At 43.6% G+C, this 211,080-nt stretch overlaps 5 protein-coding genes across 7 annotated transcripts; 2 read left to right on the forward strand and 3 right to left on the reverse strand.

Moving 5' to 3' along the window:
* Positions 1-95,493: 95,493 nt before the first annotated feature.
* CRYGS (crystallin gamma S) lies at positions 95,494-101,614 on the reverse strand. The gene is made up of 3 exons (XM_063131531.1): positions 101,594-101,614; positions 98,301-98,543; positions 95,494-95,825 (listed from the first exon to the last, which is right to left on the reverse strand). The coding sequence occupies exons 1-3, from the start codon at positions 101,612-101,614 to the stop codon at positions 95,553-95,555; spliced, it is 537 nt and encodes a 178-aa protein (XP_062987601.1). The 3' UTR covers positions 95,494-95,552.
* Positions 101,615-107,431: 5,817 nt separating this feature from the next.
* On the reverse strand, positions 107,432-120,144 carry TBCCD1 (TBCC domain containing 1). Its single transcript, XM_063131532.1, has 8 exons — positions 120,100-120,144; positions 117,404-117,754; positions 116,921-117,070; positions 114,766-115,132; positions 112,046-112,232; positions 111,435-111,932; positions 110,333-110,475; positions 107,432-107,893 (listed from the first exon to the last, which is right to left on the reverse strand). Exons 2-7 carry the CDS (start codon positions 117,737-117,739, stop codon positions 110,346-110,348), a joined length of 1,668 nt encoding a protein of 555 aa, XP_062987602.1. The 5' UTR covers positions 117,740-117,754; positions 120,100-120,144; the 3' UTR covers positions 107,432-107,893; positions 110,333-110,345.
* A 910-nt stretch (positions 120,145-121,054) lies between these two features.
* DNAJB11 (DnaJ heat shock protein family (Hsp40) member B11) lies at positions 121,055-135,485 on the forward strand. Its single transcript, XM_063132318.1, has 10 exons — positions 121,055-121,256; positions 124,022-124,178; positions 125,150-125,247; positions 127,281-127,413; positions 128,595-128,737; positions 129,614-129,696; positions 131,280-131,337; positions 133,079-133,190; positions 133,371-133,530; positions 134,604-135,485. The coding sequence occupies exons 1-10, from the start codon at positions 121,189-121,191 to the stop codon at positions 134,666-134,668; spliced, it is 1,077 nt and encodes a 358-aa protein (XP_062988388.1). The 5' UTR covers positions 121,055-121,188; the 3' UTR covers positions 134,669-135,485.
* Positions 135,486-136,520: 1,035 nt separating this feature from the next.
* Positions 136,521-147,290, reverse strand: LOC134402684 (endothelial protein C receptor-like). Its single transcript, XM_063132319.1, has 4 exons — positions 147,199-147,290; positions 142,303-142,554; positions 140,481-140,750; positions 136,521-139,312 (listed from the first exon to the last, which is right to left on the reverse strand). Exons 1-4 carry the CDS (start codon positions 147,257-147,259, stop codon positions 139,200-139,202), a joined length of 696 nt encoding a protein of 231 aa, XP_062988389.1. The 5' UTR covers positions 147,260-147,290; the 3' UTR covers positions 136,521-139,199.
* Positions 147,291-156,072: 8,782 nt separating this feature from the next.
* PFKL (phosphofructokinase, liver type) lies at positions 156,073-207,710 on the forward strand. Of its 3 annotated transcripts, XM_063132320.1 has the most exons (22): positions 156,073-156,255; positions 167,712-167,785; positions 170,914-170,991; positions 175,870-176,059; positions 178,222-178,387; positions 179,593-179,637; positions 179,855-179,963; positions 181,092-181,187; positions 181,768-181,860; positions 185,139-185,264; positions 188,002-188,066; positions 190,444-190,507; positions 191,690-191,836; positions 192,575-192,645; positions 194,715-194,802; positions 195,503-195,655; positions 195,883-196,047; positions 201,404-201,465; positions 203,543-203,654; positions 204,347-204,446; positions 205,909-206,014; positions 206,636-207,710. In XM_063132320.1, exons 1-22 carry the CDS (start codon positions 156,150-156,152, stop codon positions 206,781-206,783), a joined length of 2,364 nt encoding a protein of 787 aa, XP_062988390.1. In that variant the 5' UTR covers positions 156,073-156,149; the 3' UTR covers positions 206,784-207,710. The 3 variants fall into 3 exon arrangements, with proteins under 3 accessions (XP_062988390.1, XP_062988391.1, XP_062988392.1); XM_063132321.1 differs by lacking the exon at positions 167,712-167,785 and having other exon boundaries at positions 156,168-156,255; XM_063132322.1 differs by lacking the exons at positions 156,073-156,255; positions 167,712-167,785; positions 170,914-170,991 and adding an exon at positions 174,472-174,490.
* Positions 207,711-211,080: the final 3,370 nt, after the last annotated feature.

Consider the following 211,080-nt stretch of genomic DNA (forward strand, 5'->3'; position numbering starts at 1 on the left):
ACGCTCCATGGGAGGGGACACATAAAGTATGGAAACTTCTTTGTCATGGACAGTCACCCAATGATGTAGTGATTGCCGGTGCTAGCAGCAGCTTTCCATGGGAAGATGCGTCACCAGAATACAGACTCTCTGGCAGCCTAGAGCTTACTCCCAGTGAAGTATGTGTAGGATTGCAGCCTCAATGATGGTTTCTCCTTCCTGTTCGTAACCAAAGCTGACCTTTCACAGCACAGTCTTGTACATGTCGACACAGAAGTCTCATTGAATTCAATGGGGCTTACTCCCAAGCAAGTAGATATAGGATTGCAGACTCGGGAAAACTTTGCATCCAATATCCACAAACAACTGAAACAAAACTGTCTGTTGAAATCAATATCAAATTCAATATATCTTTTACATGTAGGTCTCACAAAAGACTGTTGGACTTTCAATTTGGTGTCATTTATAATGGAGAATATTTCATATGTCCAAAGCTGCTGAAGAAAGTGAATAGGCCTCTCTCATAATACTAGAACACAGGTCATCCAATGATGCTAAATAGTGGGAGATTCAGGGCACATAAAAGGAGATACTTCTTTACACAACACATAGTTAAACTATGGAATTCTCATCCACAAGATGTTGTGATGGTTGATGACAACCAGTGGTGTAATGCAGGAGTGGACAGAAGATGGATCTCCACATGTTTTGGACTTCAACTCCCAGAAGCCCCTGCCAGCATGGCCAATGGTCAAGAATGCTGGGAGTTGAAGTCCAAAACATGTGGAGACCAACTTTCTGCTCACTGGTGGTGTACCAGAGGGAGACGCACAGTACTGAAACACCAGGATCTCTTTTGAAACAGGGATAGTGAAATATATAACCTGTAGAAACTTATACCTTTTGGTTTATTGGTCTGATTGAATGAAGAACTTACCTTTAATATCAGATGATATAAAAGGGTTTTAGAGCTATTTCAACATTTTAAGGAGAGGACTAGCAAAGCAATGAAGAAAGTTTTTTTCAGTATAATATAAAATGCTTGTTTCATGTGTATAGATTATTTCTACCTCCAGTATCAGAGGCAGTATACCTCTGAAGACCAGTTGCTGATGGTGCTATATAAATAAATAATAATAATAATAAGGAAGGTGCTATCTTGTACATTACATGCTCATCTGGCTGGCCACTGTTGGAACAGAATGCTGGACTAGATAGGTCACTGGTCTTCTTATGTTCTGAAAAATTCTTACCTTCTATTAATGCAGTAGCCTTTTATTTATTAAACATAATTTATATTACATTTTACAGAAAAAGTACCCTTTCTCTCACAATGTTCAGCAAATAGGTTAGGGATTTTATTCTATTAAGTGGTATATAAATATCACAAATAAATAAATAAATAACTAAATAAAGTACCTTCAATAAAATTTTGCAACATGTACATTTCAGTTATTTTTAATTAATGCATTAATTTATTAATTGGTATCTTAAAATTTACAGCAACCAAGAGAGGTGTTTTGATTAATTTTAAATATCTCTTTTTTCTCTCTGTCTTCTATTCCTGGCTCACTGATATTCTAATGCAAGGCTGCAGGACCTGAGGCTTAGGGGGCAAATTTGGGCCACTTGGGATCCCAACCTGGTCATCCAGGGTTCCCCAGATGACCACACTCCTTTCCCCTGGCCCCGCCCCCTTGGCTCCGCCCACCAATCTTTTAGTGGTTTCCTGGCTTATGTGCAGTTCTCCTGAAATGACTCTCCTAAGCCTTAGTAATTGTCAGTAAGAGCTTTAAGCCAAAATTGAGTCATATTCTCCCCCCCCCCCCGCCACCGCCATTTTGTCTTTGGCCCTTTTTGCCTTCAGCACCATCATCCACTGGAATGTGGTCCCTGAGAACTCCAAAATAGAATTTGGCCCTCAGGCTGAAAGAGTTCAACACATATTTTCTCCTGACACCATTTTCCCTTGTCCATCCAGCCTGCCTGCCTGCCTTGCTTCCTTCCTTCCCTCCTTCCCATCCTTAATGTTAGATAAGACAATGCTTTAATGTGCTTTCTTGATGTCATGGTCTTGATCAATCATTGTCACCATCACCATAACGTTGTTTGATGCAGGTAGAGGTACCCTGTCGGATGGATTCTTCTCATTTGCTACACCAGGCAACTAACAAACACAGCGCAAGACAACGTGAAATACAGATTGAGACTTCCCTCTTACTCTCCAACTCCAATCTTTTGCATGCAGTGTTCACAAGTGGAATACACAAGGGGAGGGTTGTAAGTTGTAACCCAAGCACTTAATTATCTCTAGCAAGAAATCAGCTTCCACGGGTGCCGGTGTAATCATCACAGCAATAATAAGACCATCCTCCATACGGTAAAGCCAGGGCAACTTTTTAAGCAGCTGTGTTAATCTCTCTGAAGTTTACAGAACTGCTGTTAAAGCAGCAGCGATGCTGAACTGTCAACATTGATGCCATCCTTGAGCTGTTTACACTGTAATTTGTTCAGGCTCAATTATCTGTGTAGTAGATGTTTCCCTAGCAAAGGCTGGAGCAAACTTGATTGAGATTTATAATGGAGGTTGAATATTTTTTTATTATTCTTTTTAAAAAAATGCATTTTAGGATGTATTCAATTTGAAGGGACTTTATGATTTGTGTTATAGCTAAAGAGTACAAATCACCGAGAGAAAGAAACATTTGCAAGTTGCTTAATGTATGGATGATCCCAGTCATATGGAAAGTCCCCATGTCTCAACATCACATATTCCTGATGGTTTCTGGCATCACTATGCAGACTCACCACTATGGATGGATGGATGGATCTATTGGTTTCAATTTCTCTCTGTTTCTCATTTTTCCAGTCTTAAATTTGGTTCATCTCGAACACTGAGAATTGTTTTCTTAACATTCACATGAAAATCTGTATGCATTTTTCTGCACATTTCTGCTAATACATGCATTTGACAAATACACCCATTTTGCAAGCTTTTTTCCAAAAATAATTCATTTTAACATTATTTTCATAAACACATGCCTTTTTAGTTGCACCTCTCCCTAATATATGCATTATTTGCCTGGAGAACTCCACTGCAAAATTCAAAGAAGTGCGAATTTTGAAAGACACCTGAGTTTCAACTCAAGTTTTGCTGTAGAAGTAAGAGATTAGATAAATTCACATTGAAATGCAAACCAAACCCATTTCTCCCCCATCCCTATTCACAATGCAACCATCCAATTGAGTAGTAAGCTTACAAACATGATGCACCCGTGTTCAGCCAACACAAAATAGAAGCATTTGTCAGTAGCCTCCTTATAGGATTGTAAGGTCTGAAGCAGCCTTTACTTACATGTAAATGGGTTATGAATTGGAGTGATAAACCTATTGGTTTTTGCTTGCTGCATTCAAAGAGAGGGACCTCTGGGCCAGAGCATGGTGAATACAATTAAGGGCACAGACTTCAAAGTCTTGTCTTTTGACTTTTATATCATGGGAAGAGTCTATACCTAACTATAGATTTTTTTAATATTGGCAATATACAAGGTTTTTGTATATTTAAATATGGATACCAAAAGGCAGATCAAAGTTACAAGTGGACTTTGTGGTTTCCAGGAAAGGAGGTCAACTATTGCTGCTTCTCTCTCCCAAAATGCATTGCTAGATGTGATATCTGATACCTGCAACAGCTACCCCTGACTAATTCATTCAGACTGCAAATCTCCATTTTGAGACTGGGGCAGGATAAACACTACTGTTTTATAGAGCTATCAAAGTGCACTGACAACTGTTGGGCCCACGATCCCCATTTTATACTGCTTTCATATACCACTTTCATACTGGTTTCATACATGGTTTCATAGTGTAGATGTGTCATGGGTCTATCTAAACTTCAGACCTCTTGGCCAACACATCCGGCCAAATTTTTGGATTTTTGCTTCCCCTCCCCTATCCTCTGCTTTTTGCAGCATCTAACTTGATGAGGAGTTCCAGAGAACTCAAAAGCATTTTTGTGAAATTTTAAGTGGACTTAATAAGAATACATGCAATCACTGAGTCAATAGTAAACTATCTGAAATATAGAGTGAATGGGTTGGATCATTTATTTCAATGGGTCTACTCCAGGCATGACTAAGTCTAGATCCAACCCAATAATATCTGATTTGATTTGACATTTTGTGTTTTGCATGCTATATGTAAAGGACTGTGTATGCTTTTAAAAGCAAATATAGACATCAACAACTAAGTGAAATTCAACGTTACCACAAACCAATGCTACTGTTAATAGATTCAAAGTTGAATTGGAGAGGGAAAATGGAGGAATGCAGTTCCAGGACTTTTTCCAGGGCAGCAGTGGTAACATCATCTTCTGAAATGCCAGGATAACTGACACACCCTCCTTGCTTTGGCAAGTGAATGAGGTGAAGCCTTTCAAGTTTTACTATTATTTGTGGCAGATTAACATATATGAATGAGGAGAATAATTAAGCAGAAGCTGGATACTCCTTTTCTTTTCTTTGATGGAGTTCCTACTTCACTCTAGCAGTTTAAATAGTAGTACTTCTTTACAAGATCATTTAAATTTCTAATTAAAAGCTAAAGCTTGCATTTCAAATGGCTGAAGATCTTTTGTTGAAGCTCAATGTGTACTACAAGTCAGAAGTAAGTACCACTGAGTTCAATGGAGTTTACTATGCATAGGATTGCAATCATGCTGATGCTAATCAGTTAGACATGGTGCAATGTACTGCTGGTGGGGGGGGGGTCTACACATTGTCATGATGAGCACTTGCACTGCAAAATTTACCACACTAGCACTGTATGGGTTCCATAGATGTAAGAGTGTTTCAAATGCCTTAAGGAGCTGTTGTGGGTTTTAGATATAAGATTTATAAGAAAAATCTGTATGCACTTCAAGAGTACCATATCTACTGGGCAAAGTGGTTATGGTCTGGTCTGAAAGGCAGCAGTATGGACTTGTAACTGTGTCCCAACTTGGAAAAAGTGAGGGGAAAGATTTACCTCTTTTCTAAGTTGTTTTTGAAAGGCGATGAAATTATCATCATTGTCATCATCCCTCCAAGAAAAAAAGGATGCTTCCCTAAGATTTTTCTTGTTATAATCCAATTAAGATATAATATTTGTCACCTCTAGTCTACTCTGCATAATTGTTTTGTTTTTGTTTTTTCACTTATCTAATAACATACTAGCTAGCTGTTCAGAATTATATTTACTGGGAGCAGATAATGATGATTCTTGTTTATTTTTGTTTGATTGCTTTTTGTTTTGCTATTTTGTATGAACGTTATAGCGCTTATAGTATGCATCATATTCCCTTAAATATTATGATTATTTTTTTAAGAAAAAGACAAAATGGGACCCTAACAGACTGCATGAAAAGCTGCTGCATTTAATGTTGCTGGATTTTGGATGGGGATGGGTGTTTAAAAAATCTGGAACACTACTGAGGAAGGTGAGGGACATGTATCCCTCTGCATGTTGCAGCTCCTATCAGCCCTAGCAAGCCTAGCCAATGAGGGATGATGGGAACTGTAGTCAAACAACATACAGAAGGCCACACACTCCACATCAGTACTATAGAGATTGGGCATGTATTTCATTGACTTCCACAGGGCTATGATGTCCCAGGAAAATGGGCACCTATTATGTTCCATGGGGCTTTGGTAATCTAGCACGTGGATAATTCTTGAAAATAAGAGGCAGCCATGGAAATAAGGGGACATCTGGAAATCCTAATTGTATCCCGGGTTGGTGGGATGCTCTGTGATATGTAAATCAAACCAAAGATGACCCCCAGTTTCCAGGCACAGTTAAATTTAGTGTCCCAGAAGCATTTCATTTAGGCTTAATAAAAGTTATGATGTGTTGATTAAATACCAGCTGATGGCTGAAAGAGTGTTCAGTAAAGTTTATAGAGCTGCTGGCTGTAAATTTTGTTGCCACCTAATTATTTGGTCTGACTTTAGTATCCAATAACACAACACAACACATGCATAAGGGGGGAAAGAAGAGTTGTGGAGGAGGGGGGATGGCCGGTAACATTTTAACCTGTATCGCAGTTGTGTTTAATCAGCAAGTCAGTGATGGCAAACCCTTCATGCTGACCAGGAGAACACCAAAGCTTTATTTCTTTTTGATCTATTTACTGTTTTTCTGAAACTTCCTCAACAGTAGTTTAACAAGACAATCCTATGCATGTCTACTCAGAAGTAAGTCTCATTATGTTTCTATCCTGGCAGTAAGCCCCATTGACCGCAATGAGACTTATTCTTGAGTAAGTACGTATTAGCATACTACATGTTTATGACCCATCAAGGGAAACTTGATATTTAGAATCTAAAGGCCCAGTCACATGACAATTCCCATAGGCAATGAGCATGGGAACTGTGTTTGTTTGTTTAATACCACACCCTCCAGGGTGTGTACTCTTGTCACATAGCATACAATAACCAATACCAATTAAAACACCAAAACAATCAAATATAAAATCTGTAGTCATATAAAATATAGCACAAACACCAGCAGGAAAAATAGTTGTAAAGAGAACCCTAGAATTGGCACAATGACTGTCACTTAAACTGAACATGCAGCTATTCCCCAAAATATCTATTTGGAGCAGCTTTAAGCAGCAGGCTTTGTTGCTTATTGCAAGAGGCAGGTAAATGGCTTCCAGGATTGGAAGTACCCTATGTCTCTTCTTGGCCATAAATCCAAACCCCAAAACAATGTTGGTGCATCACTGGAATATTGTCTTTGTTGTTATCCATCTGGGGATATGCCAATGCAAAACAAAGGGTCCTATGTGCCTAAAGCACAGTTTACTAGGGAAAGATGCAGGGAAGCAAAATGGTTGCAAAAACTAAGGTTTTCCCCTTTGATGAGCCAAGATGGACCAATGCCAGAAGGGGTTGGATCCTTACTTAGTCATACTTAGAGTAGACCCACTGAACTCAATGGAAGTTTAGTCATGACTAACTTGTCCCATGGGCTTCAGCGGGACTACTCTTATGACTAAGTCTGGATCCATCCCAAGGAGAGGGGCACACCGTTTTTTATATTACATTGACTGGCAACACAGGCTGCATTGCACTCTGTCTTCTGGCCTAAATAAGGTCCTGAAAGGGTACAGAGAAAAGAGTGCACCTCCGCAGGCTGGAATTCATGCCTCCCTATGGATGACCATCTCACTATTTGGAAATCCTCAGTAGACAAATGCCATTTACAATCAATAGGCCTGTCTGGACTTCAGAACTGCAAAGTATCTTGAAAGATATAAAATGCCTTCCTTCCATCCTGTTGCCAAAGGCTGCCCCACTGATGGTGAATGAGATCAGTAATTTTGCATGTTTGGGGACCCAAATAGCGAACGCTTTACATTAATAGGATTTCCCACTTGGCACATCCCTCAGACAAAAGGAGACATTTTTCTCCCTCTCCCACAATGCTGCTGCTGCTATTATTATTATTATTATTATTATTATTATTATTATTATTCCTGCCTTTTCCCCAATACTTGGCCTCAAGGCAGCTCCTAGAACCTGGGGTCCTCCCATGAAGCTGATTGGTGAGAGATAAAGGACAGATAAAAAGAAGTAATTCTTCACAAAGCACATAGTTAAACTATGGAATTTGCTACTACAAGATGTTATGATGGCCACGAATTTCAATGGCTTTAAAAGGGGGTTGGATAAATTCCTGGAGGAGAAGTCTATCAATGGCTACTAGTCCTGATAGCTATGTGCTACCTCCAGTTTCAGAGGCAGTAAGCCTGTGTGCAACAGTTGCTAGAGAACATGGGTGGGAGGGTGTTGTTGCTCCATGTCCTGCTTGTGGGTCAACAGCTGGTTGGCCGCTGTGTGAACAGAGTGCTGGACTAGAGGGATCCTTGGTCTGATCCAGCAGGGCTCTTCTTCTGTTTTTATCTTCTTAAGTAGCACATTCTAGTACACCCTTTTCTAAAGTCTCCATTGTCAGTTCTCTGCTAATTAGTTCAACTTCTATAACACCCAATTAATGCAAGCCTGCTGAACCTCATGGAAGTAATACCAAAGATTACTTCCCTGGGTTTCCTGAGTGAAAAGTATAATGCGATCCAGTATGCTGTGTCAAGCGCTTCTTCGACAGAACTCAAAATAATTGTGCTGTTGTTGGACAGGTTGTAAAATTCATGGTGGACCATTAAATCAATGGTAGTATAATGTGGAACACTGCAGATTAAAAAAAGAAGGGAAAAAAGAGCCAGCTAGTTCACAAAGAGAAGCCATTGGCAAGGATCCCTCTAGAGTGCCTAATGGTTTGATTTGTAACAAGGAAGGCTGATGTGTGCAAGAAAGAACAGATATCAGGAAGACAAGAATGAAAGAGGGAAAGATCAGGAAAGGAGAATTAGTGAGAGAGGAGAAGGAGTAGAAATGATAGGAAGCAAGGCACTGCCAGCAGCCAGAAGAGTCTGCAGCCCACATACCCAAGCACCAGCTCTTTTAGTTGCTATTCCAGTACTGTTTATCACTACCCTGATGAAGTGCCTCTAAATCAGGGAGAGGCATGGTCATTTCTATCCATTTAGAACCCCACACATCGATTATTGCATTTAAAAGGTGAAATCTTGACCTTTCTATCTTCCATTTTTCCACGATGCAAGGAAGGGCCGACCATGGATGCTTTCCATTTTTAACCTTGCATTGTGTCTGAGGCAGACATGGACATATCCATATGAACCCCCACATGCTGATTCATTAGCTGGGACCAAGGCAGGAAGTGGAAGAACCAGGGCTTGGCAGAGTCTGGTGCTGAGGATCCCACCTCCGTGCAGACAGAAAGCAAAAGGTCTGTGCGTCAGACGTCCGCCCTGCCTTGACAATTTAAGAGGGCCTTAAATGGTATAGACCTTGGGCCATCCCTCAGGTGATGGATAGAATTCATTCTGCCCATGTTGACTCTGGACTAGGAGATTGATCACCTTGAGTGTATTTATGCTCACAGGAAATCTCCAAGGGGTTTTAGCCACCTCCTCTTTCCCAGGTCATTGACAGGTCAATGCATGCTTACTATTGTGAGTTGCGAATACTACCCAACTCTCAGCCTACCAGAGGTCCTGACCATAATATTGATGACCAAGTTAAGGCCAAAGTAGACGGGACGTTAAATGCATCCTTGCATTTAACATTCAGGTTTTTAAAAACAGAAATGCCATCAGCTGGGATGGCTGAGAATTATCAGGATCATGGCAGGCAAGGAGGGGGGATTTAACTCTTCCATTCCCTGTCCTGGGGGAAATCCTTCATCTGAAACTGGTATTTGCTTGGGGGGAGGGGGATCCTTCCCCTCCCCTCCCCCTACATGTTCACATCTCTTTTCCTCCCAACAGGTGGTATTTGCATTATTTAAAACAACACTAAATGCACATTAAATGCAAAGATACATTTGACATCACATCTAGCTTGGCCTCGAATGTTACTTGTCATAAAAAAGTGAAATGGAGGCAGGAAGAACAGGTGTCTGATTGTAAACGAGCCCCTTTAAAACCAAGGTTTTAGTTCATTTTGGCTTCCAATTATCCCTTGAACACATAAACCCAGGCTGAATTTCAGGAGTGCGAAAGCAAGGAAAACCCCATAGGGGAGTAAAAAACAGCCAAAGCCAAGGGTGGAACCAAGTAGTATTCAACAATAATATTAGTAAAAGTTTTATTAAAGGCACCTGGCACTTTAATAAAACTTTTACTAATATTATTGTTGAAGATTACTTGGTTCCACCCTTGCCTTTGGCTATTTTTTACTCTCCTGAATTTCAGGAGGCCTTATACTACAAACAACATAAAGTACATCACCCCACTGATCTGAAGAATCCAATGGTTGCAGTTCATGCAATCAATCTTTCCCTTCCTCTCCTTCTCCTTGCACCTCCGGGGGTGGGGGGAGAACCCTTCTCCAGAAGATTGGTGGACTCTCCTGGACAGCACCACTTGTGTTGCATGGAACTTTAGTGGGAGGGAGAAATCGGTCACCACCAGATGGAGGCATCTGGCACCAGCAGAGCTCCCTTCATGCAAGGTTCCTCCATCCACTTTGAGGTGAAAGCCTCCTCCCAATGCAGGTCTGTGTGTGGCAGCTGTCACTGTTCAGGACCATACCCCTGGCCCTCTACAGAGCATCTTGAAGGCTGCAGAGGGAAGGGAAAGACTGACTCCACAAGCTGCCCTCCAGCTAGGCAACCATTGGATATAATCCATAATGTTTCTCCCATTGGCTCCATCAGAAGAGTGAGTGTGTGTGTGTGTGTGTGTGTGTGTGTGTGTGTGTGTGTGTGTGTGTGTGAGAGAGAGAGAGAGAGAGAGAGAGAGAGAGAGAGAGAGAGAGAGAGAGAGAGAGAGAATAGAACATAAGCTTTTGTGGACTACAGTTGACTTCATCAGATGCATGAAGCCATATCCTCAGTTGGCAGGGAACGGGTGGATTAGTCTTTTTCTAGTCTATGTCACTTTGGCATGTGTTCGCCTCTGAGTCCATCCCATCCCATTTCCACATTAATCTAATTTTAAAAAATCTGTGATTTTTCCAAAATTTCATCTGCAAGAAAATGCACACTTAAATGTTCATTTAAATATGTACCTTAAACCATTTTCTCACATAATCCCTGTATTTCCCCTCAAAATAAGTATCTCTAAACACATGCTATTTTAAAACACATTTTTGTGTTTCGAGCTGAAAACTGCATTGCAAAATTCAGAAAACTAAAAAACCTGAAGCATAGCCAGGTTTTGATCCACACATTAGTCCATGCAGACCAGGACAGATGGTGTGGAATTCACAAAGATCACTTTCCTCAAGCATCCCTATCTGTTGGCAGGTGCATGCACACATGAACACATTTGCACATAGGGGTAGAGGGAGATAATGTAAACAGTGAAGCCAAATAAAGATGAGAAAACCACATGGAAAAGTAACCTTTCTGACAACTTTCCCCAAACTGGCATCCTCAGATGTGTTGGACTACAACTTACATCATCCCCAGCCAGCATGCCCTTAAGGTGGCATGAATGGACTTGAAAGTATTCAGTCCACAGGGCTCCAGTGACATGAATAGCTCTTTACCCTTCCCCATGACTAGTGAAAGGAAGATAAATGGTGCAACATCAGCATAATCTATATAGGTCAGATCATTCAGCTTTTCTTAGCCCAGATTTGTGTGTTGGGGGCGGTGGTTATCCCAGAGAATATACAGCCCTGCTCTACCAAATAAATAAAACTGAAGCAAGGACATTTGCACAAAGCCATGTAATAGACAGTTTAAAAATCCTTGGGGGAGGGTGCTGTGTTCCCTATCAGTGCTGGCTCCAGGTTTTGAATGCCTTCGGAAAGAGACCCTCCATGCATCTACCCCCCACCCCACATTGCATCTACCTTCTCACTGTCGTTATCACCAGCTGCTGTTGCTCCTCTTCCTCTTTCTCATGATTGCAACAAATTGCTTGATAGGCATTGGCATGGCTAGACCTCCCGGCTTTCCAGGAAGGAAGGGGGAGGATCTCGCGGTATTATGCTCGCGAGATCCACCCGCTCAGTCTACACGTGGTGCACGACTTCCCGGGAGGATGGAGGACATCGCGCCCGCAATTTTGTTTATTTATTTTTTAATCAAGAAAGTGTGCAGGAGCGCTCCATCGAAATCCCACTCCCCACCCCACCCCTGATGGGTACAGAGCTCCTGAAGACCTCTGTGCCCCGTGCCCAGGTCCTGGCTCCTCGCGGTTACTCATGAGGAGCCAGGACAAAAACGCAAGAGTGGGCCACATGTCCAGCAGTCTCAGGGTCATCCTGAGACCATGGGGGAAAAACACGACTAAAGGGTAGGGCGATATCCCAAGGCAAGGGAGGGATCATCCCACCCTGCTCCCAGGATCCCTGTGCATCATGTGGACGCACAGGGACAATCCCTGGGATATCGCCCCATCTAGCCATGCCCAGAGAGCCCGTGTGCAAGCAGACAGTGGCACCTACTGCTCTTTCTTCTCACCATTGCCGGGGCTACAGCAAGAGGCAGGTGCACAAAGCAGGTGAAGAGGAGGAGCAACTCCAGGTGGCTCTTGAATGAGGATCCAACCATGCCTGCCCTTGATGCCAGCCCTGATCTCTATAAAAGTCAACTTCCAAGTTCAGCACTGAGGACAGGGACTTTTTAAAGTCTTTGTTACATGTCAGTGAGCACATCAAAGCCAAAGTGGAAATCGGCAGGAACTGTGGCAAGATGGTAGGAAGCGCGTTGCCCCCAGCTAGTGCTTCCCAACATCTGCATACAGGACCAAGGTCATAAAACCAGCCAAGGACAAATATGAGAAAAGCAGAAGGCAAAGAAAAATGTACTGACCCACTCTTGCCACATCCCAGCGCTTTTAAACAACTGGCTCGTTATGTGAAACTGGTAAAATCATCTTATGGCAACTGGAAATGGATTGAGAAAAAAACCTAAGGTGTGTTTATCTCTCATTCACATTCCATTTCTTTTGAATGGCCAGCCCACTAGGATGGTTGGTTGCTCATTTGTTTGTTTTCAGGTGTTTTTGCTTTCAGGCCAGCAGCCAGAAAAGAAAAGAGACTGCTATACATACACATACATACACACGCACACACACACACTCTTAGGGGCTGGTTTGGGGGGGGGGGGTTCTAGCTCTACACCATTGGAAAATGCACAACTTTGGGACTGGACTCCACCTAGATTGACCGCAGCTGCTGGGCTCTGCCCCAGGCCCCAATCTGAACTCTGTTCCTGCGCCCAAAGGACTCTGTTCTACTGCAGACTCCACCCAGCTAGAAGAGTGTTTTATTTCAAGGGTTGGAAATTTTACTTTAACCAGAGACTTAAAGCCAATGTGGTTCAATAGCCAGAGGTGGATTTGTTTGTGGTTCAATAGCCAGAGGTGGGGGTCATATTCCACCCCTGCCACACATATCCTGCTCCTGGGCAAATCCGTCTCTTGTCCTCAGTGACACAACTGTAAAATGGGAACAGTAGCGACCTACATAATTGTAAGAGGAATGTGATGGGAAATGTGATTAACATTGTAAAGGACTCTACAAAAATCAAACAACAAAATAAATGATTAATGATTAAATGCCATCCATCTCAGTCCTTTACAAACACTCTTTTCAGGGGGCAGAATCACAGAATTGTAAAATTGAAGGGATTCAGTGGATCAACTCATAATCAAATAGGAAATATAGGCATCTGAAGCTGAACTTTAAAACTCATCAGTGTGAAATTATTTAATATTTTTCCATCTTGGTGGTTAAAATTCATTGAAGTACCTGATCTGAATAATGGAAATGTTCAACACTATCTAATCTGAGTTTAGAGGAGCCTATGAGAACACAGATGAATGGGAGGAGTCAAAACCTCCTGTTAAGATTTTCAGAAGAAATGTACTCAGGTGGCTACCCAACTGTGCAAGATTTGAGAAACTACAGGCTTACTAAACAAACAAACCCAGAAACTGAGCCCAGTATAATGATGAGGAATTGCTATGGTAACTGTCCTCTTCTGTGAATATTTGAAACTCTCAGGGGAAGCCGGTAGCATCTGATGGCAGTCAGATCAAGCAGATATAGTCCAGTCAAAGTAGACAGATATAAACACACAACAGCCAACATCAAGGCAGGAGAATGGAGGACCTTGGATTGCTCCAAGTGGGTCCTGCTGGCTAGTACTGCCCAGGTTCGCACGATCACTGCAGCCCACCCATGGGCTGTTTTGGGTTATGCAAGGGTTGTTTATCCCTTGCATAAGCCACCATCGCAGAGTTCACATGATAAGCCACAGTGACCAGTCACCATGGCTTGAATATTCAAAAGGATGCCTGGCATGCACAACCCCATGACAAAAGCTAGGGTGAAACACCCTCCAACCACAAACCTCCTCTTATTTATGCACCACAACCCACCATGGCTTGAATAAGCCATGGTGGGCTGTAGCAATTGAGCGAACCATCCTACTCTCTCCTATAGACAATAAGAGTATGTTGTCTTAGCAGGGAGCTAGAGCCAACTGAAGCCTTGTGTAGGCTGACAAGACCTATAGTGTGGTTACCTCTGGTCTTCCTGGATGAACTGACTCCTGTTAAAGGGCCCTCACCTGATTTTGTAGCTTAAGACTTCTGTGAGGCTGGGGAAATGGAGGTCCTGCTGTGGACTCATCCTCTGAATCAGAGGACAATGACAGAGCTGTGTCCCCTAGCTAGAAGGACAACCCTGACTATCCTACCCCAAGGAAGTAGCCTGTACCTAGTTCTCATCTGCACGCTGGAAGGAATGAAGGCCAGGGGTCATCACAGTTATTGGTATTATCTAAGGCCTCAGCTAGACCTACCTGGTCTAGTATGATGGAGGGGTGAAGATCCCGCGATAAAAATATCGCGAGATCTCCCCCTCCGTTTACATGGACGTGCAATGACCTCGGAGGGCGAGGACACCACGCCTGCCATTTTCTTTTTTAAAAAAACACAGAAGAAGCACACGAGCGCTTGTGCACTCAAAGGTAGGTTGTTGTTTTTTAAAAAAAATCCCCGCTCCCCCCAACCCACCCCCAATGGGCGCAGAGCTCCTGAGGAGCTCTGCGGCCCATGCACGGTTCCTGGCTCCTCACGTGTAACCATGAGGAGCCAGGACAAACCGCGATGCCCAGCCACACGTTCCGCAGTCTCAGGATCAGCCCGGGACCATGGAAAAACTGGGCTGCAAGGGTAGGGCAAAATCCCGGGGAAATGGAGGGATCATCCCTCCCTGCTCCCGGTGTTTCAAAGATAGGTTTGTTGCAAATGAGGAATGCAGTATTATATAAAAATAAAACTTTTATTGCTTCAAACAAACATAGCTTCTAACTAACTTCTCTCCAGCCCTGACCGACTCCTGAGAGTGCTGAGTCACTGACTGCTGTGTCACCTCCTGATTGGGCGAGTATTCCTTCAATCAAAGTCTGTGTCCCTGACTTCCTCTTCCATCTAACTTCCTGTGTGTCTCACTTAGTTCTACCTATTGATACATCTTTCCTTTTTTTATTTTAACCAACAATACATTACAACTCCCATTTACCCCCCCAAAAAGTTAAACATAGTCTTGTAGATGGTGTGGCTTCTGTACCAGGCGACCTGCTCGAGTTCTTACTTGTTTTGCTATAGGAGATGTAGTTTCTCTGGGGTGATAAGCGGTATCACGGGTATCCCTAGGATGTGAGGACATTTCAACTATCTCCCCAGTCTCTCTGGCAGGGGATTCCGAATGACCTCTTGCCTGGAGGCCAGACTGTGAAGTGGGTGCTCTCTCCTCCTGGAATTGATGTTCTTGGTTGTGGTTCTGCACACCTGCATTTGATACTAGTTGGCTGCTCCTCCGCAGATGTCTACGGTTTCTTCTGAAGACTTGACCCTCTGGTGTCACCACCTCAAATGACCATGTGTTCACTTGCCTTTGTACTTCTGCCTTTCGCCATTCCTTGTTCTCTTGCCCTGCTGGCTGAATCCAGACTTGCTCACCACTGTGTAGATCAGGTAGATCTTTGGCCGACTTATTATAATAATGGGCCTGTCTAGATTTTTGTTCTGCTATAGAGTCAGCTCGTCTGTTATGGATTTCTGGCTGCAGCAAATTTCCTCGCATTGGAAGTAAGGTCTTAGTTCTTCGATCCATGAGACTCTGAGCTGGACTCGCATCCAAGCCTTGTGATGGGGTGTTCCTGTGGTCTAAGACAGCTAGATATGGATCTGTCCCAGCTTTCTTGGCTTTGACCAAAATACGCTTTGCTGTCTTGACAGCTGACTCAGCTTTCCCATTGCTCTGGGGATAGGCCAGTGACGATGTCTGATGATCAAATTCCCACTGTGCTCTGAAGGCCCTAAATTCTTCAGACACAAACTGAGGGCCATTGTCTGAAAATAAAACATTGGGTATTCCATAACGGGCAAAGTGTCCTTTAAGCTTTCTGATAATTGTTCGAGATCGGGTATCTAGCAAGGAGTATCTCCCAGAAATTGGAATAGTAGTCCACCATTATGAGGTAGTCTTTGTCTTGCAACTTGAATAAGTCTACTCCTACCTTTTCCCAAGGCCTCCTTGGAATCTCATGTGGGTGGAGTGTTTCTTTTTGCTGTCTGTCACCTAGAGAATTGCAGATCTCACATTGTGCCATGTAAGTTTTCAGCTGATCATTCATGCCAGGCCAATATACGCATTCTCTCGCTCTCCTCAGACAGCTCTCAATTCCCATATGTGAGGAGTGTATCCTTTTCATTATGTCCAAGCGCATTGCCTCTGGGATGATAGCTCTGTTTGCCCTAAAGAGAATTCCATCTTGCACACTGAGCTCCTCTCTCATTGAGAAATAGGGTGTAGCTTCCACTGGTAGCTGATGTTTGGTCTCTGGCCAACCATCCAGGACAATGCGTTTAACTATCTGTAAGTTGGTATCCTGCTCTGTGCCTTCCTGTATTGCTTGAAGCCGTGGCCGTGAAATGGGTAGATATTGCAGCATATTTATTGACTCTATGTCCTTTTCAACTGAACCATCTTCACTGGGCTCTGAGAGATATGCTCTGCTTAATGTGTCTGCCATTACCAGGTGCTTGCCTGGATGATATTGGATCTGTACATCATACTTTTGCAATCTCATCAACATCCTTTGAAGCCTCTTTGGGGCACTCAATAATGGTTTCCGCACAATGGTTTCCAGTGGCTTGTGGTCAGATTGGACATGTACTGTCTGTCCAAAAGTGAGCTGGTGGAAGCATTCCATCCCAAAAAGGACAGCTAACAGTTCTTTTTCAATTTGTGCATAACCTCTCTCTGTTTCTGACAGTGCTCTACTGGCAAAAGCAATTGGTTGTTGTTTTTGTAAAAGGGCCGCTCCAAGCCCCTTTTGCGAGGCATCACATTGTAGGACTAGCTGTTCTCCTGGGCTGTAGTACTTCAGTACAGGGGTCTTGGATATAGTATCCTTAATTTTATGAAATGCTTGCTGATGACTCTCTGACCATTCCCATTCTACTTCTTTGTGTGTCAACTGTCTGAGTGGCTCACAGTCAGCTGCTAACCCTTTACAAAACTTCGCCAGGTAGTTTACCATGCCTAAGAATCGTTGCACACCTTTCACATCCTCGGGTCGTGGCATCTCTCGGATTGCCTTAACTTTTCCAGGGTCCACCTTCAACCCATCTGCAGTCAGCAGGTGGCCAATGTAAGGTACTTCTTTCAGTCTTAATCTGGCCTTATCCTGATTCAATTTGATGTTCCTCTCTCTGCACCTCTCCAGAAAATGGCACAACTTTTTGTCATGATCCCTTGTTGCTTCTATTATCATATCTCCTTCTCCCACAATTAGGATAGCATCTGCAATTATCTTCAGGCCTGGGATGTTCTCTAGCTCTTGATTCAACCTGCGTTGAAACACTTCTGGGGCAGGGCTGATGCCCATTGGCATTCGTAACCAGCGGTATCTGCCAAAAGGGGTTGCAAATGTGGTCAGGTAGCTAGATTCCTTATCCAGTTCTATGTGCCAAAATCCATTTTTCACATCAAACACTGAAAAAACCTTGGCTCGTGATAGGTCACATAGAACATCGTCAATGGTTGGCAGGGGATAATGACTGCATTTTAATGCCTTATTTAAAGGTTTAGGGTCAATACAAATACAGAGTTTTCCAGAGGGTTTCCGTACAATGACCAAGCTGCTGATCCATTCTGTGCTAGTCTCTACTGGAGCAATTATGCCTTTGCTTTGAAGGCTTGCTAGTTCCTTCTTCAGTGGTTCTGCCAGTGCCATAGGAACTCTCCTTTTAAAGATCTTTACTGGTTCTACTGAAGGATCTACCTCAAGTTTCAATTTCCCTGCCAAATGTCCTTCCCCTTCAAAAACATCCCCAAAATCTTTCAGTATTTTCTCCATAGTCCAAATCCTGGACTGGTTCTGCTCACTGGCTTGTACAGCATTCAGGATATTCTTATGTTGCACGTGAATCAATTGCATAGCTTGGACTGCTTTGCTTCCTAGCAGTGGTCTGTGGGCATTCCCTTCCACGATGATGAACTCTAAGCGATAGAGTCTATTATTCTTTGGATTGCGAATCTTTAGCCTGCACTTCCCCACCGGTTTCAGGGTACTGCTATTGTACATAATGAGCAATTGGCCACATGGTTCCAGATCTATTTTCTTGTCTATTAGAGCTAATGGCAGCACATTGCAGGTGGCTCCACAATCCAGTTGGAAACGAACTGGGTGTTTGTTCAACAACATAGTGGCAAACAATGCGGTGGGGTAGGTTACCTTCTTCCCTGTATTCCCCACTATGTGGACATCATGATTCACTGGACCCAAAGTGAGGCTTAAAACATCCTCACAGTTTTCAGACTCATCGCTTTCATTCTGTATTGTTCTCACAGCCAGCCTATTAGTAGGGATGTGCTCCGCTTCTAATCGGACCGGAGAAGCAGGAGCGGAGTGGGGGGCTTTGCCTGCCCTTAAGGCGGAGGCGAAGAGGATTGGGGGGCCGGCGGAGCGTGGCGAAGAGGATCGAGGTGAAGGCGGATCCTTCGCCTCGATCCAGAGCTCCGCCGGAAAGGTAAGTGGGGTTTACCGGGCCCTGCCGCTGTCGCTGTCGCCCATGCGGCGACGGCGGCAGGGCCCGGTAACCCCCTCCCCGCCCTCCTCTCCCTTACCTGCCTCCGTCCGCGGTCCGTCAGCATCTTCAATTGAGCCCGCGGTTCCACCAGGAAGCCTGGGCCGCTTGCGGCCCAGACTTCCTGGTGGAACCGCGGGCTCAATTGAAGACGGCGACGGACCACGGACGGAGGCAGGTAAGGTCCCCCTCTCCCTTGGTCCTTTACCGGGCTCTGCCGCTGGGACTGCCTTGAGTCTTGGCGTGCGTATGTATCCCTGGACAAGCTATCATGGTGGCGAGTTTGAGGTTTCTAAAGTGCAAATTGACAGAGCTATGGAAAGGGGTGTGAATGGGGTGCCCGGTTTTCATAAATTCCCCAAAAATCAGGGGATGATGGGACTGCCTTGAGTCTCGGCGTGCGTGTACATCCCTGGATAAGCTTTCATGGTGGCGAGTTTGAGATTTTTAACGTGCAAATTGACGGAGCTATGGAAAGGGGTGTGAATGGGGTGCCCGGTTTTCATAAATTCCCCAAAAATCAGGGGATGATGGGACTGCCTTGAGTCTTGGCATGCGTGTGAACCCCTGGATAAGCTTTCATGGTGGTGAGTTTGAGATTTTTAACGTGCAAATTGACAGAGCTATGGAAAGGGGTGTGAATGGGGTGCCCGGTTTTCATAAATTCCCCAAAAATCAGGGGATGATGGGATTGCCTTGAGTCTTGGCATGCGTGTGTATACCTCCATGAGGTGTCATGGTGCCAAACTTGAGGTTTCTAACTTTCACAGAAAAAAAGTTGTATACTTTTTTAGCTTAATGCAAGCCTATGGGGGGGGGAAACGGAGCTCCGATCCGGATCCGGAGCTCCGAGCAGAGCGGAGTGGACATAGGTGGGGCGGAGCGGCCCGATCCGCAAATCGCGGATCTGGAAGTGAAGCGGAGCGGGGGGTCCGTGCACACCCCTACCTATTAGGTTTCTTCTCACTCTTGCACTGACTTTGGAAATGGTTGGGTTTGCCACAACCTTTACACTTCTGTCCATATGCTGGGCACCTTTCTTTTCTCTTTTCGTGTTGTTTCCCACAGAACATACACTGTATTTTAGGCAGTCGTCTCTGAGGCTGCCGGCCCTGCTCATTATACTGACTTGACTGGTGTTGTAGTGCATGCACATGCACCTCATGGGTGCCTTCTAAGGTCCTAAGCCTCTCTTTAGTAGCTTCAGCTGCCCTAGCAATCTCCAAACAACGAGTCAGTGTTAAATCTGGCTCCCGCAACAGCCTCTCATGGAGATGTTGGTCTGTGGTCCCACAGACAATTCTGTCTCTGATGAGGGAGTCTGTGATAGCCCCAAAATTACAGGTTGTTGCCAAAGTCCTTAGTGCAGTAACATAAGCATCCAGTCTCTCTTCAGACCCCTGCTGCCTCATAAAGAATTGATATCGTTCCATTGTTTCATCTTGTTTAGGTATGCAGTAATCATCCAGCCCTTTTACTAGCTGTTGCAGAGTAGTTGTACTAAACCCAAGAGTTTTGCATATCTCTCGCCCCTTTTCTCCAATCAGATAATATAATAACTTTACCTTTTGCTTTTCTTCCTCTTTTGTGAAGGCAAGATCCAGGTACAATTCAAACTCCTCTTTCCAGTTCTGCCAAGTTTGAGCCAGATTAGGCCCAGTGAAATCCAGTGATGGGGGCGCTTTCAAACCTCGCTCCATAATCCAAAATCTCAAGCTGTTTTTTTTTGTTGTTGTTGTAAATGGGTCCTGTTAGACTTCTGACACCATGTTTCAAAGATAGGTTTGTTGCAAATGAGGAATGCAGTATTATATAAAAATAAAACTTTTATTGCCTCAAACAAACATAGCTTCTAACTAACTTCTCTCCAGCCCTGACCGACTCCTGAGAGTGCTGAGTCACTGACTGCTGTGTCACCTCCTGATTGGGCGAGTATTCCTTCAATCAAAGTCTGTGTCCCTGACTTCCTCTTCCATCTAACTTCCTGTGTGTCTCACTTAGTTCTACCTATTGATACACCCGGGATCCCCTGTGCGTCATGTGGACACAGAGGGATGATCCTGGGCGATCCCCAGGATAAGCCCTTGTCTAGCTATGGCCTAAGTTGGAGATACCTTCATCTGACTTACCAGCATTCAGCATATGACATGGGTTTGTGACTGCCATTGACTATTTACATTGTTTACAATCTCTAGTTGATGCTAAACATGATCTATCGATTCTACAGTGATGGATCTGTAGAATCAAAGGAATCTGGAAACTTTTCAGTAGAGTAACATATGTGTTTGTAAAGCTGGCCAGCCGGACAAATAGAATCTTACTTTTAGCCCAACCTTCCTCAACTTGGTGTTCTACAGTTCCCATCAATCCTGGCCACCATGGCCAGTGGCTGGAGTTAGGGACCTAATCTACACCAAGCAGGATATTGCACTATGAAAATGGTATGAAAGCAGTATATAAAAGGCAGGAGCCACACTACTGCTTTATAATGGTATTGAAGTGCACTGACAACTGTTGGGGCCCATTGACACATGCCATATACCACTTTCATACTGCTATATCCTGCTTAGTGTGGCTCCTGTCTTTTATATACCCCTTTCATACTGCTTGCATAGTGCAATATCATGCTTGGTATAGATTAGGCCATAGGAAGTCAGTTTGGAGACAGCTGTTTTAGCCGATCACTAGTTGCCACTTGTTTAATGTCTTCACCATGCTGACAAACAAGCAAATGTCAGGATATGGCTGTTCCCCTACCAATGCTATCCGGACACCAGGAGATTTATGAAAAAGACCTTCTAAATGTTATCTAACTACAACCATGAACAAGAACTACGGAATCATTTGTTTACGAGAGCAATCAGTCATATTCAGTGTTTGCTACCTCCTGCCTGTGCTGTTGGATTGAAACAAGGCCTGGAGGGTTTGCTCTGATTATAACAGTCTAGAGAGTGGGATTTAAATTTAACCATAAAAAACACCGAGAAGAAAAATGGTAGACTGATTCACAGCCAAATTCTTTTTGGTAGGAAAAGAACTCATTAAGCCAATGCCATTTTATAGAGCTTGCTGCATCCCAGTGCAACATTTACAAGTGACAATCACCTATGTGCATTTCAGTTAACTGTGAAAACACAAATTAATATCTAAACATGGAGTATCCACCCACCTCTCTTCCCAGATGCCTCATTCTTTGTCAGGCACTTCTGCGATTTTAATAGCTGTGTGAAAGGCAAATTCAAAAGGTGCTGATTTCCCAGCATGGACATATATCTGAAGCTGTCTTATGCTATAATGAGTCAGACCATTGGTCTATCTCACCCAGAATTGTCTCTGATGACCTGACAATGACTCTCCAAGGTCTCAGATTGAGATCTTTTCTAATTCCCCCATACCCAACATCACACGCCAGGAAATAGGTGCTGGGACCTTCTACGTGCACAACATGTGCCCTAAGCTATAGGAACTCCCACAAGGAGATGTAAATCCAGTGAAGGTTGCTGTTTCCAATGACAGTGGGGCAGGGAATCCATTCCGGGTTTCAGTCAGAACTCTAAAGTAGCTATCCATTGTACCTGGGATAGCTCTTTTTATTCTCTCAGTATTTTAACACTTAATTTTAACTTAAATTTAAATTTTACTGTTCTAACTCTGTATTTTAATCTTATATCAATTTTGCTGCGTGGTTTTATCCCAGTTGTGCTTTTTATACTGTATTTTGTATTTGTGCTTTTAACATGTTGGTTGTTTTATTACGGTTTTAATTTTTGTGAACCTCCCAGAGAGCTTCGGCTATTGGGCGGTATAAAAATGTAATAAGTAAATAAATAAATATTTTGAATGGTTCTGACTCTTTTCACACAATCTATCTAGACAGACTGAACATGTGCAGGGAGGAGCAGACCAACCTACACAAATTCAGTCTAATGTTCGGCCCAGTTTGGATGACACCTGGATGAGCTGATCCTGCCCAACACATGAAGCAAGCATGCTGTCCTCACCCATCCAACCACCTACTGTACATGCTTAAGTCCTATGCATGATGGCTCAATTGCATGACTGAGGCCTACATTCATGCGAGTGTACGTGTACAAACTGTATTTGTATGGGCAGTCCCTACATGGTTGGCTTGGACTAGTGGAGGCAGGTTTGGCACCCAAGCTCCATGTAATGGGCCGGATTGGCGCTTTCAATTATCATCATCCTAACCAGCAGGGGTGGCCCTGCCATTAAGCAGAGAGAAGCAGCCGCCTCAGGCAGAAGATTTCAGGCATAATGAAAGGCAGCAAACAGTTATCTATTCAATTTGTTTTCACTGTATTTTTACTGAGAGGGATGGGGAGAGATGCTTCTGCCAAACTCACTTGACTGGCTTTGGGTACTATGCATCTTGACTTGTCAGTGGGGGTGGGGGAACCATTTGCTGCTGTGCCTCAGGAAGCAGGATATCTTGGTCCAACCCTTGGGCAAAAAGCAGGATAGAAATAAAGATAAAGATGATGATGATGATCATCATCATCATCATCCTGCTAACCAGTCCTCAGAGTAGTTGCTACACATGTACAAAATGTAGGTTTTATCAGCTTATTCACATTAGGTGAGTCTAATTTTGGCCTACCCATGTACACTTAGAGCCTGTTCCGAAACCGCTTTCAGATATGTTACGAATTTGTGTGCATGTGCGGACAAGACAGCATGCAGTCTACATAACTTATAATTATAACAGGATCGGAAAAGAGCTCCCTCATATACAATAGTATACACCTAGAGAACTTCTCCATGTGATTGGTGTAAGCCTATTTATGCCAGTTGTTGGGAAACATGGGCAGGAGGGTGCTGTTGCACTAGTGTCCTGTATGAACAGAATGCTGGACTAAGTGGACCTTTGGTCTGATCCAACATGGCTTCTCTTATATTCTTATTTCTGTTTATTTGTGTGTCCGTCCGTCCCCCGACACTCAGTAATTCTATGGAGCTTGCTCAGGCCTCATTCAGCTATGTTTGCCCCCTTTGGTTAATGAAGTAGCTTGGCTTTAGAGTAAACCAAACAAGTAGAGTAAGCTTGGTGACTGTCACCCTCAATCTTGGCAAAGTAGAAAGACACAAACAATGGGATATGCCTGGGCAGCTCTTACCTGCACGCTAGGCTAGATCGGACACCACCAGATTCTAATCAAATGTTCCTGTACCCCAGAGGAAAAGGAGGGGGTAGAATTGAGCAAGGTATGCATGTCTCGCACACAGAGTGATTTCTCTCCAGAGTACGGGAAACTGTAATGGATAGTTTTCCACCATGTGCACAGTTGGGACAACAATATGCAACAACTATTCCTTTTGTATCAGGAATAGTTGTTGTTGTTTTCCCCCAGGAAGAGCAATCAAGTCCATTGTCTGAAGTCAAGTACTGCCATTTCCAACATTTAAAACCAGTTTTACAAGGGTTGCCATACCAAGTGCGATGCCCAGCCTATTGGGTAAAATGTATGAAATGTGAAGGTTTTCAGTAGCAAGCTGCCACTGCTTTGGCTGGTGCCAAGCCATGGTGTGAAGAGCAAATGCCATCTGCTCTCACCACAGGCAAGCTTGGGTGATCAGTTTACCTACTCTGGTCACTCTTCTCCAGGAAGGCAAACTCCAGCATCCTACCTTTGCAGGGGGCCAGGACTCTCATGGAAAGCACAAGTACTAAGGTTCTGCCTCTAACTTAGGTACTTCCTGACAAGCAGCCGTTTGGCCAGGCAGATCTATCTCTCCCACCAGGGAAGACAAAGCATCTTTTTAAAGGGGACACAGCTTTCCAGTGATGTCTTAGCTGGAGCTGCAATACTGCCTAGCATTCAGACTACAAGAATGGGCGTCAGCCCAGGAAGAAGTATACAGCTCTCAGAGGTCCTGTTGCAAATATATCCTCCACCCCCTCTATCCCCACTTGTGTATATGCTTACATGTGTTCGGGTAATTCAGTTCTAATCTTTAACTGGTGTTTGGCTGGAGCATCTGCCACTGCTGTGCAAGTCTGGTGTTCCAGTGGTCAGGATTGAGGCAAAGGGTTTAATTGGTGCACCCCTGGTGTCCCCTTCCTGGACCCCCTGTGCACAAGACAAGCTCTCTGGTGAGGTTAGCTTGAAGCAAAGGGTGATATTGCATTCAGGACCTTTCTGGTTTGGAGGTCTCCATAGGAAAGAGGCCACCAGAGATGCATATAAATTGAAGCTCCATGTAGACCTCTACCTGCAGCCTTGTAAAATGCAGTCAGTGAATGCTGGGTTTAGCTGGAATGCGCTGTCCTACATATCCTCTTTCTTTACCTGCTTCCATGAGTGCATTACCCAATCCCCTGCTCTTTGTGCTATAACCCCAATCCATTCCTCCCCCTGTAAACCGTCCAGAGAGCTTCGGCTATTGGGGGGGTATAAAAATGCAATAAATTTAAAAAAACAAAAACAAATTGTTCACACATGTCCACAGCCTTGTTTTGGGTTTCTGCTACCAGCCTTGCCAAGAATGTAGTTAATTTCCACATGCAGAGTACAGTTCTCAGAGAAGGCTTGCAGGTTCATTGTCATTATTATGCTTGTGTTTAAAGTGATGTTGCTCTATCAAGTTAATTTTCCCAAAACCAGTTTGCGCAGTTTAAATTCTACCCTGAGCTAAATAAACATTCTAAGTGGCATTATCCAGATATCTTGGGAGGGGGTATATGGATTCTTGCATGGGGAGGTCTCCTCTTAGCCATAGATGCTCAAGGACCAAAGTCTAAGGCCATAGCTAGACGGGGCTTTATCCCAGGGTGATCCCTGGGATCGTCCCTGTGTGTTCACATGTCGCACAGGGGATCCCAGGATCAGGGAGGGATGATCCCTCCCTTGCCCTGGGATCTCGCCCTCCCCTTTAGGCCCAGTTTTTCCACAGTCTCAGGATGATCCCGAGACCGCGGAAAGTGTGGCCCACCTGCATGGTTTGTTCTGGCTCTGCGCCCATCAGGGGTGGGGTGAGCAGGAAAATGTAAAAAAAAAAATTAAAAACACTCACCTTTTGTGCACGAGCACTCTTTCCTCTTTAAAAAAACAAAATGGCGGGCACGACATCCTCTCCCTCTGAGGTCATCATGCACCACATGTACATAGAGGGGGAGATCTCACGATAAAAATATCATGAGATCTTCACCCCACCGTCGCACTAAACCAGTAGGTCTGGCTGGGGCCTAAAAGTCCTCATTGGTTTTAACATGAAAAGGGGTTCACCTGTGTCTGCACAAAAGGGAGCACATTTTTTTTAAAAAAAAAATACACTTCTACAAACTTTGGGTTTCCTGTGAGCATGCTCATATCTCCTTCCATTTTCTCATTAGCTTGATACTGGTTACAATCCTATTGGTGCTCACCACCTCAGTTAGCTATTAGGAGTGATAATGATCCCTCCACTTGCTAAATTCCCAGCTTTATTAGTTACTAGATACTGGAAGAAACTTTGCTTCTTGTCCTCTTTTGAAGAGGAGACATGAAATGTTAAGTAGAAGAGGAGCATCGTCTAGTGGAGCATCTCTTTCAAACCAATCTGAAATATTGGCAATAAAATGTTAAACAAGTATTGGCCTATATGTAATGAATATCTCTCCAAGGTTCCCTCCTGCCAATCCTCTTGACTCATCTAGCATCAGATTCATGCTGGTGCTGCTGTCTCCTAGACAGACGAGTTGCTAAGCCAGGAAGCAACAGTGTCTAGTATGGAGCACCACAGAGCCAGGAGTAATGGGGTCAGGTATCAGCTCCTTCTTCACATCACCACCAGCTCAGCTGTTGGAAAGAAGTCTGCAGAGTACGGAGCGGGAAGAAATCCATTTAGTTCACATTTTTATACAAACTTACCTAATTTCGCACTTTTCGAACCAATATATGAACCAAAGCCCAGTTATCTTTTAAAATTCATGCTTCTCCCCATTTTGCAGTGGATGTCTCCGGTCAAAAAAAGGTGTACAAAACTGTGTATGTTGGGGAAATGCAAACAAAAATGGATATATTATGGAAAGTAATGCTAAACATGCATTCAATCAGGAAATTTGCTTGCAAAAGATATTAGTCAACATTGCATGCAAAAATGCATGTATTAGGAGAAATGCACACAAACACACTTGCATATCAACCTGTTTTTTTAAAAAAAAAATCTCAGTTTTTGCTATTAACCAAATGTAAGGTTGGAAAATATGAGAGACTGAGAAAAACTGAAATTGATAGATTCATCCATCGCTGCTGGAAAGCTTTCAAGCCAAGAGGTGGAAAGCTGTAGAGGGGAATTCCTTTGATTGTCCTACTCAGTCCTGCTATGCCAGATCCTACAATGACCACAATACTGAGTACCTGACAACCAAAACAGATTTGGTGGAATGAATATTTGCACAGTTGTCAGTGGGGAGGTTAAGGATAGGGTCAGCAAGGAATTTTCATGCATTAGGTGTACAACTTCTGGAGTACCATCTAAAAAGTACATGCATTGGAGCCACCTTCTAAAAAGAAAATTTGGTACCCCACTGGATCATAGTTCTTGAGATTACATTTTGCAATAATATTTAGAGAACTGGGGCTCAATCCTATGCATGTCTCGACAGGAAAAAAAAAAGTCCTACAATTCCCAGTATTCCCCAGCCAGGCCTACAACTCCCAGCATGGAGGGTTTTCTGTTTGAATGGCCCTTACTCTTCTTCATATTTCTCTTCTATCTTCACAATTCAGAAAAAGAAGATATACTTTTATAAGGCCCAACTTTTTAATTTTGTGTGAAGAATCATTTATTTAGCAGGATTATGTATGCTTGTTGCTGGGCTGCTACGTACAATACATCAGAGGCCCAATCTGGCCCTATGCATGGAGCCAACCTGCCAGCTCCGCCATAGGGACCGGCCCACCCATATGGGTCCTACTCTCATAGGCTAAAGTTATGCGATCAGTTCTCCAGATCAAATCGAGGTATCTACCATGCAATTTTGGCCTGTAGACGTAGGATAGTACATGCACAGGCCCCTTTTCAACTGGCTGTTCCTGCATGAACAATGGAAGCAGGGCCAGTGCACAACCAATGTGAATAGGGATATGGTCTCTGAAGTATTGTCCAAAGTGGCCCAGCAAGGCTGGCTGAGTCATGTTGGGAACTGTAGGCAGGCTGGGAATTCTGGAGTTGTAGGACTTTTTTTTCTGTCTAAACATGCATAGGATTGAGCCCTAAATTAGTGAATGCTTATTGTGTCCTTGGCTTCCTACAGCTCTGAATTATCTTGCTTTAAACATTACTGTTGTCAACAGAGAATTTGTCATCTACCCTTAGTGTCCTTTAACTACCTGTAAAATATGACTCATATAATGTACCCAGGTATTTCAATGGTAATTAAAATCCAAAAGCAATTAGCCTTTTGTTTCTGTCACTAGGGAACCTGACTCAAAGCTAAATGACTACCAAGAAACAAAATCGAAGCCTAGGCATAGGTCCAGATGTCTGAATCATGTCCTGATTAAGTATCACAACAGTGTAGCTCAACAGCAATCTTTATAGGTGTACATTATTATGAGTTCTGCCATACTGCCAGTCCTTGTAATTAGTTTCCAAAATCAGAATGTGGCCTTTAAGGATGAAAAATATTTCAGGAAAAGGGAGGGGGGAATTGGCCCAAAAACTTTTTGGTGCTTCCAAATGGACAGCTCCTAGCGCTACTAATCAAAAGACATTGTGGAGCTAGTCCAGCTTTCCCTCTTTGACATTTTTTTGTGTTAAGGAAAAAAGACAGAAGAAATGGTGAGAAAACTTGCGGGGGTTACAAATGAAAGATGACATCATTTGGACCAGCCCATAAAATTCCAAGTTTGAGGGAATATGATTTCACAATAAAAGCCAAAGTTTAGATAAAATGCAATGATAAAATAGAATAAATAACAGCATTTTTTAATTATTTTTTTAAAAAACCTGCAACATTAAAATATATTTAAAAGCCTGGGAGAATAAAAAAAATCTTTGCCTGACACTGAAATGATAACAATATTGGCTCTAAGCAGGCCTCCACCTCTGGAGGTGCCATCACTGAGAAGTCTGTGTGTGTGTGTTTGCCACCAACTTCACCACAGATGGAGGGCACAGCAAAGGAATGCCTCCAAAGATGACTTCAGAACACATGCAGGTTGGTATAGAAGCAAGTTTCCCTTCAGGTACATGGGTCCTAAGCCATATAGGGCTTTAAAGGTAAGCAGCAGCACTTTGAACTGCGCTTGGAAATAGTCTGGACGCCAGCAAAGTTCTTTGAATACCAGCAAGTTACGCTCTTACTGTTTGGTCCCAGTTGTATTTTGAACTGCAGTTTCTGTAGAACTAGTGAATGCAACTCCGTCAAGAACAGGCTGAACAGCATCTCCCTAAAGAGACAAAATACCTATCCACACACAGAACTGCCATCTTGTTGGGATTGTGTTTCAGTTTTGCTGTCTATTGGCTCCCTTCTTCTCGCTATTTCCCCAGTCCAGGCACAAAGGTTCCACTGAAGGCTCTGGACTCTGGTGCACTACTTTTGCTAGAATTTTTATCCTGTCATGCCCTGTCCTTTTCTATTTGCTCCAGCTTTGGGCACCCCTGAAACACTCATTTTACACTTCTCTTTGATGAAACAACTAGTTTATCCTGTGAAAGGGATAAAGAGGGGGGGATAAAGAAAATATAAATAAATCCATAAGTCAGCCTCAAATCTCCACCCTCTAGAAAGTATTTTAAAAAATGATTTCAGTTTACTTGTGTTTCAGTCTCTTCCCCCGCCCTTCTCTGCCTAGGTGTACAGACAAATCTGTATAGTTATATACAGAAGGGTTATTTTTATTATTTAGTTAATATGAATTACAGGCCTCAAGCTCCCTCCTCTCTAAATCCAAAATGAGGAAGCTTTCTCTTTTCTCTCTTTTTCCCCCCCTCTTCTTTCCCCCTTCACCAACACGATTTACATTCTCAATGTAATGTATTAAAAAGTTGACAGGGCCGAAAGGATTCACATGATGTCGGCTAAGAAACCCAATTTCCATGATGAATTGCCCGGAGCCCCTGAATCACAAACCATTTTTTCCGCTGCTCAGAAGTTGATTTTTTTTTTAAATCTTCTTAAAGCCTCTCTCCTAATCTTCGGCTAGAAGAGATGGGTGAAAGGATTTTTTTTTCTAAACTAAGGAAAGTATTAGCATCTTGGTTGTTGTGCATCAAATTTGAAAATGCAAGGTTAGTAATATTTCAAATCGGCTACGGTCCAAGCCACTTGATAAGTATTTTTTTCTCTCTCTCTCCCTCTCTCTCTTAAGTTTCAGTTGGCAAGAGTGCAGAGCCATTGCAGTGGTTGTGTGTGTATATGTGTGTGTATCAGGGGCAGCTGGGGGAGGGAAGAGAGCAGTTCAGATATCCAATCATGTTCCCTCATTCTTTCATGGACAGATGGATTTAAGTATGTATGTGTGTGTATTACTGGATGGATATGAACAGGTATGTGTGTATATGTTTATGTATGTATATTTGTGCATACATATGTTTGTGCATACACTCCTCACTTGAATAATTAGATGAATTAAAACTGGCCAAACAGACAAGGTACCTGACCTAACCACCAGTTTACATGACAACAACAATTTTGGAATAAATGCCCTATATTCTTTTACCTGGCCTAACTTTGAATTTTGATGCTGGCAATGATGCTGAACTACACAGTTAAAATGTAAGTCCCACTCAATGTGTTTTTAAAATCTTTTTAAAAAAATTGGCAAAAACCACAAAATGAGGATAATTATTTATATGGCTTGGCCCTACAGTAACACTTCCTTTTAAATGAGAGCCAGGGTTGTTTGGTTACTCCTTTGGTGTATCAGATACATGTGTGGGTTCAACTATGGCATCACATGTGCATTTAACATTAAGGTTTTCTTCCTCATTTCTGGGGCTATTGACCCAACACATTGATTTTGTGGTTCATCCTAGCCAATCCATGAACATTAAAGGGGAAACTGACCTCAACGAAGTGGTCATTTTATTCATCATAAGCTACTGGTCATGAGTTGGACAAAAAAAATGCATACTGTAGTCGAGCAAGGAGTAAATCTACACAGAAATATTGGATGGTTATGTGTTTTAAAATTCTGTCCTCCCACTCCGCAACAAGGTTGCTAACGTAATTGATTAAAACCAATCCATATAGCAAAACCATTTTAAAAATACAATCAAAACAAAGAAATATAAGCAGATCAACACAAAAATATTTGCCCTTGGGAACCAAGATATTCAGACAAAAGTCAGGTCAAAAGCCTAGTGCAACATAAATGTTCTCAGATAGTGATGGAGGAACAATAAAGAGCAGGTAGATGGATCTCCCAGAGCAGGGAATTCCATATCCTGAGCACTGCAACTGGGGCCTTAGCTAGATGGGGCTTTATCCCGGGGATCGCCCCAGGATTGTCCTTGTGCATCCACATGACGCACAGGGGATCCCGGGATCAGGGAGGGATGATCCCTCCCTTGCCCAGGGATAGAGCCCTACACTTTGGGCCCAGTTTTTCCACGGTCTCAGGCTGAGCCCAAGACCATGGAACGTGTGGCCTGATGCTGCAGCTTGACCTGGCTCTGCGCGATTCCTCGTGTAGAGCCAGGAGCCGCTGTGCCCATTGGGGGTAGGGTGGGGGGATTGGAGAAATTAAATTATTTTTAAAAACACTTACCTTTCGGCGCTCGTGTACTCCTGCTGCTTTAAAAAAAATGTCAGGCACGACGCCTCTCCTCCTGAGGTCGTCACACCTCATGTGTAAACGGAGGAGGGATCTTGCATTAAACACAATGCGAGATCTTCCCTCCTCCGTCGCGTGATAAAAGGTAGCTCTAGCTAAGGCCTGAGAAGGCTGCTTCCTGAATTTCCACAAACCATTCTTTAATCAGTGGTGGGACATGAAGAACGGCCTCTCCCACTGGCCTCAGTGGCCAGATGGGATTGTTTGGGAAGAGATAATCCTTTAAGTATCAAGGATTTGCATTCAGCTAAAATCTTGCATTCTTAAATTTAGATGACGCTGCTTCCAACCACCCAGAAGCATTGTTAGAATTGAATAAATTACCAGCAAAATGTTGGCTTTCAATAAAATGCCATGAGGGAGCTGCTCTGCTACATACGAAACCCTGACCAGGAACAGAATAAACCCTTGATGAATCTCAAGGAGATAAATATTATGTTTTTTATATAGAAGCATCAAATTACAATGATTTTTGCTAGTAACTAGTTCAAGCAGAAGCCAACATAGTGGCTAGCAGGTGAAACCCAATCCATCTAAAATGCATAAACTATGTGCCAAACTTAGTCCAGATTTTCAAAATGGACTGTTTGAAGTAATAATCACTGGATTCACTGATTTGCATTGCCTTTATACTGCTTAATATAATAAAATATTTAAGCAGTTCACATATAAATATTAAAAATTACATGTAAATATACTGTTAAAAACAATTTCAACTGCAGTAACAATCCAAATCACATTTAAAATACACCATTAAAATGATTCCAACTACAAAACAATACAAAACAATACAAGGCACTGTAAATTGGAGCAGTATATGATTAATTGCAATTAATTACAAGCCAGAGAAAGCCTGGGAGAATGTGTCTGTTTTTAAGAGGCATTTGAAATATACCACATTTCCTGCTTCCCACGCTGCACAAGAGGAAGGGGGTATTTCAGAAGGTGGGCACCACCACCGAGAAGGCCAAACTTAAAGCTATTTACATGACGACATTCTTGATGTTGTTAGCGATAAGCTCCTCAAAATGCTTCTTTGCATCTCTTATTGTAAGCTTACAGCTCCTTTGCGCAAGCTTGTGCTCCCTTTTGTTGGTTGTGGAACGACCAGCAAAGTGTCCTCTGAAGATCTTAAAGTTCGGCTGGGTATATATAGGGGAAGACGGTCTGCTAGATGTCCTGGTCCCAAGTTGCATTCTCTCTTCTGAAAGCTATGTTATCATCCATCATTTAGAGCCTCTATTTACTTTTGCAACGTTATTTATTTAGTTGTGTGAACTTACTGTAATCCGTACATCAGTAAGGGATGGAATGCTTGCATTTAAGATGGCAAGAGGACAAATACCCTGATTGTAAATCTATTTCCTTGGGAGATTTCTTCAGGGTAGACAGACACATTGGCTAAAATGGTGTCTGCACTGCCTTGTTAATGTCTCTCAGCTTTAAGGCATTTATTTTTTAAACAGACAATAAAATAAGGCTTCTAAAATGTGTGCAACATATGAGACATTGGAGGGAAGATGTGTCATGCAGGGCCAGCCCTACCATTAGGTAGAGTGAGGCAGTCACCTCAGGTGGCAGATACTGGGAGATGGCAGCAAGGTGTTGGAGAAGAGAAGTGTGGGCCATGCAGCCTGCCCTGCGACCCCTATGCTAACCTGCTGCCTTCAGGTGCTGTGGAGAATGTTGTCCCATTGTCAGTGTTGAAGAAACAGTCAGTGGGCTTTCATACATGTAACGAGAGAGGGTGCCATCTTGTTCTTTGCCTCAGGCAGACAAATATCTTGGGCCAGTCCTGGTGTCATGGCTGCTATCCAATAGGTGCCCACAAGACTCAGCCAGCCACATTCTGCATGGCACTAATTACTGCCACTAAAGCAATAGCTGTGGAAAGTGGGGGGGGGGGATGTTGTTTCTAAAAGAGAGAAAATACTGCTGTTTGAGTACTAGGAAAGTACACTTTGCCCACCTGCCAGAAGCGCTAGCTTGAGGAATGGCATTTGGATCCCACGCCAATAACAACTGCACAATGATTATGTGCAAAAGAATAAATGGTAGAAGCCCGTTTTGTTTTTAGGCATTATTGCCATATATATTTTCTTGGTTTCGTCTAAGCTCCCCTTATCACTGATTTATACTCACTGCCATTAACTTCCCCCTTTTCCAAGTTTTATCTATTGATTTTTTTTATTTTTTATTGCTGCTTTCACATCTTCTTTAAACCAGGGTGGCTTTTTCACCAATGCAACTTAAGTATGCATTGATCTCTTAAATGAAGTTTATAAATCCCTGATCAGTTACAAATAGTCTTCAATTCTTGCCGGTTAGCACATCCTATCCAAGCACACTTTATTTATCTTGCTCTTCGCAAATGCACTTCCAAGGCTCAGTACAAGTCAGCAGAACTTTGCTATTGACTGAGCAGCTGTTCTTAGCAGGCTGGAGCTGCAAATATCAATCCACTTGCTCCAGAGTAGTACCACAGAAGATTTTGCACTGCAAGTTACATCTGATCATTTTGCAACATAACTGTGGTTAACAAAAACCTGCTGCTCAATTGTATGAGGGCCAAATTATACCCTAAATATGTCAGAGTGTTTTAGTCTCTCTGAAACCCTGTAAACCACATACATGGGCCATATGCACTTAAAGCACTTGAGCAGAAGTTTAGACTTAACACATTGGCTTCTTTGGAATTCACCATATCTTCTTCTGCATTCCTTAATACAAGAGGGTGGAATCAAGACTTAGTCATGCTTAGAGCAGACCCATTGCTTTCAATAGGTCTACTCTACGCAGGACTAAGTCTGGATCAAACTCAATGAATTTGCATCTTCTTCTCTTACATTACATACAGTTTGATTGCACCAATGCATACAGCTATTCCATACAAACACACCCACACATACAAGAGAGAGGGAACGCGCCATGTATTCATACATTTTTAATTTATTATTATTATTAAAAATACTGCCCTTCAATAGTAGTACTCAAGATGGGTAGACGATTACAGTTAAAGCAGCCAATAAAAAGTCATTAAAGCTGCAATCCTAAACCGACATTCCTGGGATTAAGACCCACTGAACTCAATGAGACTTAGAGTACACATGCATAGGATTGCACTGTTAGTCAAATAAAAATATTGTTAAGATCAGCTACAACAACAGCAACAACAGCAACCCACACCAGCCAAGAAAATCTGAAACCTAGACATTACAAAGCTACCACTTTTGTTTAAATGTTTGGCACACCAGAGCTGCACCACCAACAAAAAGGCCCTAGAAAAGGGCTTTTTCTGCAGATCTTAACACTTGGGGGTGATGGCGTTGTTTCGTAGCTTGTTGTCCAATTCATATTTATTTATTACATTTCTACCCCATGATTCCTCCATTGAGCTGAGGACAGTGTTACCACCACCACTGCCCCCTTTTTTCCTTACAGTGACCCTGTGGTGTCGGTTTGGCTGAGACACTGTGACTCATCCAGCGAGCTTCATGGCTCTGTGAGGATTTGAACCTGGGTCTCCCAATCTCAGTCTAATATTCTAATGCAGCCTTCCCCAATGTGGTATCCTCTAGATGCGTGGCTGTGAAAGATGAGAATTACAGCCAACACATCTGGAAGGCCCTAGATTGGGAGAAACTGCTTTAATCACTGCATCAAACTGCACTTCTATGGACTTGTGTCTAGTACCAGTGGAAGTTGCCAGCTCCGATGCCAGTGGAGTGGTGAATCGACTCCAGGTTTCAGTCACAACCCTAAAGGAGCTATCCAAGGTACTTCTGCAGCTTGATAGCTCCTTTAGAGTTCTGACTAAACCCTGGAGCAGATTCACCATCCCACCGACATTGGAGCCACCAACCTCCACCATGTAATAAGAACATAAAAAGACCTATTCTGGATCAGAGCAAGGGTCCATCTTGTCCAGCTGATACAAATACGTGCCCCATCACATTCTCCTCCTCTCTCTCACTCACTCTCTCTCTCTCTCTCTCACACACACACACTATAACCAGTTGCTTTTCTTTTTCTCCATCCCCACAAAAAAGTTTTCCCTTTCCTTCCACTCCTTTCTCTTCTTCCTTCTGACTTTGGCCATATGACTTCTATCAGACCTCCAGTCAGGGTCATTGCTAGGCACTTAAAAGTTTCTGACATAAATCCTCATATGCTAATTTATATCTATATATCCAAATTTAGGAATAATGACTAGGAGGGCTTTAAATTTCAGAGGAGACCAAGCCAGCCAATTTATATCTCATCCAAATTATCTCAAATAACATTCATTCTCCAATTAATTTGCACCCTATCTCAGTGGTTTCCTAAACCAATGGAAAAAGTTTTTTTCCTAAGCTTAATTACAATGCAGGAGGAGATTTATTTTTATTTTTATTTTGGGAGGGGGTTATAGCATGTGGGAATTTCTAGAACTCCCAGTATGCCCTACCATGCCTTGCTGGGATTTGTAGGACTTTTGTTGTCTAAACATACAGAGGATTGCACCCTAACTGGACTCTCTCAGCCTCCTCCCTCCTCCCATCTACAAAGCATGGATAATAATACTGGCTTACTCAAACAAAGGGATTATGTTGTGCACCATACTTCCTCCCAGCAAAAGTTGCTACAAGCACCAGCAGAGTGCACAACACATAGTATGCCACTCCCCCAGGGGAGTCCCCTCATTATCTCTGATCACAGACTGGAGATAACAAGGGGATTCCTCTCACCGCCTCCAATCTCCAAGCCAGGGGGTGGGGCTTGGGGAGACAGAGAGAAGTGGGAGGGGCCCACAGAAAGAGCCCAAGCCTCAGTGAGCCAGATGGGGGAACCTGCACAGACCAGCTTAGTCCTGCAGGTAAAAAGTTCTCCATCCCAGCCCTAAAGGGGTGTTGAAAGGATTGCTGGGATGATATATGGTTATTATCATAAGGATAAAACTGATCCCAATGATATAAGGCAGAATACAAACATTTTAATAAATAAATAAAATAAAAAGGGGAAATAGTGTGTGTGTGTGTGTGTGTGTGTGTTTTAAAAATGTGTGTACACTTTGAATGTGCAAACATCTAAGGACCAACCAGATGTTATATGGTAGATCTGATCCTAAATATCCTAATAAGTTTTTCTTTAGTGAAAAGCATCTACAAGAGAGGGGTGAACAATTTGAATTGTGGCTGTGTTGCTGGAACCCTTTCTACCATGCCATTTGATTTAAACCATGCAACACCTCTCCCCCATCCCCAAAAATTTTATTATTAGCTGCAGAAGAAGAAAAGGACAGGGAACTGCCCATGTTGTGCCCGCCTTCTCCATCACCTCCTTAAATTAGGCAAGCAGCATAGGAGGAAACAGTTTGACCCTCAACATCATGCACTTGTTCCAAATTGCCCCTTGGCTGGTTTTAAGCAAAGAAAAGAGTGGGAAAATCTGATCACAGCATCTCTTACCTCACATCTACTTTGGCCCTAAGGCTACCAGTGCTTTCCCTCTCTTATAACACCAGCTTACTCTAGGGCAGGATCTACACTACTGCTTTAAAGCACTTTATAACAGTTTTGACAACAGTTGGGGCCCAGGACACACTCCATATTCAGTTGTCAAAACTATTATAAAGCACTTTAAAGCAGTAGTGTACATCTGGTCCTATACACCAATTCTACTAAGTCACTTTTCTTTCCATGTTCAGTTCTTCATCTGTAATAGCCACACATCTGTTCCCACATAACACCCTGTCTTTCTTCCTGGAATCTTGTGCTTTGCCTCTGGATTGTGACAAGCCCATGGGAGCAGCAAGTTGTTCAACCCAGCTGTCCCTCCTTGAACTCTGATGGAAAGGGGGGAGGGGGAGAACAGGCCTCAGGCTAAGCTCCGACTTCCTCTGTTACCTGTGCAGGACAAGCCTCCTTGAAATGCACCTGAAAGGAACAGGAGCAGCTGGGCATTTACAAATGCAGCAGCAGCCCCTAGTGGCGAGTGGAGAAACTACAGCAGCTTCGATCCGGCTCACGCTTTCGCTTCGGTGCTGCATGGCTCTAAGTTTTGGTAAGTTTTGGGATGCTTCTAGACGGACGGCTCCCCATCAAAAGGCACAGTGCAGCTATTCCACCTTTTCCTCCTTGGTGGGTTTATTTCTGGTAAGAAAAAGGATTTTCCAGTATGGCTAATTCTCTCGCATTCCTTTCAGCTGATGATGGCACCAATGTCAATGGACCAGCGAATCTGCTCAGGACCAGAACCAGTCAGAACCAGAACCAGTGGGAACTCTGAAAGAGCTATCCAAGGTGCAAAAGAGTTCTGACTGAAACCAGGAACAGATTCACTGCCCCACTGACGTCAGAGCCACCAGCCTCCATTGTGCCCTTAGTGGGAGAGCATGTGCTTTGCATGTAAACGGTCCCAAGTTCAGTTCCTGACATTTATAGGCAGGGCTGGGAAAGACACCTGCCTGCACCCCTGGAGAGCCACCACCAGTCAGTGTCAACAATACTGCACTAGGCTGAATTGGGGGCTGTCTATACGACTCCGTGTTGGCGTCTCATTCCCTCAAAACATCGCAGCTGTGAGACAGAAGCAATAACCTTAGACACCAGGAGGGAGCTCAGTTATAAGCCATAGCGCTGGTGTCCATTCGGCCTATTAAGCCTTGCCCCTGCCCCCTGCCCTGGTGAGGAATGCTTACCGATCTGCCCACTTGGATAACCTGAACTGAGGCCACTACTGACAGTCACACAAAAAGTGGTGACCTTGGGAAAAGACCGCAGCAAATCAACACTTTTAAAAAGCACAATTTCAAGGGGGGAAGCCCATCGTGGCTGCGAGTTGGCAGCTGCGTCTTATAAAAAAACGCAGCAGTACTGCACAGCCATGAGGAGTAAATAGGGTGTGTGGTCAGCGCCCAATGTTTCAATTGATTGAATAGCAATTCTCAGCCTCTTTGTGTCTTCAGGAAGGTATATACTATATATTATTACCATTTTAGAGACATAAACTAAATTTGAATTTTCCATTTAGTCTGCAGTGTTAATTCCCTGTGTAATTTGCAAGTAGCATTTGGAAAAGAAAAGGTGGGGGCAGTGATAATCTCAAATTGGCTCTCTCTCTTTTTTTCAACCTGCCAACAGAATGAATCTTTCACAAGTAGGGCCCTACTAGAAGATCTGGGGCTTTGTGTATATGGGTGGAGTTCTGTACAGCATAAGTTTGGGTGGTGCTGTGTTAACACTCTGGCTAACATTTCAATGACGTCTATAACGCACAAGTCATATTTGCTGGCTTAGCTTGCTCTTCCTTGTGTTTGTGGGTTTGAGTTTTGAAAACTAATCTATGTGGCAACTTTAATTCTTCACAAAATGGAGATTTGTGTCAGTTAATATGGGATAGTAATGATGTGTCCTCAGTGGGATCCACTTAGGGCATTAGCCACTCATCAAATAGTTCTTTTTTACATTAAATCCCTACTTTGCCTTCTTTTATTACTTTTTAAAAATTTCTATCCAGCCCATCCCGTCAGCGCAAAGCTGGTGACAACCATTCTAAAATACAAAACAAAAATACTGAACTAGAATGAACTAATGGCTGAACAAATTCAAAAATTAATTTCACTGCGTCTGTAAAAAAGAAAAACCTAGAATACTTAGTTGGATTTTGTGTTGGACAAGAGTTTCAGCATGATCCATTATTATTATTATTATTAAAAACACCTGGCACTTGTTTTCCCAAAATGTGCATTGAAGCTTGCTTATAACAGGCATGTGCATATGTACAAAGTGAGACTTTTGCTTACTAATTTCAGCTGCCCAAATATGCTAATAATATGTATATGTATTTTAAATATTTGCTATTGAAGTAGTGTTTACTGACACCCCATTGTCCCCTCATGCATGGTTCTATAGAAGCTTTCCAGAAGTTAAAATTCCGCTCTTGGCCTACAAATGTGCTGTAGAACCACCACTGCTACTTTCACTTTTAGCTGCTGAACAGTGTAAAATGGTTCCAAAATGGAACCATATGGGTTTCCAATTGGAGATGTCTCTGCTCCCAACCTTGAACTGCCCTGAGTGTTATGAATGAAACATGCTTCTAGAGAGGCTGTGAGAGACCAATGGATCCCATTAAATGGCAAGGTGTTGATTCTCCCCTGACCCTCCCCTGACTGTTGCAGGGCAACAGTCTTGACAAAAAAAAAGGAACAGGTGTTTCATTTGCTCACCATATCATCAAAAGCATAAGTGGGGAATATGGAGAATGATTTGGGTTTTGTCCATAATACACAGGTATCCACTGCATCTGTGGTTTCTTTATCGTATGTTATTCATTCTCTCTCTCTCTCTCTCTCTCTCTCTCTCTCTCTCTCTCTCTCTCTCACACACACACACACACCCACACACACACACACCCCTTTAATTTTAGTTAAGGGTTGTTATGTATTTCATAGTTTTGTCATCTTAACCTTATGTGTAGCTTTCAATATTGTTCAATAGTATTTTAAAATTCTGTCTGTATGTGTTGCAATGATCTTTGGATTGAGCAATAAATGTATTATTCCTTATTCCATTGTGGATTGTAGAAGTTGCCTTAACTATGAACCCTAGAATCACAGGTCCTGTTCAGAAGACACCTTTAACCCTGCTGGTTAAGGCTTTTGGTTAAGCAGCAGGGTTTAAGGTGTCTTGTGTGATCCATTTTGCTAAACCCTGCTTGCTCACTAACCACAGTTGGACCGTCTGCAGCAGGTTTCGCTGCTCTAACTGTGGCTTAAAGTGTTGTGTGCGACAGCACAGTTTGTGATTAGGACTAATTCCAGAGAACCATAGTTTGCTAACCACAGAGCCTGAAGTATCATCTGAACAGGCCCAGAGAGTTGGAAAGGGCCATTTAGATCATCGAGTCCAACCTCCTGTTCAGTGCAAAAATCCAGTTTAAAGCATCCCTCGTATCTCTGCTCGTATACCTTTAGCGATGGAAAGCCCACTTCCTCCCTAGACAATTAGTTCCATTGTAACACTGCTCTGACAGTTAGGAAATTTTTCCAGATGTTCAACTGGAATCTGCCTTCGTGTAACTTAAACCTGCTGTTTTGTATCCTACAATCGGATGATAGCGAACAGGTTGCTGCCTTCTTCTGTGTAACAACTCTGGTACTTAAAAAAAAATGCTATGGTATCATATTCCTTTGCATAGATTAATCCCAAATTCACTGAGCTATTTTCCCAGCGATATTTGCAAGCTATTATAGCAGAGGAATTTCTCTCTAATAGGTAGAAGGGAAATAAATTGTGTGTCTTCAATGTAAAGAGATCCTCAACACAATATGCTTTTGGAATGACAACCCTGAGTCTCAAAAGCAAGCCCAACTTTCACTAACTTCAATTGATAGAGAACAGTTTGTGTCACCAGGCTCAAATATAAAACACATCTTGACCAAAAAGACAGGCAACATTCTCTAAGGCTGGTGTATTTTTTAGCTGCTGTCTATACCGTTGATGATTTAATTGTTCCCTGCACTTGCATGGCTTTATATTTTATTTGTATTGTGATATTAATAAGCCATAAACATTTCTTCAACAAACTAAAGAGGGGTTTGGCTGGATTATAAACATAATTAGTGTCCTGAAGCACTTGTTATATTGCTGACAAGCTACAAATACCCTAAGGAGGAATGACTACAAGGTGGAAACATTCCCATGAGTGCTTAGGAAAACTGACAAAATAATTGTCAGTTGACATTAGTGGTTTTTAATGAATTAAGACGCTTCTTCACGGCTCCACAAATCTGTCTATAATAAGCACCTTATGCTATTCTACAGAAGACTCACTTGTCGAGGCTGACTTCGTACATGCATTTTAGGTGCAAATGTGAGAAGTTTCTGTTTACCTTAAAATGTAATGTGTGAATGCAACAAACACGTCTGTAAACATGTGTGTCATATAGATACATTTCTTAACCAGGACTGGGGTGATGCTTTCTGGAGAGGTGTGTACTTGGTGGTAAACCTGGGCTTGCTGCTTCATTTTGTGTGATTTGTCTGAATTACGTGAGAAACTGACCTGGATACATTTCTTTCAGTGACTTGTATGCCAAGTGGCAGTCATGTTTGTTTTTATGTGCCAGTCCTATTCATTTATAAAGCAAGGGGGTGTTAATTTTAACATCAAAAAGAGTGTGCAGCTGAAGGGAAATAAAAGTTTCATCAGTCTGTCTTTCTAGGCACTTCACTGGGCTAGGGAAAATGCTCCCAGATTCACTCTCCATGGGGAAGTAAGGTATAGGAGGAGGAGGAAGGTTCAGCTCCCATCAGTTATTTGTTAAAATTAGACCTGTCCACACACCTTGCTCTGTTTGTGAATGGAGCACACATGTGAACAATGAACATGGCTGCCATTGTCACATCTAATTTGGTCGATAGATTTTAAATCCTGCCACAGGTCAGGTGTGGGGGAGCATGTGAAACTTCTCTCTCTCTCCCCCCCCCCTTCATCTTTCCTTGTTTCTTTTCTTTGTTCACATTTCTGCTGATTTGATTATCTTCTCATTTGGATATGGAGGTATGAATGGTGCAACAGATCCATTTTTAAAAACCCATCGTTTTTTTAATTGGGATAAACTTTTCTAAGGATTTAAAATTTCAAGAGCTGAGTTGAAGGAAAGTTGGAAGGAGAAGGTTAGGGAATTAAATAGAGATAAAAATATACATACGATAAGTAGTTTAAGACTAATTTATGAGTTGGCAATTATGTCATAAATTAATAAAATGCAAATTACAACAAACTAACTTGGTGCTGAAATCACTGCAATCTTCTGTGGCTACATTTACATCCTCTGGAAAGCATCTTTCATTATTTAGGCCAGATATTCCATGCACAGTACAGCAGCAACGCTGCCTTTTTCTGTTCTACAGCTTCCTGCCAACACATTGTCCGGACCACACAGCAGGAGCAAAGCACTCCATGAGAGCATTTACCACTGGGGGCTTATATGCTTGCTGTCCCTAATGCACCAATTGCAGCTGGGTCTGCTTCTTCATTGGCTACATCTGGGTCTTCCTTCTCACGAGTACTCCCTTGCTCCCAAGTAGACCCTTCCTCTGAGTAAACCCTCAGTGAAAGGGTCATCTTGCATTCAGGTGGGTGCTTCAACAACATCTCACTTGATCTGTCACCATCAGTACTCTGGAAAGCTGTGGGATGAGAGTCAAGACTCACAGCAGGGCTCAAGGAGGATTTAGGGGACTTCAGGTAAAGCACCACTGAAACGGGGCTGCTCAAGTTGCCCCATGTCTTCTGTGGGAGTGGGGTTTGCTAAGAACTCCTCCTCCTCCTCCTCCTTATCCAAAGACCTGGGCTTGGGTCAGCTGGGAACCTGACAAAACCTGGGTTTGCCACGGAGTGCACATGACACAGGAAAAAAACCTCAGCCATACCTCTCTGACAAAGGAACTTCTATGATACAAGCATGTGCTTTCTACATTCACAAGTTATTTTTAAGGGATACACTTAAAACATCATGAGAGCTAACTTCACATTATGCATATTTTAAATCCATCAGTGGGAGAAAGCTGCTGGAGTGGTTTGGGGTAGGGAAACAATGGGGAGGAGAGAAAGAATGATCAAATGCCCAGAATTTTCCGTGCCCCGTCTTTTATCCACTACCACCTCCCACCCACTCTGAAACTCCTTCCCTAAAACAAAATAATAGCCCTACAGGATATAACATGCAACAAGCGCCTTGGGTTTGTTTAAAGATACACTTATCTTTAAAAACAATAATATGTAGGATACCCCCTATTTGCAATCTATTTTGAAGGCTCTGCTTAGACCTTACTGCTAAAGAGACTATTTTTTTTCCGGGCACCATCAGCCTGTATTTTCTCTTGTTCTGCACCTTAGCCTGATGAACAACACACAGATTTTTTTAAACACTCACTTCAGTATGTTTATACACCAGTTTATCTAACAAAGGGCATTATCTCATCTGCTCTAGTTATGAGTTAGAATTATTAGTTTGCTTTCATTCTTTTGCCTTTTTCTTTAAGCACAAACCTGCCTACTTTGCCAACATTGTGGATTGCCATAGTACCTGCCATGACATGGCTACCTTAGACTGTTCACAAATATTATATTAGTACAACTTAATAAAATATATAGCTATATATCCTCAGATAAGCGACCCTAGTACAGTGAACGGTAACTGTCTGCTTCCCCGTACAGCTTCCCATGAATATCCCTGCCGGTTTTTTTAATGCTGATGAAGTCTTTAACAGAACTGCTGATGGTACACTTTCTTAAACACACACATTACACAAAAGGAGATTATATTTTAGCCTCTTTTACAGACTATAAAAATCTGATTCATCCTAATGAAACAGCAAATATAAAGGCTTTCTCTTTTTCTCTTTCAATCTTTTGGCAGTTTTCCTCTTGTGGTTTTATGATTTTTTCCCCGCCCTGCCACACACACTTGCTCATATTATCAGTCTTTCTCACTCATTTCAACTTGGTGACATGTGGCTGGGACAACTAAGTCTGTTAACCTTCTTAACTCTGCCATTGTTATTGCCTGGAGTATTCTTGGGAGGAGTGTTTTAATTTCTTACCGAATACAGTGTGTGTGCCAACCCCCAGGAAAAGATATTAGAAATGGAGAGAAGGGAGGGGGAAATATTCTTGTAGCCTGTTCTAATCATCTATTTTTTTCCCTACATCCTTTAAATCCGTCATTTGAATGCTGTAGGTTACCATTTTAAAGCTAGTTTTCCCACTGGTGAAACGAATGCTCTGTAAAATGATGTCATCGATATTCACACTGCTTTCCCACCCGATTCTCATATTCACACAGAAAGCCATATGTGACCTGGATTTCCTGAAAATACACACACACACACACAGTGTGTGTGTGTGTGTGTGTGTGTGTGTGTCCACATGCACTTGTGTCAGTATGTACCTTTATTTTCCAAGATACTTACATTTCAAAATTACTCCAGCTATAATAACTGTGTCACTACTGCACTGTAAGTACTCCACTCTCTCATTAAATCACCCTGTTATCCCTTTGATAGCAATGGATTAATGGCTATCCCACAAATCCTTGTCATGGATGAGAAAAGGAAAGAAGGGGGAAATATACTCTGGTACAGACTTCCCCAACCTAGAGCCCTCCAGATGTTTTGGATGACAACTACACAACATTAGGATTTTTTTCAGATTAGAATTTATTGAGGAATCTCCCTGGCTCATTAATTTACATTTCATGGGTGTTCCAGATGATGTCATCATCCTTTTGTAACTTGCCTGTGTTTTCCCAGCCATTCTCCTGATTTTTGCTTAACGCAGATAATCTGTTAAAGAAGAAAAGAGCAGAACAGCTGCACATTTTCTTTGATGGTGTGGACAGGAAAATGCAGAATGGAAGCAGGGTGGGAGTTGTTGTCCCTGGGGAAGGTGAGTGACATGTTGGAGATGTCCCTCATTTCCTGATTGCTAGCTATGTATTTTCTGCACAGAAGTAAAAGATTGGGGAAACACTGTATTGGCACCAATTGAGGTGTGTGTGTGCGTGTGTCCCCCTCAATTTAGCCCCTGCACAAGGGTGGGAGCAGATTTAGGGAAGGACCTGGCTGGGTAGGAAGATTTAAACCTCCACTACTATTTGTATGCTGATTCAAACTGGGGCCCATGTATTTACTTGAAGGTTAAAAAAAAAAAAGTTGGGATCTGCATGCTACATCTTTAACACATAATGTAGTTTAGCCCTTAGAAGCTTCAAATGATGTAGAATGCTGTTTGGTTTGGTTTTAACTGTATTTTATGTTATATGTGAGGTTGTACTGTATTTATTTTAACTGGAATTGTTTTTAATGTTGCGATTTCAATATTGTATTTTAAATGTGATTTTAATATTTACATGTGGATTAAAGGTGGATTCCTGCATTGAGCAGGGGTTTGCACTCGATGGCCACGTAGGCCCCTTCCAACTCTGCTATTCTATGATTCTTAGGGATTTTATTATATTTAGCAGTATATAAATATCACAAGTAAATAAATTACTTTTAGGGAAATATTTTAATTAATAAATCAGCTTTGGTAATTTAAGCTTCTCTATACATTGGTATAACTCACAAGATAATGCTGAGTTATAATAGCAAATGACCTTGTGCATATGCATCAGTTAACTACCATGTCACTTGTGTGTATGCACAGACATACACAAACACACACACACACTGTGGTTTTATCTAAAGTCATTCTAAGACTGCATCCTTCTTTGATATTGACCTCCCTTGACTTGATTCTAGAAATGCAGTGGGCCTATGTAATAAGAAACTTCAGCCCTCCCCCAAAACATGGGTGAAACACCATACATTCAAGTATATTCCAGTTTGATTACACTAGTAATTTAATTGTACAAGTGTTGTGCTTGCAATTTCCAGTTATTTCAATGTCAACATGATGTCTCCCTGACATGCTTATTGTACCTGGATCAATGCTCTTTTTAACAACTAATTGATCTTTTATTAACATATAATAATTCACTTATTAAATGTAAATTAAAGACTTAATTGAGATGCTTAATCTGGAGTGTCTCCGTATATCATCCTTATAAGCATAATGTATAATTTAATTAATTGAAACAGCTGATAACAGCATGTCATCTGTCACTATATTCACTGACCTGGGAGCCAATTCTCAGTCTGAAGAGTTTGTCATAAATACAAGCGAGAATCCTGTCAAGCCATTTACCCATTAATAAAATGCTCTCTATTCCAATGGAATGCAATAACAACATGATCCACATTCCAGTTAAGGCGAAGTGCATGGATTGCAATGAGCATAGCCCAATTTATTTCAATGGAACAAAACCAATTTAAGAGTGCTTCCAGACAAAGAGTTGTATCCAATGTTAGTCTAACTGAAGTCCCATTCATTTCATTAGGTCCACACTAAATAGGACTAGGAGCTTTTCTAGATTAGGTTTATATTGTGCACTCTTCGTTCCTCACTTATGGTTGTTTATGGGCGCTTTGGACGACATCATTACTGTTCAGTTTTAGTTTTAAAAGCAATTTCACAGGGTTGTAGGGGGTCATGGGAGAAAATAAAATCCAGTATTATTTGTGAAAGTGAAACAAAGTGCTAATCCCCAATAGTGTAGCTGCATTATTCCACTATACCACATTGCCACCTATAGTTTATGTAGTGGAAAGTACAGAAAAGTAGGAAGGAAAATAACCCATGTAGAGCTCTGATCTTAATTCTACAATGAAACCAGAAATAAAAACAGCAGATTAAACAGCCTCTTCTAGAAAAGCTCTAGCACTGGATACAGCCCAAGGCTTTTATGTGCAATTGCTCTGCCTTGTTCATGGAATTTTACAAGGGGTCCAGATGACACTTCCTTCCATTTGTAACCCTCCCGTGTTTTCTCGCTGCTTCTTCAATAATTTTTCTTATAAGAACAATATATTAAGGAGGGGGAAATGGAATAGCAGCGCAATACCTTTGTTTAAGGACCAAAGTAAACATGTCATGGATATCAGGAGATCATGGGTGATTCATGATCTCCTGATATCTTTTTTTTTTTGGGGGGGGGTAGTCAATAGTGGGTTGATCAACAGAATAGTCAGTGGGTTGATAATCAACTCCATGGTTAATTATCAAGGGGGTACTCCCCACATGACATGATTATAATCAACTGTGGTGCTGATTGGGCCGGCGTCGAGTTGACACTTAGTCAACGGGGTGTTTGATTGACATATCCCCCACCTTAGTCCTCCCGCCGGTATCCCAATCGCCATTTCGAGTTCTGCCAGCTGGACTAGAGCAGCAGCCCCCACTTTGATCGATCTTGCCAGGGGATTCTGTAGTTGCCGAAAATAACCAACTGTGTGCAACAAAATAGTCAACAACACACAACACAATAACCAATGTTTGTTCAAATAATTAACTCTTCACAGCATTGGTTGTGTTAGTTATTTCAGCTGAATAACCAACCGTCATGTGAAAAAGTCCCGATAGACAACACAATAACCAAAAGTTGACTATTTACCCCACCGTTGGTTATCGTGTCATCTGAACCCAGTCTCCCTTTCCTTGCATCATGGTCTTGATGTGATGTCTGAAAGAGGCATCGATCCATGCAGATGTCTTGCCTGTGAGTAGCCTCTCATTTAAATCAGACCTTAGAGTTTCTGCTCCACTTGATGTTTCAAATGAAAGATGCTCACAAAGACCCATGGGCTGTTGCCTACAAGCCACACTGGCCAAGTTCACACAACAGAACAAGCCATGCTGCCGGGGATAATTACACTAATCCCCAACACGCAACCAGCACATGCAGGGTGGTTAACAAGCCAATGTAACTTATTATGCACCCTGTGATCATTTGAAACAGGCCTAAGGTTTCTCCATGTTTGGCATTCAAGCATCCTGTACCGTTGAATTTTCCAAATACCTTCAAGGACCACAAAACTGAAGTTCAGTACAAAGATTAATGTAATGAAAAGCAGGAAAGAACACTATGAAAGCAGAATGTGGATTGTGCCCCAACAGTTATCAGTGCACTTCAATACCGCTATAAAGCAGTAGTGTAGATCCAGCCATGGTAATAATAATACTGACCAACCTTAACAGTGCTGTTTGTAAAGATTACAAGATACCATACATGAGTGCTTTGCACATTTGAAAGCAGACCTGGCCATCCTGCCTGGGAATGACGGGAGCTGCAGTCCTATACGTATGGAGGGCACCATATGTGGGGAAGAGTGTGCTAAGTATTATTTTTCCTAATAAAGCAAGATCCAAGAACTTGCTTGGCATTAGCCACTTTTTCTGTTTATGCCCTGGTCTTCCTCCAAAGAACTCAAAATAACATATATGGGCTTTCTTTTCTAATTGATCCCCAAAACCATCCCATATAGTTAGGTTAGTCTGAGAGTGACTGTCCCAAAGTGAGCTTAATGGCCGAGCAGGGATTTGAACACATCACTTCCAGATTATTATTTGTTCATTCATTTCATTTCTATACTGCCTAATAACCGAAGATGGCTGGGCAGATCACAGCAATTCAAGTCAGAGACAAAAAAAATACAAACTATAACATCAAAACAGTCTACAACATTATGACATTATAACAAAACATAGTCTGATCATGATTGGATGGGCAAAATTTCAAAACAGTTTTAAAATCATTAAAAACAATTTCAGTCAACAATTGGAATAACAGACCTGTTCAAGGCAGCTGATGTAAGCGCCCCATCAAATGTGTTGGACTCCGTCCACAACACCAAACTGACTCACGTCACCTGTGTGTCATTCAATGACTTTGCTTGTCATTGAAACAGGGCTCAAGTCTAGTTCCATATCAGCTGTGGGCAGGAGGCTGCAACCTGCATGGGCCTGGATTTCATGTCATTCATACACTACATGGGATAGTTGAGTCAGCCATATTTCTGTTCCTAAATCTGGGATGATTCACAGAGAAGTAGTGACTTGTATCTGTGCACTTGTTTGATATTTTTAGTGGCTTACTACACACTTGGGAAACCATTAGGCAGTGACATATGAGGTTGTGCTTGCAAATGTTTTTGTGAACCACCCAGAGAGCAACGGCTATTGGGCAGTATAGAAATGTAATAAATAAATAAATAAGGGACCTCTGATGCACTAACTGGTGTGACAGAATTCCCAGGAAAACCCGTTGCACCATCTAATGCTTTGGCATTGTGCTAGGGGTCCGTTATGCTAGCACAGTGAATTTACAGTGGCACTAGTGTCTGATTGGATACTGCCTGCTGATTCTAATACACAAAAAGAAAGTAACATCCAATGTGTGCTTGTATGGTATACCTGTGGCATCACTCCTTCTGCAAAGCATCACTATCTCTCACCAATGAAGTTGTCACATCTTGCAAAGAGAACGTTTTTCTTCTTATTCCACTGTGGCACAGAAAACATTTCAATAATTTCTCTGCACCACACCTCATTCAGATGATTGATTTAAAGGATCCCACAATGAGTTAACCACTTTGACTGTGATTTTGGCCCTTACTAAAAATGAGGCTCTTGTCCCTAACTACTCTGTAATTGTAAAAATGGTTATCAAAACCATACAGTGGTTGTAGGGCTCACACATATATGCATGGGTTGATGCATTGTAATTTGACTTGGGTTAACTTGGCTGTAAGACCAGATAGAAAGCATACGTTCTGGGAAGAAATCAATACTTGACCCAGAAGGGTTTTTGGAAGACGGACATGGGGGTCTATTTTGTATGTGAACTGAGAAATGGCATGATGTAGTGGCTAGAGTGTGAACTATGTGAGCCAGGTGGTTCATGGTATATCTTCCCTCAACCCTACACAAGACAGCATTGCTCAGCTTCACGCTCCCCCAATCTGTAAAATGAGTATAGTACCAGTCTTCCTTATATAGTATTGTAAGGATTATTAAGATGATGTATGCAAATCACTTCAAGAAATCACTTTCAGAAAAAGCACTGTGTTAATTATATATGTTTCTTCTGATATCACCATTGGCACATCAATAGCCCAGGTGCCCTCTTTAATTAATGGACATTGATTGGAGACTGTGGCATTGTCCCAGTCGTTATTTATGCCTGGTCGAGGCACATCACCCAGGCAGCTGAGGTGGCGGTAAGCTTATCTCATGCCTCCATTAAGGATATCAACCATGATTTTAAAAGGCTCCATCTCTAACAGCCATTTCAAAACATCGTTAATTGCACTTATCTTAAGATAAACAGTTGAATGAATCAGACTTCAGACCTACAAGAAACCCGCAATGGAGCTTCCAACAGGTTGCCTCAAGTATGCCTGGATTTCACAGTTCATACACTCAGATGTAGTTTGCATGATCAAACAGCCCACCATGGGTCGTTTAAGCCACAGTCAGCTGTGACATGTGCCCGGCTGTAGCTTGTCATGTTGCTTAATTCCTGGCCGCAGCCTGTAATGTTATTTAATCCTTTGGTCCCAAGGTTCGCATGACATGACAAGCCACGGTGGGGCGTTGAATATTCAAAATAGCTGCATGCACGCATGCACCACAGCCCACCATGGCTTAAATAGGTCATGGTAGGCTGTTCGATTGTGCGAACCAACCCTCTGTGAGGTGTTCCATGACCTTTCAAGAGGACACAATGAGGCTGCTGTAAAGAAAGTAATTTAAACAATGCCACTCATACAATTTTCAATTAACATTAAAATACAACATGGGTAAAATAGAGGGAAAGAGCATTTGTCTTCAAATGTGGAAAGCCAGAAACATGAAGCATAGTGATGGTCTCAGACAATGAAGACCCTAACAGAGACCACCACTGGGAGTTCTCTCTGTAGTTTTGAGGTGTGCATGGCTCACTTTTGGAGTGTGGTGCTGGTCAGCTTGTAGCAAAGAGCAAGGAGAAATTGGTTAATAATCCAGCATGATGAGAAGACACTGCAAATTCCTTATTATTTTATATTGGATAAAGTCATGCCCCTTGAGATTGTGCCCAGGTGTGAGAATTTCCCCTCACACCATCCATTCCTTGGCAATAAAGAATTTCATTTTAAGAACTGAAAGATTTAATTTTCAAATATAAAATAGGAAAGGGAGTGTGTTTTTAATAAAAAAAATATAATAGTCAAGAGATGATGTTTGGAACAAAATGTTCTTGAGGAAAGCTGTTCCCTCAGGGGCACTTTTTCTTTAAGCTTTGCATATTACAATCTGAATATTTTTTAAAAAAAAAAAAGAAAGAAAAAAAAGGAAAAGATTCCCATTTTATATTCACACCAGTTGCCTGAATTTAAATATCTCCCTCACCTGAGATTAATACAGGCTTCACCCTGAATTACTTCCCAGCTCTGAAGTACAGTTCTGGAGAGGAGAGCTCTCCACAAATTCACTTCTCTTTTAGAGGCATAAAAGCTTATAAAATATATGCAATATTAAAAGTGTGTGTGTGTGTGTGTGTGTGTGTGTGTATCAAGGAGGAAAAAGCAGAAGAAAGTAAAAGTGCTAGGATGGTTATTTGCCTTTGATATGAAAACATACTTTCACTTCAGAACAATCACAGATCAGGATCACATGACATTAAATTAGATTTGTCTCTTTTTATAATACAGTGAGCAGGGCTTGATCCTGCACAAACGTACTTAGAAGTATGTCCCCACTGACTTCAGTGGGACGTATTGCCATGTTTGTGTGCATAGTGTGGTGACCATATGGAAAAGAGGACAGGGCTCCTGTATAGGAAAGGGAATTTCAACAGGTGTTATTTGTATGCATAAAGCATCTGGTGAAATTCCCACTTTATCACAACAGTTAAAGCTGCAGGAGTCCTGCCCTCTTGACCAGATACAAAAGAGGGCAGGGCTCCTGCAGCTTTCACTGTTGTGATGAAGAGGGAATTTCACCAGGTGCTGCATGCATACAAATGACACCTGTTGAAATTCCCTTTTCTGTACAACTGTTAAAGATACAGGAGCCCTGTCCTCCTTTAGGATCTCAGCCTAATGTTTAATTGCAAGAAGAATCGGGACAGGGTTATACACATATTATTCCTATAGTGAAGGTGTCTTTCTTTTTATATAATGTAGTGAAAAAATAAAAATCCAGGAGCCAAATAAGGTGTTCATAATGCATTTGGTTATAAACAAAAAACGAAAATGCTATCTCCCTATTTGTCTATGTCTGTATTAACAAAACCAACCTAGTGGGAGGAAAATATCAAGTGTGTGTGTTTTTATGGTTAGCAGCCATTAGTTAATTGCTATTTATGCAGCCTGACATTCTTATGTAAGTGTTTAACTCTTTTTAAAGCCGGCGTTTTGTTTTTGTTTTTGTTTCATAAAAGCAAACAGTTAATCCACAGTAACCCTCTTCTCCATACCCCTGAAGAGAGTTGAAAGGGGGCTGATTGTGTTTCCTGGCATTTACTGCTTAGAAACTAGAACAGCCTGACCTCCCATGGGATTAAAGGCCACTTTTTATTTATTATTTTAGTGTCTAGATTTTAACAGGAATTGAGCAGAATCATGGAAACTGAGTTTTGCCCTTGCTCTGTGATCTGTCTTCTTCCAGCTTAGCTCACCATGAAAAGTAAAGCTCAAGTTTAATAAAAGTCTGGACAGTGAAAGAACCTTTTTTATAAGGGGTCAGAATGAAGAGATTTCCACCATTTTAGCTCCCAGGTTTGTGACACTCAGTGGACTTCATAGGGAGAGTGATTATCTGTTTAAACAGGATGGATGGATGGATGGGGAATGCTGGAAGTTATAGGAGTTTGTTTTTGTCTAAACCTAAGGATCAGTCTATGTTAGGTTGTCTGGGTTTTTGATGGCAAATCCGGGAGTGGGAAGGGAAATCCGGATTTTTTTTTTTCCAAAGAGCAGCTCTAATGGGAATTAACAAAAATGCTTATAACTCCATCATTTTTTAAGATAAAGACATGAAACTTGGCACAATAGTAGCTCTTAGAAAGGGCTTTAGTCATACCAAATTTGAAACAGATCCATTCATCCATTGATTTTTTAGGAATTTTTTAAAAATTGAGGTTTTAAAATTATTATTTTTAAAATCGTCATTTTTAAAGATAAAGAGATGAAACTTTGCACCATGAAAGGATTTAGGTAGAGCTTTAGCCACACCAAATTTGAAACAGATGTGTTCATCCATTGATTTTTTAGGAATTTTTTAAAAATTGAGTTTTTAAAATTATTTTTAAAATTGTCATTTTTAAAGATAAGGAGATGAAACTTTGTACCCTGATAGGATTTAGGTAGAGATTTAGCCAAACCAAATTTGAAACAGATCCGTTCATCCATTGATTTTTTAGGATTTTTTTTAAAAATGAGGTTTTAAAATTATTATTTTTTAAACTGTCATTTTTAAAGATAAAGAGCTGAAATTTGGCACCATGATAGCTTTTAGGTAGAGCTTTAGCCATACCAAATTTGAAACAGATCTGGGGCCAGTAGCAAACCCTGTTAACAACAACATCAGCTTGCAATTAGTGAAGATACAGTCAGAAAAGATATTTGAGGGAAGGGGAGAATGTAACACACAGAGTATAGAAAAAGCTTCAAAGTACAGCAAAACCTACAAAAGTAGGAGTGAGTGAAGTTAATTTCAGATACATTGAATCTCTCACTTGTTCTTTATTTCAGTGATTTTAACATTAAGATGTTATGTAGAACAGATTTGTCTTAAATGTGTGCTGTAAAATCAGACATGTGACCAAGGCTATGTTCGGGTGGGCACGCCCCCTTGGTACTGGACACGCCCCTTGGGGCGACCATGTTGTCCTCCTTTTTGGTTTCCAAAATATGGTCACCCTAGTCTATGTATTACACTCCCCATGAGGAGGCTGCAGCAAACAAGAAATCAGCCTTCCCCAACCTGTGTGCACTCCAACTCCCAGAATCCCCATAGCCAGCCATGCAGTATTTACAGTTTTCTCCACCTCCCCACCAGAGGTCGACAGGATCCCCTTTACAAGCTGAGAGATAGTGAATCATGCATAAGCTGTGTTGAAGCCACCTGGAATCACGTCCATGTACAATGCTTGCTGCATTGTTCATGGCAGCTTGAAGGACAGCCTTTCTTGATACTGTACCAACCATCCCAAGATTTAAGAGCAGCCAGGGAGGCTTTGTGCTGCCCTTGACAAATGTTGCCCGTGATGGGGCAACCACACGTAGCTGGGCTTTTTCAGTGATGGCACCCCAGTTATGGAACTCCCTTCTGGTAGAATTTGGGATGTCCCTCATGCTGTTGTTACTTTGGCCCCAGTTGTAGATGTATTTATTTATGCAGGCTTTGGGGGATGGTATAGGTAAGTGCTCTGTTTGCATTTTGATTGATTGTGTTGATGGTTTTATTGTATTTTATTACATATTTCTGATTTAGTGTCATTATTTTTATGCTGATTGTGTGTTGTACTATGTTTTATATAGGCTGTTAGCCATCCTGGGCACTTTGTGAGGAAGGACAAGATATAAATCAAATCAAATCAATACATAAAGTAACGTGGCATGCTCTTAGGTACAGTGGGGAGAGCCAGTCTCAGCCACTGCTCCAAGTTTGTGGGCAGTATTTATTAGTAGGGATGTGCTCCGCTTCTCCTCGGACCGGAGAAGCAGGAGAGGATCGGGGGGCTTCGCCTCTGCTAAAGGTGGAGGTGAAGAGGATCAGGGGAGCCGCGGAGCGTTGCGGATCGGATCAAGGTGAAGGCGGATCCTTCGCCTCGATCTGGAGCTCCGCAAAAAAGGTAAGGGGGGTTTACTTAGCCCTGCCGCTGTCACTGCCGCCCATGCGGTGAAGGTAGTAGAGCCAGGTAAGGGGGAGGGGGATCTTATCTCCATCCGTCCACGGTCCCGCGGCTGCTTCAACGGAGCCCAAGGACTCAAACAGGAAGACTAGGCTGCAACTGCGGCCTGGTCTTCCTGGTTGAGGCCTTGGGCTCCGTTGAAGCAGCCGCGGGTCTGCGGATGGACGGAGGTAAGGGAGAGGAGGGAGGGGGGTTACCTGGCCCTGCCACCGCCGCCCGTGCGGCGACAGTGGCAGAGCCAGGTAAGGGGGAGGGGGGTCTTATCTGCATCCGTCGTGGCCTGTCGCCACCTTCACTAGAGCCCGCGGTTCAACCAGGAAGTTCCTGGTTGAACCGCAGGCTCTAGTGAAGCTGGGATGGGCCGGGACAGACACAGGTAAAGGGGAGGAGGGATGGGGGCCTTACCTGGTGCCACTGCAGAGCTCCGATTCGGAGCTGGAGCTCCGTAGTGGAGTGGAGCGGCCCCTAGGCGGATCGAGGCGGGGCGGAGTGGGCCCGATCCACAATTTGCAGCTCGGGCGCAAAGAGGAGCGGGGGGTCCATGCACATCCCTATTTATTAGAGCTGTGCACAAAGAGCCCCTCAAAATTTTCCACCCTATTCGTGGGCAGAGAATTTGGGGGGAAATTTCACCAAATTTCTCTAAGGGGAAGATAAATTCTCAATGGCCCACCAACTGTGGAACAATCTCCCTGACGAGGCCCGCCTGGCACCAACATTGTTGTCCTTTCGGTGCCACTTTTCTCTTCTTCCAGGCATTTAGCAATATGTAATGAGCCTGGATCTGTTTTTTAGCTCATCGTTTGTAAAATTGTTACAGTGGTTTTAAAAGTATTTGCATTTTGCATGTTTTTAAATTTTTGTATATTGTTTTTAAGTGTTTTTATCTTATGTGAACCGCCCAGAGAGCTTTCGCTATGGGGCAGTATACAAATGCAATAAATAAAATCATAAACAGTTTCTCACAGGTAGGGCAGGGTTGGTAGAACAGGCTTCCCTGCTGCCGCCACCACAATCCTCACCACACCCCTGTTCCCTCTGAGCTTAGCTACAATCCTCACATTGTAGCTGTGCAGAGTGGGGTGGGGTATTTTCCAAGCAACTATATATTATTGTTATTGCTATATATGCCCATCTAGACATATATAACACCAAAAACCCATAGATGGATATGAATCAACAGAGCTAGCTGCTTCTGTACACTGTCATTGGGAGTGTGACTATGGAGACTGTTGTGATAGCACATGTGAATTAAAATTTTATCACTATATCACCATTGTGCACCATTACGACACTTCTCAACATTTGCTCCCTTGTCCCTCCAAGTGTTACTTGGGACACAGCATGGGCTGGTGAAGCACAGGACTACATTGCATATACCACACATTGCTGCTACTGGCATTAATAGGGCTGTGGCTGGAGTAGCTGTTAATCCAGCCTTCTTTGGCCGTAGGAGAGGGTGGAATCCCAACAGGTGTCTGTACATTAATGTGGTCCCTACATTGGCACAACCCTTCACAGTTCCCAAGCAGTGTGTTCTAAATTTATCTGTGGTGCAATAGAAAAACAATCCCCCTTGAAGGATGACACTATGTGCTAGCAAATGTGGCGCGCCATCTTCCACCAGACAGGGTGTAGCAGGATGCTTTCCCTGCACATGTGGTGGAATGAGGGGTGTTGCCAGACTACAGGGGCCACTTATACCTCTCCCCCCTCCAGCAAAAGAGAAAATGTATCACAAGAAAGCAAGAGGGCACCAATGTGCATAAAATTCACGTCTGTATAATGTCTAGATGCACATGTAGAAAGAATGAAATACTTCTCACTATAGCGAGTCTGCAGTCCAGGTGCTGTTGATGGGCAACTTCAAGGCCCCGTTTTTATGGCTCTTTATCCTTAAGATGGTCTAGGCAGCCCTCCAAACAGATGACTGCCCTTTTGAAAATAGGACATGCATTTATCAAGCACATGCTTACCAGCTGCAAAGCAGGCTGGGTTGTAACACTACCACGAATGTGCAGGAAATGGGAGGTAAACCCACAACCTCTCTTGCCTTATCTCCACTTTCTCTTCTGCTTTAAGATGTTTGTTCCCATCCCAGCTCTGAGACTAGAAGTCAGTTGGGCTGGAGAAAGCATCTTAAAGTAGTGGAACATGGCGAGGTAAGGTGGGGAGGAGGAGGGCCTCCCCATAGGCTGAGTACTGTTAAGAATTAACACCCCACTCACTCTTTATAACCAAATCTGCAAGCCGTATTTAATAAGAACATAAGAAGAGCTCTGTTCGGATCAGACCAAGGGTCCATCTAGTCCAGCACCCTGTTCACACAGTGGCCAACCAGCTGTTGACCAGGAACAATCAGGGCACGACTGCAAAAGCACCCTCCCACTCATGTTCCACAGCAACTGGTGTATACAGGTTTACTGCCTCTGCTACTGGAGGTGGCACATAACTATCAGGTTTAGTAGCCATTGATGGCCTTCTCCTCCAGGAATTTATCCAACCCCCTTTTAAAGCCATCCAGACTGGTGGCCAACACTACATCTTGTGGTAGTGAATTCCATAATTTAACTATGTGCTGTGTGAAGAAGTACTTCCTTTTATTTGTCCTGAATCTCCCAGCAATCAGCTTCATGGGATGACCCTGGGTTCTAGTATTTTGAGAAAGGGAGAAAAATGTCTCCCTATCCACATTCTCAACACCATAAATATGTATGTATCTCATATTGCCCTAAGTAAAGTGCATCTCAAATTTTGATTTTTGAAGTTCATTTCAACACTTTATTGTAAGTTCAAAGGTATTGATTATTCTTGCATTGCTTGTAGTATTTCTGAGGAAATATGTTCCATCATATATGCGGATATATTTTGTTGGTATGTATGGCCTACAACTAAAGCAACTTACAAAAAAGCCTGCACATTAATTCTGCTAAACAAATATATTATATTAAATAAGTACTTAATAAAGATATTGAACCGAAACATTCCCTATCACTACTTTTTGATGGTGCACTTACAGTACCCAGAAGTTAGGATGCATGTTTTGGGCTACTGTCGCTTGCATGGGATGACGATGAAAGCAGCATGAATAGCCTAAGAGAAGAAAGAGGGAAAACATGAATATGTGGGTTAATCATCTTGATGGAATTGCTGTTGGAGATACAAAACAATATTGAGAATGGCAGAAGAGAGATTTAGTATGACCAGAATCACAGGTAATATAACACGCTTGCAAAAAGCAATTAAACACATGAGAATCAACCCCATTAACAATGAGAAGGCAGAAAAAGAAATAGAATGATCAGTCATGAGCAATGTAACATGTATGCAAATACACACACACACACACACACACACACACACAAATCTACCCTTTTAGTACAGTGTTATGGTAGAGAGAGCCTTTTAAGATATTACACCACGTATACATATACACACCTGCACAGAAGAGTGGCTTTTATTTTAGGATCAGCCACAGAACACTCATGCAAAAACCAATTAAACACATAAGCATTCAGTCCTATATCACAGTGCTATGGTGAGAAGCTACATAGAAATTTCTCTCCTCCCAACTTGAGGAAGAGATGGCAGGTTCAGGGACGAGCGCATAACACACTTGCAGAACACACACAAACAATTAAACATACGAGAATCAGCCCCTATTAGAGAAGATAGTCACCAAAAATAGTTATTTGGTCAGGTCAAGATGCTTAGAAAAGGACAGGGAGGGATCATTGGCTGTTCATACACTAGTTCTAATCTACATTACATCTGACTGCAAAATAGTGCAGTACAAGTAAAACTGGGTAAGACGCTCAAGAGTGTGATGGTGTCTTAGCTGCAGGCACTCTTGGATGAAACTGATCATCAGGATCCATTCAGTCTGGGTTCAGGCCCAGTTTGGGATAGAAATGGTCTTTGTGACTTTGATAGATGACCTTTCTCAGGAGAGGACAAGAGAAGTGTGATCCTGTTGCTTCTTCTTGATCACTCAGCAGCTTTTGATACCATTGATCACAGTATCCTCCTGGACTATCTCTGCATTGACATACAAAACCCTAAACAACTTGGGATCCGGATATTTAGCAGACTACCTTCCCCTATGTATACCCAGTCAACCGTTAAGATCTTCGGAGGAGGTCTTGCTGGTCATTCCGTGACCAGCACAATGTTGCCATGTAATATTTTGAAGGTGATCCTTCTCCATTTTTAATAGTGTGTTTTACATGTATTTCTTTTGTCTGCACTTGAAATGGTTTTAAAAGAGTAGTATTTTATGATGTCATTCCACAAATTCAAATCACACTTGCAGAATTCCACCAAATCTTTCTGTTGTGCAAGCAGCTGTGCATTATCCTTGCGCAAAAGATTGCACAACAGATTGTGCAATGGGCCCGCACTTGTGCAAATGTAACTTTAGTCGGATTCTCCTCTTGCACATAGTTCAGAACCTAGTTTTCTCTAGCACAATGTCATTTGCATTAGTGGAATTATTATTATTATTATTATTATTATTATTATTATTATTATATTTATTTGTATCCCGCCTTTTGCCCAATGCTGGGCCTCAAGGTGGCCTTACAAAGTTTAAAATATACATGGGGGAGGGGAGGGAAACAAAACCATAAACAATTAAAAAATACACAACAAAATTATAAAACATTAACATAGATGGAGGGCTGGATTATTCTCCAAAGGCCTGCTTGAACAAAAACGTTTTAGCCTGCTTCCGAAAGCCCATCAAGGAGGGAGCCAGCCTAGCTTCCCCAGGAAGAGAGTTCCAGAGCACCGGAGCAGCCAACGAGAAGGCCCTCTCCCATGTTCCCACCAAGCGTGCCTGTGAAGAAGGTGGGACTAAAAGAAGGGCCTCTCCAGAAGATCTCAAAGCACGGGCAGGCTCATAAGGGAGAATACGTTCTTTCAAATAACCTGGACCCGAACCATATAGAGCTTTATAGGTCATAACCAGCACTTTGAATTGTGCCCGGAAACAGACTGGAAGCCAGTGGAGCTGTTTTAACAGGGGAGTTGTCTGCTCCCTGTAACCAGCCCCGGTCAACAATCTGGCTGCAGCTCTTTGAACCAGCTGGAGTTTCCGAACACTCTTCAAAGGCAGCCCCACGTAGAGCGCGTTACAGTAATCCAATCGGGATGTAACTAAGGCATGTGTCACCGTGGCCAGGTCCGACATCTCTAGGAACGGGCGCAGCTGGCGCACTAGCTTTAACTGTGCAAATGAACTCCTGGCCACCGCCAAAACCTGGGCATCCAGGCTCAGGGCTGAATCCAGAAGTACACCCAAGTTGCGGACCTGTGTCTTCAGGGGGAGTGTAACCCCATCCAACACAAGCTGGAATGACACAGCTGGATACTGCCCATCGGGTTTCAATATTGAATTTAACTGTGATTTTTAATATTTATATGTGAACTGCCTGGAGAGTTTTTTTAATATTAATTGATATATATGTATTGCCAATAAATGAATAAACAGGGTCTTGATGTTATGGGGTTTTAAGCTCACCAAATGTGAAAGATTCTTACTTGCAATTTCTTGCAAAATCACATTTTCTGTAAATCAAAATGTCTGTTTTAGAGTGCATGATTTTTGAACTGGGAATGGTGCACAGATGTGATTAGTGTATTTATTCATGCAGTGCAGTGTGGTTTTGTAAACTTGCAGCCATTGAGTTTGAGAGAGAGTAAAGGGTTAATGATAAACAACTTCCTTGTATGCACTTGCACAGCAGCTGTCTTTAGATGCCTGGTCTGTTGAACACAGAACATGCAAATACAAAACCATGTTTACCATTTTGACCTTGAGAAGAACTTGAGTGGGGGGGGGGGATGGTGTTCGGTTCAGGTATCAGCCATTGCAAGCAGGCCAAATTTGTATGAAGAACCAGGAAAATATGAACCAGTGCTATCACTAATCTGTGTCCTTGATCTTGTGGTTCTGGATTCCATCTGTCTGCCCTAATCAGCTAATACCAGCCTGGCTTAACCTGACAGTTTAATGAGCCTGCCCTATATTAAAAGCATGTTTGATGTGTTCACATTTCACATTTAGAGGTGTACATTTAATGCTTGAACTACACTTAAGCAACCAAAGAGTGTTGAGGTTACATGAAAGGGAGGGCAGAGGAAGATTTATACACAGGAATTGGCAGGCAGGCAGGAGAGATGCATGAGCCTGTCTGCATCCCCTGATTTGGCCCCAAAGCCATCAAGACTCTTTTCTCATATAGTTGGGTTTATTCCCAGTCTCAGGATAGTATCCAATGGGGGTCTCCCAAATGTGGCCAGCGCTTGCTGGTCCTGGTGCATGTGCAGCCATCCCTGCTGGCGGCAGGGTGCGTGCGGCCCCTTATCACGTGCAGGCACAATTAACACTTCCAGGGGCAAGTGCCATGTAGGTTCAGCACCTTGGAGAACTCTTTCAGAGTTCTGGCTGGTTCTGACTGAAACCCGCAAAGGACATACAACCCCACTGAAACTGGAGTCACCGGCTCCACTGCTGCCTTCTCCAGACGTGATGCTGCCTACATCAAGATGCTGCCGAATTTCATAATTAGTCATCTATTGGTCGAAACTCATCCATTTGTAATGCTCATCTTGGTACATGGAACGGTGGTAAATACCCATGGCAGTAAAAATTGATGTACCAGTAGAAATTAGCTAAAGGTAAAGTCAAAATATCCATCTCATCCAGAAATCCCTGGAGCTTGCTCCACACACCTATGCTCCACACACCTATTGGAAACCATCCAGAAATTATCCAGTCCATTGGGGTTCAGGGAGGAGTTGTTGTCTTTAACAAAGTTTTTACCACCACCTCTTTTAGCAAGATGGAATCATGCCTTTCATCAAGAGGCATTCATCCTGATGCCAGTCCCCCCACCCCTGTCCCCCAGATGCTTTTATAAACCAGGAAGGGGAATGGTCCAGCACACAAGTGGTAGACTTCACCTACCCAAGGATTCTGTCCACTTCCTTGGGCTGTACAAATTGAAAAGTATCTATTGTAACTGGACAAGTAGGGGACAAAGTTACATCCACCCAAGCGGTATCAAGCACGGTTACACATCCAAGCACGGTTACACAAAGTGTCGCAGAAATTGGTCACACTGGACTATTCAAGTGGTCCATCTTTTCTTCTTGTGGGTCAGAGTGTAACTTTTATACAATATACGACAATTTTATTCCATACACAAATCAGGGACATATGAAGCAATATCTGCCAAGGCCTTTCTTAAGATTATGGAAAAGATACATTGGGTGCAATCCTATGCATGTTTAGACATGCACAGGATTACACCCTAAATATAAGTTGCTTCTGTGAAGAGCCATGAAGAAAATCTCTCAGCAGCCAGTGGACTCCACCTGTATTTTTACCTGCAAAAAGCGGGAAAATATGTTGAATGTTCTACCTACTCTCAATAACTAGATTTAAATTTGATGTAGGGTTGTTGTTGTTGTTTTGTGTTTTTTGTATTTGTATTTGAAACATTAAAAAGAAAAATAGAAAAGAGTTGCCATATTTGGGGGGGCTATTGTCCTCATAGTGGTCAGGGACAGAATTTTTCTCTCTTTTTTTTTTGAGAAAAGTAAGGATAGCTTTCATGACAGGCTCATGAAATAGATGTGCGTTAATTCTCTGTGCTCAAAGTGCTCCCCAAATGAGGCTCTCTCTTCTAGAATTGAGGCCTGTTTCAGCCTTCTTGGCCTGGATCTTCAATTTCCTTTTACAAAGAAGCAAACGCTCCTCCTGACCCACCAGTTTGGCTGACAGAAATCCTCGTTCAGTTGTTCTCCTCTCCCCACCCCTTCTTCAAATGCTCTGTGATTCTTAAGCAAGCAGCCGAATTAACTGGATAGCTGTGTCTTGTAATAATTTGCTTATGATCAATGCAGGACTTTGTCATGGTCTTTTCACTTCTGCAATTGTGCTTTATATGTAAAATATGTATATGTGTATATATTTGCTAAAAAGGTATCTGCTGTTGGGGAAGAAGGCCATCCTGCATCTGCTCAATTCTTCTAGCTGCAATAAATTTCCTTGCTAGCACTGCTCATCTGAATCAAATATAGTTTATTTCATTTTAAAGAAGTAGGGTTTTTTTCCCATTTCAGGAAAATGAATGTTAGAGCCAGATAAGAAACTATAGTCTGCTTTCAAGAAGGTTACAAGAAAACTGCATCTTGCATTACTAATCCTTTATCTTTCATGTTAACAAAAAGATTACTGACATATTTTTGAATCAAAGAAAAATAAAATAGCAAATGCATCTAAAGGACTGTGTAACTTTCATGCAACACACAAATCAGTTGTTAAACGTGGTTAAAAAAGAGAAGGGAATGAAGGAAGATTCATAATACATTTCCCTTTGTAAAGTGAGCAAACCAACTTTGTGCAATAGCAGAAACTACTAGAGGGAGGGAGGGAGGGAGGAGGATCCTTTCATGTCATAAACTAAGGATGAATTTATTTCTAACATAGAGGTTGAGTCTGATTGCAAGAAAGCTATTGTATAAAGGCATGATAGGACCTGAAAGGACTGCATGTCTTCCCAAGAGCAAGGCTCTATGTCTAATTCACCAAGACCAGGATTCCTATAGAGAGAGGCAGGCATCCCTAAGGAAACGGGCTGCCCCCAAGTAGCATTTTTGTCAATTTGGGGATGAATTGGGGTCCATCCAAGTTTCTCCACTGGTTGTAATATTGATCAAAAAGCACAGGGAGACACTTAGGCCCAATCTACACCTCTTTTCATATTGATACAATCCCATCATGGTGATGCTATATCCCTTTTGTGCATTTATACCTCACAGCACATACAGTGACATCGTTTGTGGGTTTTGGATATTACGGAATAAAACGTGGGAAGTAACGCTAGAAAAGCAGTATACGGAACTTGTAATGTGTCACAACAATTATCAGTGCACTTCAATACCAGCAAAAAGCTCTAGTGTAGATCTAGCCATAGACATCCCTCCCCCATTTTCATGGGGGGAGGGGCAGTGTTGCTTCATTTGGTCCCTTCTCCACATATCTTAAACTACATGGGAGGCCCATGTACATCCTCTCCCATCCTCTTCTTCTGTGTGTTTGTCTGTCACCTTTAGAGTACCCACTCTAACATCGCCCCCGAAAAAAGGAAATGCATCACCAAAAAAAGAGGACACTAATTTGCATGGTATTTACATATGCAAATGTATATGTACATGTGCACATTTAGAAATAATAAGTATAACTTAAATATAAATGCAAGATGTCTCTCCATAGTGGAGAAGAGTGAAAATGTGATTTCTGTGCCTGCTCAGTATCCTGCCCAAGTGCTAACTGTTGATGGGCTCCTGCCCTCCCTTTTTATGGTTCTTTGACTTCAAACCAGCCTTAGACTGGATTGCCAATCAAAGAGAGGACCATCAAATAGAGGACTGTCGTCTACCAGCTCTCCAAAATGGTGGACTGCCCTCTGTAAAGTATGACACTTGGCTACTCTACACCTCATTTTGATTCAAATTGAATGTTCCAGGTGAGCTGCCCATAGCTAAAACTATCCCAGTTCTCAGGTTTTCCCTTGGATGGGAGTTCCTCCTCTGCCTGCGTGGGATTCTACTGAAGGTAAGAGGGTTCCCACCCATCAGCAGTCAGATCAACTGGTAAGGAAGGAGAAGCTTCAGAGAGTGGCCAGAACTTGTAATACTATTGTTTACAGGGTGCCCTATTAAACTTGTCTTTGTCTGACGACCATATAATTCTTAGTGATAAACATGCTGCTGCCCTGAAACCTGTGTGTAGAGTTCCTCTTGGTAACATTGAGTACAACTTGCAGAATGTTGTGATGCCAAGACACACGTAAGCTGACCTACATTACTGTCATTTGTTTCAGCAGCTGCTGTGTGTTTATCATAACATCCAGTGTGGCCCTTAAACATGAGATAAAGAGCCCTGTATAAGGGGGGGGAGTGGAAAGAGACAGAGAAACAAAGCCTATTTAGACATAGGACTGGATATATCTTCACTGCCTGGCTTCCACAGACAACAGAACACACAGGTTACAGTAAGTGTACAGCTCACTCAGCAATCATACATTCAGCCTTGGTGCCAAGGGGGCTTTTGTACAGTTGTTTCATTTGGATTGTGTTTACATTCTAGGCAGACAAACTCGTTTTGCTACCCATGCCGAAAGGGCAACCCAGCTCTCCACCTGATTATCTCTACTTCGGCCACTGTGATACTCCTGAAATTCTGGATGTCACATGGCTATGGCTGGAAGGGCCGGCATCACGGGGCAGCAAAGCTGAGCACCAGCTGAGGCTCTGCGCCCTCAGGGGGCCCACTGATAAAAGCCCCTGCTACTGGCTTGTTTACTGGCTCACGCTCTGAACTAGACACTAGTGGAGAGGAGGAGGAGGTTCCACTGCCTGTAGCTTATCACCTCTGTGCCTAGCAATAAATGAGGAAGAAGAGGAAGAGGAGGAGCTGAGGACAACGCTGGTGAGCAGGTAGAAGGTGAGGGGCCCATTGAGGGTATCTTGCCCAACGGGCCTCCAAAAACCTGAAGCCAGAACTGATGGCTGGCATTCCCAAGCCCATTTGGCAATGCTACTGATTTGGAAGCAGAACATTCCCCTCCCCACACTCCCCATTGGCCCATTCTACACCACTACCTGACTTCCCTGGCAGGACCAGCAGCCATTCCGTCCCAATCCTGAGTGTATTGTAGCACTGTAGCAGTTCAACTAATCTATGGGGTTCAGATTTCACAGACTCGTCACCGCACCTTCACTTCACAGTTGCCCTCCATTCTATTATTGTGAGGTGCCGCAGGACTTACAGAAGGAGCCATACAGGCCAGGCTCCAGTTCCCTACACCCTGCTTCGAGAAGGGAATGGCAGGCAGTTCAGACCACTAATACTAACAGAGTAATGCTGGCCTAGTTCTTCCAAGATTCTCTTCCACCTTTCAGTTCAATGTCAAACATGCAGTGGATGTTGGTTACTCAGATTTCAATGGAGTTGTGAATCCATTCGGTATTTCAGTCAGAGCCAGCCAGAACACTAACGGATCTATCCAAATGCTGAACCTATTTTTGGGATAGGGTTCAGCACCTTAGAGTTCTGGCTGGTTGTGACTAAAACACAGAATGAATTCACAGCATGATCAAATTCAGAGCCATCAGCCTCCATTGCAATCATGAGATGGACAACTATTATTGATCAGAGCATTCTTAAATACTAGCTGGGATCAGGGACTTCATGCTGATGAAAGTACAGCAAGAAATAACCCACCACTTTACTAAGGTTTCTTCTTCCAGAATCTTTATGAGGTTAAGATTTGGTCCTTAAGAAATGTATTATTTCAGGCTTTTTCTTTCTCTGCCTTTCTATATGTTCCATTACACAATCACTAGATGGCGCTGTGGTGTAGCAGAATTGCACACATACACAAAGGATTTCATGCCACCATTCACAGAAATACGAGACTTTCCTCATTAGGAAAAATCACAACAATCCCATAATAGTTGCAAACAAAGGGAGAGGCCCTGGAGGATGACGATGTCATGTAAAGCACCAGCAAACTACCATGAGTGAGGAATCACAAGCACACAATGAACGCCTCATGTAGAAAAGTTTATATTTGAGCAGCCCAACACTCAAGCCAGAGAAGTCCAAGTAACTTAGGTTAATTGAGATTTGAAAGGGCGTTTTTGTAATTACAGTTGAGTCGTTTCATACAAAAAATTGTAATAAATTGACCTCTAAACTATATCAATGATAGTTAGGATTGCACGAAGGCATGTAAATAACATTACATTGTTTGCAATGGTCAGCCCCCAACAGCTTCAAGCATATCACTGGACATGATGCCTAGGGCAAGGAATAGCCCAAGCTTCCCCAACCTGGTATCCTCCAGTTGTGTTGAACTACAACACCCACAATTCTCATCCAATAGTTATGGACCATTGGCCATGCTAGCTGAGGATTGTGGGAGTTGCAGTCCATCATATCTCGAGGGTATTTTGTTGGAGAAGGCTGGGCTAGCCTGTGGCAGCACTCTATGGAAGATTCCCGTTTCTTTCGCTCTCCCTCTTTCTCACACTCACTCGCCGTCGCTCTCTCTCGCTCTCGCTCTCTCTCTCTCACACACACACACACACTTTCTTTCTAAGTATAGGCCACATCCACGGCTATATCTTTCCACAGGAAATTATCCAGCACGTTTAGCAAACAGTGGTTCATTGGGAAATCCATAATTGAATTCCCTGGCCATTCAGTTCTTAAACCTCTTTGATCAGAATTAGTTAATTACATTGGGACCAGTGTGTTCCTTGATACACATTTTGCCATGTCCCCCAGATATGTGACTACACACTCCATCCGTATTGTATTCTTTGAAATGCATTTATGAGCCTTTGAAGCTCTTCCCCTTTAACAATGTATTGTTCATTAATACGTTGCCTGTAACATTTCCCCATTAGGAAATAGCTGTCCGTGACTCACTTTGGGTGGAATAAGTAATAATCCAAAGGTAATTGATAATGCTATAGAGTAATGGGAGTGTACTACACTGAGAATGGATTGCCCCATTCTTCATTTCAGCCCATTACTCCTTTTACCTTTAGAACACCCTAAATGAATCTTTTCCCCTGCCTGGGCTTGTGCTCTCCCAAAGACCTTGAGCATTGACCAAACAAGAGGCAGTCTGTGCTTCCTGCTGACCTGCCTCCACCCCTTGTGGTTGTCAGGCTCAGAAGACTACCTTTCAAACTGTTTCCATGAAGCTGATATTAGGAGATAACTGATAAAGGAGAGAAATCTGAACAGGAGATTAGCTGGTATTAGCCTTACCAATCTAACTGAGCCACATCATTATATTTAAGACGTTGCCATAAATCAGTGTGCTGGGACAGGGAATGACCAATTGACCGTTAGACATACAACCAGAATGGATGTGATCATATAAAAATATGTTTACATTCTTTGGATTGGCTTGTTGACGCCCTACCTTTGCCAGAGGTAAAAGCAAGGCTCACTCAAGGGCCTAATCTAAATCAAGCAGGATATTGCACTATGAAAGCGGTATGTAAGAGGCAGGAGGCACACTACTCTTTATAGCGGTATTGAAGTACACTGACAACTGTTGGGGCCCATTGACACATACCATATACTGCTTTCATACTGCTATATTCTGCTTGGTGTGGCTCCTGCCTTTTATATACCGCTTTTCTACTGCTTTCATAGTGCAATGTCCTGCTTGGTGTAGATAAGGCCAAGGTTTCTTGCCATACAAGCTGAGGCAAAGACATCCTCCATCAATTGAGAATGCATCCCACAATCCCCTGTGAAGATGCAGAGGAATCTGGAATGTACTCTGAGTTTGTAGGAGGCATCAACTGTGCTGGAAAGGCACCTTATTTGCTTGTTGCTTTAGGCATAACTGCTGTACCTTAAACTGTGCTGTTAGTCTGCCTTGTATATTTAGGTTTGCCCTGGATAATGGCACCCAATCTCATTGGTTATTAGCTGACAAAATAAACTGCTCAGATTGAATTTACAATGCATCTGTGTGCATGTGCATTCACATGTTTCATTGCATTTTAAGATACCATTCTTAAGCAATATGTTGAATGCTCCAGAATCGATTAACCCTTTTCAGATGCAAGAGCTTTTCTACACAAGGCATTTGTTGTGTGTTTGTCATTCCCTACTTACGGGTTCTTCATATGGCATTGTGACCCTCCAGTTCAGCTTCTGTTTGTAACAGGGCTTTCCGCCAAGTTTTTTTTTTTTTTTAGAGTAGGGAAAATGGGGTATTATTTCTGATGGAAAAAGGAAGCACAATTTCCTCTTGTGTATCTGTGCTATTCCACTATACCACAGTGCCACCTAGTGGTTATATATGAGAAAAGCAGGAAAGAAAATGCTCCTCACATAGTGCTCAGCTCTCAATTCTGTGATGAAACCAAAGCAGACACAGTAGATTAACAGCCTCATGTAGAAAAGCCTAAAGACATTTGGCATTTATTTTGCTTACCTGGAATAATCATGCAAGGGAAACCAAAGATTATACCTCTTAATACTATTCTTTTTAAGGCTCTTTATGGTCTTGCTTTCTCTTTTTGTGGTTGATCTGTCTATCTGTTTCTCACTCACACTCTTTATGAGTTCTTTTCAATGCTTTTTCAGCTGAGACTTCTTCCTCATAAGTAAGACCAGGCTCCTGCGTAGACCTTTCCTCCTAAGAAAAATCTGAGCAAAAGGATCTTCTGGCAGCCAGGCAAGCACTTGCTTTGCTGCTGCCAGTGCTCTGGAGAGCTATGAGATGAGGGAGATGTGTTGAGAACCACAGCAGGGCTTGCCATGAGGTCAAATGGGTCTTTTGAGGCCCCAGGTAAGGCATCCTGCAATAGGACTCCTCAGATTGCCTCATGTCTTCTGTGGGAGTGGAGTTTGCTAAGGAACCCAATCCTCTTCCTCTTCTTTCAAACAGGTCTCCTCTGGGCCTGGGTCAGCCAGGAGCCTCACACACATTATCTTGCCAATACTATGACCCACAAAAGTTTTCTATGCAAGCTGATGCTGGCTATCACCCTCAAACTAGATAATTTGCAATTACTCATAACTACAAAACCCATGTCATTGTTAATGGACTGTCTCATGTCCAGATGGAATCTAGCTATAACATATTTACTACTTACTAACAAATATCAGTTGGACTAATCTACCCTTCCCCAACCTGGTGCCCTCCAGATGAATTGGACTACAACTCCCAGAATTCCTCAGCCAACATGGGGAAATTTATATGGGAAACTTGATGTTTGTTTAAAAACAGTTCTATCCTGCCTTTTTTCCTAGGAATTCAAGGTTGCTAATAACAACAAAGAAATTTAAAAATGAAAATAAATAAGAATTCAAAACATCTTTTCCATTTTTACATAAATACTTGGGCACAAAAACAGTAACAGAAAGTAGTGCAATTGCCATCAAAATATTTATAATACCGGGGGGGGGGGGGAGAAGCTATTAAAAGCAGCAAGTTGAAATCACTCACCAAATGCCTTCTTTAAAAGGAAGGCCTTCTTTACCAGCTTCCAGAAGGTCATTAATAGGGTGATGACACAAGCCTCCCTCGGAAGGAGTTCCGGAGCTGCAGTAGGCTCAGGCAGGCATATGGGGTTGCTGCAGCATAGAAGAAGGCCTCTGAATATGACCTCAGTAAGTGGGCAGGCTTAGTAGATGGCACATAGTAAACCATTCTGGGCTTAAAAGTCATCATCAGCACTTCGAATTGTAGCCAGAAACAAGTAGGAAACCTTTGCAGCCATTTCAACAAGGGAGCTGTGTGCTCCTTGGCCAGGCTATTGCCTTGTGAAATCAGTAGCCTTGCATGAACAAGTGACTGCAGCCTGACTGGGCAGAAGCTGCCATTTTAACAAACCTGAAAAGACTTATTCTTGTCCATTTAACAGTTCTACACCAGGCTAAAATCCCACAACTTTACCAGGGCTTCTGCTTCCAGATTCCTTGAGGGATTAGATCAGTTCCTTTCCATGTAGTTCCCTCCTTTTTTTTTCTGCATATTTTATTATAAAGCCACTAGAGGGCGCTGTATTGTTATTTGTGATAAACTGGCATTTTGCCAGTACACCATAGATTTATGGCAGGAAGAGGGAAAATGTCAGATTTTCATCATGATGAAAAATGACGTGCTAAACGTTATAAAGAACAGGAAGTGTCCTGGTGGATGGCAATGACATGTATTGGACCCAAGAACTTCTGTGAGTGACCAATCATGAGTGCATGATAAATGCCTTGAGTAGAAATGGCCATTGTCCCTGACATGACAGATGCCTCAACTTCAGAATCACCAAAAAAGAGGATAAAAGAGGAAACATTTGCGTAAAAATTGCATTTCCTATACATATTGGAACTAATTTAGAAATAATTAGTGCTGTGGCCAAAAAAAAATATTCCATATTTTTTCAACCATTCTCACACAATTTGATGGGAAAGCAAATTACTTTTCAAAAAGAATTTTAAAGGAGAAGAAAATTCCAGGGAGGCACTCATGAGTTGGTTTTAGGGGTATTATGCTCACCTTGCTTATGAGGTGGCCAAGAAGCATGGGCGAATGCCCTGACTTTCATTATACAGTCATCTCTCTGTCAGCCTGGAACCTTCATGGCTTCCAGTACCTTCAGTTAAAGCCATGGGGAAGACATCATGAGGTAACTCCTTCCATACAGCTTTTTCAGAGCAGGAAACACAGGCAGCTTGGAAAGCTGCTGAGCGATGGAGGGATGTGTAATAAAAACACAACACAACACAGTGCCCTCAGTCACTCGCACTGATTAGGTAACCTCAAAAAAGCCCTCAAAAGAAATTCAAAATAAATTATGAAATGCTCTGAGAATGGGAAAGAAACATGGAAGCTTATGTCATGGGAGAAGAAAACGTTTAGGAAATTGGAGGACAGATTTTGGCATAGCACCTGATCCACCTTTTCCCTGGAGCTAGACACAACACTGCCCCCTCCCTCACATCTGCTACTGGGCTATCAGGGAAGTAGTGGTATTATGAGTATCTGCATTAGAAACAAGATATATCCACCATTGCCCCTCAGAAATTTAATGTTTGGAAGACCCTACTGAACTCTGCTGAACTCTGAACAATGACAACTAGAGCTGAGCCAAAATTTCTCAGGAGACATTTTTCTCAGAAATATTGTAAGATTTTTCTTTTGTTACCCACTAGAAATAAAAGACCACTTTGCAAAATTTTCTCCAGATTTTCTTCACCATTTTTATGTGGTGGTCACCTTTCCTTTCCCCACCCCAACAATGCCCCAGAACAATGTTAGATATGGGGCATTGTGGAGGATGCAAAATGGGGACCAGGCAAAATGGGGACTTGCAGTGGCAGTGAAAACAAATCAAAACCCTTAGAGAAGAGAAACAAGCTGCACTACACCGCCTGCCAACGGTGAGTCCTACCTGTGAGAAACTGTTGGAGAATTTCTCTTCCCCATGGAGAAATTTGGTGAAATTGTGCCCCCCCCCTATTTCACTGTCAACAAATAGGGTGGAGAATTTTGAGAGGCCATTTGTGCACAGCTTTAGAAATAATTATTATAATTTAAATAGAAATACTGTCCATCTCACCATAGTGTAGAAGACTGTGACCAGGGAACCTGTGTACACCTTGCTCTGACTCCTTTCCAGGTGCCATTGATGGGCAACTTCAAGGCCCTTTAGCCCTTCCCTTCTGAGGGTTCTTTTAACCTGGACTTTGACAGGACGGGCCTTCAAAGAGAGGACACTTTCAAAATAAAGGGCAGTCCTCTGGCAACCCTTCAAATAGAGGACTGACCTCTGTAACAGAGGACACAGGGCCATCCTAGGTTTGCCCTGTGGTCAATGTATACATGTGCCACAAAATCAGTCCTAAATCAAATCTACATAGCAACAGTCCGGAGTCTAATTTGGCACGATCAGCGTCTTCATAGGTTCATGAATCCCACCTTTGCTGGAAAATCAGTTGCTGAATTAAACTTGTGTTTGCTGGAATGGAGGAAAAGGAAGATGGAATTCCAGGGAACACATAGTCACAGTATCAGGATAAAAAAAGTCATAGTATAGGTAAAGATTGATCAAGGAAGGGGAATGGTTGAGAGGCAGAAATCTGCTGGGGGCAATATGCTTGGGAGGTATGAGAGATAATGTGTGACTGACCTGACCACCTAAATGTTATTTTGCTGCTGCTGCTGCTGCTGCTTCTTTTAGGATTTTAGTTAACCCTTTAAAAGTGTTAGCCAGTTTAGCAGCTGTTCTAACAGCAGTGGTTTGCATTCCCAATGTGCCTACCATACTAACAGAGACACATTTCATGTCAATATAGTTCCTCTTCCTTAATTTGTCTTACAAAGAAATCCTATAGAGGGAACGGTCTGTAGTGGAGGAGCTGTCACGTTCTTTGGCTGACCTGGGCATAAGATTGGCGGGCGGGGGGGGGGGGGGGAAACGGGACACTTTTCAAATTTTCCCTCCATTTATATTTGTGCCAATTTTTTCTGTCCATTGTTCTAAATGGGAGGGGAAATGACTACATCAGCCCCAGGGCCGGCATATTTTTTCCCATTTCAGGAGTATGTCTGGGGAACATGGTGGAGCCCCTTGGATAGCTTCTTTAGAGGTCCGACTGGTTCTGACTGAAACTGGGAGAGGATTCACTATCCCACTGACATCAGACCCCACTGACCCCACTAGCTGCCACTGCTCTCTGCCTGTGGAAGTACACAACAGCCTTCTCCAACCTGGTGCGCCCCAGATGTGTTGGACTACAACTCCCATCATCTGAAGACAGCAAGGCTTTTGGTATTCGCTGATCCACAGTATCCAGTGGCCCCTCAGCACCTTCCCCTAAGAGCTGAGGATTGCTCCCTTAAAAATGTCAATATAAACACAGATATTAGAAACACAAATCCTAGATGCCTAACATGGGCTCATGTTCATGAATACTCTTCTGTTTATTCAGCATCTTTTTGTTCATCTCCGACTTAAATCAAGAGAGCAGTGCCACCATGTGGCAATGTACAGAATGGAATTACAATGTAGATTGCAACAAAGTGCCTCTGAAAGGAGAATGGTTGCATCATGTGGATCGATTGCTGAATTATTTCTAAGAACATCACAACATAAGAAGAGCCATGCTGGACCAATGGTTGACAGTAGCCAACCAGTTGTCGACCAGGAACCAACAAGCAGGACACAATGCAACAGCACCCTCCCACCCATGTTCCCCAGGAAATGGTGTATACAGGCTTACTACCTTGGATACTGGAGGCGGCACAAAGCCGTCAGGACTAGTAGCCATTGATAGCCTTCACCTCCAGCAATTTATCCAACCCCCTTTGAAAGCCATCCGAACTGGTGGCCATCACCACATCATGTGGTAGTGAATTCCATAGTTTAACTATGGGCTTTGTGAAGAAGTACTTCAGTAGTTTAACTATCCAGAGTAATGGGATTTTAAATAGAATTTGTGGACTACTTTTCAAAAGGAGGAATGAAAACTAGTTTTGTGCTAAAAATTTATTTATTTATTACATTTATATACCACCCCTTAGCCGAATTTCAACCATTCTCATTCAATTTGATAGAAAAGAAATTGCTTTCAAGGAGAAGAAATTTTGGAGAAATGCTCATGGGTTTAGTTAAGAGTTTTTGTGCTTACTTTATTATGAGATGGGGGGCTGGGAGACTGCAAAGCAATGGTGAGATGTGCAATAGAGGGGGGGGAAACACCATCAACACACATTCAAAGTTAATTATAAAATGCACTGAGAATGAAGCAAAAGAAAAATGGAAGCCTCTTGCACAGAGAATAAAACTTTCAGGAAATTGGAGGACAGATTTTGGCACATTATTAGCTCCATCCTTTCCCTGGAGGAGGATGCAGCATTGCCCCCTCTCCTCACACAGTCTACAGGGCTTTCTGGGAAGGAGCAGTGTTGCCTGCAAATCTAACATTTGGACAACCCTAGAAAAGGTGCTGAACCAGAGAGCTTTAGATATGGGATGGTATAGAAATGTTGTTGTTGTTGTTGATAATAATAATAATAATGATGATGATGATGCCAGAATTTCTCAGAGTACAAGTTTCTCAGAAAAACTGAGATCTTCTTCTTCTTCTTCTTCTTCTTCTTCTTCTTCTTCTTCTTCTTCTTCTTCTTCTTCTTCTTCTTCTTCCACCCCCCCCCCCAGAAATAAAACCACACTTTGCAGAAATTTCTCCAAATTTTCTTCACCTTTTTTTTGTTTTGGTGGTGGTGGTGGTGTCTGCATTCCCTTCCCCACCCCATGCCATGCCCTAGAATGATGCTAAGTATGTGGGGTATTGTGGAGAATGCAAAATGGGGGCCAGGTTGGCAGTGGTAGTGCAGAAAAACCGAAAAACCATAGGGGAAAAAGCTGTTCTACAATCCTTGCCAATGTTGATGCCTACCTGTGATAAATTGTTGAAGAATTTCTCCTCCCCCTGAAGAAATTCAGTGAATTTGTCCCCGCAATTTCTCTTCTCACAAATAGGGTGGAGAATTTCGAGGGGCCACTTGTGCAGAGATCTAATGAAAACAGCCATCAATAAAATTTGCTCCCTTTAAGGTGGGGCTTAAGTATGCCTTTGGTGCCCTCTGCTGGAGATTTATAATAGCAGCCGGCTATTCTAGTACACTATGAGGGTAATGGAAGGGGGGGTTGTTAATATGGTGCGCAACCTAGGCCCATTCTGAAGAAAGAAAAGTACCTGCGCCATTGCTGACTGCAGGTATCAGAAGAGAAACAATGCAGCTTTATATATAACTATGGCTTGGACATCAGCCTGCCTCCTTGTAGTGGCTACTCCATACAGTGAGCAGGCGTTCATGTGTACCAGGCCAGGCCAGCTTATCATATAGAATAGATGATCAGCTACCACTGTGTAGTTTGCCCCCAAGTGGTTACCAAACTGCTTACCGTGCTGTGGAGACAAAGCCCATTGGGAATGCTGGCTCAGCTGATCAGTTGGTCCAAAGCAGCTCAGGGCACGGACAAGTTGCTAAACAGAGCCGTTTGAAGTCACTCCTGCAGGGCAGTCATTTTCTTTGTCACAACCCTCAAATTCATTTTTTCAAAAAAAAAAAAAGTTTGTCACCATCTCCACTTGCCATTTCCCCCTCCGTTCTCATTGTTACCACTTCAGAATGCTTTTGAACTGTCTTCATCATTCTAGGCAGACACAGAGCCCAGTGGAGGCTGGTGGCTTCGATTTTTTTTTGGGGGGGGGGCTATGATTCCATTCTGGATTTTACACAGAACCAACCTGAACTCTAAAGGAGCTGACCAAGTTGCTGAACCCTAAATGGGAAATGGAACCATCAGCCTTCACTGACGGAGCCTTCCTCAAACTGGTTTCTTGGGAATAGTGGAACATAGGTGGCCAAGTGACCTGCTTTACAGAGGGCAGGCCTCTGTTTTGAAGAGCTGGCAGAGGAGAGTCTTCTGTTTGAAAGACTGACCAGCTCAAGTCTGGTTTAAAGTCAAAGAAGCATTAAGAGACCTTAGAATCACCCAGCAACAGTGAGCACCCGAACAGCCGACTGAGCAGGCACACAGGTCACCTATTCAGTCTTCTCCACTGTGGAAAGACGTCTTGTATTTCTATTTATATTTGAGTTATTATTTCTAAATTTGCACTGGTGCATATATATGTGCATATGCAAATATTATGCAAATGGGAGTCATCTCTTGTCCTCTTTTTGTTGTGATGCATTTCCACTTTTTTAGTGATGCCTAAGTGGTCACCCCAATGGGAAATAAGCGAGAATGCCCACTCTCTCCCCTCAATTTCCAGTGGCAGCTTCTTTTGTGTCATTTCTGCACACGTGGTTATTTAAAATGGCTGATGAAGAAGAAAGGGAGTAGGCTATTAGCATGGCTGTGAAAATGAATGTGCATCAGTGGAAGAGGTACATTTAAATGTCTGTGTTTTTGTGTACGGGCAGAGGCATTCCCCTCTGAGTAGATTACTGAGACAATGTGGGATCACTCTAAAGTGCTATATTATTGGGAGTCTGAGAGGTTTGTGAGAGAATGTATGTGGTCTTTGATAATATCAGGACCATCAAGAAGAAAGGTGCCATACCATCACCAGGACCAGATCCTGAATGTGCCCCCAGATTTCCATAACAGCAAGCTTTTCTACACAAGACTAATTATCCACTACATCTACTTTTGGTTTCATCACAGAGTGCAGGACACAGAATAACAGACTCAAGTTACAGGAAGCCAGATTCCGGCTGGACATCAGAAAAAACTTCCTGACTGTTAGAGCAGTATGACAATGGAACCAGTTACCTAGGGAGGTTGTGGGCTCTCCCACACTAGAGGCATTCAAGAGGCAGCTGGACAACCATCTGTCAGGAATGCTTTAGGGTGGGTTCCAGCATTGAGCAGGGGGTTGGACTCGATGGCCTTTTAGGCCCCTTGTTGTTTGTTTTTTATTCATTCAGTCGTTTCCGACTCTTCGTGATTTCATGGACCAGCCCATGCCAGAGCTTTCTGTCGGCCGTTGCCACCCCCAGCTTCCCCAAGGTCAAGTCTGTCACTTCCAGAATATCATCCATCCATCTTGCCCTTGGTCGGCCCCTCTTCCTTTTGCCTTCCACTTTCCCTATCATCAGCCTCTTCTCCAGGGTGTCCTGTCTTCTCATTATGTGGCCAAAGTACTTCAGTTTTGCCTTTAATACCATTCCCTCAAGTGAGCAGTCTGGCTTTATTTCCTGGAGTATGGACTGGTTTGATCTTCTTGCAGTCCACGGCACTCTCAGAATTTTCCTCCAACACCACAGTTCAAAAGCATCTATCTTCCTTCGCTCCGCTTTCCTTATGGTCCAGCTCTCGCAGCCATAGGTTACTACGGGGAATACCATTGCTTTAACTATGCGGACCTTTGTTGTCAGTGGTGTCTCTGCTCTTAACTATTTTATCAAAATTTGTCATTGCTCTCCTCCCAAGAAGTAAACGTCTTCTGATTTCCTGGCTGCAGTCAGCATCTGCAGTAATCTTTGCGCCCAGAAATACAAAGTCTGTCACTGCCTCCACGTTTTCTCCCTCTATTTGCCAGTTATCAATCAAGCTAGTTGCCATAATCTTGGTTTTTTTGAGGTTTAACAGCAACCCGGCTTTTGCACTTTCTTCTTTCACCTTCGTCATAAGGCTCCTCAGCTCCTCCTCGCTTTCAGCCATCAAAGTGGTGTCATCTGCATATCTGAGGTTGTTAATGTTTCTTCCTGCAATTTTAACTCCAGCCTTGGATTCGTCAAGCCCAGCACGTTGCATCATGTGTTCTGCATACAAGTTAAATAGATAAGGTGAGAGTATACAACCCTGCCGTACTCCTTTCCCAATCTTAAACCAGTCTGTTGTTCCGTGGTCTGTTCTATTATTCTATGATTCTATGACAGAATTGAGATCCGCGCACTACATGAAGAGTGTATCTTTTCCTGCTTTTTTGCTGCATAACCTCTAGGTGGCACTATTGTATAGCAGAATAGCACAAATACACAAGTAAAAAAAAATTCTTTCATATTTGCAAATAAATGCCACATTTTCCCTTCTCTAAAAAAAAAAACCTCACTAAAAACGCTCTTTTGACACAGAAGTGAAACTGGAGGTTCACGACATTGTCTAAAGAACCCATAAACAACCATGAGGAAGGAATGACAAGTGCACAATAAATGCTTTATGTAGAAAAAAAAAGAGCTTCTTTGGTCATGGTACCTTGACCCACTATGGCAAGGAATGTTAATCTCCTCCCTCACCCATACTTCCTTTCACAGTTCCCCCAAACTCATTCTCAGAATACTTTCAGACGGGGGTCAGGGAATTGTGTTTCCTTACTGTGGCTTTGCTTCCTGCTTCTCTTCTGCATGTGAAATGAGCTGAAATTAAGTGGGGAAGAGAGAGCGACCACATGGCTTGTACAGTGCAATGCAGTTCAATAGGACAGCACCCTCCAGTGGGCATTTTCTAGCACAGCTTCACCTGCACATGGCAAGAAATCCCGACAAATCCCGACATTTCTGAGATATGTCTTCTGAGTTGGGTTTTCTGAGGCTTTTTTTATTATTATTGTTAAACCCAGGAAATGGAGCTGGAGACACCCAAGAGACATATGGCATCATCAAAATGACTCACGAACATCCATAAGTGGCCAGTCACAAGTGTGTTATAAAACACTCATTTAAAGAAGCCCTCAGACACTCAGAGACAGACATCAGCAACATGTAAGTACTGAAGCAGTCCACAGAAGTTTGAATTGCGTCCTCATTTATTACGATTGATTCCTACTTCCATGCATCTCCTCAACCTTCTTGGTTTTGACCACAGCCAAGTAGCTTTCCCTGTTAAATGTAGCAATGATCAAGCAGGAATTTATCAAATTAAGTAAATTTCACAAGACAGCTATCTTTTGATCTTGGCGGAGTGGGGGGATCAAGGGAACAAAGGCGAAAAAGACTGATTCAGTTCACGGAGTTTAGCGCTTTGTTCTTAAAAGGAGAGTTACTAGAAATCAAGTCCTACTGTGTGATCTGGGCACCCCTCCCCTTTAATCCCAGATGTGGGAATAGACTGGTATATTTCAATGGTTAGGAAATAATATAGTTTGGAAATTATCAAAAGCAAGTTCCTACTCATTATTAGGACCCCAGCTTTTGTGCATTTCCCCCCATTCTAAAAGGGTGAAGATACCTTTCCTAAGATTATGAAAAGGCTTTAAACTAAAATATGCTGGCTTTCTTATTGTTGGCCCCTCCCCCTCCTGCCTTTGGCCCTGCCCACCACTGGAATGCAGCCCCCAAGAAATTCTCCAAAATAGAATTCATCCCTTGAGCTGAAAGAGGTTCAACACTGCTGCTTCACAAATTCCAGGGCTGAATCTTGGCACATATTCAGGCCAGGCCAAAGCAATGGGAACTGTGTGCGATGACTCAGCCCTCATCCTTTGAGAGCTCTGCTGCTCACTTTGTTGCAGATTCTGTTGACAAAGAGCAGATTTGTGATAGAGATACCTGTATGGATGTTAAATCATTCTGAATTGTGGTACGGCCATCACCAGTCATGGGGAGGAGGAAAGGCAACTCAAGGAGATGACATGCCATGAAGAAATTAAGGGCACAGTTACACTGCAACCCTATGGGCCTCTTCAGACAACACGCTAAGCCATGGTTAGGCCGCTAACCCTTTTGCAGAAAATGGTTAGTGAGCATGTTTAAAACATGGCTATGTAGCCACCATGGTTAGGAATGGTTCACACAACACACTAAGCCATAATGTTTAGCTCAAAATGCTTTATCACCATGGCTTAGTGTGTCGTTGGAACAGGGTCTATATCAGTTTTATCATCTTTAATTGTCATGGCTTCCACCAAAGAATACTGGGAATTGTAGCCCAGTGAGGGTACTAATCATTAGAGATTCCTTGTCCTCCTCACAGAATTATAATTCCAATAGAGCCCTGAGGGGAGAGAATGACTATTAAATCAATTTTTGCCAGGGAGGTAGATATGCCCTCCATTTGTGTGTTAAGGGAAGTATTGTTTTCCACAATCCAGAGTGCAGGATAAATGCATTGCTTTGTACTCACATCACATCTACACTGACAGGCTCACTCCTGGCTTCATTTGCGCTGCACACTGTAGCTAATACCAGAATTTTCTAAGGGCAAGCATTCCGCCCATGATCATTAAAGCTAGCTACTAAATAGTGTCATACTATATTAGCCCCACTGATACATACAGGCAACTATGGTCTAGTGACCGTTTCAACTTTCGTTTTGGAAATAAGAGAATTGTGTGTGTCCCGCTGGGAGTATGCAACACTATCTAAGAGACCAGGCAGAACATCTGCGCACTGATCCCCCCTTCAAAGATAACCATGCCCCTTACTAAGCAGCCACCAGGCATCGCTGAAAAGTTACAAATTGACAACATTCTGAGGAATATTCTCCATTCCCAAGCATATCACTTATGCCCCCTGGCACAAAGCGCATCCTGTCTTATTAATGTCGTCTACATTTTCTAGTATGGAAGCCTAGGTTAAAAAAAAGAGGGGGGGGCTGGAAGGCAACAGAGCCATGCAGTTTCTTTTAGATTAAAGAAAGAACAAAGGCACAGAGATGCTTTGTAGTCCCAACAATAATGGTTTTGTTATTCGTGTATGTCGATAGAAGTTGCTGTTTATATGAAACGAGAGCTGACCAATCTAAAGCAGCAGACAATCATTCTACTCCTGACTAGACAATGGGTATATGGAGAGAGAAGAGATCTCATTGGCAATGTGTTTCTAGAAACATTACAGTTTGGAACCAAAGAAATATGAGCCAAAATGGGAGCTCCTTAAAAGCCATGTCTGAGGAACACAGAACCCGGGCTGGCCCAAGGACAAGATGGTGCCCTGACCATTCCATGCACAGTAGCTGACTGGCAGTTGAATCTTATTTTGACACTGGCAACGAGACAGTGTCTTCCACTGCAGGGATGAGCAGAAATTAGATCTCCAGATGTTTTCGACTTTAACTCCCAGCATTCTTGACCATTAGCTATGCTAGCAGGGGTTTCTGGGAGTTGAAGTCCAAAACAGCTGGAGATCCACCACTGCTTCTGAGGGCAGCAGGGTAGCTTAGAGGATGTATACAGACAAGCAAGGCCTCGTGGAAGGCTGTACTCCGACAAAGGAGAATGGCTGGTGGACTGTCACTACCACTCCCCAAACACAATCCTGTATGCACAGGGTATTTATGGATTTCAAAGCCCTCACTCTTGCAACCTGCTCTACATCACCCTTCAGTCTTGCAACCAGCTTTCTCTGGCTCCATCTTCTGAAGTGTGACACTGCAGGCTTTTTTGGTAGCCGTGCCAAGGTTAATACTACTCAATCCTTTGGGAACTCTTATTGACCTGTCTCCCTCTCTTGTGACTTTCAGATGACCAATGAACACATTTTTGTTTCACCAGGCTTTTGGCTGGGCTTTATTGCCATTGTAACATGTGTTGTTGCTCCTGTTTCTCTTAGCTCTCTATAATTAACTGTATTTTGTACCATGAATTGGGTGTGGGAGGGGGGATATATTGTCTTCTTCAATTGTTGTAAGTAGCCTTGATGTTGAAAGGCAGCAGAGGAGGAGGTGGTGGTGGAGGAGAAGGGTTTTTATTTCTATGCCACCCAATGGGCAAAGCTCATTGGGCAGTTCACAAAAATTGAAGGGTCCCCAAAATTGAAATATTGCTAAAAAGCAATTAACAATATGATATCAGGATCCAATCATTCTTAAATAAATACATTTTCTCTGAGTTTTTATCCCTGCACCTAAAAACAACCACCCCAAAAACCCATCACCCTCTGTATGAGAGGAAACCATACTCTATCTGCAATCTGCCTAAGCAACTTACATTATTTTAGGTTTTATTTACAATGGGTACATCTGTTCAAGGCCTGTAATGATAACCTAAAAGTGCTGGTCAGTTTGTATGTATGGGCCCAAAATTATCTCTTTGGCCCTCACTATTAGGCAGAGTGTCTGCCTAATAGTGAAGGCCAAAGAGATAAATTTGGGCCCATATATACAAACTGACCAGCACTTTTAGGTTATCATTACAGGTACGCTATCACCATTAAAGGGCAGCAAATTATTTTTCTTATATTTTTACCACTGGCCAGGGGCGGGGGCACCATTTCAATTTTCTGTGTCAGGCTTAGGCAATCTGATTGGAGGACAAGTCACACTCCAAACATGCCCGTTGCTGCAGTGCATCACCTCTGTCTAACGCTAGAACCCGGGGTCATCATCCAATGTAACTGAATGGTGGGAGATTCAGGAGATACAAAGGGAACTACTCCTTTACAATGACGACACGCAGCTCTACTGCTCCTTTTCAACTTCATCAGGTGTGGCTGTGGATGTGCTGAACCGGTGCTTGGCTGCGACAATGGACTGGATGAGGGCTAATAAACTGAAACTCAACCCAGACAAGACTGAGATGCTGCTGGTGGGTGGTTCCTCTGATCGGATGGGGGGTGTTCAACCAGTTCTGGATGGGGTTGCACTCCCCCTGAAGGAGCAGGTCCGTAGCTTGGGGGTTCTCCTAGAACCATCTTTGTCACTTGAGGCACAGGTGGCCTCGGTGGCACGGAGTGCCTTCTACCAACTTCGGTTGGTGGCCCAGCTACGCCCCTATCTGGACAGGGATAACCTAGCTTCAGTTGTCCATACTTTGGTAACTTCCAAATTAGATTACTGCAACGCCCTCTACATTGGGCAGCCTTTGAAGACGGTCCGGAAACTGCAGCTTGTGCAAAATGCGGCGGCCAGATTGATAGCTGGAACAGGAAGATTTGAGCATATAACACTGATTCTGGCCCGCTTGCATTGGCTGCCTATATGTTTCCGAGCCCAATTCAAGGTGCTGGTTTTAACCTATAAAGCCCTACATGGCTTGAGACCACAATACCTGATGGAACGCCTCTCCCGACATGAACCTACCCGTACACTGCGCTCAACATCTAAGGTCCTCCTCCGAGTGCCTACTCCGAGGGAAGCTCGGAGGATGGCAACAAGGGAGAGGGCCTTCTCAGTGGTTGTCCCCCGACTGTGGAATGATCTTCCCGATGAGGCTCGCCTGGCACCAACGTTGTTATCTTTTCGGTGCCAGGTCAAGACCTTTCTCTTCTCCCAGGCATTTTAACAGCATTTAATAACGTTAAGTTTGTTTTAATGGACCCCAGAATTGTTGTTTTAAATGAATACTGTTGTTGTTTTTATACTGTTTTTATGTTTCTTAATTTTTTTGTATACTTTTAATGTCTACTATTTTTAATTGTTGTAAACCGCCCAGAGAGCTTCGGCTGGGGGGTGGTATATAAATGTAATAAAATAAATAAATTCACAATGCACATGGTTAAGCTGTGGAATTAACTTCCATAAGATGCAGTGATGGCTACCAACTTAGCTTTTAAAGGGGATTCGACAATTTCACAGAGGATAAAGCTAGGGTATAGCCATTGCTAGTAGTCCTGATGACTGTGTGCGAACTCCAGAAGCAGAATGTCTCTGAATACCAGTTACTGGGGAACATGAGCAGAATGCTGGACTAGACGGACCCTTGGACTGTTCTTATGTTCAGAATTCAAAAGGAGTTATCCAAGGCGCTTACCTCTATCCCCGCAAAAAGGGTTCAGCACATGGGTAGTTACTTTATACTTCTGACTGGTTTTGACTGAAACCCAGAGTGGGCTCACAGCAGAGCCACCAGCCTGCACTGGAAACAACCAATGACAAGAGGTACGGGGAAATGGGTGGAGCCAGGGAGACTGGACATGGCCATTTGCGGGTCGGGGGACCAGAGCTGGATTGAAACCCCAGAAGGGCCAGATTTTTCCCGCAAGCCTGAGCCTCAGCATGCAGTCCTCCCAGATCCAAGTAAAGCCTTTCCCAATCCCAAGAGATCCCCTCTTCCTCAGAGTACGTCAGCACTTTGTAAAGCCCCAAGCTTATCAGACAGCCTCTTTGGACGCCAATACACAGGGCTACCAGCAGAGGGCAGAATTTCTCAAAAAAACCACTTTTGCGTAAGGGGCCAGCTCTTCTGCGTTCCTCTCCCCCTGAGCCTTGACAAGTCCTGAGAGGCTACCCTGTCCATTACAAACCACTGCTAATGTATATCTTCTTGCGCATGTGTTGCCACTGAGACTATATGATTAGATACTCAAGGGCAAAAGCTAAGCATCATTCTCTATTCTGAAAAAATCTAAAGAGAAAAGAGAAATAGTTTAACCTTTGGTTCATGGCCACATTGTGGATATTGCAGTTAAGGCAGTGGGACACATTAAGAAGTGCTGGTACTTCACAATATTGGGAGGATGCAAGAAATTACCAGGGGAATAAGTAGAAAGAGACCGAATGTCGCTCTTGATCTTCTGTTTCATAGGTTGTTCCATGGACGCAGCTAAACAGGAGTCAAAAGCAAAGACAAACACATTCCTGCAACCAAGCTTGGTGAGAGCAATATCTGGGCACTGGATTTCAAAAGGCATTCGCAGAAATTCCAGAAATGTGAATTTGGGACACCATAAGATTAATCCCTATCTAAGAGCTATCAGGGCTTCATTCTCAGTTCAGAAGCAGAAAAGCAACAGAGGCAGGAGACTTTTAATGCTTCAACCCATTTGCAACCTCGGTGCAGAATGGTAGAGCTGCTCAATCTGGGGAGAAGAGTGGAATCAGCTGGAGATATGGAATTATTACTGCCAGGACACCTAGATTGGATTCAGACAACACAATAACCAATGGAGGTTTAAATAATAAACAGTTGGTTATTTAACCCATCATGGGTAACCATGTTATGTGGAGGGCACCATTGGTTATTTCTTCAGCCACTGTTGATATTTTGTCAGCCACAAAGTTGAAAGGCAAGAATGGTCAAAGTGGCAGCTGCCACTCTAGTCCAGCTGGCAAGGTAGCTTTTTGGCAGCAATGGCTGATGGGATACTAGCAGGACAGAGGACTGAGGGAGGAGAGGGGGAGTGAGTGAGTCAACTTAGCGCGGACTAATAGTCAACTCAGCGCTGATCATAATCAACACCATGGTCAATTGTTATCACATTGTGTGGAAAGTACCCCCTAGATAAACAACTGAGTTGATTATTACCCTACCATTGACTATCGTGTTATCTGAACACAGCCAATAAAAGGTGGAGGGGAAAACTTAGCAATACTATACAATTACCTTTCTCTGATTAATACAAAACATAAAGAACAGAATTGAGGTTTCAGAATCCTGCAGGTAAAATATAGTTCAGCTGTGAGTCAGAAAACAACTGGTTCAAATCTTGCTTCAGCCATAAACAAAACTAAGGCTGCAATCCTTTTCTTTGGGTATAAGTTGCATTGAAATGGGTGTACTTTTTTACTGAAATCAGGGGGATATATTTCTAAATAAAGATACATAGGACAGATGGCTCCTAGCATGATCAGTAACTATTCTGTCTTGCCCTCCTTAACAGACTTTTTTACTGTTAGAAAAATAAATGGAAGTAGCAGTGGAAAAGCACAGGAGAAGAGGTGGAAGATAATGATGTCAGGATCCTCTGTAAAATTCTGTGAGTGAACCAGGGCAATTGCACAGTAATAACCTGGTCTGGAAGCATCCAGAGAATCCTATCAACTTAAAAATGAGCAGATTCATTGGGGGTGAATAACTTCTGACCCTCCAGATTGTAGGCGGAACAGATTTGTTCCGCCTACAACTCCCATCACTCCTCACCATTGGCTATACTGATGGGAGTTGTAGGCCAATACATCTGGAGAGCCACAAGTTGCCCACCCCTGGGCTGCAGCCTCCATCATCCTTCTTCAACCTGGTACCCTCCAGATGTGTTGGACTAGAACTTCCACCATCCCCAGCGATGATGGTGGGGGATGATGTGGCTTTTAGTCCAACATGTCTGGAGGGTGCCAGGCTGGGGAAGGCTGGCCTACCTCATCATTTGGCCAGAGTCATGGCAGGCTACAAAAAATGAGTATAGATGACGACTCCTCAGCAGTAAGCCTATATACACCAGTTGCTGGGGAACATGGGCAAAAGAGTGCTGTTTCACTCATGTCCTACTTGTAGGTTCCTGGTCGTCAGCTGGTTGGCCACTGTGTGAACAGAACGTTGGACTATATTGAACCCTTGGTCTCATGTTCTTATGTTCAATGTTGCCTCCAGGACACAGCAAAGCACACAGCCTTGAGTCACTCCAGCCCAGTGAGTTTCAACACTGGAAAGTTGGAAAGCCAATGTAAACAACCGTGTTCAGACAAAGCATAAAAAACACATTCAAATGCTCAGGTTTCTGCCAGATTTGGAAAGAGCTCCCTGCTTGCCCGGTGGATTATGGCAGGGAGGAATTAATTCCTTTAGTGTAATTAACAACTGGGCCAGTTCTGGAGGATCTTGGGCTGGTAATGAACCATGGCACCACTTTAATTTCTTCCTTGCCCCACCGTCTTGTTATTAAAACCAAGAATAGGTTCCATCAAATATCCCTTAAAGGGAAAAAAGGAAAGAGAGAGGAATGGAGCTGGATTTGTCTCAATGTAACATGATAAATTAGACTTTGGAGGATAAAGGGAGAAGGGGCTAAGGGGAGGGCACGGACCGTGGATTTTTATATACATTCCACATGGAGAGAGGGGGGGAGGGAGAGAGGGAGAGAGAGTATACCTACATATATATATTCTCTTTTGGAATGACCTCCTTCTGCCCCATCCATCAGCCTGGGGTTGGCTTATTCTAACTAGCAGATTCTTTTCTTCTGTCTAACAGGCCCATCAGACACAATCTGCATGCCAATTACTGGAACAGACCCCCTGATACTGAAAAATGGAAATTAGCTGTCAAGGCAAGGCATCAGCTGAGCAGTTCCGATTGCTTGCTCTCTGTCTGTGGCTTATATCCATATGTACTCCGTTCTGCGTGCTGCTCCAACAAGGGAGCCCCCACTGGAAAAAGTAATCTAAAAAAAAAAATTCTCTCTAAAACACCTACCACCCTTTATTGTTATTCGTATTAGTTGCCAACATTGGGGCACAATATGAAATTCACCAGAGGGCAAGAGCCATTTGGAGGGGAGAGAAAGGAACTCTGATAATTGCATTTCGGTGCTAGGCAGATCAAGCAATCCAATAAAAGGGCACTCAGAGGAAATGCTAATGTAGGACAAGTAGAACAAGCAAAGCAAAATGGCTTCCACACTCAAATCTCAGTCTGCTTTCCCATTTACACAGATGTCCCCAGTCGCCCAGACACACATGTGGTGCAGCACACTGGTGCACATGCAGAACACATCTTGCCTCTATTGTTACAGCAGTAGTGCTGAAATCCCATCTCGTGGGCTGCTGGGCTGGTCAGCAGAAATAGATGCCAATGTAACAGATTTAGGGGTAATGGTGACTTGTTTGTATCTGTCCTTATCCCAGGCTGTTCTGAATTTGATATTATGCTTTTCAGTTATTCCTGAATTTTCATTACAGCTGCAATCCAATGTGTATGGCAAAGGAGATGACTACAGGACAATGAACTACTGACTTTCTTACGGGCAGCAGCTCAGATGGAAAGTATAGACAGCTAGAAAGGGACACACAAACCCACATTCCAGCAATGGTACCTCAGAGTTTGGTCAACCGCTCTTATAGAAAAGTTGACCCAACCAGGAAGGTTAACTATAAACAAGACTTCTAAGCAACTTGGCATCAATTCACAATGTATATGATTAGGCCCAAGGAAATATTAAACCACTAGTCTCATGGTCAGTTATGGAAAGATTTGTTAGGATAACAGGATATGAATGGAGTAGGATAAATGAACAGAATATAGGTGAGACAATCCCTGCATTTTGATGTAGGATATTGATGACAGATGGTAGTCAATGTATTCCCAAGTTATAGTTTATTAATTTTGTATTTGTTAAAAAAATCAACAATTTTTTTAAAAAAAAACTGCAATCTGATGCATGTTTAGACAGAAAAAAGTCCTACAATTCCCAGCATGTCCCAGCCAGCAAGACTGCTGGACAGATGTTGGGAGTTGTAGGACTATTTTCTGTCTAAACATACATAGGATGGTGCACTAAGAAGATGAAAGACTTGGACGTTATTTGTGTTGATGATCATAGAATCATAGAATAGCAGAGTTGGAATGGGCCTATAAGGCCATCGAGTCCAATCCCCTGCTCAATGCAGGATATTATTATGGAAAGTTATTATAGTTTACTAGCTAACAATGGAATTATTGGAGTCTGGGTTTGCCAAGAGATTACCTGGGGGTGACCATATGGAAAGGAGGATAAAGCTCCTGTATCTTTCACAGTGTTGTGTAGAAAAGGGAATTTCAGCAGGTGTCATTTGTATGCATGCAGCACCTGGTGAAGTTCCCTCTTCATCACAACAGTTAAAGCTGCAGAAGGTGGAATTTCACAAGGTGTTGCTTGCATGCAAATGACACCTGCTGAAATTCCTTTTTCTGTGCAACTGTTAAAGATACAGGAGCCCTGGCCTCCTTTTCATATGGCCACCCTAACTTGGGCCAGATAAGAACATCAGAAGTGCCATGCTGGATCAGACCAAGGGTCCATCTAGTCCAGCACTCTGTTCACATAGTGACCAACCAGCCATCGGCCAGGAAACAACAAGGCAGGACATGGTGCAACAGCACCCTCCAACTCATGTTCCCCAGCAACTGGTGCACACAGGCTTAATTCCTCAAATACTGGAGATAGCACACAACCATCAGGGCTAGTAGCCATTTGATAGCCTTCGCCTCCAGGAATATATCCAACCCCTTTTAAAGTCATCCACATTGGTGGCCATCACTACATCTTTGATAGTGAGTTCCATAATTTAACTATGCGCTGAGTGAAGAAGTACTTCCTCTTATTTGTCCTGAATCTCCCACCAATCAGCTTTATGGGATGACCCCGGGTTCTAGTATTTTGAGAGAGAGAGAGAGAAATGTCTCCCTATCCACATTCTCCATACCATGCATAATTTTGTATACCTCTGTCATGTCTCCCCTTAGGCTCCTTTTTTTCAAACTAAACAACCCCAATTGGTGTAAACTTCCCTCATAGGGGAGATGCTCCAGCCCCTTGATCATTTTAGTTGCCTTTTTCTGCACTTTTTCCAACTCTATAATATCCTTTTTTAGGAGTGGTGATCAGAACTGTACACAGTATTCTAAGTGTGGTCGCACCACAGATTTGTATAAAGGCAATATGATACTAGCAGTTTTATTCTCAATTCCTTTTCTTATAATGCCTAACATGGAGTTTGCCTTCTTTACAGCAGCTGCACACTGGATGGACATATTCATCAAGCTGTCCACCACAATTCCAGGATCTCTTTCTTGTTTGGTCACTGCCAGCTCAGATCCCATTAAGTTATTCTTGAAGTTGGGGGGGGGGGGTTGCCCCAACGTGCATCACCTTTCACTTGTTTACATTGAACCGCTTCTGCCATTTGGATGCCCACTCTCCCAGCTTGGAGAGATTCCTCTGACAATCCCTTTGGGTTTTAACTACCCTAAATAATTTGATTATTACGTGGCCACTTCACTGCTCACTCCTAATTCCAGATCATTTATGAACATGTTGAAAAGAATCCTAATAGTGATCCCTGTGGGACCCCACTATTTACTTCCCTCCAATGGGAGAATTGACCATTTATTCCTACTCTTTGCTTTCTGTTCTCTAACCAGTTACTGATCCATAAGAGGACCCCTCTTCTTATTCCATGACTACTAAGTTTGTTCAAAAGTCTTTGGTGGGGGATTTATCAAAAACCTTTTGGAAGTCCAAGTAAACAATGTCCACTGGATCACCCCGTCTACATGTTTGTTGACACTCTCAAAGAATTCTAGTAGATTAGTGAGACAGGACTTGCCTTTGTGGAAGCCGTGTTGATTCTTCTTCAGCAGGACCAGCTATACCTAGTGTCTACATTAGGATCTTTTTGGCATCAGGCCAAAAAATATATATTACCCACCCAGGCATTTACATTTTTAGCCTTGTTCGTTTTAGTTGTTTTTCTGGTTTTATCTGGGATGATGATGATGATTTGTATTGAGTTATACATTATTCTGCACCGGGGTATGCAAAGTGGGCCTTCTCTGCCTCGAAATCCATGCCTGTAGAAACATTTCTATGCCCCGATTTCCAGAGTGGGTCCTTCTCTCTGCTCTGCCAGATAGTTTGATGAAAAACCCCTCTGTTTGGGGGTAACCAGTACATTCTTAATGGGAATTAACAGAAATGCTCACAGCTCCCTCAGTTTTAAAGTTAAACACATGAAAATTGGCACTGTGGCAACTTTTAACGATCCCTTCATGCAGTGATTTAAAGGGAATTTTTAAAGTCCAAACTCAAATGTCCTCTTTCAGGCACCTCTCGTGCCTTCATCTTTATGGCAAGGGAGAGGAAACAAAGCAGCAGGGAAGTGCTTAGCATCATAATAAATAAGTAAATATATTAATAAATGCCACAACAGCAGGACACAGCTTGCCCAACCTTAAAGAGGACAGGAGGCTTGCAGGATGAGGAGGAGGGGGTACCCCTCCCCCACTGTCGGTCAGGCACATCGGAGCGAGTCAAGACAAGGCAACAACAGCTTCCCCATAGGAGGCTAGGCTACGCGGCTTGGAGGAGGACACACACACCCCGCACTGGAAGCCCAGCCAGCCAATAGGAGTAATAGTTTAACTGAAATAATGAAGAGCCTGCCTGACTCAGGTGTAGAAGCAAGCTTACTCACTCACAATGCCAGCCCAGCAGCACTTTCACACTGTGGGCAAAGGTAAGAAATCTCTCTCTCTCTGACCAAAAAGCCAAGGACAAATTGGCGTTCCCTCCCCCAAACACTGTGATTGGAGGAGAACAGAACAGGGAGGGAGAGCACTGTGGCAATTCCTAATTGGTTAGCCACAGATGTCAATATCAATGATCAAAACTACCCCACTCCATCACCCCATATTCCTTATTGGGACGTTTTCAATTAGACCCACCACACTCACAAAATGGTAGGATAATTTCAGAGATGTTAGAAGCTCCGACTGGGCACGTCTCCACTCTGAAATTATTTGATGGGTTTAGAAGTGTTCAATATCCGCTCTGGAAGATTGTATGTTCCACAGATGTTCATGGTTACCAGATAATTCTGGGGCAGAGAGCACATCCCTATTGTGCACTGTCCTGGAACAGAGCAAAGATGGTTTATAAAGGTTCTAAATAAATAAATGAAGTGGATAAAATACATTTCATTATTTATTTATTTTAAACATTAATTTATCTCAGTTATTTCAAGGCGGTTTAGAAACATTTAAAAAACAAGACAGACAAAATATATGCACTCAAAATAACCAGCAGAAAATTCTCTTCTGGGAAACTTTGGCCCAGCTCTAGTTTAAATGCTGGATTCATCTAACAAAGGGATATTGTGTGGGTGGGTGCAGAGAAAACGAATGCCTCTTTGAGAGAGGGAGTGTTTTCAACCACCATGCAGGAGGAGGTAAGTGTAATCACTCCTGGAAAAGGCCTCCTCTGAGCCAGTTGACTGTAAGAACTACATCTACACCTTGTGTCAACTCATTACGATCCTGTTGTCCCCCAAAAGGACTAAGAGGCTCCTTGCCCGGCATGCAGTTTATCCAATTATGCACACAAGGACGGAGATTGCAACTTAACCTTCATTTCCAGAGCTGCAGCAAAGGGGTGCCGGTGACAAGTCACAAATCAAGCACACTTTCCAACAGTTACATAACACATATACAGCCTTTGGTTTCAAAAAGTGAGTTAGTATTTCCATTGGTCAGTTTCGCTAGCTTCTATCAATGGGTTACCTCCTACTGGTCAGTGTCGCTGATGAACTAAGGAGTCACATTTCATTGGTCATGTCTTACACATGTGGGCTCTTCCAACTTCTACTCTTTCTCCACTGACAAATTTGCATTTTGCATGTAGCAGTCATAGGTAAAGGAGAGGGGGGAGGGGACATAGCAAAGGGGAGAGAGAGGGGAGGGGGCAGTTCCACAGGTTACAGGTAAGAAATTCCCTTTTGCGGGCATCAATCCCATCGTGGTAACGTTATAGCCTTCTTGAGTATTTATACCTCATAGGGCGCACAATGACCTTTGCTGCAGTATTTTGGATAATGTGGAATAAAAAGCAGGAAATAAAACTATGAAAGCAGTATATAGAATATGTAATGTGCCTCAACAGTTAATGTGCCTCAAGGCAGTATTGTAAATCTAGCTGAAGTTTCAAATATCCTAGAATTGGCCTTTTCACCTTCTCACCACAAAAGGGGGGACTTTTACAGAATATTCTCCAAATATTTTCTGTCCATTGGGGTACAGCTGACATTTTAACCCCACAATGCCCCCAGAATAATGTTAAGTTGGGGTCATTGTAGGTGATGCAAAATGGTAGCCAAGCTGGCAGCAACAAGAACTACAACAACCCTGTGGAAAAAAGAAAGAAGCTGTGCCCCAACTGATGCTGAGATGGGTAGGTGCATCTCAAAGATACTGCTGAACGATTCCTCCTACCCCCTGCCCACTCGCCAGAGTATATTCAGCAAAATGTTACTGCCAGTTTTACTTCCTGCAAAGAGAGTGGAGAATTTCAGGAGGCTATTTTATTTACTTATTTATTTATTTACTTATTACATTTCTATACCGCCCAATAGCCAGAGCTCTCTGGGCGGTTCACTCAGTTCTAGTTTAAACTGAACAGGATACATCCAACCCTGCCCAGTGCTGTGCCACCTGGTTCCTAGGATGTCCACTTATGTATCTCCAAAAAAGGAAAGCACAGATTTGCATAAAACTGACATAGGCTGCTAACTTAAATAATGCAAACCGAGAGTCATAACTACTATAATTTAAATAAAAATGGAATTTTGCCATAGTGGGGGTGACAATGACCAGGTGACCTGTGGGCAACTTCAAAGTCCCTGCTATTCTCCCCTTTTATGGGTCTTTATCTTTAACCTGAACTGGGTCAGGGGTCAGGTCAGGCCTTCAAACAAACAACAGTGCTCTGCAATAAACAACATATGGCCACCCTATTTATTTATTTATTTATTTATTTATTTATTTATTTATTTATTACATTTATATACCACCCCATAGCCAAAGCTCTCTGGGCGGTTTACAAAAATTAAAAACAGTGAACATTAAAAATAAATATACAGAGATTTAAAACCATTAAAAGCATAAAAAACAGCAATATCCATTTAAAACAATTATTCTGGGGTCAATTAAAAAAAAAACTCAGCATATGTTGCTAACTGCCTGGGAGAAGAGAAAAGTCTTAACCTGGCACCAAAAAGATAACAATGTTGGTGCCAATGCGAGCCTCGTCGGCGAAATAATTGGGGGGGCCACCACAGAAAAGGCCCTCTCCCTTGTTGCCATCCTCTGAGCTTCCCTCGGAGTAGGCACTCGGAGGAGGACCTTAGATGTTGAGCGTAGTGTACAGGTAGGTTCATGTCAGGAGAGACGTTCCATCAGGTATTGTGGTCCCAAACCGTGTAATGTGTACCCTATGACTGTACACATTACACCTGCCTTTTACCTGGAGCAGTTAAGAGCACAATCCTATGTATGTATATATAGAGAAAAGGCCTAGAACTCCCAGCATGCCTTATGGTGGCTGGGGCATGCTGGGAGTTCTAGGCCTTTTGGCCATCTAAACATGCACAGAATTGTGCTTTAAGCCACTGCAAACCCGCTGGTGGCTGTCACCCACCTGAACAGTTGCTCTCTTCCCCACTACAGTTGACTAGCAGGCCTTTTCCCCTAGCCATCCCACTCCACCTCTTAAAAGGACCCAGGAATCACACTTCCTATTGCGCTTCTAGTGATCTCTGATCCTCAACAAGACTGAAGCAGAGTTCCTCTCTCTTGGCCCTACCAGGGAGCATTTCCTGCTTGGCCAGTCCCTAATTAATAGTGTATTCACAAGGGTTGTAATGTTGTTACTGCTGACAAGTGCCACACACCCAGCTTCGTTGCTCTGTAATAACCTCATATATCAAATGGGAAGAGACTGTGGGGGCCCTTGCTATAAAAGTGTACACTTTATATACTGAATATCATTATCCAAAGTCCCCCATTCCCTTGCTTGATATGCAAAAAAAAAAAAAATCACAGGTTTCCCTAGAGTACCACCCAGCAGAGAAAATGCCCAACAAAATGGACATTTGTTATTTTCTAAGACTTCAGGCATAACATAATGTGGGCTGGGGGGTGGGGGCTGCTGAGGAATGAGTTTTACCGGAGGATTGCCTAGCATTGGTGTGTGTTTTTTTCTCCCAGTTTAGTGAGGAAAGAAGAGAAAGAGTGACACCTGGTGGCTAAGAGATGAAGCACTGCCTTTCTTTTTCTGGAAAAAGTAATCGGGAGTCCTGTATGAGAGCAGAAAAGAACTTGGGAGTGCAACCTGGGATGGGGAAATAAGCATATCTAATTGCTATGGATTTCAAAAGGCCATAACCATGGCAAACTTTCCCTAGGCTGTACCCGTATTAACTGCAGGCAGGACAAAGGCAGGTTTACAATGTCCCTTAAAGAAATTGTTGGATTTCTGTTGCAAGTGCTACTCTTCAATGAGACAAACTAGAAATATACATCAGTTTTATTTCAGTTTTACAGTCATATCTTCCTCCAAAGAGTTCTGCGTACTGTAGACATACCTAGAGACAAATATTCTAGAACGGGTGGAGCACCATGGATAGTTCTGTAAGAGTTATGACTTGTTGTGAGCAGATTCACTGCCCCACAGATAGCAGAGCCCTCAGCCTCCACTTGCCAAATTATGATACAGCCCTCCTAAAAACCATATCTAAGGGGCTCCCACAAAAGGGAGAGGGCCCAACAGACCCCTCCCACACTGTCATTCAAGCCCTGGACTAAAAACTATTGCAGAGTGTGAAGGTTTGAGGCATAAAAAAGGCAAAGAAAAATGGTCAGGCCTTAGAGACCTGGGATGTTTCTGTTGGGCTGGGGTAGTTTCGTTTCTCTGGTTATGATTCATTTCCCTGGTTAAATTTCACTTCTCCAATTAAATTTCATTTCTTCAAAGTTGAAACAGTACTTTCTGTTTTGGGGAAAGAGGGGATAAAAAGAGGGGGGAAAGCCAGCCAGAGAGAGCAGGAAAAGATGAAAGCATGAGGAAGAAGCAGCTGGAAAAGCCTAAATGCAGCTAGGGTAAAGGAACTTGCATTTTTGCAACTTTTATTTTCTTTTAATGTCTTTGTATCACTCAGCTCTATTGCCTAAATACCTTTAATTGTAATTTGCTTGTTTCAATTTTCTAATAAACTGTAATGTTAAGCCACAAGTGTCTGGAGTGTCACTCACCCCACATCAACAGCCTAAACATCATGTTATGGGGAAGGGGAAGGTAAAAAGAAGGAAGGTGGGACTCTTAAGGAGGCAAGAGATCCTTAAAAAGTTGCTCAAAGAGCCCAGGACATGCAAGGAACCTTGACATAGAGATGAAACATCACCCTTAAAGAAAACACTCTGAGAGAGAGACATTTACCACAAATAACGAGAGGGAGCATCAAGCCCACAAACACTTTATTTATGACATCTAGTCAGCTTTGTCATCAGTGTCGGACTTCATGCTGCTTACTACTCCATAATACGGCGGAAGGACTGAACCACCGGGGAGGCAGCCCCCCATTCCATGGGTTTACTGTACTCCCCTCTCTCCAGGAGATACTGCCGGCCACGGAAGTTGGGGTGTTCGTAGAAAACCCAGGCCCCATCCACGACTTTGCAGGAGTGGATTTCCCGGAAATGAAACTGCTCCATGAGAGAAGGGCAGTCCTCTGTGGATTCATGCATCTGGCCACTAAAGTCACCCTTCTCAAAGAGCTGGATCTGGTACTTGCCTCCACTGGACTAAAACAAGGAGGAAAGAGAACACACAGGTTACAGAGGAGCAGGCGATACCTTTCAGACACCTCTGCCTAGGATGAAAAAATGGATAGTGACCATTAAAGCAGGAGTGTTGAACCTCTTTCAGCCTGAGGGCCGAATTCAATTTCAAAGAAGCTCTCGGTGGCTGCATTCCAGTGGTGGGCAGAGCCGAAGGCAAAGAGAGTGGGGCCAAAATACCCAAAATTGCAGCATGTTTTACCTTAGAAGAAAGCCAGTAGCCCAGCTTTAGGAGAGGCATTTAAACCTTTTACAATTGGAAGGGGGGTTGCACATAAGTTAGGAAAGCTAGTGGAGGCTCCGATGTCAGTGGGGTGGGGAATCCTCTCTGAGTTTCAGGCAGAACCAGTCAGTACTCTAAAGGAGCTATCCAAGGTGCCTCCGCTGGGGAAACCACCAAATGATTGGTGGTCAGGGGAAAGAAGGTGCAGCCATCTGGACTGGGAGCCCAGGCAGGCCCGATTTGGCCTACAGACCTGAGATTCTGCATGCCTGCATTAAAGCAAAGAATACATTGTGGCTGTGGAGGCACATGCAATGCCACTTATTGTTTATTAGTTTCCTTTATTATACGTGTTTGTACTTTCAGTTGTATCCCTGTTGGATGTTGTCCCCTAGTGATAAGCAAAAGGAATCATAAAACCCTTTTATGAGCATTGACCTCTATGGTGGCTAATTGCACGTGGCATGTATTTCTTTTACCATAAGGTCACATTTGTTATCTTCAGATGTGTCAGACTGCTTGGCTCCATGTTATATGCAGTTCAGCAGCAATGGATTAAGCCTACCAGAGCTTAGTAAATCTCCTGTTTTTGCACACCCAGGCCAGATCTACACCAGATACGACACTTTGAAAGCAGTTTGAAAACAGTATATAGAGTGTGTCATGGGCCCCCACAGTTGCCAATACCATTATAAACTGTTATAAAGCAGTAATATAGATCCTTTCAGGGGAGTTGTGTCCTCTGGCACCACCCCAGCCACAAAACCAGGGGATCATCCATGGACAGCATCAAGGATAGGCACAGTTGGGCACTTGCCAAGGTAAGTGTTTAGTTAGGGTGGCTGTATGGAAAGGAGGACAGGGCTCCTGTATCTTTAACAGTTGTATAGAAAAGGGAATTTCAGCAGTGACCAGATACAAAAGAGGGCAGGGCTTCTGTAGCTTTAACTTTTGTTGTGATGAAGAGAGAATTTCAACAGGTGCTGTATGCATATAAATGACACCTGCTGAAATTCCCTTTTCCATACAACTGTCCTTTCCATATGGTTACACTAGTGAAGTCACAAAAAGTCGGAAGCGACTGAACGAATAAACAACACAACACACTAGTTTTAGTTGTTTAAAAATGTGTATGTTAGAGATTCTGTATTGTGTTTTATTGTCTTGTATTGTGATGTGTATTTTTGAGAACTGCTCAGAGAACTTCAGTTATTGGGCAGTATAGAAATGACAATAATGATGATGATCACATTGTAGAAATTCAGCTACCATATAGATTTACTCAACACATAGTTACTCTTGAGAGCCAGTGTAGTAGAGCAGTAGGAGTGTCTGTCTAGAACTGGGGAGACCCAGATTTGAACCCCCACTCAGTTTTGAAACTCACTGGATGACTTTAGGCCAGTCATCATACCTCAGCTGGCATTCCAACCTCACAGGGTTGTTGTGACGATAAAATGAGAGAGAAAAGAACAGGGTTCCTTACAAAAGGGGTAGAAAAACAAACACACACACACACAGTCGTGGTGGTAAGAGAGTTTCCCCATCTTTTATTGCAGGAGAGGGGGACCTGTGGCCATTCAAATGTTGTTGGATTCCAACTCCTATCATTCCTGATCATTGACCATGGCTGGGGTTGATGGAATACAACAATATCTGGAGCGCCACAAGTTTCCCACTAGTGAGTGTATGCGTCTAAGAGTGCAATCCTATGCATGTTTAGACAGAAGTCCTACAACTCCCAGCATCCTGGGATTGCTGGGAGTCGTAGGACTTCCTTCTGTCTAAACATGCATAGGAGTGTGGCCAGTAGAAGCTGGTGGCTTTGATGTCAGTGGGGTGGTGAATCCCTCTGGGTTTCAGTTAGAAGCAGTCAGAACTCTAAATGAGCTATCCAAGGTGCTGAACCCATCTTGAGGATAGGGCTCAGCACTTTGGATAGCTCCTTTGGAGTTCTGACCAGTCCCAACTAAAACCCAGAGCAAACTCATTGCCCCACTGAAGTTGGAGCCACCAGGCTCCACTGATTGCAGCCTATGAGTTTGTAATTGAGTACAGATAAAGGTGTGTGGTAGCTATTCAAACTGTCAAATAAAACACGTGCTGAGTCGAGAGACTGCCAAGTGCACCTATCAGAACTATCAATACATGAGAACATTCCATTCACTCATTCCAATTGCACAGATAATCAGAAGGAAAAGAAATGTCCAACTTACTAACTGAATGGATTTGCATGAGCTGACGCGATCATTCAGGCCCATCCAGCGTTGGTATTCAGGATACTCCCCATGGGTCAGCACATACATGTTCCCGGCGAAGTTTGGCCGCTCGTAAATAACCCAGGCACCCCCCTCCACACGGATGGAGTTGCAACGGCTCAAGTCAGTGTGGAAATCCAAACAATCCCTGTCGGACTCATAGCGGCGCCCCTGGAAATTCTTGCCTTCGTAGAAGGTGATCTGAAACACAAGCAAAGCACAGAGGAAACATGTTTTCCACTAGATGTAAGTGCAGCTTGGCGGAACTTCGCAACAGACACGCATCAATTCACTAGGATCTTCTCTTCTGCCAGAGCCAGCCCTACCATTAGGCAGAATAAGGCGGTCACCTCAGGTGTGGAGGAGGCCGTGGTGGCAGCTCCCTGGCCATTCCCCGCTGTTGCAGGCCTGAGCTGTGTCTTCCAGGCGGCCTGCTCCTGCCCACAGTCGATAAGGGCACCAGATTGGCAAATAGGCCTCCCCCTTCACTGCTCCATTCCTCATTGATTGCATTCCCACAAAGCAGGGTCTTACTGGTTCAGCTCACTGCTCTCAAAATTAACAAAGGAAAAAACACTTTTATTTAAAAAGCCATGCTGTGAGGCCACTCTCCAGCCTCAACCAACCAATTGTCACAGCGCTTTCCTTTGGGCCGGCTGGCGGGGGAGTTGATCCGAGCCAGGGCCACACCGCCCCCAAGGTGGGGGAAAAAGAGGAGGGGGGGCAGGGGGGGCTGGCCAGAGGGAGCGCCCCCCTCAGGAAAGCCAGTGTAGTAGAGCTTGCCAAGGGGTGTGGGCCTGGCTCAAGCCTGGCAGTGTCTCTGTCTGCGAGGGATGCAGCCTACGACAGGGGGTGGGGGGAGCTGCCCCCTTGCTGTAGTTCCTTCGCAATTCAGCTGCAGAAAATGTTCTCCATTGCCCATCCCTCTTTGCTAATTAAAAGCGAAAGAATCCAAGCCAATACAATAATGTGCTCACAAATATTTGACTTTCATAAAACATGGCAGGATTTTCCTTTATATACTGCAGTATTTCTCAAAGCCTTTCCTCAGACTATGGAATAGAGAAAAATGTTTATCTTTTATGGTGAAGTAGTATAAGAGGAACTCTAAGTAGCCTATGGATTGCACCTATATCTTGGTATGGAAGGAAAACAGAAAAAAAAGCATGCATGTTATATCTACTGCTTTCTCTCAGTAAGTAGATTAAAATCCAATGTCTTTCTTTTTATTTATTTGGGGTGGGAGGGGGGTTCTGTTGGCTTGTATAATCTTGGAAAGAAATTAGTTTTAGAAAACTAATAACATCTTTTTAAAAATATGCTCATGCATTTCATGTATCTTTATTTAAAAAAAAATACCCCAGGGCATCCAAATATGGACTGGGACTACACTTTGGGAGAGGGATTAGCCGCCGCCGCCGCCGCCGCCTCCTTCTCTCTCTCTCTCTCTCTCTCTCTCACTCACTCACTCACTCACTCACTCACTCACTCACTCTCACACACACACACCTATTTTTCCAATGAAAACTGCAGCCACTAAAGCAGTTATTTCAACCTGGAAGGCAGCTGCTATTGGCACAAATGCACCTGAGAGTATTTTTCATTGGATAAAGAGTGTTAATAGTTCTTGGCTCAGATGTTGGCACTAATAACATCACAGATAATATTTGACAGGTGCCCATTACTCTTATGCAATCACATCCCAAGTTGTAATTACAATCGCAATAGATGTGGTAGCTGGGAAACATTCCGCTTTACCCCAGGAATTAAACACCTCAGGAAATGAAATAATTCAGCAACTGTTACACAACCTCAAGAGAAGACATCTGGACCACGCACAACAAATGTTCATTTATTTCACCAATAACTGATCAGGTAGGAAGGCCTTAAGAGACGAAGAACAGTGTGCAAAGCTGCTTAAAGGTTACCTATAAATTCAGAAATACTCATATGTTACAGCCCAGTTGAGAGACTGTGGCCTCATCTACACCAAGTAGGATGTAGCACTATGAAAGTGTTATATGGTATGTGTCAATGGGCCCCAACAGTTGACAGTGCGCTTCAATATATACAGCAATAGTGTGGCTCCTGCCTTTTATATACCACTTTCATACTGCAATATCCTGCTTGGTGTAGATGAGGCCTGTATCTCTTCAGACTCAAGGTGGGAGGTCTCATGTTCATTGTTTGCATGGGTGTGGGGGAAATATAAACTAACCATATATATTGTATTGTATTGTATTGTATTGTATTGTATTGTATTGTATTGTATTGTATTGTATTTAGAGCCCAACTTTTCTCCCTGGAGTACTAGTGCTCTACATGCAAGTAGTTTGTGTGTGTTTTGTTTTTTTGATGTGGAATAGCATTCCAACATGCACTCTTTCAATTCCAGTCTCAGTGATCCAGTCTCAATAGGACTGTACCACATGCATCCTGAAAATGTGTAGATCGACTTCTGATGAGATGCCATAAGCAAATAAGTCCTATCAAATCTAAGAACATATACTCCTAAGTAACCCTGCACAGGACTACAGTCTTAGTGAGTCAATGCCAGGATTTGAAGCACAGGCAACGCCTCCTTCTTGGTTTCTATTTTCTAAACTCATTGTAAACTGAATAATTATCAGTGGCCCTGCTGAGAATTTAATTCGGAATCTGCTGCTGTCAGTCAGGAACTACAGTGCAATGTGAAAGAAAAGATAAATGTGCTTATGTGGCATTCCGAATTCAGCTGCTGACCTGGCTATACATTCCCTATATACTTTATAAATAAACACAATTGCAGGGAACAGGAGGAGCTATTTTTTCCCCACATAGCATAGATGGTGCACCTTTTCTGCAAGGCTATTTATCCCAGTGCATGGGTAAATCTGCATTTCAAAACCACCCCCAATAACTCCAGAATTCTCCATACCCATCCTTATCTTCCACAGAACAAATAAAATCAACAAAAGTAGCATGTATTTGTCCCTAATGTTGTCATTTTCAAACACAAGTCTCAGTTTGACAAAATCAAAGCCGGTGGAGCTGCTTGAATGAAAGCTAGGAAAATCCACAGATAGTTCCAGGCATTCATTGATTTCCTAACTTGGTTATGTCATCTAAATAGAAAAAAGAGCCACCTGTCTCCTCCTGAGAGAGGGAAACACTCACTCTCTCTTTTCTCAGTTCTGCCAAGCTTGCAAACATGCATCATCTTCTAGCAGGCAGAGGGAAGGAAGAGGCATATCCTGAGGCTGTATACTTACCCTGCTTCCAGTTTTGGACATGATCAATGCTGGGTGCAATACTCCTGGAGGAGGAGAAGATAATCTAGAAGCAGCTGCAAGAGCAAGAACCGGGAAGCCTCATTTTATAGCGAGCTCATTTTTAGACTAGACATTCGCTTTGTCATGAAAATGAGATCCAAAAATTGAGTCAGTGATTCTGAGGCTATTCATCAGTTCTAGAAAAGCAAACAGGATTACAAAATAAAGGCAAGCTTCATTGCGCCCTTTATTTTTCAGCACTGCGTGCTACATTATTAGGCTCTGAATGCTTTGCTGAGTCAGAACACCAAACTCCTGTCAAAAATATTCAAAATAAAAAGCGCTCACCGTCTCAGTGGAGGGAGGCAGCACGGTTCCCATCCCTACTTTGAATACGATAAAATGATAAATTAAACTACAGGGACTCAAAGGGAATCACAGAACCAGAAATCAATTTCTGATCTTTGCATGGGTCAGAAGGTTGCCTGGGGAACATCTTAACCGAGGGAGAAAGGCGCCTTGTTTACAGAGCATCCTCTGAAAGAAATCACAAGGAACATTATGGGACAGTCACCCGATCTGCTATTGGCTAAACATGAAGCACTTCCATTGCTTGTGCGTATTAATACATTTCAGCTTCACAAACTTTATGGGAAAAGACATTAAACTGGGCCATAGGTGCTCAATATAATTTGTTGATCACTTGCTAAAGTTGGGACAATCAAAATAATTCTCAAGTGGCTCAAGAAAAGATGTGCATACTGTACTATGGGGTTGATTTCGCACATCACACAGCAGTAAACCTACATTTGCTACTAGATACACACTTGATTTCTGCTTTTCAGTTTTAGGTTTACAGGTAAAACTATTTACATGAAATAGCCCCAGTTAGGGTCTCCAACATGGTGCTCCTCGGCACCAATGTGCCCATGGATACCTCTCTTGGCACCACTGGCCTCACTGCCCCTTCTGATTTTAATTTTAAGATTTTTAAAAAATATATTTAACTGGAAGGTTGCCATGCTGTAAATCCAAGTGCTTCCCTTCAGCACCATATTTATGTATGTTCAAAATAGTGGGGTTTCTTTGTGTTTTAGAGCTCAGACTCCATCTCTGACTTATACATAGGTTCTTGAGCAAGTTACTTTTCTTTTAATTCCCAGTTTACCTTCTGGGAAATGAATGTTTTGCGAGCAGCCATAATCATCATGGCAGCAGTTTTAGAAATAAGCAAGCTCCATTAGGATGGATCACTCTGTTTTGTTCAGTGGTCCACTGGCCCAGGTAAAGCCTTTGAAACCAGGAATTGAAAAGCCTACTTAAATAATGCAGGATGCCATTTTAGACGTTAAAAGTATTGTAACAAGTCTCATTCTGTTGTAACCGATATTCCAATTGCTCCTGGACATCCAAGGCAATGGAAGCAATACTATAAAACAGAGGTTCTCAAACTATGGGCTGCAAACCACTGGTGGCCCAAGAGATCTATTCAGCAATAATGGAAAGGTTGCCATCAATCATATTTGTATTTGGGCTTGCACTTAAATTATTTTTTCTGACGATGAAGATAGAAGCTATTTTGACCAGGGCTAGATTATCGAACAAGCTAACAAAGCCCTGGGTCAGGGTCCATAATTTTCATAATACTGCACTGAGCATGATTGCCAGCAGTGAAGAAAACATGTTGCTAAAATATGAGTTATGTACGTGCTTTGATTTCTAGCACACATACAAACATTTATTAAGGACCCCCTTGAAACCCCCAGAAATTTTCAAGTGATCCACAGGGGTGGGGGGAGACTGCGAACTACTGCGATAGCAATACATCCTCCTCAGAATAGAGATAATGCTCTAGTCAAGCAAATCTCAAGACTGGGATAATTCTCACAATGAGATCAGTTTTCAGAAAGTTGACAGCATGAAGCATTGTTAGGCTGTGAATCTCAAACTTTTTGTTCTTGCATAACTCCTTCCCAACTGGACTATTCATTCCCAGAATCCTGGTAAATTAGAGACTATAATCCTAATGTTTTACTATAAACTGCTGCTACCCCTGTCCCAGATTGCTTTTCATTCAGAAGTAGAAATGAATAGGCAACACAGCCTATCTTCCGTTTTCTTCTTTTCAAGCATTTGACCTTATAACCAAATCAACCATATTTACGGAAGACCATAGGGATTTCTAGACCTGTATTTGCTGAGCCTACCTCTGTAGCAAAGGACATTCCCGACCTTAACTCCATTAACCAGGAATCTCCAGATCCATCAAAACCAAAAATGACTGCATTGTGCTCTGCCTACTCAATTTCTATTGTCAGTCCTATTCTGAATTAAGTGGATGGGGGAAGCAGCACAATTTTACCTCACAATTTTAGCTTAACATCAACAGAGCCTAAGAGCCTACACATGTTCAACAGTATGTGCATGAATTCTCTCCATATTATTGTGAAACTTGGTTACTGGTTGTGCAGAAAGGCCCTACACATATACAATTGTGTGCACTGATCGCCATGCTGCTTTAAGCTGAATGTGTGGAAATCAAGAGCAAGGACAGCTCATGCAATCTGTGCTGCTCCCTATGTTGAACATAATGTACTAAATTCAGTTACGTCTCTCCCACGTCCTTTCAAGCATTTTTACAGTGGCAGGGAGCTAAAGCACACATGTACCCTCCATAGGTCCATACATTTATTTCTTATTAATATACCGCCTTATTTGCTAAAAAGGCATCAAGGTGCTGCACAGCAATAAAACCTTCAACCATTTTTTAAAAACCTACCTCTCACTATTGCCTCACCCAACAGAAAGAGAAACAAACCCTGCCTTTGGGCCCCACCTTTGGGAAGATGTTGGTCAATGTTCCTTTGTATACATAGTAGAGGCTCCCTTGTGGGTTACAAGCTCATTTGAGGGCTCTGTTTCAGCAATCCAGCCCATAAACTTCAGTTCCCCACATCACAACTCAATAATTTCTCAGGTGTATATAAAAAAAAAACCTAGGGTTTAAGAACTGTGATCAAGCTGCAAGATCACTCATAATCCTTTCCTGGTCCCTTATATGTGGTGCTTTCTTTTAATTGGGGTTCTCAGTGCGATCTGAGGAGTATACTTGGGGACTTATTTTAACGAGGGTTAGCAATATTTACCTAACACCAAATCTGAACAGAAGGGGTGGGGGAATTTGGACATGATGGAAAAGGTGCACACAATCCCATGGCTCATCTCCAACCCTAGTTCCAGTGTTGTAACCAAATCAGGCCTCAGTGGCAACTATCTAAGGACTCTGCAGATATCTGACAGCAATCGTGTAATACTCCTCTGATGAACCAAATGTTGCTAAAGCAGGAAGAAACTACAGAATGTGCAGTAATGCACACAATTGCTCCAATCCTGAATTTTAGTGTGGCACTCTTAGAACCAATTTGCTTTCTATATAACAATTTGAGCTTTAATTATCTTCCTTTGTATGAGAAGATTAAAAACAACTTTGAAATTGTATGGCTCAAAAAATTAGCTGGAAGCTTATTACCCTCCTCATTTTTCAACTTGCTAGCAAACTATCCCCATACACTTGAGACATTATTTAACAGCAAAATCCCCAAATGGATTTATTGGCGGGGGAGGAATAAGAGAAAATAATTTCAAACGGCTAACGACAGCCAAGAAACATCAGACTCTGATCCCAAAAATATGCCAGGTAATCTAGTCCAAAACTCTCTTTCCCTCACCTATTACTGTTCTATAGCCATTTGAAACAAGGGAAAGAGTACACAGAGCTTTACAAGGATTCAACATTAATTTGAGCGGTGCGTGGAATGGAAATGTCCTAGCATTAATTCATTGCATTATATCCAGGCTTGGTCATACTTATGCAGATCCACTGAAATCAATTTCAGTGGGTTTACTCTCAGTATGACTATGCCTGGACCCAACCTATAGGTTTCTTACATTACTAGGTAAACTACCTTTAGAGGATTACTAAACCAGGATTTTTTTTTAGAGCTTACTGCCAAGAAAGCTAGTCATGTAGAAACCATTTCACAACACATGCATTGCATTACTTTCCAGCATTGCAAAAATTACAAAGCCCAATATAAACCTCTAGTTTACTACTGGAATTGCATCTTACAATGTGTTTTGAAGAACGCAAGGCATCTTTGTTTGTAAAGAGTGCTTTCTTCATTGGTTCATTTGCCTTCCCATCCTCATCCCCTTCAACTTAAAGAAAATTCCCATGAAACGTACCCTGCAGCACTTGTTGAATTTGAATTCTTCCAATTCCCATGTATCAAAAAAACACATCGTACCCTTTTCACATGATTGCTTCAATTTCAAAAGGGTGAGGGAGGAATGACCACTAACAGCTCTTTTGAAACAAATGGGACTTCTTCCAGCAAAAGCACTGTTATGTTTAGGTTGCACGCTTCTCCATTCCTGATTGTACTTAACTGGAATCTAAATCATAGCCATTCTTCTGGTGCCTTGGGCATTCACATTATTAGCTGCTCACTTCACTCCACTTCATCTATAATTCCGCCCCCCCAACATGGTGGTTCAAAAAAGGCAACATGACTAACAGCCCCTTTGCAAGGTAAGGAACATGGAATAGTTGTTTCATTTTAAATTGTTGTAACCTACTCTAAGTCTTCAGGTTATGGCTCAACGGAAATGTAGACAGATGTATTTCTGCAATATATTTTGGTCATCACAGAAGTTAATAAAACCATTGTGAAAACAGTGAATTTCAGCTTGGCAATGATGGGCATGGGGAACAGGACAGTAAGAAACAAAACAATCCTGCAAAGATCATGAAATGAGTTTAGTAATAGAGTATGACATTGAGCTTCTGTGTGTGACCTTCAGCATATTCGAGCTTTTAAGTGTGCACTAACATCACTTCAGACAATTCTGCAAAACTGAACCTAGAAACTTGTAGGAAGTAAACCCTCTTCTACAAAAGTGAGGGATTTCTCAACTGGGAAAGTCTCCGCCACTACCAATAAATTTGTCATCATAAATGGAAAATTTTAAGATAGCCCTTGCAATGCTGTGAATCCAGAGTATTAATGAGAGCTGACATTTGTAGCATTAGACCAATTAAGCATGCATGCTTTGAAGTCATTATAGATGAGAAGCACAGCAACAAAGCACTTCTAGGTTTGGGTGGTTTGAAAGACAACCACATTTATTTATTTATTTAAAAATCCTCCACTGGATAATTTTTCTCCTTCTGAAATGGAGCTTGATAGATTACTTTCATTAGGAAAAAAAAGTGATTCCAGAAAGAAATTATTTACTGTTGTGTAAATCATGTGATTCGTGTTAGTGTTCAAATTTAGACAAAGAAGTACAGAAGGTATTTCCCCCACTTTTATGCACAAACTGACATAAAAAGGTATAAACATACTAAAGTTGTTTTTTGTTGTTTGTTTTGTTTTTATGAAGAAAACAGTGCAATCCTATACATGTCTAATAAAACATAGGCCTGAACTTAATGAAACTTATTCCCAAGTGTGTATAAAACTGTAGCCAAAGTGATTTCCTTAACTTTCCTTTTACAAGGGGCAACAGAAGATAATCTTGAGACTAAAGTACTAGTTTTTTCTAACTGTTATGCCTCCCCACTTTTCACAGCTAACCTATTCCATTTTCTTATCTTCTCATTTCCAAGAAATCTTTGACTAGACTTTCAATATGATTATGACTAGCCAATGATTCCAGTGTGTGTGCTCTGAATATGACTAAGCCTGGATCCAACCCACTGTCTTTAAGTCCCTTCTCTTGAAGTATAAAGATAATACTGGACATTATCATTCAAGAAAATCTGAAAAAAGGAAATGAAAGTCACAGACACACAATTGTGCCAATTTTAATTACATTTCATAGTTGAAGTGCTAACAACTGGTACAAAAATGCACCTAGTGAATTTTATACAATCAATGTTCAGTTCACAGCAGGCCAAAAGTTCATTCAGTAGCCAGAAGCTTGCCCCCAGCTTTTCACCAAGTACCTCCTTTTCCACGTACCTTTACATATGCTATACATCTAAATTTTGCTATCAGCCATAGAAAGAAGTGTTAACAGCAAGGAAACCAGCAGTCAAGGCTGGCTTCCGACAGAGACTGGCTTCCTGAGAAAGGTGCAGTGGTGGAACAAGAAGAAAAAGTCCATCTCCTCCTTGACAATGACACCAAGTAAATCTAATTTCCAAATTCATCAATAATGCCATAGGAACTTTTAATCAGCTTGTCCCCAGTCTATTGAAGGGGAAACACTCATTGGCAAAAAGCATCTCCAGATCTGTAACAAAGCAGATAAACAGATTTTTATTTCTTGAATCCGGTAATCAATTAACCCATTCTTTTCCAATCAGTTCATTAGACAGCAACTATAAAACACATTGCAATAATCTAATTACATGGGAAGTGCCCAGCTTGGTTTACCACCATTAAGCAACTTTCTCCAAAAATTACAGATCAGAACTAAACGAAGCATCAAAAAATTCTAATGTTACTCCCACTAAATATCAGCAACTGTATGCTGGTGCCATACAAAACACAAAAAAGACCCCTACCCACCAACCTTGCATTCTAAGTTACACGTAGACAATGGAGTCATGATACTAGGTTGGAAGACAGTTAACCAAAAGTAGAAGGTGAAGCCATGGCTTGGGACTTGATGGAACACCTCTTCCGACATGAACCTACCCGTACACTATGCTCAACATCTAAGGTCCTGCTCTGGGTGCCTACTCCGAGGGAAGCTCAGAGGATGGCAACAAGGGAGAGGGCTTTTTCTGTGGTGGCCACCCAGCTATGGAACGATCTCCCTGCTGAGGCCCTCCTGGAGCCAACTTTGTTATGTTTTCAGCGCCAGGTTAAGACTTTCTTTTTCTCTCAGGCATTTAACAGCATATGTTGAGTTTTAACTGACTCCAAAATGAGCTTTGGCCTGGCTGAGTGTTTAAAAATTGTTTTAAATGTTAGCTGTTTTTATGTTTTTGTTTTAAACTTTTGCATATTGATTTTTAATGTTCAGTCTTTTTATTCTAATCTTTGTAATCTTTGTAAACCTCCCAGAGAGCTTCAGCTATGGGGCGGTATATTAATGTAATAAATAAATAAATAAATAAATAAAGGATGGCACCACAGTGGCTGTGGAAAGAACGAGAAGTAGCTTGACAGAGAGCAAGGGACACAGAGCGGCACGGCATTTACTCAGAAGGTGAAACTGGGAGAACAAACAGATGTTTCGAATAACAACAGTAAGAAATAAGAGAAGCAGAGAAAAATCATTGCAATGTAAGGCAGAGCTTTCTATGGAAAGACAAGGAGCTTGCAATGCATACGGACAGTAGGAGGGAGACAGCACAGAGACTTGAAGGGTGGAGCACTCAGTAGCAAACCTATCTGGTGAGCACATTTGGGATACCTGCCCCAGCCCACAGTGAGAGATGAGCAGTGATTCATCTTGGACCTCTTCAGCAGTTCCACATGATGGCAGGGATACATCTCTGCCTTTGTCGAATCATACTGAGTTTTAGTGCCTTTGAAGCTCAACACAATTGCAAGGAAGAGCCCCTGCCCTTCTCCTAAATGGAAAAGGGCAAGGGCAAATCCCTGCATTTTTTTCTGAGTGAACCAACAAAATGTTCAAGGGCCTCTGAAGCTCAAAGCAACAGAGACAAGACTCTATCCTTCCTCAGCCAAGCAGGGTTTGATTGAGTGAAAATATTGTGGATGGACATCAAGGCCAACCAAGATCTATGGAACTCTGCCTTGGAATAATCATTACAAGATCAGAACTAAGGGGAGGTTTCAAACACTGCTGTATGGCAGGAACATATAACATATAACTTGCTGACTGTAGATCTCAACAACCAGGAAGAGAAATGAATTATTCGAGACAAGCGTCACTGATACATTAGCAAGCAGGCCTTAGCGACATGACAATCTTCTTGCCATGTCTTTGCTTTCCTCTATCACTTAGAATCTCTATCACTTTAATAAGCATGTTCTAATTCCATGCAACATGAAATTTAAGGAGAGGGACAGGTTTTTATTTTATTTTAAAATTCTAACAGGTAAAATCTTCAGGTGATTCACCTACCAATTAGAGCTTCTAGATTTACTGATTGCCTGATGCAGGAGACAAACTTTTTAGGGACATTTCCCTAAACCCTGTGGCAATGGAGCATCCTTCCGCAACCTGCAGCCTTCCAGTTGTTTTGGACTTCAGTTCCCATCAGCCCCAGACAGCATGGACAAAGGAGAGGAATCCTAGGAATTGTAGGACCAGAAGGAACTTTGATCTGATCCACAAGGGCAATTGATTTCTTATTTGAACATAACCAAGAAGAGCTGTGCTGGATGAAACCAAAGGCCTACCTATTCCAGCATTCTGTTCACACTGTGACAAACCAGATGCCTATGGAGAGCCCACAAGGAGATCATGAGTGTAACAGCACCCAGCAACTGGTGTACATAGGCTTAGCGCCTCTGATACTGGAGATAGCATATAGCTATCAGGATTAGTAGCCACTGATAGTCTTTATCTTCCACAAATTTGTTTAATCCACTTTTAAAGCGGTCCAAGTTGACACCCAACTTGTGGCAGCAAGTTCCACAGTTCAACTACGTACAATATGAAGAAGTATTTCCTTTTTTACAAGTCAATGGTACAAGACAAAAGGCAGTCTTTCTACAAATGCAGCAGGAGACACACGGTCTTTGAACTCACCTTTGAAGCTCTCCTATCCTGCTGCCTGCTTAGAACCTGCAGCAGGAAGCACCAGGCTGTCAAGCTGTTGACGACTACCTGTGTGGACCAGCCATTCGTAGAACTTGTTCTCCACCAACACCTGGAATGTCTTCCGCTGGTGCCTGAAATCCACTAAAATATCAACACTGCAGCACACACAATTCAGTACACAGTCTTATCATTCAATCCCTCTGTTCAGTGACTAATAAAGCAGCTTTTTCCATCCAGTGTTAAATGATGGGGAAGGGCTAGACCTATTGGATTTCAAAGGCACAGAAGCCTTTCCCCCCAGAAAACACTGTTGTTACTTTGATTTTCATTTTGGAGGGAGAGAGCATGGCATTTTTGAAAGCAGTAAATCACACGGGAGCAAAATCTGTTGAAGTTTTGCTCATCATGAGGCGTTCAAACGCATAGCAGCCCCCTGCCAGAAGAAAAAGGCGTAAACACTGCAAGGAAAACAACATCTGGGCCGGGGGGGGGGGGGGAGATACATTTTTGTGGTAGATATTATTTCAAAGTACTCCAATGAAAAAGGAGCCTTTAGCCAAACCTTTGAGTTTGCATATTAATTCCAAATAATTTCCACCATTACTTCCCAATACATCCAAGATTCTAACTGCAATTGGAAAATTTAGTTATTATTGCATTTATATCCTGCTTTTTTTCCTCCAAGGAACCCAAGGCAGCATACATAATCCTCCTCCTCTCCATTTTATCCTCACAACAACAACCCTGTGAGGTAGGATGGGCTGAGAGTCTGTGACTGACCCAAGATCACCCAAGTGGGTACTAGAACTCGGATCTCCGGATTCCCAGTCCAACACTTTAGCCACTACACCACACTGAAAATTCCACTACTAGAGAACCAAAAAGGATGACCCTTTCTTTTATACAAATCTATTCTTCACGATACTAAGTTGCCCCAACCACTAATGAATTGTGCGAGGAATGAAAAGCTTTGAATTCCTCTTTATGATGTCACTCATCTTGATGTTTCCAGATATCAGGACAACTGACATCAGAACTCTTAAAACTACAGCAACTGGCTCTTCCCTCCTGGAAGAAAGCTGTTACTTACTTGGTCAACCCTGCCTCCTTCACAGTCTTCTGCCAGATCTGTATCCTCTGTTCTCGTTGACTCAGTGCCTTTTGATACACCGGGGGCAGCCCACCAGGTATTTCTGTCGTGTCTCCTTCCATTTCAAACGGAACAACAAAGGGGTAAAACTCCGATGGTGGGAGGAGTCTGAACACATTCTCGCCACAGTTCTCTTTGCATACAAACATCGGATTATCCCAAGCATTGGGCACTGTAGCCAGGCCAGTCCTGCCCATGTGGTCCTCAAGCATTGGATAATGGGTGTGGAAGGGGGCAAAAGTTATTGTTTGGTTACCCAGTAAGATGAGAGGTCTAGTTGGGGTGAGGACATGCAAGGTGCAACTGGCGGTCGATGAAAGAGACAGGCGGTGGCAAACAGCAATAAGTTTGACATTGTCACAGCTATGGAGGTGAACGACTGTCTGTACTGGGCCCAGGACAAAGGTGCTATTCCTGCACTTCTCGATGGTCACTGATCTGAAAGAGAGGGAAAAGCAACAAAATTAAAGCAGATGAGAAGGAACAAAATAAAACAGGTCACACACCTTTCAAATGAGGTTGGAAAGGTTGGCTGGAGAGGCCCAACTCACCTCAGTGGAGACAGCAAATAGATGAAAGATTCACAGCAGCGATGAATCCTCACATGAGTGTCTTCCAAGGTATCGGAGCTCTTTGCCAGCGTTTGCTTGTAAACTTGGCTCATCACAACCATGCGGTGTGCGGAAGGCACCATATGAATATTACAGGCTATCTTGGCTCGCTTGGTTGTTCCTTCAACTGCAAGAATCATTAAACATTGGGGTTTTTGAAAGTATTTCTGATTCCCCATGACATCTAAATGTTTCATTCCCCTAACAGCCTCAGAATAAATAATCGAAGGGCCCGGTTCACACAATCACCGCAGCTTAAACAAGCCATGGTGCCTTGTTTAAGCTGCAGCACATGGATGCTGGGCACCATTTGCCTACCTGCCCAGGCATGGCTTGTTGTGTCGTCCAAACTTGGGTGGCATGGCTGTTTGAGGGGGAAACAATCCTCAAATAACCCATGGCCTATTGCTGGATTATTTGAGGGTTGTTTCCTCCTCAAACAAGCCATGCCAGTTGGGTTTGGATGACACTACAAGCAACTCCCAGGGCAGGCAATTAGGCAAATGGCACCCAGCATGCACAGCAGCTTAAACAAGCCATGATGGATTGTTTATGAGCATTTCTACACGAGCAGTTTATTACATGCTTGTAACTGGCCACTCATGGGTCCTTTAGATGATTTCCCCCGTGTCCCCCTCCCCACTTATCCCTCTTTAAAAACACACAAGAGATAATCAGCTATTTAAAAATAAATGTACAAAGTGGAGCCGTGTAAAGTTGGTGTTGCTCTACAATTCCACCACTATATGACAGTGTTTCACTGAAGTGAATGGAGCTCGCAGAGAGAAAATATTCAATTCGGACCATGTGGCCAACCATGTAATGGCATCAATCATAATCCCACAAAGAAGGCAGCGGGATTTTATTTAAATGCAGAGAAGCTCTAGGTCATGGTGATCATGCAAACAGGGCCAAGAGACTTTCATTAAGGCCTATCCAGAAATACGTTCAAGTTATTCAAAGTTTCTTTTTAATATGAAACACAACCCAAACAGGATGTGTTTCCTATCAGGTTGAGAGCTGAAACTAGCTACACAGTTATTGTATAAAGGGCACCAGAATGATTCCATGCCATCCAATTTATGCACCAGCACATCTTGCATGTACACACAGTATGTTTCCTTCACTGCTATATCCATTTATGTAGCCTTTCACTCTTAGTGATATTATGAAAACTTACCAGCCGCTAGCGTGACAGGAAGCTAGCAGATCCGGCAGGAATCGGAAATTAATGAAATGCTTGCTTTCCAAACTAGGGCAGTTTTGTCCTGTTTTGGAAATTAGCATTTCCACTTATTTCTGGGTTTACTGCCAGAAGCACTACTTCCTATTGCGCAAACAGGGGGTCCCACAAGCGCAATCGAACCAATAAGAGCACAGTAGCAGTATTGGACACTGCCCATAGACTAGAGTGGTTTCCTCTCACTAAGAATCCTATATTTTAGTCACATCACACATTAAATTAGACAAATTACATTTATAGTCTCCTTACAATTGATAATGACAATAGACTCAAATCTGCATAACTTTTGGACAAACAATTGCACTCCCCATATATGACACAAGAACAGGAGTGTTACAAGAGTTTTGTTATGTGCCTAGAGAGGACAGTGACAAAGAGCACAACTGAATAAGCAAGCAATGCATTACCACTCCTGGCAGAGTAGATACCTAGTGAAACCAACCCAGCCAAAACTGCTTTGACAATGCAAGGAGGAGATACCCGCACATACTATTTGGTACAAATGAATGTAACTACAACTTGGAGTATGAGGTGTGAAATTTAGAAGTGGAAGATCCAGACTCAGTCTTCATCTACAGCACTTCAGAATTAACAGCCCTTACCAAAAAAAAAGGTGATGACATTTGAGTTGCTAGACTGAAACGCTCTACAAACTGACACACATTTCGCCAAACAAAATTCACTTTTTTGAGTGTTGACATAAATTAAACACCAAATAAGGATTTTAGTGCTTGAATGGTGTCCATTCTAACTAAAACATCTGACAATAAGGAGAAGATCAGAAATGCTGCACTGAAAGCAACTGGGCAACTGGTTACCTTGTACTCCTTTTGGCGCCTCCTGAAAAATCTTTATTCCAAGAAGCCTTTCCTTAATATGCAGCCTTGGATCTGTTTTTGCTTCTTTTAAATTTTGTTTTAACTGTTTTATTCTGTTTTTATTTTCATTTTATCTTGTACACCGCTCTGAAATTTTTCAATGGGGAGCGGTATATAAACATTCTAAAGAAATAAATAATAAATACTGCAGCCTTCTCCAACCTGATGCCCTCCAGAGGTTTTGGGCTTCAACTCCTATCAGTCCCTACTAGCATAGCCAATGGTCTGGAATGCCAGGAATTGTAGTTGAAAACATCTGGAAGCACCAGATTGGGGAAAGTAATTGTAAATTCAGCCTGTTCAATAGATGCTGATTGTCCAAAGATGCTATCTTACAGTATAGCAGCAGTGGGCACCTTGTGGCCCTCCAGGTGCTTTGGCCTACAACTCCCATACTCCCTCACCACTGGCTACGCTGGCCAAGGCTGATGGGAACAGAGGGCCAACGTTGTGCAATATAGGAAACAGTTTTCTGTAAATAAGGGGTGGGGAATCTTGTGCTTAAATGCCAAAGGTTTAAAGACCAGAGTTAACGGTACCTTGCTGTGCCCATGCAAGCTTCTTCCCAGATTTGAGGCAGGCTGATGTCCCGAATGGGTTCTCAGTCAGACAAGCCCTCAACCAAGACTCAAGTTTGGGGAAGGAGAAGGCTTTGGAGATCTTTGAGAAGCCACTCTTTGCATGCAATGGCTGCCAGAGTGCAAGCTCATGCAGACGGTGGACAGTCCTGTTCTTGTTCACACACCCTTCAATAAGGAAACTAAGAGCTCGAACAGCTTCAGGTGAAACCAGACTGCTGTGGGTAGAGTGAGAAGAGGCAGAGAGCTGATCTGGGTCCAGCAGTAGTTCCAGAAGGTCCTGGAGATGGTTTTGGACAAAGTCTTGGTGGTAGCTGTCATTCCAGTTCTTAGATCAAAACAAGAAAACACAAAAAGGTAATTATATACAAGGAAAGTTTTCATAAAGCCAAAATCCTGTAAAATTCACTCAAATTCACTATACTCAAAATGGAAGTATAGATTCCCCTTCCATTCAATTTTTTAATTTGCTACCCACTGCAAACAGGCACCCAGCATAAGGAACCAGAAAGCCACTGATCAGGTTTTCCTACGTTCTTATGACCACATAACAGTCAAACGTGCATGTGCTTCACCACAGACTTTTATAAAACTAACACAGGAAGCTCACAGTTCTTAATAACCTAAAGCACATGAATGCTTTGGACACATACAAAAGGTACCAACAAAACTGAGCAACAAAGGGATTTGAATGTATGCTCAGAAAATGTTCGTCAACTTATAGTGCATATGCAAAAGCCATCTCCATTAAGAGAGGGGAAAGATCTACAGATTTAGCACTCATTAAATCAGCCTTCCCCAATATGGTGCCCTCCAGTTGTGCTAGACTTCCATCATCCCCACCCATGCCAGGGTACCACATTGAGGAAGCCTGATACACATAAAAATTTCACCATAAAGTATGCAGGATGTCCTGGATGACAGTATAAGTGCAAAGTTGTACTGCTGTTGATTCACTTAACTCAGATTATTTTTCTATGGTTTGCACTGAATGGATGTTCAGATAAATAGAATGTACTGGGGTTTTTAATTTTTTTTATAGATGCTTACAATGCACATGATGACTCTTTTGTTAGAGGCACAACTATAAATATTCATTGTTAACAAACATTCTGTTGAACCACAGCACGTCAGTATAGATCGCTTGAAATAATTAGAGAAAGGACATTTTTTTACAGCATGCAATGTTAACTGATGTCAAATGATGTCTGGAAATGCTCAATAATTTTACAAGTTCACTTATATTTATTCCAAGCACTTGCTGTAAAGGAAGGCAGGGGGCAACATGGTTTCCCCAAACCATGCTGCCACCACCCTCCTTGACTCTACACGTGGGACTTAGAGCCCCCACTCTGTGATTTACCCCTGAACACAAGGAATAAGGACCAAACTGTCTCCCCCAGTTCCCTGGGCTCAGATAAACCAAAATTTGTAACACCAATTAGAATTATATTGGATTCAGCACTTACCCAAATGGAAAATAGGAGCACAAAGGTGATATGGAGTCAATACAAGTGAAGTTACAAAGAATCCTACAATATAGCAAACAGTTGGAAACCCAGTACAGACAAAATAAGAACACATATGCTACTTACTAGTCGTAAGGGCCCTTCAGTCATAAGCTGCACCAACCTGGAAACATCCTTCCTTGGACAGGATGCAAACAAAGGATAAAGCCCTCCCCAGATTTATAGTATATCCAGGCCCAGTTCAGATGCTCTCCCTCCATCTGAGGGGGGTGGAGGTCGAAGAAGACGGTGGCATGATTCATTCACACCCACCCAGCTGTAGGCACCCTATTCTCCCTTTTAGGGCTGAGTGATTTATGACCTTGAGGCCATAGGTAACTGGCCTCTGAGACCGCAATGCTATATAGTTTTGAAATATAACAGGCCCACTCTCCCCTTCAGGTGTCACAGGGTCTCGGTACCAACGTCCTCCCTTCATGGACCTCTTACCAACCAGCAATCTGTATCTGCTGTAAAATATTAATATTCCAATAGATAAAAGGAACATGGAGTCACTCTGGTTCTTTACACTTGCCTTCTGACTAGAGCTTGCAGACTGCTTAGACGGGAGAAAAATACGTAGAAAAAAAAGCAGTTCAAAGCAATACCTTAATCTGGTTGGTGGATTCTCTAGTCAGACTGTAAGACTTAGATCTAGGATTTGGCCACTCATCTCCAAGTAGAGATGTCCTCAGGGAAACTTTGTTTAGTTGCTGAATATAAAGGAACAGTAGGAATTGAAGAGTGTCCACAGATAACTAGGGAGAGAGACCAACAAAAGTTTAATTTAAAAAGAAAAGAACATTAAGAACCATGTTATTTAGCAGGGCTAATTGTTTTATATTTTGCAGCAAGTCAATGTAGTAAAAGTGAGGAAAACACAAAGCATTGTTTAATTTTATTTTAAAAGCTAGAGTTGACTTCAACAGGCTTAAGCATATCTAACCTTATGTTAGATTGTGGCCCACATGCACCCATGAAGTACACTCTAAGGTACAGAAGGAAATAAACTATAGTTTCATGCACCAAAAACTGGTCCCAATAAGATTTCTATGAAGAGATTCTACAGTACTAAAAATGCAATTTCATGCCTTATTCCTTTGCTTCTCTGCCTCCTCCTCAGTTGAACAGCTGGATATCTCCTCTGCCCACTCCAGACGCTCCCCTGAGGTCCGTTCAACAAGACTGTCAAACAATTCAAAATAAAGCCAAGCCAGATCCTTGTCTAACTGCAGCTTCCCACAAGCAATATGCCGCCACATAGACCAGGAAAGATACGGATAATAGCCTTCACTGGAACGCATTCGGACATAAGTCGACATCTTCCGGAGATAATGCATGCTAAATTTGGACGGCGGTGGGATTTGCAAGGCTCCCACCATGAAAGGTTCCATCTTCACCCACAGATTGACTGTGGGCTGATCCATTTTAGCCAGCCACAACTGTATTTGAGAGAAAATGAAAAGTAGTTAGTTAAGCCATTAGCAAAATACATTTCCACACCTTTCTGCAATGGAGGAACAAATAGGTATCGATGATCTATTTTCCTCCTGTTTGTTATGTCTTTCTGGTGACTGATATCTTCTATTTAAATATTTGTGGCACCAAAATACACATGAGCGCATTCTACACAGCAGAGAAAATAGTATTTGAATGTTTAACTTGCAAGCATGTTTTGGTGGGTCCTGCCAGCCACTGGACCCAAATAGCCCTGGTGGGCAACTAATTTTTAGAAGTTGTATTTTGAATAGAGCCAAAGATCGACGGGTTGGGAACATTCCCTCTTTAAACCCCTCTCCCTTTCCAATATGGACAACTGAGGCTTGGGCCAACCCATTCCTTTATTCAGCACAGCTGCTCACTCCGATTTGCCAATGTCTTGGCTCATGGAAATGAGAGAAAAGATGAACCATATAAGAGGAAAATTCTAACCGCCTTTTTAACTGATTATATGTAAGCCACTCTGGGAGCCTTTTCGGCTGAAAAGTGACATAAAAATACTTCAAATAAATAATAACAAAGTGACTTATTCAATATCGCACTCTCTTCTTGAGCTAGGTCTTATGGTATGAATTCAAGGAAGAACAAGCTATTAGATTCTGAGCCTGGGACAAAGCCCCAGCCTTTGGGAATTAAATACACTGGCACAGCAGAGCAAGATGTTGAGTTTCCACCTACCATGAGTACTTGGAAGCCTATACCTTGAAGCTTTTTGAGGGAATGGGTGAAAGGATGGAGGACAGCAAAGGTGTAACTTCCCCCACCCCCATGGACAGAAGCTTTGTGCCTTTAGTAGATGCAAGGTTTTCCCCAGCAAGGAAGATAAGAGGCAGTGAAGAGAAAGCTCCACCTGTGGTATTTTGGTCTGCCCAGTGTCTGTTAAGCCAGCCTTCTCCAACCTGGAGCCTTCCAGATGTCTTGGACCTCAGCTCCCATCAGTACCAAGCAGCATGGCCAATAGTCAGAAATGCTGGGATTTGTAATTCAAAACACCTAAAGGGCACCAGGCTGGGGAAGGCTACAACAGAGTATTGAACCAGATGGACCTTTGATGTGTAATCCACAAGGGCAATTCATGTTCTTATTGAACCTGGTGCAAGAAGAATGATTGCTTCTGAAACCAAAGGCCTATCTAGTCCACCATTTTGTTCCCACAGTGGCCAGCCAGATGTCATGGGAAGCCCACAAGAGTGTACAACACCCTCCCACCGATGTTCTCCAGAATCTGGTATTGAAAGGCAGACTACTTCTATTACTGGAGGCAATATAAAGCCATCATGCCTAGTAGCCATTGACTTCAACTCCCATCAGCCCCAACCAGCATGGTCAATGGTCAGGAATGGTGGGAGTTCTAGTCCAAAACAACCAGGGCAGTATCCAATGGTAGTCCTATGTAAATTAGGACCTTTCAATCCAATAGGTCTACTGTGTTTAGGAGTACCTTTGGATCCTACCCCTGCAGTTTCCAGCTGGGATTGTTTAGCTTAGAAAAAAGGAGGCTAAGGGGGGACAGGTGTACAAATTTATGTGTGGTATGGAGAATGTGGATAGGGAGACATTTTTCTCCCTCTCTCAAAATACTAGAACCCTTGCTCATGTCATGAAGCTGATTGGTGGGAGATCCAGGACAAATAAAAGGAAGCACTTCTTCACATAGTGCATAGTTGAATTATGGAATTAGCTAGCACAAGTTGTAGTGATGGCCACCAATTTGGATGGCTTTAAAAGGGGGTTGGAGAAACTCCTGGAGGCAACAGCTATCAAGGGCTACTAGTCCTGATGGCTAGGTGCTACTTCCAGTATCAGAGGCAGTAAGCCTGTATACAGCAGCTGCTGGGGAACATGGGTGGGTGCTGCTGCACCCATGTCCTGCTTGTGGGTCCCTGGTCGACAGCTGATCGGCCACTGCGTGAACAGAGTGCTGGACTAGATGATCCAGCCTGGCTCTTCCTATGATCTTACGGAAGGCACCAGGTGGGGAACGCTTGCGTTAAACGCTCCGCGCCTCTCTTTACTAGGGACGGGGCCCCTCCAGGGTGGTGCCAAATTTCTGTATGGGGAGGGGAGGGGAGGGGAGGTGGGGGAGTCTTTGGCTGCAGCCTGCTCTAGCTCCCATGGTCGGAGGCAACACCCTCAGGGTTGGCCGGGGAGCGCCCACCCGCCTCCAGTTACCTGCGCGCCTCACCCGACGCGCCCCCCTCGCCCGCTCTGGCAACGGGCCGGCTTTCAAATGCCCGCGGCTTCCGCCCACTGCGCCTGCGCACACGGCTTGACTAAACACACTCACCCGCGACACCTTCAAAAGAGATGCTCGGCTAGAACAACCGGAGGTTTTTTTTATAAGCCGCTGAGGTGTAACCCGCCCCTGCGCCTGCGCAGCGGATCTCTTGGCGCTTCCGTTGAGTCGTTTTTCCTGCTGAACTGAGAATGAGCGCAGAGAGCACCCAACAGCGCCCTCTCCGGAGGGGAGGAGCCCCACTAGGGAAATGGGGCGTCGGAGATGGGAGGCTTCCGCCCGCAGGCTCCTAAAAGGCGCCCCGGTTCGAGCCCAGCCTGGCCACGGTCTGTTTCTAAAAAAGAAGCGCCAGCATAGTCCGACGTGGAAACCCTCCCCCTCCCTTCTCAGGCCTTGCAGTCTGTTACACGTCTACGGAGGAATCAGTCCCGTTATTTATAAGTAGACAGGGATAGGACTGGGCTGTCACTCCGGCCCCCCGCAGATGTTGATGGACTGGACCAGCCAGCATGGCCAGGGATGATGGGTATTTTGATTGTCACTCATCTCGACCAGGGATGGGCAATGTGTAGCCCTCAAGATTTTTTCGGCCTACAACTCCCACAATGCCTCAACATAGACTATGCTGGCTAGGACTGATGGGAATTGTAGGCCATAAAAAACCGGGGGGCGGAAGTTGCCCAACTCTGATTTCGACTTTTCTTATGATTAATAAAATTAAATCAAACAAAAAAGTCATCCTGTTGATAAGAACGCATAAGGAGCCGCAGAGGAAACACAGACTTCCAAAAAAATGCTTTAAATCTATTGGAGGGGGGAGAGAAAAAGCTAAAATTCCTCTCCATTAGAGCGAGGGGGGGGGAAATCTTGTCATGACATCACCACTGCGCCGCACGTAATGATTGGACATGGACTAGAACAGGCGCGTCCTGATTTATTGACGTATCAACGTTTGATTGGCCGAATCTAGCCGGGTCGCGGGTGAAGTGTGCAATTGTGGTTGGCCAGCGAGAAGCGAGGGCAGTATGCTGTGCCGGGCGCGGATTGGCCGCTTTCCTTCACCGGGTTCTCTTTCGTGCCTATGGTTACCGGCGAGTGAGTGAAGTGGGGGCGCGGAAGCTGCTCGACAAGACCCCCGCCATGTCCCCCCGTTCCCTGGGCGCTCTGCTGCTGTTGCTGCTGTGCCTGCTTGGGGACGCCATTGCCGGGTGAGTCCAGGGGGAAGGAAGCAAAGAGGGAAGGAAGGAGCAGGGAGGAAACCCCGCCCGCGCCCCAGTCCTCGCGGGTGTCCTCGCCCTAGGGTGGAGCCCCCTTCTTTCTGTCGGCCTGCCTTCGTCACCCCCCGCCGCGGGCCACATGGAAGGGCCTTTCTGAGCGGTTGTGCTTCGCCTCTTCCCCTCCGTTTCTCCCACCAGCTTCTGACTCCACGCAATGACTGCTCCTCTTTCCACGCGGGGCGACGGTGGCGTGGGGGCGTTTGCTCCCTTCACTACCGCCCCTGCTGGGCTGCCTCCTCGCGGCTTCCTAGTCGTTTTGACCCCCTTTTCTCTCCACCCTCTTCCCCGGGTGAGCAGGAAGAGCCACGCCGGTTCCCTGTGCCTTTCTTAGCTTGGGTAGGCGAGGAGGTTCCGGGAGGTGTAATAGGGCCAGTATCGTGTAACCGTCACGGTGTTGGACTAGGACTCGAGAGAGCTGGGTTCAAATCCCCTGCCCAGGCGCGAAGCTCGCTTGGTGCCCCTGAGTCAGTTGCCGTCTTTCAGCCGAATCTATCTCGCGGAGGTATTGTGAGGGTAAAAATTAGGAGAAGAAGCACATGAGCTCCTTGGGGGAAAGGTGGGATATAATTGGGGTACATATTACATGAATTGGTGCTGCTTGCCGTTTTACCCTGTTTGTGAGGGTTGAGAAAAGCTTCATCTGCAAAAACAAAAAACACCTCTTACACAAAGATGTTAACATGCTTAACTGGTGTCCAGGTTGTGTAATAGAATGAGGGCTAATAAACTGACTTAAACTGAGGGTAGATGGTAGCTTATCTTCCTGGGTAATTGGTGTTTACTCTGTCTTAGATGAGGTAGCAATCCTACTTAAGGAAGAGGTTCACAGCGTGGGAATGTGCATTGATCAATTTTTGACACTTGAGGTGTAGGTTGTCTCTGGCAAGAAATGTCATTTACTGGCTAAGGCTGGTGCACCAGCTGTGACCTTATCTGAATAGAGAGACCCTAGTTTCAGTGATCCATGCTCTCGCAACCTCCAGATTTATGATGTGTTGTATGTGGGAAGATTAAAAAACTGCTGTTCAGAATGCAGCTGCTAGATTCTTAACTGGGATTGGATATTCTGGTCAGGTCATGTTGGTGCTGGCTCCCAGTCCATTTCTGGTCCCAATACAAAGTGCTTGCTTTGAACTTTAAAGTCTTACTACTTGGGACCAAGGTACATAAAGCATTGCTTGACTCCATATCTGCCTGTTTGTACACTAAGATCTTCAGAGCCCTTTCTCAATGGTGTTTTCCAGAGGGTGAAATTCTCTACCCCGGGAGGCTTGCCTGATGCCTACTCAGATGTCATTTTGGCATCTGGCAAAGGCCTTGATATTTTCTCAGGCCTTTCAATTCAAATTGATTGGTTTGATCTTGACTGGGTTTGTTGTTGTTTTTATGCTGCTATTAAAGAATGAGATATACATACCTACAATAAGTGTGTGTAGGATTGTACCCTTAGGCTAGAGTCCTATGAACATTTGCCTTTGCTTAAGCCCTATTGAAAAGAGTGGGACTTCCTCCCAAGCAAATATGCAGAGGGTTGAGCTGCAGATTACTCCCTAAAGTCAGTGCTGAAGTTTGGGAGTCCACGTTAAAAAAAAAAAAAGGTAACAGTTAGTTTGCATGGAATATACAAACTTTTGCCAATCCTTTACATTAAGGAAGTTTACATCCCACCCATCTATTGCAATCACCAAAGAAAGAGTATGCTTACTATATTAATGCAGCATCTAAAATTAACAGTAAAACAATGCAGATAATATAGTCATCTCAGTGAACCTAAGTAATAATAATATATTTATTTATTTCTTACCCGCCTCTCCCTTTGGATCGAGGCCTGGGTCTGGTCAGTGCCTGGATGGGAAAGTGTTTGCCACTTTAAGTTCCATGGTGGAAGAAAGGTGGAATATCCTTCTACTTAAACTGTATTAAAAAAAATTCTGCCAAGCAGGTCAAAAGCCTGCTGGAACAAAAATGTTTTAAATAAATAACAGAAGGCCGAGAGACCTGGTCAGACAACCTCTTGTCTTTCCTCCCATTACTGTATTCTTCTGGTAGCACCTTCTACTTACATACTTACTGTTTTTATATTCAGGTTTCTGCTATTCTATTCCAGAGTGAATGTGTGTGATACGTGTAACACATATATACATAAAGCAAAACAGAAAAGGGCAGAATTCTCTTAGGCTTTAGTACACCACCAGCTGCTTAATTTCCTTGCCTGTGCTTCTCCTCTTTTGCTTCTCCTCAGGGTACACAGATCTTTAGTAGTCCCTGGGAAGAGGTTTATTATCAATGTGTAGACAATATGACTTAGCACATTTATAGTGCAATCCTATAGCTGTGTGTTCCAAAATAAATTTCACTGTACCCAGTGGGGCTTACTCCTTAGTAAGTGTGTTTAGGAATTCAGCCTAGTTGTGTATATGACCTCATTGAACTCATGTTTGAAAACAGTTATCTGCCTCCAGATTTTCTGTGGCTGGAAGTTCTGATGCTTCCTTGGAGGCACCATGCTTACCCACCCCAGGGATGCAGTGCTTGCAGAGCTTTCTCTAGAGATTGCAGTTGTTGTGGCTGTCAACGGTATTGGAAGGGAAGAAGGAAACTGAATCCTTTTTCTGGCCTCTAACTTGTGGCCTGAGGATAGGCTGGCATTAAAGGAAGAGGGACATAACAAGCAGCTGGCTTCATTGTTTTTTCAGGAGAGATTTCTATAAGATCTTGGGGGTGCCTCGCAGTGCATCTGTTAAAGATATTAAAAAGGCCTACCGAAAATTGGCCTTGCAGCTTCACCCAGACAGGAACCCTGATGATCCACGTGCGCAGGAAAAGTTCCAGGATCTCGGGGCTGCCTATGAGGTCAGTGTGCTTAGGAGAGATCTGTACTGAATTTTGTTTGAATGTTTTATCAGTGTGTAATATGCTCTGTGAAATGTGTTTAACAGATATAACTTCTTAAAGTTAATTATTGGTTAACTAGAAATGTTTTATCATACTACTTTGGAGGCCTGGTAGCGTTTGGAATTTAGCCCAATAAAACCTCTTGGGAGCCCAGAGTAAGCTCACCATCCTCCTCTGGCACAGCTCTTAGGCCAAGCCCTGCCCCCTGTAGGAAGCCCAAGAGGCTCAGCAGGCCAAATTGGGAAGCCCCATGGGCTAGAGGTTCTGCACCCGTGACATAGGGTGCTTCCAAAAGATAGCGCCTAGCACCACTAATCAAAAGGCATAGTGAATTATTCCATCTTTCTCACCTTAACAGATGTTTTTTGTGATAAGAAAAAAGAAGGAAGAAGCATTGGGAAAAAGTGGGAGACAATGTTGTCTAAATTCCTAGTACAGTTCTGTACTAGGAATTTAGAGGCAGGACGACTACACAATAAAAGCCTTGTCTGGATGCCCACATGTTTTGGGGAGGGGGGGAAACCCTTTCTAAGAATAAGAACTCCATTAGGAGCTTGCAAGCTAGTTTTATCTAGCTGACTGCAGTTTATGCTGAGATTAAGATCTATTCAACTTTATTAAGGATGCAGTTCTGTGCACACTAAACATGACAGTATTAAATTATGAATTAAATGGTGCTTGCGTTTGAGTAAACCTAGGATTGGCTGCAGAGTAAATGAGTAGAACATAAATCTTTTCGTTACAGAATTTAGGCTGCCTAAAGTTTCTGCTAAAGACATTTTCCTGACAGAAATTAGTTATACATGTTTCTTCTTGATTTGAAAACATCTAGGATCAGATATGGGTTCTAGCTAACTGCTTGAGAAGTTATAGAAGAATCTTAATTAAAGCTTTGTCAAATATACATGTGCACACTTTCCCCCCAACAGGTATTGTCAGATGAAGAAAAGCGAAAGCAGTACGATGCATATGGAGAAGAGGGGTTGAAAGAGGGTCACCAGAGTTCCCATGGAGATATTTTTTCACAGTAAGTGTTCTTTTCTTTTTCCAAACTATATTGCACGATAGAGCAAGCTTTATCTTTAAATTCAGTGCGATGATATCAGCCCCTGCAGCCACTGTTACTGCCATAGTTTATTGTTGTTCTCTTGTGGTTCTTCTTACTTGATGAGTGAAGGCTATAAAATTACACTAGAGCATTAGAACCTTCTATCCTGGAGAATAGTCCCTGCACTGAAGCCATACCACACAAGTGAATATAGCATTTTGTTCAGTCATAGAACAGACAGGAAAGTGTTAATGCCTGTGAGTCAAAAGTAACCCAACCAGTCTTCCATCACAGCCAGATAGATGACTGCAAGTCCAAATAGCATGGTTGTATCTTCAGCATCTTGACTGCAGTGAATGGCCCATCTATGGGGACATTCTCCTCTTCCTGACCAGGTTGTGAGGCAGCTTGACAGCAGATCTTTTCACATCCTGGATGGGACAATTATTTTCCAGATTCTAGGAAGCAGAAGAAACAGTTACTCCATTCTGTCGCCCTTAGGTCTAAAATACGTATACATCTAAAATTATTTTAAAGGCCCCTTTTAGGGCCAAGCCCTTACCTGGTAGCTTCCTTCATATAAATATAGAATCACAGAAAAAAAAAAGCCACCATAAAACATACCATATATATATGCAGCGTAAAAGACAGCAAGGAGAATCAGTAATAATAAAATATACGCAAGACAACAATAACAATAGCAACATCCAACAAGGCACAATATTATTAAAACACATTAATTACTTCAGCACAAGGTCATTTAGCAGCAAAAAAGCAAATAGGTCTTCTGACACCCATTTGAAGGCTTGCAATGATGGGGCCATACGACCCTTGATGAGATTGGAGTTCTCTATGTGTATGAATTGAAAATTTTATCCATTTCCCCATTATTCCAAGCAGGGGTGATCCTGATTGCCTCATATTGTCTAACATAAACTTAGTTCTGAGAGCTTTCTGGGCTGAGAAGCCATGGGTAGCCATGTCACAGGAATCTCTTATCTCAGGGTCATATCCTCCATTCAGAGCTGGACTGAATCTAGCTGACTTCTTGGAGGTCAAGGAGAAGTAACTTAGAAGCTATGGAGTTTGGGAACTTTTGTTTCTCCCATATGTTGACCTGGTTTGCATGTAACTGCTAGCTATGGACTTACGGTACATAGTTAGCCATGGCTACACTCAAGCAAGCAAGCATGCTGTCTCCCGCACTCCCACCACTTCCACTTCCTTTCCAGATTTCAAAACAGCTCAGGTTGTTGTTGTTGTGACATGAGAACCCGGCATTCTGGATTGTTTCACCCTCAACAGCCCAGAGTGCTGAGTTCGCACATCACGACAACAACCCAAGAAAAGGTTTTGCTATGCAGAAAGAAAGCAGAAGTAGCAAGCATATGGGAGACAAAGTGCTTGCTCCAGCATGGCACCAGTTAGCCATTACATATAAGCTGTGATGTTGTGTGCTGGGACAGGTTCTTTAAGAGCATACTTGGGCTGACATGACCACTTGAAAACCCACCTAGGGAAGTGGCATAGTTTTTGGCCATCCTCTCCTGCCTGCTCTGTTATCACTGTACACTTGGTAGGAAAGCAGGCAGAACCACCCAGATATACCCGCCAAGCAACATTTAGTGGGAAAGGGGTTCATAGTCTGTGCAGTTCCTCTGGTAGAATTTGGTAGCAGATCAGGGACCACCTACAGTTGTCCTTGTTTCTATCTGTCTTTGTACTTTTCTTTCCATTCTTGTAGTTTGTTTCTCTCAATTTAGCTTGTATTCAGTTCTGTTTTTCCCTCACAAGCAGTTACTATACTTTTTTATTACCGTTGTGTCTTAGCTGAAGTTATCCCCCAAATGGGAAGTAGGCTTCCCGGGGAAAGGGTTGTTGATCCTGCCTTCTTAGTTGGAGGAGTTAACTAACACTTTCCTGCCTGCTCTGTTACCAGTCGAATAGAAAAGAACCTTGCATGTCCTCTGTCTTTCTATCTTTAAACTAATGATTGCTCACTTTTTTTACAGTTTCTTTGGAGACTTCGGTTTCATGTTTGGAGGCAATCCTCGTCAGCAAGACAGGAACATTCCAAGAGGAAGTGACATCATTGTGGACCTAGAAGTTACACTGGAAGAAGTGTATTCAGGGAATTTTGTGGAAGTAAGTTTGCCAGTCTACTTTGATGAGCCTCTTTAGTTTCCTAAGTGTGTGATCCTATGCATGTTTAGACAGAAAAAGGTCCTACAACTCTCAGCATGCTGGGAGTTGTGGGACTTTTTTCTGTTTGAACATGCATAGGATTGCATGTATTTTATCGTTTATTGTTGTTCCCCGCCTTGATCAAACTGGAGAGGCGGGCAAGAAATAAGATGATGATGATGATGATTGTCTGGTAGCCAGGTTGTGTATTTTATTAAGAATTGACAGTTCTGAGAATGTGTGAATGATGAGCTCTTGTCTGAACAGAGACATCAGAGTAGACCTTACAGCAGACATGAATGAGAGACTATGCTGAAACTTTTGCATCTGCTAATATTTGAGATGAGTCTTTGCGTCAGCCTTATGAAAGAAGAGCGTTCTGCCTGTGAAATGCTTGGCATAGGAAAAGTAGTTCATTGCTATCACTTTTGTATCACTATTGAGAAGGTGTAGTTCTACAATTGATGTTAATGTGAGAGATCTTGATGTTAAAGCAAAATGCTTTTACCTCTGCTGGTCCCCATGCCTTTAACAGGCCACACAATGAGGCATGTTGTTGTTTCTTGAGTGCCTAGTGGCAGGTCTTGAGAGTATTAAGGCAACAGATGGTGGTGCTAACATTTCAGTGGAACAGCTGCAGCGGTGGATCATTCTAACTAAGGTTTATGCCAATCAAGATTTCTGCCTTTTGTCGTTATCAAGCAGGCATCTTCCAGCAAAATATCTGCTGCCAAGTTAATTTAGCTTCAAAAGGAGAGGGTGAGGGCAAGAGAGGTTTGCATTGTTTCTTGCCATCTCCAAAGCCCTATGTGTGGTGAAACAGGACAGTCTCCACCCCGTTCTCTATGCAATGCCAGAAGATTTAAGACAGAGGGTAGGGACTGGGTCATTTAATTTCACTTCACTGATTCTTTGGAGAGTAAGAGCGAGCTGAGTCTCTAGCACTGTTTTTGTAAAGGGAGATGCATCCCCAGTTCTCTGGCAACCTCAGAGGATTTAGAGTAGAACTTTTGCATGTATATTTACACTTATAACACATAAGGCAGCTGAACGTCACAGTTTCCTTTACTCATGTCATCCAGACTAAGTGCTCTCTGTGATCTAATTTGAATGAGAGAGAATGATTCTGTATCTCCTTGCAGGTTATTCGAAACAAGCCGGTAGCAAGACAAGCACCAGGCAAGCGGAAATGCAATTGCCGGCAGGAGATGAGGACAACCCAGTTAGGCCCAGGGCGTTTCCAGATGACCCAAGAAGTTGTCTGTGATGAGTGTCCCAATGTCAAGTGAGTCTGAAGTCCTCTGTCTCTTTGCATGTGTCATTTGTAATGATGTATAGCTATTGAAAGGAGCAAGGCGGGAGGACTAATTACTCTACCAGTAGGAGCCACGTGGTGGTGTAAAGTATTGCTCATCTATGAGAATGAAAGGCGCTAAGAGAAACTATTTAAATTGAAAAACCTTCTGGCTGACTGGAGCTTGACCAGGTGCCTTGTCAATGCAGCTTCCATTGTGGCGTGGAGTAAAACTTGTGAATGCTTCCTGCAGCATTCTTGTAGATGGCTTCTTGAGTCGTCTGGAAATGGCCTCAATCTATTTATTTATTTATTTATTTTTAAAACATTTGTATCCTGCCTTATATCACAAGGGTCTTAGGGCAGCGTATAGATAAAATCATACATATAAAATAGAATAAATATATAATTCTAAAACAAACGATTAATAAGTTAAATGATTAATATGTTAAAACCAGCCTGAAGTTTTAAAACAAGACAGTGTGCAGGCTTGGTGGATTTAGCCATCAAAGGCTTTGTTAAAAAGCCATGTCTTAACCTGGTGCTGAAATAAAGCCAGTGCTGGTGCCAGTCAGGCCTTCAGGGGAAGGGCATTCCACAGCTGGGGTGCCAGAACAGAGAAAGCCCTGTCCCATGTCCCACCATAGCGTATATCTTGCATTGGTGGGGCACGGAGAAGGGCTCCTTCAACAGATCTCATGTCTCGGACAGGCATAAATAATGATGCAGGCACCACTATTCTGCAAAACATGTAACATAGTTGCACAGTCTTGACAGCACAGTCACTAGGTGAAGAACATTTTCCCCTGGTATAAGCATGTCCTCTCTTTTTCTTCCTGTTTACTGTCTTTGTCTCCTATTTCTCAGGCTTGTGAATGAAGAACGAACTCTAGAAGTGGAGATAGAGCCTGGTGTGAGAGATGGCATGGAATATCCCTTTATTGGGGAAGGTAAGTTATTATTTCCTGTTCTAACAAATTTGACATCTTGTTAGTGTTGAGGTAGAAAAGATAACTTATAGAACTTGTAAAAATGTTGATAGGTTCTCTGTTAGTTTTCAACTTAAGAGAACCTGTTTGGGGGCTTGAACAGCTAAACAAAATTACTTCTTTTTGTTAATGTTTTCATTTTTCATTTTACACTAACAACAATAAGGAATAACATATCAACATGAAATCACAATCAGTACAGACTGAGGTCATGAAGGAGCTTCATTAATCTTTTGGTTCAACCTATGTTGGCGGGTTCTGTCGCTGACCTGTTTCCACAGCACTGTTCTTGCGCATTCTTTTAAAAATGTGTTTTGGAATCAGTGCCTAGGGAGAGATCATTTCTCTCCTCTTATGCTTTCAGCATAGTGTGAAACGAGGAAAAGATTATTATTATTATTATTATTATTATTTATTTATTTATTTATTTATTTATTTATTTATATAGCACCATCAATGTACATGGTGCTGTACAGATAACACAGTAAATAGCAAGACCCTGCCGCATAGGCTTACAATCTAATAAGTTGTAGTAAACAATAAAGAGGGAAGGAGAATGCAAACAGGCACAGGGAAGTGTAAACAGGCACCGGGTAGGGAGAAGCTAACAGTATAGAGTCAGAACAAACTCAATATTTGAAGGCTATAGGGAAAAGAAAAGTTTTTAGCTGAGTTTTAAAAGCAGTGATTGAGTTTGTAGTTCTAGAAAATAGTAATTAACTTTGTATCTTTGGACCAGTATGTCGCCTTAATTTTCAAGTATAGTTGAATTCCCTTCTTCCCAAATCAGTTGTGAAAAGAATATGTGCTTTCTTTATCGCTACTGGATTTGTGCAGAAAGCTGTGTATTTTCTGCATGCTACAACTCAGTCTTTTTTCCTAATGTGTAATTCTTGTTTACAAGTTTTTAGTCCTTGTGCTCTGGGTTGCACAGTTTTGACAGCATAGTGAGGGAAATTGAGTAGAATTCTTGGATCCTGGAAATAAAGATTTATTTGTTTTTCACAATTACTCATCTTCACATTTCCTTATTCCTGTTGCCTGCACCGATGCCCATACTTGCTCTTGTTTCTAAAATGTTCCAAGTTTTCTGTAAACCCACATGTTGATAAAAGCAAAAGCATATTTGTGTAGATCTTCATTTTTTAATCAAGTTATTCCAAGCATGAAATCTTATTCAGTGCACAGCATATCCTATCTGCGTTATTTAGAAAAGGATGTGTATTTATATTTTTATGCACAAACTTTTCTTCAGGCTAGCATAGCAAAGGCATCCATACTCAAGCTAACCTGGTATTAACTTACATGGCACTAATAGCATGTATGGTTATCACAGATCTGAACAAGCCTGAGTGATCTGTTCTGGTTTCTTTTGCACTGTCATGGATATTTGAGTTCATTATGATGGACCCTCATCCTGGTAGATCATATGACTTGCAGAAAGCCTAAAGAGCGGAATTGGGTTGGGGTTTCACTGTTGAAAGGTAATAAATCACTTCCTGAATCAGTTTAACATGCGCTTATTCATATTCAAACTTCTTCAGGGGAACCCCATGTTGATGGAGAGCCAGGCGACTTGCGCTTCCGAATAAAAGTTCTCAAGTAAGTTATCTGGTGCTTACTGGGAAATGTACATAAACAACAACAGAGGGGAGCCCACACAGTTAACAAGCACAAAACAGGAGACCTTTAAAATGAGAATATAAATGTAAACTGTGCAAGTTCATAACTGTATTAGCTGAGCATTCAATTCTTTATTGACATAACACATGTGTATGACCATTAAATATTGTAGGAATTTTTATGTATAAAATCAAAGCAACTTTTTTGCTGTAAGAACAATGCACAGAGTGATATATATAAAGCAACATATTTGCTGTGGAAACACTGCACAAAGTGAAATGACTACTCCGGATTACATTCAACGTTTCATTGCTTCATCAGCCAACTCTGTTACAAGAAATTTTAATTCGTATAAGGTGCTCCATTTCTTTCTCGCTTCCCTCTCACTGAGCGTTGTAGATAAAGCTATGAGCACAAAGGTGATAATTAGTGAGCAAATACTCATTCCTGCAAAACTTGCTGAAAGGTTTCTTAAACCTTTTAATAAGGTATTCTGTAGCATGGTATCTTCCTACATTAGGAATATTCATATTATCATTTTAAAGGTCTCCCGTTTTGTACTAGGAAATGTATGCATTTTTTCTATGTTAACTCATCACTGGACAATGAACTTCCAGGACAGGGGCAGGATCCCGAAGCAGGTGAAACCTTCCTAACCCTACCACAAATGACTTGGGGAAGTTGAATGCCTTCTGGAAGAAGTCTCTTGCCGATCCACATTGGATTTATGAAAGTGATTGCATCTTAAATCAAGTTGGGATGATAAGCATCTGGGGAAGGAGGAAACCCACAAAGAGTTGCTGCTGTGATCTAGAGATAGTTCCTTCTTTGTGGTTATAGGGCATAGCCATAGATATCTTATTAAGTTCCTTTTCTAATGCTAGCATTGGATGGATTAGTACCCCATTGCATAGAGCCTTACATGTAGCAACATGCTGCACAGGAGTTCGTATGAGAATCTGCAATACATTCACCAGCAAAACAGACATGAGTATTAGGGTGGGAGTCACAAGGTACAGTAATTTCAGAAAGGGTGCCCAAGTTCAAAAGGTTTGAAAAGGAATGCTTTATAACAATATTCTTATCTGCATGAGGGTTAGACAATAGAAAAGAAGTTGTTACCACCAGACAAAAGGGAAGTAATGAACAGCTCCAACTAAGCCTATATTTTCTGGGGGGATATGCAAGGATTTCCTGAATTCAGGGCTCTTATTAGCTACTATACAGTTAATGAGTAGAACTGGAAATGATCTCCCTGTCAGATAAGGGGAAATACCACAATTGCACTGACGTCAGTTCCATTCTAAGTACTTTGCATCCCTTTGCATAAATATTTCCACTCACCAAGCTGCAAAATGTTTTGATGGATCCCTTTAGAAAATTATCTTGTTCTGCAAAGACTGAATACATCTGGTGGAGTTAAGAAAAGAAGTGACAGAATCACAGGATAATTTCCAGTCCCTTGGGCTTTAAAAATTGTTAGGGCTTAGTCTTATGCCTGTTTAGACAGAAAAAAAGGTCCTGCAACTCCCAGCATTCCCCATGATCTGGAGAATACTGGGTTGTAGGACATTTTTCTGTCTAAACAAGCATATCTTTGCACAATTAATGTTATTTTTTTTATAGATTGGAGAGTTTGACACACATACTGGAATAGTTGTCATAGCTGATGAAATAACAAGTAGAAAATGTTAATATTCCTCTAACCCATTGTTTACAGGCACCCAGTCTTTGAACGAAGAGGGGATGATTTATATACAAATGTGACTATCTCACTGGTTGAGGCTCTCGTTGGCTTTGAAATGGATGTTGCCCATTTAGATGGACATAAGGTGAGGCTAAGGATGACTTCTATTTAGAAAACACTTCCTGTGCAGTTTCTTACATTATTTCCATGATACCTGCACCTGTTGGCACAATAACATACTATTGTCTCTGTGTTACTGATCTATAAAAGAGTCGCCGGTCAAAATGCTAATCTTGTAAAATCTCCACTACCCTCCCTCCACTAGGTTCATGTTGCCCGAGATAAAATCACAAAGCCTGGAGCCAAGCTGTGGAAGAAAGGAGAAGGTCTTCCCAATTTTGACAACAACAACATTAAAGGCTCTCTAATAATTACATTTGATGTAGACTTTCCCAAAGAGCAGCTCACAAGTGAACAGCGGGAAGGTTTGTATTTAGGTTAACTATCCTAGACCAGTATAATAACGATAGATTTCCAAATGGGTTGATCAATAATTGCAGTTTTTATGTCCGTTCTTTCTGTTGAGATCAGGAAGTTATTTTGCCTTCTACTATGCCCACCTTAAGCAATGTAGGAGCACCATAGATTGTTTCTGTTTCAGTTTTAGCTACTATGTTCAGAAAGACATTGGATCTATTGTGCTAAACTTTATGTCAGGGCTACAGAAGCTTCAACCCCCAAAGGGTGCACTGACACCACCACCGAGTTTTCCACCACTTGTTTTCCCTCCCCTGCATATAGATCACTCTTTTTCCACCACTGCTAGCAGCAAGAAAAGAGTGTCCTGTATCAGGATCACTGGGGGAAGGGGTGGAGAGAAGGCTATCCACTCCCTCCTCCACAGATTCTCATACAGATTGCTGGGGTGTATGTGTGCATGCCTGTATATATGTGTGCGCATGCCACCCCTGAAGGTTGCATCGCGTACAGCCCTTGGGGCCAAAAAGGTGGTACAGCCTGGCTCTATGGCAGTAAGTACTTCTAACACCTGTAGCCTGTGTGTGAAACGTGCTGTTCTTCTCCATAAATCGTTTCATGGATTTGCTATAACGTGCCCTCAATACGTATCAAATATTAAGATTATGATGCAAGTGCTATTTTGGGGTTATTGCATAATCTGGAGTGGGAAGGGCCTGGGTAGCAGCCATTGCTACTATGCATACATTTTAAATATTGCTCATTAGCAAACAGTAAGGCTTGATTAAAAACTAGTCCAATCTTTGCCAAGTGCCTTATTTGTTCCTAGTCTGCTTTACTTAGTAGCTACGGTTCTGTCACTGCTCTTGTGGCACAACTGTTCTTGTTTTGGAAGTATTTGCATATATCTCACTGTGGCAGTTTTTCTCAAAACTGTTTGGAAAGAGTCGGTCTTTAAAGGCTGTGGATGGAATGTGTTGGCTGAGAATTTGAAACAGCTTGAATCTGGTTGGTTTTTCTCTTTGACGTATTGAGAGCATGAAGTGCTTTGTATGGTGATCATTCTTCTATTCTTTTGCAGGTCTCAAAAAACTGCTGAAACAGGCATCTGTACAGAAGGTGTATAATGGACTGCAAGGATATTAAAACAGGAGGCAAATAGACTTTGCTGCAAATGAATGAAATCAGTGCTGTAAACTGCAGTCTTTTCTTCTGGTCATTGTAGAACAAAGCTGAGGGGTGTCGGAGTGACCACTGAAACCTCTATTTTTACCAATAGTGAGGTGATTCTGGGACAGATCAGAAGATGGCAACAGATATTTCCTTATTCAGGACACAACTGGTGCTCTATTCGGAGCAAACAGGCTCCAACAGTCGTGAGATGTGAGGTGTTTTAACAAAAGTAACGCATTGAAATTCTGGTTTTAAAATATATTTTGATGTTGCTTTTTCCTTGCCCCTCTGAATGAATTTTTATCCCTCTGTTGTACCTTAAATCCCCTGTTTCAGGCATTCATGGGCCCAAATTTGAAGCTGTTGGTTAAAAACATTTCCTCGATGTCCTGATTTTTGTTATCTTGCAAAAATACCCAGCCCTTTATCACTTACTCTAATGGATTTGGAGCAAGAGAGAACCTTATCTCTGCAAATTTCAATTGTTACCTGCATTGGCCTCTTTCCGGTCCGATTGTCCAGATGCTTCCTGTTGTTCACCCCATGGAAGCGTTCTTTAGGCTTTGCCACCCCACCCCCACCCCAATAGAGGGGGCTCTTTGTTTTCCACGAGCACTCTATGACAGTATATGACACTGTTCATGAAAGTTTGGCAACTTACTATGCACCTCTAAGGTCAGCATCAGTACTTACCGTTGAATTTCTAGCAACTGTAATGGAAGTGTATGAATTTGTATTCTGTGGTTTCATAAACAGACAATCCAGCAAGTAAAGGCTACGCGGTCAGTTAGATGGAACAATTAGTGTCAACGTTTGGATAGAGACTGTTTAACCTCTGACCTGTGGGGTGGTAGAGACAGGACTGCTGTCCATTATTCTAAGTGAAGTAAGGGCCTTATTACTGATGGGCGTACTTCTCATTGCACCGAAAGGAAAATATATACCGTCCTACCTTCGCCTCCATTTTCAGGCAGCACCTGCTTATTTCCCCTATTTCTTTGAATCAAAGTACGTAAGGACTTTTCCTCCCTAGCCCATGGTTTAACAAGATTCAATATTTTCATTTTATGCAACTGATTAAGCCAGGATAATTCTTCTGTGGGAAGCTTGTGGCCAATTTATGTTTTACATAACAAAAATGTTTGTACCATAAAATGCAAGGTTGGGGGCACAGACGCCAGCACGACTTGGGGTTTCCCATACATTTACAAACACATGCCTCCATGTCACACAGCGTGTGTGGTATTGCACTCTTGCAAACGTTGATGTATATGCAGCACTCTCTCTTAGGTGTGGATTGGACCATAGTTCCAACGGCTTAGCAAAGCTTTCAGGACTTGTTGGTTTCACATATAGTCATGCAAGGTGTAATAACTAGGAGGGGATGCAGTTTTTCTTTTCTCATCCAAACAGTATCTTAGCTAATTTCCACAGCAATATCTTTCCTACAGTAGGTTTTGTATAGCAATACTGCTTATGTTTTCTTTAGTGAAAAGTTAATTGGAATTTCTCATTACCCCTGGATCACCTCCCTGTACTGGATAGTGACCTGAGAGTGAAGTAATTCTTATTTTCCATGTTAAAGATGAAAGTGCTGTACTGGTGGCTGTTAATATCTGAAATAACAGCCACTGAAGCATTACCTGCGGTGATGTATTGTCATGGTATATGTTATGGAGGATGCCACCACTGTCTTTGTGAATAGCAAACTAGAGACAGGCTACCATTAGAAAATGTCTACAAGATGTTTATAAGGTAAAATGATTTTATCAACAACAGAAAATCAACATTTGATACATTTAGAAAGCCATTTTCCTCCCCTGTTTCCCCTTATTATTAGAAATATTTTAGAGGCGTTGATGTATAAATCAAACAGACCTTCAAGGACAGCAGAAGGCTGTTCTTCTTTAAAGCCCCTGCCACATCAAAAGTGAAAGATGCATGCCTCTATTCTTCAAAAAACAATTTTGGCATAAGCCAGAGAGGCTTAACAAAGTAGGTATCAGAGGACTTGTGAATGATGTGCAAGGAACTGTTTCACAATAGTTGGCTTCTTGCTTAGTCCCGTTGCAAGGATAAAATGCATGAAGTTACTCCTAAATATTACATTGCTGGTTAAGAACTTGCTGCTGCACTCTCAGGAGTGTCTACAGAAGGAGAGTAACGATCCTGATTTCTAGAAAAGTGCTGCTTAGAGGAGAGGCTAAGTAATAGTTTCTAATAGCCTTTGTTGAACTTGTGCATTTTATGCTATAAAATTGGGGTGTGGGAACAGACGCCAAAGATCTGCTGTGGTGCAATAAGTAATACCTGCCACACCAAATTGTCTGTGATATGGCCTTAAATGATGAGTAACACCTGCCACATCAAATTTTCTGCAATGTGACCTTAACGATACTTATTTTTGAAGGGTGGGTATCAATCGTGCAATGTCCAACTCTAGAGTCCGGGCCAAAAAATCCCATCCAATCCAGCATCCTGTTTCTTCAGTGGCCAGGTAGATGCTTCCAGGAAGCCCACAGACAGGGCATAAGGGCAGTAGTCCTCCCTCACTGTTTCCCTCCCTACAACAATTGATAGTCAATGTCATACTACCTCTGATGACTGGAGGTTCCAGTTAGCCAGCCTGTTTAATAGCTACTGATATACCTATACTTCGTTAATTTGTCTGACCCAGTAGTCATCAAAACATCTTGTGGCAGTGAATTCCATTTTCAAAACCATACATAAACCCCATCTCAATAACTCGTGCTGTTGAAATGAAATAAATAGTAGCTGCAATAATTCCCACTTCCAGGATGCTACATGAGAGGAGTGGGGATAAACACAGCCAGAAGAGGTCCAGGCATGTTAATTATTTTTATGCTATGCTTTGGGGTTTGTCCCCTATGTCCATTGATAATGGGTAAAGCATGTAAATATTGTTTCTTAAATGCTTCATAAATAGATTTCTCTAGCTGTTGTACAGTGCAATTTAAAACAATTCAAGAAGATTGCAATAAACAAAATCCAGCTCAATATAAAGCCAAGCAGACATATGCTGACACAACATGATAAAAAATAATACAAAAACTGAAACAAACAAAGTACAATAGTTAAAAACCTCACCACAGGAGCTAAAACAGTAGACCTTCAATAAGGGATACAGACTGGCCTGCTTCAGACTACACTCTGGACTTTGTGGGTAGCTTAACCACGTTCAGCTGTGGTTAATGCTAACATGTGGAATGCTTGCAGACAACACTATTAACCCTTTGTTGTTTACGTTTTCCTTAGTTAGCCTAACTGGTTAACGGGGCAAATGGTTAGGGGAAACGTGTGTTAGACGACACCGTAAACCATGGCTAAGCATTCTGTTAACCATTTTTATTTATTTAATTAATTAATTACATTTATATACCGCCCCACAGCTGAAGCTCTCTGGGCAGTTTACAACAATTAAAAATAGTAAACATTAAAAGTATACAAAAATTTAAAAAACATAAAAACAACAGTATCCATTTAGAAACAACAATTCTGGGGTCCATTAAAAACAAACTTAACGTTGTTAAATGCTGTTAAAATGCCTGGGAGAAGAGAAAAGTCTTGACCTGGTGCCAAAAAGATAACGTTGGCGCCAGGCGAGCCTCATCGGGAAGATCATTCCACAGTCAGGGGGCAACCACTGAGAAGGCCCTCTCCCTTGTTGCCATCCTCCGAGCTTCCCTCGGAGTAGGACCTTAGATGTTGAGCGCAGTGTACAGGTAGGTTCATGTCGGGAGAGGTGGTCCATCAGGCATTGTGGTCCCAAGCCATGTAGGGCTTTATAGGTTAAGACCAGCACCTTGAATTGGGCTCAGAAACACATAGGCAGCCAATGCAAGCGGGCCAGTGTTTAAGCAGCATGGTTTAGCGTGTTGTCTGAACGGGGTCACTGTGTGGCGCCACCACTGAGCAACCCTTGTTGCCACCCTCTGAGGATCAGAGTGAGAGGACATATGAAGAAGGGTGTCCCTGGACTAGGACTACCTTAAGGCACACATAGATACATACAGGAGGAGGCATTCCATCCGGTACCAAAATCCCAAGCAGTATGGAGCTTTATAGGTCAAAACCAACACTTAGAATTGGGCCCAGAAATTAATCAGAAGCCAGTGCAGGCAAGAGAGAACCAGTGCAATAAGGTCATAACACCTGCTCGCAGAACTCACAGTCTTGTTGCTTTAGCTGAAGTTTCTGGGTTGTCTTCAAAGGCAGCCTCATGTACAATGCATCATAGTAAAATAAAGGCTGAGCAGAGCGGTCACTTGTCCAGGAAGGAAATAAAAAGACTCCCATGGCACTAGTAATATTAACTGCTGCTCTAGGTCTCTCACCTACGAGGTAAGGGATACAGGTTTGCATAGACCTTTTTCTTTCCCAGAAAGTCAATCACGGATGTAAAGGGTTGAATCGCAGTCTTCCATTGAGCTTGGCTAAACCACTTGGAAAGCAGCTGGTCCATGTAATGTGTTAATGCTGAGTGCTATCTCTTCCCACCTGTGCATAAGAAGATGCAGACAGCTAGGCCTATTAGAGCAAGGGAGCCAATGCTGATACCGAGCACCAGGGGAGCATGAGGGCGTCCTTTGCGTTTCCCTGTAAAGCAAAAAGAGATGGTGTGAGCCTTTCCTAAGTCTTCAGCAGTTGGACATGGGGCTGAGATCTTTTGGATCAAAGACTGAACTAGCTCTGTAACTCTAATAAAAGTGTTGCAGATTTAGGCCTGCTTGTGGGTAATGATCTGTTGGCGGGGAGCCCCGTATGCTTGATGTGCATCCTCCTTTCCAGTTGGGGCCATTTCAACCAATCCTCAACAGCAGATACTGCATTTGTCTTGCAGGGGAGAGAATGCTAAAAGCAAATGTTTGTTGATGTACAGCCATGTATTCTCACTACCAAGAAAAGCTGGATTCTGAAGCTAGTAGACCAGGGCCAGCCCTACCATTAGGCAGAGTGAAGAAGTCTCCTCAGGCAGCAGATGCTGGAAGGTGGCAGCAAGGTGTTGGAGGAGAGACCTGTGTGCCATGTGATCTGCTCTGCACCTCCCAATTTGGCCTGCTGCCTTCACGATCCGGTGGAGGATGCTGTCTTATCACTGTTAAAGCAGGGGTGGAGGGCTTTACCTCAGGCAGCAAAATGTCTTGGGCTGCCTTTGTAACAGACTATGCAGATCAATACAAACACAGACCCTGTTCAGACAACACACTAAGCCATGATGGTTAAGAATTTTGAGGTAAGCATTATGGCTTAGTGTGTCATGTGAACCATTCCTAACTATGGTGGCTACATAACCACAGTTTAAACATGCTCACTAACCATTCACTGCAAAAGGGTTAGCAGCTTAATGGCTTAGTGTGTTGTCTGAACACACACACACACACACACACACACACACACACACACACACACACACACACATACACATATACAGGTATAATTCTGCTATTAGGGGCAAAGACAGGCTCCTGAAGCCCTGACCACTGGAAAAATCTCTGCAATGTGCCTCCCTCTTCCCTATCACCACCATTTGAAAATATTTGGCAGGCTTTTTTGTGTTACTGCTTTTTCAGCAATTTTTAAAATGATGGAATAAACCTTAAAAAAAGAGGGGGGGAGCGAAGGTTGATGATGCAATGAAAAGGACCTACAAACTTCGGTGAGTGAACAATCATGAGCGCACGATAAATGCCTCATGTAAAAACAGCCTAGTGGGAGGGGGAAGGAGTTTGCTTCTCAGTTATTGTATAACCATTGTTTTACATACCAGTCAAGGCTTCTTCCACGTTGGTGCGCTCCCTCACAAAGTTGATGCATGTTTCCTGTAGGAAGAACTGTAGGCTGGTGGAGCTGTGGGGGAATTCGTTCAGCTTGAGACTGGCATAGCTGGCTGCTTCAGTTTCTCTTAAGGGCACCCAGCTGTGATTGGTTGCATGGAATCTCAGGAATTCGGTTCCGTTGAGCAAAACTTCATAGAAGCTCTTAGTGACATTCTCAAAAAGCTGGCAGCCTATAGTACAATGTACATGTATGGGGTCTGCAACCAATAGGAACATGTTAGAAAGAAACTCCCTATGCGTGGCCTTGTTTCTCTTCACACGTACACTTATAATATGCGAAGCTGTCCCTGTCTGAGCATATGAGGAAAATGAGTGCTTTGCTCACCCTGAGAGTTATTTCACCCATTATTGTATGACAACTGCTAGATCGCCCAAAAGCATCCCTGTACAATTCACATGTTTTGAAGTAGCTATCTTACTACATTCTCACTTTACATTTTTAGATACCTATTTAACAAGTCCCTTTGATGTACACCTAGAAAAATAATGTGGACTAAACAGTGCTGTCCAATAGAGGGCACTGCTTCCCCTCATGTGGTCCCTATCATTACCACCACCACACCACCCCCATAGGACAATGTATCTGTCCTATAGGAATAGTGCTACCAACTTTGTGCAGCACCCTACAGAGACACTGGGCAAAGCCAGAGACTCCAATGGCACTGAGAGAAGCAGCTGCTGCTTCCATTGCTGGCTGAGTCCCTTTCCCTGTGCTGAGAAAGACATGGAACTCAGCATGGAGAAAGCCCACTGGTCTGGCATAAAATTATTACATTTCGTATATTATAAGTACAGTGTTTTCAAACAATTATTACAAACTGAATTTACTCCCCCCCCCCCTTTTTTAAAAAAAAAAAACCTTTTTGGTAACAAATGGAGCTACAAGCTCCTGAACTGTTAGGAACACCTGAATTGTTAGGAACCTCTTTGGTTTTGCAAGTTTATGAGGAGCAGGCAAAAAATAATTTAAAAAAACAACAGAGGAAACCATCAACATTACTCCACAGTGTCAAGCAGACATAGAGCACCTATTCCCATAAAAAGAAATGAGAAAAGGGGGGGAACTAAGATTCAATGAATATGCATGAAATTTAATCAGACTTGTTTTCTGAGCTATAGCTATCTCTATCAGTTTCAGCCTCTGCTTCAATGGCAGTGCTGCCCCCTAGAGGCAGAAATGCATCTTGCTCTTGCATTTGAGAGTTGTCTCAGTCTGGAACCTAGGACTTGCTTGTCCTTGGTGCACAGAAATTGTGATAATCTGATACTGTACATAGTTTTTAGAAATCATTTGGAGAAGTAAACATTTGAACACCTTGTCTTAAACATTTTATTCATCGTGCTAAAATAAAGCATCCCATAATCCTTCCCCCCACACACATTTTCAATTTTCCCTATTTTTCAAGGGAAAAAACAAAAAAGGCTTGGGGGGGGGGGAAGGGGGAACCGTGTTTGTTTGTTTTTGAATTTTTCTGGTTCTTTTCCAGCCCTCTATCCCTAGCCAGCATTGCCAATGGTGAGGGATAATGGGACTTGTAGACCAACGATATCTAAAAGGCCACAAGTTGCTAAGTTTGACTGTTGGTACATGGCATCATAGTTTCCCCCTTTGCAAATCCCTGGATATATTATTTAACCAATGGTATTATTATTTCCCAGATTTTGGTGTTTGGCAATACCATCTTCCTAAGCAATTTTTGTGGCAACTACTACGGCCATTTCCATCCTGCTCCCCACCCCTTTACTCACATCGTACATTCCTTTCTTGAGCAACAAGTGTGACCACACCCTTGAAGAACTCTAGGTATTCATGCAGGCTGTCCTTCCTCTGCTTCCAAACGTCTGAAGACTCCAGTGAGAGCAGCTGACTCACATTTAATTGCCCCTGGTGGCTCCCCAGGCTATGGGTGAGGGTCCCATCCAGAGTGGCATTCCCGGCAAAATCAACGACACCTTTCTCCGGAAAGTAGGCCAGCTGGACCATGGTGAAGGCATGAGAATCTGAGCGAGAAAGCAGAACAAGGCGAGAGACAGGTGATGCAGAGAATAAAAATCTGGACCCTACGGCTATGCCTAAATGACGGAGCCTCAATCCAAACTCCTGCCATCCCCCACCTGTAAATAGGGCAAAAGGGGAATAGCAGCAAGGCATCTTTTCACACTCTGACCCTCTCTCTTTCTCTAATGCTCATAAGTGCAACCACAAATGAAAAGGCTGAGAGGCTGCCAAAGAAAACATTGCACATTCAGGCAGGAAGGAGTTCCCTGTCTGCTTTCTCCCTCCCAAGAGATGCTTTCCGGCCCACAGCACTGAATATGGCACTACTTGGCTGGCTGCCCTCCCATTATATTTCCCCAGACAGGCTGGCACCACCCTTTCCTGTAGCCCCTTTTTTTGCTCAACTGCAAAAAAGGAACTACGGGGTGGGGGTGGGGAGATGAGGCTGCGACTTCCCCCCATTGCAGAGGGAATAGGGAGCCACCTATAGAGCGGGGACCAGCTGCCTGCATGAAATACCAGCACTGTGTGGTCATAGGGCTGGTCTTACCATGGAGTAAGGTGAAGCTGTTGCTTTAGGAAGCAGATTGCAAGGGCCTTTCCTTGCAGCTGCCCTCCCTTCATGTGCCATTTAAAAACAAAACAAAAAACAGAGCATAAGTGTGGCATCTTTTTGACCTTTTGCTTCTAAGGCCCTGTATGGTCAAGCTGGTAAGAGCTATGCTGAGATAGTTAGAGGTAGCCTCAGTACATGTCTTGGGTTGGACAAATGCCACTTCCAGTATCGGAGGCAGTAAACCTATAGACGCCAGTTTCTGGGGAACATGGGCGGGAGGGTGTCGTTGCACTCATGTCCTGCTTATGGGTTCCCCGTGGACAGCTGATCAGACACTGTGAACAGAATGCTGGACTAGATGGACCCTTGGTTGGATCCAGCATGGTCTTGCTAAATCGCAGGCATCTGCTTGCCTTTGAGAAAGAGGTAAGGGGCAGCCATGCCAAGATAGAGTCATAGCAGTGGGGTAGAGAAGCCAGGGCTCAAAGGGACACATGACATCTTCCCCCTTAATCGTTAATTGACAATAAAAATGAGAGTAAATTATCACAACATCCCTTAGAGCCTGAAATTACTGCATAAACTGTTATCCATAGAAATTATCTCTACCTGTTAATCACACTCTACATATTAACTGTAAGTATCTCTAAGTCATTCTGGAGGTTTTATCTTCCTGGTAGAACACCTCATTGTTAGTCCATCTGGGATATTTACTGGGCCTTGTTACCAGTCACATTCCTCTTAACAGAATAAGTTATCTGTTGGTTAATTGCAGCAAGGATCTGTATCTTCTGACACATACGTGGGACATCTTGGGATGGCGCTCATATCGTTATGGTTACGGCACAATAGGTTTTCATTCACCATTTGTGTCACATAAGACCTTGGATATGGCTTTTCTACAACCCTTCTACTCCCAAGTACTAGTAGAATAATCTCTTCAGCAACTCTTGCCTCCTGGTTTGAGTTCTGGAAGGGCGCAGGCTATCTTGTCTAAATATCTTCATTTCAGCTACTCCTCCTGGGACTGTCATTGGTGCTATGCTGTAGTAAATCAAGAAGTATAGGAAAATTTAGTGTGACCATATGAAAAGGAGGACAGGGAGCCTGTATCTTTAAAAGTTGTACAGAAAAGGGAATTTCAGCAGGTGTTATTTGTATGCATGCAGCACCTGGTGACATTCCCTCTTCATCACAACAGTTAAAGCTGCAGGAGCCCTGCCCTCTTGACCAGATACAAAAGAGGGCAGGGCTCCTGCAGTGTTAACTGTTGTGATGAAGAGGGAATGTCACCAGGTGCTGCATTCATACAAATGACAACTGCTGAAATTCCCTTTTCTAGACAATGGTTAAAGATACAGGAGCACTGTCCTCCTTTTCACATGGTCATACTAGGCAAATTAGCTCTAATGTAACTTCCTAGTAAGAGTTAAGCAGGGAACCAAGCCAATGCTATGGTCTTGTAAATCAACTAGAACTTGTACAAATCCCCACCACTATCAATGACTTTCTTCATGAGATTTTTGACAGTTTGGACAGACCTTTCTACAAGTGCATTTGGCTGAAGAACTGCTACCAGTTAATTCAGCATACTCCCCATTCTTCACTTCTGACACCATGTAACATTTCTGGCTCCAAAAACAAACTAGAGGAATGAGGAATAGCCTAGCATATACCTTTATTGTTAGGAGCCTCTCAGAAACAAGTGACTATAGAGCAAGTCCTCAAATTACCAACTCCTTAATTCTAACAAAGTGTCACTAAAAATTATAAACTATCATTACAACTCCTACTTTGTGTGAGTGGGTAAACAAGCCAGGGAGGTGAGCACTTCATGTTACATCCAAACCCAGAATTATGGTTTATTGTGCCCAAGCCAAGGTTGTAAGCCAGCCTTGAACCATGGTTAGAAGTTGGCTTTATAAATCCTGGTTTGTTTAAGCACAATAAACTGTCATCCTGGTTTCTGATGTAACATAAGATTCCCCCCTTCCTGATTTGTTTACGTGCTCACATGACGGGAGAAACAAAACAGGAGTGGAAGGTTTCTGCGCACTAGTATGTCGCTCGTTCACAATGCCATTTAACAAACCAAGATTGTTGGCCTAAACTTGACGTGCCAACATGGTCACTCTCTAGCTGTAACTTCTTATCCCAACCCTTCCCTGCTCTGTTTCCCATATAGCAGAGGTGGGGTCCTGCTTCAAAGAAGAGGTGGAGGAGAAGAGTAGAGAGTTGGCTTGGCCTATCATAGCACTGTGGAGGAGAAGGTGCCTTTAGAGGTCACATTCCTGATGCTGAGTTCTTAATAAAGCAGAAGTTGCATTCAAGTTTGAGAGTAGCATTCATCAAACAGTGGAGAGTGGGCAGCTGGACTGGGCTTGTGTGGAATGAGGATGACTGCGAGAAGAGCACATGGGAACGAGCTGCAAGGAAGAATATGAGGGGGGGGGTCATTGCTCAAGATCCACTGAAACAGGCAGGCCACTCCTGTAGATGTGCCATATCTTAAGGGATCATTCCTTATTTCCATAGAACAAAATTGGTATTTCTAATTGGGAAAGTCTGTCCTGGTTGGAATGGGAGCAGCTGTTCCATAACAGGAACTTAAACACAAGACAGAAGTTGATTTTTAGTTCCCTGTTGCTGCTTTCCGTGTCTCACACTGCTGTTTTTGTCAGACACTTCGCTGTTTTGATTGAAGACTCACAAATCCTGGCTAGGCTTCCCAAATATCCATCATCCTGCTTTTTTCTTGCTTTCTAGATTTCATAACACCCTTGTTCTATTTATTTAAAACATTTTTTATCCCGCCCCCTTGTCATATCAGATTTCTGGGAGATGTGCAGCATATAAAGCACACACAAACCCCAGCTAAAGCTTTAAAACAGACTAACAGCCCAATCATCTGCACATTTACTCAGGAGTAAATCCCACTGAATTCAATGGGGCTTAACTCCCTAATAGCCATGTTAAAGGTTATAGCCAAAAGCTTGCTCAGTTAAATCAGTAAAATCTATTAAAATGCCCAGTAAATAAAACCGAGTTTGCCTCACACCCAAATGATAGCATGGTTGGCACCAGGCAAATCGTTTTGAGGAGTGCATGCCATAAACCAGGTTGCCACTGACAAGAAAGCCCTCTCCCTTGCTGATGATCTCTGAGGAAATACATGGAGAAGAGTCTTGACAGAAAATCTTAGAGAACATGCACATTACTATGGAAGGAGAGATACGGAGCTCTAAGCACTGCTCATCCAGCCTCCCTCCACAAACCCCTGTACTTAAAAGTTCTCTTCTCAGCTTCAGCAATCTATCCTGAGTGTACACAGTTCCCAGCCCTAAAACAAAGAGCCAGCGTGGTGTAGTGGTTAGAGTGTGGGAGTCCGGAGATCCACGTTCTAGTCCCCACTCGGCCATGGAAATCCCCTGGGTGACTTTGGGCCACTCACAGACTCTCAGCCCAGCCTACCTCACAGGGTTGTTGTTGTGAGGATAAAATGGAGAGGAAGAGGATTATGTACACTGCTTTGGGATCGTTAAAGGAAAAAAAGTGGGATATAAATAAAATAAATAATATTGTTCGCCAGCAGCAATTATAAGGTGTTTCCGGACAGGACTTTTATGGTGCAATCATAGAGCAGTACGACAATGGAATCAACTGACAATGAGCAGTATGAGAAATGAGCAGTATGACAATGGAATCAGTTACCTAGGGAGGTTGTGGGCTCTCCCACACTAGAGGCATTCAAGAGGCAGCTGGACAAGCATCTGTCAGGGATGCTTTAGGGTGGATTCCTGCATTGAGCAGGGAGTTGGACTCAATGGCCTTGTAGGCCCCTTCCAACTCTGCTATTCTATGATTCTATGATCACCCTGCCTGGGGGTCCAGATGACAATGTCTGCTCTTTGAAGCCCTCCCATGTTTTCACACCATTTCTTTCAATTTTTTTCGTCTTCTTACCCCTAGAAATCCATTAAGAGAAAAGAAGACGAGGACAGAATAGCTTTGGATGCTTAGCATCGAAACGCACAGAGCTAAGAGCCCTCCGTCAAGAAAGACCCTTGGCGAGCCATGCCTTCCCACTTACCTGCACCATATACCCAGTGGCAGAGAGCCCGAGATAGGAGGAGTATTTGCAGGAGCAACATTTCCGTGATGGTTCCCAACCGCCGGGAGCACTCTGAGGCCGGAGGTGCTCTGAACAGTCTGCGGAAGGGGAGCCCAGTTTTTAATCCCTCCAGCCACTGCCAGATGTTTTCTTGGGGGGGGGCGCAAGCCCATCAAGTGCTCCGCCTCTCTAACTTGTCCAGCCGGGACGGGAGGAGGGAGGCCAGGGTTGGTTGGGAATGGGAGGACGGGGCGTGTTTTTCTGTCTTCCTTCCAACGTTCTCATCTGAAGCAGAGGAACTGACTCCTTTTCCTTGCCAGGCCTCGCCCTTCTCTCCCCTCGTCCCCTCCGAGCTTTCAAGTTATTGCCAAGATTATATTTTCTGAAATGGGGTGGGGGGGGGAGAGGGGAAATTATTAATAATACGTGCAAGGAAATGAGTCAAACTAGAGAGGGGGGTATATATCTAAACAAAATGCTATTTAAATGCAGTGGGGACAAGAAAAAACAGTGTTTTCTACAGAAAGCAGAGCCCCAGGCATAGCTGTGTTTTGAGGTCATGGCTGACTTTTGAAATTGACACAACGTTTTGAGGTACAAATGCGTAACTGTTATTGTTGTACACCCTTTACATCCCTGAGCTATGAGACATTCCACTATGCTACTAGTTTCATTTCCTTTTGTGGAGAGAGTGCCGGAGGGTCTTACATTAACTGTGATACTTGCTTTGTCTATAACAATGCAAGTGGAGGCAATAGGAACTTCTCCAGGGCAGCAGAACCCCTAGAACATATCAAGTCCCTAGACCGCAATACTGTACCCTAAAGTGTTTCACCAACCCACTCATGATTATCTTCCTCACCTCAAACTGCCCATTCCTGTTTTACATACATGCATGGGTGGGCGTGCTCACATATAAGCAACCTCCTCCTCTCAGCTGGAGGCTTGTCACCTTCTCCAATCTCTGGTGGGTATTTCATTCAAAAAAACTTGAGAGATTCCCAGCTATTAGGGGACCAGACCTAAGGTTTAGCTCCACCATCAGCCAGCTATCATGGACTATTAGCCAGCAAAATGAAGAAATTACCAGCAAACAGCTGTAATAGTATGGTCTCTCAGTTACAAATATGGGAAGAGACAGGCTGGTCATCAATTCCTGGACTGGTGGTGGATGCTTAATATTTTTATTTTATTTATTTATTTTAATACATTTATATACCGCCCCCCAGTCGAAGCTCTCTGGGCGGTTTATATTGAATAAATTCAATATAAAAATCTACAGTTTACAAAATATACAGTTAAGGCTACATGGCTTTCAACCAGGCACTGAAAAGCAGGGAAATTGTAAGCTAAGGCTTGCTGGCCTTAACACCACACCTTCCTTAAGGATGCAGAAAGAGCAAGTGAAATTCTCATTCTCCCAAAGCACATTGACCATATAGACAGTATGGAGAATATGATATGCAGAAGTGATTGTGGGGCTGTAGAAAACTGCAGACAAACAACTTAGGGCCACCTACTTCCCCTTGTCTTCGTCTTCTTCTTCCTTTAGAGTAGCCTTCCCCCAACCTAGTACCCTCCAGATGTCTTAGGCCATAGCTAGACCTAAGGTTTATCCCAGGATTGTCCTGGGGTCAAACCTGTTAATCTAAGTGCCACACAGGGCATCCAGCGCTCAGGCAGGGACAAACCCGGGATGATCCTGGGATAAACCTTAGATCTAGCTACAGCCTTAGACTGTGAGGTTCCCTACATTGTGTGTGTGGGGGGACACCTGCTTTCTTACCAGGTCTTGGATCTTTTCACATTCGAAATGAGCTCCTTCAGATGGCAACAAACAGCAAAAGTGATTTTTAATCAAAAAGAGAATGTCATTGAAAATCATAGGTTACAATGAAACAGCACTACCTACTGGTGGAATAAAAACCCATCATAAAATAGATATTGGATTATCTCTGTGTTATAAAAACACAGGATTGCTGGGTGAAAGGGCAGGAGACATCCTGTTTGTTTACAACATCATGAAATCAACCCACAAACTTCTTGGAGTGGCCAGTCATGAGTGTGCTATAAATTGCTCATTTAGTGATTCCCCTGCAAATCTCACCATTACCAGCCAGCATGGCCATTGGCATACTCTTTTCTAGAATTAGGATAGAACAAAGCCCTATGAGGAAAGACTGAAAGAACTAGGCATGCTTAGCCCTGAGAAGACAAAACAGAGGGAAAACATGATAACATTCTTCAAAAACTTGAAAGGTTGTCACACAGAGGAGAGCTAGGATCTCTTCTCGATCATCTCAGAGTGCAGGACACAGAATAAAGGGTTCAAGTTACAGGAAGCCAGATTCCAGCTGGACATCAGGAAAAACTTCCTGACTGTTAGAGCAGTACAACAATGGAACCAATTACCTAGGGAGGTCATGGGATCTCCCACACTAGAGGCATTCAGGAGGCAGCTGTTCACACCCTCTGTCAGTGTGTTCCACTCTGTCAGGTGGATTCCTGCATTGAGCATGAATGCCTAGTCCCTCTGCACTAGTGATTTCAGTATGGACAAGCAGTACACTATTATGGTTGACTTCAGCCTGCAGAACCAGTCTGGCAACTTTTCTTCCCCGTCTTTACATTTTCACCTTGGGCAGGGGGACAGGGCTGGTCCTATGGGCAATAAATAGACATATGTCCTCCACTTGCTAACCATCGCTGACCAGGCTGAATAGTCATTCATTATTATTTGCCATGGGGGGCACAACTTTTACATGTCCATTAACCTCAGATCTGAATAACTACAGGGTGTTTAATTTGCAGCAAAGAACTGCACCTGTGTAGTTGTTTTTGAGGAGTGATAAACAGAGAGTTAAATCAGTCTTTCTTTCTTGCCACATTCTGCTTTCAAAGGCAATGAAGTTTAGAATGTTTGGGGGAGGTGTCCAGGGAAGTTTTCTCATGTCCGTAAATCTACTGTAAGAAACTGGAGAGAAACCGCCCACAAAATAACTGCATAGTTTTCAATCTGCTCAGGTGTGCATGTATGTCCCTAAGTGGGGGGGGGGGGAGGGGGAGAGAGAAATCGCATTTTCTAGAAACGGCCCATGTGACCTTGCAAATATCCTCCAATTCTCCTATTATTTTGTAGCACTATACATTGGTACATGGCTCAGAATGGCATTATAGAAAACAGGCCATACTGTATTAATATGCGCCCACATAGCAGCAACAATGCCTTGGGAGGAAAAGGGAGTCCACCATATTCTAGGTTGTAGAGACCTCTGGAACCCACAGGGCTTCTGTGCTGAGACAGACAAACTACAGCAGAGAAATTGGTGTGGAACAGGTTATGTGGCCTGGAGCCAGAACTTTGTAACTCTCAGTAGTTTGCGAAGGAGAACAAATATGTCCAGAAGTCATTCCATGGACAAAAGCAGCTTATGGGTGCCATTATACAACAATAACAATAACAACAACAACAACAATTTATTTCTTACCTGCCTCTCCATTTTGATCGAGGCGGGGAACAACAGAAAATATAAAATACATAAAACTGAATTAAAACATAATATACATTTTTAAAATATCCTAAAAACATTTTAAAAACATCCTAAAATTCTATGCATATAAACAGCTGAAGTGGTGTCAGTCCAGAGATGAATCGTGATGCACCTAATCATGATCTCTGAATGATGTGACGTATGCCAGGTGAAGTGACAAGTCATCTCAGCTTATATACACTCTATCTTGCCTCCAGCTAGGCTAATAGAACATTTGAAAAGATATGAGGTTTCACAACTTATTTGCATCTTCCTTCATGAGCACTTTTAAAACCAAGAAATGTGTTGACCAAGCTATATTTATACTAACTCACTTCCAAAAGTTAGGACAAAAACCTCCTGCTCTGCAGCCTGGATTAATCCTATCAGTAGCAGTGTCTAAATTCAATGTTTTCAAGGTAGTAGATTTTGCGGGAACAAGAAGGACGACCCCCTTCCGGCAGTTAGCTGAAATCTCACCTATGTGATTCAGGCTCCAAATTTGATTAAATAGACTTTGTGTGTTTGGCAGAAAACCTTTGCTGTAAACCTGCTGTAAACCTTTTAGCAAGCAAGGCTAGGAAACTTTAGTTTTTACCCAGACTCAGGACAGGTTTCTTAGATCAAATATAATGGGTTGGGTCTTGTTGGGCAGAGCAACTGTTGGACACCTGTATAGGTTAACTTAAGCTTGTGTGTGTGTGTGTGCCTCCTTGGTTTTCATGTGGTGGGCCCCTGTACAGATTTGCTTTTCCACAGGAAATATCAGGTAATAGACAATGATCATGTCAAATGACAACTGCTTCTCTTGTGTTGAAGGGCTCCTCCTGATTACGACTAAACTACTGATCATGTTGATAATTCAAAGGATTTTAAAATCAATCTCTAAGTACAACCCTAATTATGGTAATAGTCCCACAATCCTATATATGTTTACATAGCTTAAAGAAAACTTTCGCTTTAGCCAGACTCAGGACAGTCTGATGAGAGTACGAGCTTCTTAGATTAAATATTGTAGGTTAGATATAGTGGGGCAGAGCAACTGTTGAATACCTGTACAGATTAAGGTTGAATGAGTTAGAGTGTTCCCCCCCTCTCCAGGTGTACATATTTGCTTTTCCACTGGAAACATCAGGTATTAGGGCAAATGTCAGCCCCTTCTCTTGTGTTGATGGACTCCTCCTGACTAAACTACTGCTCCTGTTAATAATTCAAAGGATTCTAAAATCAGTCTATAATAGCGCAACCCTATACATGTTTACATAGTCCGCTCCATCTGATGGGATTTCGAATGAGTTATTGTACCATGCCCTAAAGACCTAACACCATAACTGAGGTCAGAACCATTTTCTAGAAGAAAACATACGTTTCATTTCAAAAAGCTCAGAAGTGCCTTGAATTTTGGGTTCCATCCCCGTCTGGCCAAAACTGGTGGAATCCTACGTTCTCTGAAAATGATATATTGACATGAAAGCTTATGTGTCTTGTAACTGAGATTATTGGGCAAGTGAGGTCAGTAGATGAATGTAGTTGCATATCTGGTCAGGGTGTCCCAGAGGGTGATGGAGATGATAAACAGCTCCTGCTGTTGCAATGATGTCTTCTACGAGGTCATGAAAGGTTTAAGACGCATGGCCCTTCTCCTGTCCCATGTTATATACAAGGCTGCATAATTAGGTGATTTGGAGATTTAGGTGCAGTTTTAACATCCAACTATCAACTTTTCTTTCTTTTTTTAAAAAAACAACATTTTCATCTAACCTGGTTTAGCAGTCTTGGATTCTTAATGCAGTTTTTGGCTGCTGCTTGAAGCTGGGCATGAGTGAGCTGACTGAAGCTAATTATCTGAAGCCAGTGAAGTAATTTTGATTAGAAGGCCCAGGTAATGAGACCAGAGTTGAGGAAATGAAATCAATTGTATATGAATGAGCCATGGTAGTAACAAAATCAACAACTTCCCTGAAATTTCAGTCATAGGTGAGGAATTATTATTTTTACAGTTAGGATAGATATAGCAGTCACACATCATTCTTAGCCACAACCTACATTTTCTGAGAAAGAGAGATCTGCATCCAATCTTTCATTATGTGTGCACTAGTGCGTGTGTATGTGGAGAGACAGGGAGAGATTCATCCAATCTTCCACATCACTGCTTTCGTCAATTCCTTCCCCAACCCTCTTGAATACAACCATTATGTATACAAACATGTTTCCACTCTTCAAAAACATTCAGTAGGTCAGTGCTGCTAGGTCTCCTAGACTGTGATTCATGTAAAGAGTGTGGTCAATCTGACGTAAATGAAAATTGACTAAAATACTAATGAAAAGATGCAGGGAACACAATACTGGGCCTTAACCTGATCCAAACTGAAATGTACTACAGGAGAGCGGATGGGGCACTTTTGTTCTTTCCCAATACATTGTGTGTGCTTCTTTTCAAAACTGCTTCATTCAAGCCATATCCCAATCCATACCTGCCTAGGATATTGGCTCAATAGGAAATCGCTCTCTGGGTTAGTTTGCATGAGACAAGGGGTGATTAATAAGCCACAGTAGCTTTTTAGCCACTCTGCACGTGGCAGATGGTTTCCCTACTTACCCTCACTGGGCTTGGGTTGTCTTGACATCTGAACCTGGCAAGGCTGGGTGGCTGGAGTGGTCAACCAACCAGCAGCCTTACAACAGACAGTGGGTTAATTACCCACACCTGGAGGAGGTAATGAGGATAATCAGCTGGCACATGAGCTAACAAGCCACCATGACTTATTAAACACGCTCATATTGTGAAAACCCAGTCATTGGCCCAGTTCACACAATCGCAGAGGGGAAATAAGCCACAGTGGCTTATTCCCCCTGCCCCCACAGCACATGCCTCTCACATGCTGGGAGGATCTGCATAACTACCTTCAGGAGCAGGGTCTGTTGTGTTGTGCAAACCCAGCCAGGGTGGCATGTTGCCATGAGGAAAAAGCCACTCAGAGGCCTACAACAGCTCATGGTTCTGAGTGGTTTGTTACCCATGGCAACAACCCACCCTGGCTGAGTTCAAATGACACAGCAGGCCACGCTGCCGAGGGTCATTATGCAAATCCCCCTGGCATGTGATAAACACGTGCTGGGGTGAATAAGCCACTGTGGCTTATTTCCTCCTTCATGATTGTGTGAACCCGGTCACTGTCTCCCAATTAAATTGAGCTGGAAAAAGGTGCAGAACAAGGCAATCCAAATGGGAGAGGAGCTGAAGCACTTTTCCTGCAAGGAAAAGCTAAAGCATTTGGTGCTTCTCTGGGTGCTTCCAGACAGCATAACAAATCAAACAACGCTGTGCAGCTATTCCGTCTTTCCTTCTGTAATAGGTTTCTTTTGTGGTAAGAAAAAGGATGGAAGACATGGTGCAAAAACATGGGAGGGTTATAAGTTGAAGTTGATGCTGTCTGGGCCGCTGTAAAATTCTGTGAATGAGGCGGGGAAAACTGCATGATAAAAGTTTTGAAAAAAGGCAACTACTCAGGGGCAGGGGGAGGAAGAAGTGTTATCATGACAGATATTTGTGAAACTATGCATGATGTAGAGACAACACATAATTAATGGGTTGGATCCAGATCAAAACCCTGTGACACCTTAAAGAACAACATATTTATTCTGGCATTAGCTTTTGTGGGCTATAGTCCATCAGATGCATGGAGTACAATGGGAAGTTTTAGGTTTTTTATACACTACGTATGGGGGTGGGAGGGGGAAGCAATTGTAAACAGTGAAGTCAGAAGGAAATCCAATGCATAAAGTACTGATGGTGACAATCGCATTATTAGCAGTTAACATTAACACTTTGAAAAGGACATGTTTCCCACCATTTCAAGCAAGAAATGTATCCCAACTCAATCTGCAAAACAACTAATCAATTGGGATAAGTTAACTGGTAAAAATAAACAAAATCCAAAAGTCTTATAATTAAATGTTATCTCTACATACACTTACCATACACTGCAAAAAAGCATACCAAAATGCCTTTTGCATTGTATGATAATTCTTTGTTTTAAGGAACAACTCCATGCACATTTAGACAAAAAAAAGTCCTACAATTCTCAGCATCCCTCCAGGCACCCATACTAGCTGGGGCACACTGGAAATTGGACTTTTTTTCTGTCTAAACATGTATAGGATTGCAGCCTCAGTTTGTAGAGATAAAGTTGTATGAAAGCTTATGCCAGGAGAATTTTTTTTTAATCTTTAAGGTGCCACAAGACTCTTTGTTGATAGTATTAACAGTGAACATTTACAGTACAAGTGTTGCTGAAAACAAACATCCTGGCACTAGGTAAGCGAATTAACAGATGTGGAGTGATATCCCAATTCAAGTCTCTGGCAACAGAATTAAACCTGTTGAGGAATTCAAACTTGGCAGTCTACAGGTTTAATTCTATTGCCAGAGGCTTGAATGACTAAGTCTGGATCCAATCCAATGTACAAATTTCACTGCCACAGTAGATAGCGAAATGGAGACAAAACTACAGGAGGAGAAGGCTATCAGTGGCTATTCGTTATGATACTGAGACCAAAGCTTTAGAAGGAGCAATCGCTGGATACTATTTGCTGGGACGTCACAGTAGCAGGGCTGCTTTCCCCAACCTGGCGTCCTCCAGATCTGTTGGACTCAGTGGAGGCTGGTGGCTTTGATGCCAGTCGGCTGGTGAATCCGCTCCGGGTTTCAGTCAGAACTTTAAAGGCGCTGTCCAAACTGTTAAACCTTAAGCAGGCTGTCATCATGCTTTGCTGCTTGGATAGCTCCTTCAGAGTTCTGAATGAAACCCGGAGGGGATTCACTGCCCCACTGACATCGGAACCACCAGCCTCTACTGGATGGGTTGCAAATTCCATCATCCCCAGCCAGGCTGGGGATGGCTGCAGTCTGGGAGCGCTGTGCCCTTCACGCTCTGCTTCTCAGCTCCGTAGAAGCAGCTGGACGGTCGCCGTGGGAAACAGGATGCAGAACTCGGGGGAGCCTGAGGGGACCTTTGGTCTGGACCAGCAGGGCTCTTTTGACGTTCTCACGGACTGCAGGGCGCCGCACTGCCACCCCAACCCCGTCGGAGGCTGCCCAGGCAGTGGTATAAAGGCAGTTTCGCAGGTCTCCTACGGAGAACCAGCCTCTTGCAGATAAGCAGCAGTACTTTCATCGTGCCCGCCTCCTCCATCAGCTGGAGCGCACCGCAAGAGACCTAACCTGCCGCAGGGATTCTGTGCCCGGTGCTTGGCGGCTGCGCCAAGCAGGTAGCCCCGCCCCTGTGGGCGGAGCCAGCGGTGGAGGGCTGCCGGGGGTGGGGCTAAAAGGAACCAGGGTCCGGGTGCTGCTGCTTGTCATTCTCTGTGGGTCTCTGCGCCTTGGACACAGCCGGAGCAATGGCAGGAACCGGGCTGGGCTCGGTGGGGCTGGACCTGGAGAAGCTGCGCATGGCGGGCGCCGGCCTGGCTCTGGCTGTCCTCACCAGCGGAGGCGATGCACAAGGTCAGTCTGAGGGAGGAGAGGGGAGGGGAGGAAGCAAGAGACGGGCACGCCAGCCAGCCAGCCGCCCTTCCTCCCTCCCTCTCCTCCTCCCGCCCTTCAAGAAGGTGGGCGCGTTCCTGCACTCCAGACCCAGGTCACGTGCTGTCAGGTGGAACGTGCAGCCGAGCACGGCTAGGAAGGACAGGGTCAAGATAGGCCTGAGCAATGGAAAGCTGGGGCGGAGAGGGGAGGGGGCGGCTCAATCGATACCGGAGAAACTGATCGCAAGCCCGCCTTCCATGAGGACCCGTCCCCAGAAGCAGCCATTCAGCGGGCGGGCGCCTCCAGTCAAAGAGCCATTTCCCCAGCGCGTTAAGAGGAGGCCTTGGGGGATGGGTGTGCGCCTGCATGCTTCTCTCCAGCTGTCTGAGGCTGCTCTGCTCGTGTCTTGGGCCCTGGAGCCTATTTGCGGTGTTAGAACTCAGGTTTAGAATAGGTGAAGCGTACATTGCCTTTGCGCTGTTGATTAGACACAAGCAGGTCCTACGTGTCTGAGATGAAGAGGGAAGGAGGACTGGGTGTCATTTGCCTGTGTGGTGTAGTGGTTGGAGTGTAGGAATGGGACTTGGAAAATCCGAGTTCTAGTCCCCATTCAGCCATGAATCTCACTGGGTGACTTTGGGCTAGTCACTAACTCTTAGCCTAGCCTACCTCACAGGGTTGCTGTGAGGATAAAATGGAGAGGAGAAGATCATGTACATTGCCTTGAGCTTTTTGGAAGAGGAAAAAAGGTGGGACATAAAAGCAGTAATAATAAATATCTTTGCATACTAGTGAAGCCTTCCCCAACCTGGTGCTCTTCAGAAGTTTTGGATTACAACTCCCATCAGCTCCAGCCAGCATGCCCAATGGACTGGAATTCTGGGAGCTGTAGTCCAAATATCTGGAGGGCACCAGGTTGGGAAAGATGGCCTTCATGGCAAAGAGTGCAAGCAGGGAAATATCCATCCTCTGTTCACCTCAGTCATGATGTGACCTCACTTGCTGGTTATAGGCAGATGATCCACCTGCAACATGGCAACAATACTGACCTAATTTGCAGGGACGTTATCAGGATTTACTGAGGAAATGTATGGAAAGTGCTTTGAGCATGAAGTGATAAACATTATTACTTTCAGGTTAGGTACAGGTGGAGAGGGGTAATAGAGCCATTGGGTACAAAATACATTTACTGCTCATTCCATGGAAAGAAAGCTGGCTTGCAGATATTTTGCATGCTAATTTAGGAGGACTTCTAGAAAGCCCTTGACTCTCAGCCTAACCTATCTCACAGGGTTGCAAAGATAAAATGGAGAGGAAGAAGATAACGTATGTCTTCTTGGGGTCCTTGGAGGAAAGTCGAGATATAAAAGTAACAAATCAATAAAATTGTAATGAAGTCATGTAATGAATGGGAAATGGACTCCACACTGACATAGCCAGGTTACTTCATGAGTATTTATTTCTAGTATCAGAGGCAGTAAACATATATATACTAGTTGCTGTGGAACATGGGCAGTAGGATGCTATCCTACTTGTGAGTTCCTGGTTGACAGCTGGTTGACCACTATGTGAACAAAGTGCTGGACTAGATCCAGCATGGCTCTTCTTATGTTCTTATATTATTGATATATTTGTTACATAAATCAATAAAATCATTATGAAATAACTAGGATATGTCAGTATGGAGTCAACATTCTTTCATTTCCCATCCGTTTCGAATGCCCATACGTCTCTAGGGGCCTGGACTAGCCTTCGTCATTCTGCTGTCATTCTTCGTCATTCTTTAGCAAGCTACAATGGCACTTTACCTATGCTTCAGTAACAGTAATATTTGCAGTTAACTGTTCTGGTATAACTGGGCTAATTTCTTTATTGACAGTTGCATCTGTAGAAGTGTAGATTTCCCTGCATCATTAGTGCTTTAATGTTGTTTTCTTGTGAACTTGTCTGGGTCATGTGTGATAACAGATTAGATGGTCCGGCTGTGACCATCAAAGAAACTGATTAGGACTAGATAGACCTACAGCTATTCTTGCCAGATCAATGTGCTTAGTCCTTTAGGGGATGAGCTGCCTTTGGATCTGTATAACATGGCGGGGAGACAGATTTTCCATGATTTCATACATACAATAAATAACTTACTGAGTCTTCTCCATTATAATCAAGCAGATAGATGGATAGTATTTTTCATAATTTTGTTCGTAATTATTGAATGTCAAAACTAGTTTACTTGTTAGTGTAATTATATACAAACTCTCACAGGTCAAGGAAAATAAAAAATAAGACTGTACATTCAGCTCTTGGTTGTATGTTATAATGTTGTCTAATGATATATTCTGTCACCCTTCTAAATTGCAGTTTTAATTTTCCCAGCCATTTCAGCAGTAAAATGGTTTTGATCTACATTGGAATATTTTTTAAAAACAAAGAAACTTAAAATGTGCCATGGTAAAGACAGTCGGTTCATTCCCAGTCTGTGTCTCTTTCATTATGGAGCAACTTTTCACCCTTACACAGCTTTCTCTTTGCCTTTGTTTCCTCTTTCATAGACTCTGTAGTCATTTGTGTTGAAATAGTATGTCCAATTTAGGGTCAAAAATACTCTGACACAGACCTTGCCTGTGAAGTATCATACATTACTGCAGCATATATTATCTAATATTCCTTGTTAGGTGCCCTTGGAACCGTTCCCCTCTCTTACTGATGGATTACATGCTTCAGATACTATCAGATTCCCTCATCAGCAATTAGTTGGAAAATATTTTGTTGCCCTTTAGTCACACTAATTACTCCCTTGTCTTTTGCATGGCTTGGCTTCTAATCTGTACTGTTGAGATTATTCATGTTTTGCATATGACATAAACACGTTCCAGTGGTGGGAACTGGACCCAGCTGCTAAGCTGGAAATAGATGTGTGCACCTTCAGTGGAACTATCCTAACTTAAACCAGTTAAAGATGTGATCTGTTTAGTGTGGAAGAGTTAGTACATCTCTGCTGTGATTTTGAGGCAGGCTTGTAGACCAGCGTGCCTAATCGGGGCTTGTGGCAACCTCTTAGAGAAGTAAATGCATAATAAGCCTCTTCCCAAAGCAACTCCCAGTAGAAACCAGCTTTCAGGTATAGGTAAGCCTCCCATTCTACACTTGCCATCAGGGAACTGCCCATGTTTTCCCCTAAGGTAGGAAGTAAAGCAGCATGTTCACCTGGATTGTACATTGTGGTCTAAACCATACTCATTTTTCTCTTGCCTAGGGATGGCAGGAGTACCACGTCTAGACTTTTGAGTGTCTTAGGAAACAATCCTATGCATGTTTAGTCAGGAAAAAAGACCTACAATTCCCAGCATGCCCCAACCAGCCATGGTTTTTTTGATTAAGCATGCATAGGATTGCAACCTAAATGTGCCTTCTCAATCAAGAAAGTAAGCTGTGCACAAACTGAAAATTATTTCTTGCCTACTCCAAGCAAATTGAGAATGGTGGCACTGTTGCAGCATTGGGTCATAGAATTGGCAAGGACTTGGGATCATCTAGTCCAACTCCCCACTCGGTGCAGGATATGCAACATCCCTGTCAGATGGCTCTCCATCCTCTGTCTAAACATCTTTCCCAGTCCTTTGGATCGTTTGTCAGCCCTGGGGTTCCTGACAATGCCACTCTCAGGAGCAGAGTCCTGAATGAGAGACAGTATGCTTAAACTACCCTATGTGCTAAAACTTTAGGACTGCACTACACATAACCATATTGAGATACAAAGAATGCCAGCCTTCATATATAATCTAGATTGAATTCCTAAATTGTTCTGTGAGTGATTCTGCAGCCATCTTAGCCTAAACAAGTATAGTTGAAACTAGGGATGTGCTCCACTTCTAATCGGACCGGAGAAGCAGGAGCGGAGCGGGGGGCTTCGCCTGCCCTTAAGGCGGAGGCGAAGAGGATTGGGGGGCCGGCGGAGCATGGCGAAGAGGATCGAGGTGAAGGCGGATCCTTCGCCTCGATCCGGAGCTCCGCCGGAAAGGTAAGTGGGGTTTACCGGGCCCTGCCGCTGTCGCTGTCGCCCATGCGGCGACAGCAGCAGGGCCCGGTAACGCCCCCCGCCCTCCTCTCCCTTACCTGCCTCCGTCCGCGGCCCAGACTTCCTGCGGCCCAGACTTCCTGCTGGAACCACGGGCTCAATTGGAGATGGTGAAGGACCGCGGACGGAGGCAAGTAAGGCCCCCCTCCCCCTTGGTCCCTTACCGGGCTCTGCTGCCGTCGCCGCATGGGCGGCGATGGCGGCAGGGCCCGGTAACCCCCCCCGCCCTCCTCTCCCTTACCTGCCTCCGTCCGCGGTCCATCAGCGTCTCCAATTGAGCCCGTGGTTCCAGCAGGAAGTCTGGGCCGCACTTGCGGCCCAGACTTCCTGGTGGAACCACGGGCTCAATTGAAGACGGCGACGGACCACGGACGGAGGCAAGTAAGGGCCCCCTCCTCCTTACCGGGCTCTGCCGCCGTCGCTGCATGGGCGGCGATGGCGGCAGGGCCCGGTAACCCCCCCTATGGAGGGGGACCGGAGCTCCGATCCGGATCCGGAGCTCCTAGCGGAGTGGAGTGGGCACAGGTGGAGTGGGGGCGGGGCGAAGCGGGCCGATCCGAAAATGGCGGATCTTAAAGTGAAGCGGAGTGGGGGGTCCGTGCACACCCCTAGTTGAAACTAGTGGACCAAGAGGTTATTTTCTCCCAGTTTAAAACTTTGGCTCCAGTTGCAGTCTGGAATCCATGTGGATATTGATGACAGTTGGACCCAATGGGCAGAGCTTTGGCCTCAGAATTGAGAGATCTAGGTTCAGATTCCAGTGCTTCTGTATATTTTCTAGAATGATGATCAAGCAAATCACAAAGTCATACTATTTTCTACTCCCTTTTGTGGTCCATAGCTGCAATTGTGATGTCAGAGCACAAAACCATAGAAAGGGAATTATGTTCTAATGTGTGGTTTCTCTGTGGTTTAATATTTAGCTATATAATAAACCCACAGACTGTTTGTTTCCCCTGCTGTAAATTAGTTTACGGCTACAGTTAAAGATTAGTTAACAGTGTGTTCTGCTGAATGTAGGAATTCTTTTAAGGACTATGTGCTGAAAGAGCACAGAAGAATAAATTCAAGATAAGATTGATTAATTTGGCTCAAAGAGTATACATGATAAATTCATAAATTTGGGCAATAGGATATTTTTCAACTAACTGAGAAGAATGAGGTCCTTTCAATTCATCTGGCTAACATGAAAAGTAAGATTCTTATCAAGAAATGCTATTTGAGCTTTCTTTAAATAAGAGTGACTTACTTTGGATGATGATAGCAGCATCCCAGGCACTGCAAAATCACTAATATCATTTGCACACAAAAAACCACCCAATCCTAAAACATAAGAGATCTTCCAAACTTCAGTTCTCCAAAGTTGCAAACGTTTGACAACAATGCATGTGCAACTAATCTGATAAATTTCCCAAATTAACAGATGTTCATTTAGCTTTATATCTGTTAACTGCCCTGAACACTATAAATGACAAGGAATTCCATGAAGGTGAGTGTGCGAGCTGCTGGAGAAAGAATGGATCCCTCCATCCCTCCTCAGCAGCCCACTTGGTAAAAGGCATTTTCCCCCTGGCATGAGGGAGAAACTAGTAGCCTGAGTTTCCATGCTGACCACAAAGGAGAGAACTTCCCTTTCTCAACCACCAGCATGGAAATGCAGGTTACTAGCTTTTTAACAGGGTAGTAAATATATTGCAGGCTAGTAACTTTTGTGGACTTATTTACAGGGCTGTGTTCATTCCTTAACGTGTGTGTGCTTATGTACCATCTCTGCCATGTCCTAACTGTGACACATTTTCCGCAGTTGTCCATTTTGTACAAACATCCATTTTGTGTATGATTTTGTCCAACCTAGTTTAAGTGATTCTCTCCTCCCCCGCAACATAAAGCATAAGATTACATAATGCAATGCAGCCAACCCTACAGTATAGGCAGTGATGGGTAGCTCTGAAAACGGTCCACCCTCTGAAGGCTTCACCCAGATCCCCTTTACCTTTCAGCACAGGTGTGTTGCTCTTTCAGCCCAAAGGCCAAATTCCATTTGGAGAAGCTCTGGGGCCACATTCCAGCAGGGAGTGGGGCCCAAAATACCAGAAATACTTGCTGCTACTGCCAGTAATTAAGCCTTAGGTGAGGCATTTCAACCATTAGAATAGGAAAAATACTGCACAAAAGCTGTGCAAGCAACTGGTAGTTGGGGGGAAAGGGGATTGGGGAAGGGGAAGGGAGGGGATTTGGGGAAGCCCAACCAGGACAGATTTGGCCTGCAGGCCTGAAGTTCATCACCCCTGTTTTAGCAGATGCTTCATCTTTTTCTACACTCACTGATAGAAATATCTGGTTGGTTGGGGTTTTTTTTACTGGAAAGAGGGTTTTGAGGAATATATTGTATGCTGGAGGCTTGATTCAATGGTTTCTGGAATGACTGTGACATACTGCAGGAAACCAAGCCTCTCTCTGGAAGCTTTCCCCACACAGAGAGAAATGAATGGAAGCACGGCAGAATTTTGTAGCTGATATGGCCTAAGAACAAAGTGCAGCACGATGACAATGAGACAGATGGTACTAGACAGATGGCCAGTTGCAGTTGCTGCCTCTAATCAGTTAAATTATTGCATGTGCTCTAATACATCTAAACCAAATATTTAACAACTGACTTAAAAGCCATACTTTTTTTAAAAAAAAATTGCACGTATTTACCTTCCATGTGTGCAACCTGATGCAGGCTTCCATCCAACCATAACATCTCATATAGTTGGGAAGAGCAGCTCCACAGAATGCAAAAGGGATTCTGTGGCTTTCTGGATTCAGAGATTCATTTTGAGCAGCTGTCCTTTCCAATGGTTTTGGTGCTTTATGTTTTTGTCTAGAAACAAAGAAAGAAACAACAAACACTGGATTCACACAAAATGCTAACCCACTCAGTGTGGGTTGTTGTTGAACTGTGGGTTAGTATTTTGTCTGAATGCAGTGCGTTTTCTGCAGGGTTGCTTGTAAACAACCCAAAAACAAGCCAAGCGTTCTCAAGGTGGCGTATTCAAGAAAAATAAACCACCCTGCAGAAAACATGCTGTGATCAGACAACACGATAACCCACCTGGCAGAAAAAGCACTGCATTTTGACAACATGATAACCCATGGTGGGTTGGCGTGTTGTGTGAATCAGGTCAATTCTTAAGTAGCCACTTTCAGTTGTCATAGTGCAGCTTTCTTCAACCTGGTGCCCTCCAGAGTTGAAGTCCAACACATTTGGAGAGGACCAGGTCGGGTATCGTTGTCCTAGTGGAAGAAAAGTGGGGTAAAAAGTGTTGCGTAACCAGTAAGTTTTAACACAATAACGTTGGTGGGTGTGAGAGGATCTTGCGACATCAGGTTAAATCTCAGCTTACTCTGGATCCATTTTTGCTCTACCTTGCCTTATTGTTTTGGTATCACTTTAACAGCATTCAGGGGTCGCTTATGCAAAATATTCCTCAATCCAACAAATTAGTTCAATAATTAGGTATTGTGTTTCAACATTTGCCCTGAACCAGAGATGGATCACATGCCAAGAAATGTGGCTTGCCAGTTGTTTTACATGAAGAACCTAGGAATTTTAACCTACAGACAGCAGTCATATAGATCAGAGGCAAGATAGCAATTTGGATCTAAATACAGAGTGGCAAACCCTGCTACTGTTATTAGAGGATAATCGCCCATCTGAGGTTGTGGCCATTTCAGTGGACGCTTGGAGGTAAAGCACCCCCACCCATGCAGAATGATCTGGTGGTTTTCCACATGCAGTTGGAACCTGCATTGGTTTGGATCTTCCCTTTTCTTTTGCATGCAGCAAGATCCCATGTAACAAGTGTTCCACATGGTCAATGGCTTCATTGCATCAGGGCAACTGCATTTGGTGCCTTCATTGCCATATCAGCAGGTACCTGTGGCTGTGATCCCAAGCAAATGTATATGGGAACAAGCTCTATTAAAATCCACTGAATTTACTTCCAAATAAACAGTTACATTGGGGCTTTATGGCAATTTTTCAACTTTTACAAGTAACCTTGACGTATACTGCCCAGTAGCTGAAGCCCTCTGGACAGTTCACTTACAAATCTTACAGCCATAAAATACAATTACTCAATAAAACATAATATAAAAATCTTGTGTTGTTTCCGATGTTAGTCCTACTTAGAGTAGACCAACTGAACTGAATGGGGCTGAAGTTCCTCATTCCAAAGGGTCTCTTCTAAGCAGGACTAACATTGAATATATTCTTGTAAGTTTAAACAATATAAAACCAAAGTTTAAGAAGGTAAATGAAATGGTTTCCTCTTGGTACTGCAGCAACGATGTGAAACCAGGTGGATAAAGTTGTGTCTTAAAAGCTCTTTGAAACTAATAACATTCATTGTGCAGTTATATGCCATTAAGCAGAACTCAGGCACACTTCATTCCACCCCCACCCCACCCTAACCCCATCACCCCTTTGTATTTAATCCAACATGCACTTAAACAGAAAAAAACAGTCTTACAACTCCCAGCAATTCCTCATCAGTAAGGCTGGTTGGGGAATGCTGGGAGTTGTAGGACTTATTTCTGTCTAAACATGCATAGGGTGGCACCTTTACTGATTTTACTGGAATTCAAATACTGTTAATAGGGCTCTTGTGTTGCAGCCAGGGGACTAAAACATTTTGGAAACTGATCTGCCATTTTGCTTGGAACTACCTGAATAGATTTGTGTTCTAATAACAGTAAAGGTAGGCTCGCCTTCTTTATTGGATTAACTGTGAAGATTTTGGTGTGATTTGGCACATAAGGGTTTATTCTAGACTATGTAGAGATTACCTGCTCGTCAAGCTGGTCTCTTACTTGATGATTGTGCTCTACACCTTGTGGTTAGTAGACTGCTATTTACTCTCCAGAAATGTGGCAATTTCAGACCCCAGACTAAAGATTGTGAGTATTAGCAACTACTGTACAATGCAGATGATTCCCACTGTATAACCTTTTGGAGCAGCCTTCCTCATCTTGGTGCTCTCCCGCACTGTTGGACTACAAACCCCTCATCCCCAGCCACCATCGCCAATAGCTGTACTGGCCGTGGTAGTTGTACTCCAACATGTCTGGGAGGCAGCAGGTTAGTGAAGGCTGTTTTAGAGTTTGGTACAGATTGAGGAAATTGGAACCCAATTGAGATTGGCTGGGGGCGAGAGGAAGGCAGGAAGAACAATGTAGTGGAACTTTGGACTAAAGAAATTGCAAATGAAGGGGACCATAGCTTAGTACCTGACCAAGTGCCTTCCATACTGAAGGTTCGATCCCCACACTCTACAGTTAAAACTGATCTTGGGGAACAGGGCTGGGAAAGGGTCTGTACCTGAGAACCGGGAGAGCTGCTTTCCTGAGCCCAACCTGGGAATTTGTTTTGAATACCAGAACCAAGGTTTGCACGCAAGTCATTTTGCAGACAAATCTACCTCTGTTTCCCTGCCAAAGCGTTCTTGATTTTAGCAGCCTTGTGTGCTTCCGGATGAGGCTTTCATTGCGCAATCACCCTGCCTCGTTCAAAGAATTTTATGTGCGGTCCAGACGATGTTGCCGTCTTCCACTTGCATCCTGCCGTGTTTCCCCACCACTTTTTCCGCCTTTTTCCTTACCACAAAAAACCACTTTAAGAGGGAAAGACGGACTGGGTGCACATGGCCCTTTTGACTAGGAGCCGTTGGCTGGAAGCCCCCATAGTGCACATTACTCAGAGGTCTGCCAGTGGATCCCAGTTTAGAAGCTGGAAGCGCATCCGCTATAGGAAGTGGAGGGAGAGGGAAGCTAAGCAAGAGAAGAGGGGGAGAATTGGTTTCTGAAGAGTAAACCAGAGGAGGAGGAGAAATAAGTTGAGAACAAAAGAATGATGGGAAAGGGCCATGAGAGAGAGACTGGCTGCTTTCACCCGGTCAAGGACAAATGAGAGTCAATAACCAGATGAACTAAGAAAAAGAAGCATCCTGCAGAACTATGGCTTTACTGTTTATGTAAAGGAGGAAGAGGCCTGTGAGGGGAAACATCTGTCAAATCTCCCGGCTTCCAATAAGCCTTCTTTTGTCAGATCAAAGAGAGAAAACCGTACTTAGAGGGGGAAACATGAGGCTTCTAGTGTCTCTGCACAGAAGAAAGCAGGATCACCAGAATCAAAGGGCACGGTCTTGGTATCAGAAACTGAAACGGTGCTGAATGTGGTTTTCATTAGCAAAGGTCATAATATATTAAAATGGAAATTCACTGTTCAGGTCATAGTTCAGACATTTACTTATTGAGTAGCCTTCAGCAAGCTGCTAGTCCTTAGCATTAACCTCACCCCCACAACCTCTAATTTGCAATAATAGGAGTTTTCCCTGCAAGGTTTTTAGACTTATGCAGATAACATATGTGAAATGATTTGGACACTTAAGAAAGGCACTACATTACAAGATTCTTGTAGGAAAAGTTATCGCCCACATCCTGTATGATGCAGAGTTATGGGGATGGGGTGATTTAAATTCTTTGGAACAAGATTCACTGTTATGATGAAGAATTAAGACAGAGCATATGACATTGTTTTGAAAATGCGTTACTATTCCTCTCAAGTTTCACTGCATCATGTTGAGGCCAGATGTTAACAAAGCCTGGCTCCCCAGTGGATATCTCTTTTCTCATTGCAACTCTGCCACAGATTCTGGACGCTGTTGCTTTCTTTCTAATCAAGACATCTCTGGAACTGGAATGGCTGGAAAATTTCTTCCCTCTTTTCACCTCTCACTCAGCAAGCACATACCCGCTGTTTTTGCAAAAGTCAGATGAATGTCTTTATTAATTTTTAATGGTTTTTTTTAAGTTAAAAGATTGTTTCCATTTGGCACATGGTTGCCTCTTCCTCAGTAATTCTTCCTCAGTAATTCTGCCAAATTGGGGAGAGATGCTACACTGTCTTTGGCATTTTCTTTTAGTAGCTAAAATGAAATAAATAAATGCATACATGTTGAATGAGTCGGACAAATCTTTTACGCATCCATTCCCAGGTATGTTATGTCATTTCTGTGGGGTTTCATGCATATTGCTTTCTTCCTCATACCTTTATGTTTGTTTTTTGTCTTCTTTTTTGTGTGTATTAGCCTTTGTTTGCAAGGATGTCACTTATGTTATCCTGAGCACTCTTAACAAAGCAATCCTATATACACATTTACTCAGATGTAAATCCCACCATGTTCAATGGGGTTCACTCTCTAGTAAGTGTTTGTAGAATTGCAGCCTGTGTCTTGTACAACTCATATGGACTGGTTCTTTGTTTAGATTTGGCTCATACTGGGGCCATTGCTTACCTTGCGTTCTCTCTCTCCAGGTATGAATGCAGCTGTTCGAGCCGTCACTCGTATGGGGATATATATTGGAGCTAAAGTGTTCCTGATCTATGAGGTTCAATTTCTCCCCCAACTCTCTCAAAATGCTTCCCCCCCTTCCTGGTGGTTATTGGTATAGTTGTGTTTGGGAGACTGTGAGGGTGTGATAACTGAAGTAGAATCAAGTTTGGTCGATACTGTTCCTTTTCTTCCTCTGTGTGGTGGGAGAGTGAGATGACACCTTTCTACCCTACCTGCTGGGCACACATGTCCAAGTCTGGACATGCAGAGCTGTGATGTTTGCACAAGGTGCTCAAGCATATAGTCCAATGGTTTGAAGGCCCAAATCACAAGGTGAATTCCCAGATTTTTGGGGTTGGCTGTGTGGGTCAGACTGATCCACATTGGATTTTATGCATATATACCGTATTCAAACTTCGTGGGCATCTGAAGGCCGAGTGTCAGAGGTTGGTCTGGCATGCCTGGAGGGTATAGCAGGAAGGCATGAACTTTATTCTCCTCCATACCTGGAGAGAAGATAGTACAGAGTAATGTCCAAAGTGGAACACAGGAACATTGGAAGCTACGTTCTACTGAGTCAGATCATTGGTCCATCTAGCCCAATATTGTCAACACTGACTGTCAGCATCTCTCAAGGGTTTCAGGCAGGATTCTTTCCTAGCCCTACCTGGAGATACTGGAGACTGAACTTACGACCTTCTGTATGCAAAGCATATACTGAGCTGCGGCCCCTCCCCTAGTGGGCCTGGGTTGTGTTAATGTGGTGACAGCATCAGACTCTTTCTATGAAGGTCGGTGCTCAGAAACTGCCCCAACAAGGATGTGAAATTAATAACTACGACTGATTGCATCACAGCCTTTGCTGTACCCCCAAAATCTACCACCTGGGAAGATTAATTCTGCACATTTTGCACAAGCAGAATCAGTACCATTAAACTGTTTTGTGGGGGGAATTTAAAGGACTTATTTGGGAATCCAGGGGACAGTTTCTAGACTAGTTAATCAGAAACAAAAATCAATGGATGTGCATATGAACCAAGTGCACATGGCCATCTGGATCTCGACCATTGTTGTCACCTTTTTAAAAATGTTTCCCATTACCCTTTGGGATTAAGGAACTTCCTTAATATTTTTAAGTGAAACCAGGAATCTAGAATCTAGCATGACACAACACATTTGAAGCCAGATTACTCATGCAGTAAACCAATTTTCCCGGGTGTAACCGTGTCACAATGATTCGTGATGTTGGTTTTCTGGAAAATTTTGAATTGGAAAAATTTCCTATGCAAATCAGGCTAATTGGAATAGGGTCATTTGCCTCAGAAAAAAATCAGTTTGCATCAGAACATTTTCTGGTGCCATAGAGGGTGACCTAATTTAGCACATTCATGGAAATGCAAGTAAAATAAAAAGAAGTAAAAAAGTACCCCATGTTAATATTTTATTCCTGTGCATCACAAGTATTTGACCTGAAATATTTGAGTGGGAGAATTAAAGCCGCTTAATGTAATTGAAATGTTATATTATGTAGGAATTTTTATTGGAATACTTGTAAAAATTTAAAGGCAGTAGCATGTACTTGTTTTCATGTAAGGGAAAGAACAAAGGTTTGGAAATCCGTTGAAGCGCTAATTCTGCCTTCTCCATCATGGGTCCTTTCACTTGTGTTGAACTAAATCTCCCAGCATTCCCCCAATCAGTATGGGTTACTGCGGGATGTAGTGAAATACGTCTAGAGGGTGCCGGGTTGGAGAAGGCTTCACTAATCAACTTTTGCAACTCAAAGGGCTGCATGATATGTTGACAGCCAGTCATCTGTTCCAGCAGAGTTCTGCTCTCTTCCACTAAGCTTGTTTGTGGCTCCTTCCGTTTGGGGCTATCTGTTAGTTCCATTTCACTTTGAGACATACTGTATATGTATTTCAATGACATATCTGTGTATTCTCTCACACACTTGCTAGGGATAATCACCATCAAAACATGAATTACAGCTTTGAAACTGCAAAGCTTGCCTAATATTGTATTTGCAATGGGCATCTATCCATTGTTACTAATGAACTTATGAACTGGAAAATGTGATTGCTGCCAACGTTCACATGAATCGCAAGAAGAGCACAGAGCATGGAATTATTGGCAGCCTGCACCCAAGGAATATGGGGCAACTAAAAAGGGCACGTGATGGCACGACGATCAAGTTAGAACTAAATATCACTACTCCACAAAAACAGGCAATTGAAAAAGTTCTTTGACACGCAAAAGTAATTGTAGCATAAGAACTTAACAACATGTTTTATAAACAACAAATGTTGAGTACCTTGTAATATGCCTGCAGTAATGCAACAGCTAAGTCACTGGTTAATCTTATCAAACCCAGTGGTCCGTTAGTATAATCTTCATAGGAAAGTTTAAGGAATGGCAATGATCAGTTAAACAGACAAAAACATCTTCGTTCTTGTGATAACTTCTGTCTGTAAGTCCACAATAAATGCTGCTCTGATTGTTCAACTGCTTATCACAATTTACAGAGGCAAAGACCAAACTGTTCAGGTTCAGCTAAACATGGATGGCCTCCAGATATTGTTGAACTCATACTCATCAGCCTCAGCCAGCATGCCCAATGGCCAAGGATAATGGGAGTTATAGTCCAATGACCACAGGTCCCCCATTCCTGATAACAGGTTACCTGTTTGCTGAACTGTTTCAATTAAGTAGTTTTCCTCATGAGCATCTTGCTGTTCAGCAGGCCTCCCAAGAAATCCAGTTGTGGGCTTGTAAAACCCTTTGCTTTCAATAGTCAAGATCAAGTGCAGTATTGCAGAAATGTTACAATGTATTGAGTAACTGTCTTTGTAATGCATGTTGTTAAGTTTTTCCAGTGGTCTTGCTTTTATATCCAAGAGCTTCCCATTGTATCGTCTGCTTGTGTGTAGTGGCAATCTTGTAGAGAAGCAACAGGGGAGGATGGAGGCAGAGGCGTTGGAGGGTGGTGCGTCTTGTTCTGTGTTCTGCCTCTTGTAGCCCTTTGGTGCATAGTAGCTTTTAAAAGGTGGGGAAGAGTATTTTGTATATGTTTTTAAGGGACCCTGGTGCCACTCCCTATGTAGTATATTAATTTTAATGGAACATGGCACAAGCTTTCCTGATGCAGCGGTGCCTTCACATTGCTGTCTTTCCTCTTTGCAGGGTTACGAGGGACTGGTGGAAGGAGGAGAGAATATCAAGCAGGCAAACTGGCTGAGTGTATCCAACATCATTCAGTTGGTAAGGCTTGGGAGATTGCTTTTCCTGACTCCCTGCTGGGCAAGTAGACAGACGTCACGAGGTTTTCTGTCTCAGGCCTGTCTATGGTTCCGCATGACTCCTCAAGTACAGAACTCTGACTTAGCTCTGAGTTAGATGAGCATTTCCAAGTTTGGGTGGTAACTTTATGGATGTCAGTGAGACATAACCATCGCCTCTCATGGTCCCATTTTTTTTGGTGGTGGTGGGGAAATAGATGTACACACTGGGGAAAGGGCAGCAGTGGGGTACCAATATAGCCTTTGTATTCTTTCAAAAGTTCTAATCAGTGCTCAGATCACTAGTTATGGCCTGTTTCAACTCCCATACCTTCCTTTGTCCTCTGTTGATAAGCAGTACTGATCCCAAACTCCTGATTGGATAAAAGCAACCATCTCCTTAGAAGGCTCCATGTTAGAGAGGAGGAAATGGGGATTGGAGCAAAAGCATACACAGTGTGTTAATTCAGAGCAAGGAATGTAGCTATGGCACAGGGGGTTAGATTACAGAACAGCAAAATGTGGTATGTTGATGAGCCGTAGGAATCACTTGTTCATTTTAAGCAAGGACTTGTACTAGTCTGGGTACTGCTTAAATTGGAGGTGGAGGCTGTACTTGCTGCCCCTTTAGAGGAAGGGGAGGGGAGCTTTGGTACATCTGCTCCTAGCTGGAGTTCTAGAGGAATCCTGGATGGTAAGATTTCAGGAACTGCCCTACGTTAGCTGTGTTTGCACATAACATTAAGCCAGGTATCTTGACTTTATAAACCACAATGCTTGTTCACAAAGCTAATTCACTTCTCCCTTCACATGAGCAAGTAAACAAACCAAAAAGGGGATCCCTTTATATTCCATTTAAATCCAGAAATTATGGTTTATTGCACCCAAACAAGTAAGGATTCATATGCCAACAACAAACCTTGGTTTAAAGCTGGTTTATGCTCCCGTGTGTGAGTTCGGACAAAGGTGTCGCCTTTCTGGTTGGTTTACCTACTTGCAGAAATGTAGCAGCAAATGGGCTGCATGCCCCAGCAATCTGCTGATTCACATTGTGGTTTATTAAGCCAGCATGGCTGACTTAGAGTTATGTGCGAACGCAGCCATTGAATCAGACCGGTCTTATCCAGTAAAGTCTGTCCTGACTAGCAGAAGCTCTTCAGGGTCTCAGGCAGATGACTTTTCCAATCTTGCTCCCTAATATGGCCCCAGTCGTGAGATAAGGCAAGGCTCCTCCCTGTACCGGTCCCTTAGCCTAATCTTTACAGCGGGTTCCCAGGGATCATTTTCTTCTGGGAATTGCAAGGAAGTGTTGAGATAGGAGAAAGAAGCTATACCTCCTAATCAGTTGCTTTCAATTCCTTTCATTCCTGATGCATGCCCCAGTCTAAATCTCCTGAGCATAAGCGATACGTCCCTTCTTGTCCGCATGCAGTAGCAGTGACTGATAACTTTCCAGAGAGACCCGTTTGAATTCATCTTGACTCCCCAGCATGTTTAATTTGCCCTTTTCCCTTCACCTTTACAATTTGCCCTTTCTACCCCATTTCACAGAAGGTCAGGCAGTGGCTTTTGACTTGTTGCACTACCGGAGCAAATTATATTAGATGGATGGAATAATGCTTATATCCTTGGCCCAACCCATTATGCCAGCCCAAGAGATATGAAATATTTTGTGATGGGACCCTTTGAAAATAGCTGTGTCATGCGATTTGTACGTTTGTTTGGGTTTTTTGAGATGTTGCTAAATTGACTTTTTCCCTCTTTGGGTTCAAGAAAGGGTGTTTTATTTCAAAGATGATTTGCAAGGCCTTGTCAGTTTTTAAATCAGACTTCCCACAGCTGGCATAGGTGTTTAAACAGTGCAAATAAATAGCAACTGTCTCTTTCCCACACCATCTAACATGAAGCAGTCTAACTGTCTGAGTGCCACAACCCCAGATTTCTAGTTCATCACATAATCTGAGGAATGGGAGGGCCTGGTGTCCTTGCTTAGCATCATGGGGTGCTTCTTTTATTAGCTTTTATTGATTGCAGCCACGCCGATGGTAGCCTGGTGGGGAAGGGGACCTTGAGAGCCACTTCTTCTCAAATATTTTCACAAGGACACAAGCATACTTTTGCAAGAGCGGAAAGCGCTTCTGCTTTCCAGTGAGTACAAAATATACATTCCTAATGTCAGCTATGGAAGACCTGCATGTACACTCCCAAGAGAGGCTAGCCTAGCCCCTGCTATGACCTGATTCACACATAGCAGCATCCCATGGGTTGTTTAACCCATAGTTGGTTGGGGCCACACACAAGGGAGCATGCCGCCTCCCGCCTTTTCACCACGTCTGCTTTGCATCCAATTTAGCAAACAACCCAGGAATGCCCCATTCCTGGATTGTTCGCTGCAATGTCTGAACCCCGTACTCTGGGTTGTTGAGGGACAAACACACCTGAGTTTTAACCCAAGAACAAATCATGGGTTAAAACTCAGAATTCTTTCTCTCTCAACAACCCAGAGTGCTTGGTTCAGACATTATAGCAAACAGGCCAAGAACCCATGGTTTGTCATTAGGTGTGAACAGTCAACATGGCCTTTGCAGTGCCAGGTGAAACTCTTTTTTATTTTTGCAGGGTTTTTAGCCGTTCCCTTTTGTTTTAAATATGTTATTACATTTTCAGATCTTTTCCTGCTGATGGTTTTTTACTCTGGTTTTATACATGCAACATTTTATATTATGTTTTATCAAGTTGTGTTTTAGGGTTTTAATTTTTGTGAACTGCTCAGGGGAACTTTGGCAGTTGGGCGGTATAAAAATGTAATAAATAAACTGCAGTATTGCACTGCTTGCACATTCCACTTGGGAAAGGAGGGCCAGGCTTCTGTTTGCATGGATAAAAGCCACAGCTCACATACATATGTGCCCTAGCTGACAAGATTAGGTGTGCATTTTGTACTTTGCTATCTATACCCAAACACAAAGTATCTGATAAGGACAAGTCCTTATGGTTAAAGTGTATGTGTGATACAAGCACACATTGCCAGGAACCCCCGAATAGTTATTGTGTATCTACGTGAGGAAGCGGTGCATTTTCCTAGTACGTTGAGGTGAAGCAGCCCTGCTTAGCTGAAATATTCAGAGTATGAGTAAGAATGTGTTGGAAGAGAGTCAACAATTCCTGGTTCTTGACTCGACTCTCCTTCATTTCCTTCAACCTGGCTTAAAATATCCATGCTACGCCTGGTTTCTGGACATCTCGGAAACTTCACTGCAGCCTGGGTCTAATTGAGCTGTTCACTGTTCCATGGCCGGTCAATCTGGGCCAGTGCTGTGGTTCTCCCAGCACTGAGCTGGATTTGCGTGCCAAGTGGATCTGAGTGTCAGGAATTTGTCTGAACCGGACTCGTTCAGCCCACTCACGAGAGTGTTTGTGTTGTTTTCCCCCTTCTCCTTAGAGCCTTTCCTAGTTTGAGCGGTGTGTCTCCTTTCCCTCAGGTAACAGTCCGGTCTTGCATGCCTGTGCAGGAGTGCCCCCTCTTGTCTTTGGCTCTTTCTTGCCTGCCTGCTGCTGTTCTTGACAACAGCCCCCGTTTCTGATGAACATGAGCTTAAGCAAGGCTGGTGCGTTGTAAGCAGTGAGTTCTCCCACCTGCCCATCTTAGCCGGAAGACAAGGACAGTGGCTCTGCCAGTTTCCTGGCTGCTCTTGCATCTCCGTAACTGCTCCAAGCAAGAAACTAACTGGGCTAACAGCATGATCTCCTGGTCCCCAGACCTTCTCGGCACTTTGCTCTTTGAATTGCCAGTAGCACCAGCAACTTGCAATCACCATCTTTATGTTTCTTCGCCCCTCCCGCTTTCTTTCTCGAAAGTGACACTTACTGATAACTGTCCAAAGTTTTCGCTCGATGGATGGAGGCTTGTTGTGCTAAACCATCTCTGTCATCCATCTCCATTGCAGAAGGACAGCGGGAGGGTCTTAGGGGCAGTTCATTCCCCCAATCGCAGCTGAGTTTGTCAACACTGTGAGGATGAAGGCAGTGGAATCAGCTGAGCAGAAGTTCTGTATACAAAGGATTGTGAGATGGGTGTGATTTTGAGTGTACTGAGAGATGCCTCAGAATGAGTCAAACTTCACTGGGCTGCTGCTATGTAAGGCCTGGGTTCCCCTAGTTTTGATGTCCAAGGAAGTCCCTTTCAAAAGGAGAATTGGCCTGGTGATAAGACCAGCTGTTCTATGGCATCTATCACATTAGCAATATCCAGAGCTGCTTGTATCGTCAAAATGCTGTATTAATACTGCAATAGCAAAGTTGCTGAAGACCATAGATCAGGCAGCAAGGCTTCACACACACACACATGATCTCTTCCATGCATTTTTGCTGTATATTGTGGTATTAAAATCATGGTTTTAATGATCTCTTCCATGCATTTTTGCTGGTATTAAAATCATGCCACGTCTTGGGCCGATCACACTTCTCTTCATAGCAGGATAGAAATAAGAATCCTGCACAATCTTCCTGAGCCTGCATGGCATGTGCCTTTTGTAGCTAGAGGATCCAGCATTTTCAAATCTGCTTGAATCGAGCTGCAAGCCGTTTTTTCTTAAGAACTGCCAGGCTGGATCAGACCAAGGGTCCATCTAGTCCAGCATTCTGTTCACACAGTGTCCGGCCAGCTGCCTGTGGAAAGCCCACAAGCAGGGCATGAGAGCAACAGCACTCTTCCGCTTGTACCCATGTTGATTGGAACTGCCATCCTTTCAAAGACCAGTCTTCTGCTGTTGACCTCTGGGCTCCTCTGCGGATCTGTCTGCTGCTTCTTAACTTGTTTTGAGGCTGAGCTTCCTTTCTCATTTGGCTTCTTTGTCTGTAGGGTGGCACCATCATTGGCAGTGCCCGCTGCAAAGCTTTCACCACTCGGGAGGGCCGCCTCCAGGCAGCCTACAACCTGGTCCAGCATGGCATCACCAACCTGTGTGTCATCGGTGGGGATGGCAGCCTGACGGGCGCGAATATCTTCCGCACAGAGTGGGGCGGCCTTTTGGAGGAACTGGTCAAAGAAGGTAAGGGGAAGGATGAGCCTGAGCTACAATCCAAGGCAACATCATCATCATCATCATTAAATATATATATATATATATATATATATATATATATCCTGCTTCTCCCTCTAGATCGAGGCAGGGAACAACACCAAATAGAAAACACCCTAAATTACATAAAACTGATTAAAAACATATAACATTTATATACTATTAAAAGGCATCTTAAAGTTCATCTGGGTAGGCGTATCGGAAGAGATGAGTCTTTATGGCTTTCTTAAATTCCAGAAGGCTGTTAAATTGACGAATCTCTCCCGGCAGGCCATTCCACAGTCTGGGAGCGGCAGAAGAGAAGGTCCTCTGGGTAATGGTTGTCAGCCTAGTTTTTGCTGACTGTAGTAAATTCTTCCCAGAGGACCTGAGTGTGCGGGGCGGATTGTACGGGAGAAGGTGATCCCACAGGTAACTTGGACCCAAACCATGTAGTGCTTTAAAGGTAATAATCAACACTTCATACTTCGCCTGGAGGCCAGGAGAATGTTCATTCCCTTTTCCAGCTCTAAGCTTGGAGCTGGGCTGGGGGGTGGGGAGAAGAAGCCATTGTCCCCCAGCAGCTCCCTGTGCCTCCGGTTTCCAGCTTCATCCTGGAGGGGGAGGTGCATCGGCTTGCTCTGCTTCCCAGCAGTCACTTTGTGCTCAAAGCACCTGCCAGGTGCAAAGGGAGGCCCAGGTGCCTCTGCCTCCCACCTCCAGCCAGGCCTGTAGCCGGGGAGGGCTGCCACCTAAGTTTTTCTTGCCCTCCCCTAATTTTTTTTTACAATCCCCCCCCCTGTATTTGTAGCCACCCCTCCCGAACCTTTAGACTGGCTATAGGCCTGTCTCCAGCACAGAGCTTAAGTGAGGAGGCAGATGTGCACTGACCTGCCTTTGCCTGTGGCTCCAAATTTGGGTTTCATTCATTTCATTTATTACATTTTTATACTGGCCAGTAGCCGAAGCTCTCTGGGAGGTTTGCAAGGATTAAAAACCTTAAGAATAACAGTATTATGCATAATCAAAATACATTTTCATCTTGAGCTTGGCTCCCTTTTCACCACAGCAAGGAGGGGAGCAGGATTTTTGAACCCGGGGGTGGGGGTCGGTCATCTCTTACTAATGTTGCAAGCCAAATCCAGGAGGCGCCTTTGACTCATGCAACCAGGCTTCAGATGGCAGCAACAACAGCAAATGACTATGCTGTTGGAAAGAAGTATTGGATTTTCCTAGGTACAATAATTGATTTTTGAGTGCTTTGAAAAAATACATGTCAATAAAACCTTGGTTTGAAACTGTTTCCTGTGCATGTTATTTCATTCCCTGTTTAATTTCCTCAACTTCCCACCTCCTCTCCATGTCTCCATTGTCCTTATAATTTCAACCTTTGGGGAAAGTGCCTCACTATAAAGGGCTTTACATAGATTCAACTGCACACTCGCTTCCTCTCTCATAGCACAATAGACACAACAACAAAAGTGAAGATCAAATGAGCAGAATAAGCAACCTTCAGTTCCACAGAAAAACACAGAGGGACCAAGTCTTCTAAAGCCAGCTGCTGTGTTTGCATTTGAAAAGATTTCCAGCTGATGAAGTCAATGGTAACTGGATATGTAGGGTGTGAGTCTCCACCTTGATCCAATTTTAAAACAGTTCTTGGCTTGAATTTTTTTAAAAAATGATTCTGCATTCAAGCCAGTATCATTGACAAAGAACAACATGTTGTACTACTTATCAAGATGCCATTACAAATCAAATTGAAAATACAATGAGGTCCAAACCGTATTTACAGACTCACTTTTAAAAACATAACACTTTTGCCATTTATCGCTTCCAGTTATGCTAACTCCATCCCATTCTGTCACTCTCTAAATGTCGTTGGAAAGAGGCAATTTAGTTGTGATTTCATTCATATTCATCTAGGAACATAGGAAGCTGCCTTATACTGAGTCAGGCCATTGGTCCATCTAGCCCAGTATGGTTGACACTGACTGGCAGCAAGGGCAATTCAGGGTTCCAGGCAGGAGATTTCCCTGCCCTACCTGCAGACGCTGGGGACTGAGCCTGGGTCTTTCTGCGTGCAAAGCAGGTGCTCTTCTGCCACTCAGCCTCGGCCCCCCCTGTGCTAATTCTCTGCCATTCTTCCTCAGGGAAGATCACTGAGGAGGTGTCTCAGACGTACTGTCATTTAAACATTGTGGGCTTGGTGGGTTCCATTGACAACGACTTCTGTGGCACGGACATGACCATTGGCACCGACTCTGCCCTGCACCGTATCATGGAGGTGATTGATGCGATCACCACTACGGCCCAGAGGTGAGTGTGTGATTTCTCAAGCCTATTCTTTCCTGTCTTCATTTCCACATGCATATGCACACACCATGCCAAGAGAACTAGCCAGAGAGTTACATAACCAGCAATTACTTCCTGCCTTTTAGCAGCATTTTCCCTAGATGTGGTGATTCAATTGCTTTTCTGGGTCTGATTCCTGTTAGATCCTTTCCAAATAATTGATTCTTTTCTCTTTCTTTTCTTCTGTTTTCTTTTTTGTCTTCTCTTCTTTCTTCTTGCACTATAAAAGCAACTCATTTGTTGCAAATATCTTCATCCAAGGCAGTTCTGTTGTTGTGTAGACAATTTTTTTTAAAAAAACCATGCAAATACTTTGTTATATGTTTACTGTCTCACTTTTCAGATCCTGCACTGGAACCCTCATATGATAATATTCCCCCCCACCCCAAGGTGGTCAGAAGCAAGGCCCAGTTGCCTTTCTTGACCATGTGGCTCCATAAATCTTCAGAGCCAAGCAGCCACTGCTGCTATGGCCTTCCACCTCTTTTTCCAGTGGTTGTGCGCTTCCTCTCTCCTGGGTTCAAGGGCACAACCCTGCACTTTTTTTCAGAGGAGAGAGGCAACAGCCCCTTCTTCAACGTCCGGTATGGCTTGTTTTCCAACCCAGACCCACACATTTTAGCTTGCTTTGGTAATCAGCCACAATTTGTGCCTGCCACTGACTTTGTATTTTGCACTGATGGAGAAGGTGGGGCCTTGATGGTAACATCACGCTGAATGCCTCCAAGGCCCAGCATTTATTTATTTATTACATTTTTATACTGCCCAATAGCTGAAGCTCTCTGGGCGGTTCACAAAATTAAAACCATAATAAAACAACCAACAGGGGCTCATTCGGGTCTTGCTCAGAAGCCAGCGAGATGTCTTCTCCCAGGTCTGGAGATGTCTTGCTGCTTTCAGGCCCTTTCCAAAGTCAGAACAAGGTCTGGGAGATTCCCCCACCCTTCTTCAAAAAGTGTGTTCACCGTCGGCTTCTGGGCCCAACTTTAATGGTGTCTGCTCTCCCTGTCCAGCTAACGTACGTGTGTGTGTGTGTGTGTGTGTGTGTGTGTGTGTGTGTGTGTGTGTGTGTCAGAGAGAGAGAGAGAATTGGATTAATGGGAAAATGTTGTTTGGGTATACATTGAATGAACCTCCGGATAAGCCCGTGCTCTCATTTTGCCTTGCAGTCACCAGAGAACGTTTGTACTGGAGGTGATGGGCAGGCACTGTGGGTAAGAAAAGAACATTGTTGTTTGTTAAATCAAAGTAGGATTGGGGTTTCCCAGTTAGGGGATTAAGCCTAAAGAGAGGTGTGTGCATTATGGGCTGCCTCCCACCCCAAATGTAGGGAGCCCTGAATTATGTGGGATCCTGAGGGCCATTTCGTTCACCTTCATTGATATTGAGGCCTGCCATTCCCAAGCTGACTCTCTGAATCTTGCTCTCCAGATACCTTGCCTTGGTTTCGGCACTGGCTTCTGGAGCTGACTGGCTTTTCATCCCTGAGGAACCCCCTGAGGATGGCTGGGAGGATTTTATGTGTGAGAGACTTGGGGAGGTGAGTGGTGGCAGGACCTGTTCCTCGGCTGTGTAATCTTGCTCTGGATGTGACAAGTAAAAAAGAGTGTGGATGGTTCAGTTTCATTAACTTCTGCAATGAAATTTATTTTATTTATTACATTTTTATACTGCCCATCAGCTGAAGCTTTCTGGGCAATGCACAACCAAAGACCACAAAATATAACAAGTACAATGCCTGGCTCATGGCCCCATCACAATTAATGAGACCCTATTTCTCTAGATCATTGAGGCAGATCCTTAGGCCTGAAGACCTTTAAGGTTCCCTGGATGGCCACACCCCTTCCCTGGCCCCTCCCCTTTACCCCAACCACAAATTTCTCAGGATTTGTGCAGTTTTCCCCCATTCTAAAAGATTGCAATGCCTCTCCTAAGGCATAGTTCCTGGCAAGCTACATTAGGCTTCAAGCTACAATAGGCTGGCATATTTAGGCCCCTCCCCCTTTTGCCCCACCCACCACTGGAACACAGCCCCCAAGAGCTTCTCTGAAATGGAATTCAACTGTCGGGCTGAAATGGGTTCCACACCCCTGCTGCTGATAGCTTAGCATAGCTTTCCCCAAGCTGGTGCCCTCCAGACATGTTGGATTGCACCTTCCATCATTCCTGCTGACCATGCTGGCTGAGAATGATGGGAGTTGCAGCTGAACACATCTGGAGGGCACCAGGTTGAGAGAGGCTGGCTTAGCAGGAACATGACTTCTATCTATGAATGTATAGTACACCATCTTAAGGCAGCTTTCCAGCTCCATCTGTGCTGCTCTTCTTGAAAACTTTCCTTGAAGTATCTTCTGCTACGCGTAAGTGCAGTTGGTGCTGGGTAACAAAAGCTGGCCAACCGAGCCACAGAAAGAAGGGTAAGATCAAGCCTCGCAGAGTTGAGGAGTACAGATGCAAAGGATTCAGAAGCCCCAGCTGTGCTTAGAAATTCCTATCTTCCTCTTTCTCGGCACGCAGAAACGACAAGCTCTTTGAGGAAAGTGGGGCGAACATCCAGGAGGTGAAGCCCAGGTGTTCCTGTTAGGATTATGAGAGAGCCCCAGCCAGTGTAGGCTCTTGTCTTTGCCTGATGCATCAGCCATTGGCTTCCATATTCTTATTTGAACAGGCACGGAGCAGAGGATCCCGACTGAATATTATCATCATTGCTGAAGGTGCTATCGACAGGAGTGGGAAGCCTATCACCTCTAACTATGTAAAGGATGTAAGTGACTTCTGTAATGGGGTAGATCAGAACAGAGCGAAAAAGCTCGGCGACACAGATCTCAGGGAGGAAAAGGCCGTTGCAGGCTTTTCCTTATTTTGGAAGTGTCTTCAGGGCAAAGATTTCCTGTGGACTTGGCGTCGCCATTTAGGTTTCCTGCGTTTCTCCAGTCTTTGGATCCACTGAAAGAAATTTGAACTGGCTATTGTGAGCTGTAGTGCTGATATCGTTGTAAACACGTCTGCCCTGTAGCCCCTCTCCCAGGCTACCAGGAGAAAGGGAATCGGATGGGAAGGGGAGGGGTGCACAGATGTCTAAAGTTTATGAGAGCCAGTGTGGTGTAGCATTTAGAGCGATGGAGATCCAAGTTCTAGTCTTCCCACTCGTCCATGGAAGCTCACTGGGTGACTTTGGGCCACTGAATCTCAGCCTAACCTACCTCACAGGGTTGTTTTAAGGATAAAATAGAGAGGAAGAGGAGCATGTACATTGCCTTGGGCTCCTTGGAGGAAAGGCGGGATAAGGAATAAATGTTGAAATAAATATATTTTCCTCCCCCCCCGCCCCGCTTTCTGATCAGCTGGTTGTGAAGCGTCTTGGCTTTGACACTCGTGTGACTGTGCTTGGCCATGTGCAGCGTGGAGGGACCCCCTCAGCATTTGACCGTGTCCTGGTAAATATGACCTTTTTAAAACTTCAATGGGCAGACCTTTCAGGGCCTAAATGCCAGCTTCCTACCCTGTTCAGCTCATGCGGAAAGGTGGGTCTGAGTTGAGTATCTTGAAAAAGCAGGGACCTCACAGACTGAACGCCCACGTCTGCTGCCATGCAGAAAGCAACAGTCCACAGGTGTCCTGCATTGTGCCCCCCTCTGTATAGGGTCAAGGGGCTAGAGCAGCTTCCCTGTGGGGAGAGATTACAATGTCTGGGGCTGTTTAGCTCAGAAAAAAGGTGACTAAGGGGAAACATGATAGAGGTGTATACAATTATACATGGTGCGGAGGATGTGGACAGGGAGGCATTTTTCTCCCTCTCTCGTAATACTAGAACCCGGGGTCATCCCATGAAGCTGATTGCTGGGAGATTCAGGACAAATAAAAGGAAGCACTTCTTCATGCCGCACATAGTTGAACTATGGAATTCACTTCCACAAGATGTATTGGTGGCCACCAATTTGGATGGCTTTAAAAGGGAGTTGGACAAATTCATGGGGAAGGATGAGACTATCAGTGGCTACTAATCCGGCTGGCTACGTGTTACCTCCATTACCAAAGGCAGTATGGCTCTTTATGCAAGTTGCTGGGGAACATGAGGGGAGGGGATGCTGTTGCCTCATGTCCGCTTGTGGGTTTTCCACAGGCACCTGGTTGACCACTGTGTGAACAAAATGCTGGGCTAGATGGACCCTTGGTCTAATCCAGCAGGGCTCTTTTTATGTACTTAGGAATAATAACTAAAGGCAAATGTTGTTGGTGTGTTGGATAGCAAGTGTGCATCTTCAGATTGGATGCACAGCTGTCATAAGAACGTAAGAAGAGCCCTGCTGGATCAGACCAAGGGTCCATCTAGTCTAGCACTCTGTTCACACAGTGGCCAACCAGCTGCCAGTGAAAAATATACAAGTAGAACATGAGTGCAACGGCACCCTCCCACTCAAGAGGCCTAGGAACTGGTGTACATAGGCACAGCACTTCTGACACTTGGGATTCAATTTCAGCTAATCTTCTAATTTTCCAGTGTACCCATAGTGGGACAGTCTTCACTTCTGCATTTGTCCAGTGGAGGCTGGTGGTTTCGATGTCAGTGGGGCAGTTAATCTGCTTCAGGTTTCAGTCAGAACCAGTCAGAACTCTAAAGGAGCTATCCAATTGAATTTGCTAATTTGCTGTTTTTAATCTTTATTCTGTTTCATTCCTATGTGCACCATTTCAGAATCTATTTTAGATATGAAGCAGTATATAAATATTGTAAATAATACTACTAATCCATGGTGCGTAGCTCCTTTTAAAGTGCTGACAGAAACCCAGAGCGGATTCACCGCCCCCACTGACACCAGAGTTACCAGCCTTCCCTGAGAGTATCTCCTCTTGTTGCAAGCAACTTGCAAAGACACCAGGGGCAGAAGGTTCTCCCTGGACTTCTAGGCTGATCCTGCCTAGTTAGGAGCAAACAGGTTCTTAGCAGAGTTTGGGATTCTGAAAGGGATGGAAAGTATTTGTTCTTCCCTTGTCTTGGGATTGGGCTGGGAAGGGGAGGCTTTGCATTAGATTATCTTTCTAATTATTTCTGGCTCAGCTGCATCTCCGGAGGTTTTCTGGCATTCTTGATGGCGCTGAGATGGAATAGTCTCCTCACTTCATCCCCACCCACCCCAGAAAATAGAATAGGGGTGGAAAATTGCACCAAGAATTCCAGTGTCACAAGAGAAGTCTGGATGAATACGTAATGTGTTTTTCTGTATTCATCTGCCTTCCACGATCTGGCACTCTCCAGATGTGTTGGACTACAATTCTCATGCTAGTTGGGGGATACTGGAAGTTGCAATCCATCAGATCTGGAGGGCCCGAGGTTGGGGAAAGCTGGGCTAGGGATTGTGTGTACCGGGGATGACCTTCTGTCCTGTTGCCTTCATGTCTTTTTTTTTTTTTCTGAAACAGCCCAACAGATGATTTGTTTTTTTTTCCATAACCTTTTGGCCGTCTGGCATCCCCCTGTCTCCAGAGCTCAATTTTGCCATCTACGGTGCTGTGGGATGGGAGGGGCGCTTTTCCAGTTCTTGGCACAGCCTGGCAGTGCTTCCATTGGTATCTGGGCAATCTGGCCCTGCCCATGAGCAAGAGGAAGCACTGTCCGAAAAGGGAAGACCGCTCCACCCCAGCACCGCCCAGAATGGGAATTGACAGGACGAATTTCCCTTTCTTGATTAGGCTGGCAACCCAGCTGAGCTGCATTGCCCTCTGGTCTTGTCTCCCTTTTCCCTTTTGAAGGGGTGGCCCTTTGGGCAGGTTCAACAAAATCTGCCAACACGGCAGAGAACAGGGTGTCTCAGCGAGGGAGAAAATACTTTTGGGAAACTGCTGCTGTGAGCAGGTGTCTGACAGCGCTGCAAAACGTAATTGGGGAAGAGGGAGCAGCTGTGTGCCAACATCCCCTGTGCTCCTCCCAGGGTGTGAGTGTCTTGAAGAAGTGTGTTTGCCTGCAGAGAAACTTTGGAGGCTGTCTCTTCCCACCCACCCCAACCCGTACTCCTGTTGCCGCAAGTCTCTGTCCTGGCTGCATCTCGAAGGTGGACTTTTTCCCACCTTGCAAAGTCTTTGCAAAGTCTTGCTCCTTGGGGGAATTGCCCTTTGCAGTGTTGCGATGTGCAATTTTTGTCAGCTGTGTGTTTCCACTGAGGTAGTGCACTTGCAGACTGCAGGTTCCTGTTAGCATCATAATCTCCCCACCTTTCTATCTTAACGTTTTCCAGCAATGCATACTCATTTTTTGAGAGGCTGAAGCATGCTTTCCAATGCTTGGTGAGGCAAGTTTTGTCTAGCCCGCAAAGGCCTGCCATGCTACAGAATCACAGGAATGCACAAACATGTAGCTTAATGTGCAAGTTATACATATCTTTCCATCTTCTTACATGTCCTGCGCTTCCTGAAAACAACTCTGTTTCAAAAAGCCTTCCTCAGCTCAACTGACCAGCCACTATTTTTACTGGTCCTTTGTTTTAAAGTGAACAATTTTAATTTGCTTTTTTAATCTCCTTTCTTTTTACTGTTTATACCTTTGTGCACCACTCGGGAATCTATTTTAGATATGGAGCGGTATATAAATACTGTAAGTAAATAAATAAATGCCTCCATTTGCCCCCGGCCATGAGTCATGCAATGGCCCCTCTCCCAGCTTGGTAAATGCCAACAGTGACCCAGTCCCTTCACAGGAAATGCACTGTGTGTCTCGCAGAGCAGCAAAATGGGCATGGAAGCTGTGATGGCATTATTGGAAGCCACCCCAGACACGCCGGCCTGTGTGGTGAGTCTCTCCGGGAACCAGTCAGTGCGTCTACCCCTAATGGAATGCGTGCAAGTGGTGAGTATTATTATTATTATTATTATTTATTTATTTATTTATATAGCACCATCAATGTACATGGTGCTGTACAGAGTAAAACAGTAAATAGCAAGGCCCTGCCGCATAGGCTTACAATCTAATAAAATCATAGTAAAACAATAAGGAGGGGAAGAGAATGCCAACAGGCACAGGGTAGGGTAAGCAGGCACAGGGTAGGGTAAAACTAACAGTATAAAGTCCGCACAACATCAAGTTTTAAAAGCTTTAGGAAAAAGAAAAGTTTTTAGTTGAGCTTTAAAAGCTGCGATTGAACTTGTAGTTCTCAAATGTTCTGGAAGAGCGTTCCAGGCGTAAGGGGCAGCAGAAGAAAATGGACGAAGCCGAGCAAGGGAAGTAGAGGCCCTTGGGCAGGTGGGAAACATGGCATCAGAGGAGCGAAGAGCACGAGCGGGGCAATAGTGTGAGATGAGAGAGGAGAGATTTCACAAGACCGTCGAAGCCAAATGTACTCAGGATACAGAGTTGTGACTTTGTTCTTTATCTGAGGGTTTAAGGCAAGGTTGTTGAACCTCAGGTTGGTGGGCCAAATCTAGCCCACTGGGTCTCAATTGGACCCTCGGGGGTTCCCCAGACATGGCCACACACCCATTTCCCTGACTGCCAAACATTTGGTGGTTGCCTAGATTTTTCACAATTCCCCCCCCCGACCCCACCCCAGTCTTAAAGGTTGAAATACCTCTCCTAAGGCTCAGTTACCAGCAGTAAGAGCTTTCAGCTGAAACATGCTGATGTTTGACCCCTCCCCCTTTTGCCTTTGTGCCCGCCCACCACTGGAATGTGGTCCCTGAGAGCTTCTCTGAAATTCAATTAGGCTCTTAAGCTGAAGGAGGTTCAACACTCCTGGCCTAAGACCGCTATTTTATATATAAGCGAAGAGGTGGGCAGGCCGGCAACTGATATGTGATGATGCCAATGAATACTTAACTAGGCAAATCTTAGCTGCTCTGGGAGTGTGGGAGGCCACTCTTAAGCTGCAGAAGGAATATGGCATTTGAGATGAAATATCCAGAACCTCAGCTTTCATTTATTTATTTTTTAAAAAGAAAAGTTGGAGAAAAAAACTTGAAAACATGTTGTTAGCGTTTGCTAAAAAAAATAGAGGTTTGGTAGGAATTCCTGGGGTCAAGAGGTGTGACTTGATGAGCCCAGGTACCAGCCTCTCCCATGCCGCACCACGTCTTATCTCTTCAGATGAATTCTTTTGCCCCATGAGTTCCAACCATTTTCTTTTTGTTCTTGATAAAGTCAAACTGAATTCATTAAAAAACAAAAACCTCCCAAATCAACTATGCCAAAAACAAACAAACAAAAAACCACCCACACCTGCCTCTTTTTTGCATTGTTGGTTACAGTCCTGCATTGTGGGGCATTTGGGTGTCAGGTGTGGGAATTTTGGGCCTCTGAATTGTTCCTTTCCAGTCGAAGTGATGAGCTGTACATAGCTGGAGTGTGACATGAAGGGACAGGCTGTGTCAGCTGGGAAGGTGGGTGCCTCCTTCCCTTAGCTCACTGACAGGAATGTGAACAGCTTTACATCTTTTCCAGAGGGCCTTGTGATTTATTTTATTTATGGCCCACTTTTCCCCACTTTTTTCTTTTCTTTTCTTTTCTTACCAAAGAATGGCACTCTCAGTGGCTAACAATAAAACCTGAATTAAAACAAAATCTTAATTAATACGTATTATGAAAACAAATTACAAATGCAATTAAAAACAAAACCCTTCAGTGGCACACCAGCTTATATGCCAAAGGGCCTGCCTGAGTTAAAATGTGTTTGCCTACTGGCAGAAGAACAACAGAAAGGGAGCCAAAGTATCCTCCCTCAGAAGGGAATTCCAGAGCCTGGAAGCAGCCAACCAAAAGACATAAGAACATAAGAAGAGCCATCCTGGATCAGACCAAGTGTCCATCTATTCCACCATTCTGTTCACACAATGGTTGAGCAGCTACCCACGAGAAATTCACAAGATCCTAATGTCCCCACCAAATGCCACTCCGATGGCAGTGATACAAAGAGGAGGGCTTTCTGGCTCATCTCCTCCCGCTTTCCTGTTGTTGGTCTTCTCCCTCTTTCTCTCCCTCTGAAATGTCCGTGACACTGTTCAGATGACATGCTAAGCCATGGTGGTTATGCATTTTGAGCTAACAGTGAAGGCTTAGTGTGTATAGGGCGTTTTCCCTAACTATATTTGCTACAACCATGAAATTGAACTCTGGGCAGTTCAATTTTTGTGAACTGCCCAGAGAGCTTCGGTTATTAGGCGGTATAGAAATGAAATAAATAAATAAATACATAAATAAATTTAACCACATGCTGCAATAAGGTTAGCGGCCTTAACTGTGGCTTAGCATGTCATCTGTAAGGCCCCCATGGTTAATCAATGCTACCATAGAACTCTGCGGCAACAACAGCGGAAATTGGCCAGGCCACTCTGTCTAGCAGTGGGATCTCCACTGCTGAGAACTGCATAGCAGCTCTGAATGCACCAACCTGCATTTTGTGTTCTCGCCCGAAATCTCCACACACGGCACTCTTGTACTCCTGTACTGGGGTCACCAGGATGGACATACCACGAGGTGGGTTCAGTGGGCTGACTATGAATACAGAACATGAATGAATCTCACTGTATGTTTGGTTGTATTAGATTTATGTCATAGTGGTTCTTTACCTCACAGTGGTTCTTTCTCTCTATAGACCAAAGATGTCCAGAAAGCAATGGATGAGAAAAGGTTTGAGGAAGCAATCCAGCTCAGAGGGAGGTAAGAGAGGAAATCTGGGATCTGAGAGGAAATTATATTTCTGTCATCTGTTTGTATTACAAGCTCTTCAGCATGTTTTTTTTTAAGTTATGAAGACAAAAGTCTTCCACATGTGCTGCAGACCTTTTAAATCAATCAAGGAATTAATTAGACTGTAAAAGCTATCTGCCTTTTTTCCCTTGCCCTCTGGAACAATCTGACATATAAGTATTCAGCATTTTTTTTCCAATAGGCATCATCCACAGCCAGAGGAATTCTCTGGATGTTAGTGGATCTGTGCTGTGCTTTCACCTGCTGATGGCCAGGCCTGTTTGGTGAGAGTCAAATGTTTCAGGATGGTGGCCATCAATCCTTCAACCTCCTTTCTGGCTGCAACCCATAATGTCCATCTCTTGTGCCTGGCTAATCCTCACTAACCTAATTGAGACATTACTAGAAACATGGACACCTTTAAATGTCTGATATTTATTTAACTGATTTATTTTGCCTGCCTTTCAGGGCACACTGTCTTCAGAAGATAGCTTACAATTTTATAAAAGCATGAACATACAATTACACAGAGAGAGAGAGAGAGAGAGAGAGAGAGAGAGAGCAGCTAATGATTTTTAAGTACTAAATGCAGATTGGAATAAAGGTAACTTCAGGATTTTGTTTTTTGTTTTTTTTAAGCCAGCCGTGATGAGGCCATACATATCTCCCTGGGGGAAGAGTTCCAAAGGTGCGGGGCCACCATTGAGAAAGCCCTGTTCCTAGTACCCACCAGGCTAATGGCACATGCTGGTGGGACAGAGAGTAGAGCCTCTAACTCTAATCTCAGCACTTGCACAGGCTTTAACAGGCAGCCAATGTAAACAATAGAGAATAGGAATTCTGGCTGACTTTGTTTCTGCATTGAGAGTAGTAGAAATCTTATAAGTGCTCTAGTCTGTGGGTACTGTTTTCTTTTTGTTTAAAACTTGTTTTGCTTCTGCTCTTCAGCGGGGGGGGATAGTGTTCTGAGCACACATTCAAAGATAGAGGCAATGTCTCTCCATAATCCTATAGTGTTTACAGCTACTAAAAAGGGGGAAAACATAAAAGCAGGATCTGCAATAAAATGTTGCAGTGTGGAATGTTGCTGTTCAGAATTCCAGCCACTCCATTCCATCTTCCCACACCACCACTAATCAGCCCGTATTCTGTGGCCACTGAGCTGGCTCACTAGGCTGTTTGGAGTTTTTTTCCTCCATGTTAGGGTTTTCAATTCCTAATTATTATTTTTACTTCTATAAATATTTGAGTTCCTCTTGTGTTTCCGTAGTGCTATTTTGGGGCAGCATTGAAAGCCTGGAAATAAAGGGAATTATTTGACTAGTAATCCAGTAATTTCACTCTTAAGGAAACCCTTGAAGGAAAGAACAACAAGCTACTGATATTTCCTGTCACCAATAAGGTGGCATGATAAGGCCCTGCGTATCTCCTTGGGGAGGGAGTTCCAAAGATGTGGACATAGATGACTTATTAGCCTGACTATTTTTAAACATGGGTGTAACTTAATGAGGAAATGTCTGACTGACAACCAGTTGCAGTGAAATAAGGCCATAATTGCTTCTGTTTGCTTTAAGTGAGCTCACTGCCAAGGAGGCAGAAGTAACAATTCAATCCTCATTTTTGAGACTACAAATATTTTAGTTCTTATTTTTTTGTTGAAATGTTGTTTAAGAGGCCTGCAGATTCTTTAAGATGCACAGTTGTAAAAATAGAGATTTTACTTTCAACTACATGTAAAGTGTATTGTTTTATAATTGTTTTATATTTTTGTTACTTTTTCTAATGAAATATCCCTGCAAGAGCTTTAAAAAATAAATGCAGTGGTTTTTATTTTGTGAACCGCCCAGAGAACTCCGGCTATTGGGCGGTATAGAAATGTAATAAATAAATAAATAAATAAATAAATAAAGACTGGGCAGGTTCACACATAACGTGAAGCCACCATGGGGGAACTTCCCAGTAGGACTTCTCCTCATGGCGGCAGCCACCATTTTGAATATTCAAGCAGCAGCGGGGGCACACCATAGCTTGTCATTACATGTGAATCCAGCAAGGGTGAGTTGTTGGGGTACTTAACAAGCCACCCCAAACCCATGGGCTGTTTTAGGTGGCTTGTGAAGCACCCCAACAATCCGCCATTGGCAGGATTGCATGTAACAAGCTATGGTGCACTCCCGTCGAGGCTCAAATATTCAAAATGGTGGCTGCCGTCACAATGAGAAGCTCTCACTGTGGCTTGTCCTTATGTGCGAACCAGGGCACTGTCTTGTAGACTAGATTTTGGCATTGACTATTAGATGCTCAGGTTGAAAGGTAACCAATATATAATTGTGTGCTTGTTTTACAGGAGCTTTGAAAACAACTGGAACATTTACAAGCTACTTGCGCACCAGAAGCCAGCACAAGAAAAGGTGAGGAAACTCAGGGAAATGAGGCCTATGAGTGCTTGTTTTTGCAAACTGCACTTACATTAAATGTTCAGTGCCAGGAAGGTGAATGCATGGAATCATCATGTATGCTAGAACCCACACGGTATGTCCAATAGAGGATTTCCAGCCTGGTCAAGAAAGAATGGCTATTTCCTGGACATCTCCCCAGTCCATTCGCATACTCTCACACGCTCAAAGCAAATTCACATGTCCAGCCTTACTAAACAGAGATTGGAGGTTTCCTTATGGACTAGAAAAGACCTGCCATGTCTAGTAGGAAAGGTTCTTGGCCTATTCTTTTCAAGGAACAGACAAAGGAGTGCAGGTGCAATCCTATAGTTTCTGCAGGAAATTCCAGTAGCCCTAATGTGTGCTCGTCCCAAGGGCATAGTCAGCATTGCCATGCCTCGCTCCCTTAGTAGTCTGCAAAACGATGCAGGGAGATAGATGGGGAGGCCACGCTGGAAGCAAGACCTGAAGTAGCTGCTAAATGTAACTCTGGCATATTTGCACAGAGTGGACTTCACCTTCTACTATTGAACCGCGATGTGATGAACTGTGGCTGGAACGTGGCTATGGTGGTCTGCCCTTTATCATTCCCTTGAGATGGTTTTTTAGGAAAAGGGGCAAAGGAGATGCCCAGCCCCAAGCTAACCTTGGCCGCTTTGTGTCTGGCCTGAACTCTGCAAACCGCTTAAGTGAAGTACTGCAAGGCACGATACTGAGCTGTATTTGAGATCCCCCCTCAGGCATCACTTTCTCCTTAGCGCAAGGCAGTGGTGGGTAACCTGCAGCCCTCGGCCTAATTTCAAAACCACTCAGCATGTTATCAGTTTAGATCTCCAGCAAGAGCAGCCTGTCCCTTCCCTGGCAGAACTTGCTGGGGGGCTGGGGAAGGAAGAGTGAGGGGGGGTGGAAAGAGAAAAGGGGATGGCAGGAAGAGAAGAGGTGTGACCCACCCACTTTAGGCCCTAGCCCTGCCCACCGCTGGCATGTGCCCCCTGAGAGATTACCCACAAGGGAGTGTGGCCTTTGACGGGGGAAAAGGTGCCCCATCCTGGCCTGAAGAGCTTCATCCACATCCCTGAGGGTGTCAAATCAGTACCTCAATGCCTCATTCAAGCTCTGCATGGACTGCTTACTCTCCTTTTTCCTTCTGGGCAGAGCAATTTCAGCATTGCCATTCTAAATGTGGGAGCCCCAGCAGCAGGAATGAATGCAGCAGTCCGCTCAGCTGTACGCATTGGGATTTGCCAGGGTCACACCATGTACGTGGTGAATGACGGCTTTGAAGGCTTGAGCAAAGGACAGGTAAGTCACTCCCTGATTGGAGGGGTGGAAATCCTTCTTCCTAATGGACCACTGCTTACTTTCCTATTTTCCTGTTTTTGTTTTTCCCAGTTAGCTGTCCATATGCAAAGAGAGCTCCAGGGTGGGTGCATGGTGGCACTGCGTTGGCTATACAATGCAGCAGTCACTTCGCAGCCATCACAGGGCTTTCAAGCGAAACTCTGAAGGAAAAAAGTTGGAGCTTACCCCAACGTTTTTCTCTGGAGCGAGGCGAGTACAGCGCATCTGTCATCTCTCCTTGCTCTGGAGTTGCGGCGGAGACACGGCCAGGCAGATGGCGACCCCTGACTGGTCACCATCAGCCCAGGCAGGGGGTGGGCCCAGCTGCTGGAAACCCCACAGTTTTGCTGCTGTGTCAGGAATAGCTGCCGCCACCCTGAAGCAGCAAAAGCACGGGGTTTTGCTTGTTGTGGCAACAACCCGCCACCATGTAGGCAGCCTCTAGGACATCTGTAAGGCAACTCTTTACAAATGCTGTAAACTGGAACATTCAGGAAGGCTTTGGAATTTCTCGTAGAAGGATGATGGAGATGGAATTGGTAGTAATGGGCTCCCAGGCAAGCAAATTCCAGGGTGCTCTTCTCTTACAAAATGCTGTTGGTTTCCTTGGCTTGCCAGAAGATCTGTTATGGTGGTGCGTTACAGTTGGGGATGGCTGAACAAGTCATGAAGGGCCTGACTAAATGTTTCCTCTTGTAGATCCGAGAGGTGGGCTGGCACGATGTGGCAGGCTGGTTGGGCCGTGGAGGGTCCATGTTGGGAACCAAACGGTAAGTGCCATCAAAGCTCAGGGAGAGGCTCCCTGCAGGCAGGGAGAAACTGAAAAATTGAGCACAAAAAGGTCTTGGGAAGAATCAAGTTGAGCCTTTCTGCAAAGTTGTAAAATGAGTGGATCGCCTAGTCTACCTTTGTCGAAAAACAGGATATTCTAAGCGTTTCTTTCATTAAAGTGATCAATAATGTATTACTATTTGTTTTATTTTTGCACTGTTTTGGCAACTATATGGCTTGGGTCCAGGTTATCTGAAAGACCGTATTCTCCCTTAGGAGCCTGCCCGTGCTTTGAGATCTTTTGGGGAAGCCCTTCTCTCAGTCCCACCACTGTCACAGACGCACCTGGTGGGAACACGGGAGAGGGCCTTCTCGGTGGCTGCTCCAGTGCTCTGGAACTCTCTTCCCAGGGAAACTAGACTGGCTCCCTCCTTGATGTGCTTTTGGAAGCAGGCAAAAACTTTTTTGTTCTGGCAGGCCTTTGGCAATTAATCTGGGCCTCCGTCTGTACTAAGCTCTTTTACAATTGTCATGTCTTTTAAATGTTTTAATATTGTTTTAATATTGGAATATATTTTAAACTTTTGCATTTTTATAGGTTTTAAAATGTATGTTTTAAATTTTGTAAGGCCACCTTGAGGCCCAGTATTGGGCAAAAGGCAGAATACAAATCATCATCGTCATCATCATCATCATCATCGACATCTTTCTTAACACTTATCTTGCATCTGATTTCCTGTTGTGAATATTCATTGTTAATGAAATGCAGTTGTGTTTCCTCTATGATCTCGTACAAAAAATATTGCTGGTCAGCTTCATCTGCTTTCCATAAACCTCTGCTCAACAAGCTTGTCAAAACCAACGCTTCAACATGCTCATCATTCATTCATTTATCACATTTCTCTAGAGCCCCATAGCTGGAGATCTCTGGACAGTTTACAAAGATTAAAAACCATTGAAAATACATTATACATACTATTAAAAACACACAATTACATACAAACATATAAACAGACAGCATGCACACAGGCACGCATATATCTAAACAATTTGTTCTTTGCTGTTCTGTTCTTTCCTTAGTATGATCAGCTCTTTCCGCTCAAGGACTGCATTCAGTTTTGGAAATTCAGGGGGTGCATTGCAGTGGTGGGGTGGGGGCTAAAAGTAAAAGGGTGCAGGGCCAAAACACCAGCATGTTTTAGCTTAAAGCTCTTTCTACCAGTCATTAAGCCTTAGGGGAGATATTTCAACCTTTTAGAATGAGGGGGGGAAACTGCACAAAAGCCAAGAAACTACCACATGACTGGCAGTCAGGGAAAAGGGGATGTGGCCCTCCTGGACCCCAGGCCGGCCGGCTTTGGCCCGAGGTTCAACGCCCCCCACTGTACAGATTCTGTACCCCTTGTACAACCTGATCGATGTTGCTCTTGACGGCGTGTGATAAGAGGTGCCAGAGTAACCGCCCACCATCAACTGGGTGGATTTATTATCCCTCAAACAGGGAAGCCGCCTTGCTCGCTTCTGCGGATGGGGACCGGCCACAGCCTTTTATGAGCTGGCAGGTGAAGCTCCTCTTTCCTTGGGCGCTTGCTTATCTGAACACCTGAATCTCTTCCAAGGCCTTGGAAGAGTCTCTGGACTGTACACTCCTGATTGTTAGCTTGGCCTAAGTAGGAGCAAGTGGGTTCATTAAACACATTTCCTTTTTTCTGTTGTTTGTCACAGGGCCATTCATTCTCCAGGAAGCAATACAAAGGGCACATTGTGCCCAAGCGTAGGAGTTTGTCTCACTGTGCTTTTGGCAAAGAACATGCTATTTCAAAGTGTTTGTGCCCTGTCCTTACTTCATACAATGCTCTGGGGAGTGAGAATCAGATCTAAAGCAGCAAATTAATTTGGAAGGTTTCAGAGGGTTCCTCTGCTTGCTTCATGGAACTAACTAGTAATTCCTCATTTTCCTTCACTGTGCTCAGACAATCATATTGTCAAGCAGGTTTCCTAAAACAAGGGTCCAGATGGTGGAAAGTGCTGCCTTTGAGCTTCTCTGAGTTTGTTCTTGTTTTTCCAGAACTCTCCCAAAGACGTGCATGGAGAAGATTGCGGAAAACATCCGGAAATTTAACATCCAGGCATTGCTGGTCATTGGAGGATTTGAGGTGTGGAGAAGCTCCCTGGGTCTTTCCAAGATTGAATGAGGAATGCCACTCTCCCTTTTCTAAAAGGCCAAGCCAGGCCAGGCATGTTTCCCCAGATGCTAGTACTTTAGAATTGGACATATAGCGGTGGGGAAATCGTTATAATCGCCCCCAGCTTGGCTGTAGCTCTGTAGTAGAGTCCACACTTTGCATGCAAAATGTCCCAACTTCAGTCCCTAGGAAATAGCCCTGTCTGAAATCCCGGAGAGCCTTTCAGTCAGTGCAGAGTCTATGTGAGCTAGCAGAAGCTCCCCAGGCAATACTAATCTAAACGGGCCCGTGGTATTGACTTGGTAGAAAGCAGCTTCTTGTGTTTATGTACCCAAGCTTTGTATTAGCCTCTGGATCTTTTTTTTTTTCATAGTCACTTTTGCTTCCAACAGCTGTAATCCTAGCTGTTTAGTAAATATATTAAATATACTGTATATCAAATGTACCTTTGGAGTCATAGATAAGTCGCTACCTAGCCTTCAAGATGCATGGCCTCATTCACAGCAAGTGTCTCCCACCCAGCTCAGATGGAATCAAGGTTCTTAGTGAAGGTGCTGAAAGGTGCCAGAACTCCCCCTTGCCCTTGCCCTCCCCCCAATACTTCTTGCAGTCCAGTGCTTGGGCTCAGATACGTGGCTTATATCTCTGACCCTTTCCCCCTCTTTTGCAGGCGTACGAGGGAGTGCTGCAGTTGGTGGAAGCCCGTGGGGAGTATGATGAGCTTTGCATCATCATGTGTGTGATCCCAGCTACCATCAGTAACAACGTTCCCGGCACTGACTTCAGCCTTGGATCCGATACAGCTGTCAATGCCGCCATGGAGGTGAGCCGTGGATATCCAGCAGCCGTGGCATTGTGGGGGGGGGGGCAGTGGGGGAGCAGGGCATGCGGAGAGCCGAACTGTGCAATTTGTCCTGCATCAATATATTTCCCCTGCATAGGTGGGGGAATTTGGGCAAGAACTGCAGCGTGCTGTTTGCAGTCAGAGTTTAATGTCTTCCAGCACCTGGGCAACTAAACCTCCTCTCCCCTCCTTCCTTGCCACTATAGAGCTGCGACCGCATCAAGCAGTCTGCTTCAGGCACGAAACGGCGCGTCTTCATTGTGGAGACGATGGGGGGTTACTGCGGCTACTTGTCCACGGTGACTGGCATTGCAGTGGGAGCTGATGCTGCCTATGTCTACGAAGAACCCTTCACCATTCATGACCTAAAGGTGCGCTGGGGGCGAAGCTACATGTCTGTGTTACGTGCTTGCTGAAGTGCTGCTTGTGTGCAGTAGAGGTGGCCAAAAAGATGGCTTCTCTGCATTAGTTCAATGTACAAAGGGCAGGATGTTCGGTGTGTGTGTGTGTGTGTGTGTGTGTGAGAGAGAGAGAGAGAGACTGTGTGAATGAATGGAAAAGAGAGGAGATCTTTAAAATTTTACTAACTGTAAACAACATGTTGCATCCTTGAAAGTGGCTTTAAACAATATTTGGAAAAGCAGGGTATAAATTGCATACTATATATAGTGCCCTAAAATGCAATTATCCTCTCTCTTACAAGTCCCCTGTACCCCTGTGGGAAGACTGAAGTGAATCCTGCTACTATGAATCATGAATCCTGCTACTATTTGGAGATTGGAAGTGCAGGTGGAGAGGAACTGGCTGAGAGAGATGGGAAATATTTCAACCACCCATGGTAGTGGCTTGTGTCATGAAACTCTGAGATCTTCTCCCAGGTCAAATTAAGAATGAGGCGTAAGAAACTGAGGGGCTGTTCAGACAACACGCTTAACCATGTACGTTTTTCCTAACCATGGTGGCTACATAACCATGGTTTAACCATGCTCATGAACATGAGCTGCAAAAGGGTTAGCAGTCCTAACCATGGCTCACCCATCTTGTCTGAACAGCCCCCCTGGTATCCCTCTTGCAACCTTTCCCTGCTATGGCAAATCTTGGCTCCAGAGCCCATGACAATGAGTGACTCAAGAAATCTTGAGTTGGAAAGATGAAGCAAAAAAAATTCCCTGTAAATGGAATGTGTCCATATTCAGATGCAACTTAGTCGTGTGGTACTATCCCCTCAACACACACAATTCTTGCCTGTATATACCATGGTTTCAGAAGATGCACCATGTAGGTTCTAAGAAGGGTTGAGTAACTGGTGACCCTCCAGATATTTTGGCCTAAAACTCCCATCAGCCCTAGGCAGAATATCCAGTGGCAAGAGCTGATGGCCCTTGTAGGCCAAACTTCTGGAAAGTCACAACTTGCCCACAACTTCTCTTTCTAAAGATAATATTTGTACAGTACAGAGAACAGCTCCAACAGAGTCCCAAAATAGTGTCTGCAACAAGGTAGGAACAAAGCCAGACTATAAAACACATGGTCTTCGATGTCTATATACTAATGCCCAGAGCATGGGAAACAAACAGAATGAACTTGAACTCTTATTACATGAAGGCAAATACGACTTGATAGGTATAACTGAAACTTGGTGGGATGACTCCCATGACTGGAATATAGCAATTGAAGGATATAACTTGTTCAAAAAGAACAGAAGAAATAGAAAGGGAGGTGGAGTTGCACTATATGTTAAAAATACCTATCCCTGCACAGAAATACAGGCGGATGAGATTGGGAGCCCCGTCGAGAGCGTCTGGATTAAAATAAATGGGGCTAGGAATAAAAAGAATATGATAATCGGAGTCTACTACCGACCACCCAATCAAGGAGAAGACGAGGACGAAACTTTTGAGAAACAAATTGCCAGTGTTTCAAGGAAGTGTGATGTAGTAGTGATGGGGGACTTCAATTACCCTGATATCTGTTGGGAGACCATTACTGCCAAAAGCGGCCCTTCCAAGAAATTCCTGACATGTATGGGTGATAACTTTCTCCTACAGAAAGTGGTGGAAGGAACTAGAGGGTCAGCAATCCTTGACTTGTTATTGACCAATAGGGATGACTTAGTGGATAAAGTGGCAGTTACGGGAACTCTGGGGGAAAGTGACCACGTCATACTTGAATTCTTGATTATGAAGGAGACAAAAGTCGAGCGTAGCCATACACGTACTCTGGATTTTAGGAAAGCTGATTTTAATAAACTCAGAACTATAATAAGTAAGGTCCCGTGGCAAGGGAGCCTAAAAAGAAAAGGAGTGCAGGATGGGTGGGAGTATCTAAAAAATGAAATTTTAAAGGCACAGTTACAAACAATTCCAACAAGGAGAAAAGATAGAAGACAACAGAGGAAACCAATGTGGCTCCACAAAAAGCTTATTGATGAACTGAAAACAAAAAGGGATACATATAGGAAGTGGAAGGAAGGCCAGGCTACAAAAGAAGAGTACAGACAAGTGGCGCAGAAGTTCCGAAATGGCGTCAGGAAGGCTAAAGCTGTGAATGAGCTGAGATTAGCGAGGGATGCTAAAAGCAATAAAAAGGCTTTCTTCAGATACGTGAGTAGTAAAAGACAGAGGAAAGAAATGGTGGTTCAACTGCTTAATGAGGATGGCAAATTGATAACAGACGACAAACAAAAGGCTGAAGTGCTCAATTCCTACTTTGCCTCGGTCTTCTCCCAAAAGCGGATCTATGACCCCCCTGGAAAAAGTGAAGCAGAAGTTGAGGGGGCAGGATTGCAGTTTGAGATTGATAAACAAATGGTCAAAGAACACCTAATTTCCTTGAATGAGTTCAAATCCCCAGGGCCCGATGAACTGCATCCAAGAGTAATGAAGGAGCTAGCGGAAGAACTCTCAGAACCTTTGTCTATTATCTTTGCAAAATCATGGAAGACGGGTGAGGTGCCGGACGACTGGAGGAGGGCTAACGTTGTCCCTATCTTCAAAAAGGGCAAAAAAGAGGAACCTGGGAACTACAGACCAGTCAGCCTGACATCCATCCCTGGGAAAATTCTGGAGCAGATTATAAAGAAGTCAATCTGTAAACACCTTGAAATCAATGCAGTGATTACTAGAAGCCAACATGGATTTGTCAGGAACAAATCCTGTCAGACTAATTTGATCTCATTTTTTGATAGGATAACCTCCCTTGTGGACTGTGGGAATGCTGTGGATGTCATATATCTTGACTTCAGCAAAGCTTTTGACAAAGTACCACATGACATTCTGATTAACAAACTAGCTAAAAGTGGGCTAGATGGAACAACTATTAGGTGGATCCACAGTTGGCTACAGAATCGGACTCAAAGAGTACTTATCAATGGAACCTTCTCAAACTGGGGAGAGGCAACGAGTGGGGTGCCGCAGGGCTCAGTCCTGGGCCCAGTGCTCTTCAACATTTTTATTAATGATTTGGACGAGGAGGTGCAGGGAACGCTGATCAAATTTGCAGATGACACCAAATTGGGTGGGATAGCTAATACCCTGGAAGACAGAAACAAACTTCAAAGTGATCTTGATAGGCTGGAGTGCTGGGCTGAAAACAACAGAATGAAATTTAATAGGGATAAATGCCAAGTTCTACATTTAGGGAATAGAAACCAAATGCACAGTTACAAGATGGGGGACACTTGGCTCAGCAATACTACAAATGAGAAAGATCTTGGAATTGTTGTAGATCACAAGCTGAATATGAGCCAACAGTGCGATATGGCTGCAAGAAAGGCAAATGCTATTTTGGGCTGCATTAATAGAAGTATAGCTTCCAAATCACGTGAGGTACTGGTTCCTCTCTATTCGGCCCTGGTTAGGCCTCATCTAGAGTATTGCGTCCAGTTCTGGGCTCCACAATTCAAGAAGGACGCAGACAAGCTGGAGCGTGTTCAGAAGAGGGCAACGAGGATGATCAGAGGTCTAGAAACAAAGCCCTATGAAGAGAGACTGAAAGAACTGGGCATGTTTAGCCTGGAGAAGAGAAGATTGAGGGGAGACATGATAGCACTCTTCAAATACTTAAAAGGTTGTCACACAGAGGAGGGCCAGGATCTCTTCTTGATTCTCCCAGAGTGCAGGACACGGAATAACGGGCTCAAGTTAAAGGAAGCCAGATTCCGGCTGGACATCAGGAAAAACTTCCTGACTGTTAGAGCAGTGCGACAGTGGAATCAGCTACCTAGGGAGGTTGTGGGCTCTCCCACACTAGAGGCATTCAAGAGGCAGCTGGACAACCATCTGTCAGGGATGCTTTAGGGTGGATTCCTGCATTGAGCAGGGGGTTGGACTCGATGGCCTTGTAGGCCCCTTCCAACTCTGCTATTCTATGATTCTATGATTCTAAGAAGAGATGTTGTGAGTTGGACTTCATCTCAGTAGCTGATTGGGGAATCAAGTCCAGGCGAGAGAATAGCAAGGCACTTCTATACTGGTGCAGCTCCTGTTAGTGACAAACATATGTAGTTGGGCCTTTCGCCACACAAAAATTGCCTTATTAAACACAGACGTCTCCTGAAAGGTACATTGTATATGGAAACCGCCCAGCCAAATGCTCTGAGGTGCTAAGATAGTTGTACGCTGCCTTCCCTACACTGAACGTCATAGCGCCTGCTCTAGGTCATGAGACTGTTGCTCAGTGGATGCTGGTTGTTCTGGTTTTGGTGGGGCTCTGAATCCCTTCTGGATTTCAGTCAGAACTACTCAGAACTCTAAAGGAGCCATCCAAGGTATGGAATCCTATCTCACAAATAGGTTCTGCACCTTGGATAGCTCCTTTAGAGTTCTGAGTGGTTCTGACTGAAACCCAGAGTGGATTCACAGGCCCACCAAAGTCAGAGTCATCAGCCTCCACTGCAGTTGCTACCTACATTTGATCAGGATTACATTCCAGGAGGAGGGAGGCACCCTTAAATTCCTTTTCCTGCTCTCTGTTGCCCCTCCTCCCTTACTTCTGTGAACCATCAGATGCCTGTGTTGTGTCCTTTCCACTACCCCCAACATTCTCCAACAAGGACACAGTAATCCCAGTGTCAGCACAGCCATTAAATATTCCCCCCACCCAGAGTGAGCAATCTTAAAACAAATGGGGTTTGTACAAATGAAACACACGGGACACCCCCATGCCCCAATAGTTAATGACATGGGGGAAGACAAATTGTTCCTATGATGACCAGCAAACTTGTGGTCAGTTAACCGTAAATGAGAACCAAGTTCTGATGGTGAGCATTACTCCCAGCTTGACTCTTCCATCTCTGACTGTTTCAGTACTTGTTCCTTCTGAGTGGAACCTTTATTTGTGCCATCTGTGCTCAGGAATGAAGCCACTCGACCTAAATGCGCCTACTTAAGAGTTTGTTCCATTGATATTCATATACATGTGTCAAGAACTGGCAGTTGTGGCTGCTAGATTCCAAGAACAAAGGCTTGAACAGTGACCTGGATTTCTTATGTTGCTAAAGAAATGTTTTGCTTCCCTCCTGGCTATGCTCTGATCAGTTGTTTGTTACACAGATGACTGTTGATTCCAATGCTCTAGAATACAAGCAAAGCACTGATAGTCTTATCTAATCTGGTTCAGAAGTGACATTTCCTTCTCCTTTTGTCAAAAGAGCCTTCATTTTCTCCCCATTCAGCAAAAGTGGGTCCAATAAAAACGACGGCTCTCTGTGTCTCTGTGTCTTTCCAGGCAAATGTCGAACATTTGACGGACAAAATGAAAACGGACATTCAGAGAGGGCTGGTGCTGCGGTGAGTTGCACAAAGGGCTCTGGAATGGCCGGGCTCCAGTGGTCAAAGGGGATGTAAAACAGGGGGTGGAAACTCATTCACCCCAGGGGCTGAATTCCTTTTTGGAGAAGCCCTTGGGAGCAGCATTTCCAGCGGTGGACGGGGCCAAAGGCAAAAGACGACAAAGCCAAAAATGTAAAAAAGTCCCAGCATTTTGTAACTTAAAGGTCTTACTGCCAATAACTGAGCCTTGGGAGAGACATTTCGGTTTTTTAGAATGGAGGGGGGACTGCACAAAAGCCAGGAAATCACTAAACCGCTGGTGGCCAGGGAAAAGAGAGTGAGCCAGGGGAAGGGAGCGTGGTCCATTGGGGAAACCCAGGGGGTTGGATTTGGACGCCAAGAGCTGCCCCCACCCCCACTCCAAGTTACGTAAATCTTTTGTGTAATCTGGGATTACACAATAACCTCCGTAGCTTTTTGGACACACTGTAAGTGGGCTGACACTGCAGGAGTAGCTGTTTTAAGGTAGCTAAGATCTCTCTTTTTTTTCTTTGTATTTTTCTTTGTATTCAATGAATACAAATGTATTCAATTTTTTTTCTTTGTATTCAATGTATTTTCAAAGAATAAATTGAATTTAAATTGAATTATTGATGGAGGGTAGCACTCTTAAGCTCTATTCATATTTTTTTACTATTACTTTACAATCCAAGACATACGTGGGCTGCTTGGAAATTTTCTTTGTAATTCTTCTGTATGCCAAATGTACGTTTTGCCTCTTTTCCATAATCTGTGGAAAGGTTTTGACAAATACTGCATTGTGTGCCCCGGATCTGTAAGTGGCTAAGATATCTCTGATAGCTGATAAGGCCAGCAAGAGATCTTGGGCTCAGGCTCAAAATGAGTCCATTCCATGTTTTCCCCCCACTCTGTGTTCAAGAAACGAAGGTGCAAACGTTGCACTCAGCAGTGGGTTAGGGATATCAGTGTGCTGTACGCATTGGTTACCCTGTAGGAAAGCCGGGGCTGCTAGTGCAGGACACCATCACCTGCTCGATCACAGGGTCGGCACGGCTCTGTGTGGACTTCTGCTGACCCAATCCCTGGAGCCTCGCCAAGACTTGCATCTCTATAGTGTGGCTGAATAGTGACTCAGCACAAACGAAGGAGTTGCAGCCTAGAAACCTCTGAAACATTGAAAAGAGATGGATGGTTTTTTAAAAAAATGTGATGAGGTTGGCTTGGTTCCCTGCCGATGCGAGGGCCTGATGGATTATACAGCAGCCCTGCAGAAAAGGGGAAGATATTCCTCAAGGGGAAAGCTAACACAGCGGAGGCAGTGGTTTTGCCAATGCTGGGTGGCTAGTTCTACCACGGCTTCTTTAGTTGTGTTCTATCATGTAGGCATTTGCCAGCGCCTCCTCAGATCCAGTTCCCCCTGCAGGCCCAGCAGGGCAAAAGATGGGCAACATTCAATTCTGCACACTTCTTGGATCACAAATGGCTCCTCTCAGAGCTATTAGCCTCCTTGCCTAGTTGTCTGTGCAGACAAACACGCAGCGTTTGAATTTTACTTTACTTAGGGTGCAATGCTATGCATGTTTACACAGAAAAAAGTCCTACATCTCCCAGCATGGCTGTGGAATTCTGGGAGATGTAGGACTTTTTTCCGGTCCAAACAGCCATAGGATTGCACCCTATTATGCTTCCTTGTTTTGGAATTTAAAATCAAGGCAGTGTACAGAATTAAACATACCGGAATATATGAAGTATTAAAAGGTATGTCATGAAAACCCCAAGAAATATGCAGCATAAAACAGCCCATAAAAATCCAGAACCCATCACTGAAATAAAGATGTCTTCACTTGCCTTCAGAAGCTTAAGAATGACGGATGCCACTACAGAGTTAGAGCTACCACTAAGAAAGCCCTGCCTTTTCCTCTTGCTGAGGCGTGAATGGTGGAGGATACATCATACAGGGAGAGATTCACCAGGCTCAACCACTGAGGTCTTCAAGATTTAAAACCAGCACATTGAGTTGAACTCCAAGCACTTCAGCGTACAAAGTGTTTTCTGACTTCTGTTTTCTCCTTAGCAATGAGAAGTGCCATGACCACTATACCACCGAGTTCCTCTACAACCTCTACTCCTCGGAGGGAAAAGGAATATTCGACTGCAGGATCAACGTCCTGGGCCACCTCCAGCAGGTAAGTGGAGCTGGGTGATTGGTGGCTAAGAGGGAGTGTCCTCAATTTGAGGAGGCCCAGGACACTTGAAGAGAGGACCGATTTAAGGCTTTTGGTGGAAGGAAACGAGTAATTGCTGATGTTACCTGATGGAGAATTGTTGTTGGAGCTTCTTTAACCTGAACATCTTTGCCATCCACACAAAAATACTCAGCAGCAGCTTCTTCCACTCAGGGCTGTAGATTTCATGGCCAAGGTAAATTTGGATGGTTTTAAAAGGGGGTTGGATAAACTCCTGGAAGAGAAGGCTATTAGTCCTGATGGCTATGTGCTACCTCCAGTATCAGGGGCAGTAAACCTATATACACCAGTTGCTGGGGAACATGGGTGGGAGGGTGCTGTTGCTCCATATCCTGCTTGTGGGTCCTGGGTCAACAGCTGGTTGGCCACTTTGTGAGCAGGGTGTTGGACCTGATGGACCCTTGGTCAGATCCAGCATGGCTCTTCTTATGTTCTTAAGGGCCTGTTGTCCATCCTGCAGCTGACTGGCCCTTTTTATTTTGAATTTAACTGCCTCCCTTTTCCAGGAGATGCCTGCAAAATGGTCGTTGAGTGGGATGGTCCCAGGCATCTGCACAGATCAACTTGGCTTCTTTTACAGTGGCGTAACTGTCATTTTTGCTCTGCCTTCAGTTTCCTGTCTCTGTCTCTAGGGAGGTGCTCCAACCCCCTTTGACCGCAACTATGGCACCAAGCTGGGTGTGAAAGCTGTACTGTGGATGTCAGAGAAGCTGAAGGAAGCGTACCGCAAGGGTATGTCAAAATTCCTCCCTCTGGGATGGAGAATCTTTGCTGCTGCAGCTGCTGTGTCCTGGAGCCGGGAAAATGCTCAGGAGAACTTTGGCAGAATGGGCAGAAGGTGCAATGTCCTCGTCGGCCTGCCTGCCAGCCAGCCAGATGTACAGACACCATTTATGGTTGCTAGGCAACTGAGCAGAGGGACTAAAGGAGACTGGCTGGTGCCAGGACTGCCAGGAAGGCACTGTTGCCCCCCTGCTAAGGCACGGCTGCCTTGAGGCTGCTGTTCCTCTGAGTTTTCCTCTTGCTGAGAGAGATGGGCCTCCCCTGGCAGCTTGCCCACTTCCTCCCAACTGAGGGGAAGAGGAGAACAACCAGGTCGTGATCTCTAGCAGAAATGCTTTGCCCTGTTGGCCTGCTTGTTGCCCTGCATCCAGGAAGGATCCTATAATCTCAGCCGCAAACCTCTATATACGATGGGTGGTAGTCAGTAGGGCCGGTGCCAAGAGTCAGCACGGTTGAGCAACTGTCAAGGGCCCACATCCCAGCAGGGTCCCAGTGGCAGGAGCCTCCTGGCCTCGCTCCGCCTCTTCACCATTGCAACCTGTTTGTTCACCCGCTCTCACTCTGGCCCAGTCAATGGATGGTGGGGAGGAGCAGCAGCAGTTGCTCCTGCCTTCTTGCTCTCTGGCTCTCAAGCAAGCAAGTGGTGGCAATGATGAGAAAGAGGATGAGAGAAGCAAGAGCAGCTGGAGAGAAGAGAGTCTCACCTAGGGCTGCGGCGCCATTGAGGTGGTCTTGACAAAGGGCCCTCCAAAACCCCGTGCCGACGCTGGTGGTTAGTACTGGTTTATACACCTCCATTTCCCATTGTCCACACCGGTCCCTTCTGCAACAACAGAGGCTTCCCTTTTCAGACGCTTCCCCCCACCAACATATTATATGGGGCTCACTGCTGCCCAAGGCACACATGCCTTTTTGGCTATGGAAAGCATTGCTTCAGCCCTGCATTAATCCCCTTAAAGCAATATGTTTGGGACTGCAACCCTCCCAGTCCCTGATCTTTGGCCATGCTGGCTAGGGGCTTGTGGGAGTTGTAGTCCAAAACACCTGGAGGGCACGAGGTTGCGCAACCTTGCCGTAGAGCATACTTTGTGAAAAGTCTCGCCTGGACAGTGCAGGGTTGTGTCCCAGGGAGCCATTGTGACCATGCCTGTACCCAGAAAGATTGTCCCTTCCTGAAGTTAGTTCTCCGTGAGCTGCTCATGTTTCTGGGTTTGCCCATATTCAATGAGAAGAGTGTGCAGCCATTTTCCTTGAGAGCCCTGCTGACTACCATGATTGTAGAAGCCTTCTGTTCTCTGTAGCTGCTGGCTTTCTGCTGAAGACATCCAGGCCACCTCATGTAACACCAACCTGTTTGCCTGAGGCCAGAACTGCCTGGCATTGCAGGTCATAGGTCCTTCTCTTTCCCCAGGCCGCATATTTGCCAATTCTGCTGATTCTGCCTGTGTGATAGGCCTGAGGAGGAAGACGGTGTCCTTCAGCCCCGTGACTGAGCTCAAGAAAGTCACAGACTTTGAGTAAGTTGCACTCCTTTTGCCACCCAAGTCGGGGAAGTGAGTTTCTGGCAATAGGGAGGAAACGTAGCAGCACAGTGAAAGGCAGACATCGCGAGTAAGTTGGCAGTGAGGGGTTTGCCAAGCTTCTCTGAGTTACTGCTCCAGTTTGCATTTGCTTTTTGCGAGCGTGGGGCAACACCCAACTACGCTGGAAGGGTGTGAAGTATGAGATGATTCCCTGTTTGTTCATCAAGCTTGTGGCCTTCATTCTGTCTGCCAATGTGGAAATGGAACATTCAACCCCATTGCATTTAACTCTCTCTCTTGCCCCTATCCTGAGTGGTACTTAGTTCCTAAAAGAGAAATACTGGGCTTCAGGTCTTCCTGGGTGCTCTACTCCAGGCTTTCCCAATGTGGGGCCTCCAGGTGTGTTGGGCCACAACTCCCATTGGCCATACTGACTGGGAATTATGGGAGATGCAGTCCAGCAAATCTGGGGGCACCAGGTTGGGGAAGGCAACTCTGCCCCACAACTCCCAATGGGTGGAGTCTGGCTGAGAGACATACTCTGCACATGCCTGGTATATCCCATACTCCCAAGGCTGAACTCTTGCACTGATGCTGCTCTTTGTCTCCTTGCAGGCACAGGCTCCCCAAGGAACAATGGTGGCTGAACCTGCGCCTTATGCTGAAGATGTTGGCTCACTACCAGATCAGTCTGACCGAATACGTGTCCGGCAAGATGGAGCACGTCACCCGGCGCACACTGAGCATTGAGAAGGGATTCTAGCACGTCTTCCCTTCTTCTTGCCTGCCTGACCAGTCCTCTGTAGTTCCCTCCCTCTCTGGCCTTCTCATGCCTTTGGAGTTCAGTGCTGGTGCCACCGTGAGCCTGCAGGAGCGTGACCAGAGGACAGTCTGGCTGATGTTGCAAAACCATGCCTTGCTGGCAGCAGGAGCTTCCACTTCCCCCTGCCAAGTGGGGAGGAGGGTTCTCCTGTCCACAGCTCCCTCTCTGCAGCTCGTCTACCCCCAGCAGCAGAGAGGGGATGTAGGGTTATGAAAGTGCACAGCCTCTGTGGCAAGTGTGGTCTGTTCCTATTTCACAGGTCACTTTTTCATGTGTACAGAATATTTAAAGAATTGTGTACCAATTGTCATCGGGACAGTGGGATGGTTTTAGAGTCTTTCTGGCCAGGTGCCACAGAGAATGCAAAATTCCAGAAAAGTGGGGTGGGGGTATCACCCCTTAGTTTGGAGCTGCAGAAAACGGGGTCTCCCCAAACATTACCCGGCTTGAGGAGTGCCGCAAGACAACTGTGATGGGTCTGATTTAGGGCCTGAAAATTTATGTTGTCATTATTAGAGCACCCAGCTAAGATCCTGTCTGGTAGAAGTCTTTTACCTGCAACACAGCTCTTCTCCCTCCTCTGCCCTCCTCCCCTCCCTGGGTCGACATGTGCCAACCAGGAGAGGGCAGTATGGCTGAGTGCTGGGCTGGGGTTGCCAGTGTGCCACCACTTGGCATGGAGAGCCCTCTTCTCTGTGCTCCCCGGCTGCTGTGTCCCATTCATTGTCCCTGGCTAGAGCTGGGAGGGTGGCACCAGTTCTGTGGCCATGCTGTGACTATGCACTTCTGTGAACTCAACGTCCCGTGTTACCTGTAATTGTCCGTGGTACAGCTTTGTGTCCTCTAGAGAAATATATTAAAAAAAAATCCACTGAATCAATTGTCTCTGAGACCTGGGAGGCAGACTGAGGGTCATTTCTAATTACTTAATACTTCTGTGAAAAAAGAAATAGCCACAGGACTCAAGGTAGAGTTCTGTGCTGGGCCCCCGTAGAAACAAGAAGTTCAGTAAAAGGCGCATACTGTGATAAGCCCAGCAAATACCCATAAATGTACCAGAATTCTGTCAAATGACTCCAGTCACGTTGGCAGGTGATAGCTCCACCATCCTGCAACTGGGAACAGGGTGATCCTCAGAGTTATCAGCTCGCACTCCTCTGTTGCTGAAGCCTCATGTTGTGTCTACATTATTTTTTTGTGTAGAAAAGACATAAGGCCAAGACCCCATACTTTTGATCTCTTACCCAGGGTCCGAGCATGAAAGCAATGAGTGGAATAAAGGCTTTGCATGGAAAAGACCAGCACTGTGAAACATCACTGCTGTAGCTTTGGAAACACTGAATCTTACGATGACATCACACCTTCCCCTTCAAATCATAATGACTCTATTCTCATTATATCTGATATAAACTAATTGACTTCTGTGCGGTGTTCACACTGCCACTTTAGTGGAGTATAAACTAATGGCGTTCCTGTTTTGCTTCCCATGCTCTTACAATTTTATCCCACCCTTCCTCCCAGGAGCTTAGAGCACTGTGCATTGTTTCCCCACCCCCTTTCCTATTTTTATCCCCACAACAGCCCTGTGAGGTAGGTTAGGCTGTGCTAAAAGATGGTGACTGCACTGGGATCGTCCAGAGAGCTACAGAGCTGAATGGAGATGTGAACCAGGGGCGGAATTCTGATTCGAGGAGGCAGCCCCTCCCATGGGTCGGGCCAATGCTATCAGTGACCATAAACCAGACACTGTACAATGTGCCACAAGCACAAAAAAAGACCTAGAAATGTGCACAGAGACAATAACACAAGCACATGTTCTCATCCACAGATGGCCAGCAAGTCACAACACATGCAAATAAGCAGCATGTCATCAAGGAATTAAACATTTATACAATAGGCCATTTTTTTCTGACCCATCTATATAAAAAGGGAGGTTAGCTAGGGAGGTTGTGGGCTCTCCCACACTAGAGGCCTTCAAGAGGCAGCTGGACAACCATCTGTCAGGGATGCTTTAGGGTGGATTCCTGCATTGAGCAGGGGGTTGGACTCGATGGCCTTGTAGGCCCCTTCCAACTCTGCTATTCTGTAATTCTATGAAAAACAAGATATAGAAGGAGTGCACTACGACATTTATTTTTCTAGGAGCACAAGTTCAAGTTTAATGCTTGAGACCAAGGGAACACTTAGGAAGACCTGCCCGCCTGTCCCCACAATTCTATCCCAGACTGAACCTGATTCCCCCATTCTTAGAGTGACTCTAGTGCCCGGGGTGGAGAACCTGCCACCCCAGAATCAGATGTTGTTGGGTTCATTCTTAATTAGCCTCAACCAACATGACCAATGCCAGGAATGATGGGACTTGCAGTCCAACAGCCCACAGGTTCCACCCCCTGCTCTAGCCACTTCATGTTGGCTTCCAGGTAGCAACTATCTTACATTTCTTAGCATCAAGACAAGGAATATGGGGGATGTGGCTTTTGAAACAGGCTGGAAGTGGTCATGCTGTACTCAAGGACTGCTTGCATGATTCCTCTTTTCTGCTCACCACCATATCCCAGGAGACAGTAACAGCATCTCACTTCCACTGGGATGAACAAAAGCACAAGTCTGATGATGATCGTCCGGAATCCAATTAGAGAGGCACAAGGTGCAATCCTATGTATGTTTAGACAGAAAATAAGGCCTACAACTCCCAGCATGCCCCAGCCGGCATAGCTAGCTGGGCCATGCCAAGAGTTGTAGGCCATTTTTCTGTATAAACATGCATAAATTGCACCCTATCACAATTAGATGTGGATCTGACGCCACAGAAGTACTGTTTTTTAAAAGACTTTATCCATACGCACCACATATATTGTACTACATGCTGTAAACATAGAGAAGGGAAGCCTGGCTTGTGTCTAATTCAAAAAGGTGTCCTAGGGAAAGGGCTTCTTCTTAGAATAATGCTTATGATTCTCAGTAGTTTGATATGGCAAAGGCCTGGAGTGGGATGACCCCACACAAATGCAGACACGCTCACAGAGAGACCTGCAAAGAAACAAGCTGCTTTCCGTCAACCCGACGTTTGCATTTCCTACATCTGTAAACTGACCGAAAGACCAGCTTTGACTGGAGCATACCTTTTGATTTTAAAACAGCCCTCTTCCATTTTCTTTAAAACATAGGCAGTAGTCACAAGTGACACACTCTGAACCAGAAAGCGTTCCTAGCATACCGAGTTGCTGGTGTTTCAGCAGAGACTAGGATGGAGCCTTTGCTGATTTTTTTTTATTGTGGATCTAAAACTGCCTCTCTCCCTACCCCCACGCCAAACCTCAAAAAGAGAAGCCAATTCAAGATACATGAGCAGGAGCAATTAAAAATAAAAGAACAAATACATCTATGCCAAAGTAAAGAATTATGAAGTAGCATGCAAGGGCCCTTTTATGGTTCATTAGTCTCTTGTAATTGATTTCAAATTCCTGGCACTCTGGAACATGTTATCCTGGGACATATCAGGGTTGATTTTTACACTGCAGTAGAAAAATGATTCATTTTACAGCCAGGCAGGAGTTGAACATGAAAACATTTAATGCTTATTATGGCTTGATTGCAATATAGATGGGACAGTGGCTCAGTCTTGCGTTGGAAAATTCTATGTAGCCCAAGATGACAATGAGTATTTGCAGCCCAATCCTACGCATGTGTGAAATCTATGTCCTTCTGAATTCAAAGTGACTTATTGCTAGCTAAGTGGCATAAAACCACACCCTTCAGGTCCATACATGCCTACATATGGGTTTTTTATAATAGGATGCCTGCACCATTTTCTTCTTTTATCAGGTATGTTTTGATGGCTTGGAAGTGGATTTCTAACAGTTGCTTTTAACGCTCTGGAAAACATTTCTTTGAATGCTGTGAAAGATTATCAGCAGGGCAGCCAGTGTTCTATGGGAAATTGTGCACTGTAGTAACACCCAACCCCTGTAAGACTTCAAGCACAATTTCTCCTATAACACAGATTGAAAGAGAAACCAAGTGCTTTCGGTTCTCAAAAAAAGTTGAACTATTCACTTTAAGTAGCTCCTTCCCAGCTGTGAACTCAAATCAACAGCTATTCAAAGGCTGCTGCCGCCTGTTTTGTTTTAAACCTTACAAATACTGCCCTCTCCATGTCCTGCAAGTTATTACTACTGCCCTTTCAATAAGCCATATTTGTTTAGTATATTGTTGATGTCCCTGAAGGCAAACATCC

Source organism: Elgaria multicarinata, chromosome 8, assembly GCF_023053635.1.
Source record: "Elgaria multicarinata webbii isolate HBS135686 ecotype San Diego chromosome 8, rElgMul1.1.pri, whole genome shotgun sequence".
Classification (NCBI taxonomy): domain Eukaryota; kingdom Metazoa; phylum Chordata; class Lepidosauria; order Squamata; family Anguidae; genus Elgaria; species Elgaria multicarinata.

Coding starts and splice junctions, on each gene's coding strand:
- CRYGS (XM_063131531.1), bottom strand. CDS start 101,614: ATGTCCAAAACTGGAAGCAGG. Junction 98,544..101,593: donor TGTCCAAAACTGGAAGCAGG/GTAAGTATACAG, acceptor CTTGTGTTTCAG/ATCACCTTCTACGAAGGCAA. Junction 95,826..98,300: donor CATGCAAATCCATTCAGTTA/GTAAGTTGGACA, acceptor TCCTTGTTTTAG/TCCAGTGGAGGCAAGTACCA.
- TBCCD1 (XM_063131532.1), bottom strand. CDS start 117,739: ATGGATCAGCCCACAGTCAATCTGTGGGTGAAGATGGAACCTTTCATG. Junction 117,071..117,403: donor CAGAGAAGCAAAGGAATAAG/GCATGAAATTGC, acceptor CTCTCTCCCTAG/TTATCTGTGGACACTCTTCA. Junction 112,233..114,765: donor GCTTGCATGGGCACAGCAAG/GTACCGTTAACT, acceptor TGATTCTTGCAG/TTGAAGGAACAACCAAGCGA.
- DNAJB11 (XM_063132318.1), top strand. CDS start 121,189: ATGTCCCCCCGTTCCCTGGGCGCTCTGCTGCTGTTGCTGCTGTGCCTG. Junction 125,248..127,280: donor CATGGAGATATTTTTTCACA/GTAAGTGTTCTT, acceptor CTTTTTTTACAG/TTTCTTTGGAGACTTCGGTT. Junction 128,738..129,613: donor GATGAGTGTCCCAATGTCAA/GTGAGTCTGAAG, acceptor CCTATTTCTCAG/GCTTGTGAATGAAGAACGAA.
- LOC134402684 (XM_063132319.1), bottom strand. CDS start 147,259: ATGTTGCTCCTGCAAATACTCCTCCTATCTCGGGCTCTCTGCCACTGG. Junction 140,751..142,302: donor TCAAGAAAGGAATGTACGAT/GTGAGTAAAGGG, acceptor TATTGGTTGCAG/ACCCCATACATGTACATTGT. Junction 139,313..140,480: donor CGTGGAAGAAGCCTTGACTG/GTATGTAAAACA, acceptor TTTGCTTTACAG/GGAAACGCAAAGGACGCCCT.
- PFKL (XM_063132320.1), top strand. CDS start 156,150: ATGGCAGGAACCGGGCTGGGCTCGGTGGGGCTGGACCTGGAGAAGCTG. Junction 156,256..167,711: donor CAGCGGAGGCGATGCACAAG/GTCAGTCTGAGG, acceptor CTCTCTCTCCAG/GTATGAATGCAGCTGTTCGA. Junction 185,265..188,001: donor TAATGGAATGCGTGCAAGTG/GTGAGTATTATT, acceptor TTCTCTCTATAG/ACCAAAGATGTCCAGAAAGC.